The 288,358-nt window shown below is 40.1% G+C and overlaps 1 protein-coding gene across 1 annotated transcript; it reads right to left on the reverse strand.

Annotated features, from left to right (window-relative positions):
- Positions 1-898: 898 nt before the first annotated feature.
- On the reverse strand, positions 899-105,243 carry PTPRZ1 (protein tyrosine phosphatase receptor type Z1). Its single transcript, XM_068400702.1, has 31 exons — positions 105,198-105,243; positions 103,527-103,592; positions 66,872-67,051; positions 64,868-65,019; positions 63,289-63,384; positions 62,965-63,031; positions 59,165-59,322; positions 58,448-58,598; positions 50,738-50,922; positions 49,863-49,989; positions 43,076-43,119; positions 37,121-40,700; positions 33,247-33,391; positions 25,787-25,878; positions 22,358-22,443; positions 20,049-20,069; positions 19,785-19,881; positions 17,523-17,605; positions 16,674-16,808; positions 15,257-15,391; positions 14,028-14,191; positions 13,244-13,327; positions 11,494-11,629; positions 10,354-10,500; positions 8,114-8,207; positions 7,691-7,764; positions 6,534-6,662; positions 3,940-4,086; positions 3,507-3,649; positions 2,739-2,874; positions 899-1,039 (listed from the first exon to the last, which is right to left on the reverse strand). Exons 1-31 carry the CDS (start codon positions 105,241-105,243, stop codon positions 899-901), a joined length of 7,041 nt encoding a protein of 2,346 aa, XP_068256803.1.
- Between the last annotated feature and the right edge of the window lie 183,115 nt (positions 105,244-288,358).

The raw sequence follows: 288,358 nt of genomic DNA on the forward strand, positions 1-288,358 counted from the left end.
ACAGACTAGAATATTTATATTTATTTTTGCAATGCCATAGGTAAAAACAATTTAACAATGCCAAGTACAGGTGTTATTCTCATAAAAACTTCTCATTTCAAAACAGATGATTTCTATTTCTCACAAAAAGTTAAAATCACATGCAGCTATATGAAGGTTAATTGCTTAAGATGCACAATTATATATCAGGAGACTTTGTTAAAATAAAAACATACTGGACTACATCATTTTAACAAGGCAATTACACAGAACTAGAAAACTGACTCTGTAGTAAAATATAAAAATCTACAATTATAAATATAAATTTGGTCCATGAATCACTACAGAAGTAGCAGTATTTACAGTAAGTATCAGATTACTATTCTAAATGTCTAATTGAAGTCTTAAAATGTTGAATCTTATGGAGAACAGTATTTTATTTACATTCTACTATATTAAAAGTTGTATTTCTAGCAAATGTAAATTGTTATAAATACAGCAAATAAATCAAATACTAAACCCATGACATGTTTGTAATTGAGAATCCTCTACCATCTATGAATATGATAATTTTAAGTTAAAAGTAAAGCCAGATAAATCAAAAACTAATACTGAAAAAACATACCACAATTCAATTCTTAGAAACACTGTAAAAGTCAATCAAGTTAGTCCAGACATAACAACATATTACAAGAAATCTTTCAAGAAAAGGCACACATTGTTAAAGATAAAAGTTCTGCAGTAAAGTCAGATGTAACAGAAATTACTGTTTGTTTGAGCAACGGTTGGGATCTGATTATATATATAGTGACTGGACAGATTTTCTCCCCCATAAAGTATAAAACTGGAAATAATAATGGTAAACTCCAGATGTGACTGGTGTGACATAGGTATGTGTGTGTTTAATTTGATATGTTCATTAAACTAAAGATTCTAAGCTTTCAGCCACGTTTCCATCGGGTACAGCTGAGCCATTACTGTCCATAGATGCTGAAGGGTTTTCTTCTTGCCTTGTGCTGACAAGGCTGAGAATAGCTTTGTACAGAAACTGGTACTGCTCCTGGAGAAGAAGAGAGGATATAGTCAGTGTGTTGTCAGAAATAACAACACTATGTTATCTTGTAACACTGTTACTCAACATTAATTAACAGCTGATGTGTCAGCCTGTTAATGTACTGTGCTCCACAATTTATTGTGTTACTTAGCAGCTTTATTAATTTTCTGACTAATGGCTCCCCCTGTACACAATGTAAAGCACAACATTAACGACCACAGTACAGGTAGGGGAGAAAACTGTATTTTAAAAGAAGTATTATGTGCTGAACCTGATCCTTGTTAAAGTCAATTGCAAAGCTCCCATTGACTGAATGGGGTCAGGAGTAGGGCTACTGTTTGTTTGTTGGCTTTTTTTTCCCCTTGAGAATGTTCTCATTTTTGCCCTCTGAATTCTATGGAGGCAGATTTTTTTTTTTTTCTTTTCGGTACTTGCAGTTACTGTTTATGTTTTTGAAGATCCTGCCAAGTGTAGGAAGAGAGATGAGAGTTTGTGGGAAGATTCGCCAAGGAGGCCACTGCCTGGAGGGAGTGGAGGGTCTCAGCTGGGTGCAGTGGGCAATGGGGAGTGCCAGAAGCCAGCTGGACTGAGGTGTGGGCTGGGGCGGGGGAAACAGCTGGGTGCTGTGGGCAGGGCAGCATCTTGGGAGCACAGGCACAGCCAAGGCTGTGCTGCACCAGGTAACAGTGGATGCTCTGAAAGGGCAGAGGAATATTTTGGGTTCTAAGACGGATATATGAGGATAAAGAATTTCTGTGGTGGAAGGCGTGGGGAACAGTAAGCCAGAATAAACGGAGTGGAGTTTGGGGTCTGGACTATTACATTGGATATGGGGTAGAAAGAGCAACGAATTTGAAAATCTGCAGTAGGAGGATGGGAAGATGGGCAAGTGGAAATCTGGGATAAAAGGCCAAGGTATTTGCTGGGGGCTCCTGGGGCAAGAGGAGTGAAGGTCCTAATGGTGCTGCTGAGGAGGGAAGAGTTCCCGTTTTCACTCCATTGTCTGCTAGGCACCTCAGTCTGGGCTAGCTGGGCAGGGCAAGGGGCGGACACGTGTCAATCCTGTGTCATGACCTGTTTTTGCTGTCAAAAAAGTGATAATGCTAACCCTAATGTTTCACTCTTAAATCTTCTCCTTATGACATCCATTGCAGCTCTACAGCAGTCAGATTTGTAGTGGTATGACCAAAGAGGGCAAGGTTCATAGTTTTTCATTTCTGTGATGAATTTTCATTTGTATGACACTGACCTAGTAAGTAATTCTTATTTGTTATACTTTTCATGTTTTTTTTCTGTAAGCACAGTGACAATGGTGTCAAGTGACCATGCAACAGATCATGAAAGATCAAAGTCCATGCTGAAATAGAAAAGTAGGTAACTACTTCAGGGTCTACTTGGAGTATAAATTTATTCCTGCTGAATTAAAAACCTTCATTTACATGACGTAGTGCAGATTTTATGATGACGGTGGCAGCTCTGAACATTTTGAATATGACCACTTGATAACCACATAACAGGTTTTCACGGGAAATACTTTGTTTTGGAATAAGCAGCAGGTCCACTACAGCACCGCTAGAAGACAGTTTTGATTAACTCGTGCAGAAACTAAGATGCCAATGGTTCAGTAATGTTGCCCTAAGATCTAAGCATGCTAATAATACTACATACAGGAAAAAAATATGCACACATTTTACTTATTACTTACAATGTCTGTAAAAACTCCAGGCCTCATCAAATTTATCATCTTCGCTACTTGGTAAACATCCACTGAGTTCTCATTTTCCAGTTGATGCATCAGTGTTGTTAATGCACAGAAAGTGCCTGCTGTCACCCCTCCATGCCTTTGTAAAGTAAAAAAAACAAAACAAAACATGAAAAAAAAAGTCTAGAAACTAGATTATGTTTCTGCAGCTGGAGAAAATACAAAATCCAGGGTAAACAGATAAGATGAATTTCTGTCACGTGATCTTTACACTTTCTGAAATAGGCCTGCCCAGCAGTGCCTTAACACAACCTTCAGAGCACCTGGCTACAACCTCTGGAGAGTCTTTAAAAGCCAGTCTTAGTTATTTCCCTACAATCCTCTACTAACCAAATCCTGAAGGCCTCAGGTCCTTCAGTATTTCAACATTTCAGTATTTTTGGACATTATTAAACAGCTGGAGAAGGGTAAGGTGCCTCATCTAAATAGTCTTACTTCTTTCAATAATAGACAATGAAGTCCTTATTGATTTTCTCTCCAGTGCCCTACTCAATGATCACCTGGAGTATCAAAATGATAGAATTGAAAGGAAAAAATTGAAATATGATAAAATAAAAATGTTTCTCTTGTTGATGCAGCTGAAACAGAAGCAGCAGCACTATTGTTAGGTGCAGACTTTGTGCCTTGTTTCAGCAGCTTTCACTCTAAAGAGAGGTGAAAGGGTGGTTCTACAGAAAAACATCAAAACAAACTGAAAGCTGCAGTTCTTACTCGTCATGTACAATCATGGGTCCATCACGGCTGGAGGTCTCCTCTTTGATGATGCTGATCAGTTCAAAAGTTTTACTAATAGGACTATCAGGATTTGGCCATTTTGGACACTGAAAATGCCTCACTTCAAGTACATAGTCATCCTAAAACAGTAAAAAACCCATATATCAATTTGGTAAAAGATTGACTGTCTTTATTCTTATCCTTTACCCTGTTCCAGTCCGACTCCTGCCTCCAGATATAGGATCCCACTGCTGTGGAGGCTGGACTACCCTATTCCCCATGTCACCACATTACCTATAGAGGTTACTCCCTCTCTGGGGGTTTCAAGGGCATGGAATTTTATCACTCATTTACCATAGAAAATATAACAAAATGTAGGCATTACCTTTAATAAATCAAGTCCTGAGTTACATGTTTATGACAGTGTTACCTGTGTAGCTTCTAAAATAAAGTCTTGGATTATGAGCTTCTCCTCGTTAGACAGACACTTGTGTTCTTCAGCAATCATAGTAACTTTGAAACTCTCACAGTTTATAGGCTCATCTTTGTTTGGCCAGTATACAAATTCATCTTCAGCCTCCAGGGAAAAAAAAGAAGCCATAAAAGCAAGTAATGGTGAGCTCTTAAAACTTAATCCCACATAACAAATGTGTCATGTATGTAACCAATGCATCCAGCTAGATTTAAATTGACAAATCAAAATTTGAGTGGGATTACAAACATCACAAGTGATACTCCATGGACACAGTGACCCACATAACACTTAACATGTGCTGTGCTTTGCCACACGTCCAGCCTGGCCTTCAGGCTGTGTTGTGCTGCCCATAGCCCATGGCCACAGGATAAACTTAGCTGGTGGGTTGTAACGTAGGAGCCTGCAGGCAGCTCCCACTCTGTACTGACAATTACACCACTCGTGTGGCCTTGGGATTACCTAAAAGTGCAGCAAGAAGTTCTCATGAGAACATCCTTTCTGTTTGACAGCAGAAATGATGAATAGTGTTGTTTTCTTTTAACAAAATCCTGTTATAGTTTGAATGACCAAAATGGGGGTAACCCTTCCACGGATGGGAGCTGTATGGTGTGATGTGCCTTGACCAGAGACCCGTTCAATGATGCACAACTCAGGGTTCCCAGAATCTATCTGATGGGATACAAGATTATACTACCCTGTCCTTTATAGTGTTAGCTGCAATAAACAGCATTTTAAATGATACTTTACAGAGTCTGAGTGTCTTTCTTACCGGGATCATAAGGAACCAGCACCTCCTGGCAAAACAACTTACCTTATTACAAGGGCTAACTTAAAAAAATCCATCTGTTTTATAGGAAGTGTAACATTCATAAAACATTTGATGAGAAGAAAAAGACATTGTCTTGTTTGTACATGTTTTTCCAGTCATGCAAGACTCTCCAAAGTATTTGCATGGCTTTTCTCCAAACTCATTACCAAACACGATGCCCTCTCACAACTCAAGATTTAGGTACCAACCTAAAAGCTCTCAGACATTCCTGCATTTCTAGTAACTGAAAAACAGATCCATTTGTTACTAAATTACACATGCAGGATGAACACGTGAGAAACAACCTCGTATTTTTCCTCTTACCTAATAATGGCTGAAGAAGCCATATTACAACTAAAGTAAAAGTCCTGGAGCGAAAACTAACCTTGCACAACAGTTACTTCTGCTGTTTGGCTCTTTTTATAAATTATATAGGAATGATTCAATACTTTCTCATGACAGTTGCAATCTGCCCAGAGAAGGATCTCCAGGTTTCCACTAGATGATTTAGGTATCACAGAATCACAGCATGTTAGGGATTGGAAGGGACCTCGAAAGATCATCTAGTCCAATCCCCCTGCCGGAGCAGGATTACCTAGATCATATCACACAGGAACGCGTCCAGGCGGGTTTTGAATGTCTCCAGACAAGGAGACTCCACAACCTCTCTGGGCAGCCTGTTCCAGTGTTCAGTTACCCTCACTGTAAAGAAGTTTTTCCTCATATTTATGTGGAACCTCCTGTGTTCCAGCTTGCACCTGTTGCCCCTTGTCCTGTCAAGGGATGTCACTGAGAAGAGCCTGGCTCCATCCTCATGACACTTGCCCTTTACATATTTATAAACATTAATGAGGTCACCCCTCAGTCTGCTCTCCTCCAAGCTTAAGAGACCCAGCTCCCTCAGCCTCTCCTCATAAGGGAGATGTTCCACTCCCTTAATCATCTTCGTGGCTCTGCGCTGGACTCTCTCTAGCAGTTCCCTGTCCTTCTTGAACTGAGGGGCCCAGAACTGGACACAATATTGCTGTTGCGGCCTCACCAGGGCAGAGTAGAGGGGGAGGAGAACCTCTCGTGACCTGCTAACCACACCCCTTCTAATACAGCCCAGGATGCCATTGGCCTTCTTGGCCACAAGGGCACACTGCTGGCTCATGGTCATCCTGCTGTCCACTAGGACCCCCAGGTCCCTTTCCCCTACGCTGGTCTCCAACAGGTCTGTCCCCAACTTGTACTGGTACATGGGGTTGTTCTTGCCCAGATGCAGGACTCTACACTTGCCCTTGTTATATTTCATTAAATTTCTCCCTGCCCAGCTCTCCAGCCTGTCTAGGTCTCTCTGAATGGCTGCGCAGCCTTCCCGTGTGTCAGCCACTCCTCCCAGTTTTGTGTCATCAGCGAACTTGCTGACAGTGCACTCTATTCCCTCATCCAAGTCATTAATGAATATATTGAATAGAACTGGTCCCAGTACCGACCCTTGAGGGACTCCACTAGATATAGGCCTCCAACTGTACTCTGTCCCATTGACCACCACTCTTTGGCTTCTTTCCTTCAGCCAGTTCACAATCCACCTCACTACCTGATCATTCAGACCACAGGTATTTTACACTTAGTACAGTATTATTAATTTTTATTTTTTTTTTCCAAAATCCAAGATATTGTCTCATGTCCTGCATATTTCAAAATGGTAATACTAATAAAATTCATAAATAAACCCATAACAATCAGCCACAAAACTTACCATATTCTGGCTATCAGGAAGCATGACTATTAGCTGGGCATTATGGTCCCATATCATTCTCCAGAAATCCTTGATAGTGTGTAGTAAGGGATGTTGTGTAATAATGAATTCATTACTTCGATAATAACCCTGCAAAATAAAATCAACAGGAATTGATGCCCAACTATTAACATTTAAAGGAAGCTTCTAGTGGACAAAGCCAGAAGCCTAGAAAATAAATTGCAGACTTGTGCCTCCTTTGGCTTCCTGCAAACATTGGAAGAATATAAAACTTCTATTGTGGTATTTTCCAGATGAAAAGAATAAAATCAATTACACTGAAATAATTTGTAAAACGTCAAAAAATTTTATCAAAAACCAAAGACAAAATAAATCAGTGAAGACTTGCACAGCCAACTGAATGAAAATACATTAACCCATACACACAGGCCAATTGTTCTACATTAGCCAGAATTCCAGAGGAGCTGGCAATCTGAAACAAATAAAATAATACTTAAAAGATCTGCAAAAATCCCAAGAGGTCTCTTAATTTGTACAGATGTCCCAGAGCAACTTCTTACCACAAAGTTCCACAAAGGAACCAAAGCTCCTTTGCACTAATGCACCTGGTGAAGGATTATGCATACACAGCACTGCAGGGAGATTTCCCATCTCTTTCCCGAATGTCCAGGAAACATTTACTTCTCCTTCTCAGCTAATGAAGGGGAAAAGAGTTGAAGAAAACCCAGGGAACAAAAATATATTGGAAAGCTGATGAGGTATGGTGCCTTCGGCTCTGTCAGATGCAAATGCTCTGTAAGATGAGCTGGCAGGAAGGCAAACCACAGTACAGCCATTAAAAACTAAGTGTTAGTTAACACTTGTAGTTCATCTCAAAAGGTCCTTCCATAGATGGCATTTAGCTTTACCAGTTTTTAAAACTATGATGGGATTTCTGGTTCTACAGATGTTAAAATGCAATGCACTTAACCAAACTTAAAAATAGTAATAGCAGTAATAATACTTCCTGGGGAACTAACTCTTTCAGGCAGGGTGAATAATGGAAGAAAGGAGCTTTCAGAATCAGAACTGTGCCACCCTAACTTGGACACATGGCAGCTCTGGAAACAGCTATACAATGGGACACTGTTTTTCACCAATACAGTTAACTGACTTACCATAATATAGGAAGCATTGATGTAGTCTGTCCCTTCACCAGACAGTGATGAGATACCCACTCTAGATCTTTCCACTGTAAAAAAAGAGTCATGAACTAGTACATCTGTTGCAATGACTCATATATTATAGCAATTATCTCACATATCTCATAGTAATGATAACATGATCATTACTTATCATGTATGATAAGTATCATACATGTTATCCTGTTAACACTTTAACAGGATAAAGTGTTATCCAGCCATCTATTTTGTTCTCCTATGTGTAGTACTTAAATCATTTCTTCACTAAAAGTACTTTACAGAACATTGCTCCACACCAATGCAGATGTCTTCAGTTCTTGCTGAGGAAAGAGTAAAGATTTGACACGTACAGTTCATAAACATTTTACCACCCAGAGAAGCCGATTTGAACAATCTTACCAGGAATGATGGATGAAGTTCGGTTCTTTTCTCTGTTACACTGTTTGAGTGCAGTTGAATAATCACACTGCTGTGTGTTAGACTGGCTCAGTAACTGAAACAATGAGATTAAAAAAAAATAAGGTAACTTTACAAAAGCCATTCCTTCATTAGCTGCATTAAACAGAAGGGTGCACATACTGCAGGTTAGCTGTCTCTCTTAACTTTAGGTATCTAGTTATCTGGCTAAACTACTTAGAAAGTCATCAGAATCTTTTTCTTCACAGTTTTATCAGTTCAAATGATTCTTGAGCCCCAGATCGATAAGCATATCTTTGAAGCAAGTACCACTTGATGTTGCTCCATACCCAGCCCCTCAGTGCTTGTTGCCATCCTGCTGTCACTTCCATTTTGCCTGTACAGCTGTTTGTGTAACTTCAAATAGTTTTGGAAAACAGTAAATGTCTGTGCAGAAAAATCTGTGTTGTTTTAAAGACAGTATAGCTCCTGCTGCGAGGCATCTCTAGATATCCCAGTTGTGAGCTTCCTGCTTTTCTCCAAAACTGAGAGAGAAAAACAGGACTGATCTGAGGGGGGTCTCATTGACTTACTTGTTTCAACTAATATGATTCCAATAGACAAGAGTATGAGAAGGAATGAGAATATATATATATATATATATACACACACACACCACAATGCTGTATTATATGCTGCTTAGGCATGAAATAAGTTTGGAAAGCAGGTTTTTCCCAGTTTTTAGGGTTTTGTTTGATTGCTAGGCAAGTCAACCAGATGAATCAGAATGTTCAAAAGAATTCAAAACACTTCTGTGATGTGTTGGGCTGGGCACGTGTAGCTTTCAGAAGCTGCCTGCTTTGGAAAAACAGAAAGCAAACCAGAGAAGTTCCATGAAAATTAATCAGACCACAATTTTTTTTTTCATCTAAACCAGTTCTTCAGTAAAACAAGACTCCATATTTTTGCTATTATTCTAATGATTTTAGCTTGCAAAGGAAAATGAGATTGAAGGACACACATCCCTTTCTGATAATGTTTAAGCTCTTGAAATTGGAGCTCTACATGGCTCCTGCAATTTGCACTGCACACTCTGTGTTTATATGTATTTACACACTCTGTTTGTATATATTATGTGTTTCATTCTTTCATCTGTGTAGGAAAGGTGGGATGCTTATTTCTCCAAGCACATCACAGATGAGGTAGGAGTCTCTGCTTTTCCCTAGGAAAAAAAGTGCAACACTGTTGGATCATTCAAGCCGGGATAGCAGCAAACTGTGAAATCCTTTGGTATGTTGTTCCAAGTCTGTTGTTCTGTGTTGTTCATTATCTTGAAGAAATACTAGTTACTGCGCCTATGTGACCAAAATACTTCAGAAAATAAAAATGTTAATATTTTTCATAGCCTCATTATGTACTGACATTATCTACAGACTTATCTGCTTAAGTTTTTTACTTATGATCCAATAGCTAATTGTAGAAAGAATACACATTATTCCATACAATCTTCCTTAGAATTAAAATCCTTAGAGAGAAAGGTTCTAATAATTCATTTCCTATTAAATTAGCGGGAGCAAAGTCTGTTTTGCCACATAATCCGGAAAACATTTAAGTGTTATTTACCTCTCTGGATTCAAATTAATTTGAAAAGGTAGGATTGTCTGTGTTTCCTCTGTAAGTGACCCAGTGAGTGAGCTAGACCTCCCATTCTCCCCCTGAGTCAATGATCTCTCACAGATTCTGGGCTGTTATGCAGATGGGTCTGCTTTCTCTGGGTAACTGAAAGTCCCATGCATGTACAGACTAATCTCCCCGTCCACAAGCACCAAAGTGTTCACTTGTTGCCTGCTGAGATGAAGGCTGTCTTCTAGACAGTGCTGTACACTGAGGGCAGTATGTTGATTGATCAATATAGCTCATGACATTTTTGACAGAATGACATCTTCCCAGACTGTTGTTTTTCCTTTGGGATCTTCGTGCAAAGGCATGGTAATTAGATTTTTAAAAATCTACTTACAGGCCTATTTCTCATGCTCTTGTTTTTTTTTAAAAAATTCCTTGTTTAAGAGTATGCAAATAATTCTTTTGTCACAACTGACTGCATGCATTTGTTAAATTGCTCTGAACCTAGGCTCAGCAGTTAAATTTTAGATAGAGAAAGCTAATGAAAGTTGTGTTGAGATACCTACTTTTAAGTCACTCAAGCTTGCAAGCCTAAAGTGTTACTATCTTGGAGAGCTCACCTTGAATTGTTTCTCCAGTCTGGTCTTTCCTGTTGGTCCAGGTATCAAGAGAGCATTAACATAGGCATGAATGTGAGTCTCAAGGACTTCTGTTTCTTTACTGAGTATTGCTTCAACCAATGCATCGTGAATGAAGATGTATTGCTCCTAGGAAAATAAAACCAAACATCCAAGCTCTAATTATTCTCAGATTCTCCTGGACACCTCTGGCTAAGCTGCCACTTCTGACGTGGTCAGTATTTCTTCACAGCATGCTGCTGTAAGGGAGTTTTCTCAAAAGTGATCCTCTACAGCGAAAGCTGTCCCTCCGCAGTGACAGTACACATTTACAAACACAGCTGAACCACACAGGCAATGTACAATACCAAATCCCCACCACCCATGGTACCTCACGTTCACAGAACAGAGTTAAAAATGCAAGCATAGCCTTGAGTCAAATTTTCAAGTCAGCTTGTTATGCGACTCTCCCTGCCTTTCTTGCAATAAAGCGATCGCTCTCAGTTCCTACCGCTATCCTCTATTTTCTCGCTCACTTCCTTTGGAACAAGTGCCCATGCTGTTGTTGATTACTCTTTTTTCTATTGAAAGGCACTGGGGAATCTAACCACCTGTTCTTGAAACCTGAAATAGACTTCCAAATGCCCTGCTGTTGTCTTTATTGTTTTCTTCTGGTCTTTCACTATTCTATATATAATCTTCAGTTTAAAGCAGCTATAGATAATCTTCTGTCTGAAACAGCTTTTTTTTTCTACTTTTTATTGCCTGATATCAACTGTTTGATCAGGTTCAGTAAAGATCTGAACACCTGACAGTGGTTTTCCTTAAAAAAATTCTGCCAAAAATGCATGCCCTGCCAAGAAAGTGCTACTGCAGGAAGCATGATTTATACAGACTTTCTGAATCCTCTGAATCCTCCCTAATAAACAGACAAGAGCCTACAGACAGGTAATTTCTAGTGCATTGCTCTAAGTGAGCCTAGAAGGATGTCTCTATAAAAACAAGGGAAGCAAAAGGGGAAGTCCAGTCTGGTGACTGGTTGCCACTCTGTGTAGCGGTGCCAAAAAGAGGACTGTATCATCTCTCCTCCTGCAAACAGAAGTAGTCAGTAAAAGTCTCTCACTATATATATTTTATCCTTACCTCAGTCTGCACCAAGTAGTTCCTTTGGGTACGTATGTGTTTTAAGAATCCAAATATGTTGACTGTCCCTTCATGCTGAATTTGCTGCAGCATGCTGTCTAACACTATGTATGTGCCTGTCCTTCCAACACCAGCACTACAAAACAAAAAACCAGTCTTGAGCCTGAAGTAAAACAACAATGAAAATAACTGTTTCTTATACTCAGCTTTTTCAACAAACTGGTGTGTAGGGAAGATTTTCCTCTACAAATCATTTTATTAGATGATATACTTTGCTAAAACTTCAAGGCTGGTCATGAAGAAAAATCTTTTCAACTCGTTGTTTTCTTTGTGCAAGAATAGATCTAAAGATCATTTTCTCAAATGATTTTTAAGGTATCAATTGAAATAGAACTAAGGGGTTGCCTGCAGGTCAGGAAATTTCCAGGTTTCTGATATTCCTTAGTATACTTTGTCATATAGGTCTAGTATACCTAGAAAGGGTGGCATATGTCAGTGTTTTGGCACAGTTAATGTGCTCAAGTTCTTCTGTGTTGAAACACACTTCACTTTAAAGTGAAAGTCGCATTATGCCACCCATTACAGATACAGGAGAGATTTCAAAGATAGCGGACTGAGGAAAACCCCAGGAAGTGGCAAAGCTGCTGAAGGTACATCTGTAAAAGAAAAAGCTTAGTGCTCTTCAGAAACAGCTAAGATGGCAAACAATGGCATCCTCTCCTTAGAAAGGGAAGATGCAGAAAAAAGGGTTAATCAACTCACTCCTGTATGAACTCTGACTTATTTCGTATAATCACTGCTGTTATGAACTCTGACTTATTTAGTATAAAAACGGCTGTATCGTAATATTCGAAACCAACTTTTCTTTCATAAAATATCTGGGTAGGGAGTACAAGGTCAAGAGGTCATTTTTTGTTATCTAGTCATATATGGAAATTAGTCAGTTGTAATTGCCCTCTAAGTTATGAGGAAACATTATGTGTATTGGTACATGTAACTTGACAGCAACACTGTGCTGGGTCTGCATGGTCCCTTGCGGGCAGATCCAAGCTCAGTCCGTACATGTTAATTCACTCATGTCATTTCTTCCACAGAGGTGGCACAAAGAATGGGTAGTGTGAGCTCAGATTGCTGTAATAAACTGTCTAAATAAATATGATAAAAACCTGAAAGGTCCAGGTTATTAACATACTATTAGTCGCAAATAAGTATAAAGATTACCAGACATCTGTACTTGTTATGAAAGACAAAACATGAAAAGTACCGAAACATAAAAATAGCTAAAAAAAGTTTCATGAAGTTCATCATCTGTGTCCTCCACATAGCCTGTAAAGATAAATAAAAGTTACATTTCTAACATGAGATGACTCCTTTGAAATTCCATAGTGCATGGGGACAGGTGAACTAAAAGCTGACTAAAACTGCCTACAGACAGAGGTGAGTTACACCTATGACCCAATGGAGAGGTCTGACTGAAGCCACACAACTTACCACTGTTCACTTTTTAAAAACCCAATTTAATTGACTTATAATGTATTGCTAATCTCTCAGCCCGCTGGCATAGATCTCAGACTTGGCACTTTGGGGAAATGCTTATTTTGAACTTCCCAAGAACAGGCAGGATGTAGATAGCAGCAGGACAACCAAAATGTGGAATTTCTATTTTCCAAGCTAAAAACAGATTTCAGTCAGATTAGATCATCCCAGAAAGAAAATATCTTCATTTGCAGCATTTGTGAGGTGACTTTACCTGTTGGCTTCCTCAGAGTCAGCTCCAGAAGGACAGAATTCATGAGGAGGTTCTCTTTCCAAATGTTCCATCAAAGGTGAGGTACTACAGTGGAAAACCAGAACCTGCTTATATATTTTACAATAACCCGGTCCTTCACGGGCATTGTGAAGTCATTCCAGGCCCTACAAGCCCTTTTTAACCAACCTTCCCTGAGCTGCCCAGTTTTAGTGAGCACTGACAGAACACCTGCCTGCACACTGCGGCACATGCAGACCTCAAACCGTTCCCCAGAATGCTCCTCCATTGCAAATGACTGCTAGAGCGCAGAGTAATGTTAAAAACAGCAGAGGTGTAGTTCAGCCAGGAATAGAGTGAGTCTTCTTTTGCGGACAGAGCTCCTCTTAGGATTACAGAGTATTCCTGCACCAAAGAAAGCATGAGCCAAAAACATCCTAACGATTTATTTGCAGAAATGAAACAATTACTGCTATATATGTATCTGGTAAGCTGATAGCAATCAAGAGAGTAGTATATGAACGTGCAAAAAAGTAAAAAGAAAAGCATTTTTGCAAAAAAAAGAGCATAGTGCAGAGCAGCATCATCTTGTTTGCGGAGATTTATAGAAATCACAGACAGTTGATTAGTTGGCCTTACCAAGGATAGAAATATCAGCTAAGAAATTAATCTTATTCCATGAGGAATTGTTAAATGTGAGGGTGACATTTTGCTTAACCCATCACTGAAAAATTCTTTTTTCTCCAAAACAAAAGCGGAGTGAACCTTACGGCGGTAAAAACCACACCTGCAATGAACCACAACAGGCCCGACAGCGTGGCGCTTGGCATGCGATGCCTTCCGCACGAAGGTGAGAACGGGCAGCGTGTATTCTGGAACACCCATGTCAGGCCACTGGGTGTAATGGTACTGAGTTACTATACGTCCACTAGACCTCCCTTTCTGGGAACCCTGCAACAGAAAAATAATTCCATATGTACACAGCCCACATCTGAACAGCAACTCTTCATAATTTTATTTCTGTACCTGATAGTTCTTGAATTAGTACTGTCCCTATTCAGTTAACAGTACACCAGCTAGCTCTGAATATTACAGCTTTCAAAGAGAAGAGGAAGGGCCAGTGCTTCTGTCGCATCAGCTTGCCCTCTGAATTGAAAAATGACCTGGCACTGTCCCTTAGAAAGCCATAGGCAAAGGCTAAGAGCACTGGAGGGATAACAAATTACAGCTGCTCTTAAGAGTCATCAGCTATTTCTGCCACTTTGCTCCTCTGCTGGGTGGACAGCAAGGGTAGGATTCACCTCACACAGCTTTAGTGATCTACAAGGGAAGTAGCCTTGTGTAGGATGCTTTTGTAAGCTCCCTCCCTCAATGGCAACTCAGAGGCAGGAATACCTTCAGAGAGCAGGTCATCTCATTCAAAGATTGGTTCCTAAAATAGGCAGAATAAACTAATTGACAGTAAGTGCTGTACTTTAGCCATTAATTGTACAGGGAGGTCAAGAGACCAGATGTCTAACATTTAGGTGGCTGAGACACACTAAGCTTTCAGAATGCCCCTCCAAGTAGCCAATGTCACACTGCTGAGCTGAGAGCATGCTGGTTGTGATTACAATAAAACAAGGTGTGGATTCACCTGTTTTGCAGGGGGGTAAAAATTCAGTCCTTAAAAAGGAAAATTGATAGCTGAGAGGGATGTTTGCTACTAGCTGCTCTCTTTCTGAAAATGTATCCTCCTGCTCACCAGGCAGGCAAAGTCCAAATCGGCTCTCCAGTGTGATCACAGCCTTTTCCCTGATGTTCCTACATTAATCAGACCAGGACTACAGGCCAGTATCTTCTCCATTTGTTGATCTGGTCAAATTAACTCTGAAGTTGATGACCATCTTGGCTGGCTGAGACTTACAGGATTCAGCTTTACCTATACCACAGAGAAGAGCTGCCAGCTGCCTAAATATTCTGAGCAACTTTTAGCACTCCCTTTTGCCCAGACTGTGTTTTCAGGCTGCCACAAACCTTTTTGATCTTGGTGTTTCTAAGAGTAAAATTCCTCACAGTGTAATAGGCAAGTACATGAACACTCTTCTGAGTAACCAAGAAGTTCCCATATTCTTCACTACCTTCGTCAGGCCAGTACTGGTCACACTTTCTCTGTTGGAAAGCGAATGAAAAACAGAGAAAAAGAGAAAGAAAACTAAATGTCAAACTAGTAAGCTGAAATCTTCAAATTTAAGAGCAGAGTCAACCACAAAATCATACAGGGACTCTCAATATACCCAGTTTATAATAGACATGATCTTCAGTGTAAGAGAACAAATAACGTGTATTTTATGCTGTAAAGAGAGATGGCTGTGCAAAGATGCTCTTTATTTGGAATACTCCAAAAAAGAGAAGTTTATATCATACTATCAGAGTTAAAGGGCTCTAATGTTGTGGAACCTGCCATTCTATAGGCTATCTAAAATCTAAACAAAATAGCAGATAATCTATAGGCAAAAAAGGAACACATTCAAGTCAGTAGAGTTTTATGTGGCTTTTGGTTAGTTCATAGCATGGCCAAAGTATACTTATATCTGATCAGTGAGGGTAACAGTGATCTTGTGTGTGGCCAGAATAGACAGTAGAGAGCTGTGATGTCCAGCCTTTAGGTTGGGTAGCCATATAGCCTTCTCTAGGAGTACTAGAAGAGTACATATTTATATAGCATGGTATTATAAATGAAGTGGTACTCCCAGTGCAGCCCTTGTCTGGATTTGCTGTGTCTGTATCATCTGATAGATGCTTAATAGGTCATATGAGAAGACCTACATGCCTTTTAGGCATTACTGCCAGTATGTGGCAAGTGTGATGCAACGTCTCCTCATGTGACCCCAGGGTACATGCATAATCCCATCACATAACCAGAGAAACACACATCCTGTGATGGGATGTCTCACTGGACAAACGTGTATCTAGTCATGTAGTAGTAAAGGAACTGTGGGTCCCGCGGGATGTTAACAAAGAGCAGTCAGTGAACATCCAGAAAAATTCACTCGAACTATGGTCTTCTCCTTTCCAGGGTCTAAGGCACCCCTGAGAAAGAGAATGACAGAGAGCAGATTGCTAGTAGAATGTGACACAAGGTCCACATTCTGGCCATTCCTAAATATATACAAGAAGTCTTTTTTTCAGTATAAGACATTTTTTTTTGTAGTTAGAACATGGTTATTTCAAGACTTGTTGTTGACAATTGAGTTAAAATGTTTTCTTTAGTTTCATACTACAAATCCTCAACTTTATACTTCTACAGTCAATCCGAGTACAAGCAACTATACAAACTGTTGCTTTTTGCTCAACAAATGCCTAAAACAGATTTTTAAAAGAGAGAAAGGAATCTGCTAGAGGTAGATCTATCAACATCAGAGAAATAAATAATAGACAAAGGTACTCATACCCTTCCTTTCTCAACGAGATTAGTTATCATCACAATAACTTCTACGTTATGTTCCCATATCATTCTCCAGAAATCTTCTGCTGTCGATTTTAGTGGTCCTTGAGCTGCAATGTAGGCTTTTGGCTTGTTGTAGCCCTAAATTGAAATATAACAAATGACACTTGTCAAATCACAGTCCATGAGCAAAAGGAGGTTGGGAGGAGTACATGATATTTTATGTATCTATTTTTAAAGAATCTCAAAAGCTTTTAAGTACTTTTGAATTTGTAACTATCCAAATCACAGAAACCCTGTGGTACCAGATGACATGTGAATGAAACTGTTATGTCAATGTTTATCATTCCAACAAATAGGATATATGTTCAAGTGCCCGTGTTCCGGCAGAATGTTGACATGATAGTGATTATGAGACATCTGTTATGATAGTGGTTTAAAAAAGAATCAGTATCGTTCACATGTAAATTACCAGGTAACGAAAACTGAAAAAATGGTACCTTGCTGAGGCTCTCAGCCAAATGGCATCCTCCTCTCATAAGATTATCTCAGACAGAAGAATTAACCACTTCCCAAAATTGTATAAAAGAACAAACATTCGGATGTGAAATGACTCAGATGTGACAGAACATTTTTGTTTCATAAAGCTCTTCACTAAGCTGCAGCTGCTACAATATCAAGATGGATTCGAGAAAGAAATGGAGTTTTACTTATAACTCTGTAGGCTTAACTTAGATCATTAAAGTTTTTTTTTAACAAAATCTGTAATATTGTGATACTTTTTTTTATTAAGTCTATTCACCTCCATATAACAGTTTTTACAGAAAAGGCTGACAGATAGAAAAAGACACTTACATCAACGTAGTTGGCATTAATATAATCAGTCAGTTTTCCATCCTTTTCTGCCAGCTGTGCTAATTTAACCCTAGTATGATCATCTGTAGTAAAACAAGGGAGAAAATAAGTAGAGTTTTCTGCAAGAATTATATTCTTTCTATAAGAAACCTTTTTAAAAATACTGAAATGGATTTTTACACTACATAAGACTAATACAGAGACAATCACATATGCAAACGTCCTGTGCTTAGGTACGAATCAGATTCAAAATTCTACGTTGCAGAAAAATAAACTAGTGAATCCAAGGATTCAAGGGACTCTGAATTTAGCTGCCTGAACAGTAGCACCTGGGGTCATTTTTGGCACTGTGACATATTGCCCTACAGCCTCCAGCTGCTGCGTGTGAGGGGCACAGGTCTTTAAGTCCTGTGTCATGACTGCCAAGCCTGTGTAGTGGGACATCTCAAATGACAGCAGGCACCACTGTTTAGGCACATTAATTCCAAGTTAAAGAGCGGAGACTGGAGAGCAATGGGACCTCAGAGAAGCTGGTCAGCTGAAGAGCCTCAGCAGTGGCTACCTCAGGGACAGCTGAAGCTTTCTGTAGCCTGCACAGATTATAAGGACTAGAGGCTTCATCCAGTTGCACAGGGCAATTCTTGCTATCTGAGCTGCCCTAAGCTTCTTGTGCACCGTCCTTCAATAACAAAGCCGCTGGGTTGGCACCTTTTGTATGATCAGGTACAAACACAGAGTGGCAGAGGAAAATCCCTGACTTTCTGTCCCTCTAGAGGAATCTTCAGCCAGGTGGAATGGGATGTCTTGCTGCTGGTTTACATTGTCTTCTGCCAGATGGGCTGATTCTGTCTCTTTTTATATTAAGTTCTAGTGACGCTGAATGCTGAACATATATTTAATTTAGAGCTTCTTGTTATCAGAACAAAGCTAAAATACTATAGAGAGTTAAGAAAAATATATTAAACCACTAAAATGAGCAAGAGCCCAGAGGCAATAGCTTCAAAGAGAGATTAACAAAACTGATGTGTTTCAGAAAAGAAGAATCTGGGATAGTGAAGAAGGGTGATGCAACTGGAAAATGTGTTCTGGCTGATGAAGCTGATCTATTACATTTTGACAGGGCACAATACAACATAAAACCAGTATATTTATATTTATATATGACAGTAAATATATCCAGGGATTGTGAAGCTCCTAGAGAAGATAATTCATCATTATTCCAGATCAAAGATGGATTAATTTTGGCAATCAAAACACAGCTTCTTTGGCTTTATAATGGCATTATAATGAAATCTCCCAAGTCCCTTTGGGTCACCACAAGAAGACACAAATATGTCTTGCTAACACAGGCTTATGAAAGCAGCAGAATGCCAGAGGACTAACTTGAAGAGATGTGAAATCTCATGCTACTCAGAATCACAGCATCACAGAATCAATCAGGTTGGAAAAGACCTCTGGGATCATCAAGTCCAACCATAGCCCTGACACCACCCTGTCAACTAGACCATGGCACTAAGTGCCATGTCCAGTCTTTTCTTAAACACCTCCAGAGATGGTGACTCCACCACCTCCCTGGGCAGCCCATTCCAATGTCTAATAACCCTTTCTGAGAAGAAATGCTTCCTAATGTCTAACCTGAACCTCCCCTGGCGAAGCTTGAGGCTGTGTCCTCTTGTCCTATCACTAGTTGCCTGGGAGAAGAGGCCAACTCCCACTCCGCTACAACCTCCCTTCAGGTAGTTGTAGACTGCAATAAGGTCACCTCTGAGCCTCTTCTTCTCCAGGCTAAACAACCCCAGCTCCCTCAGCCGTTCCTCATAGGTCATACCCTCCAGACCCTTCACCAGCTTGGTCGCCCTCCTCTGGACTCGCTCCAACACCTCAACATCTTTCTTGAAGTGCGGGGCCCAGAACTGGACACAGTATTCAAGGTGCGGCCTCACCAGTGCCGAGTACAGAGGGACGATCACTTCCCTAGACCGGCTGGCTACACTATTCCTAATAGAGGCCAGGATGCCATTGGCCTTCTTGGCCACCTGGGCACACTGCTGGCTCATGTTTAGCTGGCTGTCGATCAGCACCCCCAGGTCTCTTTCCGCTGGGCCGCTTTCTAACCACTCTTCCCCTACTCCTCTCCGAGTGTTTTGCTGAACAGTAGCCAGAGATTTCAGTACAGTGGTATTTTTTTTCCCCTCAACATATAAATCTATACTTGTCTATAATTATTTCTTAAATAAAACACCAAGTGATGCATTTACTTACAAGCAACAATGTTTATGTATCGATTCTTATTCTTGTTGTCGGGGTGATTAGAGCTGTCTGATGTAATACCTAGATCTACAGTACAGCTCTGGATTTCCTGAAAAAAGAAAATGTATGTCATACTTTAGTAAGTATTAAGACACATAAAATGTCTTAAAATACAGTAAGTCAGCACAAAAAGAACCACAACCTTATACCCAATTATCTATGATATTTTACATCTACCTCATTGCTAAAAAAAAATGCAGTGAAACAATTCCTTACCTGATAAAACTCTTTCAGTGTCTAATGAGGGAATGAATGCAAAAAAAGTAAAAAAAAATCAAATTCCACAGCACAGAACAAATGGATAAAAGTGTTCATATAAATTACAATTACTATATGGAAAACAGTTATGGTCATGCAATATGTATCTCCATAATAACAACAAAGCTGAATATTTTGACATAACTCTTTAAGGAAACAAGAGGTAATTTTCTTGTTAAAATACTGGCATCTATTTTCCTATCTGTAGTTTTAATGTTAGACCTTAGGCCGGTGAAAGCTTATACACACGAGCAACATCATTGACTTTAGCCAGATTATCTATATCTTTAACTGTTCGTCGGATTTGTTACGGGTCCTTATAACTGCATGAGTTTCTCTGTGGAATGCTTTTGCTCTGTTTACATCCAGCTGTAAAACCTTCCCCGGAGCAGGATAGTGCTCAGCCAGCCTCGTGACACTCTGGTGAAGGACAGCATTACAGCCCTCAGTCTGCCACCATTTTCTCAATGAACCCAACATTTTTAAGAAAGAGAAAGACAGGCCTGAGAAGACAGGCACAAAGTCTATAAGACTCGCAAAATTAATTTATTTTATTTTAATGATTACTTTAACTGACAGGAAACTCAGGCACTTATAAGGTCCACATTGTTAAGTAGGAAATATGTTGCCATCACTAAAAGTACTATAATAATGTTTCTCAACACTTTTTAGGATTTATTTCAATATTAATCACCTTCAGCTATTTAAATATATATATATATGAAAAGTGGTTACTAGTGTGAAAATTAGATTTTAAATATAAGTTGTTTCATAGTAATACAAATAAAAAGCCTGAACCACCCCTCTACTCTCCAAACGTGTGCTGACTCTGCAAAGACAATGACTGTATTTTCATTTTTCCATATCTTCTAAGTTCTTTATCAGTGGGGAAAAGACCAGGACACTAATTCTGGGCGAGTTTGTAAAGCCAAAAAGGTTCTCCAAGAAATGGTGATAACACTGAGTTTTTTGTAATAGTTAAAACAAGCATGAAATATTTCAGATGGTGCAGGTGTAGCTCAGCGAGATGTAGTGTATTTGGTCTTTGGATCACTGCTGTAATTTAGGAAAAGAAGAATTGTAGGAAAAGAACAATTTAGGATGAACAATTTGATTTCTGTATTGCTGTCCTCAGTAATGGTGAAAGAACTTTGTTACCATTGTATTTACACACAGTCCTTCCAACATCTGCTCTTATTAACAGCCAGTCCAGCTGGAGCCCAGTCCTGTCAGTGCACATGCACATGTGTAACGTGAACGTGTACTGGACATTCACAAGTATTTACAAGTTTGGTCCCACAATCAGGTGGATATTCTGAATGTTAAATGAATTGGAGAAGAAATGCTGATGAAGAAGGTTAGGTGAATGACATGAAATTTTTGGTCACAACACATTGACTGGGGAAACAAAGCAAAACCAAAAGATGCAAAACTATGAATTTTTTACTTTCAGTATTGTCGATTTTGCAGCAGAAATATTACAATCATATTTTAAATTAACAGAGATCAATTAAAAAACTTGTTTCCACTCCAAGTGACTGATTTTGTCAGAAATCATTTATCAAGAATTTTAATAGCACAGCTTTAATAACAGAGTATGGGCTCATAATGTTTATTTTATGTGACTTAAGTTAGAACATATCTATCTTTAAATTGCATGTAATGCATATGAATGTGAAAAACAATGAAGTTCATTAGCAACATATGGTGATAGTAACATTATATGATGACAGTATATGTTTCAAAATTTTGAAATACCTCTTATGAACCATACACTTTAGGAAAGGAACTGTAAAGCTTTCACTACCACATATGAAGACTACATTAGCTCCCCTGTTAATCAGAAGTCTTGCCACATGTACTCATTATTACTTCCATTTTTTTTTTCTCTGTAAATGGAACAAGCAAATGTGGGTGGCTCCTGCAAAACTCAATTGGCATTAGTGCTGGAAAAGCTTTAGATCTACTACTCTATCTGATAAACTATATAGGTTGCATTATCTTTGCATAGTTTCTTCACACAATCACTTAGTATTTTATCACAGTGATAAACATTCCCAATTGCATCCCAGTCCTGCTAGCTTTTACAGATCTCCCTAGTCTTTATGCATAAACAGTCCTTACTGGGTGCACAGTACTCATATTTGCATGGATTTATGAAATTAGTCCCCAAGTCAGAATGTAATGCCCAGTTCTTTGTTTCCAGGCATTTAAACTTAACATTAGTTGTAAGTGCTAAGAAGAAAGTTGACATCATAAAGCCATACCTCAAATTCTTCAGAAAAACCATTACTTGCATGTAAATCTGCAACATGTTTTGGAAAATGCTTTATTGGAATTGCTCCAACTTCATCTTAGGGGTGGGAAAAGACAAAAAACATATTTATGAAGAATAAAAAGCCAGTGACATATACAGAAGTTCATATGTAGGCAATCCACACAACATCCTGAAATAAAATGTTTGGCATGAACTTTGGATATACGACTCTCACAAAAATAAAAGCACTCTTTAACACCATTAACATTTCTAAAATCATTCTCTAACACTTATACATTTCTAAGCGATTATTTGGAAAGAAGATATAGAAAATGCCTTGCTAGGTCTTTCTCTGTCTTTAAGTCCTCAAATCAAGGTGCTGATTCTGCAAGATGCTGAGCTTGTCTGTACATTGAAGAGCACTCAGAACTCCCTGCGAAATCAAGGGGAAGTGGGAGGATTAGCACTTTGCTACAGGACATTCAAAGTGAGAGCATAGGAGCAGAGCTCTGAATAACATTGATAAAGAAAGAATGATCAGGCAGAGCTGTCTGGGTCCTTTAGGCTGATTAGACTTGCACTGGGACTCTGATACAGTACATGGACTAGCCACATAGTCCCAAGCCTACTAAATTAATGCAGCATTATGCCAGTAGTATAATTTTAACTGATGTGTTGCATGTTTGCATTGGCATCCAAAGGAAACAACAACTGATTTTCATCTTTTACTGCATTAGTGAGTACTTCCAGTGGGGATTTTTTCCCCCATTCTCCCCATGATTCTATGATAACCTATTGATAATAATCTCATGTCTGATCCTGGGAGTATTGACTCCATATTTTCACCCCAGGCTTTATACTTCCAAGTTTTAAGTGAAAGATAAAAGTTTAAGACTTTCCGGATACCCACAAAGACAGTATCTACATTCTCAACTAATAAATGTGATTTATGCAACTTCTGGGTCCTGATACTCAGTCTGAATTTTCCATCTGATGCTTATATTTCAGGACATCTCCTTTTTACTTTATACAAATACAGAAAACCACTCTTGTGTAGAACATTCATTAGGGATAATGTCAAAAACCTTTGGGACTTTTAATCTCTCTTTCCTGCAAATACACTATGTAAACAAAGTCATCTGTTCTGTTAATTACCTGTTAAAGGATGACATTATTTCAGCTAGTTTTGATTCTGAAGAATAATTTTGGGTTTTTTTAAGCCTTTCATGGATTAAAAATATTTTTATTTCACAATTTGTAATTTCATCACTGTTTCATGTGAGAAAGAAACATCAAAAACGTTGAACAAGGACCTGTTATTTACATCAACAGATGTTCAGCATTTAGGCCACCTAATAATTTTAGCTTTCAGTTACCAAGAATTTGTTGATTTGTATCGAGATCCATCTGGTCTTCCACTTACATGAATGGGTCTGAATAAAAAAACTGAATTTATCCAGTCCAGCCTAAGAGAAGCTGAACAAATGTGTAACACTATCTTCAGTCTTCGGAGATGAAATCTGGCATAAAGTGTTTACTCTAATGACATGCAAACACAAAACCAGAAGGGAAGGTAAATGACCCTAAAAGTGAGGACAGTAAGAGAGAAAGAGGACTGAGGTTTGGTGTAATTACTGTTTTATTTCCTTGCCAGTGCTAATCTCCCAAGTCAATCACTTCTGACTCCAGGAATATATTTTATATCTGGATGGCAGGTATCACTTGAAACTACTTAAAGGTTGATAGTGGGTCCTAATATAACCCTGTAATTCATTATGTGTTCTGAACGCATCTTTGAATTATGCTGTGAAGTGCCACGGCATTTTCTGTGAATAACTGCAATTCTCCTGTCTCTGCCAATGAAACCTCACAAAAGGAAAACCTAACAAATAATGTGATCTGTGGAGTGTGCTTTTAATCACAGTCATAATAAAAAATTAAAATTAGCAGTTACAAAGTGCTCTTCCTGCTCTATGCTCTTCGCCAGTATTATATCACAGTCTCAATTGTTGTAAAATCACACTGCTGAAACACTTGTGCAATAGAAAACACAAAAACTGCTCACTTGACATCTGTTGCACACAAAATAAAACAAAAATATTTCCTTAGTGCTTGCAGCTCTTTCCATAAAATATTTTATGTATCTTTCAGTCAGTTAGAAACACTTTTCTCTTTAAGTTAATATTTATCAGTATTTCAGAAGGAAAACCTCCAGCATAAAACCACATAGTTTAAGCATTCAGAATAACTGTAAGTGCAATTCTGTCTCATGACAATGGAAAACGCTATCTACCTGAGGTGAGCTGGTCAGGAAAAACTGCAAGAAAATTATAGAGTTGTACTGCAATATAGTTAATGATAGAGAGTAAAAGCAGAGATTTCCTATAATGATTACCACTTGACATTCATACATAATCATGTTTGCTGAAATCAAGCTACATCCCTGCCTATTAACCATTTAGGAAAAGGTTATGCATCTCCTAACAATAGCAATCAATTCAAGAGGCATTTAAAGATGCCTACAATTCCATTACAACAGAAGTCTAATGTTTGGGATTCATTTAATTAAATGCTTTTACTAGTTATCTATACAAGGGCTGATTTTGCTTCCCTTAGTCATTCCAAGGGAACCCATCCCCCTTCTGCACAGTTTGCAAAAGCATTACTCGTGGAACAAGATATCCTTTTCTCATGGATGCAAATGTGGCTCAGGATCTGCTGCAGAATTAATCTATTTAAGGTACTTTTCATTCTACTCAGATCGAAAAAGCTGGGAGGGCTACACGTGCTCCTCTGATACTCTTAGAGGAGGAAAGAAAAGAAACAGTTTCTCCAAATAACTGTGGTGGATATGGAACCAGAAGATGCTAATAATGTTCTGCGTTTGTGTATCATTTTTATGAGAGGCTCACAGAGAACTTTACCAATACTAACTATGCTAGTAAAATCTGTAAGTTAAAGAAAATGTTGTAATTGCAAATGAAACGTAGATAGATGAGGCATATATTGGTCCTGCTGGTAAAAAGAATAGGTCATGTTCTATACATAGGTGACAAATTCAATTAAAGGCAGAAATACAGAAGAATATGTTGCTGGTGTAATCCTCTGCTTTGTGACAGTGAACTAGAGCTATTTAGTGTGGCTCAGATGGCTACACTAGCAGCCATTGCTAGTGAGGCTACACCTCACATTGCTAGAAGGCACAGGGTATCTGAGACAGCTCTGTAAGGTGAGGATTTCTCTCCTGTGTTACCTACAGAAGAGACTATTAGTAACCCTAGTCTCTGCCTTCATCAAGTGCACCTGTGTTTATTAGTAAAAGAAGGTACAAATCTCTGGTTTACAGATGTTACAGTATGTGAAGAATTCATACAGACACATACAAGGCAGCATCTTCCAACAGCTAACACCAATCCACAGAACAGTTGACAAAAAATACCTGAGACTGGGAAGATTGGAGCTGGGGGAGCAGAAATCACTCGAGGTGACGTATTATCTTCTAAATAAAAGTGGGCAGTCTGGAAACATTTCCTAGAAAGGAAGAAACATAAATAAATATTGAAAAAAAAACCCCCATTATCTGAGACCTTTTGGAATTCTGGCATTACTGAATAAGAAAAAAAAAATCAGTTTTGAAACCCAGTTTCCATGGCGTGTCAAATACTACTGCTATAATATAAATAGTCCCCCAACACACCACCAAATTATACTACATTAACTCAGCATAATACATAGTTCATGCGTCTTTACCTATACCAGAGACAAAAGACAGAGCACACATCAGACATAGCGAAAGCTGGAAGAGGAACTCTGCATCAGGAGCTACTGTAGATGCTGCACAACAACTCCAACTATAAAAAATGCCATTGTCTTCCTTGCTTATCCAAATTCGCACACATAATTACTGTTCCCTTTCATGTGATTATGCTAGCCTGAAGATGGAGCGATGCATGAGATCAGTTCTGGTAATTCATCAGTAGATCCTACTGCAGACATGGAAATGCAATAAAAGGCAACGTGCCCTGTAACAGACAAAACGGTGGCTCTGGAACTACTATGGCTGGGGCTAAACAATTTTTGCATAATGTAATTGCAACACGGAGGGACACCTTGACCAAGGAGGATTTCCCAAAGTTGACAGACAGAAACAGGGGAATTTATAACTCCAGGAGATGCTAGCTTTGCTGCAAAAACATTGAAGGATGAATACAAATGGAATCAACCTTAACTATGACCCACAATGTTATTTGTATCTGTGCTGTAATCCAGATGTGAAGATAATAAGAATAGCATCTGTTAAGAGTCCAAGCTATTCAAGGGACTAAACAACCAACTGCTGCTGTAAGCATTGCAAAGCCTCCTTAATTAAAAAATCTCCATATGATTAGACATGCTAATAACAATCTTTACTCTGGGTCACTTAATCTATTTGAAATATTATTCACTAATCATTAAATTTAAAAAGAAATGTCTGCATCAGGAAAATATTAATCTCATTTTATATTTACAAGATTCTGCTTCTTCAAAGCTGTTGGCTGAAGCTATTATATGATCTTTTGCTATTTTGTGTAATCAACCACCAGCGTTTTAAATTCTTCTGTACTGCTCCTGTAATACCACATGGATAAAACCCCTCATATAACTGTTATAATCAAAAAGAGATCTTGAGGCTACTTTGAGAAATAGATAGAGAATATGCAGATATTGTCATTCTTTCCAGAACCGTTAATGTAGATCATAAAGACTTTGGTAAGCTTATTTGAATTAAGCCTCTGGGAAACATGGCCATACTCTGGGAATGTGTTCGGAATTTTCTGTCTGTGTACAATGCAGATTCTCTTAAAACACAAGAAAAAGCGGACAGCTACATCAAAGGGAAAATTGTGGCATGCAAAATAGTTCTGGTGATTCACATGACAAATTTGGAGTCCAGCTAGAATCCTCTAACAGCGTATTCGTGGTGGTCATACAGGAGCTTCGTCTTTGCATGACATGTTTGGAATAAGACTATCCATTATGTAGTTTTACTTAGAAATGGCAATTTTGGATGCAGACCAAGAACACATTCAGGATGTGCTTGGGAACATCTTTCCAATTTTTAAAGAGGCTCTAACATTAGGACCTCATAGAGGTAGCAGCTGCTGAGGTGAGACAGGCTGTCTCACTGCTAGCATAATACTCAAGAGTTACTCTCAGGACTGTGTGCAAAATGTCTGTAAGAGGCAGGCAAGTATCAAAGTACTTCAAATCACTAAACACCTTTGGAAGGTCTGGTCCTGCCTGCTGGGCACCGAGAACGCTGATGTACTGTGTTTATTAAAAACAGCATCAACCAACCAAACATGCCAACCAGCCTGACTGGAACAGGTTGCCCAGAGAGGTGATAGATGCCCCATCCCTGGAAACATTCAAGGTCAGGTTGGATGGGGCTTTGAGCAACCTCATCTAATTGAAGATGTCCCTGCTCATCGCAGGTGGGTTGGACTAGGTGACCTTTAAAGGTGCCTCCTAATCCAAACTATTCTATGATTCTATGATTAAAGCACTAAACCCCCAAAAACTTCTCTCCCTAATGCGTACTGCATATGAACAATGATCATACATAACGTTTATGGACTAACATCACAGAGTTTTGTTACCTCCTTGCTTAAGAAGAGAACAAGCTAAAAAGAATTTAATTAGCAGAATGGCTTTCACATCTAAAGCAGTACTTAAAATGTCCTCATAATATGCCACTATCCCTTACTGAGCCACTGTATCTTTAATCTTTAACAAGTTAATTGTCACTGAAAATAAATTACACCCTTAGCACATTTGGGAGACAAATTCTTAGCAGTTGACTTAACCTGTAATAAGACTCATAAATAGGCACTCCATCTGCTTCTGCATCAGCAGTGAAAGCCTTCATGACTAAACCTAATGTTAATAACCATGCCTCGTTAATTATCACTTGTTGTTAATGAAAAAAGTGATGACTATTTCAAACTTCAAGACAAAGGTCCCATCACTCAATGTTAACCTGATTATTTAATTTACACCTTTCATCACAGCATTTAGATCTTCAGCCTAAATCTGTAATTTGTAATTTAGACACTGCACTTCTTCGAACACACACTTTATATATGGAGATAGTGCTAAACCATTGAATTAATTAGTGTCTGTATCTGTACAGGAAGGCATGCAGCAGCAGCTCTTTGGTTTAACAGGAGGGATATTAGATCTGAATGTACACTTGAATGTGAACTACATGGGACAAGACTACACCTCATACTGCAGAGGACATCGCTTTTCTGGCCTGTGGGTCCCTGGACCTTGGCTGAGGATATGTGCTGCCTACTTCTCCCCTGGCGCAGGGAGTGCTCACAGCCTGACTCTGATTGTCACCGAAGCAGGCACCACAGGCATGGTGCTCTGTGTGTGTGTGAGTGTGCATGTGTGTAGGGTGTTCACTGCTCGTGTCGGCTGAGGAAGGAGCTGGACTTTGGAAGTCAGAAGCATCTGTGACAGGATGGGTCTGCACATTCACTGCTCATCCAGAATGGTCTTAGAGGCATTATTACTTCTTTCTCTGAGAATTTCTGGGTCTTTTGTGCTCACAGGGTATCTCCTAATAGGTATTCTCAAACACTTATTAGAATTTATTTTTAAATGGTTCTGATAATTTAAAGATCTGATGGTTCCAAAGGATCTCTAAATGGATCCTCAATGGATCCAATGATTCAAATTATTCCATTTTTTAATGGTTCCAATTAATTTTTAAATGCTTGCAAGCTGAAATTTTAATTTTCAAGTTTTATTAACTTTTCTATTTATACTCTGATGTCACATAGTTGAGATGTTTTTCCTTCATGGATGGATGAGTGTGGCCTTTGTAAGTTTAAATCCGTTTTTAGTGTGTCTGCATGTGCGAGTTTAACTATCCTTTGAGAGGGTTCTCAACTGCATTCCCATAAACCTAACACAGGACTCAAGGCATCAGTTCAAATAATGGATAAGAGAATGAACATTCTCTGACAGCTGTGTTTCAAAGATATAGGGTGGTAGAGGAAAGTTAAAATTTAAATGACTGCTCGGTGTTTGTCATTGGGTTAGTCATTTCTGAAGCATGGCTGTCATGTAACTTCTAGGAGGCTTCATGACCGCCAGCTGATATTCAGTATGTCTGTAGATAGAAATGTAGCTGAACTGCATTAGCAGTTTGCTGTTCACATTATTAGAGCTAGTCTCTTACTGAGATTCAGATGTATTTGTTGAAAAAGAATCTTGAATGGTGCAACTACCACTGATAACTGTTACTATTTTACTGTTTTCCAAGCTCTTCTTATGATAACCATTATAAAAAGTGATCTGCACAAACAGCCTGACATTTCTTCCTGTACATCAGGTCATCAGGTCATCGGGTTTATTTTCATTAATCACTTCTATGAACTGTTCCTAAAGAGTATACACATGCATAAGCAATTTCCAGTATTTTATATGTTGGCAGAGAAACTTTCAATTTCAGTCACCTTAACAGATAAGGTTAATTCAGCAAAATGGGAATGATGAAGCCCTCCAGAAATGAAAAGAACAGAGCAAGGAGATTCAAATATCCCTGTTGCATCTCTGCTGGAAGGATTCAGCCAAGCAGACATACTGAGAGAGATGAATAGACTCTAGATTTGGATAGAAAATTCTATCTGAAGTTATAAAAAAGATCTATCTGGATGACAAAGCCATTAAACAAGCAAAAGAATCTCCTTGTTTATTCCACTGCAATCTTAATCATGCTGAAAAAATGAAAGGAAATGGACATTGCTTGAAAATTGCTTGAATTACAAAAGATTTGAGACATAGAACTAGAGTAGTTCAAAATTGTGCATTTTTCTGCTGGAAATTGGACAATCTTTAGACAATACTGTCATTAAAAGTTTTCATCCCTGTCAGAGAAATTAATATTTTATCACAGAAAGATTGAGATTGTGCCTAATGAGACAGTGAAGAGACGGGGGAATTTCCTCAAGTGCTGATTAACAATTTCATGTAAAAAAAAAAAACAAACCAAAACCCAAACAACAGATGGTACAGAATTATTTTTCTGATACAAGTCATTCAAGTGAAGAACAAAATAATTTTGCCTTTTTTTAACCTCGAGAAACTGGAACTTATCACTCTTGGTAGTTATTTGTTTTTTAAACCAAATAACACACCTTTTGCATATTAAACACACTTTTTGCATATTCCAATTAGGAGCTAATAGTGGAAACAACTTAAAGCACTATTCACTCAAATACCCAGCTAGGATAGACCAATGCAATTTTTTGAGTACTGTTGCCAAAGGAATATAGAATAACTTCTTGCAAACCTAAACTTTTTATGAACTTTAATAAGTGAAAATAATTAGCCCACATAAAAAAAGCATTATAAAAAGAAACATTGACAGCTTACATCAGTTATTTCAAAATAAACTAAATGTAACTATAAAAATACTTATAGACTTTATACTAATATTTTCCAGGCATAAAGAAAACTGCATAGCAATAAAGTTAATGTTCTGATTTTTCCCAGGCTTTAAAAAGCGGGCCACAAAGTCCGTCCTACAAAATATACTGTTTATGTTTCATTTCTCTGAAATAAGAAACATGTTACTGGTGTTACCATAATGCCAAGAAAATTTTCTTGAGGATTAACAAAAAAAGAGCTCCATATTTTATTTTGTAGTACACAAGAAACACAGAAGATTAAATTCAAGTTCAAGAAGATATTACCGCTAACGGGATTTTTGTTTTATTTTGAAAGACCTGTGTAACAGAATTGTTCATTCCCAGAGAAAGAATACAAAATGAACACAATGTTATTTAGCAAAAACAAGCTTGTAACGTATAGGATTACTAGAACTGCACTGTACAATCTGGGACTTAAAATGGATGGTGTTCTTTGGCAAACAGAAGAGATTTCAAATACTATTTAGCTTCAGGGATGAAACCTTTTGGAAGATGAACGTTCATGTTGCGTAACATGAAAGACAGAAGGTTCTCAATATAAAAGTGGTTAACTGGAAATCCTGTGATGGACAGTATAATTATCCAACTAGACATAAACTAAGAAATGAGTTGTGCAATACTTGTGGCAATTAACAACTTCTTTGGAAAGAAGAAATCTTTCTGAAAATTCATTGCTCAAAAGTGTCTTTAATCATGCTGAAGGCTGGCTGACTCACCAGCACGCTTGCCTGGAGCAAAGGAAGCTCGAACTCAGTTTCTTTAAACCTAGAGTGTTCAGGGGTGGGGTGTATTCTCTCCCCATGTGGGACATGCCCTGCTAGACCAATAGAAAACCAGTGTCAGGAGACCAGAAGAAAAGTCAGTAAGCACACCGTGACATCATAGCCTAGAGATTACAGTAGTCAGCAGTTGGAAAGGGCAGTCTGGGGTCTAGTTCCTGGCTCTTCACCACTTTTATACACTTTAGATTAAGCAGAATTGAGCAGGAAAAAAAAAAGAAGAAAAAAAGCTCTATAAGCATCTGTGAGATGTTTGGACCCGCCTTCCCCCTTGTTTGTACAGCTCCTGGAAGAGCAAGGTCCTGTTTCTTGCTGCTAGTTTACGTGTTAGCACTGCAGAAGCAGTAACAGGATCAGGTTCCTGGCAATGACCAAAAGGCAAGAATCCCCACGGCAGGAAGCTTTTGCAACTTATTTCCCCCCTCTGGACCACTGCGTTTCCTCCCTGGCAACTTGCACACTCGAGAAAGTGTTAGGCTTGTGCATGGATTTTGAAAGCCCTATGAGAGCTTAAGCAAATGTGATCCTAGGAGGACTCTGGCTTTATCTAGAACCAATGAAACAGAGCCAAAGGTTTGACCACTCCCAAATACAGTCATGGCTAACTAGATTCCTGGTATGCTTTTAGCTCAGGCCAGCTTGCATTATTTCACACAATGCTTGACACTGTTTGGGGTTAGCACAGGGCAGAGACCATCCCCAGTAGGTGATGTGAATGCAGCCACTCTGTTTATAGCCCCTATAGGGGAAGAGACTTCAGCTGTATGGAAGAAATCTGTGCCATGCCAGCTAGTCTGCTTTATTTCACACTACAGATACAGTCTTGCCCTCACTGATTATGTTATCATGACTTTTTATAGCTATCACTTCTCTATAGCCTGATTTTTTTTCTTCATGTCTTATCAACTTATCAAGTCACAGAGAAACAGGCCCATGAGGGAACCTGAGCACATGTGTGCACATGGAATGTATCCTTAGTTACCCGCTGAATGGTTTGAAAGGCTGGGGGGGCAAATTTTGGTATGGAGATAGGCAGAATCACAAAGCAGAACAACTTTTTAATCACAGAACATCATAAGAGCTACTCGGTAAGCGATCTTAAAACATTTATACTATTACACTATCCCATTTCTGTCTTGCATACAATGTCAGCTAAGCACGCTCCTACAGTCCTATATGAATTGCTTATTCACATAGTCCTGTTGACAACCATACACTCTCATCCTAAATTGACAACTACCTTTTTTTAACTGTTAAAGGATTGGAAAGATGAAACAAGCCCATGTCATGCTATGTATTTTTCTTCTCCCTCCTGTTCCTCCTAGTGCTCTGTTAAATTACTTGGCTTCTAGGCATTAATAATCACAAGTAAGTTTACTAAAATCTCTCAAAATGGAAATAAACTATCTGCAATGGTTCAACCCTCTGCAACCAAAAAAAATTGTACTTGAGCATTTTGGACAGAAACCACCTTATTTTGTCAGCTTTATGTCACTACAGCACTGGAAGCAATACAAAGACACAGTGAGAGACAAGATCCAGTCTCCCTCCTCTAAACCAGCTCAATAATGTCAATCACATTTTTCAAATCAGAGCTCTTTAGAACTGAAAAAAAAACCAACCAAAAAACAACTTACCTCCAGTATATGAGAATACCCACAAGAATCACTAGACAGATAAAAGTCAGGGCTGATACGACCACAAGTGGTATAACTGTCTTCTTCTCTGATTCCAGACTCTCAGCTAGACCGATACGAGACTCATGGCTACTATTACTTGCCTCTGCAGTCAGAGAAAATTGAAACAGTCCATGTTTAAATTCTGACAAATGCACAGCATGAGTGAATGTCTCTTACAATGAGCCTACTTAATATCACTTACCTCTACTTTTTACTATGTACTGCAGAAAGTATATACATTTGCAAACCAGCTTACAGAAAATAAGCAGCTAGAGGGTAAAGCAAAGTGTTCAAGCTTATGTGACTCAGCCTTCCAGCAGTGGAGACTTCTCATTGTAAGAATAGCAGATTCTTGTTAAAATATAGGAGAAGAAAGCTTTTTATTTTCATCTGTTTATTAGCTGAAAGCCAACTGAGTTAAGGAATCTAAATATATAATATTGAAATGTGTAAAGAACACTTTGATATTAAACTGTCACTCATATAATGCAAATCACTTCTCAGATTAATAGGAAAATTTTCTTACAATAGTCCCTATGTGCTTGCTGTATTGCACTTAAGCCTTCTGTATTCTAATACATAGTCCATTCTGTAACCCACTTTATAGATACATCCTGCTTCCTTTAAATCCAATCACAGTACTTCCTCCCCAACTATATCGGAACCAGAATTAAATTTCCTACCTCCATCTTTACAGGCGACCAAATTATTATTTAGATATTGTCTACATCTCACATTTCTGTCATCCTTGTAATGCTGGATGACAGAAATATTTGGCCATAGGAATCTATATGAAGATTAAAGCAATATATTTTATAATTTCATTAAAATAAGGGAACACAATGGTGGACAAGACCAATCCTGCATTTTTAACTCTGGTCATATCTCAAAAAGTAAACACTTTAAAATGGTGATTTTGACATAAAATGACTAATTCTTTTAAATCTGTGCAGTTTACTGTGATATGTGACAATTATATGAGTCAAAACACAGAAATAAACACTTTTGCACTTGTTAGAATTAAATCCCTGGATTTTCTAAGAATGTTTCCTGCTTTTGTGAACAGTCCTAATTCAATGAATGTTCTGTATGGGAGCAGAATTTTGCTGTCTAGAAATCAGCTGCACACCACTGGGATTTCAAGGGACCAATTCTAAGTGTATAAAAAGCTTTCAGACAAAAGGGAGGAGGGAATGGAGTTGTATCTGCAAAAAAAACCCCAAAACCAACCCAAACGAACAAAGCACATGTCCTAAATACGATGTAAAAAACAAACATCTTCACACAGTACAGATTTCCAGGCAGCTCTCTGCTTCCATTTTCTTGAGTTTAGGGGCTTTCAGAGCTTTATATGCAAAATGGTCTAGGCTCTGATCTTGCAAGCATCTTCTTGGTTTTAGTTCAAAGTACTCAAACACCCAAATCAATTCCTACTCATTAAATCCTGTAGCTCAGTGTGCAAAGTGATTGCAGACACAAATTGCTTCTGAAAAATCTGTCCCCGAGTTTCTGGTGAGTAGGCTAAAATCAGTATTTCCTATTGATTTCAGAAGAAACTACATGTATGCATAAGAGATCAGAATATGATCCCTTTGAAGCATTCATACTTGCTTATCCAACTCTGGACTAATTCACAGTGTAAAGCCTAGTCTTATCTGTGTGATGACAGGGTTCCTTCAAACTGCATGATCAAATCCTATTAGCATTCCTTCTATGGGGAATGAAGAGCAGGCTTCTCCTTCTGTACCAGGGGGTTTCTTGCCTACTTGGCCATCACTCCAATGATGGCAGCTGAAAAGGCAGTCTCATCTACAGTAGATTTCTTTGCTCCCTAATAATTGATGTGTTTGTATATTTCTTTATATTAATTTCTCTTACAGTTTTTCAACAGAAGTTGAAAGGTTTAGGTAGCCATAGAAGTCTTATGGAGAAAGCCCTCTTTCAGAACAAGCATAAATATGCATTAAAAATGGCAAAGACTGGGAAAAGTTTAAATGACAATTTTTTCTGTAATGGTCACAACAAGAAGACATTTAATCAGTTTCTGGTGAATTCACTGTAATGCAAAATAAGTTCTCAACTGAGGAGGTGTTTTTTTTTGTTTCATTGCTTTATAATTGAATAAAGCAAAGATGTCTTTGATTTACAGGACACCATGTTAGACATGCTCACATTGAATTTTCAGTTTATTAAAAGACAATATTTGGCATCATTTATTGGAAAAAATAATGTACATGAAATGATACTGTATAGTGTCTTTCAATAATATCTAGAACAAACTCTAAGTCTGTTGTACTACTATTACTACTACCAGTCATGTATAATCCTTTTTGAATTATTACCAGTAACAATTCAAATGACACCCATTATATAAACTATAAATCTCTCTCTTATGGTTACACTCATTCACATTAGTAATGTAAGTTTTGAAATACTGGTGTTCTTTTTTGCTGATTTTTAAAGAAATGTTATGCATTTTACACAATATAGTAACTACTTACCTACTGCACTAATACACTTACTGATTGGGTTTTATAACACCTACCTTGTTAGGACTCCTATTAATTTCAGTATGGTTTCTACGTTATTTCAGTATGTTTTCTATTTTCTTTTAATTTTTACTTTCTATTTTTCACATTCTATTAGCCCCAACTACACAGTGTGTTAATTTACCACCTTTTCATATTAGTATTCTGTTGTTCACGAGCAATACGACCTCATGTGATTTAACTGTGTATTTGCAGGAATGTGCTGCAAATTTCACATGCTTTGTGGAGTCCATTCCTTAGTGGATTTGGCTGGCTGATACTGCCCTCTACAGATGCTGCGAGTACTTAATGGAAGTTACATTTATTTTCTAAAATACCGATTTAACCTTGGTTGTTGCGCTGTGTTTTTTTCCAAAGATCCCAGTTATTGTTTCCGACTTTACGCTTGGATTTTTCAATACTCTAACAAGAGGCAATGCAAGTTATGTGTCTGAATACCTCATGTTTTCCACAATGCATTTTTAAATACAAAGGAAATACTTTATATTTATCAGGTTTTCATCTGAGGTTCAGTTTTGCCTTCTGACATTACCCTTGGAATCACAGATTACAAATACTCTCACTGACTTTAAGAGGACTAAATAGGAAAATAGCACTAAGGATAAACAGGTACAGGAGAATCTGTCTGTAAGAATTTTGGAAATATGCAAATCTGGCACAAAAAGTCTGCATCTCACTGAAATCTGAAGGTGGCATACAGACTAAGAATGAAAATGAATGTGTTTATGAGTTAAGATGAATCAGAATCAAACTGAAGCATCTTCTTCCTTGCTCAATACATCTTAGAAAATACAAAAAAAAACCACAAAGAGGAAATGTGCTGCTCTAAGTTAAAAACTAGAATCTCAGAGGTATGTTTCCTCTGGCAGAGGCGTGGTTTCCTCTGGTATGCTTCCTTAAGGGCAGCACTTGTCTTTGTACAGAGAACTTACTTCCCTCTTAAACCTTTGAAACTAAAATTAAACAATTAACATTGAAACAAATTCTGGTTTTAGATTGTGCACCACCCAGATTCTGCTGACAGTACACATCTATCCAAAAGCAGAGCATGAATCTTCTTACTGAAGAATATTTCAGGTGTAGTTTTAAGTAGCCAGAAGTAACATTCACAAGATAGCCAGCTCAGCATGCATCCCCTGTTCCCCAGTGCTTCCTTAATTACACCCACTGGCACTGTTACGTTCTCCTTTTATTATACATAGATAAACTTTCTCATTCTCTATGGCACAAAAGTATCCCCTCACAGCTTTCCATGATATTCGTTAGACTTATCCATAACTAACCTGCCTCAGAGATGTTGAACACTGATGAGTGATCGCTAGTAACAGATGAGGCTGATGACTGTGATGATCCAGGAGTTAATTCTGAGTTACCTGCTTCAACTGCCCCTTCAGTGTCTCTCTCATTTAGGTCAGGAAAACTGAAATCTGTTGAAGTTTCATTATCATTAAGGCTATCTGAGGTACCTTGGCCAGAACCACTTTCTTCATCAGTTGTAAAAACAGCCCATGACTTAGACTCTGATGTCTTTTGCAATGGGACACTAGCAGTTTGAATGTGGTTCTCCAAAACTGTCGCGTCGTTGTGCTTCTTAGGTATCACATTTGATGTCAAAGTTGGTACGGATGTATAATTATGTCTGTTCTTGGCACGGTTTATCTGACTGTCTGATGCAGCAGTCGAAATTTTCTCTTCTTCTTCAGGTTTCTCAGAATGTGAGCTTATAATTAGGTTACTCTGATCCTTGTTATTGATTACCTCTGTATTTTGTTCCTCTACTACCATATCCTGAGCTTCTCTATGGGAAGCGCATGCGATACAGTTACTTACAGGGAAGCCATCGTCATATTCATCATAGTCATCCTCAACTACAGGAGGCCACAAATCGATACTGGACATGATACTGGGAGACAACCCAGAGGATTCTCTAGAAGGAACCAGCAACCTACTCAGAGTTACAGGGATCTCACTTTTGGAAGGAACAGCCTTAACAGAAGTATGTACATTTGGTAAAGGAAATGTGTGACGAATTGACATGTCAGAATCAGAAACAACTGCAGGCACACGAACAGGATCAAAAACAAGTGTAGAACTTGAAGACACACTGGTAGCCTCACTTCTTTCAAAAACACTTGAAGAGATATGGCTGTCTGCAGGAGTAGCTACATGTGATAATGCATCACTTGTTAGGAAGGGAGTTGTTACGGCATTTGCTGCTTGGGGGGGAAAGGCATTTGTATTTTCTAAACTGGTCAGCTGGGATGAAACATCGCTACTGGACAATGAAGGCATAACCTGCTGAACATCTTCACTGTTAAACAAACGGGATGAAACATGTTCCTCACTTGCATAAGAAACAGGTAACCCTTGAAGTGATGCTGTGGGCTTACTAAAAGTGTTTGACAACATATCAGCAACGGAAGGCAGAGATGTAGAACGCAGCATGGTTTCAGTTGTAGCAGAACCTGGTGCCATTTGATGCAGTATTTGGTCAAATGTAGAATTATCTTTATGAACCCTGGAGCTTTCAGCCAATATTGGATCACTAGGCACAACTGCAGCCGTGTTAAGCAGCGTGCCATCGCCAGAAGACTGGAAGGAGGATTGCAGTAATGCTTCATTATTTAATGTAGCTGAGGTCTCATAAAAGTACAGCTGAGTCGAGGATAACATTTTGCTAAAAGCAGAGGCAGAGAGAGCTTGAGCTGAGCTTGCGCTAAGCATAGGTTTAAGCAAAGTGTCATCAAAGACTGGAGGTGTAACATGCAAATGCTGAACGGAAAGGTGATTTTCTGTAAGTTTACTAATATCATGATCAAATATCTTAGTAGTGGGAAAAGCAAGAGAGACTGGAAGGATTCCCTTTGTGCTAGAAACAGGATGTGGGCTTTCTTGCAGAGATGTATTCTGCTTAATTACATCATCATTAGAAACAGATGTAGAAAGTTCAGGTATCACTTTACTTTCAGCATTGGAAGCCATTTCACTTAAAGAAGAGGAAACTTGCAGTTCTCTCTCATCTCCATATATAACAACACCTTTTTGACGCATCTTATTAACATCACTAAACCCAGATGATTCATACATAATTTCATCTACAGAATCAGAGGAAGAAACATTAAGTACCGTCAAAGTATCTGTATCGGGCAAAAGGGACTCACTACCAGAGTATGCTTCAGACCAATCCATATCACTAGATAGAGAGTGCGTAGGCTGCAGCAAAGTATCAGCTTGTGATATTACAGAAGAAGGTTTATGCACTAGTACATTGTTATAGCTGCTAAATAAAGGATCTTGACGAAATACGTCAACAGAATCATGCACAAATTCTGTGGAGTCATAGGAAACAGTAAAGATTTGGAGGGAGCCCACATTACTAGACAAAGCATAAGGAAGTTCAGACACTGTTGATAGTACATGCATACTTAAATCACTGCTGGATGGTTCAACTTGAGAAAATATGTGAGTTCTATTATGACCAAATATCAGTGTCTCTGAAGCAGCACGAGTAGTCTGATGTGACACCACATCAGCATATTGAGCAAGGCTTGGCTGTATTAATGTATCACCCTCTGCCAATGTCAAAGAAGCATGCAGGGACACCTTATCACTTGCAACAGCTGGAGTAGCACTTTGTGGAAACATTTGAGAAACTGTATACAGATGGTGAAACATTCTACTACTGGAGGAAGTAGAGGAAAATGTAAGCAAAGGTACATCATCATAGGAAGACAGGGTGGGTTCAAATGACACATCAACACTGGGAAATACAGGTGTAGCATGCAAGGTCACATCACTATCTGATGTAGCAGGGGTAGTGTCGAGCATCTGAGAGTCAAACAATAAAGGGGTGACTAGAGGAAACACTTCACTACTGTAGGAAGGTTGAAGAGGTATCTCACCATTATAGACTGGTTGAGTTGTCTGAGAGAGTACCTTACTGGCAGCAGAAGCAGAACCATATTCTCCAGAGCTTGAAGAGAGAGAGTGAGGTGATAATTCAGCAGAGGAGAAAGCAAAGGTAGAATAATGTGGCAATTCTAAATCCGCATCTGAAGTGTCCTGCGAAACCACTGGGCTGCTGGAATAGGGCACCGCAGATGGCTTTAATCCCTCTACATAATCATCAGTGTAACTGGTCTGAGACAATTGCCTGCTATCCAATGTATCAACAGATTGAGTTGTCAGATCTGTAGCATTATGAAACCATAAATTTCCATCAGTGGAAGAAGTATGCTTTGGAGGCTCATCAGAGCTTGAGGGTGCTACACCTTCTGAAACATACTTAATGGAGCCTTGGGAAACAACATCTTGCATGCTTATATCTGGGCTTCCTGAAGGAAGAGTGTCTTCTTGGGAGGTCTCCTCGGTAACCAGCTGTGCTGAAGAAGTGGTAAGAATCGAACTCCAAAAGTCATCAGATTCCTGATGAGGTTTAAAAGGAGACAAGAAGAAATCTTCATCAACGTGGCCAGTAGTGGTTATTCTTGTTGGTTCAGTGCCTGAGGAAAGGTATATGTATTCTTCTATGCCTTTGGTGGAGTCAATGAGTTGAGGAGGGATTCCAGTAATTTTTTGGGATTCCAAAAAAGAATCTTCCTCTTCTTCAGAAATTTCACTAACAGGTGGAGAAGTAGGGTAATAAACTGCTTTGAAAACATCATCCTTACCATGTAATTGTTCTTCTCTTGTTAAGTATCTATTTGTTTTAGCTTCATTGGGTTTTGTTCCCATTTTTCCTTGACTGTAGCTGGATGTAGTCACCTGGAAATCTTTCCTCCATATTTGGTTTATTGTACTGTCAGTGCTAGGAATCACCACAGTTTCTTCGTCCTCCTCTGTTTCCTTTTCATCAACTTCATCCTTTGAAAAAAATATCATAGTTGAAGACAATTAAAAATGTTTATAGACACTGTGCACAAACAAAACCCAAAACTGCAATAATACATTTTTTTGGCTCCATAGAAACAAGAGAAGCAAAACATGACAACTTGAGAAGACTGTTGGTATTAAAGCAAAATATTTAGCTGCAAGAACAGGTATCTTCTTCCCTCTTGAAAATATTACTTATTTGCAATAGAAACAAAAAAATCCCGTGTCACAACTTCTTAAATATTGTGTTACTTTTACTCTGAGAGCCAAAAACCACTCAGTATTTATTTACTTTATTAAAAAAGCTCCATCTCTTTCCTAATAACATGCAATTGTATATGCAATACACATCGATGAAAAAATGGTTTTGCTATCAGAATGTGTTAGAGATTTGCACTGATATCCTGATGTTGATTTAATTGTCATAGTAACAGAATTTGTAAAATATATTTATGACCTGTCCTCAAATCTGCTGAATCTTCAGAGTTTTCTGGAAAAGAAGATTTCAGCATGGTCAGCATGACTGTAACAGTTTCACAAGTATTGTGAGTAATACCATCTGGTCCCTGTTATGACCCTTTGTTTGCTAACATGAATAATGATACTTCGTGAAAAATCTGTGTTAGCGTTTTGACTTTTAAGGACAGATACAAAAAGAAAAAAAAAATTCACATGCCTAAATAAAATCAGGTTTTAGGCAGGCCTTGAGGATCTAAGTTCAAATTCTTTTGTCCCCTCTCCAACTTTCCCTGCCCCAAATCAAAAAATGTAATGGGGAAGTATCTAACTTGCTCAGCAGGCATTTTTGTTTTGACCTAGACACAGCAGTGCCTGCAGCTCTGTGCTGTGCCCTCATCTAGAACTGCACCAGAGCCAAACCTGTCCGAGCACAACTCTGCAAACTAGGTTGAGGGGCACCTTCAGTTTCTGAAGGGACTTGATTTGATAGGCACACATAGCCCTAAGAGACACCAGCAGGGCAGGACCTCTTGCTAAATACAGTTGCAACTCTGAAAGTGCCCAAGATGAGGCATTGCTGAATAAACTGTTAACTGGGGCACTCAGCTAGTAAGAGTTGTTAGCTGTTATGCAGTGTCACCAGAGTGAGGGCTTTAATCACTAGGCTAGAGCCGTGCTTCATGCTGCAGTCCCTTTGTGCCAGGAACATCTAGCATATTCACACAATATAAGGGACCTCAGGCATGACTCTCAGGCTTGGATTTCATCCCAAGGGCTAGATACCTAAAATGTAGGGACAGCAGTACCTAAACTGTGTCCCCTCAAACCCAGACTGGACTGGCCAGGCCCTTGTTTCTGAAAAATCTACCTTCTGAAGAGCAATGTCTGCTCTTCCAAATTTTCAGGGTTCAAGTAAAAATCAATTGACACTCACTGGCACTCAGTTACTGTCCTGAAAGATGCAATAATCTAGATATGTAGCTTACATCAACAGAGAAATAACTGTATAACTCAGTGTCCACAAATACAAAGGAGGGTAAATAGAGACAGGTAAGTACAGGCTCCCTATTTAACTAACAAGGACGTTCCACTCAGTGAGAATACTGTGGTCATAGAATGTAACGATAAAATAAAAATTCTGAGGGATTACTTGATACAAATGTACACAAATGTAGATCTTACTGAAGGAACTGTCCATGCTGTACAATCTGTATTAGAGACTGTTAATAATTTCATTGTGATATTTTCACCTCTCTCCTTGCTGGGATGCCAGGAACCTAGTTACCAAAGATGAAGTCTGCAGAGGGTATCGTAAAAACATCCAAAACAGAGTTACACTGTAAAGTATAACTTGAGTTCAAGAAGTAAGAGTAAACGACCCTCCAAGAATTTTGGAATAATTGTCAAATTCAGCCAATAGCACACTGATAGCAGATACACATGAATCTCAGTCTGCAGCGCAACTGCCTTGCTCCCTTACTTTAGTTGACTACACGGTAAGACCATCATAAGCAAGGCCGAGTCAGATTTCTCTTTAAACTGAAAAGCCTGACACTGGGTGACAGCTTTGATTCTGCTAAATGAACAATTTTGTCAGACTTCACTCAGAGGTGACACTAACTCGATGCCTCATTTTCAAAAATATTTAGGCATATCCTGTGATATCCCTTACTTCTCCATGTATCTCCTGCCCCAGAGAACTAGTCAGTGAGGTATGTCTAGAGTTATCTAGGGAGAAATATAGCTGAAAGAGAAGGCTGTATATGCATATATATGTATGTATATACAAATGCAGATAATATATTCAGTTGGTGACATAGTTTTATAAATTTTCACAGAATATCAATTCAATTTAGTTGAAATGTGTGTATTTGAAATACTCTCTTAAAAATAAATGAATGCTATACCTCATATTCTTCAGTTTCATTCAGTTCAGGAATGAGGTCAGCCTCTATAAAACAAAAATACATACCATATCATCCAACATTCTAAATTCACAGAATTTCTAATTCTGCAAGGACTCAACTGGTTAGTTAATACATTTATTGAGACCCAGTCTAAGATGTTTTATAGTATTGTGTTTGGAGAAGTGGCTAACCACTTGGGCTGAGGACTGGCTCTAAGGGTAGCAATGCTCATCTAGACGGGACACATTCAGCCACAAAACTTTTGTCTGGCTCTAATTTGATACTGCAGCATATGTTGGATCTGCACTGAAGAACCACATCCTGGCCAGGGAGAACCAAGTTTATGAGAATGTTTTCTATGAGAAAGTACAGTTTAATGCAGAAATACAGAAGAGAGAAAAAAGGTAAGTCTGAGAATCAACTATTTCTCTACAGTTACTCTGAAAGCTCTGAAGTTACTCTTGTAAAATGATCTGTTGTGTAATTTTCATACAGCAAATTCCTCATTTGTGCACCCAGGCTTAGAGTTAGGTACTAGAACAGCAGCCACGCCATCACATTCAGCATGCAGTAGGCTGCCTGTCTCCATCAGGGCAGACCAAAGAGACCCACCCTTCCTAGAGTCCTATGCTTAAGGCCTTTTTCAAACTCCCACTCCACTTGATTTAATGTAAGGACAGGAACACAGTTGTACCACATTCCACAAAATGTCCCTATAAAACAGGTACTGGGCACTCTGCAAAGAACTACTCTAAAGGCTTTTGAGGTCTCTACTTTTCATAAACAAATAACAGCTGAGGCAGGATAGAGAAATGAACCTCTTACAGCCCAAGTGAAAATCCTTCTCTCCTAAGTTTAGAAGTAGTCTCTCACCTTCTTTCTCTCTGTCTTTTTGGCCAAATTCAATATTGTATTTCTGATGGTGGTCAGCAAGAGAGGCTTGAAAGTAGGTTGCAAGAAACCTACAAATCTCTGGTAGGAACTGGCATAGGCCTCCACTGATGAAATGCTGTACCCCTTCCACAGCATTAACTCATCTTACTGCTCCTTTGGTCCACAGAAAGGTCCATTCCCTTTCTGAATCTTTCCAAGGCTTTCTTCTAAGCAATGTTCTAGTGCTCTGTCTGTACACCAGTGCTAGCACGTATTCTGAGGCTGATCTGCACTGAGTGAAAATGCCAGTCTCTTAGCCTGGGGAGTGATTCCAAGAATAGCACACACAGCTCCATGTCTGCATTTCCTCCATGGTTCCCAAATGAAGCTTTCTCAATGCACTAGTATGAAGATGTCATCTTTATAGTTCCCATCTCTGCAACATGAGACAGGAATCTATGACTTAATTTGTGTTCTCTTTGGTCTGTCCTTATCTACCTTTCAAAACAAATTGAGACGTGTTTTATATGCAACACACACTAGATAAAGTTTATCACGCTAATAAGCTCAGTTTTACATGTAATTATGGAATGGAAATAAATTTCGACTAAAGAATCCTGCACGAAAGTTTCATAAATTGTTCTTTCGTAACAAACTTTTATATATTACTAAGTACTGAATTAAACTTTCATTAACAAGATAGAGAAAAATTATCTTACCTCTAACTCCTGGAAGCCTAGGAGGCTCCGGGGCAGGGTGGGGAGGGGAGCGGAAGGGAGGAAGGGGTGGAGGAGATAATGATATTCCCTGGCTTCTCAATGATAGAAATCAAACATTGTTGACATTAATTTGACAGTCTTTCCACAGTAGACCCTTACCACGTATTACGCACTCAATAGACTTCCCTGCAAAATATTTTTAATACAGAGAAATGCTATCTATTCATTCTGTGGTCACTATTCTTGAGTTGAGCTTTAATTAGACTTAATCAGAAAAGTAAAATGTGTTGATTGTGCTAGAGTACACTATATGGTACGTGCCCTCAAATTCTACCAGCAGAAAACTACAGTTTCTTGCTCGTCTTTATGGAGAGGCATTAACATACATATATATATATAAAAAATATTTATATATATTAACAACACTAAATCTTCAGACATTTTTGAAAGCCAATTTAAATTTAGTCGGTTACAGAAAATGTATTTGGCAAAAGCATTAGAGACACACACTTACAGAAGTTCTGTTAATCCTGTTACTGAGTTTTTGATTTGATAGCAAATTATAGAAATGTGCTAACATCCCCCAACCAAGAAGAAGAACCGCCCCCTCCAAAAAACAACCCATTGATGTAGGTCGATGAACAGGCTTTTTTATTTTTTCTGGAACCACATATTGATTATTCTATAGCTTACATGTTAAAATAAAATAATTAAATAATTAGAAAGTTCTGAAGACGCCTTTTCATAGTCTGTTTTAATGACAGATGAAGAAACGATAGAACAAAGACAAAAAAGGTAATTATTTCCCTACATTTAAGTTCAATGCAAATCTTTAAAAAAATCTTAAAACAATCTGATTTGTAATTGTAGAATAATGTGCACAACATAAACTGTTTTCATTTCTGTACTGTCTTATGTAATAAATGGCAAAAACAAAAGTAAAGCCTGTTTCTTCTGATTAAATTAGTTTTCAGATTTCTACATTTATCAGTACAAAATTAGAAAAAGCATCCCCTAAATGAAATATTTAAGATATGCTTAGTGTTTTTCAGGACAAAAATCACTCACAAAGACAAGTTACAACGAAATGGCATAGTCAGACCCTCACAAAGCATTGTCGACAGCATGAGCTGCCATGCAGGAGACAGCATTTGAGAACCATATCCCAGTATGGGTTTTTTTGATACACACCAATACGAGTCTCCACAAAGGAAGATGAGAGGAGACATATACTCTTGGTTTTTATCTCCTGTATCAGCAAAAGCATGTAAGTAACACTGGTATTAACTGCACAACAAACTACTGCAGAACTTTCAGAGCTATACAGATGTTATCTAGAGAGTCAAAGCACACATTTAGATAGTTATTCAAAATCCAATTCTAATAGCAAATGAAAACTTGGTAAATAAAGGTTGGACTTTTATCAAAGCTGACTAAAACACTATGTACATGATTCCCTTCATTTTCAATGGAGGTTGTGGAGCTACATCACATAGGGCATCTGGTGACTTTTACTAAATGGAAACTAACTGGAAACAGTTTTAATGTGCACATACACTATATGACAAGATGAAAGGCTGCCACTCTGAACAGTTTAGGAAAAACCCAAAGAGCAGAGGTGTCAACTATGATCATTTGCCCAATGTCATACCAGAACTCCCGAGGGTTCCACAAACTGAGGCAGAGGGCATGGCCCAAAAGAGGTCCTTCCTCTTATGAAGCATTGCCAGGAACGACAGGGTTTAAAATTGGTCTGTGGATCACCCAGAACCTGCAGAGCCCTCACTAACTGCCCATGGGAGGCACCCAGACAGGGTGGGGAGAAGGCATGAGAAACACTCTCTCTTGAAAGTGTCTCAAAAGGAAGAGGCTAAAACAATGGTTGTGAGTTTTTTTGAACACCAGATTTGTGTTGCACAGTGTACTGAAACTGCCCGCTTTAAAAGCGGCCACTCCAAGGGCAGAATTGTTCCCGGAAAAGGGCCCACCTAATGCTTTCACATGACTCGCCTCACTTTAGCTCTCAACATGAAGATCAATTGATATGCAGGTGACTGCAGTGAATTTCATCTTAATTAAACTGGCTTACTCAGAGTAATTCTTGAAAATGAAAGTTTTAGTTTATGCTTTATGTGAGTCAATTTTATTTCATGTCTCCATGGTGAAGATAACTTTTCTTTCAAAAATTCACAAGCAGGAGCTCCAAGAAATCCCCTTTTGTTTCAAGATCTATAAAGCAGATCACAAAATCAATTTGATGTTATAGTTGCAATCAGCAAGTTGCTCTGAACAAATCTTTCTCATTAGATGCTTACATTCTCATATCTCTGTTGTTTAATATTTGCAATATTAAAATATTAAATATGAAAATATTTGTAATATTTGCAACAGTTAATTCAGATGTAAATAATTAGTAAAAGTAAGTATGCAAATAAACATTAATATTAGAAATGAATGGAAGTTTTTTTCATATTTTAAAATTATATCCAGAGTTGAGACAGCATCTATAAAACTTATCTATAGGGCAATGAACACCCACAGTAATCCTACTAACTACGTGGGAGTGATTTTTCCCTGAATTTTCCCTTCCAACACTTCCAGATGGACTGCTGTGGAAGTGTCAAAATAAAAGAAGACAAAGTACATTTAATAACTTTGTGTCAGTTTCAGATAGGAAGCATCCCAAAGAAAAAGCTTTTCTGAAACATGCAAAATATTCATTTTGGTATTTTATTTTTGTTTATAAACTTTTCCCTCTTTTCAATTTTGTTTTTAATTTAAAATATCCTTGAAACACTTCACTTGACCTGAAATAATCTTCCTGAACTTTGGAGCTTTTTGAAAACTAAAGGAAAAACCTAAGGTGGATGTGAAACTACTACAAATTTTCAGAACTGCCTGAAATTTGAAAGAAAAATCATATGTTTATACAGTTCTGATATACAGATTATTTAACTCTTCTCTTTACAATGATTTATTTAAAAACAAGAAAACTCAGGATAAGAATATGCTTCTATACATTAATTTGCTTTAATGCAACATTAAGGAGACATAGTTAAATGTTCAAATGACAGAAAACACAAAAATACCACTTTCATAGTTACATTCATATTGTGTATATATACATCTTTACATTACGATGTCTCCTAGGTATCCTTGCATCACATTTTCTCATTTCTTTAATTAAATTTGTGGTGTGTCTGTGTAAAAAGGCATGAGCATATCAAACATATATCGCATCAAATTCTCGTCTGAGAACACAAATCCCAGAGAAATTTCTGATGCTATATTGGAAGGTGAAATGAGTTTTCCAGTATGTATTTCCAAAGCAAGGCCCTCACCCTTCCTTCTACTGAAATGAATGCAAAGCCACTGGTTTGCACGACTTCAGCAGAAGCACAACAGGGGTGTCGTGATCAGATGCACCGCTGTGCAGCTGCAGACTGCCAAACGCCCCATCGTTCTCTTGCTGGGTTGGCTCCCCAGCAGCATTTGCTGGCACCGCAGGTGCACTGAGCGGTGCAGCCTGCAGTGCTGGCTCCGTGGTTACCCAGCCCCAGCACCCCTGTCTCTCTCCCTGCCTCCACATCCACTTTTCCTTCCAAAGGGAGTCATGGCACACAGCAGGGTGCTATGCAACTGATCCTTACAGCAGGGATACAACAGTAGTAGTAGGGTGGTGTATCCTACGGATTTACCTACATTGGATTTTATTTTGCAATGTCTGTTTTCAGAGGTTTAAAGCTGTGATGGTAGCACCGTACTGACTTGATTTGTTGAACTGACTATTGTTTAATAATGACAACACTATGCTGCTTATTTGTCATTCCATGTAGAAATGGATGTGGCGGTATGTAGATGAAATCTCATCTGAGAAAATTCTTCAAACACAAAATCAGCAAATTCTGGAAAGGAAGTGGAGGAATATAGTATCTAAGAGGTAGATAAAGGATAAACAGAGAAGTGGAATGCCAGGCAGAATGTCAGAACCTTGTTGTGGACTTCTTAGAAAACTGAACAGAAATAAGAAAATTCTGGTAGATATTAGCATAAGACTCCAAAAACACATTCTTCTTAATACATTGTGTTTGAAAGACAAGTTAAATGTTTATTGAAAATTTATATGTACTATACCTGAACCTGCGTCCCCCTCCTCCAGACAAAAACATACTATTATGAGCCTATTACCATTATTAGTTTATAATTCATGCTGTACAGATTGTCAAGAATCATATTCTTTCTCACTGTAAAGGAATGTGGTTCCCTTGAAATGAAAAACTGACCTGTTTTCCCAAGTACATCACAACATTGCTAAGGACTTTGCTGTAGCTAAACAGACTTAATGAAGTGTAAAACTGAACTTACAGAATCCATAAATAAACAGCAAGAATCCAGGCCCTTAGATAAAAAATGGTTTCTTGCATGATCAGAAAGTCTTTGATTTTTTCTTATGATTAATTACAGGGTTCTTAACTAAAAACACAGCTCTCACTCACTTTGATAAGAACTGGGTCTTATGCTAAAACTTCCGCAGAATTTAAGGAATTATTAAGGACAAGATCAAGCTTCATGCTACAGTTTCAAATTATTTCATATTTACCAGCAGGCAGAGGAAGTAAATCTGGCTGTGAAATCAGTAAGATCTGCTTGTTAGGCCTTTTGATTTTTTACGAGGCAGCATTAAGAAGCAAGGGAATTCCATCACCACAAGTCCTTTGAAATCAAACTCCAAGTAATCATAAGAAATCAAATTTCAAAATCAATTGATACAGACTTATAAGTCATATATTGGGTTTGTATTACTTGTTCCTTAATACTTTGGCTGTGTGGATTAATTTTGGGAAGATGCTTGAACCATAGAGAAATAATACCAAACGTGGTTTTATTTCCCTACGTTATATTGCTAAAAGATACACTTGTGAGATTTGAAATCAGGTAGGTGTTTTTCAGAATATTCTTAGAGTTAAAAAAAATTAACATGCAGTCTTTCATAGGTAATGTTTACAAGGAATGAAGAATTACATCATGTCAAATATCAGTAGCAAAGAACATGCTGAAGGTTAACTGCAGCGATTTTGAAATTTCATTTTAGCATATTTTGACAGTCGTGCATTTTAACTGGTTTGCAAACAAACTACTTCTTCAAATACAGATTTTCAGCTAAAAGTAATCACTAAGCTCAAAAGACCACTTACCTGTGTCCTCTAAAGGCATATCAACAATGACTTGGTCACTGTGTTTTCCATGTAGACCATTAGAGCAAACAGCAACTATCTGAAGAACATAACTTGTATTGGGCAGTAGATTATTTAGAATAGCCCCCTAAAAGAAAAACCATGTTTAATCATTTACTTGCAAATAAGTATCAAATATTGGGAAATGTTAATTTTTTCACAACACATTTTTCATATGAAACATTAAGCTCCTTTCTTCTAGGACTTTAATGCATGTTTTTTATATTTTATTGTCACAAATGTTTTTCAAGTAACGTTAAAAAAATGTTGTGAATTTTTAAATGGAGGATATCAAACTATATAATTATTAATGCTGAACACTAGTTTAGGTAATTAGTTTAGGCAACATTCTCTCTGATGAATTATGAGTCTTTAAAGTGGGTAAAAGGAACAAATCACATTAGTAAAATACCATGAAGCTGTAACCAGTAACTTAATATTTGTAGCAGCATGATTGTACTGAATCTTATTGCGTAGGTCATTCTTTGCACATCAGTGAGCAACGAAGTACAGATCACTATTAATCGACTAAGGGTTTTATGGCTAAGGAGCTCTGAGGCTGACATGGTCATAAACTTTTGGGGATAGAATAGGCAAATCAGAACAGCAATCTGTGAAAGCCTTGTCTCTTCTGGGCAAGAGAGGCTCTTTTTTTTTTCTTTTTGAATTGTCTTTGTGGCTTCACAGCCAAGAAATGAAGTACAGCTTCTGTGAGCTGCAGCCAAAGTAATTTTTCATTGAATCAGCTCCCAGCTACTGTTTAATCCCTTAAGATAATTAACAGTGAGTGTTTTTCCATCACCACTTTGTATGAAACTTGAAGAGTTTACAGTTACCAAGTCCTGATACCCATCTGTCAGAAACTCATGCTTAGCCTGGTCTTCTCCATCCAACTGTTGATAAAAGACAGCAAATCTCTCAATTGTGGTGTCGTATACAACCCGAGGTCTTTCCCATGTAACAAGAAGACTAGTATAATTCTTTGGATCAGACTGGACATTTTCAGGTTCTGAGCTGCAAACTGAAAGAAAGAAAAAAGGAAAGAACGTGATATTTATTAAATGGTATAAATGACTCTACTAAGATTTTGAGCCACCTCCTGAGAAAATTAATGCAAGTCTTTCATGTGCCTCATTTTTAGCTTTCCACTAAAATGTCTGAGATGCCATGCACTATAAACAGAACCAGTACTTTAACAACAAATTTTCAAAAGCAAGCTGATTTGAGGACTGAGTCTCCTTTCCCCTCCTTTTTATACTGTATTATATGAAATATTCATATCCAGTTCCCAAGAAATAAAATATAAAACACAAAACATAAAGATTCATATGCATGTCCTGGGGATGAAAAAAATCTATTACTCTGTCTTTATGGGTCTATTGGAGTGGCATTAGAAGAGCTGCACACTCTCCCACCAGCTGTAATAGGCCATAATCTACAATAGGCTGTAATCTATAATAGATTGTTTTTAAAGGTTAAAGGTAAAGCTATCACACTTGACTTTCCTCTCAAGGGTATTTGAATCTTTCTATAGTACCTCAAGAAGAGATAAAAGGCAAATAGGGAGAGATTAAGAAATTATTATATTAGATAGTGATTTAATGTAATTATATTTTAAGGTACCATCTAGACATTTGCTGAAGAAGTCTGATCAGACTGTTGCAGTCCTGGGCCTGAGTCATGCACACCGCCTTTGTGAGCCTGGAACCTGCACTCCAGAAGCAGCCTGGTCAGGCAGCTACTCTTGCATGTCTGCCAGCCTTTCCTCTCCAATACTCTTTTCACCTTATTCAAGTAAGCTGAACATACAGATGTACTGATTACCAGTGTGCTAGAAATTTATTGACACTCTGTCATTTGTTTTTTAAATTGTCCAAGTACCTGCGTGTGGCTTAAAAATAATATACAAGGTCAAAGGCAGATTAACCTGTATGAAAAAATTACATTAGCAGAAAATGTAAATTATTTAGCTGAAGCTCACTGAAAAATGACCAAGTTGTGATACATGAAAAAATAAAGCAACATCATATACAGCTGCATCATTCATGGCTGGTCTGGGTTTGGGCTGACACTCCATTCTCCTTCCTTGCTCTCATCATCCCCTCTGTTTGTGTGGGGAACCGTGTCCTCACGCACAGCACTGAAGAATGGAGATGACTGTCAAAAGTGGTCACTAACATTTGGTTCCCAAACTGAGAGCACAGCAACTACATTTGTTCTGATGTCTCAGAATGAGGGCCGGGGTCCCTGACTTTTCCTAAGTCCCTTTTCTTGCCTCTTCGAAACAGCATAGTTTTTGCCCTTTGGTTGAAATGCTCGGAGTGGCCATCTGCCCCTGCCCATGCTGTTGGGAAGTTCCTTTCTCATGTACCGAATTTCCTTTCATATCCGCTTTCACAGGTACTGAAAGGGCATATTATTCAGTCTATTGCTTCATTTATTACCTCATTTCTGTTGCTTTATTTCATCTATTAGACTTGTTAAAATCACAGATCAGAGTACCTGAAGTTTACTTTGAGTCTTTCAACAATTTAATTAAATCTTATATATGAAAATAATTGGATAGATATATTTTTATTACAAAACTTTTAGTTTGAATTTTGCACAACTAATTATATAATCATTCTCTATTTGGAATAAATGAGGAAACATATTTTTCAAATCTCAGAATCTGTTTAAAACAAACTTTGAGCATGTAGCAAAAGCAAGCAAAACAAGCTATCAAGGTAATTAAGAAAACAACTGTAGATTCGTTGGAATTCTCTTAAAGGAAGCAAACACCGTGATACTACAACGCTTTTGGTGGACAATATTTCATTTTGAAAGAACGCAAAAAAAATCTTTCCATTAACTTTGCAATTTGCCACTTGAACACAGGAGGGCACTCAAACACCAGTATTTTGAAAAACTCTTCCGTTCTGTACGCAGATGGGCAATTTCGAGCAGCTCTGGTCTGAGCTAGTCAATGAAAAATAAGTAGCGACTTTTTTTTTTTTTTTTTTTCCTTTATTTTTGTGTCTGCGAGCTAATGGTAGAGGCAGTATTAGTCTGTGACATTTAGTTGAATTATGTAGCATGCAAGGCTTTGAATCTACTGTGCTATGTATCTGACACGCCATTTTATTCATTATACTGAATTCTTTTAATTGACGTAAAGGAAGAGCAAATTAAAAAAAAAAAAAATCTCAAGTTGTGTACATTTCATTCCATTCCTAAAACTTGTAATTCCACCTCATTTTCACCAGATGGCAAACGGAAATCATTAGACCAGCAGAGACAATTCCCTTCTCAATTCCGAGCATTAAGGCAGATGACTTACTCTGATTTTATTTTTTTAATGACTCAAAACACTCCTCAGCTATTTCTTTTTGAAGGTGTTCAAAATAACTCTTCAAACGCTTTTTCATAGTATAAGTACGCAGCTTCTCCCTGTTCCAAACTCTTCTCTACTGTCCTTTTTCCTCCCTTCCTCTTTTTTTGTCTGTAAGTGAATTTGGTTCTGAAATCTGACTGTATTCAGACTAACTGAGCAATATTATAAAACTTTTAAAGGTGGAAGATTGGTGTCTCCAATATTATTTGTTTCAGTTTCACTCTGCTTCTTTTTCCAGATGGTTCTTCCAACTTTTTTTTTTTTCAAGAAAAAAGGTATCTTCCCTTTTGTTCTCCTCCTTTAGATGCTTGGTTCTGTTTGTCTCAGCAGTGACCAACAATATTCCTACATGACAGTCATCTGCATATTATTTCATGCCAATTCCTTCCCAAGCTGTTGTCTCTTGCTCTTCATCAGTCGTCTTGCCTGTGCTGTTTTCTTCCCTTTCCTGACAGTCTTAGTAACACAGAGGTACTTTGCTCCTGCTTTTTCCCATTTTCCCTCTCCAGAGACTGGGAAAAGCGAGGAGATCGCATCTCAACTCACCTCATTCAAGACTTCTGCTGCTCTGATGCAAACTTCGAAAATCTGGGCAAAGAGACTTCAAGAAAGGAAGTTCTTGTGTCTGTTACTAGTCTGAAGTCACAGATATTCAACTGGATTACAAGTCTCAAGCAGCAAAATACTATTCACAGGAAATTAGAGATCTATTCAAGCCCCTGCTGGGCTTGAATTCAGGTCTCTGCTTTCCTCAGGTGAGTACTCAGATGTTGGTTTTGCATATCAGATCATCATAATGCACCTATCTTTGCTTATTCTTCTATGGAATAAAATGCTACCCATATAACTCATAAGTTTTTAATCTAAACTCAATTGCATCATCGGAGAGCACCAAGGTACATTAGTCAAATCATTGTCAGAAACTACCTGGGCTGTGCTTTTGACATGAAGACCTTTATAAGCTGCCCAAATTTGGCTTATTCATATATATATATATATAAAAAAAAAAATTATGCCTGAATTGAAGCTTCTCTGAGCTTGACCCAGTTGGAATAAAACTAGGTGTAGTTCTGAGGCATCACTGTATAACTCAGGGGATTTTTTTTCACATTTGTTGCTTTCTTCTTCTTTTAGTTGAATCTGGGTTTGAGATTTTTATCTTGTAAACCCAGATTTTCAATTGTGGAAGCTGTGAAATCACTTCATTTAGATTAAGACATCCAAGGGCTTTTCAGCTCCCTGTCACAGCATGTGGCAAGAAGTAGTTCTTCAATATTCCCAGTCTACTCCATCTCTATGATGGAGGTGTTGGGTTGACCTTGGCTGGCCACCAGGCGCCCACCCAGCTGCTCTCTCACTCCCCCTCCTCAGCAGGACAGGGGACAAAAGCAAGATGAAAAAGCTCATGGGTTAAGATAAAGACAGGGAGATCGCTCACCAAGCACCGTCATGGGCGAAACAGACGCGACTTGGGGAGATTAATTTAATTTATCGCCCATTAAAATAGAGTAGGATAGTGAGGAACAAAACCAAAATTACACACACCTTCTCCTCACTCTTCCCTTCTTCCCAGGCTCAGCTTCACTCCTGACTCTTCCACCTACCCACCTGAGGCAGCACAGGGGGACTGGGAACAAGAGTTGCGGTCAGTTCATAACGCTTTGCCTCTGCCACTCCTTCCTCCTCATGCTGTTCCCCTGCACCAGCATGGAGTCCCACCCACGGGATACAGTCCTTCATGAACTTCTCCAGTGCGGGTCCTTTCCATAGGGTATAGTCCTTCAGGAAAAGACTGCTACAGTGTGGGTCCCCCATGGGGTCACAGATCCTGCCAGAAAATCTGCTCCTACATTGGCTCCTCTCCACAGGCCATAGCTCCTGCCAGGAGCCTACTCCTGCATGGGCTCTCCACGGCCTGCAGCTGGACAGCCTGCCTCACCATGGTCTTCTCCACGGGCTGCAGGGCAATCTCTGCTCCAGCATCTGCAGCAACTCCTCCCCCTCGTTATTCTCTAACCTTGGTGTCACAGGGCTGTTTTTTACACATTTTTCCCTCACTCCTCACTGCCATGCTGTGTTTTGCCCTTTCCTAACTTTGCTTTCCCAGAGGTACCACCATCGTGGCTGAGGGGCTGAGCTGTGCCCTGTGGGGGGTCGGCTGGAAGCAGCCATGTCCGGCACGGGGCATCCCTGGCCTCTCCTCACAGAGGCCGCCCTGCAGCTCCCCTAGTACCAGCGCCTGGGCACCTGCCCCAGCACATTATGTCAATATAAAGTATCTTGCGCAAGAGGAAATGTCTTGAGAGAATCTGAGGAGGCTTATAGCTAATTTAAGTCGTCTGGTATGTGAAATGCTAAAGGCACGAGTCCTTACCCCTGGTATTTAACTAAAATAGCTGCTGAACTTTACACAGTTGTATTTTTCATGCGAAAACAGGCTGGCAATTATTTTTTATCAATATATATTGTCAGTCTTGAATTTTAAGAATCCATTGTTTTTTATATCACTACTAAATCCAGGAAGATTAACAAGAATCACGTTTCTGCACTTACTCACAGCGCATTCCTAGAAGAGTGGGGAGGATGGGAAGTCATGTAACGGGCCCAGCAGCAGCTACCACAACAGTTCTCAGGTTTATAGGAATAAACAATGATTTCTATTATAAATGGATTTTCGTGCCAGCTGAGGTTGGTGGAGATAAAGCATTACAATTTCAAAAAGCTTTTTGAGTTGAATCCTCAAGTATGACTGCAAGGATTAGCTATTTTAATATTCTTCTTAAATATATACATACATATATGCATACATACATACATACCACATAGGAAAACTACATGTATCACTAGGCAGGCCTCAGTACGGCAGTGCTTGTACACCGAGAATGCTGAGGTTGTCACTCTGTGAAAATTTCTGACAATATATTGCTGAAATTAGTTTATAATTGAATAGAAAGATTCTTTTAGCCCTTCCAAGGAAATTTAGCTCTACTTAAGAAATGCCATGTATTAATAACAGTGATAAATCAAGCACTTAATCCTACTGCCTAATGAGAGTCTACTCCGAATCCAGCAGGAGAAAACTGGGATTCTGGGTTTCACAACACAAAATACTTTTTCAGTTATCTACTTGAGTAAGACCCACTCATGTAATTTCTCTTGCGTTGTCTAAAGGGATTTCAAAGATTATTTTTTCTCTGTCGACTACAAGAACTTTGCAATATTAAACATGAAAAACATAAGCCTATTTACTCTTGGGGATTTAGGCATTCATGTTACAGTTTTTACATCTCAACATTTAAGTTTAATGATTCCTAGGGCTTTTGCTTTACCTTCTCTTAAAATGGAGGTGAAAATATAAATGCTCCTCTAACGTTCTACATTAAACAAATCCTATAATTACATTTGTTTGCATATATATACATGTGTGTGTACAGAAACATGTATATGTATGTGTAGGTGATGTTGCATTTACACAGTGCACATAAATATTAACAGAAATGTGAAATATATATACAGGAAGACTTGAAATTTTAGTGATCCCTTTTTGTCCCTCCTTATTTATGGCCAAAGCAGAATTTTTAACCAACAATTTCTTACTTTAAATACCTAGTTTGGAACAAATACTACACGTGCTCGCTGCCACAGTGATGTGACTGCAGGACACTTTTGTCTTAAACTCAGTAGACTGAAACACATTTATTTGGTGTTAAAGAAGTCTACACACACAAAAATTCTAGATGCTCTGTACCACATTTTTTACATTACATGAAGCAGAAGGGCCTTCTAATTTTAAATGGTATAACTCAATGCAGAAAAGGATTCTAGTATCTTTAGACTGGACACACTTTCCTTATCTGTATGGATACCAAACTCACAGATATGATAGAAAAGTGGTCTGTATTAGTGACCTGTTTCCCAGAGACCTTCTTTAAACAGAGGGATTTGGGGAAACATGATCTTTCTTTAAGTTAGGCCAAATCAACAATGTCTGCTGTAAGTCCATTTGGAAACAGAAATTTATTTAATTGTGATAATTTGCTTTATTTCTGCAGCTCAATTCCATACTCTTCCAAACTTCAAAATTTCAAGTGCTACTAAGTACCTAAACAAAGAAACCCTGCCAGAACAGATATTTTTTGGCTTAGACCAATGCAAAAAAATTCGTATCCTGGGCACACATCTGAGGAGTTCACAACAAGCTGAGGTCAAATCAGAAGTAACCATGTTGCTGACTGGTTATAGAAATGAAGCAGTAAAGCTATCCTCTGCAGCACTGTGGTGAAACAGTGTGATGTACTTGTACAGGGGACCTAGCTCTCTGGCAGTTCTGAATGATGAACATCTCCTAGATTATATGCAAGTTTTATACACGGGATCCTTCCAGTAGGAAAAAAAAAATATCCATCCAACCAAGGCAAATGAAAATGAAACCACACTTCTTTCTAATCTGGAGAACACCTACACCACATGGTTCAGTCATCTGTCTATGTCTAATTAAGCACAGTTCAGTGCATCTGAGTATAAGAATCTACAGGCATCCTCACCCAAGCAGCAACATAATGCCCCCAAATTAGATGTTTACTATTTATTCTTCTGTGCTTGTGAGTATAGAAATCATTGACTTCCATATTTAGTGCTAGACCTTGTTTCCCATTACATAATGCACCGTTTTGGTCATATAACTTTCACAAACTTCCCTGAGGTTTTAGGTAAAACAGAGAACAGAATCTGGGTTCTGGGATTCTCTCCATCTATCACTTTCTCAGCAGACTATGTGAAATGAATTTGGTTATCTCACTTCAGCCTCTGTTGGAAAAGCATCCACATTATACAACAAAGAACGAAATGGGTTTGTAAAACAAAATCCTCTTGCAGCCCCTGAAAAGGCAGCTTTGTTTCAGTCTGAAACACATTAAAAGGGCAGTGCAAGAAAGCTTGAACTGACGCTATTGTCACTGAATGTTTGGTCAAGACAAGCATTTAATTTTACACTCCATTTAATCTGACATGTTTTATGATTGCTAGTTTTTTTCCCTGAAGTGATAGATTTATGAGTAATAATACAGCGTGCTACTTTCTGCACAATTTAAAATGAATATCTTCATACCGGGATGAATCTTTTACTGAAAATTGTCTTTCAACCTGTGGAGAGGAACGACTATTCAGTAAATACCTGCTTCATGAATTTCTTCTTGTCCTGTGTACGAGGAAAACACTTGCCCAAAGAACTTATATTGCTGCTCTCGAAAGTTGTTTTGCAAGTAGTCCATCAACATAACATAGCCAGACTGCTGCATTGTAAGGACTTCACAGAACACAGCTAACTAGAAGAGGCGAGGAAAAAAAAGAAGTCAGAAGTCATAACAAATTAATCAGATTATGCTAACAGGCAAAAACCCTGGGGAAAAGATGTTGGGTAAAGTCTCCCAGTTGAGCTCTCCTTGGTGGCACTGAACTTTTGTTCCTCTGTATCAGCAGTATATCTAATTCTTTACTCCACCTGTATTTCTCACCCACTCTGTTGTTGGAACTATGCTCTGACCAGTCAGCACCATTTAGCTGGGGGAATATGGAAGGAGTGTTTTGCACTCCTCTTTATCTGGGCTAGAAGTCCAGACAGCCTGCAGAGTTAGGAAGTATGTTCATGCTCCCTTCTAAGCCAAGATTACTCAGAATCTAGTCCTGAACTAAAAAAGGGAAAAGATAACACACTCAAGTAATAAATATGCTTTCCAGTTTAATGGCTGCATAAAAAATTTAAAACTAGATAAAAGAAAAGCCAGGTTGTTGGGCTGGCAATGAATGCCATGAGCTTTTACCATATACATGGCAACTGCTTTTCTTCGGTATTATGTAGAATTGTTTGGTTTTAATACATTAAATTAATTACCTGGTCTGCAGAAATACTAATGGTATTTTTAAAAACAATCCATTCAACCGTTTCAGAGCAGGGAGGAGTTGATAAAGACCCATTGTAAGTATAATATTTGTCTGTTGCATTTGGCAAAAGGTTCAGCAAAATAAATGGTTCTAAGGCAGCCTGTTTTCCTGGAAAAAAAAATTGAGTCAGATAGTTAAAATGCTGCAGAAGGAATGAATAAATAGAAACCATACTCTCCAAAAAAGTTACCATTATAGGAACATGCTAATTTTGAGGCTATTCAAAATCTGACCTCCACAGAGACTAGTATACAAATAAATTGCTGAGCATTTTCTGCTTAGTTTAAGTAAGTATTGTTCAATAACAACTTTGTTTTCTTGGGGAGGTGTAATGAGCTACTCCTGTAACAGATAAAGTAATCATTACATTGGTTCACAAGAATTTGTACACCTGTAAGTTTACTTGTAAATGTCCAAGATGCCAAATCTTTGTCCCACCCATGAACTTCAAAGAAAAAATATGTTAAATCTCTGTTCTTGGTCTAATGATACAGCTTCAAACTTCCCCTGAATTTGGTGAAGTTGTTGAATTTCTTGCAGGATCTTAACCTCCGGAGAAAATCACTGCCTGAGGAACTGTCGCCGTGTTAGACCTGGAAGTTGTATTACTCATGACGGCAGAAGCCGAATTTCTGTGGATCAGAGGTTTTTAAAATGGTGATAATACAGTGAAAAACTGTAACAGCTTTACACAAAGCAGAGAAGGATGCAAAGACATCCTCCAGGAGGGTATGACCACTCTCTTTATTGTCCTGTGAAAATAATATCATGTCTTTCAGGTCAGCAGTTTACCTGGTACCTTGTCAGCTGGGAGTATGCATGAGGAATTGCTGGGAGTCCATCCACAGAAAGCTACGTTTGTGCTGGTGTGGCAGTCGGGTCCAGCAACAGAAATTGGCAGAAATGGCAGCAATTTCCTCAAGGCAGATTTTTTCCGTCTGTGACAATTATCAATCTTGTGACAATTACCTGTCTTATTTTCTGGTGCATCCAAAGTAATATTTGTTTTTTACACTCTGGAACAATGCAGAACCTATACACCTTATTTCAATCTAAAGTTACTGATTTTAAATTTCTCCCTATTTGATACATATTCAGTTATGAATATCTAATGAATTTTCAGACTGTGCATTAACTTGTGGTTTTACAGATATGTTACTTCTTGAGCCCTGTACAGATTTCTGAGCTGTCTTTGCTTCATAATTCTTTACAAACTTGGTGAGAGCAGCAAATTACATTAACAGTTTACTACAAATCATTGATGCTTTTCTTCTATACAGTGACTGTTCCACTGAGTTAAGGTTGAAGAGCTGGCTCCTCCCCCCTCTCTCATCTATGTGTCATGAAAGGGTAACATTTGGCAGTGTCAAGCAAAGCCCATCCTTCTATTACTCCTCTCAACATGTTAATCAACCTTCAGACAGAAGCTATCATGGCTATTTGGTACGTGCCTAGTTCTTCCTTCAGTAAAAATGAACGGCCAGTCTATTTTATGTAGATGCTTGGGGACATGAAACTCCTCATTTATAGTAAGAATCCTGCCATACATTTTGCAACTTTGGATTTTAAAATGCCCTTTAATGTGACTGACAGCCTAAATTCTAAAATCAAACACCTACAAAGAATGACAAGAAACGGAGAGTTTGTCCGGAAGGAACAGGACTGCTCCTCTGCAGAGCTTGAGAACTCAGCAACTGGAATTCCAATAAGCACAATACAGATATGACTGACAAGGACAGATCATGTACATCGCAGACAAGGACAGATCGTGTGCTATTCACTTTTCTTCATGAGGAACAACTTGATGTAGTCATAACCTGAATTTTCAGAGCTCATTTGCATTTTATTCAAGAAAATGATATTCTGCTCATTGTTGAAGTGCCATGTAGTGGTTGTATCTTGAATCTTGCTGCTGATAGTTTTACAGCTCCTTCCAAGGCTGTAGGACAGTATCTGCCTTGATGTATTACTTGTTCTCCTTTGTGTTTCACAGAAGATGGCACACATAGACAAGGAATCTTAACTGCTTTGTATTTCCCCCTCCTCTGTCTTTGTAATTTATGAAAGTTGCTCCCTTTTATATTTGTTGAATTGTTTTTGTTTTCTGGAGAAAAACAATCTTGATTTTAGTGTCATACTTCTGAAAGCTTTTAAAATAGTGGACAAAAAGCTTTTTACACTTCCAAGCTATCCATCTTAAGGGGCTTTACAAAGCTCAAGTATCATTACATACAGGAAAACTGAGACAAAGTTAGCCATTTACTTAAGGTCATGGCCATGATGTAAGAGAATACCCCTGTACAAGACAGTGCTCATTCATGTTTATTCTTCTGTGAAGCCATCGTGAAACTGAGTTAGAAACAGAGCCCAGATTGCCTCATGCACCACTCTGAAGTCCATGTGCTCTTATGTAAAACTATGAGGAATTCTAAAACATCAAAGCGTCAACATTTGATTTGAATAATGCTGTACAAATATAATATAATTGGATTATTTTAGATTTACACAGCAGCTACTAAAAAAAGAATTAATGTCCACTGAGTCTACTGAATACTGATATTCATATGGTCTCATGCTTGTAAGACATATCTTGGATGGCTGCAACAGGGTTATTTGGCTTCCAACCACATATGAAAATCCAGAAACATATGACTAAGAAAACTCACAGAATAAATCAGACATTTCTCTTGATTTAGCATTTAAAGAGTTGCAAATTCCTCATGATAGTTATATTTATTCATTTACACTTACCGCCGTTGTTACAAATATTCAGTCTTGGGGTAAATAAAACATAGAATCATAGAATATCTTAAGTTGGAAGGACCCATAAGGATTATCGACTCCAACTCCCTGCTCCTTGCAGACCTACCTAAAACTAAACCACATGACTAAGAGCGTCATCCAGATGCTCCTTGAACTCTGACAGGCTTGGTGCCGTGACCACTTCCCTGGGGAGCCTATTCCAGTGACTGACCACCCTTTCAGTGAAGAACGTTTTCCTAATGTCTAATCTGAACTTCCCCTGATGCAGCTTTATTGCATTCCCTCGTGTCCTATTGCTGGTCCCCAGAGAAAGGAGATCAGCACCTCCCCCACCACTGCCCCCCTTGAGGAAAGTGTAGACTGCGATGAAGGCACCCCTCAGCCTTCTCTTCTGTAAGCTGAACAAACCAAGTGACCTCAGCCTCTTCTCGTAAATCTTGTCCTTGAGACCTTTCACCATCTCGGTTTCCCTCCTCTGGACACTCTCTAATAGTTTGATGTCCTTCTTATATTGAGGCGCCCAAAAATGCACGCAGTACTTGAGGTGGGGCTGCATGAGTGCAGTGCAGAGTGGGAGAATCGCCTCCCTTGACCGGCTAGCCATGCTGTGCTTGATGCACCCCAGGACACAGTTGGCCTTTTTTGCTGCCAGGGCACACTGTTGACTCATATTCAACTTGCCATCAATCCAAACCCCCACATCTATTTCTGTGGGGCTTCTCTCCAGCCTCTCATCCCCCATTTTGTACTTATAGCCAGGATTACCCCGTCCCAGGTGCAGAATCCAGAACTTGCTCTTGTTAAATTTCATATGGTCAGTGATTGCTCAGCTCTGTAGCCTATCCAGATGACTTCTGCTGTTTCTAACAAAATACACACGGCTGAGCTTGAGAGAACTGCGCTCCTCTATGTCTTTACGGATTCATAATTACACTGAAAGGGAATTTAGTCTAATAAGTAATCAATAAAACATCGAGGCAGACTTACCGAAACGACTAACACTATCTACTCCATTAATGATTGGATTATAATCCAGATTATCTTCTAGTCCAATCTGTTAAAAAGAAAATGCATTTTTAATAGTACAGGTTTTATGAAAAAAACCTGAAAGTTGCAGTATGCCACCAAAATTATAGATGACTTAAAGCGGAGCAATTGTATTTTGTCCATTTGCTTTTCCGTAAGAATAAATTAGAAAGATATATGTAAATTTATAACTCAGTGATCACACATTGGAACCAGTTAAATTCAGTTTGAACATCTGCTGTGTTTCAAAGCTTCTTTAATGACACAAAGATATATTTTATTTACCTCAAACAAAATTGATAAAGCTCTTAATTTTCCATTTCCTTTAATTGCCTCTTCAAAATTTGTAAACTGATCTGCATCATAGCAGTAGATTTGCATCTGCAAATAAAAATATATTCAAATGTTACATATACCAAAAATTAAAATAATTATCAATGCAGTTATTTACATTCCCATGTTGAGAAAAAATGTCCAAGCAATAAATTTAATTAAAAATATATGGATTTTTTATCTATCTCACATGCATTATCTGAAAATACAGAATGGAATTCATCAGCTGTTAGCTATCTACAAGCGACCTCTCCTGGAAAACCACTAAGTATGCAGAAGTTATCCTTTCAAGGAGCACAGCACTCTCCGTGGATAATACAGTAAGCTAACTTGCTGATTGATAGTGAACATCTCACCTAGAGTACTCAGGTGAGACGAATCTTGAAATCAGTGGTAAAATATGAATAATAAGGCAGGATGTCCCTACTGCATCTGCCTTGCAGTAAGTGTAGAGAAGCACTAGCAATGAAAGATTACGAGGTATTTTGTGCCCATATTTGACTGCTGTCATGGGCATTGGGTTTGTTGCACCCCTTCCTCTCTTTCTCCGGATGCAGTTGTGAAATCTCCTCCAGTGCCAGGTCACCAACATGAATGGGGAAGTGTCCTGCTCCTACTAGCTTTTCATGTGATAATGACGGAGGAGAATATTCTCTTCGACCCCTTGGCAGGTGGAGTGTGAGTGGGAATTTTTAGATGGCTAACGAGGTAAAGGAAACGACACTGCCCAGGGGAAGCTCCTGGCTCACAGCTCTCCACAGAGTATAGGACAAACTTGGCTCTATTGCTTTGCTCTGATATAGAAGTCCAAAATGCTCAGAGTGAGAAGCAGCACAGTTGCCTGCCACAACTACATCCTTTTAGCTGGAGAATGATCACAATGCCCTGTTGAGGGTTGAAAGTTTGGTCTGCAGAGTGCCCTCATGGATCTCTGCAAGAGCTGCTCCTCTCCTCCACTCCATCCCCATGCTGTTGCAAGCTATTCTGACAAACCTGCCAGAGGTACTCTGGCCTGGCTTCCCATGAATGCAGCCGCACCCAGGAGCTGCTCTCACATGGTGGCTCCTGGCACGCCACTGCCAGCTCTCTTTCCAGCCCAGTGACATGGGCCATGCTTTGTATCAGTAAGGCCCAGCAGCTCCCATGGGCTCTCAGCAAAGTCCCAGCTTTGAAAAGTCCATTTACACTTTAAACAACTGACTGCTGTGGAATATGATGGGCCAAACTCATAGGAGCTTAACTGTTAATGGGAGCTTGAACTTTGTCAGATTAGCAGAACCAACTTATAATGTTGTCTTAGAAGACATGAGCGAAAATGTACAGTTTAGACATTCTCAACGTGCCATGAAATAATATCTTATGCTGCCCTTCTAAAATGCATCATTTAAATATTATTAATTTGTATTTAAGTGAATGATTATATTTGCAAACAGACTTTAATCAAGTGATAAACAAAGGTAGTTAGTAAACAGCATTACTTTTTGAAGAATGTCAAATCGTCAAAATTGTCAAAATCTATTCCGTACTTTACCTCAAGAGGAAATTTTTGTCCTTCTAAACTATGTTCTGATCCATCTGACGACACGTTGCATTTTCCCCAGTGAAAAGTGATCTTGCTTGCTTTGAATACGGTGTCTAAGCCACCTCCACTTACATAATAATCATTTGTCAGGTTAATTTCCACTAAACAAAGAAGGTAAAAAAAAAAGAGTGTCAATATAAAAGCCAGCCAAGGCACCTATGACTCTCATATTTCAGTATTAGGTGCTAAAAGGTAACTATGATACGCTTTTTTCTCTGTATTTCATAAGAAATTTGACAGGAAATTGGTTATTTAAACAAAGTAAGAACTGTGATAATTCACTATTAGCATGGAGAAATATGTTTCGTTTCATGCTGCAATTCATAAAATAGTCATCTAGTGAAGTACACTATTATATTTGTCTCCCATTGTCTGAAACTAGCCACAGAACTGCACTAAAAAGCTCAGAAAACGGGCTTAGCCACCAATCTGACTGTCTAAGAAAATAAATTCCTGAAATACATAGATTCCTGAAGGCACCTGTGTTTTTTAAAAGAAGGAAAATACCTCCTCCCCCATTATTATCATAACTCCAGATACAAATCATGAGGCAACACACAAAAAGAAAATTTTAGCCATTCCCTAGGAGGACTGTCCTGTCTGTGAGACTCATTAGCTGTGGAGCAATCTCCCATGGGAGAAGGGGATGACAGGTCTTCAGCTGGACATAACTGTACACAAACTGTAGATGGGACTGAGCATTTGTCTTCTGGAGGGAATGAGCAGGGTGGAACAGACTGAAGCTCCACATGTGGCTTTCCCACCTCCAGTGATTGTGAATGGTTTGACCTCTTGCTGAAACAGCATTAATGGAGTTCAGTTTCATTACATTCCTCAAGACCTTGAAGACAATTTTAACTGCAGAGCTTAGCAGTTCCTTTTATAATATCTGAATTGCTGTAGGTGAGGAAGAGCTTAGTTCACTTTTATGGACTTTAAAGAATGTTTCCTCAGGGATCTCTTGAAAAGACAAATGCAGTATTTATCTCATCTAGTAGGGCAAGAGGGAAGTAAGTAATTTGTAGAGTAGTATGTAGGAAGTACATGACGGGGACAAGAACAGAAATTAGGAACAATGACACTAAAATAAAATAACATAAAATATCGTAAAATAAAATAACATAAAATAAAATGGCTGGTCTAGGGGTCCCACTGGAACTGGTAGAAGGTCAAAGACAGTTGTTAAGAGATTCCTTCCTCCATACCTGTGCCCGAAACAAGAAACAGTATTTCCAACAAGCAGCTTTTAGTTACTGCTGTCCTGGATTTATACAGCAAAGTGGTTGCAAAAAGATTTGTCTGACAATGCAAATGCCACCATAAGCTTCTTTTATAGCTGGGAGAAATAGGCACCTGTAGGCATAAATCACCTCTTTCTGAAATACATTTCTAAGATAAGTAAGACAAATCGGACCATAAAAACACCTATTTCTCTTCTTTGACTGTAAGAAGAAGTCTAAGTGAGTAATTCAGACACAAGTGTCTACATTATAGGCATCTATGTGTAGGTAAGATGAATCCCATCTTGAGCACAACTCATCCACTAAGTGCTTCCAGATGAGTAGGTAATTTATTCATACTTTTAAAAAATCATTTTTGTATACTTGTTACAGATTCTAGATATGTAGCAATTATCATTATTTCATAGCAAATGCTAAATTACTGTTTAGCTTCAATGAAGTGCTCGTGATGGAATGGTAGTAATGATGTGATTGCTTTGGCCCTATCTGTCTGTGCACATAATTTTCATTTGTGTTTTGGTGATTTCTCTATTATGCTTGGCTATTTTCATCACCTGTTGTTTTTTTTTTTTTATTTAATGGACAAATTCAGGATGCACGAGTTAAGGAAAAGTGAAATGAAAATGTTTCATTAAAAGTCCTTGGTCGATTGTCCGTCCTATATCACTTTTCTGACCTCATTTAATTCCAAACATGAAATCTGACTTTTTACCTGTTTTGCCAGTGTTGTGAATGAAAGTATCTTCCAAAGTTTCTGCTTCCCATCCATGGAATTTAAGTTTCTTCAGATTCACATTTACTTGGGTGAGATCTTCATCTATATTAATAGGAGATTGTTTGGCACCATTGCAGGCTGAATATTTCTTTCCCCAGTCCTTTTGGTTCAAAGTTCCTAAAATCAAAACGTTTGGGGTAAATACATTTAAAATGTAAACTAGCATCCATGTATTTTTTAATGTGGGAAAGTTAAAACACAGTTTGCAATCTGTGATCAGAGTACCCGCCCCTCTTTTAGGCCTCGCCTGTAACAATACTTAGCACACCTACCATTGCATCCTACCTTCACCAGTTAAGTCACTTTTTGTCCATTTTAGATATCATACATACATGCTTATGAATCTCTAGGGAAAGCTGAAAACAACAAAAAAACCCTCACACATGATATACAGAAATAATAAACAAAACAAGGCGGGGGAAAAAACCTTTCAGGTGAAAGAAACTGGCACTCAAAAAAACTTGGGAATTACTGCAGAACCCTCCTTTCCAAATAACTCTCTTAATCATATGAATGTCATTAATGTTTCTTCTGCCCAATGAAGTCAGACATCCAATAAGATTTTTTAAAATACAAGCAATAAGATCTTTAAAAAAAAATCCATAGACAGAGGCAAAAAGGTAAAGTGATTCTACCCTGAAAAAGGACAAAGGCTAGTGATGCTCTGGCTGGAGAGCCTGGCTGTACAGCCCGGCTTTGCCCGTGGAGGGCCGTGCACACCCACTCCAGCCACCCCCCTGTGCAGCTGCTGGGCGAGAGCAGCCAGGAGGTCCTGTGCTGCAGCACGGCACCTTCTCCGGGGCACGGGGGCTGCATGGCATTTCACTGTGGCCAGTTCAGACATAGACAACACGGACACAGGCAGCACGTCCTTCACCAAAGACTTGATTATTTTCCTTAAGAAATGCTCAAGTACTCTGTAGATCAGTGTGAGGGGTTAGCAGCTGCTCTGAGAATCTTTTGTTTATGCAATATAGTAATATAAATAATACAATATTTTGTGTATGTTTGTGTTTGCATACATATAAATATTTTTTCCTGACAGGGAATTCTGGTAACACTTCAAAGGGCTAATTAAAACCGAGACTTGACTGCACAGACCTAAGAAAATATAATTGCTTCAGTTAGCATCCCACTTACTAGTAGTTAAGGGCTAATATTAGTGCATCCAATGCACACATTTAAATTCTATTAGACATGTTGAAATGAGCCAGTGCTCATTTACAGGCTGCTGCGCTACATCCAAGTCTGTCAGCAGAAGATTTTCTATATTGTACCGCAGGCAAGGACAGCCCTCATACTGCACTCAGAAAACTCAGAGAGGGGAGAAGAGATGCAGCCAGCCCTGTAACCATGACAATAGGCAGTAATAGAAGATGCTCATCTGGATAGCTAGCTATCTGGAAACAAACCGGAGCTAAATTATTCAACAAGTATCAAGTCAAGCGAGTTGCCAGTATCACCTTGCCGCATCAGAAGTACTGCAGGTCAGATAGTACATAAACTCATTTACTTCTTGTAAACAGCAACAGAAGAAACTGCTAGGCACAACAGCCAAGGAAACCAAAATGAGTTTAAGTCATAGGGTTATGGATCTGGATATCCTTCAGGTGGGGATTAGAGCCCTGTACCGAGCAAGCAGTAGTCCCCTTGGGAATGGCACATGGGGTAAGCTTCCAGCTCCTCCTCAAGTCACGCTTCTCCTGGACTTTACCTGTGAGTTATAGTTTATCACCTGGGCATATAATGAAATATTCTGATTTCTAATCTGCTTTTCGTAAGAAAAGAGTGGCTAGCATTTCACCTTCTCTCTCAAAAGCTTCCCTTAAGAAATGCTGAGCACAAGTCAACCAAAATCTGGAGATGAATCTGCTCAGATCTTCTGTAGTGAACTTTCTAACAAATATTGAAGGCTTTTAAAACCAAGAAAGCCAATTTTATTTGATTATAAATTAGAATCATTAACTTTTTAAACAGAAAAGCCTCCAAACATGATCAGACAGGACAGAAATAACAATTCTCAGCTTGCCCTGTGCATCCTTGCAGACAGGCCCTTGTTTCCAGGTCTGCTTTCAGCCAGCTCAGCGACTTTTTAAGATGCAGCAAACTCTTTAGAGCCCTCCTGGCTTTCTGAAGTCTTTGCCAGTTTGGGCTGGGCTGGCTGCCCGCCCATGGCCATCCCTCGGAGTTAGGCTGTGCTCCCCACTCAGTGCTCTGTTTCTTTTGCTCCTTCCTTTTGCCACAGCCCAAGACTTCCCCAGGCTCCTGCTGTTGCCCCAAAGCAGTAGAAATCTCCTTTCTCTTTCCACTGACATACCCACTCCCATTGCTCACCTGCAGTCTGTCCTTCAGAACATCATCACAAATCTTTGCCCAACAGGAATTTCCCTTATTCTCCTCTTTCCACCACTGACATTAGAACTGACTGAAAATACTACTCTTTTCTCTCTCCCATCAGTGTACTTTGGGTACTTTCTTCCATGCTTCTTTTGATGAATTCCATTATCCCATTTTTGCATCTTCCCTTAAATTCCCTACTATCCACTATCAGGTTCAATAAAACCAAATACATTAAAATTAGAGAAACTATAATCTCCTTCCAACTTTCATAGTTTCGTATTTTGTGGTTTTCTTATGTAGAATGTAAATTCTTTGACTTGATTGATAGTCATTATCTGTGCCTCAGTGTGTAATATAACAAATTCCTAGCATGAAGCTAATGACAACAATAGTAACCGTAGCTCATCCCAGAAGACAGTGTCGCGCCAACGCTGTAATCCATCACCGTGTCCCAAGCCAGGGCACGCGGAGTTACGTAGGATGCTGGCTGTAGGCAGTACAGCGATGCTGTGGCCCGACCAAGGGAGTTTGTTCTTTCACTCTGTATGTGAAACTTTTTGTAATTATTGCCAGAAAGAAATGAGGAAAATAAGAAGGCTTGGTGAGATGAAGAACATTATTTCCTGTCCCCCAGAAAGGCCTCAAACCTACGAGATGAGCTTGCTAAAAAGATTTGATAATGTTCTGCCTTTTTTTTCTGTGTAGAAACCAAAACAATTCAGTCAAGCAAGTGATTATAATAAAAAGATTCTCTTTTCATGAAGAACTCTGTTGTTTACACCTTACTGAAATCCTACAGCATCTATGAATCTTTATGTCCCAAAGAAAGTTTTAGAACAGTGATTTTCATGTAATTACATACTGCCATACACTCACCAATAGTCATGGTAAGAAGCTGATCTAAGTATATTATGTATGAAAAAGATGCAAATACTTTTTCAGCTACTCTCTGGTTGACAAAAATAAAAATATCTATCCTATCTGTATGAATGATAGCTTGAAATCAACTAAGGATAAATGAAAAGTATTTCATGGTTGCAGAGAACAAGAGATAAGATTTCCAGCTACGACAACTTAACTGAATGTTCCAAATTAATGCGCCTGATGGGAAATCTGAATAGGTATTTGACAACTTTTAATCAGTTTTCTTCTTTGTGGTCCAGCAGCTGGTGTAGCTGAAAAAGCTACATAAGCAAAGGACACCGTTATTGCTTACAATTGCAGATCTCAGCAGTGAGAAACCCAGGCAAGGTGGAAGCTCTCTTTCTAAGGTAAAAACAATATTGAGCTCAGTAACAAGGAAAAAGATCTGTGTACATTTTGCATGTCAAGAGGAAAATCACACTTGCATAACTACTGAGAAGTTGTAGCACTGATCAAAAGCTATGGAATGAAATGTACAGGAAATCAATGGTGGGCTCCAGTCTGAGGCAGGAATATGGGGAATTCCAGAAAGAACTGGAGTACAGTCATGATGATGCAAATTATATTTGAGCAGCAAAATACACGTTCATGCATAAAACCAGCAAATGTAGGAGCAGATAACGGTTGTGTCTATATTAGCAAGTAGTACAGACCAATATGAGTGGATTTATAGAGTGAAACAGTTGGAGCTGAGGACCAGATGTCCATACTATATGCCTTTCAGAAGGTTTTTACCTCAGCTTAGCTCTGTCTGGTCTCATGGGCTGAATGCCCATCAGCTGCTGAAGTGCATTAGGTATGTTCCTGTAGCACATCTCCTGTTTAGTATCGGTTGAGACGATCCCATGTCAGACACTGTGAGACAACTACCTTGCAAACCAAAGCTTGGCAAATGGGGAGCAGCCAGGAGGTTTGCTTCAGAATTCCACTCCTGATCTGAACTAAAGCATTAACGTAAATGCAGCCAGCGTAGGCAGCAGGTGGTGAAACTGCTGCAGTTTACATGACTTGCAGAAAGCCAAAGTAAAAGTGAAAGAACCAAATGTTTTTAAACAAGAGCAGATTGTTTTACTGTAGGTGTTATGACGGAAATCATAAATCAAAGCAGTGCCAGCCATTTTGAAAAACATTGTTGAAACTGAGCTTCAAAAATTAATTCCCCCAAACTGTGCTTTGGAAATCTGAGGAGAATAAAAATGTGCACAATGTATCTTGAAGTGTGCACAGAGGAAGCAATGTTTGTCAAAGCTGTCAGCTCTGAAGAAGTAATTCACAACTCACAATGAATGAAAATGAGCCTGAACACTGCAGATTACAAGATAATGGAAGACTACCTATACCATAACCTTTGCCACTCTTGCCCAGGGCAGAATGTCCAAAGAAAATTTTCCTACCCTTTCTTTCTAGGAAATGTTCATACCTAACTCTGCTCCTCATCCTTAGCCCCAGTGATCCCATCCCTGCAACAAGCATCCAATTCTCTTTTTGTCCTTCACTTCCATGGGCTGCTGTCTTTAGAAGATCTGGCCCGCAAGGTGTTACTGCACTTCTGTCTTTTGTAGAAATGAAACAAAAGCATCTATAGAACAACCCTCTGTGTGTTGGTATCCTATGCAAGTGGAAAGAGTGAGCAGGGCTGAACACAAGTTGCGAAACTGAGTGGGCTGTGGTCCTCCCAGCAGCTTGCCAGGAGAGAGGTCTCTCAGCATGCTCACACACTACTACAGGTATGTCTGTTGGGCTGTAAACCCTCATTACGAGTACTGCTGTTTACTACCATGGATCCGTACTGGCCGAATGTAAAATACAATTTATGAAAAATGGAAGATATCTTTTTAAATCAATGGAAAATATAAAGAACTTAAAATGTAAACCGCAAGTCCAATGAATGGGATTCTGAATACATGAAGCAAATACTCTGCATTTCTTCTTTGTACTGAATACGGATGTAGTTTCTAAAGAAATACGATCTTAAAAATAACGCTTTGGGCTTTATGGGATTAATAACGATGTCAGAAAATTGCATTAGTGAGGAGAAATGTTTTACTTGGAAAATTCTACTTCCCAGCACTTCACTTTAGTAACTGTTGTTTTGACATCAGAGTTTGCATTCTTAGCTCTTATTAGGATTATGTTTCTCACGAATGGGCATACTCCTAGCATGTGCCCCCTCTATAGGAACTGTAATAAGCTCTAGCTTTAATGGCAGTTACAGAAAAAGAAATGCTTTAAATATTAGTGAAGAAGCCATACTTACTTCACAAGCATAAGCTTTGAAACGCAGAGAGGTTGAGAGGTTAACACCATCACTGTTAGATATCTACTGTTAGATAGAAATAGGGATACAATATAAGACTATGTAAGTTTTAGACTCTAACCCACTACAGAGTATAAGCACTGCTTCTCAAACTGGCAGCAATGGGTACTACAGAAATAATCATAGGTCTGATTCAGGTTTTCCATTGCTCCTACCTCATTTATTATTTCACAGTTTAAACTGATGTGAACCCTAGGGTTTATGCTATAGATGAAAGTCAGCAGAAAAGAGAGATGGATTCTTTATCTCTACTTAATTTCTTCCTCTCAATTTTTCATCAGCTTTTGCTTTCACAATGATATCATTACTTTTATAAATATAGATTGGACACATATAGGAGATGAAGTATATCCCCTCTGTGTGGATTGTTAATAATGGATTTGCCTTATCAAAAATGTTATTGGTTTGCCACTTTGAAGTGTTAAGTGATTTTGAGGGTTTTTTTTAGAGCAAACACATTTTATCTAAGATATGAGAAATCAGAAATGAGGCCATGAAAAGATGTGGGTACCTATACGGCGACAAAGTTTAAATTTAGATGCCCAGTCAATACTGCTCTGAACACCAAACTGTAAAGCTATTCTTTTTTTTTCCCTTTTTATTTCTGCTTCACTATTTAGATAGTGCATCAGAACTGGATGAACACAGGAGATGATAGAGATCAACAAACCTCAGGATGCTTCATACCATTAATAGCTATAGCATCTAGCTTATTACCAAAAGTTGCACAACGCAGGCTCTAATCCTCCAAGGCAGAAGAATGATTTCAATTCACATTCTGGATGAGTGCACTACTGGCCCAAAGAGAGAAGAACTGCCAATACTAATCTTGTGAATGTTATCATAGCTCATATTACAAAGGCCATGACATATCACATTGCAATCTAGGGAAACATTTTGGTCATCAAAAAAATAGAAGGTTTAAGTTTTACATATTACTGAGTAGAAGACAATATTTCTGCTCCATCTTGATTGTCATTGTAAGGATTTTTAGGTTTTCTGTTTTTCCCCTCCAAAAGCCCTGATTACCCCCACAGACTGTTCATGATCAGTCTCATAAAGTTTATAAAAATTCTTCAGATTGAGAAAGCCCAGACTTTAACGGATGAAATTACTTGTCAGGACAGAGTCACAGCTATAGAGAAGGAGTTTTGGCTTCCAGGTTTGGGCTTAGCCAATTATGCCCGTCTCAGTGATTTAATTGCTTGTGGGTTTTCCAAGACTGGATTGCTTGCCAATGTCTAGGTCAAGTGCTCAAAAATGAAATTACACTGGTTATGTTAAAGAGTCAGCCCACAGAGAAACTGGATGGCCACTCCAAAAAACTTTAATAGCATTTAAACCCTCAAAGCTCAACACTAATAAAGTAACTTGCTTTTAAATGGGCAGGAGCCAAATATATTTATCCCACGGATTTTTTTGGCATACATACAGTGAGAGAGAAATGAATGCAATACATTTTCTTATATTTCATTTTCTAATATTTCAAATAAAGCAAACAGAATAAACAAAAAATTCTAATTGCTTTGCAACTAGATGCATTCAGGCAAGCCAAAACATCTAATCTATTATTTTCTTTAGTGCTTTATTTGTCAGCTTTGTATCTAAGTATCAGCATATTTACATTGTATTCTGTGAATTGTGTGCATGTGCACACAAAACGGACAATACGTACTGTATAAACACAGACAAATATGGACTTTTCCTGAGAAGAATACCCTAAAAGATGGCACAGCACTAACCTGTTCCTCATCTAAAATGTGTTGGACCACTTCCCCTTATTAAAAGCTAACTTAGAAGACGAGTCAGGAAAATTCTGATGAAACATTTTGTTATCTTCAGATTATCGGATCTTTCTTTCATCTTTTGTTTATTTATTTGAACATAAACTTTATGCTTCCTTCACATCTATCACAGAATCACAGAATCACAGAATGTTAGGGATTGGAAGGGACCTCGAAAGATCATCTAGTCCAATCCCCCTGCCGGGGCAGGATTGCCTAGACCATATCACACACGAACGCGTCCAGGCGGGTTTTGAATGTCTCCAGAGAAGGAGACTCCACAACCTCTCTGGGCAGCCTGTTCCAGTGTTCAGTCGCCCTCACCGTAAAGAAGTTTTTCCTCATATTTAAGTGGAACCTCCTGTGTTCCAGCTTGCACCCATTGCGCCTTGTCCTGTCAAGGGATGTCACTGAGAAGAGCCTGGCTCCACCCTCATGACACTTGCCCTTTACATATTTATAAACATTCATGAGGTCACCCCTCAGTCTCCTCTTCTCTAAGCTAAAGAGACCCAGCTCCCTCAGCCTCTCCTCATAAGGGAGATGTTCCACTCCCTTAATCATCTTCGTGGCTCTGCGCTGGACTCTCTCTAGCAGTTCCCTGTCCTTCTTAAACTGAGGGGCCCAGAACTGGACACAATATTCCAGATGCGGCCTCACCAGGGCAGAGTAGAGGGGGAGGAGAACCTCTCTTGACCTGCTGACCACACCCCTTCTAATACACCCCAGGATGCCATTGGCCTTCTTGGCCACAAGGGCACACTGCTGGCTCATGGTCATCCTGTTGTCCACTAGGACCCCCAGGTCCCTTTCCCCTCCTCTGCTCTCCAACAGCTCTGCCCCCAACTTGTACTGGTACATGGGGTTGTTCTTGCCCAGATGCAGGACTCTACACTTGCCCTTGTTATATTTCATTAAATTTCTCCCCGCCCAACTCTCCAGCCTGTCCAGGTCTCTCTGAATGGCTGCGCAGCCTTCTGGTGTGTCAGCCACTCCTCCCAGTTTTGTGTCATCAGCGAACTTGCTGACAGCACACTCTAATCCCTCATCCAAGTCATTAATGAATATATTGAATAGAACTGGTCCCAGAACCGACCCTTGCGGGACTCCGCTAGACACAGACCTCCAACTGGACTCTGTCACTGAGACATTACTCAATAAAATAATCAAAAAGCAACTCAGTGAGAAAAATGTTTTTTTTTTTTTCACTTTATCCCCACAGAAAAAAACCATCAGATGGAAGCTACAATTGTTGAGATACAACGGAAAACTGTAATCAGTATTATTTATACAGTGGCTGTGTGGTGATTTTTCTTCCTGGGAGTCAGTCTGATAATGATCCATAGTCAGATAAGTGAATTACTGAGCAAAATGCATAGGAGGATAAATGTCAATGGACAGTTTTCTTTCAATATAGCAACTGTTTGCTGTTCCTCTTCTCCTTCTTTCATTCCCTGATAAATCTGGCCATTGCAGGCTAGTTAGAAAATATATAATCAATCATACACTTCTGTGCCAGAGAAATACAGATTATCACTGATGCTCCATTTGCAGTGCACTCAATGGGATGGCTGTTTAGACTAGGAGAAGGATTATGGGAGAAACTCTGTCAATCATTTAAGATACCTCTTTTCTATTATTCTCATCCCATTGCTCCTGAATTTGCATATAAGTGCTGCTAGAGAATCATGTAGCAATATATAATGAAAACTTGCCAAGTAATTTTTTATAATTAATGCAGTGTTAAGATCTAAGCTATATTTTTCAAGCAAGTATTAAGGAAGGAAATTCAGTACAGTGCCAAATGGGAAAATGTCCAGTAAAAAAGAAACACATTCTTCCTCCTGCTTTTATTTCATTTTTGACAATATGTGAAGCCCTAATGGGAAAGCCTGAATTCTTCCAAACCTTGGTCTGAGGAATTCAGGCTGCAGCAATGATTTCCTTTACCTTTAGTAATACTTAAGATCATGAAAGTGAATACAACACTGTTGAGTGACAAAGATCATTCCAAGATCACAAACAACCAGAGCTGAAAACAGAACCGGAATACATGGAGCTGACTCACTTTTAGGCTAAGAAATAGGCAATGCCTTTTGGCCAGTGCTAAGGAACATGTCTATGACTTCATTTCATATACCCTATAGCTGCACTTTTTTTCATGCTGGATATCATAGAATTAGCTGTCAATTTTGTGTCATGGCAATGTCAAAGGCCTGTTTCATCTTCCACAAGAAGAGGACTCCCCATCTGTTTTTGAGCTGTTTGGCACACTGCTAGCAAGGAAGGACAAATAAAATGGGATGATCGCAGGCTTTGTCCTCTAAAGCCACCCTGATTTGCAAAACAAAAGCAATAGCTTTCCAGCATGGTACAGCCCCATCACAGTTCAGCTGTACTTCCTGGAAGTAAAGCTTACTCCCAAACTTACAGTTACTGCACAGAGAACAAATGGATTTATGTCGCCTTTCTGTTGGTGAACATGGGCATAAATGAAGCTTACGGAGGTAACGCCCTCTGCGCCGTATCATGCAAGTATCATTCTATTAGAAATGTAATGGCTGCATATGACAACAATTGTGTAGACTCAACGCTTTCTCCAATTTTAAACAGATCAAAAAAATGCACCTTAAAGAACCATCAGCTGGAGCAAAGAAAGAGGAAGCAATAATCTACTTCAAGTGCAGCATTTAGCATCTGTCTGATAAGTGATAGTTGATGTAGTCCCAGGAGATGAGCACAATGAAACCCATCTTCAACAGCAAGAAACCTCATTTTTACCAGAGTACAGATCACCATCTAAGTCTAATGAATTGCACTATGACACTGGTCGCTTTTCACTCCTCATTACTACAAGGGAGACTCTGCTGTATTTTAGAAATTATCTTGGGTGGCAGAACCAGGCAGTCAGTACAGAAACAAAATGCAACAATTAATTTTAAAAGAGAGCATGTAATTTCCTCCTTCTCAGCTTCTCAACAGATCAACAGATCTAACAATATTGGCGTTCACTGAGAAAATCAATATGGTTTCCTTTTCTCTCCTGTTGTGGTATGACCTCCCTCCTTCCCCTGCTCCACTTCCCCCCTTCCCTCTTTCCTTCTTCCTTCCTTTCCTCCCTTTCTTCCTTCTTTCCTCCCTCCCCCCCTGGACCACTAAATGTTAATGAGCAGTCTGTTTAGTTCCATGAAAAGTCCCGTGGTGGTACACCACAGGGGCACTTTTTCCTGTTACCAAACATGTGCATTATGGTGTTGCTATCACCTAGGAAAATAACTTCTGTCAGTACTAGCCTATCTACAAGAATAATACATCTCATAAAGGCCACAGTCATAAGTTCCGATCCAAAACCCACTGAAGTATATAAATAAATCACAAGTAGGTTCTCTGGGCTTTGGATCAGATCGGCTGTGCATACATAAAAAAATCACTACTAAACAACACTAGTGGAACTGTGGATGCAAAAATCCCACAAATAGCTATGAAAAAGGTTGGCATTTACCCTTGAATAGCAAAAAGGCATTTATTTCAACTGTAAAGAATAACATAAAGATCCTGAAAAGCAAGGACTAGGCAGAAATAAACCAAAGTAAGACAAATATAAGGATAAAAGACTACTGGGTTACATCACTGGCCAGTCAGTCCCAGCAGCTGCCAGTAGATAAATTACCATAATGTCCAAAAGGACATAGAAATAATTCTGGTTTTTTGCTCCCCAGGTTCTCATTTTTACAGAGCTTCAATTTTTATAAAATGAGGTCCTACATATCTCCAGAAGAACATAATACCATAGGAAAGTGGGATTCCTTTTTAGCATCTTTTAGCAGGATTTGGTATCACACTTCTATGGGAATTTCAATACATATTATGTTTGCATAATGGTAAGGATAAGAGGAGGTGATGTGCAGGAATTTGTTATACAGTATTACACTGAGCCATACAGATTTCTTACACAGAGCCACAGCTGTATGTGTGCTTATCAACACAATTTCTTATCATATTTTATTTTTTACTTTAGAAAACCAATTCTAGTTCATAAAATGGCTCTTTATCAAGGGCTTTGACTGCAATAGCAAAAACTTTAATTCTCTTTCTCTTTCCCCCCCAAAATTAAAGAAAATCCTTCAAAAAATGTCAAAAACCAACCCCCTTCTATCATTCCACAAACATTTCCACACTAATGGTATTACTTTACTTGGACTAAGGATAATTTCAGTGTCATCATTATGTTTCCGTTATGTCCACACACTTTATGACAGATACTTTCAGAAGCACCATAGCAATGTCAGTGTATGTATATGACTCTTCCTCTGATAATATACCATGTCAAAATTAAATAATACTGTTATGTGACTAGTCTTTTTTTAAGACTATCATATCCTCAAAAACACTCTTTACCAACTCTTCCACTGAGTGAGGCTTTATCCAGCCTTGACATGATAACGGCATTACGTAAATTACACTGTAGATATTTCTTCCAAGTATTTCTTCCACAAACATGTTGTGCGAATCTCCTTTTTTCCTTTGTAGATCTATAAAAAGGCCTAACCAGTTTTTAAAATCTTTCAGTATTAAGAACTTTCAAAGTCACTTTCAATGCTCAGTGGTTATTCTGAAAAGTGCACAGCTAAAACCTTCTGAGCAGTAGGTGTAACAACTCACCTCAGATGGGGAGCTCACTGTCCATTAATAGCATTTACCTTCACAGCTTTTCCATTCCATCCTACAGTGGAAACTGTTTGAAATGAGGATGGAAGCAGCACTGACTGCTACAGAGGCACACACTTAATTCATGCATCTCTGGGCAATTGTGGTCTCCCATCTGCCTCAGTCAGTCAGTAAGTTCTTGTGCCTCTGAGAGTCTTGTGGTGATAAAACTGGCCTAAAATGTCTTGCTGCTGTTAGGAGCACTGCTTTTTACTTCATATTTTCTGAAACTAAGAACTAACTCATTGCACTACTTGTATGGAGAAACCAATAGAAACAACTGCCTAACATACTCCCTCTGAGCCAAAAGTTCAGACTGGAGATTCTAGTTTTCGTATCAATATTGTCTTAATTGAATAAATTAAAGGCATGTTTCTTGGTTCATTTATCTATTTTAAACAGGAAGTTACTATGGTAGGAGCAAGAGGAACACATGGTATTCCCGACACATTAGCATCATCTAATCATCAAACCTCTCCCCAGTGCAGAGGAACAGTTATCTTCTGCCACAGAGTTATGCGATCATTCACATAAAGGAAATTAGCCAGTTCTAAGAGGGGATTGGATGAACACAAGTGACTTCAGTACCAAGTAATCCCAAGTATTCAAGAATCCCAACACTTCTAGATTTGTGGAGGGCTACAATACATGCAGATTAAGTTTTTGTGAAATTTTATCTACTGCTGCTTCTCCTTTCCTTTTCCCTCTTGGTGGAAAGTATCAATTTTATGTTCAGGAAAAAAATCTATGCTACCCTAAACATGTTATCTTGAATGTAAATGTTATTTTGCAATTTTATCTTGAAAAACGCACTTAAAATTACTGAATTACTCCAGAGTAAAAATTTTCTGACAAGAATCTTCTCCATTCAGTCTGCAAGGAATTGGACAGCCATTAAAAAAAACAGGCCTGTAAGCTGTTAGGGCAAAATCTCCCCAATACATGCCTATTGTGCAGATAATTGAAATGTAGTTAATCAAGCTCAAGAGACCATGTCACATTAGAGTTCCCAAATTTTCACCAAAAGCTCCCTAAATACCTTATCACTGCCTGTGCCCTGAGGCACTGTCAGTTTGACTAAGCTGAGCAACCAAAATCAAAGCCCATTTTGGATTCACAGACTAGTCATCCGTTGCCATGACCTACCAAGGTACAGACCTAGCTGGCATGTGCCTAGTGACACTCAGCCAACCCCACCAAGATAAAAGCAAAGCCCTGCAGCTGCACCTCCTGCCATTCAAGAACATTCAAGTGGATGCCCTTTTTAATACAATATCCCAGCAACTACACCCAGGTAGTGTTGTTAGGAGAACATGAGATAAATACCCTCCTCAGACAAAAATTTTTTCATGATCCGTATTTTGCATTTCCCATGACAAGGCCTGAGAATATTGAAAAGGGAAGGAGATACGTGACATGGTGAGGCTGAAAATTCAAGAATCACTGGGTCAAAAGAAGATAAGGAGGGGGAAGGTTGATTTTTTAAGCCCAGCAGCTGGAACATTTAGCTGGGAAAGGGTAGGAATGACACAAATGGGCTGAGAGGCACCTTTCTGCTAATGGGTGGATTCTGAGGCAACTAACTCCCCCTTGTGTTGTTTAGGCACCTAATGTGGGTGCCTAAGCTTGAATTGTGAACTTAAGAGAAGATATATGTTCCCTAAGATCCCTCAATCATCAGCGCTTTTACAACGGGACATGATAAACCTTTGCGCACTTGAGAAGTCCACACAGCAAATTACTGCAAAATAACTACCACATTTCCAATTTGCACCTTAGGTTGTTCCACATGTAGCTTCCACTGGCACACGTAAACCCTAAATCATAGTCTAATTCTTCTATAGTATTTCTCTGGTGATTTGGTTCTCATTTTTTTCTTTTTTATTCTAGAAGAACTTCCCTTGTGCTTACCATGTGCACTCTACACCACAGTGTATGTGTCACAGTCTGCCAGTGCTGTTATTCTTTGAGGACCTGTGTATGACTTCTCCTTAACCAGGGTAACTGTGGATGACTACAGTAGGCATTGATTGCAATTGGGGTGGAAAGTGTGGCAAAAGATTATGATGGTTGTAGAGGAGATACAAGGCTGGAGTTTCTAGCTAAGGCATATTGCACAGGCAAGGCACACTAAAGCCCAAGTACTGAATCTATATCTCTTGGTATAGTTCTGAAGATATGAAAAGATTAGTCTCACTCGTGAATGACTTGCATGACATTTACACAGAGATTTCACTCTGAAGGGGCTGATCAAAAAACCCTGTAGGTGAATTATATGACTCTTCTGCATCAACTCTAAGACAGGCAGTAACATATTAGATTAGAAAAAGGTGGGAGTTCGAGGGTGGGAAAGCAAGGCAAAAGTACTATGTAAATGAAAGTTTCTGAGAAAATGCAGAGACAGTTTCTTGCATATGTAATTGTGAACTTGTTTTTTAATAATTTCTCTCTGCTGTAGGCAGCAGCAACCTTTCCCTTCATGAGAATCAGCTTTGTCTTGGAATAATACCCAGAATCTCTTGTTTCCAGTAGAGTCCACCTCCCTGTGGGGAAACATCAAATTAGAAGGCTCAGTGAGTGGAGTTTCCATGGAATTGTTTCTGCAAAGAAAAGATGTTTTTGACTTCACAGAAAATACTGCCAGTCTGTGACTGTGAGTCACAGCAGATCTGTTTAAAATTAGGTTTTTTTCTATATTGCCTCTTTACTTTTGTTAATATCCTGTCACATTGCAGTTCTGATAAATAATTCCTTGACTGGTGGTCATCTTTGAAACTCTTAATTCTGTGAAGATTTGCCATAAAAACTTGTATTGAGACTCACTCACCCTTGTCATCTCTTAGCTTGCCATGTTCTTGCATTTCCTTCCTTCTCCAGTTTAATAACTATCTGTCTTTTGTGCGAGACTCTTACTCAGAATAACTGAACCACAGAATGGCTGAAGGTGGAAGGGACCTCTGGAGGTCATTGTCCAACACTCCTGCTCAAACAAGGTCATCTACAGCCAGTTGCCCAGGACCATGTTTAGACAGCTTTTGAATATCTCCAAGGATGGAGACTCCGCAACTTCCCTGAGCAACCTGTGCTAGTGCTAAGTCATCCTCACAGGTAAAAAGTTTTTCCTGATGTTCAGAGGGAACCTCCCGTGTTTCAGTTTGTGCCCATTGCCTTCACCGGACTCTCTCCAATATGTCCATGTCTCTCTTGTACTGGGGAGCCCAGAACAGTACTCCAGGTGTGGCCTCACCAGGGCTGAGTAGAGGCGAAGGATAACCTCCCTCGACCTACTGGCAACACTCCTCCTAATGCAGCCCAGGTTACCATTAACCTTTTTTTGCTGCAAGGGCACATTATTGGCTCATGTTCAACTTGGTGTCCACCAGGACTTCCAGGTCCTTTTCTGCAAAGCTGCTTTCCAGCTGGTTGGCTCCTAGCATGTACTGGTGCCTGGGGTTGTTCCTCCCCAGGTGCAGGACTTCGTACTTTGCCTTGTGGAACTTCATGATGTTCCTGTTGGCCCATTTCTCCAGCCTGATGAGGTCCCTCAGCACTCCTTCAAACTTGCTGAGAATACAGTCTGCCCCATCATCTAGATCACTGATGAAGATGTACAGTAATGCTCTTTTCCCATTATGCTGGACCTTGTAAAGAAATAACATGGACTTGTGAAGCCGCGCCAGAAAGAAAACCTCTTCACCAGAGCTGCATAAGCTATATCAGAGCTTAGAGCTCCTTGGGCATTACAAGTGTTCCGCATGGCCATGTGGGCATCCCATCTCATGTATAGGATGCACAAAACCTGGGGATGAGTTGTGCATACTACTCCACAGGTTGGGAAATTATATTCCATGACCACATTGGCAACATCAATAAGCAGAGCCTGAAGAGCACTGTCCTTGCCAGACTCTGCACTGCTAACCTGTAATATTACTGCCATCCCGTCAAAGCAAAATACTGATGGACACTGTGAGGGACTCATGATACTTGCATTCAGGCTCACATCAAGGAGGGATTTTGTTGACAATTGTGTCCTTGTCTCACTTCTTAGCTGAGCAGAATTTAATTAAAATACATTTCCTGAGAACATTTGATCACTGTTCAAATAATCCTCAACTTGGAGGCACAGAGCACTAAGGGAGCTTTATTCCCTGCCCTTGCACACTCTGCGTTCCCATGCCATTTGACTTGACTGCAGCGTATATCTGCATAAACTCACCCCTTCAGATTAGCTATGACAAGTCCCTGTTCCATAATAAGTAGAGCCCATTGAAAGACTGTAAAGCATGATCTTGCCTTTAATTTGGTACGTAACTTAATTTGGTATTAGGACAAACTCTTAGCTGCATAAAATAAATGCAGTTTTGCAATGCAATGTAATTGTCATTACACATACCACAATGGTTCCCTTGTTAATGCTGCTGCTGCTTGCTAAAAATTTGGCACTTGCATTTCTCCAGATGTGCTACTTAAATGGCCATTTAGGATGGAGAATTTCCAACCTCTGCCTTATACAGTTTTATAGTTCTCATCTTTGTACATACTGGGCATTTGATGGAGCATAAATATATAAGATCTTACACTATTTTAATGTGTTTTGAAAACAAAATGTTTCTTTAAAAATACTGCAGGAAACAAAGTGACAGCAGCAGTATAATGCTGTCTCCTTTGTATCTGTCCAGGACTGAAATGGTAGTAGCTGACATGAAAAAAAATTTACCAGTTTTCAGCTGCGTTGGTCTAATGAGTGCTTAAGGGATACCTTAGGAGGGAGCTAAAGAAAGGAAGAACTTGCATGCAAGAAGGGTGATTAGTGTTGTGGATTCCTGTGAAGCATTAACTTGACAGCCATGCACAAGTCAACAGTATTTTTGTTCTCTCCTCTCTGCTGGGGGTATTGTTTCAAATAGGGTCATCGCTTTGCAAGTTTGGCATCTACTTACATTGTTTAAAAATCTTACAAGACCCCCATTAGAATAATGGGTCCTGACATATATTTCCTAATTTGCTGTATGATATAACTACTGTGGACAACTGTAATCGTACTCCAACCGCTGCTTTAGAAAGAGGTTTTTAAAAAATTGCTCCATTGATCTGAGATGTAATCTGCATCTGTGATGGTATAAACAATACGTCCTGTGGGATGACAGCATTAATACTTTATTAATAACTCCTTGCATAGCCTCCTACATGAGCTACAGAATGTAAAAACAACCTTCACTGAAGCAGAGGATGAAAAATAAGAAGTGGATATATAAATCAACTTTAAGAAACATTTAGACATTTCAACGTTTCATAAGCTGCATTTCTGCTTAAAATTTTGGCTTTTAAACTGCAGCTTTGCTGCCCTGCATAGAGTTCAAAGGATGCTTGCTGCCAACTTGAAACCTGGTCAGTCATTTTTAAGAAAATCAGATTACTTGGTTTGAGGGATCACATTTATCAGCCTTTGAGGTTTGACAATCACATTGCCTATTCTTAAATGATGTTTTTCTCCTGAGCATCCATATGCTGTAGTTTCAATCAAATAAAAAGAGGGAACTGAGAGGGAAAATGCACTGAAGTTTTTGTGGCAGTGCACAGGCTTATTGCAACACATTTAATGCAATTGGTGAAACATGCTACGCTGCTGAAGGCGGAAGGACTTGCAGGGGGAGATCCAGTGTTCATAAATTAAGTGCCCCTCTCTCTTCACTGGCTATATTGAAGGCAGGCACCTTTCAATGGGCATTCCAATCTGTCCAGTTCAATTGGCTCTCCCTTAATGGTAATGGGGATGATGGCCACAGGTAATATACCACTGCCTCTGCACTAGTGGTTAGAACACTGGGTAAGGAAGCAGTGACTCGAATTCTTGGGTTTATTCTTCCTGAAGGAGTTATGCCAAGACATTAGGAAAAGGCCTAACCAGTAAAAGACAGAAGTGGCTGTCCTTTCCAAAAAGGCTGGGCTGCTGTGGCCTCTGGGCAGCAGGAGACCTCAGCTCTCAAGGCAACAAGAAGCCTGACTTTCACCTTGTGGTTATAGCATAGGGGAGGGAGGGAAAGGGAACCGCCTGAAGTCTGGTCTTTCCTTCTAGGTCTTTCCTTCTGGTCTTTTTGCCTTTTATTCAGAGACAATCTAATTTGAGAGGTGGGGAAGCTGCATCTGGAACCTCAATTCCAATAAGCTGCACTAATTTGCAGGAAAATTGCACCATACTGCAGGAAGAAGAAAGCAGCTGTAGGAGGTTAGATAGAGTAGTTACAGTTCATGTAGGAGCCTGCAACTTTGGAGACTGTAAGATGTAAACTTGGGACTGTGTAAGATGGAGAGTGCAAATAGGTAAAAAGAAATTTGAACGTATTTTAAAAGGGCAATGGATAAGTATTGTTTGTCCATAAATACAATGGAAAAGTATTGTTTGACAGTATACTTCATTTCACTTTAACTAATTAACAGCAGTGGATGCTTTCTTTGAAAACAAAAAACCCAACAAGTGATACTTGAGCCTGATGAACATGATACGATGCACTTATGCAGGGACAGACAGCCCTGCTCCTCATACACACCAGCACTTTTGTGCTCTGCTTCCAGAAAAAAGCCAGTGATTTCTGACAACTAGAATAGCCACTTCATTGGTTATAGAAAGATGTCAGAGGGAAGAAGAAAGATGTTTGGGAAGTGACAGAGACATTTTTTTCCTGACTGCATCTCTGTCTTTAAACCAGCCAAGTGCATAAGCCTGTAAATTGCTGTGTCTTCAGTAACCTCAAGGGACTGCTTACCTAGAATCAGGTCCTAAATTATTATATCTTAGGTTAAAAGAGCATCTACTTAAATGTACTCCTATAATGTGCCAGTGTATTATAAAAGCATGCATAAAACTTATACAATTATGTGATTGCTCTGGGCTGCTCAGCAAACAGAAAGTGGTTTGTGTTTTAAAGAACATACACGAAAAGGTGATGAGGATATGCAGGTGCAAGCCTGACATTTAAAAAAGTGTAACAACTGTTTTTTCTAGATCTGCTATTGTTGGGTTAATTTTGTTTGTAACTATTCCATCTCTAGGCATATATCCTGGCTCCATAAAGCAGTATGATTATGACACACGAAAGGAACCTAACATTATACTCCCAGAGACTCAGATTCATCATACACCACGGTGCAGTTACCTCTGGGATTATTATAAGGAACTCATCAGCTAGGCAGAAGGCAAAAAAGTGTGACATGAAGGAAACTGATTCACCAAGGACAAACGCGTGAGCACCAATGATGCACTGTGCTGACTGAAGGAAGCTATGGAGTTGTTTTGAGACAGCACGCTGGCAGAAGCTGATTTCTCATATTAACACGTTAACGTAAAACGTGAATGCTAGGACAAATACAGAGCGTCCACTAGAAGCCGTTAGTCAGATGAACAGGTGATGCTGTGTGGCTGCATTGCTATGGCAGGACTGCTAAAGGCCTGATGAAATGACAGGCTCTGCTAGTCCACACTGTGCCCACAAATACAGAGGAGGCTCAAAGCAGTACAAATGCAGAACATCTGACCCTTGGGCTGCTCTGTCAGGAAAGTCAGCAGCTTCCAGCTGCTGACAGTCCAGCTGGTCGGAGCTGCTCAGCAGCACAAGAAAGAAAGTGCTGCCAGCCCTCAGTGCACTACTATAAAGAGCTTTTCCCTCAGACAGAAGCAACGAGCATGCACGACTGCAGGCTTGCAGTAGTCCAAGAGACAGGAAATGGAATCAATTTAATCTCAAATTGTCTTCAAGAAATGTCCACAGAAAAGCAAAACACTCTTTAATGCCCATGCAAAGGAAATGAGTTTGGGTTTCAAAATGGGATCCAAAAGCTTTGGAGGAGTGATTGATAAAACCCACAAAAAGTTATGATCTCAGAGTTACAAGAAATCTTCCATGTCAAATTTGAATTGTAGGTGCAAATCAAACAAGCCCTAGAAACAAGTCTGAGTGGCTTAAGAAGTTACTGCTCTCACACAGAAGTTTCCACCTCACTGGATCCTACCGTATTTCCATTCAAAATAATTACAGTAGTCTAAATCACCCAGATAACATTAAATTAATTCAACATATATTTTATGTCAGGGCGCAGTGGTAAGAGCTTGTCCCAGAAACACTTGCCCTAGACAGAAAGTGAGCTTATAAAATAAAAGCGACCTCATCCTTCCAGGTTCCAGATCCAAAATGAGGACATATTAGGGCTTTCAGAGAAAAGACTGACATTTTTTTTTTCAGAAGAGAGAATTTATACATTTTTCTGTGTCTCCTTATAAAAAACACATTTTTGTCTAGAATACTCCCTGCAGTCTTTCCTCCCACAGCCTCAAACAGTCAAAAAATGGGGAAATGACCTAGCATAGGAAATCATTTCCTTAGATGAATGGTTCATGATTAACAAAGTCATAAAGGACTGAAAATCTGGGTAACTTCAGGCATGGTTGGTAGTATTCTTTGTCTATGCAACAACACATACACTAGGTGCTGTCTGAAAGGTGATTAAATAGGGTCTTAAGTTGCCCCAAAGCATCACAGATGTGTAAGACTGAAAGGTCATCTGGGTCCTTTGCTCATTACAGGATCAAGTATAATTAGACTATCCCTCACTAATGCTTGTCTTCCCCATTTTTTTGAAAGAGCTTCAATGAGAGGGATTCCACAGCCTTCCTAAGCAACCTGAGTTTAGCTGTTCTCACAGTTAGTTTTTCCTAATACTGCACCTACACCTTCTCTTCTGCAAATTAAACTGATTCGTCCTTGTCACTTCAGTGGAATGGAGAGCAACCGATCACTTTATAACAACTTTTAAATATTTGAAGGCTCTTATCATAACTTCCTCTTCTATACTAACTTATTTCTTTCTGTTTTTTTCCAAGGAGTTTGGGCTGTCTTAGACTCCCATCATTCTTTTTGCTTCTTCTCTGGATCTTCTCTCAATTTGTCACTGTCTTTGCTACAAGTGTGCGGCCCAAGGATGAATACAGAAGTACGGCTGAGACCTTCCTAGCGACAAGTAGAGCAGAATAATTGCCTCCCATGCCTTATACATCATTCCTGTTAATTCACCTCAAAATGGGAAGGCCTTTTTTGCAACAACAGCATATTGTTAATTCAGATGCAATTATAGCTAACTGCCATATAGCCGCCTAACAAGACAGTCCCCATTTTGCATCTATACGCTTGATTTTCTTTCCTGACTGGAGTATTTTGTGCTTACCACTGTACTGACAAATTCTATTTGATTAATTTCAGAACATTTCTCCAATTCATCAAGATCATTTTGAATTCTGATTATGTCACTCAAAATTCTTGCAACTTCCAGCATGGTGTCCTCCATGAATTTGCAAATGCCCTCTTTTTCTTCTGTCATCCGAGATATTAGTGAAAATAATGAAGCATAAGATCACATCCAGGAAAAAGCTTTGTTGGATATATCTTGATAGGCTCTATGAAATTACTTTATATTTTCACATTACCATTAATTTTGTAAGTCTCCATCATTCTTGGTTGTGCAGAAAAAGCTATACTTGCATGCATTAATTTGGATCTGGTACTATCATAGACTGAAACAATAGATTTGGAAAGTGTAAACTGAGCCATTCATCTTAGTGAGATATTAAATATGAAGTTTCAGGACAATTAAATGTCAACATTAATTTTCACTGATGATCAACTTTGTAGAATCAAGCTAATACGCTTTTAATTTCTCTTATAATGTAAAATAATGAGGGGTCTGCACAAGGACAGCTAATTGCCATTGGGTATTATAGAGTGATTTCTCACCTAATTGTCAAACACCCCTAGTTTTGCCATGATAATTTTTCCAGTCATTTAATAATTTTTACATACTGAAAGTAGAATAAATATTCACAATGCATTTTTTAGTATTTTTGCTACCCAGTCTGTCACTGCTAAAATCCATACATTTAAATTTTGTTTAGAAACATACTCCATTGTTAACGTGATATAAATTGGTTGTAACTATAAGGCAGGACTAATTTTAAATTCAATTTTAAGTTAAGGGACATCTTTTCACTGATTTCAGTTGGCTTTAGATCAGGCTGTTAGACTAAAGTTTGAAATTTGAATATAGGTCATTAGTTGCAGTTGTAAAATTTAGTACTTACACAGCAATAATTAAAATGTTATTTATGTAGGAATTTATCAAAATGGGATTTATCTGTGGGTGATAGCATAATAAAGCTGCTAACTGGGTATTTAATATTCATACAAGCATTTATTTTAAGACTATAAATCATTGCAATTTAATGATGCTTGAACAGGAAATAAACTTTCAACATAAGCGATATTTCGCCTAGGATACAGAACGCTACGAGCCAACTTCCTTATATTGACTCATGCTTATAGAGTCAATGGAGTTAAAGTGAGGCTGAATTTGCCTGCAGAATATCAATGAGAACATAGACGGCTGTTTAGCTAGTGTCCAAGTTCAGATATCTTGGAGGAAGGAAGGAAGGAAGGAAGGAAGGAAAGAAGGAAGGAAGGAAGGAAGGAAGGAAGGAAGGAAGGAAGGAAGGAAGGAAGGAAAAAGAAAGACAGGAAGGAAGGAAGGAAGGAAAAAGAAAGACAGGAAGGAAGGAAGGAAGGAAGGAAAAAGAAAGACAGGAAGGAAGGAAGGAAGGAGGGAGGGAGGGAAGGAAGGAAGGAAGGAAAGTAGGAAGGAAGGAAAAAGAAAGAAAGGAAGTAAGGAGGGAAGGAAGGAAGGAAGGAAGGAAGGAAGGAAGGAAGGAAGGAAGGAAGGAAAAAGAAAGGAATGAAGGAAGGAAGGAGGGAAGGAAGGAGGGAAGGAGAAAGAAAGGAAGGAGGGAAGGAAGGAAGGAAGGAGGGAAGGAGAAAGGAAGGAATGAATGAAGGAAGGAGGGAAGGAAGGAGGGAAAGAAGGAGGGAAGGAAGGAAAAAGAAAGAAAGGAAGGAAGGAAGGAGGGAAGGAAGGAAGGAAGGAAGGAGGGAAGGAAGGTAAAAGGAAGGAAGGAAGGAAGGAAGGAAGGAAGGAAGGAAGGAAGGAAGAAAAGAAGGAAGGAAGGTAAAAGGAAGGAAGGAAGGAAGGAGGAAGGAAGAAGGAAAGTAGGAAGGAAGGAAAAGGAAAAAAGAAGGAAGAAGGAAGGAAGGAAAGAAGGAAGGAAGAAAGGGAAGAAAATAAAAGGAAGTCTTTGGAAAACTGGACATTGTGTAATTGTGCTGAATAGATCAGTAAATACCCCAAATTGTTACCACAGTATCTAACAAATCAGTACTTTCATGCATAAGCAGCAGTAAATAGCAGGTACTAAGCTGTGTGTGTGCAGGAAACTCTGGAGTTTCTCAGTTCTGCTAATTACACCTACTGATGACATGACGTGTGAAAACATGCCATCACAAGGCGGTCCAGTATAGCACACAAGAAAAACAGTTGACCTTGAGAACTGAAGTAGTAAAAATGGCACAAAATTCAACAATACAATTTGTAAAATCATATGTTTAGAGACTACTAGTGGGAGTTTTTGTTACTAATGAGAATCTCACCATATAAAAAACACGGGGGAGGAGGAGAATCAGACCATGTCTGACAGCCTCAGAGGACTGTAAACAGACAGTATGATGGAAAGGCAAGTGTGTTCTGAAGCTCTAACTAAGCAACTGCTAGTAAAGACAGGAAAGTATTCAGTTTTCTGCACAAAGTCCCGGGGACAGTTCATCTGGGTAAAGTGCATGAGATGCTGGTCACCCATGTTGAAGACAAAAGAATTTTAGCTGAACCATGGGTGAGCAGAAAAAGCTACTGCAATGATCAAAAGGGGACAAGAGACCTAGACTATCTTGCTTTAATTTAAAAAACAAACAGGAGAGGGATATCAGTGCAGGAAAATACTGGCAATAGAAAAGAACTCTCCAAAAAACAAACCAACGAACCAATTCTATCAGAAGAACCAGATGACCTCAATGGTCCGCTAATACAGCTAGCTTGGAAATCCAGGTAAGGTTTAAAAGTCAAGAATGAGTTTCTGAGATAGTCTTTCAATGGAACTATGAAGCAAAATATCACAACTACTTTTAAAACAGAGTTTGCTTAATTTTATGCAAGAGTTAGATGGCATAATTGACTGTAACAGCAGGGTGTTGGAGTTGGCAAGTCCGTATCTTGTCCCAGTAAGAAAACCCTGAACAGTTCAATGAAAGTAACTTAGCCACACTGGAAAATCCTAATGACTTCATTCACAGGGGCTAAAGCTGAGCAACTGGGAGAAGAATATTTTGTTTCTATGAAACATTTATCAAGGATACAGACCAAAGTACACTGTAGTTTAGAGCTCTTCTCTGTATGATCCCTGAATCATGACCAACTTAACCTGAAACAAGTGACTGGAACAGAACTTTCTGGTAGCTTATTATTTGGAACAAAGACATTTATTCATGTTTACACCTGAAATCTGTTTATGAAGTGAATGATACATTTTAGAGACAACAATATGACTCAGTTGCATGGGATTTCAAAGTGAGTTTTAAAATCTGTCAGCATTTTAGAAAGGATATTGCTATTTCAGCTACAAGTCTATCTATAGGTTACTAGCTATAAACTTGAGGTTTGAAAAATAATGTTTTCCGATGACTGTGTGCAGGATGTACTTGATTTGTATTGACTTTCACACCAGGAAACCGTATCAAAAAAAAGCTTTTTTTTTGAAAATAAAAATGTTTCAGATTGAGCAATAAATTATGAGGAAATAGAAAACACCTTCAAATCTTTTTATAGAAGGTAGTTAAAGAATACATCACAGTGTAAATCTCACTGTTCTTCATCAGCATTTACATTTATGTACTGACCTGTTGAGTTGGAAAGCTCACCAGCAGATTTATGTACATAACTTGTAACACATCTATAGATACAGCAATACTCTCACAAATAGAGGGACAAAGAGAATATTCTTGATTGATGGTTTTTATGGTACTAAATTGGGGCCAATCTTATACAGAATATGCACCAAAAAGCACCTTTTGTTATGTTCTATTTAACTGTGCTACAGCCTTCCCTCATCGTATGTTCCTCTAAAACGTGCAGTGGGTGTGCTGGCTTTTGCGAACCCTTGCAGGCATGCCAGCTGAACGCACCATGGCAACCACGCTGGAGAGTGCCCCTGACATTTAGGAAAAGGCAGCTGGGAGACATTGCAAGATAGTCAAGGAAACACTCAGCTGGCTCTTTCGCCATTAGTTACTCTGGAGGAGAAAGAGTTTCTCCTGGAAACACAGGAGATAAAGTGGCAAACTGACAGGTACTTCGTGCAGCCATTAATGAATGTCAGGGAGAAGTAGGCAACAAAACACTACACAGTCATTTGATGGTGGGAAAAAGAAGAATTTTATAACGCAATACGGAAACAAGTCGTGGCTGCACCGTAAGAGAGGAAATACGCCAAAATGACAAGAAGTGTCAAATGGAAAGGGTAGGAAGATTGCTCTAGAGAAAGGGATGGAGTGAGAAGACGCAGGAAGTCACCCAGAAAACTCTTTTCTGCACATGCTCCACAGCTTCTCTAGACAAAACAAACGATTTCAAAGGGAACTTCAGATGCGTGGTCAAGCCACTACAGCAGATTATCATCAGTTCCTTTCATGCAGAGAATGAGTAGTGTTCTCATTTTAAGCAGATACACACGGTATGGTCACATTAGGACTGGCAGGTGTTCAGATCTCTTCTTGGTGGTTAAATGTGTTGGTAAAGATTAGTTACGGTAACATACTGAATCTTTTTGAAGCAGGTACTTACAGCTGAAGAAAACAAATGGTTGCATTATTTAAAGTATATGCCCCCTCCCCAAGAAAACATGTTACATATTACCTATTACCTGTTTGTGCTGGTCGCCTTCGATCTGTTCTGGTTACTCTGAAAGCAGGTAAAATACAGATTAAAGAGGTAATGTGCTAGTGCTTCTATTTAGAGCGCTCTGTCCACACATACCACAGCCCTGCTGTGAAGCCAGCTTTCATGAGGATGCGTTTGAATAATAATAAAAAAATCTCCTTGCTTGTAATTTTTCACTGACTAGCACTTCAGCCATAAATATGTCCTTTCCTGAAAACTGACAGAAAAAATATTGCTCAAAAAAAGAAATTGATCATACTGTACTGTGTATACGCAAAGTGGTCAGAACATGTACAAGCAGGCAGAAAATTCACTCTGTTCTGAAATAGGAGAAAAGAATTTATGAACCATTGACCCAGTATTCCTAAATACTCCAGCAACAGTATTTTCTTCAGTTTTTCCCTTTCACTTACTCAGGCAGGCTAATGCAAGGTGAGTTTTTTGTTGTTGTGGCCTCGTTTTTGCCATTAACTCAGTAAAAATAATTGTTTTCAGTCTATGACCATGCATCCAAGCCCTGAACTGACTCCTTACACAGCTAGGGAAATACCAGAAGTTTGAAAACAAATTTCCAAGTCCTTACTTGGAATTCTTCTTTCTCTTTTCCAGCATTCAACACATTGTCCCTCTCTTTGCTCTTCCATTTTTAATATCTTTATTTTCTTAATTGCCTTTTAAAAATGTCTCTGGTTAACACAGTTTTCATCATACAAAGCTCACTACAGAGAAGGCACTGACAGAGAAACACCACATTCAGAAGGAAAACAGCTTAAGTCTTAAATGTAGCATCTATGATAAAGGATGGATGAAGACAGTCAATTGTTTCTGTGGCTCCTAAAATAGGATCAATGCCAGGCAATATCAGATCAAGCCATAGTTTAATTTCTCATAAAGACAGCTCTTGGAAGAGAGCAGAAAGAGGCTGCCACAGGACGAATATGGAGTTTGATGCAAGCACAGTTGTTGAAGCATAGCAAGAACTAGCTAAATATGTATGCAGCTAGAAGCCCTGACCCGGCTTTTCACAAAAAGGACTTTGTGCACCTTTCACAGCTGAAAGAGATGCTCAGAACTGAACTTCTGCAATTCTGGCAACCAAATACTGGAGGCAACAGTTCAGCTCAATTCAAATCTAGTGGATGCACAGTGCCACAGCCACTTTCCCGTGGCCTGCTGCAAATTAACTGTTATAGACTTTGACAGCTTTCAGCTGGACCTTCTCCACAAAAAGGGATGACTTTGAATGTGGAAGAGTGGTTTCATATGCACCACAATTGTAGAAAAAAGGCAAGGGGAAGAAAGGGTGTGAAATTCAAGGACAAGTACAGGGACACAGTGCCTTAATTTGGAATCATTTACTTTCTTTGGGATGTAAGAAGCTTTTTGACATGCCACTTCAGGGTGGTGTGGAAAGCTTGCTGGCCTGGTAGAGAAACAGGACACAGACTTCTTTGGGAAAACTTCCAATGGATCTCCCCATTGTAAATAATAAGCTGCATAACTCTCCTGTATGATTCAGGTTTCTTAGAACTGTGCTAATGTGCCAGTCATGATACTGCATATAAGCCAACTGTACATAAATAAACACCACATATCAGCCCTCAGAAACTCTTGACAGAAAGTATTTTGTGTACAAACAAAAATTATTTCTGCCCCTTGCTAATATACTCTCTTTGTCAGGAATTACTACCACTTACAGCAAGCCCGCAGACTGAACTAGCTATTGCTGACACCTGCACAACCTCCTGGCCTACATTAAGAGTAAGCAGGTGGAAAGAAATGAAACAACCCTGATAATGCTTCACAGGAGAGCACGGGGTCCAGCCACCGAGCTACAAACTGGGCTGGCTCTAACATGCGGCTGAAGATAAGTAGAAGCTTATTTTTACCTCTGAAATGAGAAGGTGACATTCTTTATGCATGGCCGGGGCAGACCAATGGAACTGGAAGTGACATTTCTACAAGTTAATTTTAGAAAGGTCAGGATTTTTCAGTGGTTTAGGTTTTTTTTTTTTCAGCAAATGCTGATTCATCTAAAATAAAATTGCTGATGGGTTTCCCTCATTTCTCAATTTGAAATGTTTTGGAAAAATTATTATTTCGTGGGAAAAAAGGTCATATTATAACATTTGAAAATGAAATTCCAAAGTACAGCATGAAAATGTGGTTTAAGTTCAGTTACAGTAACTTGCAGTAACTTAGCATTCAAAATTTAGAAGCTGAAATATTTATGTGCTGCCCCTGCTATGCTCTGCTTAACTAAGGTGCACTTGCAAAATCCCAAGCACACATCCCTCACTGAGCTTGCGGTGGTTGTGGCTTCAGCGGCATCTGAGCCTACAGGAGAGCTTTCTGCTGTCAAAGAGGGAGGCCACGCTCCTCCTGCCCCCTCCTTCTCAGGATCCTTCCTCTTACCCTTCATCGTCCTTCTCTCTGTGCTCCTAGCCATGCAGACTTGGCTAACCATGCCTTTTGGAGGACTACGTTAGCCCTTATTGACCCACGGAAAAACTATCTAGAAGGGTTTGTTTTCTATGGAATTAATGAGTTACAGCAAGGTTGTGAATGGCTTCAAATTTGTGAGGACGTTGCACAGAATTAGTTATTGCCCTTATTCCAGTACATGAGCAAACTGTGCATAATGAAATGGATTTGAACACCTTAGGAAAAAAAACAAAACCTGTTATAAATAGAGCAGAATAGCCTTTGAGTAAAAATGTTCGTAAGAAAGTCCTAAACATATAGGCTGTAGCACGTGGGTAAAGCAAGGCCTTCTGTAAACATAAGCAATGGGAGAATTATTTGCTGGGCTCTAAACTTCACAAATCCATAAACCATATTGATGTGGAGGTGATGATGATCTCAAAGTAATCACCTGTGCATTTTGTAAGCAAGTAGGCCTCAAGAACATGTCCCTCCCACTGCAGCACAGATGAGTCCACTTGTAAATGAGAAATCATTCAGTAGGATGTACATGAGGATACTTTTATGATTGTTTTGAAGGGCAAAGAGGCTTAACCAGAGGGTGTAGTCTACTGTAGAGATATCCACAATCTTATTTTTTCATTTTACTTTGGTGTATTCCCAAAGACAGCACTCCTAAAAAAGCTTTTAATTTCCAAATGCATTTACTTAATGGGTAGTCTCTACATCTGATTCCTGGCCAGACCTTATCAAAACAGCAGCGCCACACTATGCAAATACCTCGTGCTTTGATTTCTATACTTCAGAAACAAACCCTCCTGCGTTTGAATAATCTAGTTGATGCTCAGAATGAGATGCTGTGCAGTTTCTGAAAATGACCCAGCTGTTTCCTTTGCTTATAGCATTTAATGAGTGAAATGGGGGAAGGAACCAGTCTTTGATCAGAGTTCCTTATCAGAAAACTCTGGCAAACAGATCACTTAAATCTTTATTGACAGAAAAATGCTACAATTTTACCAGTGAGGAGAGAAATGTGAATACCAACATGTGGTTCTTCATACCTGTCCTACAAGCATCCAACTTTGAAAGGTCCTTGAATATGGGGTCAAATCTTCTCACCTCCACTCAAAAAAAACCCCTTGTAACAGTTTTCCACTCAGTTTATCCTACAAATATTGACTGAACAAAAGGTAAATAAATTGTACTTTGCTGCCAGTAGCCTTCTACTGCTCAAAGATCAGTTCTCCTGACTGAAAAGAAATGTTTGAAACAGAGTCTTCTGAACCATATCACTTCATATGAATTCAAAAATCTGATTACAAATACACTGAACAGATATCTTATTTGTGTTGAATAACATGCTTTGTGTTGTTAATTCAGTACATTGAGCAAATCCCACCTCCAGCAGGCTCCTGCTGGTGCCTCCTGCTCTCCCACACAGCCCGACTGTCAGGATCTGGCTCACGAAATGGCTCCTCTATCATACTCCATGCTGGCCTGCAATGGATAAGACCCAGATCCTGCACCTCTACCGTCTAGCTCCCTTTGCCCTGCTCCTAGAACTGTCTCATAAGGAGCATGCATGGGTGCCCACATTCACACAAACACTCTTCAGCACAGCTGCTTCTCCACTGTAGCTGCAGAGCAGAAAGCAGCGCCTGTATGCCTGGCCTGGTCCATCCTCCCAGCAGATGGCTGCTGAAGAGGGAGACAGGATGACGACGAGAGGAGAGCCTGAAACTTCCCAGTTTGCCAGGATCAAATTGTGTGGTAACAGAAGTAGGAGACATTTCACAAAATAAGCAGAATTGGCTACCAGTGTCAAAATCCTTTTCTTGAGTCACAGATGAGATAGTGAAGATCCTTGCTCACTTTTTAGGCTGAGCAAAGAGCAAAATACTCCTGTAAATTATTATGGATATAAGCAACAACCTACTTTCCCATAAACTTTATGAGCAGTGACTTTGCAGTAGAATCTCGTCAGTACTCAAAGATGATAGAACAACATTTGAAATTAAAACATTAGGTCTTGTTTGGGCAAGAAAGAGCATTACATTTTCTCAGTACCACTGCAAATAAGGCCATTTTCGTTTCTGAGCCAAATTACAGGCATCGATATCTGAAGCCATCAGTGCATATTTCCAGGACTTTGGGTGGCAAAAATAGCCTCTCAGCTGACAACTAAGGTTTTGTCTGTGTAGTGATAGCAACGGGGAATGATAAACTAGGGGGATAACTCCAGGGGGTGTTGAATCAGACATAGAATGATAACAATTTTTAGATTAAAAAGATTAGTTCAATGTTCAACATGGGAGCAAAACCAATAAGCCACTGTGTTTAGCCATCGTTACTGTGGAAAGTATTAGTGCAAGGGCCAGAAGAGCATCATCAATGCACTGCCAAGTTTTACTACTGAGATACACTAGACAGTAAAAATTACCTGAAAAGACCGTAATTCATTATCCTGACAGACAAGGAGTTGTGTGTGAGTCAGCAGTGTGCTCTTGCAGCCAGGAAGACCAAGAAAGTACAGGGCTACATCAGCAAGAGTGCAGCCAGCAGGACAAGGCAAGTGACTATTTCCCTCTACTGCACACGGGTGAGGTTACATCAATAATGCACAGTCCAGTTTCAATGTCCTCCCCAACCCAGTATGAGACAGACATTAACAAACTAAGGGCCACTGAGATGATCAGGGAGTTGGAGCGCTTCACGTATGAGAGGCTGAGGCACCTAGGTTTGCTGAGGTTGGAGAAGAGAGGGGAAACCTAGCTGAAACCTCCTGCTATGTAAAGGCAACCTACAGAGCAGTGCATAGGGAAAGGGCAAGAGGCAATGGTCACGAGTTGCAATAAGAGAAATTGCAGTTGGGCAAATGAAAAAAATTCTTCAAAATGACAGTGGAACACACTGCCCAGGCTGCAGCATCTCCCTCCTTGGAGATTTTCAGAACTCTGCTGGACAAGGTCTGAACAACCTGCTTCAGCTTTGAAGTTCGCTCTGCTTTGAGCAGGGGGTTGGACTAGATGATCTCCAAGGGCCCCTTCAAACCTAAATTATTCTGTGATTCATGAATCTTCCTCCCCAGAGAAAAGGGAAATATGATTCACATTCTGCTTGCAAACAACAAAATTGTTCTTTGAATACTCAGAGACCCAAGAGTTCACACTAAAACCACCCTTTGCTCAAGATCAGAGTGGCCAGTATTTATAAGGCATTTGTGTATCAGTGTACCACATAACTAATGGCAGAACAAACTGAACTTAATACGCCTGAATGGTGAGACAAAGAACACTGAACTGGCTGTGCTGTTCATTTACATAGTAAATTCAATTTTTAAAAACCCTCAGCTTCTGTAATTCCTGGAAGGCTGTTTATAATTTCTTGCTTTTAGCAGAATTCAGGTCTGTTTTTTCCCCTAAACCACATAACTTGGTTGTTGTGAACAAGAACCCAAATCCGAAGAGTAAAAACCCAACAGAAAGAAATTTCACTGGAAAAAAAATATTTTTTGTGGTATCATTTGATAATTCTCCATGCAAACATAGAGACTTGGGAGTTTTCACAGACTACTATCAACCAGCCATGTTAAAAAAAAAAACAAAACAGAAAACAGCATTATATCATTCCTTCTGGCAAAAACAACGCAGATAAACAAAGCATCAATAAAAATTAATCTTTCATCTGTATGATAGAGAAGTAATTGAAGTTCATATTGCTCATCCTATGCTTTGAAATAACATGAGATTGCCTAACCTTAGTAGTGGAGCTTAATAATGTTTAAATGATCTTTGGTCATCAATTAGTATGTAACTGATTTGAGGAAATGAACTTTCTCAGTAGACTTGTTTTTTCTACAACAAAAAAGGTTGGATTCACTTTTAGTATATGACATCATTTGAAAATATTCATATTGTTAGAAAATTTTTATTTCTATCACTGTTTTAATGAAAAATACAAGAAAGGTTGTTAAAATAAAATCATTTTACTAATGAACTAGCTTTAAAACCACTTTTTCCTGAAAAAATTGGATGCATCTGTAATGTGCACTTGCACTTTCCACTTCTTCAACACTGTATTTGTTTATGCAAATATATGCAAAGCCAGGACACAAAAAAACTAAATTCATGCTTGCAAATGCAGGATTTGTCTATGGCTTAAAGCAGAGCCCTTAGAAGTACTACAAAATGTTTCCAGTAACATTTATGCCTTTATTAGACATTTACCTGCAAGTCAAAATCTGATGATGAGTCACATGTATTACACTATGTGAAATTGCTTTATTATGAAACTCCACCTTCAGAAATCGTATTATTTCAGCAGGTTAGATTCAAGTTATTTCTCTGGTTCCATTTTATTTTCATCTCACAGTACCATCCCAGTAAATCACAGAATCACAGAATCACAGAATGTTAGGGATTGGAAGGGACCTCGAAAGATCATCTAGTCCAATCCCCCTGCCGGGGCAGGATTGCCTAGACCATATCACACACGAACGCGTCCAGGCGGGTTTTGAATGTCTCCAGACAAGGAGACTCCACAACCTCTCTGGGCAGCCTGTTCCAGTGTTCAGTCACCCTTACAGTAAAGAAGTTTTTCCTCAAATTTAAGTGGAACCTCCTGTGCTCCAGCTTGCACCCATTGCGCCTTGTCCTGTCAAGGGATGTCACTGAGAAGAGCCTGGCTCCATCCTCTTGACACTTGCCCTTTACATATTTATAAACATTAATGAGGTCACCCCTCAGTCTCCTCTTCTCTAAGCTAAAGAGACCCAGCTCCCTCAGCCTCTCCTCATAAGGGAGATGTTCCACTCCCTTAATCATCTTCGTGGCTCTGCGCTGGACTCTCTCTAGCAGTTCCCTGTCCTTCTTGAACTGAGGGGCCCAGAACTGGACACAATATTGCTCCAGATGCGGCCTCACCAGGGCAGAGTAGAGGGGGAGGAGAACCTCTCTCGACCTGCTGACCACACCCCTTCTAATACAGCCCAGGATGCCATTGGCCTTCTTGGCCACAAGGGCACATTGCTGGCTCATGGTCATCCTGTTGTCCACTAGGACCCCCAGGTCCCTTTCCCCTACGCTGGTCTCCAACAGCTCTGTCCCCAACTTGTACTGGTACATGGCGCTGTTCTTGCCCAGATGCAGGACTCTACACTTGCCCTTGTTATATTTCATTAAATTTCTCCCCGCCCAACTCTCCAGCCTGTCCAGGTCTCTCTGAATGGCTGCGCAGCCTTCCAGCATCTCAGCCACTCCTCCCAGTTTTGTGTCATCAGCGAACTTGCTGACAGCGCACTCTAATCCCTCATCCAAGTCATTAATGAATATATTGAATAGAACTGGTCCCAGAACCGACCCTTGCGGAACTCCGCTAGACACAGACCTCCAACTGGACTCTGTCCCGCTGACCACTACTCTCTGGCTTCTTTCCTTCAGCCAGTTTACAATCCACCTCACTACCCGATCATCCAGACCACACTTCCCCAGTTTAGCTGCGAGGATGCTGTGGGAGACCGTGTCAAACGCTTTACTGAAATCGAGATAGACCACATCCACAGCTTTACCATCATCTATCCACCGGGTAACATCCTCATAAAAGGCTATCAAGTTGGTTGAGCAAGACTTCCCGTTGGTGAAGCCATGCTGAGTGCCCCTAATGATCCCCCTATCCTTGATGTGCCCAGAGACAGCGCCAAGAACAAGTTGCTCCATCACCTTTCCGGGGATGGAGGTGAGGCTGACTGGTCTATAGTTACCCGGGTCCTCCTTCCTGCCCTTTTTGAAGACTGGAGTGACATTCGCTTTCCTCCAGTCCTCAGGCACCTCTCCCGTTGCCCACGACTTAGCAAAGATGATGGAGAGTGGCCTAGCAATGACAAGAAGTAAAGAAGTGTATTGATCCACTGTGGCTAATGCATCCGAAGCTTCTTATTTGATATACAGAATTACTTCTGCTCAAACTCAGAGTAGTTTACCAAGCCAGTTAGATTTTTCTTAATTATGGTGGATTAAATTCCATGCTTGCAGGATCCCAAGTCCCACTCATAACACTTCATTGGCACACAGAGGCTAATTTTTCAGGTCTTTTAGTGAGTGCGTTACAAGACAGAAGAATATAGTTGGTGTCTGAGAAAAGGATCATGTGACAAAGCATAGGTCATCTATTCAGAAATGTGCATGTGGGTCTTGCCTCAAAACCATAAGTCTTAGCTAGGTATAGCAGTTACACATACAGTAGTTGATATCGCTTGCCTCAGGAATAAAATGATGAGATTAAAATAAATACATAAATTATTATAAATAAATGAGATCAAAATCAATATGCTGCAGCCTCTAGACTGCTGTGCCTCCAACACACAATGTTAACACCTGTAATTTTACTTCACATTCAGGAAGACCACATTTTTTTAAGTGAAAGATAAACTGGTGTATTCCCTTCCTGCCATGAACCAATTACCTGGTATTTCAGGAAAGCACCACATACCACATGGCTTGCAATACAGCTGGCAGCCCTAGACATAGTACCTGAGTAAATCAGAGTATCTGATTTACATACAGCTCCCCAAAAAAGCTTTGAAAATCCAAGTCTGACTACACCTGGAGCTGGCTGTGTTGTGAGTGCTGGGGGCACACTGAGCCCGCAGGGAAGGGGGTCTGGTGAGGTGGCAGGACCAGGGGCAGGGTGCTGCTGGGGCAGGGTGCTGCTGGAGCAGGACCAGGGGCAGGAGGCTGCTGGGGTAGGAGGCTGCTGGGGCAGGGTGCTGCCGGTCAGGGCACACACTGCTGAGCAGGGCTTCTCTCATTTGGCCACCCCATGCACCCACATGCACCTGACTATATAGGTCTGAATAGGGAGAAAGGCTTTGCCAACAGCAGAGTCACGAGGGCAAGGCACGTAAAGTGAGATGACTACACGAAGGTTATCTCACATGTTAAGGGAGAGAACCAACAGGTCTGAATCCTCTGGCTTGCCGAGCCTGTGCTGTTTTGCCATCCAAAATATCCAGCAAACGTGACCTGCGGCTGCTGCAGCAGCTGCAGAGTGGGTGGCTGCTCTGTGCAGGCTAAGGAAGAGCTCTGTCCTCTGATATCCTCTGCAAAACCCATTCACTATTCTTTAAAGTAAACTCAAATTGCCCTCTGGTCACCTCTAATCCTGAAGGCTTATCCCTGCATTCCCCTAACTGCAATATTAAAAAATGGATGGATTTTGACCATGAAATAATGTATTGATTCATCTTACGCCTGGATTTTTCAGTACAATGTGTGTAAGTGGGAGTTTTCATTATAAATCTAATTTTGAAGGGTTTATGACTAGCCTGTTTCAGTTCTCTCTAGGCTCAAAACTTGTTAGATATGTTTTACCCTGGAAGATAAAAACTGTCTCAAAAATGAGAAAAAGAGTGAGAGAAAGAAAAGCAATGGTGTAACTTTCTTTAACTACAGGAACATATTTTGAACCAAACATATGAAACACTGAAATTTGACAGTCCTTATTTCTTTTCATAAATTGGTGAGTTTTTAAACAGTAACTTAAATAACTAAAAATGTAAGAGTCTATGCACATCCTCAGGAAGCCACTTCTTACATTCTGGGTAAAAGACGCCTATCATTTAGGACAAAAATTACCTTTTCAATATTACTGAAAGTGGGTTGACTTTTACAGAAGAATCTAGGAGGCAAACTGTGAATTTCCCATAGTCCTGTGATGAGGCAAAGGTTGTGCAGAATTTAAGGGTATACCTTACTTATGCAAATGAGAGAGCCTAAATGACTGATTTTTTAGGAGAATCAGGGTGCGAGCTGGAAATTATGCTCAGGTGCTCAGAAGCAAATTGCAGAAGTTCCTATGCAGCATATGAATATGTTCTTACCCACATAACATGCTGTGCCTTGTTTCAGCCTGTCTGCTTTTCAAACTTGACAGAACAGTAATATGCAGATGATAAAAGAGCACCTAACAATTTATTGTCCCAGGCTTCATCAAGTAAGTCATGTCTCAGGGTTAAGGTTTTAAGGATGAGAACTTTCTCTTTCCAAAAGCAACAGATGTGAGAAATGAAAATAGTCTCTCCTGTTGCAACGTTCCTGCAATTTTTCAGACTCCATTTCCCACATTTTTACTTCAGCAATTGTTTAGGCATATGGAAAGTGGTATACAGACATAACAGACTCTTGAAGTTATATGAAAATATCAAAGTGAAATAAGTTCTTCAATAGACAGTTTTACTTACCTGTATATGACCAATCAATCTCTTCAACCAATTTCCGCTGATGCCTATAGTATCCGTACACCAAATCTGCAAAACAGCAAAGAATTTACAACATAAAAAACAGAAGCCTAACAGAAACATGAAGTATAGATGACACACTCCCCTCCAACAAGATAATCACTGTTTTAATTACTGATGAATTGTTTACTTTGTCCTTATCTTGGACCTCGAATTGTAAGTATTGGTTAAACAGAATATAAATACCATCAACATTGTAGCATATAAAGGACACAGACAAAGCAAACAGAAGTGCTTTTCAGCTTATCTGAATGTAATTTGTTACTTAATTTTTAACTCTTATTTTAAGACTTGACATATGGATACTGGTAGGACTAATGCTTTATTCAACCCAAACTTTATTCTACCCAGTTTTCTTTCTTTATGTTCACATTTTCTTTATGTTCCACCCAGTCTTTTATGTTCTTTCTTTTCTTTCCTTCCTTCCTTCGTTTCTCTCTTTCTTTCCTTCCTGCCTTCCTTGCTTTCTCTTTCTTTATCCCTTTCTTTTCTTTCTTCCCTTCCTTTTTCTCTCTTTTTCTTTCTTTTCTTTCTTTCTTTCTTTCTTTCTTTCTTTCTTTCTTTCTTTCTTTCTTTCCAGTTTTCATCACAACCATGCTTTCTCTTTTAAAACTAATAGAACTCCCTCTTGAAGAAACCATCTTCTGTGATGTCCTTTAGAAAGAACCAATGTGGATTACTTGGAAGTCAATATGAGTTACACCGCTTCACTGTGGTCAGGACTTTACATATTTTCTCTAACTTTGTACTAGTGATACCATTTAAAGAGAGTGAACAAAATATTCTAAAATGTCATTTCACTGTGTACTATCATCAGTAATATTATAGCTGAAGTATGTGAAGTTACTTGTATCTCCATAAACATTATGTAGAGAGAAGGCTGGATATTAGATACTTTTTAATGACATTTTATTTCTCTAGAGTGAAATATCTAGCTGTATAAATACTCATTGATTTATTCTGACTACTGAATAACCTTCACTATTATCCTTTTTACACCAGTACAACTCCAGCATCACTACTGATGTGCGCAAATAGATGACTATGCCCCTTAATACTTATTAATATATGTAAATTGCAGATACAGGTTTTTTGAGACTGCCATTTCAAGAGTCACAATGTTAACTAGCTTCATTAAATACTGTTCTAGAGAAGCACAATATAACCTATTTAAGAAATAATTGCATATGAGCACGTTGAGCACACATATGGATTGCTTCCTTGAGAAAGTGCCATAGAATTCTGCTCAGACTCTGCAATAAATACAATTCAATGAAACAGTTTCATAGCCTCCATTTCTTTTCTTTAATGTAGAAAAGTATGCAGTGCTGATTACAGGATGTTAAATCATAATTGCTATTTGCAAGGTTAGAAATGTTCTGTGTCTTACAATGACTTTCTGCTACCTATCTGAAGTCTATACATTTTAATAACTTCATCAGGACTTCTGCCTCCTCCATGAAATTGCAACTGCCCTTAAGTGTTTTTCTCTTCCCTTTCTCCCTCCCCGCCAAAAAAAACCCTTGCAACACTTTGCAACATTCACTCATGACTAAGATATTTACAAAAAGATCAAACCTTACATGTAAGTGACGGCACTGAAAACGGATTTACATGCACCAGCATTGTCTTTGGACCACATTTTCAAGTCAATGTGCATTGTGCCTGCTTCTTTAATTAATTATGTAAAAGCAAGCTGTTTAAGTTCTGATTCACAGGTGTTAGTTGCAGTCTCCAGTTTCCTCCTTTATCCATTATCCTCCTAATTGTTACTCCAAACAATTAGTCGAGCATTCATATGCTAACTAGGCAGGGTTTGGGCGTGAGAGCGTCCCACCACTTTTTAAATTCTACATGGAGGTCCGATGGACAAGAAGTGATAGCTTCAATGAACAAGAAAAAAAGGGGCAAGGTTCACTTTTTTGGTGCATTACACTCTTATAGACCCAGTAAATCTTATGGAAAGTCTTTATAAATGCCAGCAGAAGTCAGGAGTTCACACACCTTCTTTCCTCTGCTATTCACCTATTGTGCTCCCACAGCCCCTTCACAGCACACTGACAGCCATGCGCCTTCCACATCTGCAGGGATCGTCAGTAGCTTTGGTCTTGCCTCTTTCCACTACAAATATGTGGCAAAATTGGGGAAGGAAAGCAAATTTCATCTGGGGAAGGAAGCGACTGAAGAATCAGAGCTAGCACGGGTATCAGAGAAAAGCAGTGTGTGAGTGTATGAGGACAAGTGAATGCAACAATTCTTCCCTTGAGCGACTTGTGTAAACTGCCCTGGCAAAACACAACCATGCATCCTATAAACTGTTGCTGTGTAAACAATCAGTGATGAGCAGCTAACAGCGTAGAGAACAGCTGGAAGGAAATTATTTATTTTAATTTAATTTTATTTAATTTAATTTTATTTCATTTTATTTAGAGTTAACAAATTGACATCCCTTTTGCTCATGGCATATGACAACAAGTACTTCTGTCTAAATAGTGTATTTAAATTCCTTACATTTAATCTAAATGAATATAGTAATAATGAGAACATCTTCACAAAAGAGAAGGCAAAACTGATGTAAAATTCATGGTTTTATATGTAAATCTATGATACTGATACTTGAGCTTGATCAGCTTGACAGTCAGCATGACTCTTGTGACACTGACTGACATCTTCAGCCAGTGCCCAAAATAGTTTGAATTTTACTGGTTGAGGTGCTGCTTTACAAAGCAAAAAATCCTTAACGTTCTGTTCTGCTTCCAGGAAGCTGTTGAATATGTTTCCATAGGTTGTTGATTTATTCATAGAACAAGGCAGCTCTGTGGTAGGATCATGTTTTAACCAGTTTTATGGTTATCTTTATACGCCTGTCGAGGAGACATGCAATTTTTGTTCCCTTTTTCTACTCTTCTTCAAAGCCAAAGTCTTCTGTCTGAGGCCATGTGACTTGTTTCTTTTTATATTCTGTCCAAATAGCGCCCACCCCAGTGCCCAAGGCCCAGGAACTCAGGAATAATGGTGGTAAATGCTCCCCCCTCTGCTATTGAGGGGTAGCGGGATTCACTGATTTGTGGCTGACCTTGTCTCATGTTCAGTCACAGCGAGCAAACAGAGGAGATGCAATAAGATCTTGTAGATACTTTTTTCCTGTTTAAAAAGTATAAATAACCAGGTTTTCTTCCTCCTGACATGAGTCTGATAATCCTTTTGCACTAACTGGCCTTGGTTGAGTTGCTTTTGATCTACCACTGTGAATGAAACATTCAGATCTTCAATGTGTATTTATTCATATGTAAACGTAAAAAAATGAATAGCTTTAAAGCTTAACAGAAAGAAATGACTTCAAGTGAGGCCCTCTTGATTTGGCACTCTCTGCCAGAATAAGTCAGAGAAGTGGAAATGGGACCTTAAACCTCTGAATTGTGTCACCGAAAATCCTCTGAGAGATGTTGAGGCAACAAGCCCCAAGAGACCCCACCAAAGACCCCTCTCCTAAGCCTCAGTAAACAGGGTACTTTGAGGACAGTGCCCAAGACACAAAGTATGTTTGGGGATGCTACACTCAACATTCTGCTTTGCTATGCAGGATACAAGCTCAGGCATAATCTGGTACTGTAATTTATACCAGGCTGCTGTAATTTTACCAGCCCTTTATGCCTGTCCTTTTTGCCACAGTGGTGTCAAGCGATATCAGCTGGTAGACTCAAGAGGACAAAAGGACAACCTCCTTATGTTTTACCTCCACTCAGCCTGAACTCGTGAGCTGCACCTGCAGCAGAGCTGGCATTTACAAGATTCTGGCATCAGAATGATTTATTTATGGGAACTGGGACACATTTAGGTAACGTCTGCATTTGTGAGGTTTTCTATAACCGGGGCACTGATGGTCTGTGTGTACAGCAGGGGTTGGCACTCTTAACTACGCGTTCAGATTGTCAGCACGGTTTGGTCCTGGGAAGTCACGTCTCACTCAACATTTTCCTCCTGTCCCAAAATCTAATTTGGGAGCAAAGAGGATAGACTATAAAGTCATAAGCATTCATCTAGTATAAGTGGATAATGGCAATGTATTACAGTCATGGAGATAAAGGCTGTGTTGGTATTAAAACTGATGGGAATTTCAGTTTATGTGGGCAGGACTCAACCTGTGCTTCTTAGGCCAAGGAAGAGCACAGGAACTCTTGGGATGCCAGCAAGGATGTGAGCAATCACTGAAAGTATGTGATGATTTTCTCTTTGAGAAATACAAAAGTTCTTGTTTTAAACAAATTGTGTCTTATGAGATCTCTGCTGCGTACACCTGTATTACTAACATGCAGAAACTGGAAGCTGTGAATACCAGAAGCTTACACGGGTTTGGAAAAGATTTGAAAAATCTGTGAAGGAGAAATCCACAAACACCTCTTAAACAGAGTGACACCACTTTCAGCTCACTGATGAAATTGAGAGGATTATACTGGGAAATTCTCATTGCATATTTGCCCTATTTTAATGCACTTGCCTAGGCATTTGCTACTGGTTATTGTTGGAGACAGGTTACCAGACAAGTGGCTTGAACTAGCAAAGCGGTTTTAAAATCTTTATTCAAATACATGTTGTACTTGCCCAGACACTCAACAAACTGTTTAGAAGGACAAAGGACTGTTTACCCAGGTTCAGATTTTCCACCGCACAAACTGACTCCACTGAAGGCTACCGAGATGCACCAATTTGCACCTAAATGTGAATGTCTTGGATGATGCTCATTCAAATAGAAGCAGCTCAGTCTTTATGCCCTACTTGATCTACTCTCTCTACTCTTCATCAGCACTTTTATACACTGTAAAACATTTTGAAAGTCATATTTTTAGATTAAAACACAAATCTCTTCACTGGAGAAGAATTAGGACTTGTGAAACAAACTGAAATGGTATGATAAGAACAATGTTTATACAGGGTAGCTGAAAGAAAAACTGCATGTGGCTAGTGGCTAAGAAGTGTGACACCAGACAAAGTTACTGCAAAGAAGTCAAAGAGAGGAAGACAAACTGCAAAACTGGCATAATAATAATTTAAAAAAAAAGAAGCTACATGTGATTAGCAAAATGCTTTTCACATTTAAAAAGAATACAATTAAATAGATCAGAAAGTCTTTTATTACATAGGTTCTACTTCCAAAAGTAAACACAGAACCTTAAACACAGCTAAAACTGTGCAAAATCACCTCTGATGATAAACAGAGCAGTTCTTCAACAACTGCCATTTCCTTATTTTAGCTCCTTCCATTGACAGGAAGGTCACAGGACCCACTTCTAATAGCTTTCATCCATTTTATGAACGTGTAGCTTCATTGCCTCAACTGAAATAATTCTTTATTTATACAGATGGAGGAAATGAAAAGATTCAGAGCACAATCTGCTAACAGTCTTGAAGTTCTAACTGACAGGAGCTACCTATAAATCCCTTTGAGAAAATGACCTACATCTACCTCAGCAAGGTCTCTCTCTTACAGATGTATCTAATTTTGTTATGGCATCCGTAAAATCCTTAAAACTACCAAAATGCTTTAATAGCCCACCTCTACAATTTCATATATTCTTTCTCCCTGAAAGTCAAAGTGTCTAAATCTTTTGTCAAAATGGGTCTGAGAATTCTCACAGCCTTAGAGAAATTTAAAAATATTTTCTTTTTTTTACCCACAGTTCCTTCTGTGTAGGCTTATTTTAGGCATTGGTACATTTCTGGTATCTATAAAGAGAGTCAGTTCCCTTTATTATGCTGGAGTGTAGCCTGCTGATTTCAATACAGATTGAAAAAGTGAGACTCTCCCTGCACTAAATATAAAGCCAAAACAAAAGTCCTCTTACAATTTGATAATTGTCATGTGTATCTACTAACACAAATTGTGTTTAAATCTAAAAAAAAAAGAAAAAAAAATTGATTGGTTTCATTTAAAAGCAGTTAGCATTAAGCACCAGAGTATTAATATGCACTCAGCTTGCTTAACCTGTCACAACTTTACAGTGAACACTGCCATGAATTAAAAGGATAATCCGTACGGTATCAGCTAAGGTTTATAAATCACATTTAATCACAATTTTTCAGTGCATTTGTATATGCAAAAGCAACAAGGACTCCAGTTTGACCAATTTATCTTCTACCCCATTGGAATTTTACACATCTGGGGCTCACACAGCCTCTGAAATTTCTAAGCAGCCAGTGGAAAGTGGGAGGGATCTCAAGATACCACAGGGTGTGATCCAGTCTGCTTAAGTTACCTGCTTTCACCTTCACTCTGACTACAGGCAAGGTGTAGGAAATGTTAGAAGTCTCCTTCCATTTGTGATCTTGTGCAACTAGACATCATCTGAACATGGAGCAAAATGGTCTGATAGACTTCAGCTTCCTACACAGCCACTAACAGTTAGTTGAAAGATTGGCTTATAGTAAGTTTTAAGGCTTCTCTGGTAACAAATGTAGCATTCAAGTGTCTGCTCACTGAAACAAAGATGACAATACATGTTTCAGGTGGGAAAGTGGTGCTTATCTTTTCAGAATGGATACTTCTGAACATCTATGGATGAGTGAAATGAAGTGCCTGTGAAGCTCTTGGGCTAAATACAAAGATATCTCAGTAATTTAAGAATCTACAGAACTAGGTAATCAAGGAAAGCTGGATGACTGGCTTGCTGCTGAAGATGTTAAATGGATTTTAGGTGTCCAAAGACAAAACCAGAACGGACTTAAGAGGACTGTAATGTCTTCAAAGATGTTACACTATTGTCCCATGTATGAAGCCAAACTGGAGATTATGATAGAAACTAGAACTGCTATTCAAAAAAGCAGCTATCAAGCAGTGATTCCTAGGAATCATTCCTTATATGTAACTCTGCTGCTACCCAGATTCCTTTCCCCATATCCAATCTTTTAACGTATGTAAATTAATGGAATCACATAAATAAAAAGTAAATCCAGACTAGAAACGAACAAACACAAGTTAAATCATGTCAGTGAAACTACAGGTATTTGGTTTCAAAATGAATTTACTTCTCTGCTAGCACTACCAGAGAAGTAGGAAAGAGATGGAGTTGAACAGAACTGGACTTTGTTTAAACATAAATAGTAATGGCAACTTAATTTTATCTGCATGATCCTCTTCAATGTTCTAGGTATTCCACAGACAAACTTTTATGATTTTGATTTCTAGCAAAACTGTGTGTCAACAACTGTAGTAAATATAATTACAAAATAAGAATATGTGCTTTACCTCTTATACTTAGCACCTAAGTGTAAAAACACTTACAACCCCCTTTCCAATAAACAAGAAACATTGCAGTAGACATTTCAGAACTGCAGTGAAAAATAAACCAAATTTAAGTCCTATAACCAAAATCTGAGAGTTCACATTTAACTGGCTTCTGGAAATGTTTTTAAAAATCTTTACTGTGTTTCCCCAGTGCCTCTCCACCTGTTAATATTAACATCTACAGATCAGTAAAGCTCTGCAGCTTTGGTAACAGCTATCTAAAACTCTTGAGAGTAGACCTCATGCAAGTCATCTCAAAGGCACATTTACTGAAATAAATGCTTTTTTAGCATAGTAGGGGCTGTGAAGTCAAGCTGTTAGAAACCTTCTCTTTTGCAAACTATTTCAAAAGGTAAAATCATCTTGCGGACTCTAATGAACAGCCTTAGACTGAGTCCTATGAACATGCTGGTAGGGGGGAGATTGAGAGAAATATATTCTCTAAAGGAGGAAGTCTTTAATTATTAAATATTTTCCTTTCTCATTTATTTGATGCTGGAATTGCAAATTCTACTCAACCATTATCCCTCCAGTCATGTTTCAGTAAGTTTCCTGAAAGGTGGCTCTTTAGACAGCAATATCTTCTTTTGCTTCAGGGAGGTATTTACTTGAAATACCTTGGTGAAATTCTTTTTTCAAGAATGATGTGGAAAAGAGAGGTTACCCTGGATGTTTTTGTATAAGTATTCATGTAAGTCCAGTGATTATGCCACATACCAAAACCATTCTACTTCCTTGAGGAAGATCTACATTCACAACATCAAGACTGAAAAATTCCAAAGCTCATCATGGACACTTGATATCAACTGCACATCTATAAAAATACATGTCTCTGACAAAAAAATATATGAGCATAATGGAAACAATACAATAAAAATCTTGTAAACAAATGTAGAAACTAACATTTTTTGACAAATCCTTACAATTATATTACATATATCTCCATAGGTATGTACAGATATATGTATAACTATAAGGATTTGTCAAAAAGGGGTATATAAATACATACACATACATATTGCAATTTCTTACGATGTATCATGCTATAAATCTCATGTTTACTCTTTTCCTTTAGGCATTTACTTATTGTAACTGATTACATAAACACATCATTTGAAAAAGGAAGTGTCTCGTGATTGCTAGAGACAACAGAGAAAAATGTGAAAAACACTAGCACACTAAAAGCACAAAACAAAGACACTTAATGTATAGGTTGGGTTTTTTTAATAATGCTATTTTTACTAGAATATGGCAGAATTATTAATATAGTGGCATAAGAGAGATCACAGATAAAGTCAACAGAATAATTGCAATTACTTTGAAATTAATATATGATACTGTATTTCAAAATACACTGAGGTGAGGAAAAAAATCTATGCTCCCTCCTTCCCTACAGCTTCTCTGATTGCGGGACTAGAGATTCATGTGTCTGCTTGATTTCTCCCACTCCACTCAGGTTCCCTTCTGTACTGGGTTTACATGGAAAAGTTTTGGTAGTGGGGGGCTACAGGACTGGCTTCTGTGAAGAGCTGCCAGAAGCTTCCCCTATGTCCGACAGAGCCAAAGCCAGCCAGCTCCAAGATGGGCCCCGCTGCTGGCCAAGGCCGAGCCCATCAGCGATGGTGGTAGCACCTCTGGGATAACATACTGAAGAAGATGAAATAAAAAACCTGCACAATTGCAGCTGAAGAAAGGAGTGAGAATATGTGAGAGCAACAACCCTGCAGACACCAAGGTCAGTGAAGAAGGAGGGGGAGGAGGTGCTCCAGGCACTGGAGCGGAGATTCCCCTACAGCCTGTGGTGAAGACCATGGTGAGGCAGGCTGTCCTCCTGCAGCCCGTGGAGGTTCATGGTGGAGCAGATATCCACCTGCAGCCCGTAGAGGACCCCACGCCGGAGCAGGTGGATGTGCCTGAAGGAGGCTGTGACTCCGGGGAAGACCACACTGGAGCAGGCTCCTGGCAGGACCTGTGGACCCATGGAGAGAGAAGCCCACACTGGAGCAGGTTTGCTGGCAGGACTTGTGACCCTGTGGGGGACCCACGCTGGAGCAGTCTGTTCCTGAAGGACCGCATCCCACGGAAGGGACCCACGTTGGAGCAGTTCGTGAAGAACTGCAGCCCGTGGGAAGGACTCACATTGGAGAAGTTCGTGAAGGACTGTCTCCCATGGGAGGGACCCCACGGTGGAGCAGGGGAAGAGTGTGAGGAGTCCTCCCCCTGAGGAGGAAGGAGCAGCAGGGACAATGTGTGATGAACTGACCGCAACCCCCATTCCCCGTCCCCCTGTGCCGCTCAGGGGGAGGAGGTAGAGAAATCGGGAGTGAAGTTGAGCATGGGAAGAAGGGAGGGGTGGGGGGGGAAGGTGTTTTAAGATTTAGTTTTTATTTTCTCATTACTCTACTCTGATTTGATTGGTAATAAATTAAATTAATTTTCCCCAAGTCAAGTCTGTTTTGCCCGTGATGGTAATTGCTGAGTGATCTCTCCCTGTCCTTATCTCGACCCATGAGACTTTGTTTATATTTTCTCTCCCCTGCCTGGCTGAGGAGGGAAGTGACAGAGTGGCTTGGTGGGCACCTGGCGTCCAGCCAGGGTCAACCCCCCACACCTTCACCAGAAGCACAAGGGACCCTCCTGTTCCTGCAGACAGCTTGGATCTGCCCTTTGAGTGCTCTTGAGGAGCAACCGCCTTATAGATTCGCATCTCCCCAGGCAGAGGAAGGAAGGGAACCTGTCTCCTGATGTCCATGGAGTTCTCAAGCCACCAGGACGTAGTGAAAAGGAGAATTAGTGTCACTAATACCTTATGTGGAGCTTAACACTACAACTGTGTGTTTTAACGTGTTACAATAAGGTTTGATTTTGTCAGGGTGCCTGAAAGGTGACTAATTCTTTAAATCAGAAACATATTTTAGATATGAAATAGGCTCCAAGTTGCTCCACACTATCCAGACTGAGAAATTCTCAGCAAACTCTAAAACAGAATTTGAAGCATTTGGGAGACTTTCACGTTAAGAACTGGGGTATCTGTGAAGTCAGGCAACTCTTTCTCAGTATTTTCAGGACTTGGATAACTTTGGACTTGGGTGTCTGTCTTCTACCTAAGTTTCACTTTTCGATCTGACTCCTGTTGTTTAAAATTACAAAAGCGTTTGGAAAACTCACTGCTGAATAGGTCAAACCGTAACTGTTGACTCTAAGTACAGGCTAATACTAACAGAGATTTCACCCCGACTTTTGGAATTTAACTTTTATGGCACTACGTAAAGACAGAAATGATTGGAAAAAGCACATGTCGCTTCAATCCAGAAAAAAAATTCTAGTGCACTCAACCAGAGTTTTTTCCCAGATCTTTGAGCTTTGCTCAGAGGTGGTGGCAGTGGGAAGGGGCTGGCTGTTTGTTGGAGGACTGGTGCTGTGGGATGGGGCTGGGGTTCCCAAAATCTCCATCCAGACCTTACAGCTACCAAGCACACATAGCCCCAGGTTTAATTAGTGAGGCCTCTGCTTTTGGTGGGCTAATTCATCATTTATAAGTCACTATGAACAGATCAAATGACATCGCTTTATTTTCCTATCATTTCTTTGGGAAAAGATGTCATATAAAAATAAAACAGGCCCCAAAAAAAGGGGATATCTTGAAGTTCCTTAAGGAATCCAGATTTAATCCTGGGGTTTAGAGGATTTATGGAAGAATGATAACTCCACAGGGAAGTGGATGATCTGGGCTTTCCTCCATGCTTTGCCAACTCCTGTGCCATGTGAGTAGAGCACCACAGCTGTATTTTCATACAATCCAGGCACTTAGTACTCACACTAGGCTCTTGCTAGCCAACATGTTTTACTCTTGTTCTGAAAAGCAAATGGTCAGTATCTGGCCCTCTGCTTCAACAAACACAAGCAAATGTGGTATATTATTCTATAGAACAATATTTTTATTTTCACAGACTGCTGAAAACAAAAAGGTGTATTGATTGCTCCTGGAGGTGACTGTTTATTGTAGCTAACTACAGCAATATTAACACTTGATTTTTTTTTCTCTGACAGATTTTAAAAAAAATAATATGGGAGATACCAAATAAAATAAGGTCATGACATTTTAAAATCTATTTTGTTCACATTTCCTTTCTTGACTTCATTTTTTATTCTCTTCAGTACCTTGTTATCTATATTGCATCTACCATTTGATATAGTTTTGAGGTCAAATTCTGTCTCATGTTTTATGTGTGTCCAAGAGAGTACCATGAGGGAAAGAGGAGCCCCATCCTAGTCCTGTCCCACACCACCCACAAAACACTGGAACTTCACAGACAATTTTGGAATTCAGATACCAATAATATTTGGGAGTGGGGACTCAGGAGGGTGCCAGATACTTCGCGTGATCTATATAGTCATGTATGTTGTTCATTTGTATTTAATCAATATGGTCTTCACCTTGGAGAGGGGCGTAAATCTGCCTGGGAAGCTCTATAAGGCCCATGTGAACGCAGACAGAACACACCACCACCTTATAGGCATACATCACTCTCTCCCCATCCTTCTAATGTCTGATTTATGCACATTTTACATAACAGTAACAAAATACAGACTACAACTTCACGATTAAAAAAAAACCACCACCACAAGACTGTTTTGTTAGTTCGTATTCTTTCTGCTCTAATTGCTGTAGAATTCTATCAACAGGCATAAACCTAGTTGAACAAGGTTTGACACAAAATGTGGAAATAATAGCCCCATAAGGTGGTTAAATCAATCATTGTAAACATGAAATTTCACCTTACTTCAATAACCATTTCCCCATATAATCCAACCTTTCACTAAGGCAGTAAAAAGCCCTCTTCCAGGTCTCAGGTGGTGGTGGCACTCCATGAAAAGCCTTAATTTGTGCACTGAACCACAAAATGGAGGTTCTGACCTCTTGTTACTTGCAATCCTACACTGAGTGTATAACATGGTTTGAACTGAGAATCTCATTGCAGCAATCCTCCTAGGTTCAGATTAGTCCAATACAACTGAAAGTTCATATATTGTGGCAGTCAGCTGTCAACACTCAATAACCAACTGCAAATTGACTGTGACTTTCTAGCAGTAAGAAATTAAATCTTTGATCAGGAAGCCTGAGAACGTCATTATGATTCATAGGCAAATTTTTACTACAAACTAAACACTGTAACATGAAGAAATTAAATATAATGTACCTACCAATTTTTTTCAGTTAATTGCAATGACTCATCTACCAAGATTAAATGATTTTTATTGCCAATTAATAAAGTAATGAATTGCTCTGTCAATTAATGGCAACCAGAATCAGGGGAAAACATTATCTAAAAATGTATAGTGAGTTAATAATTTGAGCATGCTTAAATCGTGTAAGTAGGTTTCAATGCACCTGAAGTGACTCGTGAATTTACAGCAGGACTAACCGAGTCATTCCCACATTGGGAATTCAGCTGCAAAAGCTCTTTGCTGGTTTGGGTCTCAACTCCCAACAGAACTAAGGAGTTTGGGCTCTTAAGTGATGAAGAATTCATTCTAAAAAGGGGTTTTAACACTGAACTCCCATTGTAGACTCTTGAAGATCCTTAAAGCTCTTGATAAACAGACACCTGCCCTTGATCTAGGTGTAGCGCACTAAACCCTTGGGTAAAGGCATTAATTAGCAGGCTGTGAAGCATGTCTGCCTGTCTTCCCCTCTCTTATGAATATTTGTATAAAGGTTTTATGGTATGGGGAAAAACTTCAAGTGTGTCTTCTGCGAATATTCTTTGGGCAAGTAATTAGGACGCTTTGTACAAGGGCCATTTAGATACTCGTGCCATTGTGCTAGGGAGGATGCCTGCCTTACACACCATGCCGAGCAATGCAGCGCTATGAATAGGGGATGGCCTGGAAGTTTACATATAGACTGAGAAGAAGTTCTCTCACTGTCTGTTTTCTTATAAATGCTTCCAATTAAGTGTGCAGGCCCAAACAGACAAAATGAACAGGGTGCTAAAACTCACTTCCATGAGTGAGCAAGGAGGGTTTAAACTTCTAGGGCCTGGAGACCACCTTGGGGAAAATTAAACTGCTGAGAGGACAGGAACATACAGCTGACTCTATACCAAAACAAACTCTGAGCCCCAATAATATATATATTTTTATATGGTTGTACCGCAGAGTCTAGCAAAGCAAAGCAAATTTGATTCCTAAGGGGTAGAAGGATGAAACAACCAGCACAATGTAGCAAACCAGTAAGATTTCAGTTACCATATGTAAAATGAGCAAATGGCCCAACAGGACAAAGCTTAGAGAAACAATGCAGGTGCAAATCTGAAAAGTAGCTCTTGAACACAAACCAGCAGAGGCCTTTCTTGACAAACTCATACAACATGCACAGCAGACAGGTCACATAGCGACAGCAGATGAGCTATGTAAGAGTGATGACTGCAATATAATTTGAATTGAAATTCAAGGGACAGCAAGGGTGCCAAATTAGTACACTGACACCAACCTTTAGCAAATAAATTGCAGAAGTTTTTTCAAAGATCCTCAAAATAAAAATATTTCCAGTTTTGACAGCAATGCGACTTTTTAGAAGTCTTCAAATGTCTACTAATTTTCCAGAAATGGAAACAGTTGGTTAAATTAAAAGATTCAAGACGATATGCCCAAACGTTGCAATGCACTGATGTTTCAGTTATTTAGCTTGGGTAGGACGATAGTTTCAAGGAAGTTCAGAGAGCTATAACAAGCAAGGTAAATACATAACAAGATCAAATAATATGCAGCTTTGATAGATGTAGCAGCAAAAATAATTGGAAAAATTGTATTGAGAAAAACTAAACTACTCTTGCTTTGTTTGGTTTTCAATTAACTGTATCAGCTGAAAGAAGAGACCAGTGCATCCCTGGACAGCTAAATCAAGTTCTTCATTCAGCCTATAGCTGGAGTCCAAGCAGAAATCTGGAAATATGTCAGAAATGGTGAAGAACGAACATTATTGCCCCTTAACACAAATCACCAGTGTGGCTTCATCTGGAAAAATGCATTCTGTGCTGGTCTTGCCTTCTCAAAAACAATTAAGCACAATAACATGGGTGAGAGGGAACACTGATTAAAGTGATCATGGAAAAGTTCCAAACAAAGGGAGATGGAAAAGGTTAAGAATGCTTATTTGGGGAAGAAAACAAATACAAAGAATAATGAATGTTGCTGAGATTGAAGACTGGGAACTTTTGTTCTCCCTCTCTCCAGAAGAACAAGAACACCCGGGGGCATTAATGAGAAGGCTGAAAGTAAGAACACCAGTGAAAGGATACACTTTTTTTTTTTCACATCTAGGCAATTATCACTGCAGGAAACCACTGAGGCTAACAGCTAAATGAAGATCAAAATAGCTACAAAGATATCAAGAATATTTGGAGCTATCACAACACATTTAGAAACGCACCAGGCATAGATGAGATGTGTGAGAGAAGACTAGGGAAGTATCTCACTTCTACCTACTGTGGGATTTCATGCCTTTTCTTCCAAAGCATCTGCACTGGCCTCTGTCAGGCAGCACTGAATTCAGGTATGACCCAACATGGCTTTTCCTGCTGTTTGCATACTACACATGAATGATCCACGGCATTTGAAACAGTGGTAGTATTTGTCTTAGATGCAACGCAGCTACTATCAAAACTTAAAATAAACATCACCTATTGTTCTGTAACACACACTCGCATCCAGGTAAGCAACAAAGTTAACTTCGAGAAGTTGGCTGGAGCAAGTGACATGACTGACTCTTCCCTTGCTTAGATTCAAGGGAATGTGTCCCTGGATGCTTTTTAGCAATGCCTCCCTTAACAGTCTGAAATTCCATCAGGGACAGCAAAACATGACTGCAAATTGATATACCTAATAAATGGAAAAATCTCAGATCCATCAGTTGCAGCTTCCTTACAGAACTGGGGACTATGTGACTCTTATTTTTGTGTTGCAATACCCACCACCTTCAAAGAGCAAATGCTGTTTTTAGACAGTACTGGCTTTCACTCCCCTTGTAAGAGAACAGGATAGAGCAGATTTTGGCCTAACCAACACTACAGAGTACACCTTCTATAAATTCATGGGCAATGGTATTTTCAAATGGCACAATTCTGTGATTCTGCAGTGTACAGTTCATCCTTAAAACCCGACTCCTCTGCAAAGGCTTATTTAGGTGACTACTGCTATTATCAATAGCGTTTTGTCCTCTGGACGGTTTCTAGATATTCTGATTTAACTGTGTTTGACCTGGAGAACCAGAAGAATAGCCTGATTTGTTCATTGACCCATATGCTTCCTGTAAAGGCAAGAGATATTCCTAAGCAGTAGACTCCTGTCTAGTCTCTTTCTTTTTGTTGCAACTTGTAAGAAAATCCTTGCTGCTATTAGTCTGCTCCCATGGAGAAAGACAATTTAAACATCCAGTAAAAATGCCAGCCATTACAGTACTTACCTAACTGTTCCTCCTCTGTCTTGATGAGATGATGTTGTTGTTTGCACTGTGATCATCCATTAATGGTCTTTTCCCTTTTGCCTTGAGCAGTTACCATGTTTCAGATTATAGTTTTAATGTCCAAACATCTCCACTGGTGAATACGCACAGGGCACAGTAGCTCTTATGAAAATAATTCTGGGAACTTACAGCTCTTAAATTGGATTAGGGGCAAGTACCAGCTGTTCTTGCTGTGTCAATTCAGAGCTCTGCATTGAAAGACCTGCCTCTTCCCACTGGAAAGCTGTTGGGTAATGCCATTTTCAAGGAAGGCCAGAAAATGTACTTAACAATGCTCTCTAAATGCAGCTTCATGCAGCAATACAGCAAACTCATTTAGCTCATGTTGGTATAAAATGTTTAAGTAGCACTAGACAGACACTGTAAAAAAACTTACGTGAATCATAGACACTGAACTTTTTATTTTCTTACATTAATTGGATTTATTATTTTTAACCTTGTCTTCCTCCTCATCATCAAAAGCAAGCCATCCCTAATACAAGCCTACCATTAAACTGTGGAAATATCCTGTAGCAAATTAATTAAGATATGGAGCAGAAGGATCTTTTACTTTCACCAGCTGAAACAGATGAAGCTGAGACAGGTATTATTTAATCTTGCAAATTAAATCTCTGCTGAATAGCCAAATAAACACAGGTTGCCTAATGCTACTCTTCCTTGTACTGTAATTTAATTCAAATGCAGGAGAAAAACCCACATGAGGCTGCTAGGTACAATTGCTTCTAGTAAAGGTAAAGGGGAATATAGTCTCAATCACTTTCTTCTTATCAGAGCAGCTGTATCAGCAGAACCATTTATGTCTGAAGAAAAGCAACATGAGGTGAGGGACTAGATCTGAATTCTTGTTATCGCCTATGAAGGCTGATATAAGACTCTGAACCACCACGTTTGCTCAAGCCCCTCTGTGTCTTGCCTCTCAGGTGTGTTGGCCACCCCAGTACCTTCAGGACTCCCACTGTCCCCGGGAAGGCAGTGAGGACTGGTGCTGCTGAGTTTCCAGTTCTAAAGAAGCACTGCATGGAATTCACACAGTTCCCACTGGCAGGAGGCAGGTAATGAGCCAGGACAGCTACGGCATTTTCATGCTTCTAGTTTTGCCCAAGCAGACACTGTAAATAACTGCAGGATTTTTTTTATTTTCTTTATTTCAGGGATGTATCCATTCTTCAGCTGTTAAATTTTTATGCCCCTTTACAGACAAATGATGTATTTTGACTGTAGCAGGTGACCAGCATTAAGCTCTTTCAAAGAGAAACTCTTAAAAAATCATGTCCAGCTCTGATTAAGTTGACTATCTGAATTCAAAGCATGTCTTGACTGCTTTCCGTGAAAACAACTGATCCTTTTCATGGGTTAATGCCATTGTAACTTCCTCTACACATTGAACAGATTACCATGGACACAAATTCAGACTCCTTCCATTGACACAAGGTCCCTAGAAATTTACATAAGTCTGCAGAGAAAACAGGCAGCCAAGCTTTCACTGGCATGAATATTGTGATGAAACTTTCAAACAATACATACTTTTGTCTCCTAAAATACAGTTTACAGTAAAAAACTGCAAATTAGTTAAACAGTAAGGAAAAAAATATTTTAGGTAACTGTTTAAAACGGTCTTTTAAAATAAATAATCACTATCCAACTACCCTAAGCTAATTTGCTGCAAAATCAAAACAGTCTGGAAACATGCCACGCACAATAAAAATGCTGTTTTGCTATGCCGTAATAGTGAACATTTTTATGTCAAAAATATTACTCTGCAAGTCACAGCAGTGCACATGTCACACATAAAACAAAACAAAGATATAATACCTTCAATTGACCAACAAGGTGTCCTCAATGCAGCTTGGCTTTGCTGACCTTTTTAAAAATGACAGACATTTTTGCCATAACCAAATTCTTTCCAACATAAGAATAACATACTCCCCTTCAGACTCATTCTTATAAATTTTGTTAAAAAAATTCCACTGAAACCAGTTTCGGTCCATAAAACATTCATTGTACATTTGCATTCAAGGACTCTGAATGAGGAGAGGCCAGGCCAGGGTCTCTCAGATATTGGATTTATTGCAACTTTGTTTGATATCATTATTAGGAATTAACTTTAAAAAAGAGCTTGGGAGATTCCAGTCTTCCAAATTCAAATGCTCCTACTGGATATGCTGCAATTAAATGACAGGAATTCTTTTAAAAATGTTTCCCTGAAAAGCTGCAATACACCTGCTATTAGAAAATGCCTCTGGAGCAGAAAACGAGATCTTTCTGAGGAATCCGACTGGTCCTGTTAGGCTAACCTTTCCGTGAACGGTATGTTATGGGGTGAAGAAAGGTCAGTGTCTAACTTGAATAGTCTCTTACTTGAAAGGCACCGAGGATGCACAGCCTGTCCCAAATGCTTCAGCTTGTATTTCTGATTTTTATTGACATCTAATCTTTAGTCTTCCACCCCTCTCAGCTCATTTAGGGCTAACCGACGTTGTATATTCCCTTCACAAAACCCTCCCTCTGTTGGCTTCCAAACCTTTCTCTGCAGCTTCTGCACCTGCAAAACCCTTCCTGTGACTGTTGTGTACATGCTGAAGGAATTTCCAATAATGAAATACAATTTGGTTTTTTTCTAACAGAATCACATTGAGGTTCTAAGTTGACCAACATTTTCATAGTAAAGCCCTTTCCATCTAACAAAACTCACGGTTCTTAATGAAAGGAATTCTATTTTTTTCTTGATCTGGAGTCTATTTTTACAGCCTATAAAGATAATCTGAACATATTTCTCTGTTATATTTAAGGATGGAAACTTTACAGAGTTCAGAGTTAATTGCTAGTTTCTCTGACAAGTTGTGAATTATGTTTAAGACAGACTACCATGTAACAACCCCAATTACAAAGCTCGTTCTTGTCTCCTATATGCACCCAAGCCCCTCTGCGAGAAACTGTAGCTCCATTAAAAGAACAGGAAGTTTTCCCACTGATTTTGCTGAGACCGTTAAGCTCAGGTGTGATCCAAGAGTGCAAAAAACTTGTAATGTTATCTAAAATGCCCTCAATTCAAACAACCTGGAACACAATTTCCACAAATGAACTGGAAGAAACTTTTCCCTTACCTTATTCTCCTTTAAAGCAAACTACCCCTTATGCTCTAAATTATCTGCTGATCCAAATACAGGGTTTAACACTTATTTCCAAACAATACCACACTTTTCTTAGTAAAAGAAAACAGAGAATCTAGTAAGAGGCACTGGTTATTCTGAGTAAATTTTTCAACCATTTATTCTGTGTGTGAGAGAATTACAGTGAATAAAAGTCCTTAAGTTGACATCATGCATATATGTAGTGACCTCCGTCTGGGACTTCACAGCTAATCTTGAGGCTGTACCTTAAATTCTGCTCTTAAAATGAATCTGGGAAGAAACCAAGCATCCTGATACACATCTGAAAAAGACATGAATTCTGAGTTTCTAAGTGATCTTTGTCCAAGGGCATGCACAGAATAGATGATAGTTGGGAGAAGAAACTGGAATAATCTTTCTTTAGTCCATAAATACCTACCACTAAACCCAAATATATTTCATATATCCTCATAGCTTTCTGCAATTCAGCATTCAACATTTCACGCAATATGCACATCCACATAGTTTTCTGCAATTCAGCATTCAATACTTAGCACAATATTCTCTGGTACTCCATATCATTAACTTGTTACTTCAGTTTTACCTTCAAGGGACTTTCATCAAAATAAGCCTCTCCATAAAAAGGAAAAAGCTTTTCTGTGAAGAAGCAACATATAAATTATATACTGTTTCATTTATGGGAAATGCAAATTTTCAAGCTACAAGTATTGATTATTCAAAGTTATATACAATTTATGATGAAGAGTACTGCCTCTTTGCAAACTACAGGCTTCTGCACAAGTATACCAACGCAAAATAAGAGAAGAAAATGAGAAATCAAACATTTTTTTTTCACTCAGAGAACAACACATGGAAGTAAGCAGGAAGTAAATGCTGTCTTTGGGTAGGGAGTAAGGCGTACCTTTTGTTGGTGTGCTGGCTACGATCTGTGTGAACAGTGCCTTTTCAAAGTTCTCATGAGGCATGTATTACAGGTAATTGAATTCAACGAGAAATAGATAACTTTATCAAAGACTGCATTAGAAAAGTTCTAATCTTCATCCCAATGGGGAAAGATATTTTGTCTTTGAATGGTTAGAATATATGGATCAGCATTAACTCTCCCCTCTCTTGTACTCTGAGACACAATAAAGGAAAGGACCCATGTCAGCATGAATTTCCTAGGTGTCTTACAGATTAGGTTAGAAAGAAAAAACTAATAAAGGTCTAGCCTTCAACTGCAAATTCCAGGTTTCACATAAATGTATCCTGGCTTTCACTAGCAGAGTATAGCACTATGAAGTTCTCAGGGGACCATGGCTTTTCCTAAATACCTGAAGCCATTCACTTTTGAGGTCAATGTGCAGAAGACCACAGAGTGAGTATCTGGCCATTTTTATTTCATTATTGGTAAAACTTACTCCTGGGCTGAAGATCAAAATTAAGCCATCACATCTTTCCAAACCAGGACATAAATGTTTCATTTCTCTTTCCAGAAGAAAGGGAATTAAAACTATACAGTGTATGTGGAGCTTAAAGTACAAACGAAAATAGAGCTTTTGGAAAGAAGAAAAAAAAGTTTTCTGGAAGAAGTTCTTTGTTAATCCAGAACAGGACTCAAACCTTCACTCTGCTGTCTTCTAGTTTATTTTCTTCCTTCTCTCCTTCCTTTCATTCCTAATTTTCCCTTTTCTTTTTGCTTTATTTTATGGCTTGAAAGTTTTCATCTGCTTTTTGCTAACTTTAAGTTGTCCATTTAACCTTCCTGCCAGCCACCATTCCATATGCACTTCTTTCCAGATTTTGAATGTTTTAATTGATCTCTTTTATCTGTTTTCATACACTTTAACATGCAAAGGCCAACCCAGTGGGCAGGGTCCATAGCTTCATCGCTGCCAGGGCAGGCTCATGTGTTACTGAAGAATCAATACAGGCAATGGGTGAAAGATGGTTGCAGTCGTCAAAGCAGTCACATCTTTTTCCCTAGGGTCATCTCGGGAGCAGACCAAGAGTTTTTTAATGGCCCAGTTAATTGCTCTGGCGTGCTCTTGGTGGCCCTCTTTACCCCAAAGTAGGCAGACACCTATTTGTGTGCATGCATGGTGTCAGGCGAGTGCAATAAGCTCAGTGCGATAGGAATAAGCTTCTCAGCCCTGGTAAAAAATGACAGCTAAGGGCAGGCTGTTGCCATCAAATTAACACCCCAGGGAAACCAAGCTGCCAGCAATGGGCTGAATGATGGATGAATTGTTCTCTGAGGCTGCATATAGCACACAGATCATGGCTTGAACATTCCCCTTTTCTCGTATCAAACTGAAGCTCCCCTTTCCACCTGTATGTTTGTGCCTCAGCCCAGATCTCAGATTTGATTTACCCACCATTATCTTCCCAGTCCCCAGGGTCTCATTTGGATTTCATAATTTACCTTTATGGTTGTCTTTTCTCAGCATACTTCTCTTATACTGCTGATTTGTGGAGGTTTGGTTAAGTGAGAGGGGGCATGATTTCATGCCACTGAGCAGTCTGAGCAATCCAGGCCTTGAGCAAGAGTTAGGCCCGGAGCGAGTCACCTTGGACTCTCCTTGAACACTGCAAAAATGCAACAAAACAAGAACTTGGCAGTTATAACAAACAGATAAGAGAAACAGGAAAAGGGGAGGGGGTGCTCATCGCTCTGTGTATCTAAAATTATAGACCAAGCATATATGCTACTAGTACGCGTGGACAGCAAGGCTTTACCAATGGAAACGCGGGCTTTGGTGCGTGATCAGCGTGCTCTCTGCTTAGAGTCTATATATATCCTGTACGTGTAATCATTAAACGGAGAACTTCCATACTCATATTGGGATTGTGTCATTACTCTGGAACCGTCGCCCAGCACCCGGGAGCCGCGCCCTCGAATTTCCCCTTTTCTTCACTGATTCATAGGCTGAGCCCTGTCATCATCAGCAAAGCAAACTCCTTCATACCTATACCACTTCTTTATTAATTATCACACACTTACATTCTCAAGGCTTGTCATTATTAATTTTGTCACAATTAGATTAAGAGTGAAGGCAGATCTTATGTATGCTGAGTGCCAGGTAAGTGCCAACTAACACTTCAACATGACTGGGGGTTTGTTTGAGAAAATAATGGAAATTCTATGAGTATTAATTCTGCCTACTACGAAGGTATGCAATGAAAGAGAGATTAGAGTATTAATATGGAGAAATCACATTCTATATTCTCTGTCTAGTGCATGTTTGCTAGTTTTATATCAACTAATTGCTAAATCAAGCAGTGATGAAAGGGTTGCATTTTAATTTATCAAGCAATGCCTGGCTTATTGCCAAATGAATGGGCTCACTGCTCTTATACTGGCAGTAAACTAGTTTATTTGTGTTAGGATTAAGCTTTATTCATTCACTAAAATGCATCTGGTCTCTTATGAACTCCATATTAGCACTGTAAGGAAAGGAGATGGAAGAATATAACTGTAGGAAAAAAAAGCTCTCTTGGTTTTATGATCTTAATTTCTACTTTTATCTTTATAGCGCCTGCGAGGCTACATTGGTGTGTACTGAATAATAGGTGGTGCTTATTCAAGCACTGAATACTCCACATTTTTGGCCATGTTTTGGATACTTTCCTACATTAAAGAAAACAGATGCTCATGTATACCTGGAACCAATACTCTTCTTCAAATTGAGTTTGCTATATGGCCATTTGCATTAGCAGGTAACTTTTTCTAATTTCTTTCTGAGCATCTGAATTGCTTAAATCCAAGCCTCTCTTGGATTCTAGTTCTTACCCTAATATTATCTTACTCTTACAAATTTATTTCTTGTGTAATATATGTCAGAAAACTGTAATGCCTAATAGATGTACACCAAAAATTTTATAGACACAGTTTAGAATTCAGTAGAAGAATTTATTTTGATCAGGATTTGCACTAATGTCTTTTTTCTTGCCAATATCATATTAGATTTATTTATTTATAATTTATTTCTATGAGAAATGACAGCTTTTGATTTTTTTTCCCTGTAAAACTAGGATATTCATCACAAACATGATGGAATTCTGTCTTGGAGGAAAAAAATAGAACAAGGATTTTCCCTTTAGAGCTGCAAGTAGAACATCAATTTTATTTTCCAGAGTGAATGCAACGCAGTCAAGCACATGTTTCTTCATGACTAGAGCCTTGGGTGGATTCTTAAAATAGCACTCATTACAGATATTGCATCAAAAAGAATCACAGAATCACAGAATCACAGAATGTTAGGGATTGGAAGGGACCTCGAAAGATCGTCTAGTCCAATCCCCCTGCCGGGGCAGGATTACCTAGACCATATCACACAGGAATGCGTCCAGGCGGGTTTTGAATGTCTCCAGAGAAGGAGACTCCACAACCTCTCTGGGCAGCCTGTTCCAGTGTTCAGTCGCCCTCACCGTAAAGAAGTTTTTGCTCATATTTATGTGGAACCTCCTGTGTTCCAGCTTGCACCCATTGCCCCTTGTCCTGTCAAGGGATGTCACTGAGAAGAGCCTGGCTCCATCCTCTTGACACTTGCCCTTTACATATTTATAAACATTAATGAGGTCACCCTTCAGTCTCCTCTTCTCTAAGCTAAAGAGACCCAGCTCCCTCAGCCTCTCCTCATAAGGGAGATGTTCCACTCCCTTAATCATCTTCGTGGCTCTGCACTGGACTCTCTCTAGCAGTTCCCTGTCCTTCTTGAACTGAGGGGCCCAGAACTGGACACAATATTCCAGATGCGGCCTCACCAGGGCAGAGTAGAGGGGGAGGAGAACCTCTCTCGACCTGCTAACCACACCCCTTCTTATGCACCCCAGGATGCCATTGGCCTTCTTGGCCACAAGGGCACACTGCTGGCTCATGGTCATCCTGCTGTCCACTAGGACCCCCAGGTCCCTTTCCCCTACGCTGGTCTCCAACAGGTCTGCCCCCAACTTGTACTGGTACATGGGGTTGTTCTTGCCCAGATGCAGGACTCTACACTTGCCCTTGTTATATTTCATTAAATTTCTCCCCTCCCAACTCTCCAGCCTGTCCAGGTCTCTCTGAATGGCTGCGCAGCCTTCCGGCGCGTCAGCCACTCCTCCCAGTTTTGTGTCATCAGCGAACTTGCTGACAGTGCACTCTAATCCCTCATCCAAGTCATTAATGAATATATTGAATAGAACTGGTCCCAGTACCAACCCATGAGGGACTCCGCTAGACACAGGACTCCAACTGGACTCAGTCCCATTGACCACCACTCTCTGGCTTCTTTCCTTCAGCCAGTTCACAATCCACCTCACTACCCAATCATCCAGACCACACTTCCCTAGTTTAGCTGTGAGGATGCTGTGGGAGACTGTGTCAAACGCTTTACTGAAATCGAGATAGACCACATCCACAGCTTTACCATCATCTATCCACCGGGTTACGTCCTCATAAAAGGCTATCAAGTTGGTTGAGCATGACTTCCCCTTGGTGAAGCCATGCTGAGTGCCCCTAATGATCCCCCTATCCTTGATGTGCCTAGAGACAGCACCAAGGACAAGTTGTTCTATCACCTTTCCAGGGATGGAGGTGAGGCTGACCGGTCTATAGTTACCCGGGTCCTCCTTCTTGCCCTTTTTGAAGACTGGAGTGACATTCGCTTTCCTCCAGTCCTCAGGCACCTCTCCCGTTGCCCACGACTTTGCAAAGATGATGGAGAGTGGCCTAGAAATGGCTTCCGCCAGCTCCCTCAGCACCCGCGGGTGCATCCCATCAGGGCCCATGGATTTATGGACGTCCAGATTGCTTAATTGGTCCCTGACCCAGCCCTCATCTACCAAGACAGATTCCTCCTCTATCCTGACTTCTTCTGAGGCCACAGGGGTCCGGGGCTCCTCAGGACAGCCTCCAACAGTATAGACAGAGGCAAAGAAGGCATTCAGTAACTCCGCCTTCTTTTTATCCTCTGTCTCCAGGGCTCCCACCTCATTCATCAGTGGGCCTACATTGCCTCTAGTGTTGGCTTTACCTGCAATGTATTTGAAGAAGCCCTTTCTGTTGTCCTTGACCTCTCTTGCAAGGTTTAATTCCAAGGAGGCCTTAGCTTTCCTAGTTGCCTCCCTGCATCCTCTGACAACAGACTTATATTCCTCCCAAGTGGTCAGCCCCTCCTTCCATGATCTGTACACCCTCTTCTTCCACTTGAGTTTGCCCAGCAGTTCCCTGTTTAACCATGCAGGTCTCCTGGTACCCTTCCTTGACTTCCTACCTGTTGGGATGCTCTGATCTTGAGCTCGGAAGAAGCAGTCCTTGAATGCTAACCAACTATCTTGGGCCCCCTTACCTTCTAGTACCCTGTCCCATGGGATTTCCCCTAGCAATTGCTTGAAAAGGCCAAAGTTGGCCCTCCTGAAGTCCAGGGTTGTGATTCTGCTAGCTATTCTGGCCCTGCCACATGAGATCCTGAACTCTACCATCTCATGGTCGCTACAACCAAGGCTGCCCTCAACCTTCACCTCTTCAACCAGACCCTCCTTGTTAGTAAGGATAAGATCCAGCAGCGCTCCTCTCCTAGTTGGCTCATCCACCATTTGCATCAGAAAGTTATCATCAATGCACTGGAGGAACCTCCTGGACTGAGGATGGCTGGCTGAGTAGGTCTCACAGCCTACAAAGAAGGGGATTTGTTTTCTCCAGTTAAAATAATTGTGAAATTTAGCTGCAACTTATTTCCAAATATTGTCTCCCTGGAAAAGATCTTAAGCTTACAGAACTTACGTGCCACACGAGCCTGTCTGTTCCCCCTTGCACGCTAAAACTCTTCCCAGCCACAGTCTTGTCAAGTCCAAGTTTTCAACTCCTTCAGATGTTCCCCCAAATAAACAGGTATTACCAAAGGTCTATACGTTTTGGTGCAAACCAGCAAAGTCCCTGTTTGATCTACGATGCACCACATTCTGTCCACAGAGGCACCAGTGCGCCATGCTCAGCAGCAGTGAGTTTTATTGTCAAATATTGGTTTTGCATATTGTGCAGGAGGCAGCATTAGGTCTGGATACATTCATTACAAATGAAACATACTATTGCAACCAAATTACCTTTCAGCCTAAGAATAGACATTTTTGTTTTGAAAACAGTAAAGCTCCCTGGGATTTTTTAGGATACAATGGCCATTATGGCCTGAATATCACTGTCAGTACTCCCTTATTAACAACAATTATTATGATTTATTTGTAATATTGCCAGAACATTCACAGCACTCTAGCTGCATTGGGACTGCATGTTGTATAAACGGAATTTATGTGATAATCTGACATACAGATGCTTGCCACAGGCAGCGAGTGACAACTACCCAGAATCTGCTTTGCAGGACTCCCTCCTCCCCTGTCAGACAAGAACTCTCCTTGCCTCTAGAAGAGCAGGATTTTCTGAAGGGAAATCTGGGTCACATCCACAGGCATGGCCCAGGAAGAGAAGGAGGGGAAGGGGAGTGCATAAGGTCCCCTATGAGCAGGAGAAGAGAGGAGGGGTTGTGGGTCACCCACAGAGGAGAGGCCAAGGCACTGTGGAAGAGCAGGCAAGGGTGCTGGGGGGTGGTGGCTCTTACTTCCCCAAACCCATCACTGCTCTTCTCGTTATGCCACTTAACTTCTTGCAAGTGTCAACATGTGTCTTTCTACAGTTTGTTCATTATGTATTTGCTAGAAGTATTACACACCTATGTATCTTCAGAGATCACTGTTGTGGTGATGCCAAGAAAGCTACATAAACAATTCCTGTTAAAAGCAACTACTAAAGACTCCTCATCTCTTGCTCTGAATAGTTTTTTCCTCTATTGTGATGAACGAACATCTCATAAACTGCTCTGCAATAAACTCCACCTGGCTGCATTTTTAAAAAAAGAAGCAATTGGTAGCATTACCCTCTTCATCCTCCCCAGTATGTGGAAGCAAGTAATTAAAAACAACTGAGATTGAAAGCTTGGGGTTCAGTCACTTCCTTTCATTTATCACTTGGTTTGGTGATGCAACGCCTGTAAAAGTCACAGTACAAATAATTAAACTCCCTTCCCTAGTCTCATTTTCTAGTTGTTACAAATGGTGAGTAGTTGCAGACTGCAGCAACAACAAACTTAAAAAACATGAGATAAACAGAAACTGTGCAAGTGCCAAGTGGGTCTCATCTGTGAACTTTCTCCTTCCTCCCTCCCTCCCTTCCTTTTTAATTCCCTCATCCCTCTTTCTCCCTTTCACTTTCTTTTTTTGCTCTTCTTTTCCTCCATTTTCTCTCTCGTAATTTCTCTGTTGGATTTCTATGAACTCTGGAATAAGGATTCCAGAAACTACCATTAACACTTTTCTTCTCGTCAGTAGAACTCGCTACTTTTTTTTTCCTTTTTTTCCCCCATAAGTCATCATTTACTGGAAGACAACAGAAATCTGGAACAGTCCTTTTATTCATGTTTAACACATGCTATTTTTTAAGGAGAGAGTAAAAAGAAGGGTAGGGTTTTATCCACTGCTCACTTATGCAATTTAAAGCTTTTGTCCATGTCAGCATTTGTCCTTACGGTCACAACTTTAAAAGTCAAGATTTACTTCTCAATTACGAGTAACGGATACAGAGCACCACCTCCCTGAAGTCAGAATCAGAGACAACACAGAATCACAGAATCACAGAATCACAGAATGTTAGGGATTGGAAGGGACCTCGAAAGATCGTCTAGTCCAATCCCCCTGCCGGAGCAGGATTGCCTAGACCATATCACACAGGAATGCGTCCAGGCGGGTTTTGAATGTCTCCAGAGAAGGAGACTCCACAACCTCTCTGGGCAGCCTGTTCCAGTGTTCGGTCACCCTCACCGTAAAGAAGTTTTTCCTCATATTTATGTGGAACCTCCTGTGTTCCAGCTTGCACCCATTGCCCCTTGTCCTGTCAAGGGATGTCACTGACATCCCTTGACAACAGCCATATGTCAGGACACCACAGTGTGGTAACTGGCAGCAAACACCGAGGCGTGAGCAGTGACCCACGTCCCGTTTCACCTGGCAGCATGGAGGGCGTAAGGGAGAAAAGCTGTACCGATTCATTCGGCACCAGGGACCATGCAGGCAATGTGTGCTACAACACCCCGCGGAACTGAGATGGCAGCTAAAGGAAACAGCTGCCCACAGCCACCAGCCCTAGGCCCATCCTCACATGTCCACCTTCACAGCATGAAGAATGATACGTGAAGAAGAGTGACACAGGATATTATTATTATTACTATCATCATTTTTATTATTGGTATCATCGAACACAGCCCAAGCTGTACGACTGCTACACATAAGGAAAACCTAACTTTTTAGGATGTTATGACTGTCCTACCACACTTCTAGCTATGCACAGCATATGAACATTACGTTACAGCAATTAAATAAATTAACATCAGTGGTATCCCCATTCAGTGTAACTGTTCCTTTTGTGAGATGTTAGAGCTCTGTTGTATACAGCAAACACCTATCAGATTTTGCCACATTTCACCGTGCTGCAGTCCATGGTTTCTGGTATTGTTGGGTCACACAGGGTAAGAATTTCCATTTAGGAATATGATCAGAGAGGATCCACCGTAGGATAAATGTTCAGATCAGCTGTTTTGACCCAAGTTGTCAGGTGTAAGTGTATGTGCAGTCTCCCATAAGATCATTTGGAAGGCTGCAGTCATTTGAAAGGACTATCTGACTATCTTGTCATCTGAACCGGCATACCTCATGCGCCAGTGCTCACACTATTTATTCCTGACTTTTGTTTCTGACTTCAAAAAATACAGGGATATTGTCTCAGCTTTGCAGACAGCAAATTGAGGCAAAGAAGGCAAAATGACAGGCTTGAGTTGACACTGTCTGCCAGATTTAGTTCCTAGGTCTCACGATTTTCCGTTCCCTATTGAATAACTAGAATTCATTAGGTCTCCAGGTGAATGCTTCTCCTCACCTGTAAGTGTGGCCTGGGGCTTACGTGGCAGGCAAGGGGCTGCACCAGGGGCTCCAGGTGACTGCGAACCAACCTGCCTGCATGCAAAGGCTCCCTGCATAACTGCCTCGCAGCGGGACTCTGCCCTACAACATAAGCCTTGGAGCTAACCTCTTTTCTCTTGAAAGCGCTTTAGAAATGCGAACATGCTCTTGTTCACACAAAACACTTTCGAGTAAAGTACTACTACCTCTACCTTACAGATGAGGAACTGAGACAGACCTGTTCAATACCTCTTTGAAAACTCTAACTCGCAGGAATAGCTAGAAAAGACAAGACAGATTGCTGCTTCACCAACTCACCTGCTTTTTATACTGACTAATACATGATTTTTTCTTAGCAGCTCCTCCCATCTTCTCTCTCCTATCAGCTTCTCTTTTTGTATTTTATTTCCTTTCTAAATTCCCTAGGGCAGGTGTCATCTTCCTGCTCTGTGTTCATACGGTACCTTACGCAACAAAACCCTGTTCACTGACAAATGCACTTAGAGATCGTCAATGCATAAATAATTAAAAATAGCAATTTCCTGATTATACAGCATCTCCAAATGTCAGTTTAACCTCAGATCCCGTTTTTGTTTAAATACCCAACACGTGTAAAAGCCCAGTTAGAGGATTAATCTGTCCACGGAATGAAATAAGTATAATGTGTCATTTAAATGGCTATATTTCCCATAACTAGTTATGTATTTCTCAAATGTTTGTAAAATTTCTGAAGTATATGGTCTTGCATCAATAGGCATACTAACATTTAGTTCCTCAGTGGAAAGCTTATGGACAAGTAGTGAGAGAGATTTTTTTCCCTCATTTTACTTGGATGTAACTTTATTTTGTTATTATGATATAAAACCATTACAATAATAACTGTTCCTTCAAGAAACAACTTGAAGATTATTTTCCAATTACCTAAACATCTCTTAGGGAGAATTTATTAAGCAATCAAAGTAAATAAAATGTTTCTGAAGATCCTTTCAACAGGTACACATTATTTGCATGTGACAGCACTACATTAGCTTAAAAATAGCCATACATCCTTAAAAACAGAGTCTTTCTATAATGACTTTTCATTTTCTTAAAATGTTCTTATTTTCTTCTACCCATTAATAACTGGAAGTTGTTTGAGGAAGGGTGTAAAGTTTACAAGCAAAGACTACATTGCTTTATACCAAGGAACTTCTTAAATTTTAATCACCTCATGAAAAATTGAATAAGTTCAGGAAACAGTTTGGTGGATGTCATTGCTGAACCCACAACAAGCACTAGTCAGGCAAAGAATACAGCTTCACATATTTTGCTCCCAGAAAATACGATGGCAAAAAACAAACTTCTAGACTGTAGTTAGTTTCTTCACAAAATATTCCACCCTTGAACAGAAAACAATAGGCTTTCAGACACTTTTTCATAATTTTTTTTTAAATCTTACTTTTTTTTTTTTACTTAATCTTATTAAAGCATCTAGGTTGGAACATAAGACAGGACAGGTCAGAATATTTTCACTAGGTTAATTTCTAGCACTGTATCAGAATGTAGCCTTGTAATTGCATAGACATTAAAAAAAAGTGAAGAGGGCATTAAAATAAACTCTTCAATTAAGCCTTATCTTCAGAGCATAAGAACACTAAACTGCAGACTTCCTAGGACTTTCACAGTCACTTATGCAATAGAGAAATACTGAAATGGCTTCAAGTCGAGTTTTGGAAGGAGCAACAACAAATCTTCCTCCGGCCCTCTGCCATGCCAGTGTATTTAGCAGCTTGCTGCTGTTCTGTCACTGTATATCTCCAGTTTAAGCCATGAGTTTATTTCCCACTCTGGGGTGATCAAAGCTTTCTCATCTAAGACAGAACATTATAATTGCCAATTTCAAAGCTTTTTAGGAAGATGCTTCATAGATTTAAAATCATTAGCAACAGCCTTAGTACTCATCTAGTGAGTTGTATCTTCTAAGTGTTACACAAGTGTTAATTAATTATGGGTTTGACTAAGCCTTTAAGGTTTTGGCTGTATTGGGAGCAGTGTAATATGCTCCACCTCAGCTGAAAGCCTTGGAGATACCAGGCTTTAGGGAGGCTTAGTGACTCACCGGGGGAATGAATCTGTTGTCTCTATGCCATCCAAGGCAGCTGATTTGCTACAAAAAGGAGCACATGCTGTATTTTCTCCGAGGACACTGCAGCTGTTGCTCACTTGGTTGCCATACCTGCCTGTGGCATAAAATCTCCTGCTTTTCTAACAGGGGTGGTGCAAACGCATACGTTTCCTACGCAGACTAACGATACAGCTGCACAGTCTTCTGGGAGAGATACAATACACTTTTATGTCTAACTGGTTCAGTTTCTACAACACAAAAAATAGCAACTGGTCCAAGAGACTGAAAGATGCACAGACTTCATGGATCAGAGGTAAGTAGGTGGCTATTTAGAGATGTCCAGAAGACCTAGATAAGCATCAGACCAACCCATCCAGGAGATCAGCAGCATTCTTCAGCAGGTTTCAAAACTACAGGAGACTACAGAAATCCTGGTGGTTTTTTACATTGGATAGCAGCTAGATAAAAGACACAAATAATCAAACTGACAGGGACTGGAACTCCATGTCTCACTCCTTTCACTGTGAGACATAACCCAGCATGGTTCAACTGCTGACCCAAGGCTTTAATCCAGCCTACAGAACACATTTCCTGGCCTGTCCCCTCTCCCCCGTCGCAGACACAGTGGCACTTCCAGCAGTACAGGCTGCATCTGCAGCCAAATGCTCTCGTCCACATTTGCATCACTCCCAGCAGAGAGATGTGCCTACTGCAGCCACAGAGAGACAGTGGCACGGGGGGACGTGGCAGGGGAGATGGTGGGGAGCCGCAGCAGAAGCAAACCAGGGATCTACTGCTTGCACACAGCAGCAGCTGCTGCTTCTGGGGCAGGGTAGGGGGGGCACAGCGAGGAAAGGAGGGCAAAAATCTAGGCTGGCACCTGGAAATGCTTCGCTGGACCGCCTTATCTCACCCATTAGACTGGATAGTTAGGTTTTCTCTTTCAAACTTGTCTACTGTTCCCATCTTCAGCCTGGGTACAGATCAGCACTGCTGCCTATCCTCAGCCGCTGTGCTCTGTCATCCTGTGGATAACACTGCTCTCCATGGCTGTGGTTCAAACCCCCTTACATGCTGTTTCTTTGGCAAACGTTGTACTATTAGATGATTATAAGAAGTACCCAGTATCAACATCTTATGGCTGTTTTAGGACTAGTAAGATCAACAATTCTGAATTCCAAGATATTTTTGTCAGGTCTAGCCATCTAAACAAGATGTTTCAGCATAGTTATTCCCAATATGTGGACCTAAGAGGCACTTCCCAGTTTGTTACTTTTTTATACTTTCTTGTCTACACTGATCTTTATTTTACTAGCCAGGTTTGCATGTCCCAGCGCTGGACATGCTGGCTGCTATGAATCCCAGTCTAGGTGTCTAAAACTCTCACGCTCTGTACATGACAAACATGACTAACCCAGCATTTTGAGTTCCATTGCAAGATGACTAAATCTACTCTGAGTGGGTCAAATTTCTTGTTGCTTTTAAGTGAACAAGGGATTTCAGGGGACCAGGGTTTCATATGTTTAGAAAAACTCTTGCACATCTAAGGAATTCCTTAACGAATGAACAAAACCCCTCAATAATTATAATTTTTCCATGAAAACCTGGCTTACAGTTTTGTTCAAATGCACAGTTTACAATTGTGATAGAATGTGGAGATCATATTAGCAAAAGCTGATTAATTCATATTACCTTATTCACCAAAAACAAAACTATATTTTCTGGTTGCTCCATATACATTTTCTTCTACTTCACTCAACTACATGTAAACCAGCCATTATGCATCACCACCTTATTCACTTCACCTGATTTAGCTGAACCTGTCTCCTTCCACTCGCCAGGGCAATAAGGGTATTTTTAATCTGCTCTAAATTGCACTTGCAATTTATTTCAATATGATGAATCTCTTTTCCTACTGTAAATACCTAAATAGTTGCAAAAGCTACTTAGATCATTCAAGATGTGCACATATTCCTAATGAACAGTATTTATCTGTTCCTGTTGTCATCTTTCCCTCCATGAGTACAGTCACTACTCAAGACAAACCTTTAGCAGATTTTGTGTCACAGTCTTAGCACCTCACACAAAAAGGTTGGAATTTCCCATACAGACAGTGAAGACTACTGCCACACGGAAACGTATTTTCTCTGCTGATTCACATGTTGCAAATCTCACAGCTGATAGCACAAACCAGAAAAGACTGAAAAATACTCAGGTTAAAGGATAGCTTCCCATCATCTTTTTGTATGCATTTTTCACTAATGGATTTAAATAATAATTTCTAGTCTAAATAGTCCTGAATGAATTCTGTTGAATGTAATACTGACTTAACATCTGCTCAAATATATATATATGTTAAATACAGAAATAATTTCTCTCTCGTCAAGAGATACCAAAAACTAAACCTTTGACTAAGTGATGAGACAATAGTGCAGAAAATAAAACTCACAGAGAAAAAAGAAAAAATATTTTACATTTTTTACCCACTGTTTGGTTAGTTCTAATACATATTATATTGATTTATGTGTTTCGGGTATTTTTTACCATACAGATAAAGCAGTAAGCAAAATATGGATTCCTTTTTCTCCATCCCAAATAAAGAAGGGGAGAAAGTTAGTGCTAATACAAAATACAGGAAGAAACAGTGAAGAAGAATTGTATCAAATAAGTAGGAAATACACATTAAAAGAGGGGCAAAAACCCACCAAGGGGGACCCTTACAAAGTTGGAGGAGTAATTTTACATGGGTAGACTAAAACGTTTTGGAGAAATGTGCACGTGGTGAGGAAAGAGTTCACGGGGCTGTTGGGGAGGCCAAACCATTCATATGAGGATGTGAGAGGAGGACATGGAGAGGATTAAAGAGAAAAGGGTGGATGAGCCTGAGAATACTCTCAGAATTCCGCCAGTGTTAAATGTGACACTGAAATATAATGAACTGGAATTTCCTATGGTTGTATCATGCGAGAAAGTGAGCGCGCTGCCAGCTCTCAAAGATCTTCTAACAACTAGTATTTTAGCTAAACCCTTAGCTCCCGAAGTCATACAACCACATGAGATTTCAAATACTTTTCTTTAAAGGAGGTTTCTTACCTTGTGCTTGCAAGTAATCTTCTTTAAAATAGCAAACTGTTAACAGCCTCAAAATACAATTATATAAGCCTAAATGCGCATTTTTTTAAGTCTCCTGACTTTTATTAGACTTCCTTTATTTTCCTGGGTAGATTTAAGGATGTTTTGCTACTCAGTGCAGTTTGAAATGCTGAGTGGTACTGGAGATGCTAAGTGACCACTCAGTCCCCAGTATCTCAGCTTACAAACGCATCAGTCCAGTGTGAGGAATGGCTGGTTTATGTTGTTTCAGTGGTGGGCAGCTGGCTGGCACAGCCACGTGCACGCTGCTCAGTTTTATTATTTAGCACAGTTGAAACTGTACCATGGTACTCAGTGACTCCGCGGTCAGTGATGCTCTTCTCTCCTACTGCAGGAGCAACAGGAACTTGCAAAAAACATGGAGCTCTATTCTTAAAAAAAAAAAATAGGTTGGCTTTTTGCTCCTACTATTAGCATTGGAAAGACTTTCCAAAACCTCATTGCTGTAATGGTTAGGAACCTTCTTCTAATTTTCAGCTTAAATTTGCACATTGCCAGTTTATATCCATTTGGTTTTCTGTCAGCACTATCCTAAAACTTAAATAGCTCTTCTGGATCTTTTTCTCCTTGATGTTCCTACAGGATTTATTCATGCACAGTTCCACCAATATGAGCCAGAAGTAACTGTACTGTGATTGGTGTATCATCTACAGCAATACACAGGGTTTTTTTAACACAAACCTAAGGTGTGTTAAAAAAAACCCAACAAAACAAAAACCCAGAGAGAACCTGGTTCCTTGGGATTATTCTGCAACATTGCAAGATACATGAAATGCAAAGCTACTGTCCAAAAATCAGATTACAAAGAAAGAGATAGCCACAGCTAAACTCTGTGCAGATGATGGGTGGATGGGTTGTGTGGTGAGCACACCATGTAACATGAAATGTCCCACACAACTAACAGCAGTGCTCCAGGGGGCTGGCAGAAGGCTCCTTAGCCTCGCAGGAAGTCACAGCCTGCCAAATTTGTTAATTATCATACTTACACACACCTATCAGAATAAGAGTTACAAAAGGAAATGATAGAAAAAATCCTAACATACACTTGGAACAAAATGATTTTTCCAAATGGATAGAAATAGATGAAACAAAGGTGGTCAGCTTGGGGATGGAGCTAGAAGACAAATTGCCTGGAGTAATATTAGGTCACTTTTATAAAGCCAGCTGTTACTCTGATCATTAGCTTTTTAGTCTAAGCAAGCAATGTTTTTCTTTTTGGGAACTTCTGCTGAAATCATGGAGTTCAGCATATAAAGCAATTGAAGAATCAAGTCTTTTTTTAAACACTGATTTTAAAGGCTTAATTCTTCCTCAAAATACTTGCTTTAGCTTTCAAAAAGCTTTCAGTTTCTTCAGTATAAGCTGCCCCTGCAGAACACCACGATTTTTTCTTTTCCAAGGCTTTGATAGCTTTGAAAAATAGCATTATATTTGGAAAAGTATATTTTGAAGAATTATGATACAAAACAGTCTAAATCTCAATGAAGTCACTAAATCCTTCCATTTACTTGAGGAAAAATTTGAATTTGGCCTGGGCAGCTTCTAAAAAAAAACCAGAAAACCTGTCTCAATTAAAAAGCATGTCATGATTTCTAAGGAAATTTTAAATGAGCCAGGAATTCTCCATCAAATTCTGTATAGGGCATTTACAGAAACATATGGCTTCATTCACTAAGATACATTTGATTTAATTTATTTTTATGCAGCATCCTTTATTTCCAGCATTTATAAGACCAATTTTGTAACACAATTTCCATACAAAGTACTCTAGATGTCTAGATTTCACCCTTTCTGACATTATTGTTTAATCAACTCTTCACTGCTTTTACGGTTATCCTATCTCGGCAAACAGATAAATAAGGCAGTGAAGATGGATACCTCTTCAAATGCTACCTGCTTTATATTTCAGTCTTCAAGTAATCCAGTATCTAGCAGAAACCTTTCGGCAATGAGGATGACAATTCAGAGAAGTACTAACAGATACATTGCTCCTGAAAACTCTTAATGAAACCTCTCACTAGTCAGGTGAGCAGTCCCAATATCTTCATACAGAAATGTAAACTGCTGAATGCTATCTGCACAGTAGGATCTCAATATTTCAATATCATATAGAATTTTCCAGGTGACTAGAATCCATAAGTTTAGTGAAACATAAAGGGTTGTAGGATAAAATTATGTTACCTTGTGTGTCTAACTGGATGCTATAAAAATCTAGAGAAGTAAATATTGCTTTTTATATGCCAAGTGGCCAAGCCATGTCTAGCCTGCTTTTTAGCTGCTGAATCTGAAGGTCTGGTATAAATGATGGATTCAGGAGACCTGACTTAGACAAAAGCCCAGATGCAAGATGGCATTTAGCTGAATCACCCACCTGTTAGGCACCAGCAGTAGGCTCCAGAGCCTTGAAGTTCAGGCTCCTACACTGCCTTTAGGTGAGCTAGGCAGCTGAGTGCAATAGTGAGCCACTGGCTTGCCCAAATGGCATTCAGCTGCCCAGGGCCGCTGACGTAAATGCTGAGTAGTTGGAAACATACCTGAGCTCTGCCCACCTTTGGGAGGCTGTGTCCTTCAGAAATGCAGCCTAGAATCCCCTTCTGAGAGTAAGTATCTGCAGCTTTCGAAGAAATGAGCAAAACCTGCTCTTTTTACAGCACAATCAGAAAAAAAGGCAGTGGTAGTGATTTATGCATTGTATCCAGCAAGTGGATAATGAAATACTGAGTAGGAGCAGGGATAAGAACTCGTATTTCCTCTCTTGCTGTGCTATCCTACCAATTCAGAGTCCTGTCTCCAAAATCCTGAAGCAGATGCTTAAGAAACAGTAAGAAAAAGGCACATAAGTTAGGTGACATGCTTGAAAATTTCCTTGCAAACTCTCCCACGCTCCCCTTCCAGCTCCAAAAATTCCTGAAATGGATGTGGTTTCCATCTGCTCAGCAACTCCTAGTAGGTTTCTCTTTCAAGGTCTTGTCCAGTATCCTCTCAAAATGTTTTGCTCTCACAGCAACCTACTGCAGAGTTTCACAAGTCTATCACCTGTTGCAGGAAGAACTACCCTTTTATTTTATTTGTTTTTAAATCTCGCTCCTACTGCCTTAATTTGCTGTTACCTTGCTCTTATAGTGGAAGAGTCAGTGAAGAATCTATTCCCACCATTTGTGAGATTACAATGCTCTATGTAACAAACTCTTAAGTAGTCTTTGTTCTCGACAGTGAGTCCTAGCTTATTTAGTCATTCCTGAAAACAGACACCTGTGATCTTCCCTGTTTCCATTCTCTTACTCTATTCCAAGTCTGCTGTGCCCTTTCTGAGATGAGGGGAACATAAGCATACACAATAATAAAGAAGTAGGTTAGCTATGACTTTATACAGTGGCATAATTGATGTTATTTGTTCTTTTCTCTATTCCTTCCCTGCAACTCCTAGACTTTGACCTTTTAAAATTTTTTTTAAGCCAAAATGCCTCATTTGAAACAACAAGTATGAAGAGACCTCCCATATGACAAAACCTAATGTTTGGAGATGGGAGATTAAGGTTCAAATCCCTTTAGCTCAGAACAGATCTTCCCTCTTGACTGTCTTTCCTTGGTAAAACACTTCAGTCACTAGGCCACGACATGAGAAGGTGGCACAGCCATCCCCTTGCCCTTTGTCTTAAACAGAAGTAGCAACAGCAGTCAGATCAAGCCACCTGATCCTCTCAGAGTGTACTTAGGGAAGCCTTACTGATTTAGGGATCAGGGAAGTCATCTGACAGAACGTCTGGGTTTGGATCCCAATTAAACTTAGGAGGGAAAGAGGCACTGCGATGCACATAATAGGGTCAGATCAGGCACATGCAGAAGAGAAACTGTACCTGCCTGAAAGCACCCCTGGAAGCCCCAAAAGGTACTAGCTGAGTTAGGGACCCTTTTAATTAGAATTTTGGGTTCAGGCATCTAAGTCCCGCTGGCGTCCTACTTTCAGTGCTGAGCTTTCCTTATGAGATGTAGCACAGTATTTTGGTCATCCATGGGACTTTTACCAGAATAAGATTTCTGAAATTAGCTAACTCAAACAATAGCTCCTGGAGTCTTTGATTAGTAATGAAAAATACTGATTTCTAGGGTGAAATATAGACACTTCTGGTGGATCAAAGAATACTTAAGTCCCCGTATGGGCAAAAAGTAGAAGGCAATAGGAGGCATGCTTCATCTAGAATAATCCATGACACTTTTCCACAGTGCCCATTTTTCTTAAAAAGTCTATTATTTCACCTCAACCAGACAGTGACACAGTATCAGCCAGTGATGTAAAATAAGTAAAACAGCCCCTCACCTCGTTTCTAAAATCTCTGGTTATTTCCACCTGAGCCTCAAGCCTGAATTAACCGACAACAGTAATTTGTATTCAACAAGCAACCTGCACCATACCTTCCTACAAGAGTACCCTGATGCCAGCAGCTCCTCAACAACCTGCTGGAGCCAAGTCGCATTTGCAGTCCCAGCCTCTTTGAAAGATTTGCTATCTTTCATTTAGCGGATTTTGTTTATTTAATACTGTAAGTCCTTCCTGTTGATTTATCTTTCTAATGCGGAAGCCTTGACATGTATTCAAAAAGGTAACTTTTGTCTTTATGGGAAAAGCAGCTTATTGAATAGCCAAAGGATGTCTCATACAGGAAAGCCACATAAATGGTGCATGAAGCTGTGAGAATCGAGCTGTTAAATGGGAGCGGGGGGCTCCGGAACTGCCGGAGACTTCCAGGCCCTACAGGGAATACTGAGAAGCATGGCACATTTGAAGAGGAATTGAAATTGTCAGCGAAAGAACAGAATCTGTTCACCCTTAAATTCCTAATTAGAGAACTCATAGTGGGCAGTGACCACTTAAATGATGAGCACAGAAAATGAGGGAAATCGCCTTCCTTAAGAAATGGGCAAGTGCCCACATTCATAAATTAACATCCTGATTTATAATCCAGATTATAATTGGAATAGTTTCAAATTACCACTGTAATTTTATATGTCTTATTTAATTTCTCTCCAGGAATTCAGACAGAAGAGTATATTTAGAGGTGAAGTAATGCCAAATGCAACTTAGAAAACGTTCCCTACACATTGTATTGAATAAACATTGCAAAGTACAGCTTTAACTATTTTAGATATGTCCCACAGACTAGCGTGCTGAATAAATATTACACTGACATGAACTTTTAAAATGTCATTCACTTCTGTACACTTTTCACACCTGCCAGTAGTTGAACCTAAAATAAATCCATACTGTATATCTAGATTTTGGTATATATCAATCTCTATGGTACAAAAATGCACATGGTTAAAACAGATGCTTTAACAGTCCCAAAATTCTTATTTTTGTTTTAGTTCTTATGTTTTAGATATGGCAGGACTAAATTTCTCCATAGGAACTATGTACCATCACCCATCAGAACATGTCATCTTAAGTGTAAAATATGCTAAAGCATTAAAAATAATATACAGTAATACTACTGTGATGTAATTGAATTTGAAGTATGCCAAGTATCTGGCCTACAAAAATATTGTCAAAACAAGAGGTTAGTGCAAAAAAGAAGGATCTGATCCCACAGCCCTTTAATAGTCTAAGGGCTTATTGAACGTAAACGTGCAGACATGAGAACGAACAGAAAGTGTGATCGGATTTAGGAAGCTAAGCCAATGCTGTCCTTCAGATCCTCATTATTATTAACCTGGGTCTTCCAGTAAAGAGTGCGGAGAAGTTGCTTTTCTTGTTGCTCATGAGATGTATGCTGTCTGCTAGCTTGGAAATACAGCCCTGATGTCAGCTGTATAAGAAAAATTAGAATATTTAGGGAAGCATTACTACGTCTGTGTGAATAAAGTGGTACATGATGGGTATTCCCAGTACCCATCATGGTACTGGGATGCCAAAAACAAAGTAAAAATGAGAGAGAAATCTTTTCTAGATAGTGAAAAATTAAAGTGAGACAACCTGTTAAACAATTCATAGTTTAATTAGTTGCATTTTGAAAGGCAAAAGCCTGGTTGAGGTCAGACAGTGTTAGCAGTAAGGCGCAGATGAGCTAATTTTGGAGAGACCTTTTTACATTATTTGGGGAAATTACCCATACATTTTGCTAGTGAAAGCAGGGAATATGTTTTAAGTCTTGCCTAAATATTTACACCCCTTTGATTCAAATTTAGCCACAATTACAATGTAATTTGTTAAAACATGTTTCTTTTTCTATTAACATTTTCTTGCCTACACAGATTCATAAATAGTCTACTTATGGAAAAGACTCCAGATATTTTTTCCAGAAGTACAATGAGACAAAAGCTACAAAAAGGGCACACCCCATTTACTTTCAGGAGGTTATATGGAACACATATATATGCAGGCTGAAGATTACAGAGTCATATATTTCTCATTTAAAATAAAAAGGTAAAAAAGCAAGTGAACTGTCCGCAGAGGTCTTTTTTTTCTTTAATTTTAGTAGCAGAAAGAACTTCATAGGAAATCTCTATTCTAACTACACAGTAGTGTCGACAAATAATCACGCAGGACTTCTCATGTGCTCTTACTTGTGACTGAATAGCATCTCACTCCACAAGCAGTTACATTGAACTTCACTGAATGGCACTCACTGAGAACACTCAGATAATACCCCGCTCCATAAATAATTACATCAGTACTTGGCTTCAGTAACACTGGGGAGGAAGGTGCTATTCACGTCTCAGCAGCGATTTCAGAATCAAGCCCCTAAGCATTTCTTCAATAACACAGAGAACGAACTGTCACTGTCTTGTCATTCCCAAAAGAACTTTTTGGCTCTGTCTGCTCTAATAGGTTTTTCTTCAGTGAGGTTGATTTGGCCGTCTTGTCTTTTCTAAACACACACGAGACTGAGATTTTCCTGCTGAATCTCCTAGAGGCAACAGCAAAACTCCTGAACAGATTCATTAGAAGGAGACTGCCACACTCTTCAGCAACATCCTATTCACAGAGCCCTGCGTCTGGTTTCTTCCGTACCAAAAATACCTAATGGTATGAGCCAGCCTGTCTGACCCAGTCCTCCTCTCTCACCAAGCCCAAGGAACAATACACTGGTAGTATGTAATAATTTTATTTTTATGAAAAAACAAAAGGAAATAATATCAAAATTCTAACAAAATATTTACTTCTATGAACTAATGAGAGCATGGTTAGTTATGGAGAGATACCCAAAGAGGAACATATTCAAATGAAATGTGATTAAATCCATCTAATAACCTGTAGAGGGTTATTCATTTTTGGGAACAATCATGTCATTGAATACACTGAGCAGTCTAGCTCATGAGTCTTCAGAATGAACCACCATTGAGACCAAATCATCCATCACATCTAGCAAGGGTGTCCCCTTCAGTTCAGGTTTGAAAACGATAGTGTATCAGTCTAGAGAAAAAAAAAAAAAAGTAGCCACACTTATATTATACCCCATGTGTGAGTAAAAAACCTTGTTCTCCCATGCTGACAGATCTTTTAAATTCATGAATATAACACACACACCATGTATTTGAATATTACATTATACAAAACCACATTATTTCTAAAACGACATGACATTAAATTGTTAAAAAAACACAGGTTTCTTTTAAAAAGTTACGTGTATGTCTTGCATTGCTTGCAATATGGTAGGATCATCTGAACATGGAAGTTGGTCTCCAAAATTGAATTATGTTGTATTACATTATGATCGTATCATGGTATACTTGATCTGTACTCACACATTTTCATGTACCTCCACACACATATACAAACACCTGCTAATTTTGTCCTTTAAATAGTCTTGGGAGTACATCTGATTTTAGGAAACAGGTTGGCAACATAAGAAAGATGTTATGAAAACTTATCAAAAGTTTTATGACAGGCCATTCTTTGCCAAACTAGTATGAGAGAATTATATTAGAATAAGTACCCTGTTTTTAGAAATAGGTTAGTTTAAAAATTACAATAAAATGCTATTAATACCCTTATAAAGATCATATATTTTAATTTAAGGTCAGTTACATTCATCACATTTATAGGTGAATTATTCCACTATACTTTCAGAAAGGAGGTAAAAATATTTTTCACATGACAAAATTTTAACAAGTGGTTTCCTGTAACTAGCAGAAGTTGGTACGAAACCGCTTTCACTCCCGAGTAACCTAATACTGAGCTTTGTCTCTAGAGCTCCACGGTTTCAGAAGCAGCACCACCTATTGGGTGAAAAATGTAGGTTAGCGCCTACTTCATCACGGGAGACCTCTTGTAAAACTGGTTTTGTACATCATGGGCTGAAGGTCCTAAGTTCCTCATACTTAAACAACTAGTATTTTCTAGTGAGCTATTTGATAGAAGCTTATAAATTCAAAACGACCATGCAATACGATAGAAACCCCACCACTTAAGCTCCTAAAATTTATTTGACGAAGTATTTAAGACAGCACTTCCAACAGCATCAACTGACTCACTCTGGGTGTAATAATAACACCGAATAACAGAGCATGGCATGATTTTTAGGATGCGCTCCAGTTGCACAGATGTGAATGAGCTGAAAATTAATTCGGTTACGTAAGTAGTCCTACTAAAATCTATATATGAATCTATATTCTGTATGCAGCGTCCCACGTGAATGAACGACTTGTATTTTGCTTTTCGAGGCAGCAGTTATACCCCGGCTTAGGGCATGACCGACGTTGCCCGTTCCTGGAGAATGAGTCTTTTTTTCGGACTGATATTTCGTACCAGTCCCCGGTTCCTTCCCAAACAGTTCTTACGCGAGGCTGAAGTCAAATTTGATATCCCGCGTCCACTGAGAAGCTCGGCGGTCAGTACTGCCTGGCAGGGATCGTCCCTCTCCCCCCTGTCACAGGCGCACCCCCTCTCCCGCGGGGCTGCGGGCTGCCCGCCGGGGCCGCGCTCCCGGGGAGGGCGCGGAGCGCCACGCGAGACGCCGCCGTGGGAGCAGAGGCAGGGTGGGCTGGCACACACACACACACACCCCGCCCGGAGCAACCCGCCTCGCCGGGGGTGGCGTGGGGGTACCGCGCACCCGCGGAGCCCGGCAGCAGGAGGCTGAGGTAAAAAGGGGTAGGAGAAACGGTCTCACCCGTGGTGTTGACAGCGTGTTTCCGCGGTGTGGAACCGCCGGTGATTGCACCTGCCGCTCTAAGGAAAAGGGATCAGAGGGAGAAACCCCCCGCCCCGCAGCCCGGGGAGAAAAGTTGATCAGAAACCCAGAGGTGAATTCGTGCAAATATCACTCACCCACTCGGAGGATGCAGACGAGCTGGATGAAGGCAACCAAGCGCCCTAGAATGAGCATGTCCAAATCGTCCTTTGCCTCCTCCCGCCTGCCTGCCTGCCCGTCCGACTGCCTCGCAGCCTCCCGCCCGCCTGCCTCCGCGGGCAGCTGCACCTCTCCTCAGTGAGGAGCCGGCTCCGCGCCGCGGCCGCGCCCGGCGGCCGCCCCCACGCCGCGGGCGGGCGGGATCAGCGGCGCTGGGTGCTGGCGGGGCCGCGGCTCAGCGCATGGCGGGGGCTCGCCGGGGGCCGCCCTCCGCTCCGCTCCGCGCCGAGCAGCCGCGCTGCCGAGGGCGCGAGTGCCTGCGGGGGAGCGCGGATGTGTGCGGGTGTGCCCGGGTGGGGGGGTGCGTGCGTGCGGGTGTGTGTGTGCGCGCTTGGGGTGTGTATGTGTGTGTGTGTGGGTCAGTGTGTGTGTGTGTGTGTGTGTGTGTGTGTGTGTGTGTGTGTGTGCGTGCGTGGGGGGGCGGAGACCGTGAGTGTGTCTGCGTGCGTGTGTGTGTGTCTATGCATGTGCGGGGGGGGAGCGGGGGGCGCGCCCGCGCACGGGCGGGAGGGGGCAGACACCCTCCTCCCCACAACCGGCAGGAGGGAGGAGGCTGGGGGGGTTCATGTCGCCGCGGCCAAAGCGTGGCCCCGGGGACGAGCACCCCGCCGCGGGGGGAGAGGGGCTCTGTGCGGGGCAGCCCCCCCATCCGCCCCGGGACACCGCCACCCCCCCCACCGGCGTGCGAAGAAAAAGTTTATTTCGACGCGGAGGCGGGGAGGTGGGTGTGGGGTTTCTGGGGTCTCGGAGGGCAGCGAGGTGCGGGGCCGATTGGTGCGACCCCAGGGAGGGCACGCTGGAGGGGCGTGAAGCCTGGCAGCCCTTCGCGGGGACCGCAGGGCGCGTACGGGAAGGAGCCCCTTTAAAAAGCAATCGCGGCGGGGCCGGCTCCCAGCGATCGTGTAGGGTCCCGATTTTGCAAGCGCTTTGCTGAGGGTAACCGTGAGGGTGATCGCGGAGAGGTCAGCGGGGCTGGTGTAAGTGGGTGGTGTTCGCACGCTGCTCCCCGGGCCGGGAGGCAGAGAGGGGACGTGTTCCCTGGGGGCTGAGGGGGGAGCGGAGGGAGGGGGCTGGAGCAGCAGAATATCGACTGTAGAAGTGGGTCAGGGTGCAGGCACTGGCACCGTTTCTTCGGGAAGACAAAAAAAGACAAAAAAAAAAAAAACCAAAAAAAACGAACATCCAAACCACCCAAACAAGAAGTGAAAGATAAAGGGAAACAAACAGCAGGTACCACACGGTGGGGAGGTGCGGGACTGGGGCGGCGGTGCCGGCAGGTGGGGAGCGGGCCGGGCTGGTGGTCCTGCACGGCAGGGCAGCACGTGTGGGCTCGGCGGGAAGCCATGGCCGAGACACCCCGATGAGGAGGGAGCAGGCACCGTGCCTCCCGAGCTGGGCCTGGCACCCACGGCCTTCCTGTGCTGAGCTGAGCCCTCTTGGGTATCCGTGTGTGAAATGGTCTGTCCGGGCTAGAAACACCTCTGACAAACGCTCCAGGCTTTGGGAGCGTAAGATGGCACACACGATCCTCCACTTCATCCCAGGTCCGCCCGAGCGCAGCACAGCAGCCGTGTGAATGGTTTCTGTGTTTGCGGTACTGCTCCCATCTGAGTGAAACCGTCTACTCAACACGGATGTGACGTGACTTTTAATAGCAAGCAACTTAATTGACCTCATTAATGTTTATAAATATGTAAAGGGCAAGTGTCAAGAGGATGGAGCCAGGCTCTTCTCAGTGACATCCCTTGACAGGACAAGGGGCAACGGGTGCAAGCTGGAACACAGGAGGTTCTACTTAAATTTGAGGAAAAACTTCTTTACGGTGAGGGTGACTGAACACTGGAACAGGCTGCCCAGAGAGGTTGTGGAGTCTCCTTCTCTGGAGACATTCAAAACCCGCCTGGACGCGTTCGTGTGTGATATGGTCTAGGCAATCCTGCCCCGGCAGGGGGATTGGACTAGATGATCTTTCGAGGTCCCTTCCAATCCCTAACATTCTGTGATTCTGTGATTCTGTGAAAAACACTCGGTGCTTTATAGGTACCCTACTCCTCTGGGACCAGAGCACCTCAGGCACCAGAGCTGCTTCTGCCAGCTTGTCCTTCAAGGAAACAAAGAAACTCCCGTGTCAGGTTTTTCATTCCAATGTCTGCCTGCGCTGCCTGGCTGTTTGGGATGTTACGGGCTATCTTGACATGAAGCAAATTGGAAATTTCTGAGTGAACAAATGTTACAGGAGAAATTGCTGAGATGCTCAAGCAGTTGATTGTATTTGGAAAGCAGACTGCAGACGTATCTTCTCATGCAAGGTCAGCATCTTTCAGGGTACTGCAGAGTTTACATACAATAGAGGTTGGTTCATTAGGAGAAGGATTAACTTTGAATGACAGTTCTTGTTAAACAGACTTCTGGTATCATGGAAAGAAACAAGTTCCATGTGCTGAGCTCCACCAATAAAAAACTATTTTAGGATTGTCCTAAGGGTAAATGTTAAAGATTTTAGTCAGCTGATTTTCATGTTATTGAAAAAACCTAGATGCCAAGAAACTAGTGATTTTCAAAGCCATACACAAGCAAACATGCTTAAACACACTGATACACGTATGCAAGACAAAATATTAATAGCAGTGGATAATATATTTGAGACAAACTCAGCTACAACACCATTTTGCAATTGGCTTAGTTTCGTAGTAGGAATAAGAATTAGACAATATTGCATAGCAATATGTATAGGTATTATTGTAATATACAGTATAAAGCCAATGTCTGCAGGACTGCAGTGATGCATGGCTCTCAGGCTATACCTCTGCTTGGCTTTCTTCTCAAGCTGGTAGATAGGCGTAACTCAATCATGTTGCTTGTGAGTACATGCGAGCTTGCAACAGCTTCCAGCTTCCCCCTCCGCCCTGGTGGGGACCAACTTTCGAGCAGTTTGGTGCCTTTTCATCTCCTTTCAGCTGTGGCCAAAGTTTTGTGATCATCTGACAGGGCTAAAGATCACTTCTAACAGCTCCTAACATGTTTCCCTACTCAGATAGGTGCTGGACAAGCTTTAGATATGTCAGTGTGCTTCCTCTCTTACAGGGTTTCTTTAATAATCCCCTTTTATTTGTACCTTGAACAAGTTACCCATCATGAACACACTCACACCAAAGGGCAAGTTCATAGGTGGCAGAACTATTTCCTAGTTTTCCACAGCAAATTACTACAGAGAATCTGATGCCGACATGGTCATTATGCCAATAGTTAACTTTCACTTCCAGCAGGTAAATACATTGTAATATTTTACAAAGTGAATGATAAACAGCTAGGACAGACCACCAGTATATGTGTTAGACTCTCCATCATTTGAAACCTTTACGTCAAGAATTTAGTCTCCTTAATGTGTGACCACAAATGTCTGCACTAAGTAACTCGTGCAGAGATAATTAGAGGGGATTAGAAGATTCATCTCTGGCCATTCATAGTATATGCACACCTGGTCAGAATAAGAATAAAATAATAATATCCTCATGTGCTAGTACTTTACAGCTGCTTTGAACAGGTGTCAATGGCTTAGAAAAGACACCAGGCCAGAGGCCAATTCCAACAATATACCTTTAGCTGTCATGTCATGATATTTTAGCTTGTGCTGTATTAAGCCAAATCCACTAAAATTGATTTGGAAATAAGGAAATCTGTCAAGTAAATCAATTCACTAGCTCTAAAGACATGATTTCTATTACTGCTTCCCCTTTCTCCTATATGAAGAATAAATAACCACAACATGATGCAATAGGAAGCAGACATGAAAAGGGCTTGTAGTTAACATTCTAGATTTCTATTTCTTTAAAACTTATTATTAGACTTAGCAATGCAAATATGACTTATTTTCATTGCTATAACCTTTAGTAAATATTTTGTGGATGTACATAAAGCTTCTCCTTTGTTATGTAATATTTCTACTTGTCCTTTTATGGAACATGAGCAAGTCTTGAAGAGAAACTGGTCACTCTTTAGTTTCTGTGTTAACATTTTCCCATTTTGATAAGCCTTTCCCTTTTTATTCTTTTAAAATTTCTTGAATTTTCAACCTTCTTTTACTCTTCTCATCTGATATCAAATATTTTCTTCAAATCTGCTCTTTTTATCAATTGTTACATTTTTCTCAGTCTAAATGAACCTCTCCTCAGTGTCGATACTGTATTTTCCTTTGTATTGTGACAATCTTGTTATTTTCCAGGGTGAGTCATTCCATGGCTTGTTCAGGTTTTTTTCTAGCTTGTTTTGAGTGCTTATATTCTTTTCTGAATAATGTCAATTTCTTGTTGCATTTATCTTCTGCTTCTCTTGTGGTAAATGTTTTAATTTTCAGTGCTATCTTTGATATTTGTCAAATTCTTTTTTGGGTTTACATGCAGCTTTTATTTACCTTTCTTTCCTATATGACGACTATACCACCAGTGTGTCTTGATATGTATGGTACGGTATGTTAACAAAGAATCTGGTGGACTTCCATCTTTAGTTTCTAATTTACTGGAGAAAACAATGTGTAAATTCAAAATATTAAAAAGGTGTGTGCAAAAGGTATGTTATCCTGGCAATAGTTATAACTACCATCATTAGGAATATCGTTCAGACACATAATACGATACCAAAACCAAAATTCATTAAGTGTCATGCTGAAGTCAAATGTGTTAGAGCTGTCTGGTTAGAGTACTGTTTTTTCAGAGAACGTTTTACCATGAGTATTTAATATTAAATGCAGCAGAATTGGCTTAGGATCTCAGACCTTTTTTTTTTTGTAATATTAAGATACAAAATGAAAGTAAAACCACTATTTTTGTCTACCTCAATTTTGTTTGGCATTTTAGAGTTTCAAGACCATTAAAAACTTATTAATAAATAAATGAAGACTATTTTTGCCTTATTTTAAGGGAGTTCCATTTTTTGCACTCTGAGTAAAGTAGTGTTGTTTTCATTTTTTGGGATTGATCTGAGGCATTACTCTCCCAATTCAGTTGCCTCCAAGAACACAGAAAGACAAGAAAAATAGTGACATTGAACTGCTTATTCGGCCCTTTGCAAAACGGAAGATGTAATGGAATTGTTTTTCAAAGCTAAACCCCAGGAGAGTAGATGGTGTATATTTTCCTCTTGGAAAAAGATCAGAACTCGGCAGTTTGGTAACAGCTAGGTGCCATCAGATCCCAGGAAGAGCTAGACAAGAAACAAAGTCTATTCACATAATCTGATTTTATTATTGTAGTTCTCAGTAAGAACCAGTTGGAAAGAGCTGGGCTGTTAGATGCACTAAAGACAATACGGTTTAAACCTGTCTTTTTAAGCAGCTGTCTGTCTGGCCTAGCCATGGAAAAGGCTTCAGCACCACATCTTCTGTCAAAGCAGATGATGTGATAAAAGATTTGTGGGCTGTAAATCTTACATACCTGTTTCTCCCAGCTTTATCAGCTGATCTTGAAATAAAAGTCTGTCTACAAACTGTGTCTCTTCTGGCAAAAACAGTCTGTTTCCTTCGGTGTCAAAACAGCTGCCTCTTGTTAAATCTGCTGAAGAATGGCCTTCTAACCCCACTACTTACCTAGCAGAGTGGTTATAGAGCATAAGAAATAAGCAATGAGGGGCTGAAATGCAAGCTTTGAACAGATTGGTTTTATATATATGTCCATGAACACTGAGTCAAACTTGTCTACATTTCCTTCATACCCATTTGTGGCTTGTCGGTCACAATTTGCCTCTCTGCAATGTAGTACTCAGCACAACTACTCAACACACTACTACTACTGAACACTTGTGGCAAACAAGTATTTCCAACATTTTCCATGGAGGCTGGTGCTATTTTTCCACAAAAAACCTATCTGTGAAGAAAGATGCACCACTGGCTGACTTTCTGACTGTGCTTTCAGCTCTGTGAGAGGCATGGCCGTGCTGTAAAATGCTCTGACTCCACTTGCAGATCCCTTCCCATGTTCTAGGCAAACGGATATGCCTCTAGGGGCATTTGGTTATTTTCCCTCCTGCTATGCAGCAACAGAGAAAATGAAAATAATATTTCATACTCCTATTTAGCATTCCTATTCATTTCTGCTTGGATTATTAAATGGAAAATTGGGAACACAAAGCACAGCTACAACCACACTAGCATATCATCTCACTGCATAGTTACCTGTTTAGCAACACAGTAGTTTCCCACAGAGACAGATAAGACTAAACCCTGAGATGATAAATGAAGAGTGGGCAGGGTTGAATTGTTTAACATCTTGTTTACACCTAGTTCCCAAACACAGGGTACCATGACCTCCTGGGAGGTCTCATTTTTGCTCATCTTTCTGTGGAGAGGCAGGTAGAAATAGGTCCGCCTGAATGCCGGGGACGGTGGCAGCCTGGTGCAAAGCCTCTCCCGGCTCCTCTATGACCTATCCAGGCACTGAAGTTCGCCCTCCACTTTGAGACACGTAAGAAGCCCCCCGTCTTTCATGGCACACAGGCAGTGAACTGTGTCTACAAGTAACAGTTTCACAGGTCCCCTTCCCCTCCTGCTCTTACCGCTGGTAAAGCTCTCGCTACACACTGTAAAGAAACGTTTTCTATCTCAGAGAAGAAGATTCCTTCACTAACTGCAGAATAAGGCACTGTTTTCAGTGGTGTTGAGTATTAAAAGGCTCTTTTTTCTGCTGCCTTCTTTTTAAAGATAGTGTACATCCTGACAGGAAATTCGGCCAAGTGAAAGCAAAATGTATACTTACAAAACCAGCAAGCCAAAATGGAAAACTCCAGTGCATGCATGGAAACTTCAGCTGTGTATTAAAGGCATGCATAGACTCAAACATTTGATCATGCAGAGTAAACAGACAGTTCCTATGTATGTGACAGGCTTTAACAATAGCTCACTTAATAGTAAATAAACTAATAAATAAATAAATCGCCTCTGCAACCAGCCATTAAACTTGAGATCTGCTAGGCGAATTCTAGCCAAAAGCAAGTTGTTTTGGCTCATTTGCAGATCTAATCAAACAGTGTTTCCTACATTGACATCACACTTACTGATTTTCTTTTCTTTCATTTGTGAATCTGGTGGCCTTCTTATTACAGCAAGTGCCGACTTACAAGCACAATAGCTATGAAGTCCCTGAACAATTTATCATAATCATCATGCGTGGGTAAACATTGTTGATGATGCTGCACAGAGGAATTTTCAAATAATGCTTATTGAATGGTAGGAACACTTTACTGCTGGCAAATGAAGCACAGATATTGTTTTTTATTAAATGCATGCTTATAATTTCTTTCTGCATTATTTACTTATAGCAAATTGTACCACTTTTAGACAGTATGTTTCAATTTTAAAACTGGAATTAAAAGCAGCTTAGATTATGGAACTGACCTAGTATTTGACTGCTATTATTCTTATTGCTTTTAAATATGTAAGTATTTTTGAAATCTACTGTTCACCTGGGGATAAAAGCAAACAGCAACAAAACAACAAGAGTATGCTGATATGCCATAACTCGTCTCAAAAATAGCCACTATTCGTCAGCATTCAAGGTATTCGCAAAACAAACCATTCACCGCTCATCTTTCTTTTGACAGTACCACCAATATTGCTGGTACATTGATACGAAAATAAACAGAGGCAGAGATACTGGCTTCTAGCAAATAGAAACAAAAGGCACAAGTTTCTCAAGTAGTGAAAGGAATAACTAAGTAAAACAATATTCCTCCATAATATCTAAAAATATTTAAGGCAGTCATTCCATTGTAATGGATTCTAAGACCTTGGAACATCTGTTGCTTGAAAGAGTAACTTCTTAAATTTGAACAAAATTTAATCAGAAAACATAGACATGTCTTGGTTTGCTATTAAATATTCAGAGCTGCATATCAACTGCGGTAACTGAAATACATAAAACTTATTATATACACAGAGTAAAATGTAATGCATGTAGAGAAAATAATCCTAGGTTCTAATGGAAAATGACGAGATCTGAGATTACTGTTACCACTCAGAAGTGAGATTTGGGGTTATGACAGATAGTTCTATGAAAATATTAGCTCAGTACTTAGAAGAGGTCAAAAAAAGGCAAAAACATTCTTAATAATTATTAGAAAGTTAATAGAGAACAAAACAGAGAACACTACTTATGCCACTCTATAAATCCTCTTCTCTCTTGCCTTTTCTAATTCAGATGGAATACAAAATTATTCTATTTTTTCTCACTACACACATGCAAATCCTCAAATTTAATTCTTCTCTTCTTTCCTCAAATATAGTTTAGTGAATTTGGGGAAGAGTAAGAGAAGAAGAACAAGGGTGATCAAAGATGAGGTGGGATAGCTTCTATGTTTAAGGAACAAGGGGGAAGATATTTGAGGAATTTGGGGAATAAAAGGAGCCTAGGATTGCTCAGTCTGGACAACCTACGACTGAGGTCTCTAGAACCAAACCAGACCACAGAGAGGGTAGATGGGGAATAGCTGTTCACTTGTCCAACAGAAGAAACTGCTGGCAGGAAATGAAACTAGTGTGAGCCAAGTTCAGAAAAGACTCCAAACCCAAAGTTCTTCCTGCAGTGAGAGTCAGGCCTGTGGAGACCCTTGGCAATGGTATTCTGGACTCAGTGAATTTATGAGAGTTCAAGGGCAGACCAACGAGAGTTTGGAAGAAAGATTCATTAAAGGTTACTAAATGGACATGTACCATCGGTCTCAGGAAATCTCCTGAACTCAGAATAGTTTGAGGTTGCAGGTTACTTGGAGAAAGTGTCACATACCAGTCCTCTTTTTCTCTTTCCTAGGCATCTGCTAACCATTGGAGAGAGAGTTGTTGCTTTTTCTGAGCCAAACAACACTTTGGATTACATCGTTATAGGTGCCTTCAGCACAGACAGCTGAGACCTTTAGAGGTCTTGTAAATTAGAGGTATGGTCCTGGGCGATGACATAAACTATAGCACATTTAAATATGCCAGAAAAAAAGATAACAGTGGTGTTTGCCATCAGAACATTAAAATATTCTGTCTGTAACTAATGAGCGTGCCATTATGTTATGCTTTTGTCAAATATCGTTTGCTTATTTTAAAATACAACTGGAAAAAACGTAAACATTTCCATGGAAATAAATTTCAGGACAAAGCAAAATCCTTAGGTAAGTTTTATGGTTAAGGTAAGGGTTAGGGACCAACTAAGCAAAAGCTAAGCAGCCAAGTGTAAAGTATGCAGGGACATGACTGGGCCCTGGCTCGAGGTTCAGCTAGTTGAACATGACATGAGACATTATGTCATGGGACGTAATGAATAGCAGAGTGAGAAGCTGTTAAAAGTTACAAATAGTACTGTGAAGGCTGGCTGTGTTTCACAGTTGGTTAAGGGGGAGTTACAGGAGAGGTGGCCAAATTCACAAATAGTTGGAGGGCAATAGTGAGGGTCTTTTGGGGAGAAGAACTTGCAATGCCAGCAGTACCTAGGTAACCATATCAGTAAAACCATGTAAGGTCAAGATTACCTAGGTAACTGTATCAAAAATACCAAATTTGGATACAGATATAGAAAAACCGGGACCAAGGGGGAAAATAACTAAGGGTGGGTTGATTATCTGGATGGAGGCCAGAGTGGAGAAAGGGAAGGATCAAGGAGGATGGGGGAACCTGCATGGGAAAATGTTGATGAGGATCATAAAGGGGTTTGGTCACATGTGAGCAGGTAGCCGCATGCCTGAGCACTGTAGTCTATCCTGTTTTTTTAAACCCTATTCATAACTACTTTTCTGTGTGTGTTTTCTATTCTGTGTATGTACGTGTGTATGGGACCACTAGCGAACTTCAAGCCAGATGAGTGGGCGAGTACTACCACAGGTCTGGGTGCTAGCATCTGGGGGGACTGGGATCTGGGACCAGCCCCTGGATAGCTCAAGCATCTGGGGCCAGCAGCGCAGGAGGGATCCTTTTGTGTGTGTTTGTGTGATCGCTACACAATTCCTGCCCTGATCAACCAAATAGGATCAGACCATCTGCCTTGTTCACGTTTATGTGAATGCTGTTTGTATTTATGTGGGACCCGGTAAAGGCATTACTCTCTGTGTTCATCTGGGCTGTCAGCTCTGTTAGTGCACGTGAGTGTCTTTGGAAAACGTTCTCAGTTTTGCAGTGGCTGGGCCAGAGGAAAGGCAATCACAGCAGCCATGTCTATTGGGCTGGTAGTGAAGTTCAGTGGATTCAGTTTTACTGAACACCAGGGAAATTGCTCCCTCCTAGCTCACCCAGTTCCCATCTCTTGTAGCTGATTCCTGTGAAACACTCTTAGGGAGTAAAATGGTTCCCCAGAAAAAGTCTGTCTGATTAATTTTTATTGAAAAACTATGTCATCAGGACATTTTTAATGAGCTCTGTTCAGAATAACTCATGAATGCTACTGGCCTGTGTAGGGAAACATAGATTCAGATGTGGAGGATAATATATTTATCCCACCTTTTAAGCTGCTTTATGGAAATATTTGCTGTAGCCTAAAGAAGGAAAGACTGAAAAGTAGTTTTCACAAATACTGCAAGTTGCTGCAAGGAACAGGGCAGAGCATGTAGGAGCTCTTCTCTGTTTTCTGTTGTGGATTGGACAGTACCCAAGTGGCTTAAACTGTAAAAGGAAAGATTCTGGATAGGCATTGGGGCAAAATATCTAATTATATGGAAACAGAAAAACAAATTCCCTAGATCATTTATTAAGAATAGTTTAGAACAACATCTGCCAGGAATGTTTTAGATATTGTGTATGGACTCTTGAGGTCCCTTCCAGTGATATTTTCTATGAGTATGTATTTTTTACTGAAATCAACCTGACTGAAACATTCCCAGTTTGTATTATAAATCAGAAGCAATGTGTGAAGACCCATCTGATTGCCTGGATTGTTACTTCTATTGAGATTTTTCACTGTATTGGAATACTGTATAATATAATTTGGGCAAATATCAGGATGATAGTCAATCTTTAGTGCCAGGTTACATGATTTCACCCTCCCAGAATCAGTAGGCTGCCTTGTTTTGTGGCTGTCTTTGAAAAGCCCAAGCTGAATTCCTGATTTAGATTGTCTTGAGGGGGAGGGTGTAGTTTGCAAATAAAGACATCTTAGATGTAAGGGCTTCCAAGAAGACTATGCTCCCGTTATAGCTCATGGAGAACTGGTCAGTGTTTTCTGACCAAACGTCAGTGTCTACTTTGCAGGGTGTGTTGAACAGCTCCCTAAATTCCATTGCATGTCTCAATTTGGATATTTACTGACTACTGTGAGAACTTAGACACCTCGCATACATGGAGACATTTAAGGGCTCAATTCAGGTTCTGAAATACAGGCATTTAGTGATATTTGAGAACCTGAGAACCTCCATGACCTGCACACTGTGCTGTTAGATCTGACTCAGGATTTAGATGAGACCTACAGCCTGTAGGATTTGCATGAAACCCATGAGGCATCTCAAGTGTCACCAGATGTCTATACATGGGTACATGCACTCAGTCATCATCTTCAAGATGAATGCTCTCCCTGGTTCATCACTTTGAGGGAACTGGTAGGAGCTAAATCCACAAAGGGATGTTGGTGCATGGGTGTTGATTTTCATTCCATATTGCCTTCAGATGCCTGGCTGTTGGAGTAACAGTCATGGTCCTGAGGTAAGTGCTACGCCCTTCAGCAGTTAGGGATGTTCTCTCTTTCTACAGATTGGTATCCTCCCTTCAGAACTGAATCTGGTGCCCATGTGCAATCGGGATCGTGGTCCTTCCATGTACTTAGGATCATGGATGCTTCTATTTGGCCTTGTCCTTCTTCCCTGGTGGAGATGAGGAGATATCTTTCATCTTGTTGTGGTGCTTGGCAGAACACGCTTTGGGTGCTTCTGAGATGGCTGGGAGAGAATGCAGGTAGGCTGATGTTGCCAGAAATCATCAAGAGGATGAAGAGAAAGGCAGGCTGTTTGCACAGCGCAGTTTGACGACTGATTGTGTAAGTGCTGTATGTGGAGAAGGTGGGCTACCCTGTACGAGAGTGGGAAAACAGATCAATGAGATGGCAGAACTGTGCTGCTGGGGAGAAAGGGAAGACGTAGCACTTGTATGAAGAAAGAGGAATAAATGGGCTGTTCTTGGGTTTGAAGAAGGGAAGCATAAAATTTATTACTTATGTGGGGGATGAAAGAAATAGTCTACTTATAGCAGAGGTGAATGAATCTGTAGCAGGTCCTAAAAACAGATCTGGCAACTATGGCTGCCAAGGCTTAACTATCTTGGTCTAAATCATCTCTCAAGTTACAGACAATTGGCTCACTTTTTAAACACAACTGAAGAAGGAAATGGCCACTTTTTGTACACTAGCTGAAGCTCTCACATCGGCAACAGGACACTCAGGTCCTCTGCCCACCTCATTTGCAAAGTTCACTGCTTCTTTTTGCTCCCCAGACTTTGCCTGAAGGTCCTGGGACCTATTACGTTGTGTAAGTGGTTTTGTGCGTTCTGCTCCTTTGTTTCTCTGCTCTACACATTTCTATCTGCTCAGGAAATATAACAGCACTTCTCTACTCGCAGAGGGATTCTGGAGATGATAAGAACTCTGCAGACAGCTCAGTAACAGAGTCTTAGAAAAATGTAGCCTGTGCAGCACCTAGTGCAGTTTGTGGCACTCCTAGCTCTATTTAGAGTAAAGAACTTTGTGAAAAGGAAGTTTATTATCGAGATTCTATACTTATAGCTAGCATAATTATATATGAAACTATGAATAACCTTGTTGAAACATCTCATATTTAGCTAAATTGTTATTAATAGGAGACCATGAGACTTAATAGGTGGGATTAGCACACATGAGCGGCTACATTAATGAACTGTTAGCATAAATGAAATACTTTGAACTTTCATCATTTGGAACAAATAAGCTCGTTCATCTCCTGAGTGATTTGTGAATGTACCAAAAAATACCCCCCAACCTTTGATGTGCAAGATAGCTACTTTAACAGGGGAGGGAGGAGAGAAGGGTGGAGGATTCTGTGTGTACGTGTGTGTGGGGAATACAGCAAGCTCCCACACTATTCTTTTTTTTTTTAATTTTGTAATCTCAAATTAGCTTTCAGACTCTGGCAACAGTCAAGAATATGGAAAAAAAATTGAAATCAAAAGATGAGGACAGAATTTCACAGTTCTTCCCCTGTGACCAACTGTAGTCAGAGTGGTGTGAGTTGCTTCTGCACTTCTGTTCACCCTGAGCGGTACTGAGCTGGACAATGAGTCTTGCTAAGGCCTCCCTTGTCTGCTAACTGTCTGAAGTTGGCAGCAGCCTTAAAAGACTTGCTGTGTGTAAAGGTGTGACAAATTCCATATCCAGAAGAGGTAGGACTCTGAAAAACAGGTCCCTTTTCCACACTTCTAGAGCACATGCTGAAAGCTTCCAATGAAACCGAAGACTGGAATAAAACCTGTGGTTTGCTATGTCAGATGCTCAAATTAACTGAAAATGCACAATGTGCTCCCATATATCAGAAAACAGGCTCACACCTTGAATTTTTTTATTAGAATGAAGATAAGTGTCACAACCACTTTATGATACTGGCAAGCATGTTTGCCTTGAAATTAATGATTTTTTTTTTAACTCAGATCTTCTTGTGGTACTGGATTAAGTCCAATTGTCAAAGGCAACAAATGTGCAGTATCTATAAAACTTTTCCTGAAAGAACAGTTTCATGGTTTCTTGGTATACATGGAAAGTAAATGACTGAATTTGGAATTTTTTTGCGTTCAGTTTCTTTGTACTCAGGGCATTAAACAATGGAGGAATTTCTTCTCCCAGGTGCTCTGCCCTCCCCAAATTCCTGGGGCATACATGACTGCTGTATTTGTCAACTGTCTCTGAGACACTACAGTAACATAAACCATGGTGCTTTAAAAATGCCACACTAATACACCTGTCCTTTGTAACAAGTGTACTATGGGTCAGTTCAAAATTTAAAACGTATTTTCTTTCATACTTGAACTGTTGAACCGTGTCTGTCCTACCACAGGACTTGCTATAAATGAGTCTGGGAGGCACATAGGTTACTGTTTCTTGGGATGGGCGGATTTTCTGACCTGTGCTGTGTAAAATTAGAAAGCCTAGGTTCAAATGCCGTTGTCCCTCATACATCTCTCCCTAGATGCTAGATGACTGTTGCTAAAACCAAGCAATCCTTCTGGCATGGACTGTAGCTTCATAGTGCTGCCTCTAGGTCAAGCCTGAGATAAGAAAGCCTCTGAAAATATGGATGACCACTCTCTTTCTGATATTTCCTACATTATCCTGTATAGCCACCATATAACCACTTCCTTGTAAGGAATATTCTCACAAGGTTCAGGTAGGACAATGACATGGACAGGATCCATGCAGCTAAGGGAGTTCTTGTACATCTGTAAAAGTGCACTGTGTACAGTTTTAGGCATGGGAGTGACAGTGCTGGAGCACTGCATCTTCCCACTCCAAATCTGTCTTCATTTTCATTCAGATAAGAATATTGAGTCTTTACAGAACAGGGTGCATCGTTCCTGTTTATGAGGACAATTCAGGCTCAGAATATACGGAGTAGAGAATTTATAAATCTTTTATGGGATGCAGCAAGGATGAAATCCTCGTCTCTGGTGGAGTCAGTGGTACAACTCCCATATTTACAAGGGTTCATGCTTTAATCTAATCCCCTGTACTTTGTAAAATACATTTGTGTACTACAGGTTCATTTTCTTCAATACTTAGTCTTGTTCAGATTTGAAATTGTTAGTAGAATAGATGCTGCCCTTATGCTTTTAATGCTGCCACTTCCACCTGACTTTGGAGAGTCCAGGTGCAAAACAAGTGTTTTTGAAAGCCACATTGCAAAGGCAGAGACATAATCTTTCCAGAACCATCACAGAGGAAGATTTATATACATAGTGAGACATATTGTTGTTCTTTAACAGCAAGTGAGAAAACTTAGGAAAAACACTGATGGAATAATTTAAGCTTGTAGTATCAAACATATAAGATACAAGATATATTACCCAGCCCATCTTCACCCTGAAATTTGCATGGTTCTTTTCTCCAGTATCTCTTAAATACTGTAGACAAACAATTCTATCAAGTTTTTTTTGATCTAGAGCCATGTCTGTATTACTGTATCTTTAGATACGATTGGATTCCATCTAAAACCAACTGGAACAGTACACTGCCCTTCCAAAACAATTATGGAAATCCTCAAAGGACAAAGTAGTCCTGAATTATGTTCCTGTATTAAAACACAGGATTATTGAAAGAGATGAGGGCCCTGAAAGTTTACCCTGAAATGTCTGACTATCCCAGCACACATTCAGCCTTTGGTCTGTAGTTTGTCTGGCATACATAATAGCTTCAAGAATATACAGAAAAGAGCTCTTGAATCAACATCTTCCCTTTCACTGAGCAACTTTAAAAAAACATATCTGCATCATACAATTCTGAAATCCTTGTAAATTTTGGAAATAACTAATTCTTACTAACACTGAGTAAAGGAAAGCCCTCTGTAGTTTATTTTTATGTCAAGAAACAGATTTTTCTCCTGGTGCAAACTTATCGAAGGCAATTTTTGCCGAAGAATATTCAGTTGTTGGTAAGACTTGTGTTGTTTCTCTATATACAAAAAAGGAAATATTTTGGAATACCTGTGAAATCTGTGCACATTTCAGAAACTGAATCCAAATCATCATAAGTTTCAGAAAGATTGGCTTGGCATTTGAGGAAGAAAGTGCAGCAGATATTTTTGTTTTTAGTCTTAGACTAGAAGTTATATTCTCTACATTGAACAGGATTTCACCCCTGTGTGTACAAGCGCGTAGAAAAAAACATGCAGGTACTTTATTTGATTTTCTTTTGGCTGGGTAGTCTGAATAGAATTAGTGTTAGTAAGATGCTTCAGCTGAAAGTCGACAAATGTGTATTTTTTAAGCCTCCTATCTCACTAAAGGCCAAACTGTGCAACTCTTTATCATGCTAATGAGAAGTTGAAGTCAATGGGACTTGACATGTAAGTGCTCAACAACTTCAGTAAAGGCTTCATAATCTGGCCCTAAATGCTTTTGCTCTGATAGATCTCTGTCTCTGTCTCACTGTCTTGCTGTCTGTCTGTCTTTTGAAAACAGGTTATCTCTAAAACTTTTGCTGGCGATATATTGTGAGAAGAGATCTCAGTAGGCTTCCTGCCACTTTTTGAAAACCTGTTAACAGTACATATTAATTGCTGCTTGCTCCCAACTTCATTATAAATATAATTTTATGCTGATCTGCAAGCTCCATCTGACAGTACTGAGCACCATAATATCAAGATATATCTACAGCATTCATCAGCATGACTGACACAGATTAGACAATCGTGCTTTTTGTCAATGAGGTTCCTATCTCTGAAGATACTCTCAGTGCAGTGCAAAGCCAAATAAAATGCAAATAATACAGTGTAGTCTACTAAAACACAAAAAAAAGTGTGCTTCAACATCTTTTTATGTGTATTTTTAAAAAGACACAAACTCTTTGATCTTCTTAAGAAGGAGGATAAATGTTTTAGTGGCCAAGGAAGTTCCCTGAGAGGACACAGGATCATTCTGGCCCTGGACCTATATGTTCCTCCTGCACTAATATCTTATCTATGGGCGACATGAGATAATAACGACTGGAAAAATGAAACAGTAAAATTCACACAGTTAGATACCATGACACTTATTCACTAGATAAGACTCTTTCCTTTGGAACCAAGCCCTACTCTGCTTACTGAAGGGCAGCTCAGTCTAACCCACAGGACTAAGACAGTGAAAAATGAAAGCAATTTCACTGATAGAGCCTGCTGCTAATATATGTGCATCCCTCCTTACCACGCAGCTCGTGGGCTTGTGTTCAGCTAGCAGTGCTGCACCTGTGCACTGGGAGCCTACAAGGGATGTGTTTTATAAATCAAATCATCAGTGAAAAGGCAATCTTTAATTTTACAGGCTACAAATGACATGCATCTATATTGTATACTCTGCACTGAATGCTTAATGCAGGGACTAAATGGTATTCATGATATCAGGGAGAGATTTTTCACTACGATGACATTCAATCTAACCTGCAAATGAACTCCAGATTCTTGACCTCTCTGTTTTTTCCCTTCCTTTGTGGCACATGAAAACCAGAAAAACAGCAGTGGTTGACCTTGGACTGGGGTTATTGTAGTGCTGTGGCTGTCGGTGCTCTTCCACCCTTTTCATACTGTGGAGCAGCAGAAGGGGCTCCCAATCGCACAGCAGACCAGCTCCAGATACGGTATTCTGTATTCGCTTCAGTAATCGTCTGTTCTTGTCCCCTCCCTTCACAGAAAAGCAAGGGTATAGTTATCACCCATGGTAATCTCTTTCTCAGTCCTCCTGAAGGACGTGTGGTCAAGCCCTGGGGACACCGAGCCTATACAGCAAATAGTTGAGCATATTGCCTTGCTCTGCCAGAGATGGCCAGGTTGAAGCGAGAGGTGATCAGGGCTGCAGCCAGCACTCAGCAGTTTCCAAGCTAATTCCACTCCCATGCTACACATCTGCTGCATGCTGTAGCTGCTGCGCACTGAGGCATCACACAGCAAAGAGATTTAAGGACTGGTATAAAATGAGTGTCTGGTCTCTGTCTCACCAGTGGCTAAGCTGTGCTACTTCCAGACCAATTTACTGCCGAGCCCTATCCCAATCATCCACATCTGGTGCTGCGTATGTACAGACATTGATACGTCAGCTACAAAAGAAACATGCATTTAATAGGCTGAGTTGAAGGTTTGGGTGAAAAGCCTTTACAGAAAGGAGAAAAAGGACTGTGGGCCATGATGATTTTCTTCTTTTAAAACAAAAACTTCTATCTTTTTGCCAGTTCACTCCCAAAAGACTAAATTATGCTGATTTTTTTTCTCAAGTTAAACAAAAAATTACCTCTATCAACTCTGTAACAGGTGCGTATTTTTTGTATTTGTTACTGCAGTTTTAAAGCTCCCTAACTTTTATCAAAATTTAGCCTTACTGGGTCACCAGTCAGGATAAGACATCCACAGTTGAAACTCCACCTGCCCAGCACAGCATACTGCCATTCTGTGTTCCAGCTGATATCCCAAGAAGTCCAACCACCCTTTCCCTTACTCTTTCCCCTGGGAAACCTCAGAATACTGCTGTTGAAATGCAAGGCAATGTATCTGTATTCTATATTTGCATTTCTATTTAGAAGCTGATTAATTACCTTAATAACATGTTAATTTGCACTGAAGTCACTTCAGGATACTACTATTGAAATCAGTGGATTTACTCCACAAAAACACCAGCTGAGCTGGCTGCAGAGTTTTATTTAAAGAGGGTTCACATGTGGAAAAGCCAGAGTAAATTGCAAGCACTTATAAGAGTACAATGTCATTCTCAAGAATCTTGTAGGCTGTGCAAGCAGTTGATACGAAAATAATGAACCTAGGGAAGAAAAAAACGGTCTATTTTTATCTAGAAATACAGAGTAAACCTAAGGGGCTGCCAATGAGTAATATTTCAGAAGTTAGACAAGAAAATAAATATCTAGTTCCTATTTGTCTTCTCGGGATGCAGAGCACGCAGGATAGCACTCTCTTTTAAAACATTTTATGGACGCAGTAAAAGACAGTCAGTAGCAAAGCACTTGCCTTCATTCTGGGATGCCAAATCCACATCTCTGTTGGGTCCGCTCTACATCTTAGACCTAAGTCTTCCACTTCTGTTAGAAAGACCCATCTACCAGGCTACTGTCCTGGGCCAAAGCTGAGACAAGACCTCTTAGCTGTAGAGGCAAAACTGAAGGTTTCTCTTCCAAGGATGAAGTGCTAGACTGCTCCTCCACATGAAATGGCACAGTAAATGGGCTTGCTGCTCCTGCAGGGAAGGACGATTGAGTACAGGAGGTGTCAATTGCTACCTCTTCTTCCCCTCGTGGGGAAAGCCACTGCCCTGGCCCAGCATAACCTGGCTACTCCCTGAGAAGCAGAAGGAAACTTGGTTTCTTAGAGGCAGGAAAAGGAAGCAGCAAAGCTCTGTTCATTTGCTACCCTTTGTAATTATCTGTTGCAGGAAACTGTTTACACTTCCTTTTCCTGAGCTCATGCCAAGGCGAGATGTTCTCTGTTTTGACCAGAAACTCCATCTTGAAACTTGGAAATTTTTCGAAAGTGTATCCATAAACAAGAAAGGGTATTGATAGACTGGCAACCTTTGATGATAAAGAAATGGCAGGGAAAACTCTTAAGCAGCACTGATTCTTATCTTTATAAGAAAACAAAAACAAAAACAGAAGCAACAAAAAAAGCTCTTCATAGGCATTTGTGAAAGTTTTATTAATGTGTGTCAAGAGATTTGAGGGTCTCAAATAGGACAACCTGAATGTCCTGAGCATTGAAGAATACCTGTAATTACTGGATATTTGACTCCTCACAGAGTTATGGTCAATGGGAACTTTGCCTACTTGTTAGCTCAGTAAAAAAGGTCAAGTCAAATGTAGAGTCAAATCATGAGATATTTTCATTAGAAGATCCCATAAATAAAGTTTGCCTCATCAGATCATCAGCTACAAATCACCAGTTATATTTCATTGGCCATATTATTTCTCAACTGCCTGTAACAAGGTGCTGCATACATTTGGTTTGTGTTTGTAGAAATGAGTAATTGCAAAAACTTTCTGTCAGACATTATGGAAATAGTAAAGGTCCAAGGGAATGCCCTCAGAATGTGAACTTTGACGGCATACCATATTTATTTATTAATTTATCAACTGAATATTTGCATAAAGCTCAGGTAGAGCTATTCCTGTGAATAATCTTCCACAATAACCTCAGACATCTCTACTAATCCTACAGAACATCAAAAGCAATGCTGGCTGCTATTCAACACTGGGTTCAGTGCCATGACAACAGATGGAATTCATGGCTGAGGGGTAAAAAAAAAGAATTCCATCCCCCTGTCACTTTTTTGTAAGAATCCCTAAAGAGAAAATTATGCAAACTAGTAGAAACTGAATGTAGACAGGAATGCCTGTGAGCGTGTGCTATCTGCATTTACACAAAACAGCTTATTTGTGAAACAGAATGTAAGTGGTAAAAGTAGATATGGAAAACTTGTTTAAATTTTTGTGAAGGGCAAAGAGGAGGAGGAGGAGGGGAAATGGGCTGGATTTCTCTTTGAGTTCGGGGGGGAGCAGAATGAAATTCATAATATTATGGTCACAGGCACATGACATGAAAATGAAATTTTGGTGTTGTTAAAATGAATGTTCCTATGTTTTGTGAAGAGATCATTCTGAGACATTTTAATCTAAATATGTTTTGCAGTAAAATTTTGTTTGTCAATATTGTGATATCTTTAGATGAACATTATAGACATTACTGTCCTATAGGATAAGAGAACTATAAATGAAAATGTAAATGTTAAAGTTACTCATTGGTTTGCATCATCCATTAACAAGGAAAATGTTGAGATGAATGGGAATTAACCAGTGTAAAGGAGAAAAGATCTTGGACTAATTTTTGTTGTTTTTTTTTCTGTAGTCAACAGCCCACAGAGTTAAGGTGGTGAGTCAGATGTGTCTACTATGCAACTACTAAAGACCACTGTTGCTTCAAAAGACCAGGCAGTCAGGCTTACGAGCCTAGAAGACAAAATAACCATACTTTCTGGTGCACAAAAAAGTCAATTAACAAAAAGCTCAGTCTTGCAAGTAGAAATGAGAATTCTGGGAACTGAGATGAAAGCGATAAAAGAAAATGGAGTCTTAAGGGATGAATCCAGCAATGCATCGGTAAAAAGATAGTTTTTCCATTTGCATGTTTACATGATCAGATAATACATGTGGAGTAGAATATAGAATAGAAATGGCAACTCTTTAAAGGTACTCTCTGGTTACCTATCCCTGTGTCTAATAGAAGCACAATGTTCCATAAATAGATTTTCAGAATTGTCTTCACATTTCCCTCAGCAATAAAAATGTGTCTTCGCATGATGCCGTCCATCAGAACCATCTGTAGTTCAGAACAGAAGCACGAGCAAATTTTTTCTGCAAGATGGTAGTCAGAACTAACCATATGGTTCTGCATTCATTTTATTTTGGAATTCTTATTTAGTACCCTGGCTGTCGGGTACTGCCGGAAAAAAAAGAATGTTTTAACATTTCCTGGCCTTGCTACAAGGGCTGTAAGCAAACTTTCAGTGATCTGCCATTGCAAGAATACATAAGCAGCAAAAAGCCCAGCTAAATATCTCATGCCTATATCCTTGACCTTTGAAGAAGTTTGCCTCAAAGTCGTCTTGTTTTGTGGCTTTGGCTGCATATCACTGAGAATTTGCTTTTATTTCAGTTTCCACATATGGTGAAAAGAAAGAGCCACCCTTCAATAATAACTGCAAAAATGTTTCTTATTTTGTTTTTCCTACTTATTCTCTGATTTATTTTCAGTAGTTATGACTCTGAAATACCACTGTAAAATTTCTTTCTGAGATAGATACCTGGTGTTTGTGTCTGGTTCTTTGATCTGACCTACGGCAAGGAACAAGAACAGATGTGAAAGACTTCTCTGCCCAAGTAGTGTGATCAGATACTCAGCTGTGCACAGTTGCATTCAAGAGCATTCAGTTGCAGATCTAAGATTAAAAGGGCATTTTGAAAATGTGGTCAAGAGTATGAACTGTGTGTCGGCTTTGTTTTAGATTCCCAGTTGGTATAATATAAAAGCATTTATTTGGCCTTTAGTAAGAGCTACTCCTCCTCCTGATGTTTTACATAAAATTTAGTGTATCACTAAATCAGCCACGTTAAAACTGACCATCAGCCAAGCAGAGACAGAAATTAATCATGATAAAGCATAGAGAAAGTTACATCTTTTGAAGGAGGAATTTAATATGCTCATTAAAAAAAGTATTCACTAACAAAGTTAACATTCTCATACAATGGAAAAATTCCTAATTCCGTGGTACACAATGGGACACCCAATTTAGAAAGGGTCACTGAGTTTCAGAGGTCCTTTTCCTCCTTTCTGGAGGGAATACGTTCTTTGGAAACCTACCTTTTGAGGAGAGGGTGGAAGGCAGCAAGACCTATTGAGATGACAATGAGATCAAAAAAGAAGGAGTGATTATTCAAATCCCTCAGGGAAATAAAAGCCTGAAGTAAGAAGAAATGAACCCAAAAAGGAGCAGGCAGGGTGGGGAGCAGGCAAAGGGGAATGAGAAGCAGGAACTGAATGCAGAGGGCAAGGCCTGAATGGGAAGCAGTGAAAGAATTAGGAGTTGAAAAGGGAAGGAGGAGGGGAAAGTAGGGCTGAGGAGGAGAAGAAAGCAGTGAGAGGCACATCGTGGTGAATGAAGCAGGGACGGAAAGTTTATTCTTCTCAGCCTGTAGCAGCTCTTTTGAATACTTTATACGATGGGTCTATGATGCTAAAACACAGCTTTATAGTGTTGCTTGTCCTGAGGTCAGATTTATCAAAGTTTCTATTTTTACATCTGTTGTCAGAGTGGGCCACACTGGTGAGTGGCAGGTACTGTAAAGTTTCAGAAGGCCATGAGACAGCACATCCAGTCCTCTGCTTGGTTGCTTGGATACACTAATGAATTGTATGCGGAATTTCTCACCTCTCATTTGCACTCCCCTATGTTTCAAGTATTGCATTTCAGATAATAACAGGAGCAGACTCCAGGCATGCAAGAATAAATTCCTTTTTTATGAAGAAAACTACTTACAGTGCGGCTGCAACCACAACAAGCATTTTATCAGATAGATTTATTTCCTCATCATTTTTCTAAAGTCTTCCTTCTGCAACCTCTGATCTTTCCTCTGAATACCCTGTAAGTCACAATAGCCCGATTCTTGTCACATTGTATGCTGGAATAGTCTTCAAAACTAAATTAGAGCAGGTTTCAGACCCACTGAAGGATATATCTGATGATGGTTGCCTAAGAAAGGAGTTGGTGATTAGCCCAGCAAAAAGAACTGATGCCTCCAATGTTCTAGCTATACCTTTATATCAGAGCAGGAAGCATGTACCAGGACATGTTGTGATGTCTCCCTAGAGTGAGCTAAGATGTTAGCCTGAAACTGCAATCTACAAATGAATTTTACTAGGAGTGTCACAGAAGTGGCAAGACATGTAAGCTTTTGTGTTTGGAGTAACTGTTAATATGGTTAGAGAAACTCAAGCACTCAAGGAGTGTGAATTACTCAGACAATATTGTCTTCAACTCAAAAAAAGAGGACAGGGAATCTAAAGATGTGCACTGACAGGTGAATATTAAGCTTTTTTTAATAGTTGGCCCTTAACAGGTATAAATTTATTTATTGGCTAACAAGATAAAGACTGGTTGTCAGTGGAGACACATTAGTGCTTTTCTTTATAAGCAGTTCCTAATTAAGACAAAATACTGTCCATGTACTTATGTTCCAATTAATTTAAACTTCAAACTCTTAAAAAAATTTATTGCACTTATTAACTAAAGAAAAGCTAAATTTATCCTATCTTAATTCTCTTCTGCTTTCTTAGGCTAGTAGTCCAGCTGCAAGTTCAGTTTCTCTTTTAGTGTTAGCATGTAATAAGATGGGAGTCAGTGTCGTCTCGAAGCATGGGCTGTAGCTTGTAGAGGTCCAACAGTCAACACATGGAAGACTTATGGAGAGTCATCTCCTTTTGTGTCATTTTAGCATATTGCATAATTTGGATCAGGTTGAGTCTCTTTTTGACTGCCTAAGATCTGTAAGAGTAGGCTTCCATCTTCATGGTCCTAGACATAAATTGAGTCTAACCTGTGTTGAGAAGGAGAAGAAGCTGAAGCTGATGCCAAAGAGGAAGAAAGAAAGAGAGAAAGCGAAAGAGAGAGAAAGCGAAAGAGAGAAAGAGAAGAAAGAGAAAGAGAAAGAGAAAGAGAAAGAGAAAGAGAAAGAGAAAGAGAAAGAGAAAGAGAAAGAGAAAGAGAAAGAGAAAGAGAAAGAGAAAGAGAAAGAGAAAGAGAAAGAAGGAAAGAGAAAGAAAGAAAAAGAAAGAGAAAGAGAGAAGGAGCTGGGCATTTGTTCCAATGGAGTTTGGCTAAGAAAAGTTACAGGAAAGATGATGGATTTTTTGGCAGTGAAAAACCTCTTTTACAAACACTTAAATTGTTATGTTTTATTACTCCCATGAATTTAAGAAAATGCAGGCAAGGAAACTTATCCTGTTGTATTCTTATTTATTTATTAGTGAAGAACCACCAATGCTGTGATATTACATAGTAGCAAGTTAGACATAGAAGTTAAATATATTGAGTAATATAACTGTGGAAATAATGAGATAAAGTGAAGTCTCTGATTAAATACAGTCTCTGGAAGAATAAAATAATTTGAGCACCCTGTCACAATCTCTGACAGGAAGGAAGTTAATAAGCAGTGGTTATTGAAAAAGAGCAACTGATTTACTGTAGGAGTAGCTGGAGAAATAAAATCCCCCACTGAGAAAGTAACTCACAAAGCTTAGAAAAAGATAATTTTAAATCAGAATAAAATATCTTTTGCCATAGGTAAGAATACATTCTCATCTGTTCTGTAAGGTTTTTTTTTTCTCCAAATTTAGTTAAACTGCTTAAAGACATGTTGTGCAATCAAATTCTACAAAGAAATATTGGGAAGCTTGTCCAAGGTTTCTGTCTGTTTAGATTCCTGAAAATAATAGTAGATGGCTACACCTGCAATTCTTCTGAGTTCAGTTATAGCAAAGTGCAGATATCGGTGTTCTGGAAAGGAAAGTGTAATTCAAAGTGCATCAAAGATTAGCATCTGCAGACTTTCTCCTCCCCATTAAAGAAGGTGACCTATTTAATAAAAACTTTTCCAAAGAAATTGATGAGTTTCCATTCATTCCCCACTTCTCCACATACAAATGCTGTACTCAATGTCCCTCTGTTTCTGTGTGTTCATGAACCTAGAAATGGAGAAACCTGACAGGGAGTTTAAACTGAGTGTTAACTACTCTTTCTTAATAGCTTACTTTGACATGTGCTTACATGAAGCCATAGCTCTCAGCAGAAATATAAAAGAATATTGTCCAGACATTTCAAAAAATATTTTTTTTTCCTTTTTCCAGCAGCGTGTCTTTATTGTTTCTTTCCTATTGATAGCAGACGTTAATAAATGGGTAACTAATACTTACCTCCAAAGAAAAATTCTCCTAAGTAGGATTCCCCATGGCAAAATCATTGCATGCCAAAGACTCCACAGACATTGTGCATACCAGGTATAAGACTGCTGAATGGTCACTCTGCAGTGGCAGCAGCCACCCTTGAAAGCATGTATTAATTGGATCTCACAAATCCCTGGAGGCTTGATGAGCCCTACACAATGAGGTCCCTTCTGTCTCTTCTGGCTAAAAGACATACACAAAATACTTTAATACACTACTTGGTTGGCTTAACGTTTGGGCCCTTTCCTGAGCCAGAGCGCAGTTTAAGTGATCCATGTTAGAGACATTCAGTAAAGGTATTATGACTAAGAGCTCCCACACCCCATCATGTTACTATATTTAACATTTGACCAAGCACTGGCTGAGCTGCAGTAATTGCCTACATACGTGCCCTGGGATAACTGGAGAAAGAACCTTGAGTTGGATTAGGCCACAGTGAAAGAGATGCAAGCTAAGCTGAAACACCTTATGCTTGCCTCAGGATCAGAGCATGCATCCTGACCAATACAGCTGCTTGACTGACGAGTGAAGACCTGTGCAGCTGAGGTAACCTGTACGTACATCCAAACCCTCAGAGTAACTATTGTTCCTGAGCCCATTCTTGGCTCTTGGAAGGAATCCTTTGCAACTTCAAAGGATGCAAGGCTGATCTCCTACTCCGGCCACCGAGGGGTAGGTGTGGGACGCTAAAGATATGGTCCCTGTTCAGCCTGCTCATCCTGCCCTGCTCCTACAGCAAAGAAGGAGGATATTGTGGTCTACAGCAGGCGTGGACTAAAAACAACACACACAAAATAGGGATCTCACTCTCCAACTCAGCCAGACAAAGATACATCTAACTTTCAGAAACTTTCTAATGTTGTGCAACAATTTCTGTCATTTGATTGCGTAAACCTACCTGCCTACTAACACTTGCTTCTAAAGAGTCTTTTGTAAACCCAATTTGCCTACTTGAGAGGATACATGTAAGTGTCATCATTCAGAAAGAAGTGCTTATATTCTGTGTGGAGTTGTTGGAGACTTGACTCAAAACATATGGTTAAGGATTGAAAAGTAAGAAAATATTTATCTAATTAATGGAAATTTGCAACCCTAAAAGGAAGACATCTGAAGACAATCAAGATTTGGGAGAGAAAAAAGTTGAAGCAAAATTTAGACAATCATGAAGACAGAATGGGTTGATGAGAAAGAAGATCTCCTGAGGAATGAAGAGCTATTTTCATCCCCATTATATAAGGTAGACAAGTACATATGACAAAATAATACGACTTTCTTTTAAAATAATGGTGACCCTGGTAGGGTCACCATGTGAATAAGATTTGTAGCAAGTAATACAGTCTGTCTTTCCTATGTGACTTCCATAAAATCCATATTCAGCAAGTCTTGCTTTCTAGCAAACAATGGGACATTCAGCTTATATGTGAGGGGAGAGGGCATTCCGGTGAAAAGAGAGGGCACAGAATGGGAAAGTAACATTGGCACAAAAGAGGCAAAGACTGCCAATTAAGAAGGCGGGTGTGAACGTAAAATCTGCTTCCATGCCTGCTACAGCATATATTACACAACTGGCACTTACTTGGCAAATCACCCACTCAGGCACTGACCTTGGCAGCATCACAGGGATAACCTCTATGTGAGGAAGGACTGTTCTTCAACAATGTCTCCAAAATGTTTGGCACCAAAGTACTTTTTTAAGAAAGCAAGCATTTCTTCCACTTCATATTTCAGTTGAAAACTAGCATTTTCTTTTGGCTGCAAAGGAGACATCCTGTCCGTGACTTTTGGTATATTCGTCATATGGCGTTCCAGATTATTTGATATTGCGTACAAATGCTATTGCACAACTATCCCATTTTGTGGACGTTCCCATGTTAGAGAGCAATGGGTGTATTCAGAGACTTGCTCAACTTAAATGTTCTCCTTGTTAATTATTTGAGGAATTATGACAGAGTGCTTGGGGCTGCAATGTCCTGGTAGAAAGTCTGCTGAAGGAAAAGTGGAAAACATTACAAATACTGGTGAAATTGAGATGTGTCTCTTCCACTGACATGCTATCTTGCACACAGTAGTGAACAAAAGATTGGGAATGTTAGTAAGAGTAGTCTTTCATTTCTTTAACAAATCTGTTTGCTTTAATGCTTTGCTGGAGGATATATACTTACATTACATACTCAGATCATGTAGAAATTCAGTGCCCAATTCTACAAACACGAAAGTGAATGCCATTAATTTGTGCGAGCAAAGTTAGGAACCTGTTCAAGGCATCACAGTATATACCTTTTGGATAGTTACTCCAAAGAGGGATGGGATCACATGAATCTTGGAATGAGATTGGGTAAGTGTTTCTAAGCACATCCAAGGATAAATATCAGTCTTCTGGATAAGAATCTAAGGCTCTCAAAGAAACTTGAGGTTAATTTTGAACATGATTGGAATTATGATTGCTAGAAAGAAACAAATGTGTTAGTCTTCCAATTTGCAAAGAAACATGAAAGTGAACAGAGGCAGAGATGTTTATTACAATGCAGATGAAATTAATTCCTACAGACTTGTTATTGATTTGCATTTGGTCTCTAAAGAATGACTGAAACTTTTCAGTGAAGTCAAATAGTAGGATGTCTCCTTGCTACGCACAACAAATTCAAAGTCTTTGAATCAGAAGAACAAAAGTCACATACAAATACGTAGGTATTGTAAGTGATTTACACTCTATTCAGTGCCTCCCACAGAAAGCCTGTTTAGGTGGAACATGGGCATTACTTTTAAATAATGTAGGTGTAAAATCAATGATGAGTTTTAAAGGATATAGTCATTCTGAGAGTTATTCTTGCTAGGAATGATTGCACCAGTGAACTAGCAGATCTTTGTAGGTAAACATTTTAAGACGCCTTCTAAATAGTGTTTTGTCCATATGCATCTCCATACTTACTACCAGATGGCATAAAAATGGCATCACATGTTGATCTCTCTCTTTTTCTCTTTCACTTCCACTGTCACTCATTTTGATGAATGGAGAGTCACAGCCAAAATAACAAACTATGACAAATGCCTGGGGACCAGATGAAGAATCAAAACTCATTTCAGGTCCCAATTTGACCATTTTAGTGATGATGGGAAGGGACAGGAACTAGGCCTGATCAGACGGGATCTGCAGCTGACTTTCACCTCTTTACTGACCTGGAACAGACAGACATTTGGTCTGGACAGGACCTTTACCTTGGCTCTTGATGTCACTCCATGCTCTGAAGCTGCAATATGCCCTGTGTTGGGTGCTGGCACTTCCAGACTGGCTGTGCCAGCTTTGAATGTCCATCATGACCAGACTGGGTATAGATTTCCTGGAGGACTTCACACAACATTAATTTGATTCCATTACCTTCAAAAAGAACATCTCTCTTCAGAAGACCATGAATCATGTAGGTGAAAGGACTTTTCAGAGGATGGGCAACAGGTTATAGAAAATAGGCCAAAAGGCCAAAATGAAGGAAATCTTAAACTCTGGAGTTTTTCCAGGTGAAGATTTTCTTTGTAGCTGTTGGAGAGGTATTTACCATCTCTTCCTCAATTTGTCTGCCTTGGAACTAAGAACAACATTTCTCCTAGCATGGCTCCCAGGGAGATACAGGATCTTTGCATTTAAGTGATCTGTCCTTACGCTGCCAGATAATGTCACAAAATCAATAGCAGGGAGTTGCAAATTGCCCTTTCCTGTCCAGCATATAGTAAGCTCTGCTTGTATCTCAGATATAGGGGTCTCTGTAAAGAGCAATGCTCCTGCGTGCTAGTGCAAACACTACCTGCTGGATAAATAAAAGAGCTTTCTCTTCACAGCTATGTTGCCATGGCTTGTAACTCTTGCACAAAGCTCTTAAAGCAGAAGATTTCTCTGCCCAAAATAACCACATTCAGCTTTTTGGATTACAGCTGAGATGATTGCTTCACAACCTAACAGCCACAGCAAACAAAATATGATGACATGAAATTCAACAAAGATTTTTGATGAACAGACATCAGCAAGTAACTGTAGATCTGTGAATATGGGTGTTTAATCCCGCTATTTAAAGTTCTTGGACTCCTTTATTTATAGGCATTTCTGTGTCTTGTCACTGTGGCATCTGAGTGGCTCATAAGACTCCCATGAGCAAAGCAAAGAATTATCCCAGTTGGGGGTGGGGTGGGGTGGGGGGGGAGAGAAGAAGAAGAGGAGGCTGAGAGGAGTGGCAGTCACACAGAGCATTTGCAGAACAGCCAAGATCACAATCCATCCTTCCTCCCCTTTATGAGTTCCCCATCCTTCCTTCCTTTTACTAGACTGTTGGCCAAATAAATATGTGCCTTCTATCCAAAGGTCTTTCTCCTGGTTTTATCATCAAGATCGAGCTAATTGGGAGCAGGAGGGTAAATGAGGCATAGCTGATGTATATGGCACGATGCCCAGCTGACGCTACTATTAAGCTGATGCCGGAAAAGTTAGGAAACCATAGCCTGGCACTGAATAATAGGCCTATTGCAACTCAAGTGTGGGGCAGAGAGAGATTTTCCTGCAGCTGGCACCTTGTCTACAAGTGGTGTACAAGAGAAAGTAATGAATGACTTGACTCTTTATGTTTCCTACGTTCGTTTTATCGCAGTTCATCAGGCACTCATGAGTCTGACTGATGACTCCATGTAAAAAAGCAACAACCATTTCCCTTAAGAGAAATGAGTGACAGATGAAGAATAAGCTGCAATTATAATCTCCCTTTTCACAGGTTAGGTTGGCAATTTAACGAACTGTGCTCATTAACTGATTCAAGTTCCAGTTCCCTGGTTTTATATCTGATGTGAATATCTTTAAGTTAAACATTGATGTGATGCAGGATAACAACTAACAGGTAACATCATAAATAAGGAACACTGGAGACAAACTAAACTTTCATTTCAAAATGAATTTGCTCCATCAAGATAAGGTACCTGGAACCTCGCTCAGCACTTTTTCCATTAAAAGCCTGTGTTTGCCCAAAGGGGAGCATCTGTTAAGATCACTGCTGCCACATGGAAGCCTTTTCCCATATGTACTCTGTGCAAAATGAAATGAGGACATAAATTTTTTCATCACAAATGAAATGCATGTGTTAAGCAAAAGAGAAAAACAGCTGTGTAAAAGCCAAAGTCTGCCTGGTAAATATGGGTGAAACTTGCCTTTTTCCCAATTTATAGTCTCATTTTCTCCAAATATGCTAATCTGCTCTGAGTACCTGACTTTGGAGGGACAAGGCTGAGCTGCTTGGATGAGACAGTCAGACCATCAAAGGCTTTTGTGAAGCTTCAGAGCTATTAGTGGGTATGTTACTGTTTGGTTGGAGATGGTGATGATTTACAGGAAACTTGTGGATAATTAAAGGCTGCACGGAGTGGTTGCCATTAAAAAGCAATTATTTACCAATGATTAACATATTATGGTGAGGCTAATTAAGCGGAGGAACAACTTATTCAGGGTTTTGATGGATTCGTCATTGCTGCGATTTTTCTTTAAGGTTGGCTGCTTTTCTAAAAGGTACGTGTGCATTCAAACAGGAAATCATAGCTAAAATATTCCTAGCCTCCTTCTGTAAGGGGTTGTATTTTAATTAGCACAGCATTTCCTTCTGTTTTTTCCTTCTATGGTGTTAGAAATGTTATAGGTTTTTGTATACTCAGAAGCTATTGCAACATTTATTTGGGTGGAGCAACCCTCTGTTACAGGGTTATTCTTTAACACTTATCTGCATGTATCTCCCGTTCTTCTTCAACAAAAGTAGGTGAAGCCAGGAGGGATTGAAAAGTGAAGGCTGAGAACTGACTCATGGCTCCTTTGCTCTACTGTTGGTTGTGTGCCACATCTAAAACACCTTCTCATTGCAAAGCTATATGTAGGAAACTTCCAGATTAGGTACAGAACTGGTTCTTCAAGGTTATTTTCCCATCATAAGAGCACAGGAGTCATCTTGGGAAGGATGGAGGGGCAGGGGACAGAGACATGGCCGAGCCAGTTGAGAGGCTCTTGAGGGTCAAAAGAGTCATAACCAGGAAAATCACAGAATCACAGAATCACAGAATCACAGAATGTTAGGGATTGGAAGGGACCTCGAAAGATCATCTAGTCCAATCCCCCTGCCGGGGCAGGATTGCCTAGACCATATCACACAGGAACGCGTCCAGGCGGGTTTTGAATGTCTCCAGAGAAGGAGACTCCACAACCTCTCTGGGCAGCCTGTTCCAGTGTTCAGTCACCCTTACAGTAAAGAAGTTTTTCCTCAAATTTAAGTGGAACCTCCTGTGCTCCAGCTTGCACCCATTGCCCCTTGTCCTGTCAAGGGATGTCACTGAGAAGAGCCTGGCTCCATCCTCATGACACTTGCCCTTTCCATATTTAAAAACATTAATGAGGTCACCCCTCAGTCTCCTCTTCTCTAAGCTAAAGAGACCCAGCTCCCTCAGCCTCTCCTCATAAGGGAGATGTTCCACTCCCTTAATCATCTTCGTGGCTCTGCGCTGGACTCTCTCTAGCAGTTCCCTGTCCTTCTTAAACTGAGGGGCCCAGAACTGGACACAATATTGCTCCAGATGCGGCCTCACCAGGGCAGAGTAGAGGGGGAGGAGAACCTCTCTCGACCTGCTGACCACACCCCTTCTAATACAGCCCAGGATGCCATTGGCCTTCTTGGCCACAAGGGCACACTGCTGGCTCATGGTCATCCTGCTGTCCACTAGGACCCCCAGGTCCCTTTCCCCTACGCTGGTCTCCAACAGCTCTGTCCCCAACTTGTACTGGTACATGGGGTTGTTCTTGCCCAGATGCAGGACTCTACACTTGCCCTTGTTATATTTCATTAAATTTCTCCCCTCCCAACTCTCCAGCCTGTCCAGGTCTCTCTGAATGGCTGCGCAGCCTTCCGGCATCTCAGCCACTCCTCCCAGTTTTGTGTCATCAGCGAACTTGCTGACAGCGCACTCTAATCCCTCATCCAAGTCATTAATGAATATATTGAATAGTACTGGTCCCAGAACCGACCCTTGCGGAACTCCGCTAGACACAGACCTCCAACTGAACTCTGCCCCGCTGACCACTACTCTCTGGCTTCTTTCCTTCAGCCAGTTTACAATCCACCTCACTACCCGATCATCCAGACCACACTTCCCCAGTTTAGCTGCGAGGATGCTGTGGGAGACCGTGTCAAACGCTTTACTGAAATCGAGATAGACCACATCCACAGCTTTACCATCATCTATCCACCGGGTAACATCCTCATAAAAGGCTATCAAGTTGGTTGAGCAAGACTTCCCGTTGGTGAAGCCATGCTGAGTGCCCTTAATGATCCCCCTATCCTTGATGTGCCTAGAGACAGCACCAAGAACAAGTTGCTCCATCACCTTTCCGGGGATGGAGGTGAGGCTGACCTATGATCCCCTATGATCCCACTAAATACCCCTATGATCCCACACCGCTCCATTGCAGTGTCTAGCAATAGTTATTAATCCATGTTCAGAACTCTAGGAAGAATTATAGCTGTGTGGGCACTTGCCACACCATCGTATTTTTCTATTCCAGGGCTTTTTTAGGGGTTCCCTGTCCCTCAGTCCCTTCCAGCAGCTGCTGCTGCTGTGGATTGGCAGCTGCTCTGTAGGTGTGGGCTCTGCTGCCATATGACACTCTAATTCTCCATTACTCACCACAGCTCTGCCCACTCTCCTAGTATCCGTGGCGTTATTGAATAGTACATCACTTTGTTCTCTGAAGAGAACGTTATGTGTTTCGGCTATTAATCATGAATCCAGTGTTTTTATTCCACAGACCTGAAGGCTTAATTAAAGTGATGCCACTTCTTTTGTTCTCAATCGTCACTCATTCTCTGCAGTATGTGGGAAGTTTTCCTCTTTACACCCATCCTTACCTGGTCCGCAAAGCTCTGATCAGTGGACAAATAAATGTCCCCAAATGTGCCATCTCCAGAAAATACAGTTTCCAATGAAGATTTTCCTATAAAAATATTAGAGATTATTTGTTCATCTGGGCTGGGAATATTCACTCAACATGGTGTTCCATGAAATCAAACATCCGTGCTGTAGGTCATCTGGGCTCATCTTTCACAGTCTATCAGTGCATTTGCTCCTGTTTAAAGCCTATGATGTCAGAGTGCTGTGAGTAGGCAGACGGTTGGTTTATCTGTCTCTGTCTGGGCTTTGGAGCTTTTCTCCAGTACTGCAGCACCCAGAGCAGAAGTCGGACAAAGAATGAAAGGAAGGGGAAGCTAACTATTTTTTTCCCCTCATTCTCCTACTTTTTATGTTGTGTTTGCTTTCCATGTTTGTTGCATGAACGTGAATAACTATGAGCTGTAATGACCTCCTGTTTCTTCTGCACAGACCCTCAATTAACAGCACAGCTGGATAAGGCACACGGGCACGTGCTTTTGCCTGCCAACCTGAAATGTCTGATATACTGAAGGCTCTGGCAAGCAACACTGTTCTTGATCTACCATATCCTTATGCTGTTTTCTAGAAGAAAGGAGAAGATACTGTGTAGCTTTAATGCTATCCATCAGAAAAAAGAAGCCCATTATTATGCTATGCTATGCTATGCTATGCTATACTATACTATACTATACTATACTTCTTGGGCTCATTTGGTCATCTGCTGTAAACTACTCACTAGGCAGTGAAAACTCTATTAAGCCAAGATCAATCTGCTTGAAGACCATAGGACTGAACAGTTAAACTTCTATATCCTGCATTGCCAGATGTCAGCTGGTAGCATCTTTGCTTTCTGCTTTGTGACAATGATGTGAAGTGCCTCACACAGAAAACCAGGATGGCATATAAATAATAGATATTGCTGAGTAACAGCTGGACTTTCTTAGGGTACCTGTGTTCCCTTCAGTGAAATGATTTTCTGTATAATTTACTAGGTGTCTTTCATTAAAGCGGAGATAGTATATACAATTACAGTTAACAAAATGATACCTCTGAACAACAATGGTCACTGCGTTGCCTGGAAACTGTTAATCCATCTAAAACTGAGCACCTGTTATTGCAGACCCATGTTAATTTGTGCTGCTTGTGAGCAGGAGCAGCTATGGGAACTCAGCCCAAGAGTGAGACACTTGTTTGTTGGCAGGAGGAACCCTGCCGTAGCTGTGTGGGCCTCCTCGCACCGCATCCAGAGTCACCTGGACAGGGTAAATGGCATTTTACTGCACACCATGGTGCTACGGGGTGGGGGTAAATCCCGAAGTCTCTGTACATGGGAGCCAAGGGACAGCATACATGCTCCTGATCCTGTGAAATAGTTCTAGACATAACATGGCTGTTGGGACTCTGCTCTGAATGCTGTTCCCTTCAACAGGGGCATAGCAGCAGCTTCAGGCTCCGAGCAAGAGGCAGGGGGTTAGCTTGAGGATAACTTTTGTGCATATATCAATACACGTATTTCTTCGGTTCAGTGGTGGAGGAGCATTATGGACTTTTTCCTATGATATAATGTCACAATTAGTTGAGAGAGCCACTGAGCCTATTATAAGGAACGTTTCATGCAATCATGTTTGCTGAAAAATTTTTCATGCTTGCAAGAACAAGAATATATACCCAATTATTTTTAGAGTGGCAATTTTCTCCATGTGGATTTAATTAGAAAATGAATAAAGAGAAAGTAGGGGTTTTTTGTTTTGCTTTCTTTTTACAAACTCAAGTTTCAGGAAATGAATTGCATAAATGTTGCTGCCTTGGTAGCCTTTAAAATGACAATAATAATAACAATAAAATCTTGTTCTCAAAAGGCCAGGAAGGCATTTGATGTAAATGGACTCAGCTCCATGGAAGCTCATGGAGTTGTGCCAATTGATACCAATTTAGAATCTGTTCTGACCTTTCATTCAGGGATATAAAGTACCCTGATGGCAACTACAAATTTTGAAAATAGCAGAGTTCTTTTAAGGCACATTTTAAAGAATAACTGAACCTTGAAAAGAGGAAGATTCTATGGTAAGTGGGTTTTTTTGAGGTGGGTGAGGGGTGGGGGGTATCATATTTTCTTGAAGGCCATGACTCTGTTCCTCAGAGTTATATCGAATTGAACCTCAGTGTGTGAGAAGAGCCGGTTAATTTTGGTAGAGTTATTCACAGATCAAGGTGCTTATTCAATGACAGTTAAGTTGGCAGGATTGGATGTTGTGATAAATACAAATAAAACTTCTTTGTGAAAGACAGATGATGAAACAGGATAGCATCTTTCCAGCCTAGCTACCTACCTAACCCCTTAGGCACTGATCTTCCTAGGCATGTCACTGAAGGAAGACTTGAATAAACCTTCTCGACATTTATGTACACTTGTGCTGAGGAGACAGGACTATTTCCCACCCTGACCTGCAATCAGCAGTCGTGTCCTCTTTGCATCATATGCTGCCGGTTAGTGCTCAGTCCTGGGAACAGGAAACCCTGAATCCAGGCTTTCTTTACCTTATGGGGATTTGATTTCATTCAGGCAGTATTGAAGGGTGGCCAGCCCCCCAGCCCTGCTGTCCTGGATAACAGTGTACTTGGCTCCCTTGAAGCTTCATTGTGCAAAGGGTGGTGCAGTTTGCAGAAGGCAAGTGAAGCCGATGTTCTCCTCTGTGTGAAGGGACGGCACCCTTCAGCTCACAGGCGTTCCTCTTCTGCTCCCTCCTACTGGTGGCAGGCACCCAAAGTGGAAACATGTCTATGTCTGAATTGCATGCCTACGCTGGGTGCAGAGTCAGCATTAAAAAGGGGATGGGAATACCTTTGTATCCAAATGTTATACCATTCCTCATATTGCAGTATTTGAGAGGACTTTTGAACGGGAAAGAGCTTCACATTGTTCCTCTGTGGGAGCTGCCATCACACAGCAACACAGGTGGAACTTTGATCTTTCTGCCACCTTCTTTGTTTTTCTTCCCTGCAGTAAAACAAACAAACACCTTCATTCTCTCACTTATTACTTCTGCCTCTGCCTTCAGCTGGGAATTTCTGCCCATATCTTCTCTCTTTCTTAATATAACACTTCTTGTTTGTCCCACTCCGCAAGAGCAACTGAGGACTGCAGCCCTCAAGAACTGTTTTTACATCCCTGCCTTGGATACCTTGCTGTTCACGGGGTAACACTTGCCTGGTAACCCAGCTCTGTGCTTTGCAAGTTGATATGACAATAATAGCCAGAGCCACTGTGAAGTTTCTCCTATGGATGCACACTTCCATGTCTGTTTGATGTCTCTTCATTTACCAGTAGTCGTGCTGAGGCTATGCAGCTGGAGGGGGGTAGTCATGGGTTAGTCTCATTTTGCTAATCATTCTCATGTCACACAGAGTAAGGGGGCAAGAACACCCCTGGTACCAGTCTAGTCATCAAATATTTTCTGATTCCTGGCGTGATATATGAGTTATCAAGGACAGTGTCTAAGTCAAGTAATGTAATGCACAAAGTACCTCTTCTTAGTTCTCAAGTTATAAATGCAAAACCTGCAAAGCTGTGTTTGATGGGAGCAGCAAAAGTAAAACAATTGGATAAATTAAGGAAAAAAAGTCTATTTTAGTGGCTATGACATGAATTGCAGAGTGGGTAATTTCAGAATCATTTAGAAGATTCTATATGTTGAGAGATAAATGACTGAAAAATAACTGAAAGCTCTGGAGTTTGGTGTCAATAGAGATGTGTTTGCAATAAGACTGGGATGAGGTTTAATACAGAGAAACCAAGTAAGGCAAGTTGTTGAGGGATATTTAAAGCGGAGTAAATCTTGTAGTACCTAGGCAGATAGGCTGCAACATGTGAACAGCATTAATTGGAGAAACATGCATTGGAATATAAAGAGTCTGCATTACTCTATCAGTAGATACTGCATTACCTTATCTTAATATTTTAGTATAGGAAATAATGGGGTACATTAAATATCAGAAAAAAAAAATCACTGCAGTGAAGCTAAGGTATTGGAATAGAGCAGTGTATTTATTACAAACCAAGCAAGTTAGAGTTAAAAAAAATAAAAATTAGAAGGAACAAAGAATTAGTGTAGTGCTTCATAAGCAAGCATTGATTTAACTGGCTCCATCTTAACTCTGTTCCGGAATTAAAAAAAAAAAAAAAGAAAAGAAAAAGAATCAGGTCTTTGCATATGTAGACATGAATGTAATTTAACAAAACAAGCTGAATCATGAATTTAATTACACGGCAAGTGCAAGGAAAGTGGTTGTAATGCTGTTATGGAAATGTGACTGTGATAAACTTATTCACATTACGTTCTGTTGCTAATTCAATTTCCATGCACAAGCCCAAAACGTTAGGTTTAGTTCTGTCACTACAATATAACAAAACCACTATAAAGGAAGACATGTTTTGTAGCTCCTTCAATAGTGGGATATTAAAAAGCTATGTTTTCCTTCCTAATAAATATTATACTTACAATTAAACAAACAGAAGCACAATTTTATAGCCAATCTTTATGCCCATGAATGATAAATACTGCATTAAAAAAATCTGAAGCATCCACAGTAAAATTGTACATGAAAACTCACGCTGAAAATGAAAGAGAAATAATCTTGAAGAAAATCTTAGTGACATCTAGGAAATTTATGGAAAAAGAAAATTCCCTCCCTGCCTGACTCTTCTGTGTCTCATCATTATCACAGGAGTATTACTACACCCGCACTTCACAGCCACAATTGTGTTACTAATTAAAATGTTAATAACTTCTTAAAATGAGTCTACATATTTGGTCTTGGATTCTGTACACTTTATGAACTGTAATCCCTGCCCCTGCCAACCTTAGATTTTTGTTACAGGGTGGTAAAAGCTCTGGAAAATGTCTATGCTGTAATGATCTAATTAGTTTCAGAATGAGCAGTTTAGGGATCTGTTGTCCAGATGACATAACATTTCTTAAGAATACTCAATTTTTGCCAAAAGGTAACAATTTTAAGCTCATTTCACTTTTTTTTTCGAAGCTGAGGGTAGCGGTCAACAGTTGGATATACACAACCAAGCAAACTCCTGCTGGGAAGGGGAGAGAAGCTCATTACTGTTCCCTGTTAGCTAAGCCACGTGCTCATTTTTTACCCACTGTTGGTATGTGAGGTAGATGTGGAAGAAAGGCTGCAGACTAGCTATGTATCCGTGGGAAGCAGCTGATGTTGATGAGCCCTTTTCCTGAGATAACTTTTCTAATGGTATGCTGGTTGTACCATTACATCCATCCCAGAAACCCATCCACAATCTTGATGTTGGATAGATTGTAGAAACAGCTTAATACCATCATAAAGTTGCTGCTGATGACTTGACTTGCCAATTTTCTCTATCAATTTTTGATTTGTGTTCTACAGGATTTACAGATGGCTAAATAAAATGCTCTTGTTCCTTGGCAATGGTGTGCATGCTGTTCATGGATAGGTCTCTGTGGGGAAAAGATGTACATACTTTTGATGCCAATATAAAGCTTCTGACACTATAGTAGCAACAACAGTATTATGCCAAGTATAATGTATAATCTGGTTTGCAAGAAGACAAAGAAACAAATTTAAAATGCTTCATTAGGACTTAAACTTCTAAATACCATATCCTAAACCACCTAGTAACTTACCCAGTGGGAGAGCAATAAATGGCCAAGTTCTGCAATGGAAGAAGCCATTTTTGACAGAAGAAAACACTGGGGCTTTGATCTGGCAATAGAAACCATTCTGGGGGAAGTAAACTGGGGACAGATGTGATATATTGGAAGTAATTTTTAGGGAAGCTGTGGTAATACCAAACTGTAGTCACCTGTGACCCACAGGTTCATTGTATGTGGCTCTCAGAGGGGCCACCTGTGAGACTGTGCTCATTCCCGGGGGGACCAAGTGATCACTGAGGCTGGAGTCTCTTCCAGCTGTTTGGAGACTGAAGATTGTGCCTGAATGCATGGGGTCCAGGGTCCTCAGAGCTCACAGCAGCCTCACCAAACCACCCACCAGCTGTCTCTCAGAGGAACCCCAGGTTTATACTCCTACTCATAGGTGACTTTCTGTAGTGGTCTGTTAATGGCTGTCAAGTTGCTGGGGGTGCTGGTGGAGGATTTCAGTCATTTGTTATGTAGTCCCCAGCCTGGCCTATGTGTCCTTCTAGGAACAAAACTTGGGGGATCCCTGTCCTTCATCAGTGTTGGCTCTAAAAGAAAACAAGGAGGCAGCAACGCAAGAAAGGGATTTGTCCAATGATCATGTCAAACAATTTATTATTTTCCTAATTCTTTCGAAAGGACAGTGTGGGGGCCATCACATAACTCAGCCTGTGAAATGAGGAGGATTATACACTTCTGGCTCTAATCGCTGATGTCTTTGTATCTTTCTGACCTACCTCCTTTTTAGTTTGCAATCCTCCTTCTTCCTTATCTCTGTCTTGACAGATGCGTTGTCCCAAGCCTTACCCCAGCTATGCCTTCAAATGATGATTGATCTAGCTACCCTAATAATGAAAGCTATTCCTGCTGCTTTCCCTAAAACTGAAATATAAGGTGTTGGTCACTGTTGCTCTCACTCCCAGAGGCTCTATTCCAGAGCAAAGGGACTGATAACGCAAGTCAGTGAGCGCTTCCACTGGTTTACAAAAATACCTAAAACGTTAGACCTAAAAGAAAATTCTTGGGATGACAAACACATTTTTGAATGTTCTTTGTATCTGCGTTATATGTTGCACTGCCCCAGTGGAGCATGGTGAATATTTGGTATTTATGTTTCAAGTAGGTGCTTGGAAGTCTAGATACAAAATATCTCCTGTTGCTGAGAATAGAAAAGAAGGCTGGCAGAGATATTCCCTGTGAGCACTGCCAGAAAAATACAGAGTTTTACATAGGTAGAATAACGTAAGATTTCCTCTGCAGTAGGATGTCTCCTGTTCATCTTTGAGAAGGTGTTATTCACAAGACTTCTGAAATTACATTGCCAAAAATGGGTCTTTTTTACTGCCTATCTTAAATTTCTCTTCTAGCTTCACAGTGAAAATGTACTTTCCTATCTTTTTATTATGACTCAGTTATATCAGAACTTCTGAATTTTGCTGAGAGTGTTTTAACTGTTTTAAATAAATTTATTATATGAGTCATTATTCAGGGTAAAACAGGGAAAATATTTCTGTCCAGAAAAAAAAAGAATTTTCAGTCTCACAACAGGAAAATATCAGGCAGGAAAAGACATAATCACTTAACCAACCGGTAAGCAGTAAGCTCATAATTTTGGGCACATCCTCATGAAAGCTGACATCAAGGTTAGCCTTTGGCTAAGGTGGGAATAAATGTAGTCCAGAGTTACTATCCCTTGAAAAGGAAAGAAAATGTAAACTGAAGCCCCGTGTACCTGCTGCATTTCAGAAGTCATCCAAAAAGACAAGAAATAAGCACTGCGGCCTGAAAATTTCACCTTTTTTTCCATTCCTTCAAAGCAAATGACTAAAGAAAGCACTAAAATTGCCCCTCTTTTGTGTGCACACATCTACTTTAGAAATTGTGTGTTGTTTATAGGTGGAACTGAATATATGAAACAGTGTATAAGTATTTATTTTGATTCCCGCAGACATTCAGTTTCTCTTTGGATAAATTAGGCTGCTGTATACTCATCACCTTAGCATCTGCACTGTCCAGCCAGTTACATGTTTCCAGTATAATCTGTTTTTTTTGCTTCTTCTCAGTACAGAAGAAACTCAAAATGAATTTAAGCAAGGCACTAGGAAAAAAGACTTTTTTATACACGCCTTAACTCACAGCTAGTGCAAAGGAAGTTAAATAAATAGAAGTGAAGTGGAGATCAGTTTTTCTTCAGAGTTTTGAAAACACCATTTACATATTTAAAATGGAATACCTAAGGAATTTGTTAATCAAGCCTAATGTGTGTATAAAATTCATCAGTTAAATGTGCTCGTCACCATTCCACCCTACTTAAAGGAGAACTGCAGCCAGAGACAAAGATCTCAGAAATAGGTGAATTGATGGACTAATATAAATAAAACAAAAATATGTTGAAGACTCTTTATCTAACTTACTTGAGCTTTTAAAAAGGATGAACATTAGTCATGGCTGTTTCAGGATTCACTTTAATACATATTTGATGAGATTTGAAAGAACTCAGAAATTCTCTTTTATTTAGGCTTTTCTAAATACTAAAGTGGAATCAACCTTGGATTTAAAGGAATATTAGCTCTCTCCTCACATATTCTGTCTAGTCTTGTGAGAGCTGCCCATTGTACCCAAATACAACAGTTTCTTTAGCAGTGCTGAATCTTAGACACTAAAGACAGCCTCTCCTCAATGGGGGTTACTACAAGGGGAAAAAGAAATTTTCAGTGCGTCAGAGAAGGGACGATCTAATCCTCTTTGCTGGTACATCTGCTCTGGCAGTTTTGCTCTACAAATCAAAAGGCATCCCATTAATTAAAGTTCCTTTTTCTTTCATTTTTATTCAGCTCAAGAAATGTGACCAGTATTCAAAAAAAAAAAAAAGGTTTCAGCCCACTTTAGTCACAAATATCCACCACGAGAAGTGCAGAAGTGTATGAACTTTGACTGGTTTCCGCTTCTTTCTCTTTCTTTTTCTTTCCCCTTTCTCTCTCTCTCTTTCTCTCTCTATCTCGTTCCTTGTCTCTCTCTCCCCCCTCCTCTTTCTCTTTTTATGGAGAACCTTCTCCTTTGGCAAAGTGCAATACATTCAGAGAGCCTTACAAAACAAAGCTTTCAGTTCTTGGTCAGCAACAAACTCATCTTTGTTCATGCAGCTCTATTAAGGAAAGAAGGCCAATTTTATGCAGGTTTCTATGGTCTGCAGCACAAAGGCATCTATCTGCATGCAAGCTATCTGGCAGGCACACAGCAGACTATGAGATCATCTGTTTTAGTAATCGCCAGCTGCAATGAGGAACTGTAAAAAATTATAAACTGGTTTATATAGTGCTTTTATTTTTCCAAACAGGCGGCACTACAGATTTATGCATTGTTTTGTGGACAGATAGCAAGTGCAGCTAATGGGGTGCCTTCACATCTAGACCTCAGGATGTGGTCTGCATTTTCCCCCACGAGTCTCGGTCTGTTTTCATTGGATACTACTGTCATCTATCTTAAGCAGGAAGTGATGCTCAACTGCTTTATCCCTGGGGTTTTAACTGTTGTCTAAGGAATTCTGGCCCTTTATTTGATGGACTTTTACTATGCTTTTGCAACCATCCACTATTATTCCACAGTGGGTGGCCAGCTATTTAATACTTGCCAGTTGCATCATGCACTGCCCATAAAGACCACGTACTGTAATTTCACAGCATGAGGAAAATGAGAATATTTCAGAATTTCTCCTGATAGAAAAGGAAGACATTTTGAGGAGGGAACTTGAATGGAATTAGAAGGGCTTTTATATAAAAAAAATAATCAGCACGTTATTCATTTAAATCACAGAGTACTACTGTGTAACATAGGGTAAATCCAGCTCTTACCTACTTGTCTGTTGGGCTATATGAGGCAGGATGCATAACCTGATCTAAAATGCAGTGGGAAGACCCGCTTTCTATCCAGTTGGGTTTGAACTGGATCTGTGGTGCAGATTGACTTATATCAGCGAAGGGGCTGGGATGCATTTAGGTGCAGAGTTCAGTTCAATGCTTTTCCTTGCGTACTAGCATACATAGGGGAGAAGTGAGTGTCTGAGTAGAGAAACAGTCAACAACAATATGCTTTCCTGCAAGACAGCATTCCCGTTATACATGGTGTCCCCCTTATGAACATGTGAGCAAGATGCCACATGGTAAGGTATAGTGGGAAATTGCATTGTGTCAGCCCTTGCACAAAAGCCACCTTGAGCTTGTTTTTACGGTGCAGTGTCTGCCAGAAAGCCGATGCCTCATTGAAGGGCAGAGTCTCAGGGTTGCTGCCCTATGTAGTTAAATTATCACTTCCCTAAATTCGAAGATTAAGAATACTTTGCCCATGTCAGAAGCATTCTCCTGAATGTATCAATAAGATTCTAAAATCTCAAACCACCAGATTTAGAATTTGTGTTCTGAAAGCATAATTTCCCAGAATATACCATCTAGGTAATTTCTGAACATCATGGGTTTTTTTTTAAACTAAAATTACCTAAAAAGCATAAAACAAGGTGGAAGAAAACAGGATGGTAGTCATGTTTCATAGGGTATGTGAGATCTATTTACCTGATGAGTAAAACCAACACAAGATGCTCCCTTTCAAGCCTATTTGACTGAGAACTTTAATACACAGGAATATAAAAGATTCATAAGCTTTTGTTATCCAACACCAGCAGTTTGGAAAAAATCAAATTCTGTAAATAGAGAATACTGTGTACTTTTCATTAAAGCAGGGTATCCAATTGCAGATAGTCCCACAGGAAAACTCACTGTGTTGATGAAAACAAAATCTTTGCATCCAGCATATTCTGACCTAACTAGTGTGATCCTGCAATCAAACCAGAGGTTCTTCTGTACATGCCTTTTGGATCACAGCATCCATTCTTAGGTACAGAGCAATATGTTTAGAACAAATGAATGCATCATATTGCAGCAGAGAAGCTGAAATACTACCAAGGGTGACATTTAGTGCAGTAAACAGGTGACTGTCTTCCTTCTGCTGCTCCGGATGAAATCCAGGCTTTGCCTTAGGATACATTTTTGTAGATGCCCTAAGCAATAGTAATGTATTATTACTTTGTATTACTAGTAATTATATATTAGCTTGTATTACCATTACTGTTTACTCGCCTCAGCCCACAGTAGCAGATGTTGCATAAATGCTTGTGAGAACTCTGTGTGTATTTGAGAAGACGATTTCTCACATTGCTTTTAGCATTTCTTATACAAGCCAAAAAATAAGCCTTGTTTTGTTCCCATATTCATGCCTTCAGTAACACCTTTGTGAGTGGGTGAGAAGTGAGCTATATTTCAAATGAATTATTTAACCACCCACACACGGTTTTATATAGAAGATTAACCTGTTAATGTGTATTTTCTTAGAGTGTTGTTCAGTATTTGTAGTTTTAACACACACATACGTGTGTACATGCACACACACACACAGAAGGCACATACCTACTCAAAAACTTGGGTAACCTGACATAGGTAGAAGAAATAAAGGAATAGAAAGTATCAACAGGCTCTCAGTAAAACATTCTCTTTGGAGACTACATGCCTGTATATATGAATATTCAAAATAATATTTCAGACTATTGAAAAACTGTTGCTATTTCTAAGAATAAGGAAGCAAGTTTCTGTGTGTATTTGGCTAGCAAATGCACTCAGGTATCTATTCAATGAGCCACTGTGGGCTTGTTGTAGGAACTTCTGGGTGAAATTCTGTCTAGGATATTAGTCAAAAACCTCTCATGAGCTGAATTTACATATTCATAAGTTCCAAGGTTCCATTGATTTCATTTGCTAATGGTGGAGTTACTCCGACTTAATCATCTGCCACATCAGGTAGGCCTTCATAACCAGCTGCATGCACGCTACACGGGAAGTGAGAAGAATTTGACTGTACTTAACCTGCAAAGGAAGAGCCACCTAAGCCTCATTTGGAGCGCTTAGCAGGGTAGGCGTAGCAGTTATTGCTGTTCAGCTGATGTGAAGTACTTTAGTATGCTGTAGGAATCATGAGGCTGTGGCTTCAACGGGGTTTGTGTTTCTAAGTGCTTATGTCATTTTTGAGAATGGTACTTCAACAGCTTAAATAGTTTAGGCACTTTTGAAGATTTTACCTGAAGCAACAACAACAACAATAATAATAATAATAATAATAATAATAATAATAATAATAATGCCTTCCAGCTTTATGGGAATTAATCTATCCTGGGCTTTTACATTGTGCTGATTTCTGCAGTGCTGAAGGATGCATTTTGCTATTGGAGCTGTAGACTGTGAAGACCTCATGATAATAACCCCTGTCCTTTGCAATATAGCATCTGGGAATGGAGCCAGAATTCTCCAGATAGGAGGAAGGCTTCATTTCATGGGAACTTCTTGCATTATATGTTCAATGCCATGGGAATAGTTATGCACAAAATTCAGAACATTTGATATTTCTAATCCAGTATGTCTGTCTAGAGTCCAGAATTCAGTCCAGTTTGCTCTTTTCCACCTGATCACAGATGCTTTTCAATATGCAGCAGAAGAGAGATGCGTGTAGCCAGTCGTTCTCTTACCCTGCTAGACACAAAGGTTCTATCTGGATATCTAGATATTCGTATGTGCATCTTAAGTTATGTTCAAATAAATGCAAACTTTGGAATTACTGGTCATAAGAAAACTTCCATGATTAGGCGTCTGCCGAGATCTGAAACAATATGTTATTTTAGTCTTTAACAATCTGTGATGCCTTAGGTAATAGGGATTGATATATCATGGTGATGCTTGGAAAGCAAAAGGAATGAAAGTAATGTCTCCATATGAAATCTTAATTTACACAATTCTTTGTCCTTTGTTTTAATATATGAAACAATCCATTAATATCTGGTGTGTAATATAGTACAGCATAATTTGCCATTGCTTTTTTAACACCAGATATTCTGTGCTGTTTGGAAAAGTATGTAGACCACAGAATTATCTATTGCCCTTCAAGCACCATGGAGTTCAAACTGCCTGACCAGGGCAATGCATGCTCCTATTTAGTGTTTTTTTAGAAAATTATAACATCTATCTTTTTCCTCACTTGGGATCTGCATAAATCTTATGGATTTAAGGAAGCCAGTATGTCTGAAGTCATGAAGAGACCACATCTAAAGATCAAACAGCATGGAGCTAACACTTCCTCCCCAAGTAGACGAACTAGCAAAAATTCTTCCTCTCAGATCTGCACTTGTCTGAAAGGCCATTCAGGGGAGGTAGCTAGGTTCAAAAAGAGGCTCTTACAGGTTCTCAGTAGACTAGAATCACAGAATGGTTAGGGTTGGAAGAGACCTCTGGAGATCACCTAGTCCAACACCCTGCCAAAGCAGGTTCCCCTAAAGCACATTGCACAGGGTTCTGTCCAGGCGGGTTATGAATATCTCCAGAGAAGGAGACTCCACAACCTTCCTGGGCAGCCTATTCCAGTGCTCTGTCACCCTCAAAATAAAGAAGTTTTTTCTCGTATTTAGACGGAACTTCCCATGTTTCAGTTTGTGCCCGTTGCCCCTTGTCCTGTTGCTGAGAAGAGTCTGTTGCCCCTTGTCCTGTTGCTGAGAAGAGTCTGGCCACATCCTCTTGATGCCGACCCCTAAGGTATTTGTAAGTATTGATAAGATACCCCCTCAGTCTTCTCTTCTCTGGGCTAAACAGACCCAGCTCTCTCAGCCTTTCCTCATAGGAGATATGCTCCATTCCTCTAATCATCTTCGTAGCCCTCCACTGGACTCCCTCCAGTAGTTCCTTGTCTTTCTTGAACTGGGGGGCCCAAAACTGCACACAGGACTCCAGGTGTGGGCTCACTAGGGCAGTGTAGAGGGGGAGGATAACTTCCCTCAACCTGCTGGCTGCACTCTTCCTAGTGCACCCCAGGATACCATTAGCCTTCTTGGCTTCAAGGGCACATTGTTGGCTCATGGTGAGCTTGTCCACCAGAACTCCCAGGTGTTTCTCTGCAGAGCTGCTTTCCAGCAGGTCAACCCCCAGCCTGTACTGTGCATGGGGTTGTTCCTCTCTAGGTGCAGAAACCTACACTTGCCTTTGTTGAATTTCATTAAGTTCCTCTCTGCCTAACTCTCTAGCCTGTCCAGGTCTCCCTGAATGGCAGCACAGCCTTCTGGTGTATCGGCCACTCCTCCCAGTTTTGTGTCATCAGTAAACTTGCTAAGGGTACGCTCTGTCCCTTCACCCACCTCACTGACGATTAAGTTAAACAAGACTGGACCCAGTACTGACGCCTAGGGACCACTGCTAGCTACAGACCTCCAACTAGAATCAGCACCACTGATCACAACCCTCTGAAGAGCAGTAAGTTCTTTGTCGCTTGACAGAACTGACTCTCTCCAACTGTTATGAGCAGAAATATGATCCAATTCTGCTTTTGAGCGTCATTGTGGAAGGCTTTTCTAGCTGCCTTGGTTATGGGGTAAGTTTTCATGTTCATATTCCACTAGTCAAAAAGTGCCTTTGGACACGTGATTTTTTAAAACCAGCATGGTTATTCTTCATCTGCTTTTGACTCAACTGAATTTCATGATGCCTTCACAGTAAAACTTTCTCTTTCCCCTACCCACAGTACTCTGTTTTGCAATGGTCATATTGCTACTGAACTGTTGTTTTGCCAAAAATTCCTTCTCCCTCACTGTCAGACAACAGAGCACATATTTATACAGCAGCTTGACAGCACTATGGAGGGAGTAGAAGGCTTTGATGTGCATTTGGAGAATTAAAACTAAAAAGACGTTTTTGATCCTATTAAGGGCTGTTTTCTGGAGTTTTAATTACTATCAGTAAAGCCAGGTACAGATACTAAAACTTTTATTACAGTAAATAGGGTATGATACTTCTATTTTTATTTTCTCACAGTGAAGACATTACATTAAAACAAATCACATTTACCACCACTTATCAAAAAGGTAATAGAGTTTATGAAGTGTTTATATTGTTACAGTGAAGGACTTATCCTTAATTTATTTAGCTGATCACAAAGAAAATCAAGGCAAAACTTAAATCTTAGGTATTTATATAAACATATACATATACATTCATGTACACAACAAGGAGAGATCAGTAGATGCAATCACAGTCTTTAATCTAGCAGACAAAGGCAGTGCCTGGAAGTTAAAACAGAGAATTAGGTAAAGGGTATATATTTTTAACATTTGGGTTAGTTGGAACAAAACTACTAGGGAAATGATGTCTGACTCAAAACTTCAAGCCTTACTGGTATGTTTGAGACAAGTTTATCCACTACAGTGGTGTCAATGATCTATTGTCTCTCTTGGCTCTAAAATAATCGATTATATATCATCCATGCTATTATATATTATGTATTTTTTATATATGTATTATGTATTACTTTGCCTGTCCCTAGATTTCTCACTTACCTCATTCAACAGGTGGAATATCAGTTATCTATTAGAAGTTCTCGATCTGGGTGAAGGATCACTGGATAATGCTCTGTAGTCTGTGCTGGGCAACAAGTCATGCTGTCTATATTTCTCATTATGTCTCATGACTTCTGAATTACAAAAGTTGGGATTCATCCCATCTAACTTTAGACATCCACACTGTTGTGTCTATGTCTTAACTAACTGTCCATGGCTCCACTTATGTCAATAAAGTGAAGTAGGTACTTTTAGGATGCAAGTAATCTGTAAAATCTATTCTAGAATGGGAATGTAAAAAACCAAATCAATAAAAAACTAGAAATGCAATATATGATATGTTGAACTTGTCAGAAGCAAATGTGCTCACTGGGAAGTTCTGACATTTGATATTTTTCAATTGTAATTCATGGCAAAAATTACTAATGAAGTATCAGAATTTCTTTAATCTTGAACAATTTGACATTCAGGAATGTACGACTTGAAAAGTCATTTCCATAGGACTTGAAGTTGTTCCGCTGAAAATGGAGACCTCTCACTGACTTTGGTGGATTTAGGAATGCATCACAGCATCTGATTTTTGAAAGAGTTTGCACATGCACTTGCTATCGACTTAAGTAAAAGTTAACAGTGATATGCACCTCTGAAATCTGGTGGTTGTGTAGGGATGCAGTTATCTTGCTGACACAGAATCTGATATATGAATGAGTAGAATATATTGTTCATTCTCTTATACCTCACATCGCTTAATAAGCAATACCTGCTACACATTAAGATCTTCAATAAAAGAGCAAGCAGTTTCTGTCTCAAGCTTCCTACTGTGATGAGACTTAAAAAATGAGTCATGGTCAGTAGCATTCAGCATTAACAATCAGATAAGGCTTTCGTGTTTGACATCAAATAGCAAATAAACTGGATTTGAAAAGCTTAAGCGATGTCAAACCTTTTGATCTTTGTGTATATGTGTGCATATTGACTATCTTTAAAATGGAGATGAGTCATAAATTCAACACACTTTATAACATCAGCAGAAGCACAGTCACATGGGCATATCAGTATGGTTCTAGCAGCAGGGTAAGACTCAAGGCAGTCTTGAATAAAATACTGAAGAAGTGTTAGTTTACTTTAATAATTCATGAAATTCAGAACCCAGCTGGTTGCAAACCTTGTGGCAATAGAACTTCTTCTGAGTTCGGTTAGAAAGTATGAAGTTGCTTAAGCTGAAGAATTATTAGATCCTTTAGAGCAGAGGATTTGCCATTCCAGTGGGGAAATAAAAAGCCAGACAGAAAACAGAGCGTCTGGAGGTGGTGGTGTGAGTCTTGGAAAAGTAGAGCGGGAATACTGGGAGCTTTGAGAGAAGATGCATCAGTGGAGTACAGGGAAGAAGAAATACTCTCTGAAGGCAATGGAAAAGTCCTAAGAATTGGTTAGAAGGGATGGAAGATATGTTCTAGGTCGAAGAGAAGCATTGTAAACAAATCTCTTTGGAGATTTGAAGGAAGGCCATGGATCCTGGCTCAGGTCTGTGTTAGTATAAAATATTAAAAATAAACCTATTTTAAATTACTGGAAATATAATTCTGCAGAGGGTTTCCAGTGGCTGTATGACTTTTAAGCACTGGACTTGGGGCTTCTGATGTGATTAGAACTTCTTGATGGGATACAAACTTACACCTTGCAGTGGCTGGTTGGTAACTGTAAGTGTAATTAGCCTCAGCATATAAAAATGTATAGTAGTTTCTATTACGTTACACCACAGACAATTCGTTGTTCTAATGGTTATTTTACTGTCAGGTGAAGAGTACAGAACTTGAGATATGAAGGTCAGAATAAACAAGTGATTATTAGCAGAACAATTTATTCAGAAGTAGTTCTATAAAACATATCGGAGCCCAGCATGTGCAGAGCAGTTGTAATGCTGATGTCATCTATGTGAGTGCATTCAGAGCTTAGCAGATTGCTGATGACTGATCTGTGTTTTTTTTCCAAATCAAACTGTGTGATCAGTATACATGGCATCACAGAGTCATAACTGAGTCAGAGTTATTCTTCTGAGGAAGCAAAAAGTTCAAAGCAAACATAAGCTCATTTGATTGCCAAGTAAGATGCTGTCCTGTAGAACACGGCAAGTAGTGGTGAGCATGAAGCTATGTGTCATTTCATTCATTGATTGTGTAGCCTGAAATCAAAATTTAGCTGGGTTTTTGCTCTGAAAAGGAAGTGAGAATTTTTTGTTTCACGGAAAGAATGGGGGAACTGATTGCCCCATATATACATTGAGAACAAGGTCAACAACGCCTGTCAGAAGAAGGATGGGGCGCTAGTGGAAGCTGACGGGAAAAGAGGAAGGATTAGTTAATGTCTCATAATGACTCTTACAGCATGCTCTTTTTAAAAACTCTGTAAATGCTAACCATATCACCTTCAGTTCCTATTTACTGTAACTGGAAACCATTGTCCAGGACATCAAGCCACCTACCTTCTGTGCTTCCTTCAAAAGTTGAAAGAACACAGTCATCCAAATAGACTGCTCAAAGCCTGAAACTGTCAGGTCTGGTGCTAAGAGTATCAACAAACCCACAAACGAATTGGGTTCAAGGGCATTTCACAGAATCACAGAATCACAGAATCACAGAACATTAGGGATTGGAAGGGACCTCAAAAGATCATCTAGTGCAATCCCCCTGCCGGAGCAGGATTGCCTAGACCATATCACACAGGAACGCGTCCAGGCGGGTTTTGAATGTCTCCAGAGAAGGAGACTCCACAACCTCTCTGGGCAGCCTGTTCCAGTGTTCGGTCACCCTCACCGTAAAGAAGTTTTTCCTCATATTTATGTGGAACCTCCTGTGTTCCAGCTTGCACCCATTGCGCCTTGTCCTGTCAAGGGATGTCACTGAGAAGAGCCTGGCTCCATCCTCATGACACTTGCCCTTTACATATTTATAAACATTAATGAGTTCACCCCTCAGTCTCCTCTTCTCTAAGCTAGAGAGACCCAGCTCCCTCAGCCTCTCCTCGTAAGGGAGATGTTCCACTCCCTTAATCATCTTCGTGTCTCTGCGCTGGACTCTCTCTAGCAGTTCCCTGTCCTTCTTGAACTGAGGGGCCCAGAACTGGACACAATATTGCTCCAGATGCGGCCTCAGCAGGGCAGAGTAGAGGGGGAGGAGAACCTCTCTCGACCTGCTGACCACACCCCTTCTAATACAGCCCAGGATGCCATTGGCCTTCTTGGCCACAAGGGCACACTGCTGGCTCATGGTCATCCTGCTGTCCACTAGGACCCCCAGGTCCCTTTCCCCTACGCTGGTCTCCAACAGCTCTGCCCCCAACTTGTACTGGTACATGGGGTTGTTCTTGCCCAGATGCAGGACTCTACACTTGCCCTTGTTATATTTCATTAAATTTCTCCCCGCCCAACTCTCCAGCCTGTCCAGGTCTCTCTGAATGGCAACACAGCCTTCTGGCGCGTCAACCACTCCTCCCAGTTTTGTGTCATCAGCGAACTTGCTGACAGTGCACTCTATTCCCTCATCCAAGTCATTAATGAATATATTGAATAGTACTGGTCCCAGTACCGACCCTTGCGGGACTCCGCTAGACACAGACCTCCAACTGGACTCTGTCCCATTGACCACCACTCTCTGGCTTCTTTCCTTCAGCCAGTTCACAATCCACCTCACTACCCGATCATCCAGACCACACTTCCTCAGTTTAGCTGTGAGGATGCTGTGGGAGACCGTGTCAAACGCTTTACTGAAATCGAGATAGACCACATCCACAGCTTTACCATCATCTATCCACCGGGTTACATCCTCATAAAAGGCTATCTAGTTGGTTAAGCATGACTTCCCCTTGGTGAAGCCGTGTTGACTGCCCCTAATGATCCCCCTATCCTTGATGTGCCTAGAGACAGCACCAAGGACAAGTTGTTCCATCACCTTTCCAGGGATGGAGGTGAGGCTGACTGGTCTATAGTTCCCCGGGTCCTCCTTCTTGCCCTTTTTGAAGACTGGAGTGACATTCGCTTTCCTCCAGTCCTCAGGCACCTGTCCCGTTGCCCACGACTTAGCAAAGATGATGGAGAGTGGCCTAGCAATGACTTCCGCCAGCTCCCTCAGCACCTGCGGGTGCATCCCATCAGGGCCCATGGATTTATGGACGTCCAGATTGCTTAATTGGTCCCTGACCCAGCCCTCATCTACCAAGACAGATTCCTCCTCTATCCTGACTTCTTCTGGGGCCACAGGGGTCCGGGGCTCCTCAGGACAGCCTCCAGCAGTATAGATAGAGGCAAAGAAGGCATTCAGTAACTCCGCCTTCTTTTTATCCTCTGTCTCCAGGACCCCCACCTCATTCATCAGTGGGCCTACATTGCCTCTAGTGTTGGCTTTACCTGCAATGTATTTGAAGAAGCCCTTTCTGTTGTCCTTGACCTCTCTTGCAAGGTTTAATTCCAAGGAGGCCTTAGCTTTCCTAGTTGCCTCCCTACATCCTCTGACAACAGACTTATATTCCTCCCAAGTGGCCAGCCCCTCCTTCCACGATCTGTACACCCTCTTCTTCCACTTGAGTTTGCCCAGCACTTCCCTGTTTAACCATGCAGGTCTCCTGGTACCCTTCCTTGACTTCCTACCTGATGGGATGCTCTGATCTTGAGCTCGGAAGAAGCAGTCCTTGAATGCTAACCAACTATCTTGGGCCCCCTTACCTTCTAGTACCCTGTCCCATGGGATTTCCCCTAGCAATTGCTTGAAAAGGCCAAAGTTGGCCCTCCTGAAGTTCAGGGTTGTGATTTTGCTAGCTATTCTGTTCCTGCCACATGAGATCCTGAACTCTACCATCTCATGGTCACTACAACCAAGGCTGCCCTCAACCTTCACCTCTTCAACCATACCCTCCTTGTTAGTGAGGATGAGATCCAGCAGCGCTCCTCTCCTAGTTAGCTCATTTAGCCTGTCATGTTTCACCTCACAAACTACTACTGCTTGCTACTGGGTTATCATGAACATGACATTTCTGTTCTCCCATCCTGAGTGGGTAGAAGTGCCTGAGAAGACAGTGCATTGTGGTCTACAGTTGGCAAAGGAGCAGAAGTACAGCTCCGTACAGAGATGCACTCCGAGTTCATTAAGTCAGTTGCAGTTTGGAAATGGAAGATCTTAGAACCAATGTACAAACCCTTGAAAGTTTTAAATAAACTATGTAGAAGGTATGGAGGGCATGAAATGTGATTCAGTCCAGTCTTGGAACTAAAATAGCATAGAGGTCAAATTTCCATCCAACAAGTTGGAATAAATGGCTCTTCTTCTCTTTTTCTTTAAAGTCCTGTAAGGTACCATACATTTAGAAAGTAAGGTAATCAACCTTATTTTGCTGCTTTTGTACAGAAAACTTATTCCTAAACGTTCAAAAAGCACAGACCGTTTTTGAATTCAAAGTCATGTAAGACAATGGTTTGTAATTCTTTTGATGAAGAGCAATAGATTAGGAAATGATCCTGGAAAAATAAGCAGATGGATTTTATAACTTAGCATGTGTTTTCACATCTGACTTCCGGTTGGTTTAAGATTTGCTGCCAGTCAGTGTAAAATAGCTATGGACCTTACGTAACCTGAACTATAGCAATTCTAGAAGTGACAAAGGGATAAGGTGATTTCAGTGCATATTGACTTTCTTTCTAGGAACTAAGACTTTAATTATGCTAGCCATGGTTTGCACAGCATTGTCAATAGTGGACAGCATAATGGAAGTGATCTTTGCTTCTTTGACAGGTTTTTGTAGATTATTTTGTATTTTACTCTTTTCATTCTTTTCCTTCGTTCTTAAATATTCTTAAGCCTTTTGCAGACATTTTATAGACTATTCCGAGCATGGCCTGGATTTGTGCTATATTTCTCTCCCTATTTCTCTTTATTCCTCTTATGCTGGTTCACAGCTGGAGAACCGTCTTTTCCTCTGCACTCCCTAGGCACCGTTGGTTTAATTGTCTAAAAGAGAAGAGTGACTATGCAGTTGTTAATACAGAAGCAGTTGAAGGCAATTAAATAAGGTTGCTGAATACACATCAAACATTTGACAGCCCACAGTGTCAGTGTGACTTTGAAGTGAAAGGAAGACAACTGCAGGTGCCGAGTGTTGAACCTCAGGTATTCTCAAAATTTGTGCCTATCAGAGATGAGCTGCTGCACCCCATGTGAGGTGAAAGTTTTGCCTTGACTCAGCATCCAGACCCAAGTAGGAGAAATGAAACATGTATTGCTGTGATGGGGTCCTTTCCTAGAAGGTGGGTTGTAGCGTTTTGGCCATCAAAGGTGGTAGAAGGTGATTTGCCACCTTTTATTATTGGCTAATCAAGCTGGGGAACTGTTTTGGCAATAAAATCTTAACTGTGCCAACTCTTTTCTGTTTCCATTAAGGTGCAACTTGTATATGAGATGACTGTAGAGACCGTATTGATCAAACTGTTTCAGCAGCAGCAGAGTTGCCCAAATTACAAGAGCTATAAAGAGCTTTTAAACTCAAGATGGGTGATTTTGAGTTGCTTGCATACAATTTATAATCTAGGAAGGTGAGAGCTCAGGTAACCCCTCAAAGATTTAAGCCATTTCATTTTCAAAATAATAAGGCCATTCTTTTGGGCTAATATAGCTATTTTTAATCATAAAGATTTTGTTTCAGCAAAATTGCCTATCTCTATAAACTGCTTGTGATCACTCCAATCTTAAAAACAATTGTTTATTATGTTACAGTCAGTAAAAAAAGACAAATTCCTAACTTGCTTTTGGAAAAAAATGCCAAAAACAAAACCTATTTTTTTCCAATAAATGTGAGTTCTGCTTATTTAAATACACCTGACTTTCATGAGAATTACGTGGCTTAACTGTAGTTTATAATCTTTGTGATATTTTTCTTTCCACAGTGAGTACCTCTTTACCTGCTGTGTCTTCCCTATGGCTGTGGGAATGCAAGAAGGAAAACAAAATGCATAACTAGTTCACAAGATTTCTGGCTTGATTTAGAAGAGGCTCTGTATCTGTCTGCCCTTCTTTGCCCTGAGAATAGATGTGCTACTCTGCAGGGAGAGATTGTGACTGATGTTGATACTAGAATAAGACTAAAAATTCATTGGGGATGTCAAATGAGACTCAGAGGAACTTCAGAGCAGTTATAAGAGCAGTTACGAAGGAAACATATTCTTTAAATTTCTTTTAATCTCCATTTTAATTGCTCCATTTGCACACCAGTGCCTCAACATTTATACTTCTGGGAAATTTTAGACAGAAGGAAGATGTTTTTCATGAGAAGGAATTTAGGTGCACATCTAGCTTTTAAATGAGCTTAGTAAAAAGACCTCCTGTGATACTAATGATTGCTGGAAGGTTTTGCTCTTTGGTCTTTATAAATGGAGTCTGAGATAACATCTAAGTACTTTGTTTTGAGTGCTTCCGTTTAATTGATTTTTCATTACCACTTTCTAAAATTACTGAAAATACCAATAATGGGTTGAACTTTCTGGGGCTTAAATTTATTAGCTTTCCAAGTCATACTGAGAAACTCAGAGAGAAGACCTGAATGAAGCACTATATGTTCATTTATTTGTGTGCAAAAAGCACAACATTCTTTATGTCTTCTCAGTAATAATAATACAAGTAGTCTGTTTGGTTTGTACCATATGGATTTTTTAATGGAGTGCCACAATGACACAAATTTTAAAAATCATCCAGTTTTTAGAAAGAATAATTCTTCACAATTCATCTAAATGTTTGTAGCTGAATTTGAGTAAACTTCAGAGTACCTGAATATTACTTTTCCCCGTGAAACTTCACCAGGCTTCATCTGAAATTCCACTTCTCAAGGAACTCTGAGATATGAAACGGGATAAGAAGGCAAATACTTCAAAATTCTAGAAAAATGAAAAATTTGGATCAGTCTTCTTGAGATGTTTCATCTTCATATATACAAAATGGCTTGTTCGGATAAGATTAAATTGCTTACTTCCAATGCTAGATCTACTTTCAATAAAACACAATAATTGTTTTTAACTTTATGATAGAATATACATTATCATTTAGTATAAGATAATAATTGAAATGATGACATGAAAATAAAATTTTTGCCTTTGATCAAGACAAAATATATTTCAGATCTGCTGAAGTGAGTATTCAATAATATTGGAATTGTGTTGAAAGCAGAGGGAAAAAATAACTGTTTCTGCTACATTGTGGTTAGCTTCGGTCAGAGCTACTCTGTTCTTTTTATTGAGATTGCTTGGACATGTCTTCTACTTGCAAGAAGAGAGTGATGGTTCCAGAAGGACATTCACATTTGTGTGAAATATTTTGCATAAGTCAAAATATTGTTCCCTGTACGGTCAACTTCGAGCCCTAAGAAGCCACATCAAAAACATTGCTAACTGAAGTGGGGTGATAATTATAATCATTATGTTAGTAAAAAAGTACAAGGCAAAATTTTAGAATTGGTCTCTGAGCAGGTGTGGTTCAAGTAAACTGAACAGATCTCCGAACTTTAAAACAACAAAGTTACAACTGGAGAAAACTGCAACCACAATTAACCTATATAATTACATATTGCTTGCATCTGATGAGTCAGGCTGATCCCTGGATCTGGCAATGGAAAGTTGTTTTACCTCCAGGTAAAATTACCTGGGGATAGCTACCTCAAACATAGGCATTTACATTATAGACATCTGAAGGGAGGTGTGAGGAATCCCATTTGTGGGAGATTTTGCATTTCTTGCTCTTCTTCCTGTCTCTTGAAGAAGAGATGCAAAGCCTCGGTGGCATTCCTAGCCATGAAGGTGCTTGCCCAGAACCCAGCTGGCTGTCAGTGCCATCACCTTGCTGCCTTTTAAGAGTCTTTTTACATTTCCCTAGCAGATTTTAGTAAAAATGAAGAGAATAACTGTGAACTATTGTGATTCCTTTATATCACCGGTCAGTTAGTTTTTCCCAAAGTTTCCAACACAATTTCAGTGACTGTTATAGCTACTGATTCCTTTGCAGATTTTAAGCAGCAACTAAAACTGTTGATTTGAGAGACTGAACAGAACCTCACTTCTCAGGTCCCAAATGCTTATTAACTATTTTTCACAGTGCTGTGAGAAGTGAAGGTAACAAATAGTGGGGAGAATACTGGGCAAGGAAGAATAAGTCCTACAGCAACAAGATCCCATATTTCCTTTTCTCAGGTGTCTGCTTCAAAAGTAAGTAGCTGTGTAAATACATATATTTGTGTATACCTTGTATATATTTTTTATATATATACATGCACACATATATATACTTGTATATAACAATGGGGTCACTCACCCTTCTTGTAGAAGAAGAGGACCTGAACATGGAATCTAAATGCAGAAAAGAAATGTTATTAGTGAACAAAACCGATGTTGGAAAGAAACTGATAGCCAAGGCAATGTTTAGAGGAGGATGAAAAAACAAGTATCATCTACTTGCCCTTAAATGAATCCTCAACCTGTCAGACTGGGGTTTTCACACTACTTTTATTCTTCTGTGATAAGACTGCAAGAAGGCTCTGAGTAAGTTCTGTCCCATCCTCTCTTTTTATTAGTAGGAGAAACATTTTAACACTGTTCTCTGTGTCAGTCTTCCCATTGGTCATTCAGACAGGGATCAACATTCTCAGTTTCCCTGAGCTGTAATTTCAGAACAGACTGTGAATACAAGTTCCCAAATGTTCCTTGAGGAAAGTTCATCAGCCTAAACCAGCCCACCAACTGCTGACTTGAGCTGGATTGCGGCAGAGACAAAGAAATGAATCTCCTAGTTTGGGCAAGGGGAAGATGCTATATTCTGTCCCATAAGCCAGGACTTTGGCATGGGAGAAGATGTTCTGTAGAGCCTTCATAATCTTGAAAGACTAGTGCATGGTGTCCAGTTATGGTGGTAATGGGATTGGATGATCCACTGATCCCTACAGGTGTTATGTTAATCACAGAATCACAGAATCACAGAATCACAGAATGGTTAGGATTGGAAGGGACCTCTGGAGATCATCTAGTCCAACCCCCTGCCAAAGCAGGTTCACCTAGAGCACATTGCACAGGGTCATGTCCAAGCGGGTTTTGAACATCTCTAGAGAAGGAGACCCCACAACCTCCCTGGGCAGCCTGTTCCAGTGCTCTGTCACCCTCAAAGTAAATAAGTTTTTCCTCATTTTCAGATGGAACTTCCCATTTCAGTTTGTGCCCATTGCCCCTCATCCTGTCGCTGGGCACCACTGAGAATAGTCTGGCCCCATCTTCTTGACACTCACCCCTAAGGTATTTGTAACTGTTGATAAGATCACCTCTCAGTCTTCTCTTCTCCAGGCTAAACAGACCCAGCTCTCTCAGCCTTTCCTCATAAAAGAGATGCTCCATGTTTCACTCATACTCTACCTCTCCCTAATTCACTCAAGAACTGCTGCAGAAAATGAATGAACAGGCTCAAACAGGCAATGGGTGAGACTAAGAAAGCAGCTGAAGTCTGATGGCTCTCTAGCTTCACGTGACCTCTCCTCTGACATTGATGATGCTGGGCAGAGGATTCACACCACCACCTTCATTCCCTATCACTCTTCAGCAGAATACTCAAGTGGATTTAAACTCTTACAAGCTTATATCCTACTAACATGAACAGAACTTTGCTACACACTTGAATTTAGGTACGTGTTTAAGCAGTCTATTGCTTAGCAATGAACCTGGGCCTCTGCTTATATGTTTTGGTGATCAAAGGACTGTCTGAGGCAGTAGAAAGCACAGCAGCAGCGGTTTCATATGCTTAACAACTCTTTCTTACTGTTATGTCATGAAGAGGACTTAGGCAGAGGCAAGAACAAGGTTTCAGAACAAGAACATCTCTTCTTTTCTGTCACATCCAGCACTGACCCATGACTTACAGGAGCACTCCTGTCCTGAAAACATCTTTTTCCTCTAAAGCTGATGCTTGTCTTTGAGTCTGACGCAGTTAAGTTGTCTGTCTTATTTATAATTCATTATCCAGTTCTTGCAATTCCTTTCTCCTCTCCAGTTTTCCTGGCTCATAGCTATTTTCACTGAAGTTTTTAACTTCCATTGTCACCCTTACCTTGCTCCTTTGGAGCTCATAACTTCTGGCTGCTTCAGTGAAGAGGACCTCTCCCCTGCCAGGGGAGTCCTTTGCAGGAGGCACAGACCTGCAAGCAATCAGCCTGGGCCATCCCAAGTGCCTGTCAGTCTCTAAACCTGGGGTCCAAGCTTACCTGTAAGTGCTGCCCCTGCTTTCAGCAGGCCTTGAACATCATCAGTTACCTCCCCACTCTGGGGGACAGCACGAGGCTGAGCCTGCCCTACAGTGAACTCCCCTAAACCCATATATCTGTCCGGATAATCTGTGCTTAGGACACTGTATTTCATTGATGATTTGCATGGCTTCGTCTGCCCTTTTAATCTTGTCACTCTTTTCCCTACCACAGTTTTTGTGTGTTTGTTTCAGTTCTATATTTTGTCAGATTTAAGCCCTTTGAGGAGGCAGTGGAAGTGGGAGTTGAATTTACAGATAGCTGAATTTACGATAGCAAGATGAACCACTTCGTTCATGAAGATATCACTTGCAGAATAAAGTCTTTCTATTTTGGAAAAGAATCCTGCAAATTAATTATACTTTTCTCCTATAACAATGTCAGTCTGTTTGCAACAAGCCACAGATTTTCATGCTAAAAATCTTTACTTTTCTACCTTGTATCTTTACCTGCAAAAAATGCTTGCCATCATATTAAAAGAGTTCCAGGTACAACTGCTTAAGTATGTAGACCTGATTTTTCACCATAATTATTATGTGTCAGGGAAAATTTTCTCACTACAGTTGTAGCCAGAACTGGTAGAAAATATCTCTTTTTCCCTGCCCCTCTGACGTCTTTTCAACTGTCTCTTTTGAACTCACAGATATTTTTGTCAGAAATAATCTACTGTTTCTCTCAGAGTCTCTTGACACTGCTTCTTTTAATGCTGCTGCCTTTCATTTATGTATTCATTTTATGTGCATTGATTTTCCAGTGAAGGCTATCAGAGTGACAATCTAAAAGTTGAAGGAATATATTAAACACCTTGGGAAGACACAATTTCTTGCCCTTACACAATGTCCAGTGATTGTGGCTCAGGCCTTACTTGCATGGGTGAGTAAAAGCATTAGTGACAGGTCTCTCTTTAGCCTGCTTTCAAAACCTATGTGTGGGAGAGATGAATGGACCCTTTGCAATGATAGAACCTCCTTGTGCAGCAACTAGACTGGGATCATTATATATGGGCACTACCAAATGGCCGTGAGACAGTAACAGCAGCTGGTTATAATGTGATAGTTTTGAATGAGTGGCGTTGATACAAATACAAGTCTTTTTACCTCTGCAAGAAACTTCAGTCAAATGTTGGCACCCAGCCTTTGGCTCAGTCAGAAGTCTCACAGACAGCTCTTTCCATTTACTCTAAAATCATCTGATCATATTTACTATAAATCTAATAAGCAATTTTAGATTTTGCAGCATCCAGAAAAAATGGCTAGATTCTGACAGTCTAACTTGCCTAAATCAGCTAGCAGTTCATATCTAATCCTCTATGGCTCTAAATTCAATTGCCAATGTAATTTCAGTCATAGAGCTTAAGTGCTTGGGCCATCCTACCTGCCAGTTAAGCCCTTGTGAAAAAAAAAAAGCAATAGATTCACAGGGTCAAGTCACAGCTCTCAGATTAAGACAGATTAAACATAGGTGTCCACTTATAAACCTTAACTAGGTGTTGAAGCTCCCAAGAGAGTCAGTGTAGATTCAGTCAACAGCTCATAGAGACTAGAGTGATTTTAAGCTGGCCTATATTTAGTCAGTTGAGATGCTTTCTGTTTTCCACTGTCTGCATCATCTACGTCTCTAGGGTAGGATTCAATTGTCTAAACACATTTGGGTGTTTATTACGGGTGTTGTGGAGTGCTCAGCGTCAAACTACCATAGGTGTCGATCTGTATCTGCTAGCCCTGTGCAGGCATCTCAGAGACCCAAAGGTGTCTCAAACAGCAGTAGGTGCCTATCTTTAGGCTAATGAACAGAGTTGACCATAGTGGGAGCTCAGACATTAGCTCACAAATAGACACATACCTGTAGACATTTACCACTTAGAGGAGTTTGTGTGAAAAACAGACTAATTGAGAGGTGACCTGACTGCGTGGTCCTATGGTACAGAGGCTCTGTAAGGAGTGGGAGGGCAGGTCCTCTGCTCTTGTTGCTATGCCGCATGCTACTACTGCCTGCGCTGTGGTACTTAACATTTATTGGACAAAATGTGCAAGCAATGTTGGGAATAGACTACTTTTCAGGACACTGTCCCTCCTAAATAATGCCCTGGCTTCACCAGAGTCGGGCTACCTCTACCTGCTATTTACTTTCTGTTCCTTAGTTTTCCACATAGCGGTCCACAGTAAGAGCTGGTATGGACAGTGGTCAGCCCAGGTTAGACTGTAACCAGGCTGTTTAAATGCATTGTAAGAGCACACTTTGAAAAAACTATTTTGGCAGAAGACGTGGAGGCCAACACCAGATGTGTAATACATGTTGTCTGCAAATACATGTAGACGCTCGTCCTGTGGGAAGCAAAGTCCAGTGTTTTGTCGCGGTGCTGTGAAGATTTTTGTCATGGAGCACAGACCCAGACTTCTTCCAGTGTAAGTCAAGTGATGTGACAGGACTGAGGAAAACCTGTAGCTTCACAATATGCCAGTATGGCTCAGCTAGATTAGTCTTTTTTCTGTGACCAAGATAGTTCCCACAATATTGCATAACCTTCAAACTTTGGAAACATTTGGGTATACAGTATTGTTTGTTCTGCTTCCTCACAACTGCACATAAACAGAGGTGTGCATACACATGGCGAAATCTCCTCTTGATGGATTGACACTTTCGCTGGGATTTTAACACTTGCGCATCAGTGGGATCTCTGAATTCTAAATGCCTGGGGGGGAATTAGTAAATAGTTGGAAGGAAGGGGCAAAAGCTGTATTTCAGCTGGGACTGAGAATGGAAAGGCATATATTGTCATTTGAATAGCAGCTGGTTCTGGGACCAGGAACCTGAGCTGGACCAAAGCACAGGACAGCTGTGGGGTCTCTCTCTGCTTAGAAGCAGGGACTCCTAGGTCTGAGCCTGAACAGACAGAAAAGGAAAATAGGGGCTACGCACAGAGCTGGTAGAGCAGATGGCAAGGACTGCCTCATTACCCACGAGGGAACAAGGATTTCCTGGTCTGAATCCGATGAGGATCCTCTGAAGAGGAGAGGAGGCCCAGTTTGCCAAGAACAGAGGCACAGCTCTCAGAAAAGAGGCAGCAGCAGGGGTCAGGATTTTCCAAAAGCAGGTTTTAACAAAGGGGTCTGGATCTGGCTGTGATTTTAATGTCCTGAACTGAGCTTCCTCTAGCACACCCTAAATAGGAGAAAATGTTTTTACTCTTGTCTTTAGCTACAATTCATGCATAACTAAAATAAGGGAAAGAAAAGTGTAAAGAAACTGAAGGAATATGAGGTTGTTTGGGCAACTTGTTGAAGCAGTACAGCAATCACTATCCCTCTTAAAAAGTCCTGGGAACTGTTGATACAAGTGGCAGCCAAGATTGCTAAAGAGATGTGATGATTTTTTTTCCTTTTCTTCAGTTTATTGATTTTGCTCAAGTGACAAAGTCAATTTTCCTTATTTGTTGTTACAATCAATTACTGTCTTATTGTACATCTCCTGTTTTTTTTTTTGTAAGAGTTTAACTACTGGGGCAATGGTGGGATGGGAGTGGTCCACAACTCCTCCACAACAGGTTTGCACTGTGGGGAAACTCAGGGATCCTGGTTCACCCAGTTACAAGGGCAAAGAGCCTGACCTAAGTCTTCCTTGGGTCTCATCTAGCCCATATGCCTGGATTTCCTCCACACAATTATCAGTGTGTGGAGAGCTGTACACAGCCAAGCATCACCCCAAGATAAAACCAGTGTGGATCTAGACTTTGGAGATCAGAAGCACCCCAAGGGCTCCTCAGTTCAGGAATCATCAGTGTGGGTTGGGAGTTTGTAGACCACCTGTAGAGGTTTGATTAAGTGAGAAGGGGCACGATCTTGTGCCACTGAGCAGTCTGAGCAACCCAGGCTTTGAGCAAGGGTTAAGCCCAGAGCTAGCTACCTTGGACTCCCCTTGAACGGTGCAAAACAAAGAACCCCGTGGTGCCTGCTTCGGCGGGAAGCAGAGCTGTGTCCGGGGGAGGGGGCGGTCACGGCTCTGAGTATGTAAATCTATAGACCAATCACAAGTGCGATCGGGGCGCGTGATTAACATATACACAGTCTATATAAGCGCTGCTTTCTTTGTTAATAAACGGAGAGCTTCTGTACTCACATTGAGATTGTGTCGTTACTCTGGTCCGTCGCCCAGCACCTGCGAGCACGCCCCCCCCATTTTCCCCTTACTTCAACCACCTTCATCACTTCTCCCTCAACATGTGTTGTGGGGACCCCCAACAGGACAGACAAGATTTGGGACAATCTGGAAGAAGAGTTACTATACTTACCACAGACACCGATGCGGGGGACACAAATGCAGGTGTAAGCTGCTGAAATGATATTCAGCTAATTTTTTTTTAATTGACCCAGTTTTCAAGAAAGAAGTAAAAGTGCTTTTCCAGGTTACTTATCATGAAGGGCATACACAAGTGCTTTGTTGATTCAGGACCCCGTGGTTGTGAAAGCTACATTGCTCCATTTACATGAGGGCAGAATTAAGTCTAATAATGTGAAATTAGGGAAAAAAAGGTAAAGGCTTTTCACAACAGAGATTGTGTCTGCATTCCAATTAGAATGGGAAAAATCCTCACAAGAGAGGAGAGGTTTTAGGTCTAAGAAAATAATTTGTGAACTTTGGTGTTGTCCTGGTTTGGCCCAAACCAGGCCAATTAGTCTTAGAGAAACCAAGGTCACTGCTAAATTCCTCACTGCTTATGAGTGAAGAGCCAAAGGGGGGTCGCACGTGCAGGGAGGAGCAGACAGGGCAGGTGACCCAAGATTGACCAACGAGGTATTCCATCCCATACACATCATTCTCACTTTCCTATTTATCACTAACCCACTGCCTCCTGGAGGTGGGGCCCAGGAGGGAGGGGCCCTCCTGTCTCCCACTGATTGGTACCAGCTTTGCCAATTCTCCAGTTAAAAGCCTGCAGGGGTGATAACAGGGAGAGCTACTGCATTTTCCCCTCTGTTTGTGCTGGGGGGGAGGTACTGCATTTTCCCCTCTGCCCGTGCTGGGGGGAGCAACTCTGCCTGAGGAGGATTTCTAAGCTCTTGATCTTGGTTTTGTATATATTTGTATATATTTGTTTATTTCTATTATTATTATTATACTCTTTTTCATTATTATAGTTTATTAAAACTGTTTTAACTTTCCAACCCGTAAGTCTCTCTCCCTTTTCCCTTTCCCTTAGGGTGGGGGGGGAGAGGGTTAACAGAGAGCGTCTGCCACCAGGTTGATAGCTGGCCCAGCTTTAAACCGTGACAGGTGTCAAATTCCAATTTTTATTTTTTTTAAATAAAAGTTTTAATGATTATTCCTTGCAGAAGTCAAATCCTATTTCATTTAGGAAAAAAAACCAGCTGTGAACCATTTTCATAAATGTAAAAAGTGCTTGAAAGCCAAATATTGTTTCTTCTGCTTTTTATGTTGGCAAAAAGAAAAGAAATCAGTTCAGGGTTGACCTGAAACAAATTAGAAAGTATTTTTTAGGTTCAACCACCAAACTGAAAAATCAATTATTTGCACACGTCTAATTAGGATTGTAAGAAAAAGCCTTAAAGAAGAGGAGTGTGAACTATTTTTCACAGCTCAGTGTTCTCTCTTTTTTTTTTTTTTATTTTACTGTAGCTGCTTGCAGACATTGCTATAACCCTTTCTGTTACAGTTAGCCGTGCAGGCTCCAGTGCACCTTTTCCAATTATTAGCAATACACAGTATCCAAGCTGTCTCTCCTTTGAGCTCATTATTAAACACAGAAGGGATCTAAGTAGCTCCTTTGCACTGCTCAGACAGGAGGTAATTTTGCATGCACAGCTGCCTACTTTCAGTAGGTGTGTGCTTGCTCTGTGTACGATAACCTCTCTGTGAGTGTATTTTTCTGAGTAAAATTTAGGTTCTGAATTTTCAGTAATATATGTTTAACTCACAAGTTTGTGACTTAACCTGGACTGCTGTTGGATTAAAAATACCAGTTTAATACTTTATCAGTTACATTGTCAGGGTACTCAGGTTAGTGGAGCTCTTTCTTGATGCTAATATTCTTGGGCAGTGTTTTTTGCTTAATTAGGACCTTTTGGAAGACCTGTGCCTTGGGCTCCATTATTTTAAGCCAAGCCTTTTCACTTGTTATACTTCCCATTTCAAGATGGAATTACCGTCGCGTCGGTCCCATATTTTGCACTTGAATCTCTTCTACAGAAGAGCATAGGTGTCTTTCTGCGCAGTTGCTTTCCGTCTCTTCCAAGTAAAGTTGGTTTGCTTGTTTTGACAGTTCTTAGTACCTCTAAAAGGCTTTACTTAAAAGTACTTTCAATGCACTCTGCAGTTTTCTGCAGCCTGGTTTCCACCTTTGTCCCCATGATTCAGAATGGCGATAGTGTTTATTTTACCGCACGATGTGCACTTTTTCATATGCCACTTTCTATTTTAAATGTTTTGCCTAAATTGAGCAAAAGGATTCAAAAGAGAAGAGCACACAAGTACAAACACAAAATATCCAATAAGGTCTTCAGGAGATTCTCCTTTTGATAGTATTGGTGATAACTGGTCTGAGACCATCCCAAGTGAAAACATTTCTCACTACTGTATTTAGAAAATACAGTGGCCATGTTTCTGTTTTAACACTGCCTTAACAAGGGGCTGAATACCCAGACAGCCCCCTTGAGTTCCTTGTAATGAAATGTGCACTCCTTCTGTACATTTTATTTCCCGTTAGAGTGGAGTATAAACATTTTAAAGGACCTGGGAACATGACGAGCTATGCACTCCTGTATTAGTCTCTTCCAATATATTCTTTTCTTTTGCATCTGTTGTTTTGATCTCAACCTAAAAAAGAATCCAGCAGTAGCTATAAAACAATGTCAGTGTAATTGTCACCTATTTTGCAGGAAAAAATAACAACTCTCCCCACATCTTTTAAATCTGAGAAGAATATCAGGTTTTAGGTTACAGTAAATACTTTTTCACAGGCTTTCACGTTCATAATTTATTCCAAGACCTGCTTACACTTCGTAGTGAAATATGAGTTCAAATTGGTTGTTCCAAATGTTTCAAATAAATGGCTCTCTATATTTAGCATTACTTGGTTTCTTGCTTTTATTTCTCAGCTGTCATGATTCTTACCTACTGCATCTTATTACACTAACAGCCTTGTAGGTTGGTTTGAGGTTTTTATTTTTCTCCATGTGGAACAGAGAAGACATGGCATTTCACAAACACACTGTCCTACGCTTGTTAGGCAAATAAACTATATGGGACATTTTGTATCTTAGAAAAATACACAAAACCCTGCTCAATGGCACATAACTGGGAGAGGATTATGTGGGGAAGGGGAAAGAGATATAACAGTCAAGTGACAAATCCAGGCATAATTTGATGAACTGAGCACAGGTGGGTGTATCGTCTAGCTTGGATGTGTCTGGAGAAAGTAAGCTGAGTCTAGGCACGAGTGTCAGGTAGCAGACACCTTTAGCATTTGTAATACATATTTTTATGGTCTGTATTCTGTTCTTTCATGGAGAATCTCTGTGAAAACTTTATACCTTGGTAGCCTGCTCCTTAGCATTAATGACCTACTCCAAAGCCTGGGTCTGGGTTATAAGCAGACTTCCAAGTAGTTTTCCCAGTGACTTTCATGAGGTATGAGTCTGACAGCGCAGAGAGAAGCCTTACAGACTGAAGTGATAAAAACAACAGCACAGCTGCACTGCCTACTGGAGTGAGCAAACTACTAGACACCTCTCAGAATAGGTCAGCCAGACTAGTATTTTACAGCAGGGATCTCAAGTCAAAGGGTTGACTAGACAACTAATACCCTGGAAATTATTAGACTAAAGGAGCTGCCTCTTTTGTTAATTCTGATGAAAACACCTTCTATTGAATATTTTACAGTAGTAACAACTTTGCAGAAAGGTTTTGTAAATATTTTTTTCAAACACAATCTCACAAATCAGTATGGTCCAACATTTTCTGTTGGTTAATTTAGTATCAGCCTTCTCTCCTGTGCTGAAAGCTGCTGCATTTTCCCTTGAAGTCATGGACTGCTTTGAAAGGTTCCCTGGGGGTCTGCTGTGAGGGGTCTCTCTTTGTTACCTGCTCCTGGAAGAAGGGATGTTCTCTGTGCCTGCCAGGAACAACTTTCTCAATGCAGCACTTGGCACTCCCAGGCCCTGGCTGACCCTTCCAGAATGGCTGAGAACATTCAGCCCTGTGTCGGGGTGCACCTCATGGGGGGAGCGTTAGACTGACGCTTGCAGACTTTACCTCCAGTGACAGAACGTGAGCTGAATTTGTCAGCTTCCCTTGGCCTCAACTCTAGCACTGGAAAGATGATGGGAAAATTAATGAAAGCTTATTTGAGCAAAGGGAAATCTTAAATTCTTAATATTACAGTTGGAAAGAAAGTGGCAAAGGGAAAAACAAAACCGCAAAATGTAATTCTAACTTACCTCCAACAAAGCTTTCATGTCTCACATCTCTCCCCATTGACTTCTGGAGAGGAATATCAAGAATCAAGTCATGCATAGCAGCCGGGTCTTCCTCTCTCCTTACCTCTGCCCTTTTCTATGCAAATTAGGAATTCATTGCTTCCTTGGGAACATCCCTAAAATTCTTCCAAGGTTGCTGCAACATTTCAAGCCTATGATAAAAATCCACAAAGGATATATCATACAGACAATTAATTGTATTTGCATTCTTGTACACCAAGCCCATCCTTATCTTTCAATGCTACCTTTTGTATTGGAGCTCTGTCATAAGTAGTTCACTCCCACTTATTGTTAGTCTGGGGGACTCTCATTCACAAGCTCCAGATAAGTGTGGTTCTTAAGCATGTACTTAATTTTAAGCACAGGAAGAGTAGTGCTCCCTTGTAGTACTGAAATTGATTTTAATAGAGTTAATGTCAAGAAGGTTTCCAACAAGTCTCTCACAGTTGCATACCTGAAACCTACCCAGAAATAGCTGTCCTAGCTTGAAAACTCTGCCCTAAAACATTACGGATCATGCTGAGACAGAGGACAGGGATGTAAACCTGGACCTCATATGTTGAAAGCCAATATGTACACAACTTCTTGTGCATACCTGTACCTTGCCACCTACAACTTTGTGAAGTATGAAAGAATATCATTATAAAAATATCTGGAACAATGTGTTGCTTTGGAACAGAACTGTTGTCCTGTGGTCAGTTGCTAAAGAGTAATTGTACTGCAGTCAGCATAATGGTTCACATGTTTAAAGGTAAACACATGTTTCCGTATCACATGGAATTAGGCCAAACCTGTAACAACAAATGAAAGGAATAATGCTCAGCATGGAAGAATGCCAGAGTACCAAAAGGCCCAATCCCAAAAGGAGGCAGCCCACTGTTCTCCTGGGGACAATGTGACACAGGGAGCATAGCTTTCTGGGGGTTACTATTTCTTCCACTACCCAAATTATATTGCGGGCACATTGAAGGAAGACAGTGACCCTACTAAGAGCATTCGGTGTTATTCAACCTAACCAAGACATGTAGGCTCAGCAGGTTACTTAGCCTTAGGTCCTCAGTATCCCTAGAGAGCCCAATATCTTGTAATTTTGTCTCCTCTCTGAGATGTCAAGAAACAACTTTTGTTCCCCTCTTACTCACCTTCTATATAAGCAGCCTCACAAGTTTGTCAAAACACATATATTTAAAACTTTGAGTCTTTACAATAATGAAACATAGTCCAGGCCTTGTTTTACAGTGAGTCATATCTCAGGGCACTGGCTGGCCATCTGCTCCTGTGTACTGCAGGAAGCACTAGGCTGGAAGATGGCATTTCCAGCAGCCCTTGGGGGATGCTTCACTGTATTGGGGTCAAATGGCTTTTTTTCTGGCTTCACGCAGAATATGTGTGCTGGGGCATGTCATGGTTCTAGTAATTAGTGATGCTGGTTTTTTTTAATTACAAGCATCTATATTTATGTTTACCTTGTATTGTCAGTGTGATAATCCAGAAGCACATGGCTCCTACTTAAATTCCTACCTTACACTTTAAGGTACATCCCTCCACCCACTTGTAAAGAAGCTATTTTTTCAGGAAGGTGAATTCACTCTGCACTCTGAGGCCTTGTGCAGGGTTTGCACTGCTAAAATATGCCACCCCTTTCCATAGTACCAGTTCCTGGAAGGTACTCACTGTCTTCTGTTTGCTGAAGAAATGTTGCTAACATACCAGTCTTGGTAGCAGAGTCACCTCGGATTTTACCATGGCTCTTCATTTGCCAGGATTTTTCTTTTCTCCCTTTAGTAGGCTTGAGAGAGCCCTCTTCAAGTAGCGGTTTGGAGTAGCTTCCTATGAAAACCCTACTCAGGAAGAGGGGGAAGTGGATTACCCCACACATCTATACAATCCTTCTCCTCAAAGATCTCAGTGTAACCAGTGAACAAAAACACAAAACCAAAGTAGAATGCTTGATTTTTCTTTCTCTCCACACATTTGTATTCACCAGAACTTGAAGAAAACACCTCCTAAATCCCTTCTGAATAATTTAGCTTGAAGTGTTTACCCTTTGACAAAAAGCACAAAATAACTAGGAAATACAAAGTCCTGAAACCATTCCCAGAAGCCACCATTGCATACACTGTCTACTTATTTCAGTTCCTTTATGCCAGGCAAGACCTTAGGCTTTCTGTTCAGCACAGGGCACAGGGAAATACAAAAGACACTCAGCTCTCCTTCCTCATGGGAATCTCAGCAGAAGAGAAAGAGGACCAGTTCACTGTGCAGGAAGTTACTTCAGCTTACAGTGAAAGTAATTCTCCATTATGCGCCGAGATGTTCAACATAACTGGAGTTCTCTTTTCATTTAAGAAGCGCGTTGCAAAGCAATACACATTTTACTATTTAAATTTTTAGTATACTTATGATTTTATGATGATTAATCATCATAATCTATGAGACCACCTTCTTATGACACAAGAATCTCCTGTTCCTTAGACCCTCTTCATATCAGTACCTGAGCAATAGATTACATAATAAAGGCTGAAAACACAACATATATAACAACATAATATATCAAAAATGAATGAGACACATTATTACTGTTAAAAATATTGTTAAAAAATCAACTGATTGGGAGCATACAATGCCATGTTTCAGTTCAGGTGACTAACAAGAGAAAACAGACAAGAAAAACTTCTAATTGTATCTTAGAAGTAAATGAAAGGAAAAGACAAGAATGAGCCCATTACTTATAAGTAAAGAGGAGAAAGTAATGGGTGAAAAAATGCTGAGAAGTTCAAAGTCTTTTTTATTTCAAATATCATGAAAAATTAGTTCTCCTACATGGTTAAAATAATAAAAATGAAAAACAGAAGTAAGAACCCAGGCTCAAAATCTTTTGAATATTTTATATATTCTCGAATTTGGGAGGTCCTGATAGAGTGTATTATAGCAACTCCCAACATTGAAGCAATTTTCTTCAAGAAATCATGGAAGCCAAAGGAACCTGACAGCAAAAATATTTCCAATTTTGAAAAGGGTAGGATGGAATTATAAAAATACACCATTTTGATGGCCAGGAAGAATCAGAAGCAAATTATTAAAAGCAGTTTGTAAATATCTAAAGGATAATTATGTAATAAGAAAAAAGATGACTGATCTGTCAAGAATTAAACATATCCATCCACCACAATTCCTTTCTTCTCCAGACAAAATCATGACACATATGGAGAGAGAGGCAGTAGGAAGACGTAACTTGACTTTTGGCCTTTGAGATCTTTCCACACGACACTCTCTGGAGGAAGTCTTGTGCAGATGATGGTTTTGGCAGATTCACAGCTAAAAGCACACATCTGCTCCAGAGCTATTTGTCAACCATTTCTTAGTACGTCAGGTTCTCTAGGGCTCTGTCCTGTGCTCAATATTCTTCAATATTTTTTAATAGTTGGGATGAAAGAACTTTCATTAAAAAGTGAGTGAGTGAAGATGGCAAACAGGGTTCGCTGAAGATTATCTTGACAGACTGAGTCATAGAATCATAGAATCATAGAATGTTAGGGGTTGGAAGGGACCTCTGGAGATCATCGAGTCCAACCCCCCTGCCAGAGCAGGACCAATCTAGGGCAGGTTACACAGGAACACATCCAGACGGGTCTTGAAAGTCTCCGGAGAAGGAGACTCCACAACCTCTCTGGGGAGCTTGTTCCAGTGCTCTGTAACCCTTACAGTAAATAAGTTCTTCCTCATGTTGAGGTTGAACTTACTGTGCTCTAGCTTGTATCCATTGCTCCTTGTCCTATGGCAGGGCACAAGCGAAAAGAGGTTGCACCTTTCCTCTTAACAGTCTTCTATTCCCTCTCAGTCTTCTCTTCTCCAGACTAAAAAGCCCCAGGTGTCTTAACCTTTCCTCATAAGGCAGGTGTTCCAGTCCCTTAATCATCCTTGTAGCCCTCCGTTGGACTCTCTCCAGTAGATCTCTGTCCCTCTTGAACTGGGGAGCCCAGAACTGAATGCAATACTCCAGGTGAGGTCTCACCAGGGTAGAGTAGAGGGGGAGGAGGACCTCCCTCCCTGAAGAATAATTTGATATAAAAAAGGTGAATTTCAATAAAGGTGAAATTCAGTATATGGCATGTAGGGATTTAACACAGAAGAGAGCATTAACTGATTGGCAGCAATAGCGCAGAAAGGACCTCAAAGTTAGAAAGCTTCACAGCCTAACTCTGAATCAACTATGTCATGCTGTTGTAAAAAGACATATGTCATTTTGTGTTGTCTGGAAGGTTGCTGTTCTGCTATATCTAGCACTGGTGAGGACTTAGCCCGAGTACTATATTTAGTTGGGCCGTCATATGTTAAAAAAGATACAGTCAAAGAAAATCTAGAGAAAGCTGGCAAAAAAAGAGCTTTGGAAAACAGGACCCATTAAAAAGTTTGGAAAAATATGGTTATATTTAGCCTACATATAAACAAACTGGGCAAGAGAGGAAAGACATGAAAAACCTTCCAATCCTGTAACAGTTCTGGTTTTGTGTTTTGGTTTTTTTTTAGCAGAATAATTTTCTTTTGTACTCCAAGTCCACAGAGGGTAGGGCAACAAGTAAATTGCTTAATTTGCACAATTTTTTTTAAATTTGGAAATACTTTATAATTTTAAGGTGAGTAAAGAATTAGAAAAGATTGTCTAAGGAGGTTGTGCAATCTTAGTGCCTAGAGGATTACAGATGTGTTTAAATAAGCCTTTCTCAGAAATGCTCCGTGTTCACTTGATCCTATTGTAACGAAGGTGCCCTTTCTCACCCTTTGTTTCTGAAGAATATTCTTTTCATGTCCTGTGTATAGAAATGGTTACCAACCAATGTAAAAGCACCATACTTCATTCAGCCCTAAAGACAGCCCAGTGCCTGCTGGGTGTAGAGATGGAGTTTGTCCAGCCAGCTCCCTGTAGGTCATTGCCTTGCTACAAGCATACCCAGGCTGGCAAATTCAACAGCCACGAATCCTCTTCTGCCAGCCTCCTTCAGACCCAGCTGTAACCCCCCTTTTTAATGGGCCACCCACAAGGCTCTTTCACGGCAATTATAGCCCCCTTTGCCAGAAACATATTGTTTTTCGTGCCAGCTCTGAGCCTTTCATCCCAATATCCAAGCCACCAAGCCCTCTTTCTGCAGCCAGCTCCCAGTCTATTTAACTTCTTCCTGCTACTCCAAAAGCCACATAGCCTCTGGCTCTCTGCAACTGCTGGTGGTATTTCCCTTTCTGTGCTGGACGAACTATTAAGTTCTCTCATGGATATGCACCAAAATTGAATTAAATGAGCCTGGTGGCTCACTGCTGATCTTGGTGAGCGATTTCAGGGAAAACTGCTACCCCTCAGATTAGAATCTGGCTGTGTTGAGAAACTGTCCTGGTGGGGAAAAAATGCCCTTCATCAAATTTGGCATCCTAAACCTGTTTATTTGAAACAATTCTGAGTTTTTTTAAGAGCGTGGGACGTCAGCTCTGTAGCAGGTAACTTTTTCCATCCTTTCTTGGAAAAGTGGAAACATCTCTTTCTTCATGCACGGAATTGCTCCCAACTTGCAATCAAACCATTCCTTCAAGCACACTTTTTATATTAAGCCTATGAATAAATTTCTTTTTACTTTCATACATTTAGACATGTCTGAACCCTTTTCTGTGGCTGAACTGAGCCTTAGGACAAGAATCACATTTCCCTGTGTTTCCAAAGTGCCAACAGCACCACCACCACTTGGCAAACAATCAGAATTTCTTGCACTTTTTCAGGTGCTAAGTGAAGGAAACCATATGAAGAATGTGAATTTGCATGGAAGCCAGACTTTCATAAGTAATATATTGAAAAAAACTTATTGTTTTGGTGTTAAAAATAGATTGTTTTTTAGGTACTGGTACAAAAAGCACGTTCTTTGGAAACAGACCTTTAGAAAGTCATTCAGATGTCCTATTTCAAGTGCTCCATACAGATAAAATTTCATTGAAGTGTCATTTCATGATTTTCCAAAGCAATTTGCAAGCATGTGTGTTTCATGGCTTGAAGATAAACGGAGGCTTACTGTAAGAGGTCAGTAAGCAGAAGTGCAAAGCAATGATATTCTGAAAATCTGTGTTTTGTTTGAAAATTGAGGTCCTTGCCTCTCTAAAGGGCTTTGTATGTAAAGATGCCCAAAAGATGAATATTTGTATTTTTTTTTAACAAATATTAGTACTAGTAAAGAAATATGACTGTAAAAAGAGAACTAGTATATGTCCTAGAGATGCTTTTCCACAAAAGGAATGTTTTAATGTTATTTTACATTAAAAAAAAACAAAACGGGGCAGGGAGACAGAGGGGGGAAAAGACCTCAGAGTCAGGAGAATCCTCTGTGAATATGAGTAAGAAAATTAAGCTAATGCTTTCAAACCTGGGTAATTATGATAAAGAACCAAAAACAGAAGCATTTTGGTTTTAATCTTTGTGCCCGAGGACTCTGACTCAGGTTTGCAGGAGGAGATAGCTGGACCAGGTTTTATATCAGAGCTCCACTTCTATCCACCCCAGAGCTTTCCACCCCTGTAGCAAGTATAACTGAACAAGATGTTAATCATCAGCTTTGCTGTTATTGCAATCAGTGGGAAGGTACTAGAAAGCAATCAGCTGTTAATACATTGTCCTCTTTTCTCAATTATGCATTTTTGTTCAAATATTCTGTATACAAAGGCTTGATTTCTATTCATCACTGGCCTAAAACAAGGATGACTACACCAAAATCACTGGCATGAAGTAAGCCTAGTATGTCAGAGTGTTTACATATATTGCAGCTTATACATGCAAGGCAGAGTAAATAATGAGAGAACAAGAATTTACAAGCCAGCAACGGTTGTTGAAAAGCTTTGAAAGTTAATTGGGGAGAAAAGCTGGGTGAACTTCTATAATCACAGAATTCCTCTAACCTACTTTCTGTAGCATACATGCTTTATAGTGTTTAAATCTTCACTCTTATCCAGGATGAAAACAAAAAAGGGAAAGTAATTCCCCCAAATCACATGAGGTGTAACCTACTTGAAATCTAACAAAGCATGTTCCAAATGAAACAGTCTCCAACACATTACCTCTTCTTGCTCTTCTTTGCATGTAAGAATAGTTACACATGGACTGACACAGAGAAAATACTTTTTTTCCTTATTATTTAACTTGATAATAATTTCTGGTTATGCTAATGTGGCGATATATTTATATTTGCTCATTTTCACAGTTAAAAACTTAGGCTGTGATGTGAGAAGATGTGCAAAAGAGAGAAAGGAGACGATAACAAGAACTAAGTGAAGTAGAGTGGTAATTTTGAGGACCTGTGAGCATGGATTTTATGCAGAGCCTGTGCAAACCATTCAGGTTTTATTACTGAAAGAGCAGGAGGACCAGTGCAATTCTCAGCTGAACATTTTCTCTGTGGCAATGCAGCAACTCTTGTCTCGTGCATTACAATTCAAAGCAAACATGCACAAATATACTCACAGACATGCCTTCCAGTCTTCTTTTTCTTGCATGTCACCTACATATACTGCATGACTGCAACAAAAGCTGGCTGTGGCAGGCCCAGGAAGTCCACATCAATTTCTGTTTCTCTGTTCCTCCTTACAATCCAATTTGAGACATCTAAAAATTGAAAAGGGAACCAAGCCTGGTTTAGAAAAAGAAAGAGAAGAAAGAGAAAAAGAAAGTCAAATGTCTAAATAATTTCCTTGTGGCAGCAGTCTTGAAGTGTAGGTGATGCAAACTAAATGTATCCAATACAAGTTTTAATGGATTTAATGGTTTTAATGGCACTTTCACAAGGACTTGGTGACCAACAAATCAGAATCTTCAAAGACCTAATTTTCTGAAAAGGATGCAAGCAGCTCACAGCATTAGAGCATGACGATGTCCAGGCTGCTACAGGTTTCACCAAGGCCCTAGAGATTCCCTACAACCCAACAGTCAGCTTAGTTTGCTAAGCCAACAGTTTGCCCAGTGCAAGAGTTTGGTGACATGAAATAATGCAGAATTAAATGATGAACTTAAATCAGCAATCAAAGTTAGGATGAGGTTCACCTCACATACATATATATGTGTGTCAAAGTCGGGATCTTGATTCTACTGTCTCCACATGGGGATCCAATGCCATCTGAGCTGCCCAGAGATGCCCTGCCTAGCTCCTATCTGCCACTCCAGAAAGTTTCGCATAGATCCTGTGCCATGTCTGCCAGGCTAAATACATATACCCTCATATACCCCAGAGAGTCTCAAATGTCCCTGGGTACTGAAGTCTGAGCAAATGATTTGACCTCTAAGTTTTTGACAATTAGAGCTAACAGAGGTTCATTTAGACTATATTGCTAGTTAATGGAGACAAAACTTCATCTTCAGAAGCAATTTGTCACATTTTAAAGAGGAATGGAGAGGAATATCCACCATTAAGACATATTTCTGCATTGACTACAAACTAAGACTTCAGTTGCCCGAACATTCAACAACTGAAGTCCTGTTTAGATGCATTTGGTGGTCTCTATAGAGCAATTTAGATTACATGTAGACATCATAAGCTAGGCAGAATGAATCTCACTTGTAAAATTTAAATATCTGAAGTTAGGAGAGATGAATCTCACCCTCAGTTTCTTCTTGGATGTTTTCAAATCACCCAGGCCAATATCTCCTACACGAATGCTGAAAGACACTGTGAAAAAATAAGGAGTCCTCAGCTAGTGTGATTGGCATTACCCTACAGCCTCAGAGTTTTACACCTGTTAAGAGATGTATTGGGTGCTTGGGCCAGGGATGTTACACTGGTGTCATTCCTTTCCTGACTGTGGACAGGTTCCTAAGTGTACAGGTGTAGAGTTAAGTACACTACTGGAAATTTTTCTGAATACTGAAAATGAATCTACATTTGTTAGTGTTAATGGTTACCTGAGTTAGTGATTTTTTTTTTTTAATTCACTGAAAAATTTGAAAGGCAGCTAGCACTACTTAAATGCTTTCTTAATATTACCTACATTCAGTATCGGACATCGCTGGAATTTTACAGCAAGACTATACTATTGAGTGAGAGGAGAGCAATCCACAAGACAGTCAGTGCACTGAAATATGCTCAAATTCTGGAAAGTTTTGAGGGACATTTCTACAAAGGAGGAGATAAATTGTCACTGACTTGAATAATTATCTATAAATTCCATGGAATTAAGGGAGGTGAGATTTTTAAAGAAGAAATAAATTTTCTCTTATAGCAACCAGTAAAGAGTTTCAAATAATTGGTAAAAATGACACATTTGTAACATGTCATGCTATAAAATTTATGATATGAAATACTGATTTTGATCAGCTGGAAAATAGTATATTTATCACGTGGTATTGCAAGATTCGCATGTTGGAGAAAAAGAATCAATCATCAAGCACATTACATGAGACAGAATTCAGCTCTTTATACAGGACATGCTGAAACAAAAGCAGCCCAACCCAGGAAAACCTGTTGATCACCCTTTAAAAACAAAACAAGAAAGTTGCTTGGGCGGATTGTGGGTGTGCTGTTTATCAGTATCGCCTGCCTGAGCTTACAGGTATAAAGAAATTGTCTTCCAGAAAAGGATCTGATAAGTAATTATTTACCTTTTGATATAAACACTAACGTTTTAAAAGTGATCATCCTCATAATTAAGGGATGAGCAACTAAAAAAGCTCAACAAGAGTTTAGTTTTTATTTACACACCTGTACTTTGTTAGGAAAGAAATCAATGCCATCATCTGACTACCTGAAACAAGTGAATTTTTCCAGTGATAATCTGTGATATTTGCAAAGAGTGAACTGCAATCCTGTTTAGAATTACTTATAAAAATATCTCAGATAAAGCTAAGTAGCTAATGATCAGTGAATAATTTGGTTATTTTAGCTTTTTCTAATAGTCGAATCACCTGAAAATTATGTTTTTTTCAATTTAGTAACAAAACATTTTTGCAATTCAAATTTATTCACTAAATATTTCTTGTAAATAGTTTTTATATGTAGATTCTGCTGGCAGGAATATGCAAAATCTGAACTGTGCTAGAACATGCGGATCACATGCTGTTCCTTTCTTCTCAAGTTGGATGAGTAAAACTTGGAAATAGCTTTCTTCACAAAGAGAAAAACGTACATTTAGTTGCTAATGCTTCATTAGAAATGTATTAACTGATCATTCCTGTTTGAAACTATATCCATGGGAAATAAATACAAGAACAATTAGGCAAAGCAGTTTCAATTTACCATTTTTAATGAATATGCATGATAGTGTATGCGCATCTTTATTCAGTTCTTGTACCTGACTTTAGCCAAAACCAGTGAAAGACGAGCTGTCATTATGTTACATTCTTGTGGACTTTAGTCACTCCAATTAATTGCTGCTATGTTCCTCGGGTATGTCTACTATGAAACACTGAGCTGAGAAAGTCTGTGTATCCAGCTTGGCTCAGTAAAATCACTCTTTTGCTAGCTTCTCAAAGGAGCCTTAAAGACTGACATTTGCAAACCTGTACTCCCCACAGCATCACAGTAATCCACCACTGACCTATTTTTGTATTGTGTTTCAGATAGCTGGACTATCTTTCATCATACAGAATAGGCATGTTTACTAAAAAAAGGATGTTAAATGACAGTTTTCAGCCTGTCCATAACTATGTTTGAGTATAAAACTACCACGGATGATGCTGTAAGTCCTTCATGCCAAAAAGATTGTCTTCCCTTAGTACAGTCATCTGTTCTTAACTGGTTTTGAAGTAGAATATAATGATGTGGAAGATTAAGTAAGAACATAAAAAGAACTTCAAAATCTCTCACTAGATTTTTGAGTTCTTTTTTTAAAAAGATCAATAGTGAATAAGAAGTCAACATATATTTTCTGAAAGGGAAGCTCACCCTCTTTGACATATCAGCTGAAATACATGAAAACCTGTTGTTTTTATGATTTTTTCACATTGCTCCCAGACAACTCCCTGAGCAATATAACCCAGGTAATGCTAGAAGACCTGCAAAGAATTTGCTGTCTAATATATGGAGTAATTATAATACAGTAAGCAGTTTAGTACAAAATTATGTCAAAGGTCACAATTAGAATTCATTTTCTGGTAGTAAATAATTTTTAGACTGTGGTAAACCGAAAAGAAGAAATAGAAAAAGATCATGTTTGGAAAATTAATCTATAGTGAGTTAGAGACACACAGCCACCTCTACATATCTGCCTGTGACCTGATGTAGACACACGTGCAGTGTAATCTCAGTTCCCTCAGATCTCTTTGAAGACAAATATTTTACAGGATGCAGTTGATCTTTTTTTTGTGTAGTAGATTTTTGAGTAGGGGTAGTGTTAGTTCAGGCAGGTATATCCTGCCAATTCAAGAACCCTACGCCATGACTTACTGTGTTGATTCAGGGGAGCTTCCATCTAGCATTAACCCTACTGTTGGCTAAGACAGAATTAGATGTCCTCTTTCAGTGTCTCCATTGTTATAACTGAAGAGGAAGAAGACTGCAGTCTTCTTTCTCAGACCTTATTTTGGTCAGTAAAAAAAAAATTATAGATTTGTCTTTTCCTGCACCGTTGCATTCATGTTTATAGAGGTCTTTAGACAGAAACTAGCTTATGCCCCTTTGTAAGTGGTCAAGCTTGGCTATCTCTAGGACTCTGTCTCTGATCTTTTCTAAACCTTCAGTGACTTCAGAAACCCTGAAATAGCTTCACCATGAGACACTGCTCTGTTAGCCCTTATGCCTTGCAGAGCAATTCCCTGTTGCTGACTCAATCGATCTACCCAAACCAACCCCATAACTATCTGTGGTGAAATGACTGGCTTGGTAGATGAGTGGAGAGCAGTGGACACTGTCTCCGTCGACTTCAACATGCTTTCAACACTGTCTTCAATAAGATCCTCATAGAAAAGTTGATGAAATATGGACTGGATGAGCTGACAGTGACATGACTGAAAACTGCCTGAATGGCTGAGCTCAGTGGTATGAAGTCTAACTGGAGGCCAATAACTAGTGATGTAGCTCAGGAGTCAATATTGGGTGCAATACTCCTCAACATCACCATTAATGATCTGGATGATTGTACAGTGTGTACCCTCAACAGTTTTATTGATGATACAAAACTGGGGGAAGTGGCTGATATACCAGAGGGTTGTGATTCCATTCAGAGTGACCTTGGCAGGCTGAAGAAATGGGTTGACAGGGACCTCACAAAGTTCAACAAGGGAAAATGCAAAGTTCTGCACCTGAGAAGGAACTACTTCAGGCATTGGTATATTCTGAGGGCTGATTCATTGGCTAGAAAGAAGCTTTGCAGAAAAGGACCTGGGTGCCCAGTGCTCTGTGGCTGAGCACTGGAACAGGTTGCCCAGAGTCTCCATCCTTGGAGATATTCAAAAGCCATGTGGACATGGTCCTGGGCAACCTGCTCTAGGTGATCCTGCTTGAGCAGGAAGCTTGGACCAGATGACCTCCGGATACCTGTCTCAACCTCAACTATTCTCTCATTCCGTGAAAATATTAAAGAAAAAGGCAAAAAGAGTTAGCTCATTGACTTAAGCAGGACAAAGATTACACCCTAACTCCACTACAGGCATTTGAAGTATTGGAAGCATTCACCTGTCCCAGGTGAAAGAAATAAATGACCACTATCATCTGCAAAAGCAAATTATTTTCTAACAGATATTCTAAAACCAGTACAGGATTGCCCATTATTTATTGATTTCTTAAAAGAAAGTCTCATTTGGGCTGTCTTTAGCAGAAACAGGCAGAAAATGCTGATGTGTATGAAAAAGCATATAGTGGTGGTTGACAACAAAGGTGTTAATGTGGATGTTCCTGGTTTATTATGAAAACTTTTGGAGAAGCATGTAACACAGCTACCATTCTTAACCCTTCCTTAAAGCAATAAACGAAAGAGAGACCTTGTGGTAAATCTTGTGATAAATAAGAAATCAGTCAGTGCCTATGTTAAATGTCATGAAAACAACTCACTCTTATTTAATTATTCAGAAGAAACTACTGGGTTAAGGGATTTAAAAACTATAAACATATGCCTTAATTGCTAATCTACACATAATAATCTGTGGAATATGTCTAAATGCAGATTATAACACTGATGTGAATTTGGGACTTCCCATGTGTGCCATGTCCAGATTGCAATCTTGGCTTGAATGTGGGGTTCTTTCTTGCTTACGTACTAGAATAGAATCCAAAAGATCAGTGATACAGGTCAAAGAAAACTCTTTGGCCTGAGATGAATGAATCCAAAAGAAAAAACAGCTTTCTCCAATTGTTCTTCAGCAAACCAGCCTCTGAGGCTGCTGGATTACTCCAAGGGCAGAACAGCTGCCCTTGAAAACTACCATAGCTGAAAGGTGGTGAACAAGAGGAGAACTAACACTGACAGAAGAATGCTGGACAGCAGGGAAGGGACATGAATTCATAAAACAGAAACTGATGTCTACAGTTATATTCAAAATCATCCTCAAACAGCCTGAACTACCTGAATCTCATTTCACAGAATCACAGGATCAACTAGGTTGGAAGAGATCTCAGGGATCATCAAGTCCAACCTTTGACCTAACACCACTGTGTCAACTAGACCATGGCACTAAGTGCTACATCTAGTCTTCTCTTAAACACCTCCAGAGATGGTGACTCCACCACCTCCCTGGGTAGCCCATTCCAATGTCTAATAACCCTTTCTGTGAAGAAATTTTTCCTAATGTCTAACCTGAACCTCCCCTGGTGCAGCTTAAGGCTATGCCCTCTAGTCCTGTTGCTAGTTGACTGGGAGAAGAGGCCGACCCCACCCTCCTTTCAGGTAGTTGTAGAGAGCAATATGATCTCCCCTCAGCCTCCTTTTCTCCAGGCTAAACAATCTCAGTTCCCCCAGCCGCTCCTCATAGGAAATACCCTCCAGACCCTTCACTAGCTTTGTTTCCCTCCTCTGGACTCGTTCCAGCACCTCAATGTCTTTCTTGAAGTGAGGGGCCCAGAACTGGACACAGAATTCAAGCTGCGGCCTCACCAGTGCTGAGAACAGGGGGACAATTACTTCCCTAGTCCTGCTGGCCACACTATTCCTGATGCAAGCCAGGATGCTGTTGGCCTTCTTGACCACCTGGGCACACTGCTGGCTCATGTTCAGCCGTCTGTCCACCAATACCCCCAGGTCCTTTTCCACCAGGCCACTTTCCAGCCACTCTTCCCCCAGCCTGTAGAGCTGTATGGGGTTGTTGTGGCCAAAGTGTAGGACCCAGCACTTGGCCTTGTTGAACTTCATGCCATTGGTCTCAGCCCATCTATCTAACCTGTCCAGATCCCTCTGCAGAGCCTTCTGACCCTCAGGCAGATCAACACTCCCACCCAGCTTAGTGTCTTCCGCAAATTTACTGAGGGTGCACTCGATACCCTCATCCAGATCATCAATAAAGATATTAAACATTTCTTTCTCTATTTCAGGTTTTGCAGCTCCCACTGAAGTGATTCATAACGTGCTTTTATAAACCCCTGCTATTGCAGCCAGGTATGTTTCAGGTGGGTTTGCCATTAGCAAATTTGCTATGCCCAAAGTTTACATCACATCACTAAGCTCCATTCTCACGTAGTCAGCCATAGCAGGCGAGACAAGCCAAAAAAGAAATAAAATTTCTTGCTTAAGAACGAGAGAGAGCCTGAGTGTGGTGAGAGCTTCCACATTCAGTGTGGAGGATCCTAGATTTCTCAGAGGACTCTGAAGCATATCCAATGAACATTGAAGAGAAGGTGACTGAGGTGGGGAAACTCTGACAGGTGTGTTATTATTTTTTCTAGATCTGTGTATGTGTATGATAAACAGAATATATTTATGTTTGGGAAACCCTGAGAAGTTTTGTACCTGCTTACTTTCTGTCATTGAGGTGTACTCAAGAACAAACCCTGAGTGGGAGTCCTGGATCATGAAACATAAAATGCTTCGTTCTCTTCATAACAATAAATCTTAAGACTGTTGTTGAACACTGATATATTATCTAATCAGAGGGATTATTCCCAGGTTTGTAGTTCTGTGTGATGGCAGCATACCACACTGAGCTGTGAAAATATACTGATATACTTCTGATACCTGAAGGCTCCCAAGTACTCTAGACAGAAAGGTATAAATTCTGGTCTAATGACATCAACACCAAACCAATATAACTTGTCCAGAATGGTAATCAGTGGTAATCAGAAAACAAACTGGAAAAATATGCTGTGTAAGGTCATTGATGTTGATGTAAAAACTTCAGAATCAAGCCTCCATATAGAGACTATGAAGAAGAAAAAGGTTCTGTTTTCTCCTTCCCCCTAGAGGTATCTCTGTGTAGATTTGACCATTAGTTTTAGCGGCAGCAATTGTTGCATTTATGGAAAGTGTTTTTTATTACCTGTTATAAAAATCACATTGCATGAGGAGATAACTATATCATGCTAACAATCAAAAGTCATTTGCTTCATGGCACTTCAGCATCACATTTAAATGCCACTGCATTACTTATTGGATACTGATGATTAGTTAACTTTAACATAATTGATAATTGGATTAGACAGTTGACAAAAAGATGAAAAAGGGAAGGAAAATGATTCCAATGTCCTTCAATACCATACTTTTGATATAACATAGGAATTACTCAGCTCTGAGAGTGGAGTGTAAAAGCAGATTCAGGCCCTTAGTCCTTGCTCCAGACAATACGCAGGCAAAGCCAAGCAGGATGGTGGAACTGCAGTGAGCTATTATACAATGTTTGTGTCTTGTTTCTAAGACACTGAGGGAAGAAGCATCATATCCATCCCTGAAGGGGATACACTCCCTCCAGAAGCACTAGAAAACTCTCTATATCTAGATAAATCTGCTTTCTGGAAAGACATATCAGAAGATAAAGATAGCAAATGTCTAATGACACAGGTTTGCATTCCTCTGGAACTCTTACGACCTAAGAAGTATATCAAAGATCTTTGAAAAGCTATCCATCATGTAGTATTGGAGACAAACTACAGTTGCAAGACAGAAAGGCTGAATGACCAACTGAATATCAAATGCCAATTGAACAAGTGCCAGAAATCACGTGAGCTGGCTATCATTCTATACTAAAGGCCAAAGCACAGCATTGAGCACTCCACGTTGCTAGCACACTTACATTGACAGGTTTGGTCTAAGAAGCAAATCCTCCCAGCATATGGGATAGGTCAGGCCAGCAGCCGTTTCCATTAAGGAGTACAGAGAAGACCATTGTCTTTCAGAGGTGCGTGACAGAAATATAGTTTAGCTGTATGTGTCACAGATATGATCTGTGTGGTGTAACTTACCCTCAGGGCCTAAGAATGGGACCTGCTCCATTTTATTTATCAGTAAGATGCAGCCTCAGACACGAGAATGGGAGGTAAAGTATAAACACTGAAATATAGAATGTACTCTCTTCTGTATATATAAAACCATTATTTTTCAGCTTGAGAATTGTAACAGTATTTGGAGTTAGAGGTTTTGCCTTTGCAGAAGAAGTACACTCATCACTGCACACAATTATTCATAAAAGCTGCTCTTCATTTGTGTCTCACAGAACATCACAGGTGTGTTTAGAATTCATTGTGCATAATTTTTAAAGGTCAGTGCACATGTTTACAGTTTTGCTGCACAAAGATTTGCTGTTAAATGTAATTATAGTTCACAGTACTTATGGTCACTTCAGCTGAGGTCAGAAAAGAGAAAGAACAAACAAGGAGACATAAGTATTATAAGGAAAACAGATCGTAAAGAAGATAAAATTTATATTATTTATTTGAGGCAAAACACAGAGAGGGTCAGTCTGAAAGCAGAATCTTTCAGAACATTATAAACAATTAGGAGCAAAGTTAACCTGGAAATCACTTTGCAAACTTAACTATGGCTAAAGTAATAATGGCATTTTAAAGAACGTTTATAGATGGAATATCCACTGTAAAATGTAAGTCTTTTTTGTTTGTAAGTCTTTTCTATAAAAAACACAGTGGGGTTTTATTTTATTCCATATTGCATTATAGAGTGCTATTCAATATAGTGTTACTATGTCTATTTAGGTATTGCATGCAAGAACAAGACACTTAAGGAAGCCGTGTGATTGCAAAAGTATCTTAGCTGTAATTGGATAAGAATCTGTATTTTTCTTTATATGAACTAAGGAATCTAAATGTCCTTCTGGAATACATTTATTGTAATTGACAGATAAGTTTTTTTTTGTTTTAACGCTATCTAGTGTTCTCAATGTCTAGTAGGAATGTTCCCCATTGTGTTCCACATAAGTACGAAGCAATGCTGTATTTTTAATTTTTGGTGCTTGGGTTAACGGTGATTGGATATAATAAAAAGGATGTGCCTCATAAATGTAACATGAAAATTACAGGAACACAATGACCTTGTCTACTAAAGAAAGAAGAGTTCATTTGTAAACCACAGACAAAAAGAAAAATAACTGAAAGACAAAGAACAGAAGGACAGTCATTCATTTATGTACTAGCTAAATTAAACCCACTACATTAAATTTCTCTCTTTCTCAGGAATATCTATATTGACCAGAACTCCCATCTGTTTTCACAGAATCACAGAATCACAGAATCACAGAATGTTAGGGATTGGAAGGGACCTCGAAAGATCATCTAGTCCAATCCCCCTGCCGGAGCAGGATTGCCTAGACCATATCACACAGGAACGCGTCCAGGCAGGTTTTGAATGTCTCCAGAGAAGGAGACTCCACAACCTCTCTGGGCAGCCTGTTCCAGTGTTCGGTCACCCTCACCGTAAAGAAGTTTTTCCTCATATTTATGTGGAACCTCCTGTGTTCCAGCTTGCACCCATTGCGCCTTGTCCTGTCAAGTGATGTCACTGAGAAGAGCCTGGCTCCATCCTCATGACACTTGCCCTTTACATATTTATAAACATTAATGAGGTCACCCCTCAGTCTCCTCTTCTCTAAGCTAAAGAGACCCAGCTCCCTCAGCCTCTCCTCATAAGGGAGATGTTCCACTCCCTTAATCATCTTCGTGGCTCTGCGCTGGACTCTCTCTAGCAGTTCCCTGTCCTTCTTGAACTGAGGGGCCCAGAACTGGACACAATACTCCAGATGCGGCCTCACCAGGGCAGAGTAGAGGGGGAGGAGAACCTCTCGTGACCTGCTAACCACACCCCTTCTAATACAGCCCAGGATGCCATTGGCCTTCTTGGCCACAAGGGCACACTGCTGGCTCATGGTCATCCTGCTGTCCACTAGGACCCCCAGGTCCCTTTCCCCTACGCTGGTCTCCAACAGGTCTGCCCCCAACTTGTACTGGTACATGGGGTTGTTCTTGCCCAGATGCAGGACTCTACACTTGCCCTTGTTATATTTCATTAAATTTCTCCCCGCCCAACTCTCCAGCCTGTCCAGGTCTCTCTGAATGGCTGCGCAGCCTTCTGGCGCGTCAACCACTCCTCCCAGTTTTGTGTCATCAGCGAACTTGCTGACAGTGCACTCTATTCCCTCATCCAAGTCATTAATGAATATATTGAATAGTACTGGTCCCAGTACCGACCCTTGAGGGACTCCGCTAGACACAGGCCTCCAACTGGACTCAGTCCCATTGACCACCACTCTCTGGCTTCTTTCCTTCAGCCAGTTTACAATCCACCTCACTACCCGATCATCCAGACCACACTTCCTCAGTTTAGCTGCGAGGATGCTGTGGGAGACCGTGTCAAACGCTTTACTGAAATCGAGATAGACCACATCTTTACCATCATCTTTACCACAGCTTTACCATCATCTATCCACCGGGTTACGTCCTCGTAAAAGGCTATCAAGTTGGTTAAGCATGACTTCCCCTTGGTGAAGCCATGTTGACTGCCCCTAATGATCCCCCTATCCTTGATGTACCTAGAGACAGCACCAAGGACAAGTTGTTCCATCACCTTTCCAGGGATGGAGGTGAGGCTGACTGGTCTATAGTTCCCCGGGTCCTCCTTCTTGCCCTTTTTGAAGACTGGAGTGACATTCGCTTTCCTCCAGTCCTCAGGCACCTCTCCCGTTGCCCACGACTTAGTAAAGATGATGGAGAGTGGCCTATCAATGACTTCCGCCAGCTCCCTCAGCACCCGCGGGTGCATCCCATTAGGGCCCATGGATTTATGGACGTCCAGGTTGCTTAATTGGTCCCTGACCCAGCCCTCATCTACCAAGACAGATTCCTCCTCTATCCTGACTTCTTCTGGGGCCGCAGGGGTCCGGGGCTCCTCAGGACAGCCTCCAACAGTATAGACAGAGGCAAAGAAGGCATTCAGTAACTCCGCCTTCTTTTTATCCTCTGTCTCCAGGGCTCCCACCTCATTCATCAGTGGGCCTACATTGCCTCTAGTGTTGGCTTTACCTGCAATGTATTTGAAGAAGCCCTTTCTGTTGTCCTTGACCTCTCTTGCAAGGTTTAATTCCAAGGAGGCCTTAGCTTTCCTAGTTGCCTCCCTACATCCTCTGACAAGACTTATATTCCTCCCAAGTGGCCAGCCCCTCCTTCCATGATCTGTACACCCTCTTCTTCCACTTGAGTTTGCCCAGCACTTCCCTGTTTAACCATGCAGGTCTCCTGGTACCCTTCCTTGACTTCCTACCTGATGGGATGCTCTGATCTTGAGCTCGGAAGAAGCAGTCCTTGAATGCTAACCAACTATCTTGGGCCCCCTTACCTTCTAGTACCCTGTCCCATGGGATTTCCCCTAGCAATTGCTTGAAAAGGCCAAAGTTGGCCCTCCTGAAGTCCAGGGTTGTAATTCTGCTAGCTATTCTGTTCCTGCCACATGAGATCCTGAACTCTACCATCTCATGGTCACTACAACCAAGGCTGCCCTCAACCTTCACCTCTTCAACCAGACCCTCCTTGTTAGTGAGGATCAGATCCAGCAGTGCTCCTCTCCTAGTTGGCTCATCCGCCATTTGCATCAGAAAGTTATCATCAATGCACTGGAGGAACCTCCTGGACTGAGGATGGCTGGCTGAGTAGGCCTCCCAGCAAATATCAGGGTAGTTGAAATCCCCCATGACAACCAGGCCCTGTAATTGCGAGACTGCTCTCAGCTGCCTGTAGAAGGCCTCATCACCCTCCTCATCCTGATCCGGTGGCCTGTAATAGACACCCACAACAGTATCACCCCTGCCAGCCTGCCCCTTAATTCGCACCCACAAACTCTCAACTCGCTCCTGATCCGCCCCTGGACAGAACTCAATACATTCTAGCTGCTCACTCACATAAAGAGCAACTCCACCACCTCTCCTTAGTGGCCTGTCTTTCCTGAACAGGACATAGCCATCCATGACCACATTCCAGTCATGCGAGGCGTCCCACCATGTCTCTGTGATTGCCACTAGATCATAGCCCCCCGACCGAACACGGATTTCTAACTCCTCCTGTTTATTCCCCATGCTGCGTGCATTGGTGTACAGGCATTTCAGGGAGCGAGCTGAGCACACTGATTTCACCCCAGGGGGATGGGAGGCCTCCTGGTCTACCTCAACACTAGAGCGTTGCCCCAGTGGTGCAAGCCCAGCTACTACCCCATTCCCCTTCGAATCTAGTTTAAAGCTCTCCATTTCACGTTAAAGCTGTAAAAAAAAAAAATAAAAGAGGAAATAACCACAAGGGAAAACAAAGCTAAAAATCTGTTCAATTTACATAACAGAAGAATGAGTTGCTTTCATGTCAGAGAAAATATTCACCATCAGTTTGTGGATCAGTTTCTTCAACAGTGTTTTTCATACTGGTGTAAATGAGAACGGAATTAGATCTTTAATAATTTTCAAAACCTGCATGTCAACTCCTGGTCATTCTTTAGGAAAAGGTGTGTTAAAAAGAGATAATTTATCCAAGGATGGATAAAGCTATGTGGCTATCTCACTTCCAGGTCAATGCTTTTTGTGGTAGCTCAGCTCAGTAGGAAAAAAACAAATCCTTACCACAACAGCATTTTGGTTGTCCAGGCAAAATTAACTTGCAGTCTCAGTTTCTGGAAAAAACTAGCCACATAAACAAGACTGGGCTTGACCGTCTTTGACATTGCAACGTGTACTCCATCAAAACCAATGTAGGCGACTCCTACTTCATGAGCATAAAACTGAGTATAATTCTTTCTGCTATAGAGATAGGCTGCCTATATAAATGAGCTGAGGCAAGTGAGGTAGACATAATTTTCAGTCATCATTCTCTTTCTCTACACACAGTTACACGTCCTCTGTACATGTAGAGTTTTTTTGACTGGGGAAGACCCTAGTTTCAGCTGTCTGCCTGCTAGGAATTCCCATTCCCAGAAATCAGCTGTTTCAGCTCTTTATATCGGGTTGCACTTGTCAGTCGGGTGCAGGCATGTTTTAACTGATCCTCAAGAACCTGTGTCTTGAGAATGAAACAGATGGGAATCTCCTCTGCACATCTGCAGCCAGGATGAGACCTGTGTCGACATTCAGCACATACCCACGAGTTACAGAAGCCTACGAGTCAGTTTAAAGGCTCCCTTTATGGGTCTAGTCCCTGGGTGACTTCTCCAATTATTTAAAATGCTTCTGGTAAAGCAGAAACTTAAACCAAGACCTGAATCTATGCCAAAATTCTGCATTTTGCTCCATCTCATGATCCCTGTGTTTCATAAAAAAATACATATAAACCAAGAACTCCTCTGTTTTAAAGCTTTGGTGGCTCACTATGTTTTGGGTGTACTTTGTGAGTGGCTCTCTTCACCTTAATGTTAATTTTGTAGCAAATTACCATTTCAGAGGACATTAAACCAGGCAGTATTTTCTTTCCCCACCCTTTCAAGTTTTCCTGCGCTTATTGTGAAATATGTTCAAACTGAGAGATGAGACAGGTTCTGCTGCTTAAATATGCTTGCATAAGGCACACTTTAGTTCTTGGGCATTGTTATGTTCTTTGTACCAGTTCAGTGATACCCCAGGCTTCCCTCAGTGACAAAGAAGTCTGTGGTTTGGCAGGCTTCTGTTAGAAAAGGCTTAGGTTACTTCAAGAAAGAAAAGGTTGGGAAAGAAAAGCATGTGACAAGAAAAAGCTTGTTTTGGATAACTAAGTGCAAATAACCAAGGCTTTACATGCATCTGAAAATTATCCTGGATTAAGATGGGATGTACATATATATCTATGTATGTATACATAGACAATATATATTTTTTTTTCTGTACTACTAAATTGAGTATAATTCTAAGCACAGATCTTATTCAGAATGAGAGCACATTCTTCTGGCATAATCTGCTTCCAAAACATTCTCCTTCTGGAATAAGTGTCTTAATTTGGAATTTTTTTAAGGTAAGCAGTCCAGAAGAAAGCCTACATACATAGACAGACATAAATACCTGTTTAAGAAAAGAATTTGTTCTTGATTAGAAACAATGGATTATTATGCACTGTAGCTCAAGAAGCATCAGAGTGAGCAGTATATACAGAAGGTGGAGCAAATGCTTTTTAAGGAAGGTGTTATGGGATAAATGCAAGGACTGTAAAACAAGTAAATTCATTTTTATCTTTAATTGTAAGAGCAATGTAATTCAAGTTGTTAACCTTGAATGCTGAAATGTATCCAGGCATTAAACCCAGTTATTGACAATCACTGGTGCTGTGATTTAGTTGCCTAAATACAAACATCTAATGGATATTTTTGTAACTATAACTGTATCTATCCACCTGTGTTATATTAATTGTGCACAGGACCTCTGCGAGACCTTCTCCTTTCTGGAGCAGCAGCTGGCAGCCAATGCATCTCAAATGGCAATAGGTACCTCTCTTTAAGTGACTGTATTCCATCTTTTGTATCATTGCAGGTATTTTTATTTCTGTCTATGTAAGAGAAGCTATGTTGAAATATTCTAAATAAGAAATTAAAGTAAGTAAAGCAGTGTATTGATGTAGTCTAGTTTTCTTTGGAAATAAAATACAAGTGCTATTGATCCAATTTGATGAGGTCTTAGATTGCAGCAGAACGGCTGATTCCATCAGGCTCTAGTTCTACCCAAATTCCTCTGACCAGCTCTGCTGTTCAGGTTCTGGCCTCTTATAGGTTCTCACATCACACGTCTGTTGTCATTTACTGTAGTATAAAGTTACAGCGGATATACACCAGAGAGCACAGTCTGGCCCAGGGTCCACAAATTACTTTGTGTATCATCTGCTTTTAAAGCCAGTCTTTACTGTCTCTATGAATTCAAATGGCTAAGCTGATTTACATTCAGACTTTAGGTATTTCTTGTGTGCAGATATTTTTATTTTGGAAAAAAGACCCAAAACATTAATTGGTACATGAAAAAAATCAACAGGCTCAAGAGGTATAATGAAAATTATCTATGTTGAATTAATTGGACAGCTTGAAGTAGAAGTGCTGACAGTGTAACTTTAAAATTTGCTACTTTGTTGCAAATATTTATTATAAAATAGCCTGAAACTCATCCAGTTGTGATGACTGCTATCCTGACTGGCATAATAGCTAACCAGAACTGTGTTATTCTCTGTGAGTGGAAGTTTCTTTGCGGGTAAATTGGGCTCAAGAAAGAGGCACATCTATAAGCAGGTTTGCACATTCAGTGGAAGCTGTGCTAGGACGTGAAAAGAATGATGCTGATGGGGTGAGGGCAGAATGGGCAGGGTCGGCACCAGTCCCACACTGCAGATGAAATGGTGTGGGCACAGAGTAGAAGGAACAAGCAGAAGCGATATATGCAGGCACAAAGTAATGACAAGGCCTTTATAGGTTACCAGACCACAGAGCCCAGCATCTGGGAAGAAAACATGGAAATGGAAGAGCCTTAATGAGACTGTGATGACTGGTTGTTTACTCAACTACAGCACAAAACTCAGTATCAGCTGACTGCCCCTGTGGTGTACTGTGAGGGACCTTACCTAATTGCCTGAGTTCCTGGAGATGAAAGATCTCTTCCCTTGAATAAGCAATGATCTAATTAGTGCATTTCTGTGCAGCATTTCTGGTTCTATATCTTTCTCATATTTTGGTACCATGTTATGTGGTATCCAAAGGCAACCGCATTGAAGTCTTTGGACATTTAGCATATTGTGCTAGCCTTTAAAGTAAGATTTTTCAGAGCTGAACTGCCATGGGAAATTCTAATGAATCAAGGTACAGATTTTATATTCTGCTTTGCTACAAAGGTGTTCAGAAAGCTACAAATAAAATAGATGTATTGCATAACATTTCTTTGAAAACAGTTAAACTGGTAGACTATTCAGGGAGAATCCTACCAAGAATGTGAAGGAACTAGAAAGCTAACTAAAAATGGTTTTCCCAGTGTGCTTGGCTTCTACACAATAGAAAAGTAGAAGAATTTATGAGCTATGGCTTAAGAAAGTCAATGGATGCACTCTTCAAGACCACCTGCAATAAGACTGATTTGTGAATTCAACTGAGATTCCTCAGGTGCAAAATATTATGTGTGACAAAAATGGCAAATCACTGGACTGAACAATTAGTACAATTTATAAGGATTTAGAGAAAGTATAGGATGAGTGATAGCAGTAAAAAGGGCAAAAGCAGAAGTGTTCTTCAGGTGAAAGTGACTTACAGGAGATATGTGTCATATATACATATGAAGCTCTTTGTTAGGCTTGCTTTGTAACTCTCATCTCCGCTACTCTAGGAATGTTTTACACTCCTAGCTACACTGGTGAGTCATCTGGCCAGTCTGAGCTTCAGATTCTTCATCTGTCAAAGTGGAGAATAATACTTCTCTGGCTTGCTGGAGTGTTATGACATAGAGTTCCTAAAACACTGTGAGTTCCAAGGTGGTAAAACACATGGGAATGCAGAGGATGGTCATTACTTTAATTCTCTGTGCTGTGAGTTTTTTTGCCCAGAGGCATATCTACCACAGGTATTTCTTTGATAAGCTTGTTTGAAGTGATATGCCAAAAAGCCTTTCAGTTTGCAAGAGACTGTTTGTGTGTGCTTTGGAGCACGCCAGAACGTATCTGAAAAGCAAAATGCATTTTCCAGGTCATTTCAGATCAGAGAGCATCCACACAACACATAGCTGCAGTACATACACTACCTTTACACTACCAGCCTGACAGAAGCCTTTGATTACCTAACAGCAGGGAGGACATAATGAATCCTGCCCAGTCTCCATGGAGAAACAGACAGGTGAGTTGGCTGGTGAGGTCCAATGGATAGCGTGTGTGGCTGGCTGCAGCTGGAGCCTCTCTACAGCCCCTATGAAGTTAGTGCATAGTGGTAACTGCTCCATAGCTGGTGAAAGGCAACGTGCCAACAGGAGTTGAAGTTTCCTGATGCCCAAATGAAATTTTGAGTATTTTCCCAAGGGCTCTGCTCCTGCCCCTAGGACTGCCTTACACAGATGCACACCCTCATACCACTCCCATGTCTGGGTCAGAATGTCCCTTATCTTACCTCAAAGCTCCTCACTCCTCCATTCAAACTCTCCCTGCCAAGCCCTGCTCTTGCTGAATTTGTCACAGGCAGATCTTTGCCAACCAGGTCATCTTTAACCAATCTTACTGACTACATGAGACTAGGGAGAAGTTCCCAAGTCCTGGTTCAACACTTCACATGCCTTGATTTAGATGTGTAAGGTGTGTAAGAGATGGCTTACATTTGTGAATGTTCCTGTGATCCTCAGTTGCAGATAAGTAGTCATCTTCAAAAGAGAGCATGTAGAAACACAGTGAAGGTCTGGTCAGACAAGTGGTAGGCTTGAGCAGAAGAATTTGAAGAGCCTTTAGGCACAACTAAGTACACTTCCTGTAGTAAGCAATAAACTCTGCCAACTCATTAGGAGGTGCAACCCCATACTGCTTGTCTTGCGAACTGCCTTTGAGTGGTGAGGAGAGCGAACAAATGTGTAAAAGTGCCATAGACACTGTAGCATTGCCCAGAGTGAGATTACCCAGACTTGAAAGCCTCACAGAATGGATGAGATACTCATGCTTCATGCAGAAATGGAATATAAGCCATATTCAGCCAATATGGAGGCATGCTATCTTAGTAATTCAGTGTGGCATCAAAAGTAGAGAGAACTGGGAGAAGTTTGTTCCACCTGCTCTTCATGTATTAGCCCCAAGCTACCTGTTCTATGGCATATACATAAAATCTGTGCAACTAGAGACTGAAGTGCTAACCATGTCATTGCTTGTGCTTCTTTCCATTGAGCATATAAACTAACATTAGCTGATTAGCAGTGACTTGAGTTCACATCTCCCTTGATCATAGGTATAACAGCTAAGAAAGGCCCTCAAACACAGATTTTCTGCAGAGAGGAGCATAGGGAGAAAAGGGAGGCTGCTGTGTCTTTTGTGGCATGTTTTTCCAGTCACACTGCACAGTTTATTCACTCCATCTAGCACTTTAAATTTATACCTTAATGATGCCAAATACCCTTGCTTCTTTTTCAGAAAGGTATTTGTAGAAAATTATTTGCAGCATAGTTTCTCAAGCACTGGAAAAGCTCACAAAATGTTTAAGTCTGTTCAATTACAAGTACCCATTTCACAGGCATTTTCCAGCCCGTTACATAGGGAGGCTTGGATCTGAGTGGATTATTCAGGGAGTATTCCCAATGCATAAAGCTGTGCCAGAATGAACTATGGCTAAAGAAGTACTGAACGCACAGTGAATTTCTCACAATGAATGGTGGATGTTGGTAACCCACACAGGACTGTTAGCAGCAACTGGAAAGTCCCGGCTGAGTGATGAGAATTAAAGAACAAGCAGAAGTTCAGTCACTCCGGTATTTATTGCAGCAAGCTACATCTTAAAAATTGCTGATTATCTTGGAAATGGCTGTGGATTAGTCAGGCTGTAAAGTTGTCGGTTTTATTAAGGTATGGGCAGCAAATTCATGCTTGTTTTCAGTGATGTGAGAAAAATAGAAGGCAGTCATCAAAAGTATCTTCGAAAGGAAATGAGCTGGTTATCGCATTGAAAATGGCTGTTTTGTCTCTTTGAATTCTGGTCTGAGAAACAAGCTTTCATACTGATTTCAGGTTTGAAGGCACAGGTGATTTATGGCTGTCAAGATTAGCCTAATTACCTGACTTGTTCGTGTGTCTCAGTGAATACATTGACAGTTTACAGGAATTGAAAACTGTGTCTTTGAACTTTTACAATAAAACTGGGGCAATGCAAAAGCAAGTGTGACTTACAGGAGCAGAAATTGCTGCTCACTCCCAACCCTGTAATTTTTCCTCACTGAAAATTAATTGAAAAATTTTTCCGACCGCACTGACAACATTGAAGAACAATTGCCTAAATTCGGTTGGGAAGTTTAATGAATTTGGTTTTGACAGTATAACTAATGGGATTTTGATTGCGTACCATTCAGCACAGAAGATGCCATCCAAGATGACTTTTCAGGAAAGGAAAAGGAAGAAGTGATTAAATTATGATGTGACAGTACTCTCATACTCGGTCTCAGGAGTGTCCCCAGAGTCTTTTGGCTGAGAAAAAACAAAGAAAGCTGCTGAGCTTGATATTAGACTTCAGTCATCTTAATACCTGGCATATGTTACAAAAATGTGGGTTTTTTTTTCTTTCTCATATGTCATTTGGATGGCTATGTAAGATTATGGCTGACTTGAATTTGGTGGCAGTAGATTTCCCCTTTACCACAAAGCCTACCCTCTTGGGTACTTGCCTAGGAAGGAAGAAATCTCACTCTGACTTCTGAGCTGAGAAGAGATTTGAACACATATGTCCCATATTTCAGAAGGATGTGAATGTGCACCAGGAGCCCAGTGATCACAGATCCAAAAGAAGATGAGGCATGAGGAAATGTAATTATAACCTAACGGTTAGAGCACTCCTGTGGGAGCAGAGCACTTACATACTTGTCTCTCCAGAGCAGCTGTTAGTCTGAAACCAGGCTCTCTTTAGCTGTGTTAGATGGCTTATTAGATGCAGTGGACAATGGACCTACCTTCCACTCATTCCAAAGTTACAGTCTATTTCTGATGAGACCCTCATTCTGCGTTTCTTAGAGCCATTGGAAGACACAGCAGGTTAAAATGCTTATAATGCACCATCACCCAGTGTCACATCTGCCAAACCTCTGTGCCAAGGTATATTCTTTGTCTCTGTGGGTTTTTTGATTTGCCAACATGTGAAAGCTCCTTTGTCTCTACTGGAGAAAGCCAAAGCAATGATGAGTGCAGCAACTCAGCTTGGAGTCTAGCTGGACAGCTGTGGTGGAGCTTGAAACTAAAGTGAGTTTTCAATTCAACATCAGCTATGAATCGTTCATGACTAAAGAGGAAATAGCAAAGGAAAGGAGCTTCAGTCCCCTCACTTCATCACATAACTAGCTATTTAACTTCACTGAAGCAGAATGCTCCTGGTCTGTCAACCCTGTTCAGCCCTGAAAGGGACAGCAAATGACAGTGAGCTCATACAGCTCAGAAATGCCACTTCTGACAGGCGGTGTCCTCAGCTAGGCTTACCTCCAAGGAGGCCAGAAGTTCAGATCTGTTTCACTCTTAGGACATGTTGCAAAGGCTCCTACTTTTAACAGACTCCAGAAACGCATAACAGCAATGCAGTTTGGTATTTCAGAGGGCTGTTTCACTCTGTGCTTTCCACTTGTGTAGATGAGAAAAGACTGTTTTGTTTTTCATAAGCTTTGGCCTTTATGTATATTCTTAAAAACTGCCTATTGCTCTGCCTAAGCATTCTCAGTGCCTTGCAAATGAAACCAGAATAAATAAAAGCACAAAAAGCCCTCTTTAATAACTTAATGGAAAACAAAGAGAGTAAGGCTGATGTAATTGTATGAATGTGATCCAGGATTAACTGACCAGCGGCTCGGGGGCTGCTGTACTGATTTCATAATGTGAATATTCTCCCAACTTACTGCCTAAGTGTGTATCCAAAGAATTTTGGGGATATATCGCAAAAAATGAAATGTATCTTTTCCACCAGCTATAAGCAGAGTAAACTCCAGTATTTAAATGAATGACATCACATTTCAGCTTGGACCCAATTATAAACTTCAAAGACCCTTCAAAGATCCTGAAATCTGTGTTAAGACAAAATCCCTATTTGAAGTCAGTTCCTATAGGGAATTGGAGGATATTTGTATTCCAAAAACAACACTTAAATTATAAAAGGAGTGGCCTATTTTATGCTTGAACTCAGCTCATTAGAGAAATCTCTTAATGAATATTTTTCAATCATCTAACAGAGAAAAACAAAGCATGTAGGTTATACTATAAGATTTCTGTGGATTGCTAGATAGTCTAGTGGACATGTGCTCTGCAAATTATGTGCCATTAATAGATTTGTGCTCATTCATCAGTATGTGATTTAATAATAACTTCAGTAGTGGATTTCTTTAGTATGTATATTATGAAAGAGAAAAAAAAATGCATAAAAATAACCAGCATCTCTGCTGCTCTAAAGCAGCATCTCTGATACAGTTGCATAATTAATGGTAGCATGATTTTTATAGATATTAATGAATTTTCAACATCAAAATTCCTTAAAAATCTTGTTTATTTCTCTGATTTATTGAATTTCATTATGTGAAACAAACTGCTACAGAATCTGACTCCCCTTCCTCTGTCTTCCTGAAATTTATATTTTTTTCTTCATTGAGACTCCAGCTTCAACTAAAAAGGGTCTGGTGGCTATTTTCCTGGGAGCTGGGCTCTGTAGGTTTGAACGCTCACAAGGCAAGAGAAATACAGAACATCTATGGATGAATGCCTGACCAATGGGATATTCTTTATAGGTCAGTCCCAGGCATCTTCAGCAATACTAGCTATGCATTTGTTTGAATGCTGTCTATTTTAGGTGTGCTCAGTGTGGAGAGGATCCTGAAGGACACCTATATGAGAAGACATTTAGGCAAAACATTCTGAAAACAGAGAAAAGAAAGAATAAGAACATTTTTAAAAGTACTTAGAGATTCAGGCTATGTCAATTTTCAGGACAAGTACATGAAAAACCCAAGCTCCTGGAGGCCTCAACCTAGATACCCTGAGTTGTTCATATTTAGAGAATCTAGGAACTGAGACAAAACATCTCTCTGCCGTAGGGGCCTTTTTATGTTTAGTAATTTGACATGTCCTCACAGGGAGCGAAACATGGGACTTTATTGTTTGTATTGACCATGACTTCCTATAAAGGAAGGAAAATTTCATGAAGATATGGCAGGAAAAACGAAATATGTATCAGTGCTTATACATATGTGTAGTGTGAACCATTACTGCTTATCCAGTTTCCCCCTTAGACAGCTTCTGAAAGAATAGTGGAGTTTTTATTTTAATAAGGATAAATTCAGGCTTCTGTGGAAAACAAGAGCTAGATAACTGGTGAACAAATTATTCTGTGCAAGATATACCATGGGTTATACAGCTGCATCTGTGGGACTGAAAGAGTATGACAAATGTATGTGTTCTCCCATCCACTCTGTTGCTATAGGGAAGAAATAACCGGTTACCCATGCAGCCAGTACACAACAGCTAAAACACTAGTAACAGATGATATCTTCCTTTCAAACTGATTAACTGGTGACTTGTCCTTCTTTGTTCACATTTTCCCCTGGGCCACAAGAGAGGAGTCATACGTAAGGCTGATGGCTTGCTCCAGAGAGATGAGCAGAAGAGGATGCAGTGAGCACACACATGGGGCTGCTGCACTTCCCTGTTGTGTCCCTGGGAACATGAGCTATGCCAGCAAGGGTGGGAGGAGTGGGGAAGAACCCTGTTTTTCTATCTTTACTCCTCTCTATCTGTCTCCAACTGGAAGAATAGAAACAAAGATAACTGTACTGAATATGCAGAACCAGTCTATTTCTTCTCCCTCCATGAAATTATTACTAAAAATTTATTAAAAATGACATAACGTTCTACCTTTTAGGGAAAAGTAATATTAAAAAAATTAATTTGGCTTCTTTTCTGCTGTTTGCCTCCCCAGCAAACAAACTCGGGGGATATCTCACTGAATGATCTCTGGTGGAGTAGAGTGGACAAGTTGTAGCAGCATCTCCATCAGAGACAGATCTCTCTTCCTCTCTCTCTCCTTGAAAAATCCAAATTCCTGCACTAATTTACTTGAGCCTTTCTACTCACATTCAAACCTGTTCTGAAGGCTCAGCAGACTCCTCACTCTGTGTGCAAATCCTTTTCCACTGCCTCCACTTCCACTGTCTGATGCCACTTCTAGAAGTGCCACATAGTCCTGCAGTCTTGTCTTCCCACACTCTACAAGGACACCTGTAGCTGAACTCCTGCCTAATGACCACCCACATGCATTATCTCTTCCCCTTAGATACAGTTTTATAAATGCCTACCATGAATAGCCTGTTGCAAGGGTTATGCTCACTACACAGTTTTTAATCATAAAATGACATCTAAACCACTCTGAGTTGGGTACACCATCTGCTTACTCAGTGCATTCAGTGTCTGAGCCGCCCTAGCAAATTTAGGACCTGCCTGGGGTGGGTCATTACTCAGCTACTGAGGCTGAGAGGGCAGGGAGATCACAAAGGATAAATCCACATCAAGCAGTGTAGCAGCATGCAGCATATCCACACCGTCTGCAATTGAACTGGCTCAAAAACTGCAAGGGTTACAGCTGTGTCAGAATGATGCATCATCCAAACTTGCCCCAGTGGAAAACTATTAATTTGTGCTTCTGGGAGCCAAGCTAATATCTCTGCAAGACAGTGCACTGTGCTATTTAAATATATTAGTTTATCCAGCCCTGGCATGGGGCTGTCTACACAGCACTGCATAAATTGTACAGATATCAAAGTAGTCTCCTTTTCAGAAAATCTAAGTTTTGCTGTCAGGTGAGAGGCCACGGTCAGGCCACCCCTGCTGCAGGAACTGGAGATTTGGAAAAAGGGGTTGAGCTGGAGTTGCTACCACATTGCAGTAACTATTGCTTCACCCACCTTGACCCCTTCCTCTACAATAGTACTAGCAGCAGCAGAAAATCTAGACTGTCCCACACACAGCAGACCAAATCTTGGCCATGTCGCATGCCTAGCAGGCTGCTGCTCTAGACAACTGCCTGCACAGCCTGTGCCTCAAGGTGGCTTTGCTTCTCTCTCAAAGGTCTGTTGTATCCTACATTTTTACTGGATCCCTGGGGATGGTCACTGACCCAAAGGAAAGAGCAAACCTGGCTTAGCACGCCAGATGTGCAAGCTTTATCTTCACAAGGAGGGCAGCAGCTGGCACGCTCCCACTCCAGGAAATGATGCAGTTCTCCACTGCTCTAGGCTCAGGCCACTCAAATTGCACAGCATAAGCCATAGACTGTAGGCTCCATAGGGAAGAGACTGTTTCTGGCTTTTTCCCTTTTGTACAGTGCCAAGAATACAAAAGGTTTCCATAAATAAAAATGATAAATAACAATCTCCCAGAATTTCACTGTGGCTGCCACATTCTGTGCTTGAATGTCATTTTACATCGTTATTAGTTGTGAGTGATCTTATTTTCTTGCAGAATGAAACAGATCTTGCAAAGAAATAGAAGATAATATATGCCTAATGCTACTTCCACTCTGTCTGCAAGAAGAAAATAGAATTTGCCGTTAAAAAAAATCTTGAAAGGAATCATCAAGATGTGCACAATTTAGAACAGCCGTGAGATTGTGTTCACTTTGTTTCCTCTCCTCACACTATTTACTAATCCCATTTCTTGTGACACATCCAAAAAGCAGGTTGTACACAGGGTTGACAGAGATTTTTTCATCTTTTTGCATAGTCAGCAATATTTCAGTCTCACAAAACTAAAATCACAGCTCTCAGCCTGGCAGGCTCTCACCAGTTTTGCTTTTTCCCAGTAGTGAAAGAGAGCTGGAAGGAGTCTTCCACTTGGGAACCCACAGGCAGACTTAGTGAGAAGCAAGGAAGCCTCAGTGCCCTCCCTACCTCTCCCTTGTCTCTCCACTCCTGTTTCAGCCAACTGGTGGGTATGGCAGGGAGTCTGAATACCCTGCCTCCAAAGGAGCCAGCAGCATGACTTATGTTGGTGAGGGAAAAGAAGGGAAAATCAGCTTTCTGGGCTTTTCACTTCCATACCTTATGTGGAAGTTGAAAATTTCGGTTTTGTTTTTTGTGGGTTTTTGTTTTTCTGGAAATCATGAAAAGTATTGGGGAGGGAGGTTGGCATTCTCTTTCAGACTGGATTTAAAAAAAATCTTTGTCTATATTTTTATCTCCATGCAGATCAGGATTGGCTTTGAATTTGCCTGTTAAATCTAACAGGCTCAGCTCTGCAAAGGAGAGATCTTATCTTTTGCTGTCATTCTTGCATGCATTATATAAATATGTATATTTAAGAGCTAATACTTCTTCTCTTTATTATATTGCTGTTCTTGCTTTTCTAAATACATATGCCTATGTAAATATACCTAATACATATGTAAAATACATATATACACACAGACACATACATACACATGTAGTGCTGCTTCAGCCTGTATAAAATCAACTAAAATTGTATGTAAAGATAAAGATAGCCAAGTCTGTCTAGATTATACGGCCTAAAATTAGGTAAACTGAAAACCATTTCCTTTTTCCATGTAAATATGTCACATTTTCTTATCACTTTTCTTCCATGATTTCAAGAACAAGCTGAAACTCCAAAGTTTTGGTTTGTGATTAAGTTTGAAATTTGACTTCATCTCAATTTGGAGACAAAACCAGATATTTTTTGTTTCAGTTAAACAGGTGATCTTCCTCTCACAACCCCTATATTTTGAAAAATTTTTTTCAGGAAAAAAACCCACTAGAATTCTGGAAGTTAAACTTTAATTTCAAACCATATTAATTTTATGTTTGTATTATTCGTACATTAATTCGCAACAAAGGCAGGAGTGCAAGATACGGTGTAGATGAGATTCTGCATCCCACCATATCATTCCACAATAACATTTCCAGTAATAAAATTTCAATATTCTGTATTTTGAAAGACATTAACAGCAGCTCCTAATTATGGCAGATTAATGACAAAAGCTTGCAGTGTCTCCTGTTATTAAAGAGTTTAATGCTTTCAGCACTTCATTTTGTTTTCTGTTAACTGTGTCGTTTCATCAGAGCATAAATGGGGCACACTCATGTGGAAAATAATAAGGGCTCTAATTCACAGTCTCTGATGGATTTAACTACAATGGCAAAAGAGGTTACTGCCTCCAGCTGTCCACCGTTTTGCTGCGGGAAAGATTAATAACACACTGCAGAGTCCGTAGAGCCGGCAGCATGTCTGCTCCTCACACTCCACAGCTCCCGGCCAAGTGTACCTGAGTGAACTGCCATCACCTGGGGTTAACACTCACCTCTGAAGAGGTGCTGAATTTGAGAGGGACTGTGAACCAAAGCGCTCAAGCAGGATTTTCAAATAGCACTAACTGGCAGCTGCTCTTAATGTTCATTAATATTTTCTGGGCATTGCCTCCAGTTCAGCCTCCTGATTCACCTGAGACCATGATATTCTTCAGAGTGTTTTACAAAGGAGATACAGGTAAGTTAAATGACTAAACTAGTGTTGTATGGCAAGGAAGCCACTGAGCTGGGGACACAGGGACCTTTTTCAAAGTAGTGCTGAATCCAGGTGAAGTTGTATGCAGGACAAGATGGTTTCCTGCCCTGAGCCTGATGAAAAGCAGACACCAGCGTGAATTAGGCAAAGCTCCCATTTTGTCGTTACCCAGATGGTTCCCAGAATGTTGATTTATTTGGGACAATGTTTCCCGTACTCTTGTCAGTACCTGGATAACGGAGAACTGCGGTAGAGGAGTTGTAGTGAAGAACGTTTCTATGTAACAGATCAAGCAAACAAAATCATTAGACATTTCTTTTTATTTTTTTTCTTTCAAGAAGGAAATAAATTTCAGAACAATAATATTAGCTCCAGCTCTGGAAAGGCCTAGCTTTCTCTGTGTCCAAAGGTACACATCCAAGGGCACCTAGGGCCTGCCATCGTTTTCCTTTCTGCTCAGTAAAAGGTCAGGCAGAGTGCAAGCTTGTTATATCAAATGAGCTGTTGACAAAGACTGCGTGTTCTGTTAAACCCAAATGTCTACATTAACTAACCTCACTTGAAGAATAGTCAAATCTGTCAGTCAGGATGCAGTAACATGTGCATGCTCATTGTGATAGAAAATCTTTTCTCCTCTTCCAAGTAGGTAAAAGGAGGCTGCCTCTATCTGCCAGAACACAACTGTTGGGCTGATTTCAAAAGAAATACGTGTTAGCTTTTACCCTGAATCTCCCCCAGCACTTTCTAAACCATTTTGGTTGCAGGGTTTTGCTGATACTTAGTTCTGTGTGGCAGAACTTCCCAAGGCATCAGCGTGTTGGGAGATCTAAAACGCTCCCTTGCCCACTCCATTACGGTTTCAGGAGGATTTGCTGGGGCATTTCAGGTATGCAGAAACCACATCAAAAGTAAAGTGACTGTGCACAGTGAAACACCTCTCAGACCACATGCCAGTTTCTACTATCCAAAGCTGATCTAAGAGTATTGTTCGCATAAAGCTGCAGTCCTGTGGCTTGTTCTGACTGTTACTAAGCCAAACAGATTGTCTCCCTTCCTTTTCACTCAGCTGGTATAACTGCACACATAATCACTCCCTGACCCAGTTCAGTCAAAATGATCCAGGTTAGCTCACACATTTTAAATAGCAGGGTTTTTTTCCTAACCTGTTTCATTTTGATTGAACTGGGTTAGGGAACAATTATGTACACATATCAGAAGGGGAGCATAGGGAACAGGGGGAATAACCTTCAGAGAAGACAGTGAGAAGCAGCTGGGACTGGGAACCTTTTTGATCAGCTGAAGCCAGACATGCGACAGCAACTGAACATTGGCATAAAAGGAAATTCCTATGGGATTGGGTCTTCACCTGGTGCAAAACATCTTAGTTCCTTTGAAGTTGAGAATGATACATTCATTTACAGTACTGGAAATACTGTCTCCTGTGTATTTCGGCAGGATTGCAAAGTGTTTTACAACGATTCGGACTGGCTTTCAGTAGTGAATTGCTTTAACTGTTGGAAATATCTGCAAACAGAAAAGATTCATCTCAGAAAAGGATCCCACCAGTGGGTCTCTGTGGGCTCACTATTTTCACTCATCACTGACAAAGTCTCTTCATTGAAAGAAGAGATAAGCTCAGCTTTCCAGGATGCACTATTCTTCATTAACTAAGGAAGAAAAAGAAACACAATAAAGGAAGACCAAACAAAACCCAGGAATGCTTCTGAAGGCTAGGGAATTCAATCCTTTAAGCTTGCATCTTCCTTATCATTTTTTTCCACAAAGTCTCTGGTATGAATCAAGTAAAACGGGCTTGCTAATGGTTAAAGAGGTTGACTGTATATTTGTGCACTGTTGGTTATGTGCTGGCCACAAGGGCAGAAAAACAGAAGAAATAGCACCTGAAAACTTATGTTTTTATGTGAATAAGTAAGATGGCACAGCTTGGCAATTCTTGCCTTTCTTGCCTGTAGAAAAGAAATGTCTGAGCTCTGGATGTTTGTTCACTAAGGCAAGGAGATCTTCCCTTCACTCAGGTCACTGAATGCTCTAGGCTTTGCCAACTTTGAATGGTAAATTAGAAGATTTTATATTTCTATGTTCTAGAAGAGAACAGAATTACAAAGAACTGTGCAACTCTTATTTATTGTAGGCGAACACCATGCTAGAAAAATGAACAGAAGGCAAGCGCTCTGCCCTATAGCATCCACAGTCTAATTTGTGTTGTTTGGTGGATGTAAAAACCAAGGATATAAATCATCAAGGAATTGATCGTGTGTGGGTGGAGAAGGATGGGATGAGGTTAAGGCAAAAGAGAAGAGGATAAAGTTTTTCAAAACCCCAAACCTTCACCTGGTTGCAGTCATCTGAGTTGCTCAATTATGCTAATACCCTTGGTGTATTCAGCTGTTAGTAAGCAGGGAAAAAGTGCTGAGATGGCAGTTTTGCTGGAGTGCAGTTTTGCTGGAGTGCAGAGGGCTTGGGTGAAAGGAAAGAGAGATGGAGAGGAGAAAGCAAAATATTTTTTTTAGCTGCTCTGTAGAAGAGTGGGTGTAGAAGGGAAAGAGGGGCAAAATGAACTGCACAGATGTGATTGGAGATAAAAGGCATAGAAAAAGTTTGAAAAATTGTTTAACAAATTTTGTGAGAGATGAGGTAGAACTATTGCTGTGCAGAAGGGCTATGTAGAATGTAGAACTCCTATGAAGAGTTTGTGCGATGAAGCTAATAAGAACTAGACGTAAGAGGTGACGATGGTGTTAACGAGATGAATTCCCCCATCATGAGGGAACAGTCAATACACAACAGTCAATAAGCAACAGTCAAAGCTACATTTCATATGGGCATGAACAAAGGATTTTTTTTTCTGCGGGGCAGACAAAAGGAAGCTTCAAAGAAAGACCGAACTTTCGAGAGAGATTCCACATGATAGAAGTGACAGTTAAAAGGAGCAGGGATGGGAAAATGGAGCCTTATGGTCAAATCATGAGAGCTAGAGGTGGCATCCACACCCACCTGATGCTTTCAGGGTAGGAACTATCAGGTTCAGCTCATCTTGCTCTCCATCACTAACTGATCTCATTAATCCATCCTGCTGACAGGAGTGTTTATTTTGTCAACAAATCCCACTGAATGATAGGGCAGAGGTGCTCAGGGATCTTAGAATAATTCTGTGCGTATTCATCATACTGAAAGGAATGGTGGAAACATTGCCGAAAGGAGTTACAGAGGTGTTTGGATCAGGCATGCTGCACTAAGGGATAATATGATCCAAAATTTCTTTCCCTGGCTTTTTCCAAAGGTCACCACAACCTCATGTTTACAATGCTGACACAAGTATTCAGACTTGCATGGCCTCAGGCTGCTCCTCTAAACGCGGTCTAGATATAATTAGGTGTTCTTGGCTTATAATTATGTCTCTGATATTGACTTTCTTTTTTTGATTGCCTTCAGGTGAGTCACTTAACTTCCCTACCCTTCTGTCTTTCTGTCTTTCATGTTTAGAAACAGATACGGTAATATTTACCTGCTTAGCTTTGGGCATCTTTCAGAGCTGAATGAGTGGCTACTCATGAAATTCTTTGAGGATTAAAATATTATGTACATGCAAATAATAGTTCCCTGAGTGTGACGTAACAGCCCAGTCTCACTGCTGACTATTCATATTCGTTTGCACGGCATTACAATTCAGACTGTTCACACACTACAGACAAGGCTGTATTTAAAATGAATGCTGTAGTTTTAGTTGTTAATGCTCCTATAACCGTACACTGCTTAACTGTTTCACACTGTGAGATCTTAACTGAGCTTCTAAAATCTCTGTGAAGAAAGCACAAGGAATAAATGGAACTTTCTAGGGGAAAATATGTTAGGAGGGGTCTGACTTACAGACTTGTAAGGTTAGAGATGAGGAAGACTTCCCTAGTAAGTTTTTTGGAGTTAAAATTTGTTTAACTGACATCTTTAGTTACATGAACTGACTTCAACTGTTTCTTAGAGATACCCATAATTTTTTCTAGTCTTCTGCTTAATTATGAGGCAGAAATTTTTTCTTTAAAATCTCAGTCCACTAAGAAAAGCCCAATTGCTTCTTCTAAGCCAGTATACCTGGTACCTAGGGCAGAGTGACAACAGGGCAGGCATTTGCAGTACACTTCCCCCAGCACCCTTAGCCTCTGACCATTTTCAGTCCAGGAAGTTTCTTGAGTATATTTCATAGTCTGTAATGGACCTCTCTTCAAGTGTCTCCCCTAGAGCCCAAGTAAACTTCTTGCATCTGTCACCACACTGTAAAGAACATCTTTCCCTTTCACTGAATTAGCATTGTCCCAGTGACAATCCAGCCACAGCTGCACTGCTTTTCCCCATAGTCTTACATAAGAGAAGAGCTTTAAAGAGAGGAAAAAGAAAAAAAAGCAGGAGAGGAATCCACCGGTAAGTCAGTTTCTCTGTGCATTTTCCCATATTTTTTCTGCTAAAGTAAAGGGGCTACAGAGAGTGAAAGCATGCAAGAGCTAGCCCTGTGGCTGTTTGAAAAGTCCTTCTTGTAAAATTATTTCTTTCCTTCCTGCTGCCTGCCTTTTAAGAGAAATTTATATTGTAGGATATCGTTTTATTCGCCTTGACGCTTATCACTAATCCCACATTTTATGACATTCTAACTTCAATATAAAAATGGAATTTGGCAAATAATGCATGGATCAGGATCCATTTTGTTCCCTGATCCTAAACTGAGTGAATGGAAGTTACACAGCTGTGCAGAAGAACTAAAAAGTAAATTCACTTAATTTAATGATCAGTTGTGAAAAAATTGGTGTGGATTTATTGGTTATTTGCTGTATTACTCTCACACACCAGCTTTAGTAACTGAGGCATCAACTCCAGTGCTCTATCACCCCAAAGTGAAAACAAATGAGTACCCCGATAAAGACTTCCATCCCGCATTTCCTATATGCTTTTCTTCCTGCTAGTGCACTGAGTTATTAGTGAAGTACTAATGAAATCCATTTATAGCCTGTGTTGTCCAAGCAGTTGCCTGAGCTTTTCACATTCTATTCAGCTACATATCTAGGAGATTAACTGCATGTTAATCAGAGTGATACCCACCATCTGCACGGCAAACAGCAGAGAGCTGCTAGATTGTAACTAGCCACAGAGTTTAGCCAAACCACAAGAGTTGTGAGACTTTCATCTTCCCTGTCTTCACGGAAAGGAAGGTAAGAGAACGTGGAAAATGAAGATAAAGGGATGCCCAAAGAGCAATAAGTATCTAGAAGGGATTCTTTGCTGTGTGATTTTTTTTTTTCAGGAGCATCTTACACATAAAACGGTGTAAAAAGCTATCTCCCCAGCAAAATGTGACTATCTTTTCACCAAGATAAGTCACCTGATTTGACTTCTCGCAATCACAAAATAGTTTAATCATGATGTGTGTTGCAAGATAGGCATTTCAGTTATTTCTTAGCCAATTCCATTATTCCATGGCCAGATGGAAATTCTCTCAGATTCTGAATCCATGCCATTAAAAAGTTACGTAAAATCCATGCTGGTTGAACCCTGTATGCTTAATTTAAGCGATTCCCTCTGACTCTGCAGGGAATTTAGACAATTTTAAGGAGTGATTCGGATCGCTGATGTCAGCTATCTCTCACTTATGTTGCAGGCTACTCCTGCTCTTCTGAGTCTGGTAACTTTAATGGAGCTGTGCGATAGCAGTGATATTTATCTTCAATGCAATAGTCTAATGATTAACAAAAATGCTCAGAAAGCAGGATGACTGAAGTGGTGGGTCTGTGCTCCCCCAGTCTAAAGAGGATTGAGCTCTCCAGAATACTTCAATTTATGGCATTCTGTGGTCTGAACATTAGCACATCCTCTGTCCCTCTGTCAAAGCTGAGCCCCATGCTGCTGGGAGCAAAAGACAGAGGAAAACAGTTGAGCAAAAGCCTGTCTCTAGTCGCATGATTATGGCACTTGCCTATGGGAAACAACCTTACTTTCGGCCTTGGTTTTGTTTCCACCCAGCAATAGTCCTCTGTAACGTTCAGACTCTTCCTGGAGAATGCAGAACCCCAGTGGCAGGAGGCAGGAGACTCCTTTCCCCACTAGGCAAGGAGATGGCTTCCCATTGCCCGTGGTCTTGTGATTTTTGCTGTATTTCTCAAATGAAGAGACCAGCACCAAGACCTGTCCCTTTTCCGTGATCTCCTCAAACACACTTATAAATAGGAGCAGGGAAAAGGAAAAGAGTTCCAGTAGGTCAGGAGAAGTTAGCTGTTGTTAGTTTTGAGCACAACTGGCTTTCCAGGCTGCTGTCAGGACTTAAATGCTGCCTATCATCTGAATGAACTACCAGGAAGTAAAGCCTCAGGTGGGAAATAAGCATTCCCCTTCCAGGAACAGGTATTAGGATGTCTAAGAACTTTTGTGCTATATAATGAGGCATACAATGAAGTTAGGCTCCTCCAGAGGTAGGTAAGTGATGATGGAAAGCAGCTGGATTTAGCCAGGCTGAACCCCTTTTTCTCAGTAGTTTTGTTAGATTTCCTAACAAATCTCCCTTTTATTCCTAACTGGGAGTTGAACCAGTTTATCTTAGTGCCTTTGCAAACTACATGAACTTTTATGTTAGAAAACCAGAATGTTTTGATGCATTTTCCTCTTTGAGTTACTTAAATGTATCTGTTTTTCAAAAAGTGTCCCTAAAAGAAGATGTGCAGCTTCTGCAGCTATTAGCTATCCATAAGGGATAGAATTAAAATAACATCATAAAGAGCAACTATGGAATTGATTGAGACCAGATACATTTTCATGTAAAATTCAACAGCCTTGCTACCAAATCAAATATTCATGAAGATTAATCCAAAATATTTTAATGGATTGGTATTGCAGATTACTCTAAAGCAGCCAGAAATCCATTGCAAATTACAGATACTGCAGGGAGGTATACCATACAGCAGGTAATTATGGGAAATACATTTTAAAAACTGCAGATTAAAGAATATTGCTGTTTTCAGTTTAGCAGAGACAACCAACCAAAACAATTGAGTTAGAAGAGAACTGAGCTGACATCCAAAACGCTACCCATAAAGAGAAAAAAATTCAAAACTGTCAAGGATTCAAAGAAGGATTGGGAATTTTCAGCCTATTTAACTAAGAATATACAGTAGCTCCTGCTAAGAGCAGGAGAACTGAGTAGCATGTTTTTCCAACACCAGTGCACTAAAAGGTCCCATTATTTTCAACATGACTAATCAAACTAGGTAAAGTACTGCACGCTGAAAACGTCTGAAGAATCAGGGCTTTTAAGAGTCACCTTATTGGCTGACAGGTAGTAGTCAAGTGTTCATTACTGTTTTCCTTAGATCCTCTTCTGGATTCACATATGCATTAAGTATGTGATTTATTTTAAAAATAGTCCTTTTGATGCCAAGTTTAACTTAATTGCTGGGTAACCCGTGCTGCCAAACTAACATTAGAAATCACGAACTAAGGCCACTTCTAGTCATGAAAATAAAGGGCTCCAAAGTAATAAATTGAGCATTGACTTAAAAACATATTTTAATTCTGTAACCTTTTGTCAGAGTATCAAGGCTTAGGCTTGCAAGCTCTTCCATAGAATTAAGGCTCATCCTTTCAAGTTTTTCTTTTTCTTTTTAAATAAACTAGAGCTTTTTCTTCATCTTGGGAACTTAAGTCTTTCCAGGTACAACAAATTTCTGTAGATAAAGCAAAACACAAGTGGAAGAACTTTGAGGACTAGTATCTTGTCTACCTGATCTTTGGATTTTAGTTTTATCGATAATATAACATTATGTGGAGAAAAGCCTGAGTGTAGCTATCTAGGAGACTGCACTTATAAAAAAAGAATCTGGAAGAAATACTGTCCTGCTTCTAATGAAGTATTGGACATGATTTCTTTTCCTAAGGAAATACAAGACTTGAAATTGCTTGCAAAGGCTTTGTTTCAGGGAACTCTTTTCCATAAAAACAGAAATAATGGTATATTGAAAATTTCAGACATGCTTCAAACAAGGCCTTTGTTTTACACTTATTTATAATGCTCTTCTCAGGCATCTACTTACTTTTAGTTTCTCTACATGAAAAAACTTAGACCAGTTCAGCTCTGATTCTCCTGTTGTAAGCCAAAGACAAGTTTTAGTGTCAAGCACAGGACCATTGTTCTGCTGTCTTAGCAGTCTTTCATTTTGATTAGCTTCTCTGCTTCTGAAGGCAGCTGTTATTTAGGTGAGCTTAGCAAACAGATACGCTAAGCTGATCTTAGTGATTATTCTGTGAGTTGACATTTGGCTGACAATAAATGAGGCTGAGTAACAATTTAGCAATGACTGCAATTAAAGCCATACCTGCAGAATATCTTGAATGTGCATTTCCGTTACCTTTGTATTTTCTGTTACCTTCGTCATGAGATTTTCAACACCCTTTATAACTTTGGAGACTTCCTGTGCATGCAATGCTTGAAGGTCGACTACTGTGAAATCAATCATTCTAAACATCTTTCCTAAGTTTGATTATGCAGGTTCAAGCATCCTTGTCTGAATTTTCTCAGAAACTTACTGCACAGAAGTTCAGTACATTGTAGCTGTACCTGTAACATTAAAACGCTTCCGTTATTACAGAAATAAATCTATACACTTGGTCTGTTTGTATGATCTGAAGATAATTAAGTGCCTTTTCCTGAAAGGATTGGCCCTCTCCAAGTAAAATATTTAACTGTTACAGTGTTTTTAGCAGAAGTGTCTATCATCCCTAATGGTGTTCAGCCTGACTAAGAACTAAAGAGCAAGCTTTTTTTTTTTCTTTTTTTAAGTCCTTGTGATATCTCTTTCAGAAACTGTCATTACACCTCCCTATGCCTATCCACTTGTAGGCAGTTGTAGGTAAAGACAACGCACCTGCAGAGGGTCCATCTTCTTGGACAGAATGATGGATGATTTCCAGAGAAGATATAACTTCATATTTCATGTGGTATAGTTTCTGATTTCGTGTTTTATTACACTTCTATGGCTTTTAAAAATATCTTATTGTTTCAAATGTGCTTCTTGATTTGCAGTCTTGTTGCTATGCCTAGTGAGATGCCTGCTATATGAGCAAAGTTATTATAGCATTACCCAGCAGGTTTTGAACCTGTTATTTCACTGCCAGTGATGGTTTCCTTCGCCAGTTCAGAATTTATGTTTTGAACTTTATTACCTGAAAATTTTATGAAGAGTTTAAATGAATGAGCTTTTGAGTCCTCTGGCTTGAACTTTCCTTTCATAGTGAGCGTCCCAAAGAAGACCAAAGAGACTTTTAAATACAAAAGGCAGTATTTATTATACAAGCTGATCTAATTTACTACACAGAGAAAACAGAAAATGAATAGGTCAAGAAGAACAGGAGAAAAAAATACAACTTATATCCAGTTTTCTCCTCCTACCCATGGTGTCACTGCAGGCAAGTCCTTGCTTCCAGGTTTGGTTTTAGCCAAATCAGTGACTTTCTGAGTTGCAACAACTCTTCCCAGGAAGCTCTTCCAATGTCTTCTGAGACTGGCTGGCTGCTCCCACCTCTTGAATCAGCCTCTCTGTGCAAGCTTTATGCTGTTGCTCTTCTGCCATATGCCACTGTCTGGAGCCTTCAGTGTTCATATATGTAAAAATTGTGTAATGATGTTTATTGGAAAAAAAATACAGTAAATGTTATATTGAAGGAGGGTTTTGTACTTCCTCAATGTTCTTTGTTCATTTTTCAGCTTGTTTTTTTCAGTCTCTATTCAGAGGAGTGAGATGAGAAGGAAAGGTCCAGATGGCAATAGGGAACGAATAATTTTTTTCCCTTTCTCCACAGTAGGAAGATGCTCATAGAAATCACACCTGAGCAGGGAGATGTGCAAACACTTGTTTTCATTAGAGGTGAAATATTCAACTCAGTTATTGTCCACAAGTTATATGGAAGAGTAGGTCAGGAACTCAGATCAAATCAGAAGAAAAATGAATTGAGGTGAAACTCATGAATTTGAGGGGAATTACACTTTTCATCCCTGCTCAGTTCAGGTTATCCATGTATTTGGTTGCAGAGTCTTACAATCAGCAGCAGTTTGCATTCTTGAAATAACAGTTTTCTTCTTTTTAATCATACATATTTGAACTTATGTCATTTTAGTACTTTAGAAGTGGAGGGGACTTCACCTCAACTTTCTTACTGTCCCATTCCTCAGAGTTCACTGCCACTACCAGACAGCATAGTCCTTGTGGGAGCTGAGCCTCTAGGGCTGTCCTCATCACAGGCTGAGTTCAGAAATACTTTGAGTCAGGAGCTCTAACCTGTGGAGAAAGGACCTGGAATTAATTACAGACAATGTTCCAGAATAATTTAATGTGCATTGAGATAGAGACAAGAGAAGAAGATGCATCTTGGGCTGGACCTCTTTCCCCAGAGGGCTTTGCAGGACTAAAGGGGAAACAATGGCCTCTTCTGTTCTAAAAGTAAAAGGTTATTATTGTTGCTTTTACTAATAACATAATAATTATAAAAAACATGTTCTAGTACATCAGGAGATTTGCATTCAGTGAAGTGTCCTTGAAGACAGTGAATGTTAGTGTGGCTGTAGAGGTGTCTCTGTATCTCTGTCTTTAGTGTAAAACTAAAGCTGTTGGGTTTGTAGCTAAAGCTAAGTTACCTTGGGTATCTGAAGGATTTGAAGGGGTAAAGGAGTGCTATTGTCCAAATATCATTCTGGTTTAGTGCCTATAGCAATTGATAGGAGTTTTCTCTTTCTTCTTTAACCATTTTTGTGGTGTCTTTTAACTCTCTGGCACTAATTCCTTTAACACTTCTAACTCTCAGAAGTCTTTCTGCTGTAAGAAAGAAGACTTCCACTCCCACTGCTTTTGAGCAATAGCTACAGCTTGCACTGCCCTTCTCCCTGGCGCTTGCTGGCATGTTTGTGAGTGGGTTTCTGCAGTAGGTTAAGAGAGTTTAGGGTTGGGATTCAGCTTGAGATTGACAGGTAAATTTTTTAAATGGCTACATTCATATTCAGTTGGCTAACCATAAATATCTAGTGTCATGCATGTCTCTAGACTAACCCATCTGCCCTCCAGCTACCAATCTGGAAGGGCATGGGTCTCCCTTAGCTCTTGCGACAGACATGCAAGCTCCATGAAGGTACCTTAGATATCCTAGGGCATCTGAGATATTAGCTGGTACCCACTGAATTCTTGCCTAGGTCTCTCTTGACTGCAATGGAGGTTCAGACACCCTGTAAGGGGCTCACCTTTAAACTCCAACACTGGAGACAAGTACATTCAGGAGTATGAATTGAAACCTATCCTATATTGCTATGCGGTCAGGGAACTGCCCTGGATTAAAACTAACCAGGGTTTTCTTGCGGGGTGGGGGGACACAAAACATAGAAGGGTGGGGTTTTGTTTGATTTTTTGGATTGTTTGTTTCTCCTTTAGTTCTAATCAGATTGATTCCCTGGTCCTTTGTACTCACTCCACAGCCACGCAAGGCGAGGGGTCCTATAAGACAGGTGGTTATATGTGGTATCATGGCTGACCTGTGCTGTCCTGAAGTGCTCTTGGAACATCAGCCTAACTGAAATGTTTCATGATGTAATTTTGGATCCAAAGCCCTCATATCTGAGGAGAGGATGATTACTTTTCCTAGCTTTGCTGTGTTGTCTAGCACTGTAAAAAATTACAAAACTGGAAGTTTCACATGTTTCTATTATATAAGAAAAAATTAGTGAAAGGGAGTTTAACCACATTCCCTTCAGTGCTTGCTAAAACTTGATCCTGTCTGCAAAGTGAAATGTAAGACTAGATTGAAACAAAATGATAACTTGAAAGTCTATGCTTGTCACAACAGATGAATAAAATGAAAAAACTTTGCCAGCAGCAAGAGTGCAAAACTGCAATTTTCAGACTGATTCACTTTTAATAATGTAGCATTATTCATAGTGCTGTAAAGATTATGCATTAAAGCTAATTTTGCATTGAGCATTCGTTAAACATCCCTTTAAGAGTATGATACGAAACAAAAAATCAGACTTGTTGCTTTCTTCCAACAACTCAATGTTTTTAATTAAATAATAATTGTAATAATCCATTAGTAGCTGGCAAAGAATCAGTTTGAAAAGACCTCACTCTGTGCATTTTCTAATGCACTAACTGTTCCAGTTCCAAAGCTACAGACCAGCTTCAAGGAAGGGTTCTGATTTTGCCATGCTAATAGTTAGGTATCTGGTTCTTTGGGCAGTGTTTAATATTCCTGACTGAATTTCACATGCAATGAATGGAGGACTAGTGGCACAGAAATCAAGATTTATCTGATCCCAAGTAGCTGCATATCACATGAAAACCCAAAGGGAAACTTACGTTTGAAGTTCTGCCTCTTCAGTATCTATTAGAGACTGCAGTTGTCATATGATCTCTATCCTCTCAGCGCAGTTAAGTGCCTCCTTCATGCCTGCTGTAATACTCTCCATGCCTTGCAAATATTCTAGTGGTCACAGCAGTCCTGCAAGCGTGGGAAGAGACTTGTCTTTCAGGCCTGGCACAGGCAGCTGAAGAGACTAAGACCCACAGATCAAACATCCCAGGCAAGTTTGCTAACCCCCAAGTTGTGGGCAAGGCTGGTGTCTCCCATGCTGAGCATGGGATATGGTAAAAGGGAGTGCAAGCCCTGTGAGTGTAGTGGGTTTGCTTGGGGAAGGGATTCAGTGACTGAGGTGCTCCTGTAGCTTATCACTGGGCATGCACAGTAGCAAAATCTTAGGTGAAAACAGCAAAATAGCAAACTTCAAAGCACTGAACCGTGTTTAGAGAGAAATATATTATGTAATTTGAGTAGTATTTGCACCTTACAAGTTTTTTTTTCTGCTCTTCTTCCCTTATAAATTAAGTGTATAATCTTGAGTGCGGAAGTATTCTACTGCCAGGCAGAAGTTATAAACAGTAAAGGTGCCTTGATTTTTTTTCCATGTAAACAAGCTATAAATGGGCCAAGAGCAGTCCCTTGACTGATACAAGCTGACTAATTCCATATGTTGTTATCGCTGTTCTTACTTCAGAGCCAATTGCCTAACATAAGAAAGATAATCATGTCTGAATGCTAAATATCTATATCACTGAGTTCTTAAGGGAAATATTTTCAGCCACATATTGTAGCTTTTGTATAGCATCCAGAAGTGTGTTGGGTGCTGTACTGATAAAAGATATAGTTCCTACTATGAAGTATTTATATGGTTTTATTATTCATGACAGATCAAGCCAAAAATCAAAAGAATGGGAAGAATAAAGGGAAGCAAGACCAAAATATAATGTGTTAATATGTTTCTTTTTCTTTTCCTTCAGAAGTCTTACTAGTTCAGACATTATGCATACCTGTGTGTGTATTTTGTTAAAAAAAAATATATATACAAAGCCAAATAAGATAGATAAAAATAGAAGAAAAAAAATGTTAAGGTAAGAGGGCATGTGCCTGCACAGGGTGCAGCAGTAGGGAAAAGGAAAGGCAAAGCAAAAGAAGAAGAAAGAGAGAGCAATGAACAAAAGAAGAAAAAATAAGGAACCGATGCCAGGATGTAAGTCTGTACAAAAGATGTGGCAGTAAGGGAATGATGGGATGAGGTCAGTCTCTTATGCAAAGTCATTCCAATACTGGAGCCCAAAGGGACTCCAGAGGTGACTGTTAGCGGCTAAACTCAGAACAAACTGTGCTCTAATAACACAACGAATGTAGCATACTGGAAGGTCAAAGTAATACCACAGAAATGGCCTACAGTTACAGACTGGAAGGGACCAAGTCGTGAAATCCCTTCCCTTGCTGAAGGTGTTTTGCTCCCAAGTTAGTAAATGAAACAGAAGTTGAGAGTTTGCATTGCGAAGATGAACGGAAGCTGTAGAGTATAGAGTGTCTTTTCAACACTGGCTAATCGGAGCAGAACAGGACCAGACTGACATTTTGGAAGTTTATCCTAACACTGTCAACCCCATAAAGAACTGGAGGCAACAGGTACCAGTGCTAGGGCATGGCTTCTCAATAACAGCATAGGTCCTGATGGACCTCGCATCTGCTCCCAGTGCCATTGCTCTGCTGTTTCAGTGCATATTCTCTAAGACTTCCTCATCATAATACAGAAGAATTTACATTTTCCAACAGTTCTAAATTACTGACATCAGTTTTTTCAGCTAAATATTTATTACTTGACATACTATTCCTAACCGTACCCCTTCTTGGGCAAATATTCCTCATACTCTAGACTTCACAAATATGCTCTTAGACTCCCCACAGTAATTATTACAGCTGTTTCTTAAATATTGAGCACAGCTGCCATATGCTACTTTTGATACACTCCCCACATGCACATAAAATGGCCATCTCTTCATTTCATTGCTGCACTTCTCTTACACAACCAAACTGCTTTTGCAATGGAGTCAGCCAGTTGGCATGAAAATACCTGTCCTGTCAGAACAGTTCAGCACATGAAGTTCAAATAACCAATTAATCACTGCATCTGCTTCAAACTCCCCTTAGAGGCTTGCATTGTCTGAGCCAATTGCCCTTTAAGAGTTTCTTTTTATCCCTAGGCACTTATGACTTCATTTGATCTGAATCTAATTACGTGCAGAAGAATGTGAAAAGCAAATCATTAAGACAATGGAACACAATTCTCAACATTGAATTTTATAGCAGCACCCATAGAGGAATTATCCTAAGAATTTCAGAGAGCAGGCAAAACCACATATGCTGTGTTACAGAGATAGTATTTTCAAAGCTACACACACTGCTCTGGTGAATAAGTGGGACTTTCCAATGTCTCGCTACCTGGTTGTAGAAAGCTGTTTGACGTCTAAAATCCTGAACAAATGAACTTCAGACTGCAGCCTGAAGCAAACATGGACTAGGTATGTATTGTGGTTTTGGGACAACTGTCCCAATTCCTGCCCAGTATTTCTAGGAAAGAAATACAGGGCATATAAGCCACAACTTGGTGTTTGCCATAGGCCACCTTTGTAGCTGCAAAGAGCTTCCATTTGGATCAGCATCGTGTCTGCCCCTGAAAACATTATAGTCTACTTACTCAGAAGAGAGTATAGTATGCCTGACTGCCATGGCTGCTGGCACATTTCTTCTTTCTGCTGCTCTCTCTTTTATTTTTAAAATAATAATATGAATACTAAGGCAGGGTTTACACAATTCCAGATATTCCCCTTACACCAGAAGTAGGCAATACATACACCTAAACTGATAGATACCTTGGCTAGACTCACTTCTAGCTGCAATTCTCTTTTTGCTGGAATGGTCCTGCAAAGTGAAAAGTGCTTCTATGTAAGCACTACTTCACAGTTTCAGACTGACTACCAAGATTTTAATCCATTCTAGGTTTTCTAAAAAGCCTTTGTACATTATCTTTTCAGACTCATGTATGGTATTTTAATTCCAATGACTACTCTCCTTCTATCAGTTGCTGAGAGGGGAGAGGTAAAGTTGTCTGATTTGATAGGACTTCAGCAGAACTCATGCAACTAAAATCCCATGCAACCTTTAAAAATGTCACAGATTCAAGAGTGACTTAAGCACTCCAATCTCTAAACAGTCATGCTGTCAATTAATAATTTTATTTTCCAGTTCATTAAATTATGCCTCTCAGCACTCAGGACAAAATGCATATTGAAAGTCAATCAAATCCAGAGTGACATTACATAACATTTAAAAAATCAAATATCAGATTTTAACATCTTTGTCTAAAATGCTACCCTTCATCATGAACCTCCTTCATCAGAAGCCAAATGGAAGCTGTTTCAGCACAGTCTGGAAATTAAGAGCTCCAGGGTTAAGGCAAGGGTTAACTTATCAAAGGTTAAGGCAAGTTCTAGTCAAATGCCCTTCCTTAAGACCATCATGCTACCAAGACTCTGAAGTTTCAACTGATGTGGCATTCAATTAGGCCTGCCAGATGAACTCAGTAGTTGTTGTGGAGACTGAAAACGTGTATATGTGGGAAGGTGTGAGGGGGAAGGAGTTCTAGACTTTTGACCCAATTTCATATGAGACTTCCATACCATTACTTGGGTTCATATAGCAATCCTTCTTTCAGAGCTAACATTCTACCACTGATGCCAAAAAGAGCTTCATCATTAACCTCAGAGTGAGTAGCAACAAATTCTAAAATCACCAAAGACAAAGGCATGTATGACTCCACAGGCTACAGCTGACCAATGGGTCACAAATGACCTGGAAGCCAGGGCGCTCTGCATAATACAGTGCGCTCCATGTCTGGAGATATGCTGAGGAAAGAGCAGGCAGCTGCCTTCTGCATTTGAACCAGCTGAAATTTGTGAATAGTCTTCAAATGTAGATCATAGCACAATGCAGTCGTTGATTTGGGAAAACACAGACTGGCACATACACCTTTGTTCACTTGTATGTAAAGAATGAGAGACATTCATACTGTCTCTGCCTGCTGGGCTAGAGTTCGAGCTGGATATACCCATTCTGCCTAGAAGGGCAAAACCAGGGTGTGAGATAGATCTAGTCTGGACATGAGATTGCCTGCCTGGAAAGCCAGTTGTCTCATTCCAGATATGAGTCAGAGTACGAACTGGTACGTGGGCTCTATGCTGGAGAAGCTGCACTCATGTGGGAGCGCTGGCCATGAACTAAGATGACAGTAGTTAGCTCCACCAGAGCTGAATCTTTTACATTCAATATTGTTGCTGATTCCTTCAGAAATGTCTTTAGCCCTATTCACAAGGTCCTTCACCTGGGTGATGTCCGTGAGATTTGAACAAAATTGTAAAAGTCTCAAATTCATAAGCCACATTTACAAAAGGTGATTTTAGGCTAGCAGTTACTTCACACTGCTGAAACTGTTTTTACAAGAATGTCTTGAAAACACAGTTTGCAGAGTACAGCAATATTCCATATATATATAAAAATAGAAAAAGCCCCATGTGTAGTCAGCCTCAGGCATGCAAAACCTCTGCAATTATTAGATAGAAAACCAGAAAAGAGTTATATTATTAGAAAACTAATAATATTCCACAACTTTCCAATATATAAAGCCAATCACTTGCTACGGTGAAACATACAATTTATTTCTAGACATGACAGTGACCTAGTTCTGCTTTTCTGATGCTGTGCACATCAGAGTCAACTTCTGTTTCAGAAATCTCATCATTCATCATGCAGGAAGATTTTATGCTGAGTACAGTGGTGAAAGCCCTAGCCTCAGTTTTGCTTTCAACTATGCTCAATTACACAGACTGAACTTTTTCACTTATGAGGGAGTAGGAGGTCAGTTGTAGAGTGGCAAACAAGAAATAAAGTGATGTCAAGGTTTCGGTCCTCATATGAAGTTGGTAAAGACTACACTGTCCAGATTAGAAAGAGATGAACTCTGTTCACCTGGGTTTACACTGCTAAGGGAAACACAGCAGCCATGGAGTAGAAGATTAAGCCTAATGATGCTCTAAGCCATATGAAAAACCAAAGGCATTGGAGAGCAAAGTTTGTGACATATTGTGTATGTCTTTTGCCCTATAGGAGGGTTCAACTTTTCACTGCAACCTTTGGCCCTTATCTTGTAAAGAGGTCTGTGATACTTCTCCTTATTGGGTCAAGACTGTGGTAACAGGCATCGCTAGCTGAAAAAATGGTGGACATTTGGTTTTGATGTATTTGCTTTTTTTTTTTTCCAAATTTGACTTCTGTGTGTTTAATTTTTTTCAGCTAGTCTGAGGGCTTACGAGGGACTGTCCTAGAGAAATGAGGCAGTTCAGAGGGATCAGAGGAACCTGTGGAGGTGGCACTAGCTTGGACTCTGGCTGGGCCTGTATAGGTACGCCAGCAGAGCCCTCTCGTGGAGATGCAATGTGGAGCAGCAGCAGAAGGTTTTTTCCTAACCATGTAGCTTGCATCGTTTTCCTCAAATTGCTAAACAAAGTGAAAAAAATCCCTACTCTTCATTTGACAGGTCTACACGTGGCTTTTGGTGGTGTAACCAAATTGCTTAGGGAGGATGCTGTCTCAGCCAACACTTGCTATCTTGGCAAAAGCTTGTATGCGTTTGGCTTAAGATCCTCAAGTTACACTAATAGAGGATTCAGCTGTATTAAATATTGCCATCATAGGGAGTGTGAACAAATCATATCCTCTGTTTCACATGCTTATGCCAGCAAAACTGCTTACGTAGGTGGAGACAGGCTGATGGAGGAGTGCTTTCATTGGCAAGGTTAACATCACTATGATGGTGGGTCTGTCTCAACAAGGCAAAACATCTTTCTCCAGACACTGCCTGTGCTTCCCTTGGGGGGATCAGTCAGAAAAAGCTCTGATGTGTGGATGTTGACTCTGAACAACAACGAACTAAAACTAAGTTCCTTAACTGCTCAGGCTGTGCCAGTAGAGTCTTAGGGTAAGTCTGTACCATCAACATAAAGTCACGAAGGTATTTGCTAGCCAGTTTCTCCAGCAGCCTCAGTACTTTGTATGCTCTGGGTTGGTAGAGTAAAACTACTTCTCCCATGAAGAAACAGCCATGGTGGTGGAAGGACAGCTATGAAAGTATAACTGTTTTTGCACAAGAGTTTCTGCCATGCAGCAGGCAGTCCTGAGGTGTAGACTGGGTCCTAGACTGTAATCTTCTGGGGTTTTTTTTTTACTTGCTGCCTGTCAAGGAAGAACAGCACTAATTAAATTATTGACATTTGCATTTATCACTCTCTGATTACATTTTAATACCACTTACTTTGTTCTTCATCTCATTTGGCTTAATTATCAGTTCAAGGATGTGCTGAAAAGTCAATAGCTACTTTCATCAGGACACCCCTGGTCCTTGCTATTTTCCTCAGCATTCCTGTAGGAATTGCCAAAACCTGTTCTGAACACAGCTGGCTACTTTCTACAGGTTCGTCTGTATTTTATTAAACATTTAGTCCTTAGGAGTTTGGAAAACACTGAAGAAGCACAAGTAAATAACATGCTGATAGATTCTACGTTAGAAAGGAAATGTGCTACAGGCCAGTTAACTTGGTGTCTTCTGCCCCTTTGTTTGCTGCCATCTTTCACTAGGACTTAGTCTTTGTGATGAGTGACTCCTCCACTAACCTACAAATCTGTCTGATGTCTTGTACTTTAATCTCCTCTTTCTTAACATCAGTTCCTGATCTCCCCTTCCACAGCTTGTGGCAGGGCCATTCACTTCCACGGCACTGGCAGAAAAGAAGCCTAAAGAGACCATATGGCAGCTAAGCCTCCTCAGTCACCAGAGAAAGTGATCCCATTAAAGCTATATTTAGCTGGCACTAGTCCAGCCTTGTGAGCTGTGTCGACAACGTTCCTGTGGCTGTCAAGGCAGCAGAATCAGATGTGGGGCTTGCAGCATATCTGTAGCCTGTACCTCACATGTTGGGTTTGAGAGATCAGGAATCCGCTGGAGAAAAGAAAGAAAGGCAGAAACGGATGCAGCAGATCTATTAACTGGACTCTTATATTCCCCCAAGAGGTTGCAATGTGAAAACAAAGAGAAAGCTAAGCAAAGAATAATAGAAAATGTAAGCAACTCCCAAACAGCCTCAGTGATAGCTAATGTTTGCATCCTGATACAGTCTGATGTCAGGGTGCTGAAGAAGATCTTTGGACCTTGTGCCTTTCACTGCTACCTGTCATACAGTTTTCTTGGCTCCTACATAGTCAGAGTTTTAGATCATCATTGATTATACAGGATAGGGGATCCTAAGAGAGCTAAGACTTAGAGGGTCTTAGCAAGACTGTAGGCAAAAAGAGTCATAATTCTGTGTGTGCCTACTTGTAATGTTCAATTTCCTCAGAGGAATGGAGGCCAGAACCCGTATCACGAATTAGAAGCGGTGAACAAATTCAGGTTTAACTCTATTATTCCCCAGAGGTTCTGCCTCATGCTGTGCATGCTAAATTATCCATGCTTGTGTTGTTTACCACTTCTCTAACACTCCTGATCCTGAAAGCACCTAACTTGAATGCTGCTGTCTATCACTTTCTTATTCAGCACAGTTCTATGGATAAGAGCAGAGTGTCTGCCAAAGCGTTTGTGTCAGCCGTCTCTCTCTTACTAATGTTCTGCCTCTTTGACTAAGCTTTCTAGGTTTTTTGAGTCCAGGGGCAAACATAGTACAATGCTTGAGTAAAAGCTGAATTTGGCTTAGAGTGAACCTGGAAGCAAACCTAAAGGACACCCCTTTGAGTGACTTGACTCTGTGAGTCTGAAACCTTTTCTGAAGAGCTGCCTAAACTACAAAGCAACAAAAGTGCAAGAGGGAAAAAGGGTGCTAAAAGGTGATTCCTTTGTGAGATGTTCAGGCTTGCTAACTGGATAAGCATCCCATCTACCAGAATTCCCCAAGTAAAATGAGGGGCTATGGGAGCAATCTTCAGCTCCCCTCGGCAGAGGGTTTTCATCTAGATTCCAAGCTGGTCTGGGGTCATTTGATTATGAATGCCCTCATTCAGATCCTTAGATGATACAGATTTAAGTAGTCTTTTCCAGAGATAGGGTAGCTTATTTACATTTCTGAAGACTTTCTAATCCTACAAACACTAACTCTGTCCTGTTCCCATCTCACTGTAGGAGGAATGCATTTTGGAGGAGACTCATTCAGGAGCCACTGGGGGATATGGCAGCAGGTCTTGTCTTAAGGGAGTTCTTAGGGAAATTTTCGTCTCTTCACAGAAGAGCAACATTCCTCTGCCATCAGAGAAAAGAACAAGTGCATGAAGGAAAAGCTAACACAGATTTTTACCCTGAAATTACCAGTAACATGCTTGTCTCTAGAACAGATGAGAGGTGCTTAATACACTGACTAAAACACAACTACTGAAAACCTGTGAAAGATCCGTGCCTTTCTAGATCATCAGCTAATGGCAATGTGGGATACCATAGAGCATCTCAAACAGCTTTTGGTTTTGATTGGGGTAGGCATCTGAACCAAACCCTTGGAGTTTTTTGTCTTTCTACTCCCAGGGCAGAGAGGATGGGAGAGTCCCTCATGTGAGATAGTTTCATTTGCTTCTTTTATATGATATAAGGCCTACTTAGAACATGCATGGGGAGATAGAGATGAAAAGAAATAAGGAGCTGGAGGGAGAATAGGGGGATGTTACAGGTGGTGAGGACAGAAAACTGAGGTGACACTTTCACAGCAGTCATGGACCGTTAGAAGGAGGAGAAATGAAAGGAACCACCTCAGTTACCTCTTGATTGGCAGATTGGTACAATATCAATCTAACAATTGCTTTGCAAGTCTTGTTCAGGCTCTTTCAGGTGCCTTCAGGCTGTTCAGGCCTTGTAAATATATGCAGCCTGATCCCGTACATCCTGTACAATGCAGGAGTGCTATGCTACTTCCAGCTACAGGTTAATGTCAGATGTTCCCTGAAAGCTCAGTACTTTATTCACTTCTTTTTATTGTTAACATGAAATATTAAATACCACAGACTCACATGCCAGTCAATAATGGTTGATACTTATAGGAGTGTCCACCAACAAAGTTACCACTGTTATTGTTAAAATGTTTAAATTCTTGAAAATTTGAACAGAAAAATAAGGAACAATTTTCTTGTGTAATACAAAAAATCTTAAAATGGATGAATTTTTGGGCCTACAGGTAAAATTTCTTTATGGAAGTCCAAGGAGATCATGAAGACACATAGAGAAGGTTGCTATTATCCCATTCTCTACTACTTAAGAACATAGTCCAAGGTACCATCTAGTCTTTTATATTAAGTCCATCTAATTCTTTTTTTCCTAAAGGCCAATTAACATTTTAGAGCATAAAGTGCACCTCTTGCCTTAAGCATGACATTAAGCTCATGTTTAATCATAGATGACTCATTTAATTATCATGGTGATTGCTATGATTTTTATAATACACCATGTTTAAAGCTTTAATTGGCTAAGAACTATAGTTTAATGAACAGTCCAATTTCACTATAGGTAGCACTCTTAATGATGCCCATAATTCACACTACTGCTTTTGATTATATGATCCTTTCTTCAACTGCCAAATCCGAAGTCTTTAAGCATATGTCCAGTCCTGATGGCTGCCTAAAACAATTATTTTTAATTTCAGTTTGAGAGGTCCAGTAATTTCCAAAAGTGAGTTCAGAAAATTGTAATGTGTTATGTTTATCTGGAAATCTCCTGCATCCCAATACTTTAGGAAAAGTAATTAAAACTGGAGGTTCACTCATTCTTGGGAATGTGCCCTTGAAGTTCCAGTGAAAATCTGCCTAGAGGTACACATAACCTTGAAAGCTGGCAAGTAGTGTTGAGTTTCCCAACATATACATAGTCAATGTGGGCTAATTTTTCATACGAACAAAAGTTCACAGCCAGGTTTATTGTCTACACAACATGAAAACAGTATAGGTAGGGATACAGTTGAAGTGTTAACTGAGAGGAAGAGGCAGGTAAGCAATATCAAAAAGCCATCTTCTCATCCTGTAACCCTGAGCAGTGCTAAGGCACTGTAGCACCCTTTCTTTCTCAACTATACCCACTCCTGCCACGAATACCTGAGGGAGTAAGGGTCTCTGCTAACAGGTTTAGGTAGCACAACCTAGTTGTAACTGATTAAGGGGGTCCTTCAGCAGTGGGCCAAATTCTATTCCTCTCCAATATCATGACTCAAGTTACATTATTTATTTAATTTATAATGATCTGGATTTGTAATGGTAAGAAGACTCAGGCCTTTACTAAGTAGAATAATAATATTATTCTGTACCTCCTTCTGTCTATGAAGCCTAAACTGCTCTGCATTATTTAGAACAATACTAACAAGACAGTTGATTAAGTAGACGTTATTATCTCCTGTGTGGGTGCACTTCTACTGTAAGATAGTGTAGGTGGGAGCCAAGGGAAAGCAAAGCTGAACAGGCCTTCCCTTCCCCTGACCCCCAGATGCCAGAAGCATACAAGTGAGCAGGATGCTCCACAGTCACCACTGAAGTTATCCCTTATGCACACTGGTAATGTGCTCTTCAAAAACCTTTCTCTCGTCTTCCCAAACCAACCCTCTTCCCCAGTTTTCCCTGTTTGCAGTGCAGAAAGAAAATAAGTAGAGACAGTTGCTTGGAAGATTATAAAGCATACTATGCAACCTCCTAATTAGTTTCATTTCCCCAGTGTGCACTCAATAGTCCGTTTAACATGGATGTTATTAGAAGCCTTTTCTATCCATCCCGCTTCTGCTTTTTCAGACAAGTGACTTCATAGCCACGTGAGCTTTCTGACACTGCCCTGGTCCTACTTTCAATATTTCAACTCCAAGCAAGTGGGACGTTTTTTCTGCAGTGTTAGGATATGGGTTGCTTGAATGCTCTGTAATAAAACATTGTAAGGACACCAGGAGAACCTGCATGTGCAGCAGAAGGAGACTTTTTCATACAAAGCAAGTCTGATTCTGCAGTGCTAAGAGATTTAAAGCAGCTTTCAAACTCTTAATATATGCTAAAATCAATCCTTATGTTCACACAACAGTACAATCCAATTCTGAATACTCAAAACCAGCCATACATGGGGTTATTTTTTTCTTTGGTAGTTGAGCAATATAATGTTTGAAACAAGGAACTAGGAGAAAATTCCATATTCTGGTGAAATTCCTTTAACTCATAAAAACCTGAGATGAAAAAGACTAAACTCATTTCAATTGCTAAGGCCAATAGATCTACTGCGTATGGGGAAAATTAAAAGCTCCATTGTTCCCTTTTAGCTTGTATTTGCTATGACAGATTTTAATTACATTAGCACTGGTGCTTTCACAGATGGATGAACCCACTGGTCTGAGGGATAAGGTTTGTTTCCTCACCTTAGAAACTGCAAATACAACAAAAGCAATTGCTTAGCGGTACTTCATATCAAAAGCAGATTGTCAGTGAAAGTTTAACCTTTGTCTCTCTGAGCTCTAATCCCAACCCTAAACCTAGCACGAGCCCTAGACATGGTATGAGCCTTAGCCCCAAAATGGTATCTATGGCCTAGACCTTATTTTGATCACCATAGTTTGTCAGCTTTCTAAAATTTGTCTCTCTCCTAATCCTAACCAAGGGAGTGGGCTGAGCCTTAGCCCAAGACCCACAGCCAGTGTCCAGTTTAAATAGTGTGAATTTGGAGGGTGTAGGGGTATGTGAGTTTACTTCTGTGCATTTTATATTATTAAATCTAATGTCTTTATTTTTTTTGTCCAGTTGTTAAGGTTGTCTATTTATGTGTCTACACAGTTTTGATTTCTCTCTGTACTGTTCTTATCTTCCAAGCTTCTGTTGCCAGCAAATTGCATTAAGAAAGTGTTATTTTTTGTGCCCAGATTAGTAATGAAAACGTTGAAAACTTGCTGCCAGTGATGATCTTTAAAAGCCTCTGTTACTAACCTCTCTACAGTTCAACAATTCCTTATTCAGCACAACTCACATCTTAATTAAATAATGATCTTAAGGTCATTAACCCCTTTGAGTTCTATTTCCTTCTTGATTATGATTGTTTCCATGTTCATATCCTCATCTCCAGTGACTAGATTGTTGTTGTCCCTAGGAAAAGAGGAAAACAAGTTGCAAAATGGTAAATTGTGATTCATTACAATTTTATCATTTTTTAAACATGAGGTTGGTCCAAAGCTCGTTGCCCAGATCTGCTGTGGAATCTCCATCCTTGGAGATGCTCAAGAATCAATGGGACATGGCCCTGAGCAATCTGCTCTGATTAGATCTCCTTTGAGTCAGGGGAGAGGCAGTGGGTGGTGGACTAGATGACCTCTGGAAGTCCATTTCAAATGTAATTATTCCGTGATTCTATTTTTAACATCATGGTCCTTACTGAAATTAGAGGCTAATGCATCTCTATATGATCTTTTACTTCTATCTTATTCTCCCATCACAGTTGTACTTCTTTTCTTGTTCTCCTTTATTTATATGATTAAAGTACTTGTACTGTATTTTAAGCATATGTTTGCTTTTTTTTATTTTTAAATAATGTGGAAACGCAAATACATATGCAGTTATGTTGGCATTGTGTATGAAAAAAATGTACTGTCTTGCTAATGAAGTAACAGCAAAAGATTGATTAATGGGGCCAGAACTTGGACCATCAAAATGAGAAAGACAGTAGCCATTGAAATAATCTACAGAAAGATAAGGCTTAAATTAAAAAACTATAGAAATGAAAAATCCTTCTTCCATATTATACAAATCAAGCTTCTTTGGAAAATCAGATTTGTACCCGTGAGTCTCATTTTTTGCACAGAGGTATGCAGAAATTCATAAAAGATGCTAAAATGCTGTACAAACCAGCAATATTTAGTTAGACCTATACCTTGTCCCAGCCCAAGAGTTACTAAGGAAATAAGTCTTAAAAAATACTGCACTTATTAAATCCTGGAACTTTTTTCCAGAAACTTTGACTGGTTGCAATTCTGCAGACTACAGGTGGAGCAGAAATGAAGTTGGTGAATACATGACTAAGCAAATCTCCTTGTAATTTGTCTTGTTATCAGAAGTACAGAATAAACTTAGGAGTTATTGAGACAGTCTGATAACCATAAATGACAAATATTTGTATCAACATCCTGCCAAAAACTCCCAGCATACTGCTGAGCTTTCAGGATCAGTGCTGAATACCTAAATTTGTCCCTTTCTTGTAAACTACTTACTATAATTCATTCTCTAATCAAATTCCTCCTCTGATTGTTCCTCTTTGTAGCAAAATCATGCTTTGGAAGATTTGTATCTGAATCCCACTGTACTTCAAGACCTACAAATACTGTGCCATCACCAAGTGGACTTGCTTACACAGAGATGGCTACCCTGCTGCTATTTAGTAAACTGATGGTTTGATGTCATTGCAACCAGCAGAAATCATCCAAGACAATGATTGAATGCTGAGAGTGTAACAGAGACATTCAACTAATTTTACATTTCCTACTAGCTTTAAAAGGGTTGGACCAAAATAGATTTCTTGCACAAAATATCCTTCTAACTAATTATGTTATTTAATAAAATGGGCATATGTTTACAGAGCACTGATCACAGCCAAGAATCAAGTCTTGGAGAAATTGAATTTTTCTTGTCACCTCTTACTTAGATTATACTTTAACTATGAGCGATTTCACAGCTCCAGGGAGAATTCTCTTCAAGCTGCATGACAAATTACAAATACTTGCTAGCAGTTTCACCTTCTACTCATATGAATTCTTCTCCAACTTTGCTCTTCAGCTTGACTTACATCTTAGAATGTTCTTTCACACCGATCTTCCAGTTAAAATCTTGCCATCCTTTCAAATCCCTCTAAAAAACTATGTGATGTCACAGAAAAATATTAGGCGATCTCAGAAAGGACTTCAGATACTGACACATATTTAAGGCCCTTTCAGAACGATAAAACGTATCGTTTTTCTTATAATCTAAGTGTTTTGTTCCTGAATATATTTTTGCCCCATTAATCTGAGCTGTTAGTTAATGATCAGGCGCTTGCAATATTAATTGTGACAGAGGGACAAGTGGTGAGAGCTGGATTACTTTTGCGCAATTCTGCTTGTTTACAAGGGATATACATGAAAGTGTTTTCTTTTGTATAAGATACAGGCAATTGCTTTGCTTTCAAGTGCCATATCTGAACCTTCTGTCAGTTCTGGGCCCCAGAAGCTCTAAGTTTTTGCTGCTTCTTGAAAGCCTTTTATTTTCTGATGGATTGTGTGATTGCCTTCTGCCTCAAATGCATATAGATATCCAGCAATGTTGTGTCCTAGATTCTGATCAGGTCTTTTCATGACCCCGTTGCCTTGACTGGTGTTTTGAGTTACTCTCTGTGGACAGACTTGGTTGCTCATTCCATTGACCTAACGTATCCACCATCTGTAAAGTAGCCTGCTGTTCTGTATTAAGCAAAAGACCCACTTCATGGAAGTTGTTAGCACCTTTCAATGTTATTTCAGACAACATGTTACTCAAATATTGCTGTTACAATTAACTTATTCAAAATGTCTGTTTACCTGACCTCAGTAACACGGCAATTTTTCCACCCTCACTAGTTTATTGAAACCTTTGTAAACAGCAAGATAGATTGAATGAGTCACTCCAGTTTAATACCTCCTGTGAAATTTTGCACTTCTATGTTAATTGTTATGAATAATTTATTTCAGCTTTCTTTGTGCCAACATCCAGTTACCGATATTTCAACAGATGCTGAATTTCACTGCAAACTAAAATGAATCTGCATTGTAAAAAGTCTTTCTGTACCTCTGGTAAATTAATCCAGATTTTGGTTTCAGAAAAAGCTAAAAAAGAATAAATTATTGCCCATTATGTGCAAACCTCTTATGCTTGTAGACTGACCAAAATTCAGCAGTTAACCCAAATATGTTTTACTAGCTACTCACTTCCTTCATTTACACTAAGGTATGTTTTCTTAGCTGTTCCAGACAGTGTAATACTTTTATTTGGCAGTGTTTATTTAAACAGCACACTAAAGAAGGTTCATCTAACTTGACATCATTACTGAGGGCTTTATCCTGACCAAATCCTGATGTGTGATAGCCAGCTACTACTCAACATCTCCCAGAATTTATTCATGATGTAATAAGGCTGACATTTTTATTTCAAATGTTCCTTTCAGAATAATGGATAATTTTCTCATTCTTCATCTAATTATCCTGCAAAGACCATTACACATCTTCATTTGTTTTGTATAGATTGGGGACCTTTTCTTTCCCCTCCTTCAACCATTTTATTTAATTCTGTTACAGAAGTTCTAGAATCCATGAGGATTTTTAGAAATAAGTGTACGTAGAAAGGTGTAAACGGTGGCTGTCTCACATTCAATGGGTCAGAAAAGTTCCTTGTTTCATTATATAATTTAATAGAAAAGGTGGAAGTTGGTTTATGTCTCCCTCCCTTCCATCATCTGCTAGTAGCAAACAATTATTTATTTTTTTTTTCCTGGAAATATAATATTTTTCTTCTCAAAATAAAAATGCATTTTTTTCCTCATAATGACCTCAGTATTAGAAGTCAGAGCATTTTACAATGGCACAGAGAGATCGTGGTAGGCACTAAGCTGCAGTGCTGGGTGCAACCTCTCAAGTGCAATGGCACAGTAAAGTAAGGGGATGTAGAAGTTGCAGACAAGTCAGCCATGGTGCAAATGCTGGAAAGGTCTCACCAGGGGCAGTACAAGATCCTGGGGGATAGGCTGAGGGCACCTGTCCTGACATACAGTATGGGCGTAACTAATCTCACTCCATATTTTTTGTCTATGGTAATTTGTATAGCCTGGGATGTGCTGGGATCTGCTAGATAGTCCCTCTTATGGTTACAATAAGAATATTGCTCTGAGGAGCACTGAATGGCAATGTACACCTCAGCTGGTATGGCCCCTAGTTATCATGGCAATTAGCAAACTATTATCAGCATAGACTTGCCAGCATTATACCACTGCATCGCAGACCTGTAGGAGTGTGTCATGATCAGCAGGACATGCTCACCCACCTCTAGACCCAGGAGTAGTTTTGGTCTGTAGTAGGAGTCAGCTGTGGGATGGAACAGTGCCGTGGACTAAAAGAGGAGCTGGCAGCATGCTCATGTACAATCGTTCGCTGACGGATATAGTTTGCCTATGGCAGCTGCCACTTGTTGGCTCCTCTGGGATGAACTGCCTCTGGGTGCAGACATGTTGCTGCTTTGGATAATGACATTGTTAATAGCCTTAACAAGGCCGACAGTATGAACCAGTATGTTGGAGATCCTTGGAAAAAGGAGGCTCAGAGCAATGTAAATATGACAAATCATGTGGTTTTGGATACATCCTTGGAGATCAGAAGCTGAAGAGCAACTGAATTCTCCCTCTCCAACTGAGCTGATCTTTCTCAGAGCTGTGGTCATGCACATCAAGGCTCTCCAGCCATGGAGCCTTGCCTGATGTGGAAGTGCTTCTCCCTACTTTTAGCAACCCCTCTTTTTTATCCTTGGTGTAGTTATGCTTCAGCCTTTTTTTACATTTACCCAGTACTTGACTCTAATAACAAAATAGTCTTCTTTAGTCAGCAAAATCCACACAGATGTGATCACTGAGGATATCCTGTCCCAAATGTAGGTCCTACAAATACTCTTTTCAAATAAAGAGGAATAGGCAAGATATCTATTGACTTCATGTTGTCTCCTCCAGTCTCATCCCTAACCAGAAGGCAGGCACGAGATTGCCAGCAATCTAGCTTGCCATCACAGTAAAAAATTATAATCAAGAACACTGTGCTATCTGTCAATGCAATGGAGTTTTGGAAGACACACACTGTAAGTAGTAGTGATGGCACTGGTGCATGGTATAAAGCCATGCTATGTAGCTTTGTTACATGTGTTGGCATATTTGGATGCTTCAGATAACAATTTACATACTTGCTATCACCCATTTGAAGCATAATTGAGGGCAAGTAAAGGTTAAATGCTCATCAAGTTCCTCCACTCACATATTAGTTGTGATGCTCCATAAACTAGATACTATGAAGTCTGCAGGTGTTTAGCCTCATGTGTGACATTCTGGGTGCTTTGACAGAAAAATGTTGATAGTACTCTATTTGCTGTTGTATTTGAAAGATGTGTCTGAGTAAACATGTAGTAGGATGATATTCCATACATTAGGAGTGTGCAGAAGGGACACTGAGGTAAAAGTAGAAGAAAAAGTATTGGTGCTGATGTTACTGGCCAGAGAAATAAACAATATAGCAGTGTGGTGGGTTAACCTTGGCTAAAGGCCACACTGCCACCCAGCCCCTCACTCACTACTTCTTCTCTGCAGGATGGGTTGGTACATGGAGCAAAGGTATCAGCAGTCAGGTGCTGTATGGAAAGTGAATTTATTAATCTCTGAACTCCTTTAGCACAATACTGTTACTGACATTCAAATATTAGCAGAAACTGCAATACATTTGCTGTATTGAAATTCTCCAGTGAAGAAATTTTAACCTTTACCCTCAATTAATGTAACACTCTTGTCTGCCCCAATTTCCTGAGAAGCAAGATTACTTTGATGCTTTTACTTGAGAATGACATTTTTATTGGTATTTTAGTGATACAAAATCACAGCTCTGGAGCCTTAAAGTCCCACTTAGCTCCTATATACTTTTCTGCCCTGAAGGCTGAGTAAAGTCTGAGTACAGACAAGTTATTCAAAAAAAGAGGTATATAATCACTTTCAGACCACGAAATTTTAAGGATTCTGTGGTGAGCTTTAGTGCAGCTGGTGTGAATGGAAACCTTTCTGCTGATGATAGCGTGATCCAGGCAGGACGCCAAACCCGATCTTTCTCCCAGTGAGAGTTTTACCAACATGGTATCAAAACTGGTCTCCATATAAGCCAAAGCTGCAGCAACAATTCCATCTGTGAGTCAAAATGTGACTATTAATTTTGCCCGCAAAGCTCAGCTGCAAAAAGTGATATGGAATAAAAAAAGATTAAAAACCTCTTTTTGCTATTGACCGCTCCCACACCAGAGATTAAAAAGCAGCCAGGCAGACAGTTGATTTGACATTCAGCTGCACATCTTGGGGACCTAACAGTGACTGATAGGATTTCCCCTGTCTTGTTCTGCGCTGCTTCATTTCCAGAAATCTCTACCCTCTCAGCTGTGCTGAATCAAACGGCCCTGTTCTAGCTCATGGGACAGGAACAAGCTGCAGGGGGACAAGGAGGATGGAAAACACTTAAAACAGCAGTAAAAAAGGTTTACTGATTATCAACATAAAAACACCGATTAGAAAATGGTTACCACTTAACAGTTCTAAATAAGACAAAAATAACTATTCATGAAAAAGAGAAAAAAAATATTATATGGTGTCTCCTTGAATTAAGGGGGCACTTGCCCTCAGTATAAAATATTAGCGGATATTTTTAATATTTATATTAAATTTAATACTTTTAATATTACTTTTAAAGATTTGGTCAAGACTCAGACCCAGTTGGCCCAGGGAATAGATTTCTGAAGGAAATGGAGGAGTCCATACATATTAAACCAAATAGGTCTGTTCATGGTTGTCCACATGGTTGAAATAGTTGGTGTTCCTGGGAACAAAACATGATCCATTTCAGATGCTGTGCACAGTACCAACACAGGCCAGGGACTGTCCTGGAGGGGAAGTGTGGATGGGACCACCTTGGCTATGGAAAGAAAAGGGACAACTGCTTAGTTATGTGGATTCAAGCAGCACGATGACACTCGCTCTTGGGGCCAAAGAATGGTTTCTAGTTCCCCAGAACTGCAATTTGGATATCATGGACTTAGTGCATTTCCATGTTCTATTTTCTATAGCAAACAATTCCCATTTTAACACTTTCAACATTTTAAATAGATTTATTTGCTGAATAAAAATTATATTATTTTCAGTGTTCTTTATTGCCATGCGGGTGGTGATCAAAGTGCATTTTAGACAAGCAGACTGTGTTGATACCAATTCACTAAATCAGTTATCACAGAGGATTCTTTTAATGTTGCTAAATATTTCTGTCAAATTCAATCTAACCATTTTTTCTAATGTCCCAACAACCTTATGAATGTTACAGCACATCTTATTTGTTGTGCTTTCAATACACAATGTTTTGCTTATTTTCCATAAGCTAAGAATTTTTTTTTCCAACATTGACCATTCTAAACACACAAAACCAAGGAAGTACCACATAATCTGATTTATAATATTTATTTTCAGCTACAATAATTTTGAGCACTAAATCCCCAAATGGTCTGCAACACCGCTGAGGGCCTTCTCACTTGCCATGAGCTATTCCAGTCATTAAGACTAGGGCTGTATCTACGCATGAGACTTTTAGTAGCAGAACTCTGAATCAATCCAGCTATGTATAGACATTTTCCTGAGATGACTAGGTCAGGAATATCCTCATTGTACACCCCCTCAACAGCCAATGGGGAAAAATAGGCATCTCCAAAGGGCGGTCCAGAAGATTTCTGGGATGAACGCTGTCTGGACCTTTTTCTCCATTGGCTATTGCACCCCAACACCCTGAATTACAATTGTAGTCCTAGAAGTATCTGACATGGAACTGGACTTTGGTACCTAATGGAGCCCATGGTGGAGTTATACCTAAAGGAGCTGCCTTACCTATGGACAACGAGAGTGAGATAAAACCTTACTCCACAGAACCTGTCATGCTGAACTGAAAGACTCTAAGCTATCAGCTAACACATCGATAGCAGTGGAGAGAGGAGCGCACTAAAGCCACCAGGATTAAACACATGAATCTTGATTACAAAAATTATGTATAGTCTTCACACTTCTGGAGATAAGTGAGTGAATCAGCCCTTTCTTATGAAATATTACAGGACGAATAATTCTATTTTTATCATGTGGCTCAGTGGTTGTAGACTTTGTTCAGGTAATAGTAGAATTAGGTTTGATTTCTTCCTTTTCCTGAACAGCTTTCAATCAGGTTATTGTGTCACACAGCTCTCATCTTTAAGTTATAAAGTCCTTTAGAATGAAACTCTGTCTTTCCTGCTCCATCCCATGTTTCACTGGGCCAGACAGATAATTGAGTTCTATAGTCTAGCAGTTACAGTATTCACCCTAACAGAGAGAAGAGATTATTTCCAGTCCAGCCCTTAAGCCTTTTTTATATTTAAGCGTTCCCTGAACTCCAGACTGGAAGAAAAAGTCCTTTCTTCTAAACGAATAATCAAACAACTAAATTTGAGAACCATGTTTGTTATGCTCTTTCTCTGTGTCTCATGGAAAGTGATTGAGCAGGACTTCCAGGTTCAACAGACATGTGAAGAGTCCCATGTCTAGGAGTTACCTCATGCAACAGTACAGGCTGGGCACGAACTTGGTAGAAAATAGCTTTGCAGAAAAGGAACTGCAAATGAGTCAGCAATGTTATCCTTTTCCGTGAAGAAAGCCCAACTGAATACTGAGTTGTATTTAGGAAGAAGATAGTGAACAGAACAAGAAAAATGGTTATTCCCCTCTCTTGACACCTGGGAGACCACATCTGGAGAACTGTGTCCAGCTTTAGGGTCCTCTGTGCAAGAAGGGTGGTTACATAGAATCATGCAATCATAGAATCATGGAATAGTTTGGGTTGGAACGGACCTTTAAAGGTCATCTCGCCCAACCCGCCTGCAACAATCAGGGACACCTTCAACCAGATCAGGTTGCTCAGAGCCCCATCCAGCCTGACCTTGGATGTTTCCAGGGATGGGGCATCTACCATCTCTCTGGGCAACATGTTCCAGTGCTTCACCACCCTCATTGTAAAAAATTTCTTCCTTATATCTAGCCTAATTCTACCCTCTTTTAGTTTAAAACCATTACCCCTTGTCCTGTCACAACACGCCCTGCTAAAAAGTTTGTCCCTATCTTTCTTATAAGCCCCCTTTAAGTATTGAAAGGCCACAATAAGGTCTCCCTGAGCCTTCTCTTCTCCAGGCTGAATAAACCCAATTCTTCTCAGCCTTTCTTCATAAGAGAGATACTCCATCCCTCTGATCATTTTTGTGGCCCTTCTCTGGACCCGCTCCAACAGGTCTATGTCCTTCTTAAGTTGGCAGCCCCAGAGCTGGACGCAGTACTCCAGGTGGAGTTTCACCAAAGCAGAGCAGAGGGGCAGAATCACCTCCCTCAACTGGCCATCACAGAATCACAGAATCACAGAATCACAGAATGTTAGGGATTGGAAGGGACCTCGAAAGATCATCTAGTCCAATCCCCCTGCCGGAGCAGGATTGCCTAGACCATATCACACAGGAACACGTCCAGGTGGGTTTTGAATGTCTCCAGAGAAGGAGACTCCACAACCTCTCTGGGCAGCCTGTTCCAGTGTTCAGTCACCCTCACCGTAAAGAAGTTTTTCCTCATATTTATGTGGAACCTCCTGTGTTCCAGCTTGCACCCATTGCCCCTTGTCCTGTCAAGGGATGTCACTGAGAAGAGCCTGGCTCCATCCTCATGACACTTGCCCTTTACATATTTAAAATGTAAAAAAAGAAGCATGTAAACACCATGCTTCTTTTGATGCAGCCCAGGATACAGTTGGCTTTCTGGACTGCGAGCACACATTGCCGGCTCATGTCCAGCTTTTCATCCACCAGTACCCCCAAGTCCTCATCTGAAGGGCTGCTCTCAATCCCTTCATTCCTCAGCCTGTATTGATAGCAGAGGTTGCCCTGACCCAGGTGCAGCACCTTGCACTTGGCCTTGTTGAACCTCATGATGTTCACACAGACCCATTTCTCAAGCTTGTCCAGGTCCTTCTAGATGGTATCCCTTCCCTCAGGCATGTCAACCGCACCACTCAGCTTGGTGTCTGCAGACTTGCTGAGGGTGCACTCGGTCCCACTGTCTATATCGTTGATGAAGATATTAAAAGGTACTCGTCCCAGTACAAACCCCTGAGGCACACCACTTGTCACTGATATCCATCTGGACATTGAGCTATTGACCAATACCCTCTGGATGTGACCATCCAACCAATTCCTCATCCACTGAACAGTCCACCCATCAAATCCATATCTCTCCAATTCAGAGAGAAGATGTTGTGGGGGGCCGTATCAAAGGCCTTATAGAAGTCCAGATAGATGACATCCATAGCTCTTCCCTTGTCCACTGATGTAGTCACTCCATCATAGAAGGCCACAAGGCTGGTCAGGCAGGACTTGCCCTTGGTGAAGCCATGCTGTCTGTCTCGAATCACCTCCCTGTCCTCCATGTGCCTTGGCATCACTTCTAGGAGGATCTGTTTCACGATCTTCCCAGCCACAGAGGTAAGGCTGACAGGTTGGCAGTTCCCAGGGTCCGCCTTTCTACCCTTTTTAAAAATGGGTGCAATGTTTCCCTTTTTCCAGTCACCAGGGCTTCACCAGACTACCATGACTTTTCAAATATAATGGAGCATGTCTTGGCAGCTACATCAGCCAGTTCCCCAGGTCTCTGGGATGCATCTTGTCAGGTCCCATAGACTTATGTATGTTCATCAGGTCATCAGGAACCTGACCTTCTCTTACAGTGGGAGGGACTTTGCTTCCCCAGTCCCTTCCTTGCGGTCCATGCACTCGAGAGGTGTGGGAAGAGAGGTTGCCAGTGAAGACTGAGGCAAAAAAAGCCTTCTCCTTGTCCGTTGTTATCAGTTTGCCAGTCTTGTTCATCAGAGGGGGTACACTTTCTTTGACCTTCCTTTTCTGGTTGACATACCTGTAGAAGTCCTTCTTATTACTCTTTGCATCCCTTGCCAAGTTCAGCTCCAGCCGCCGTGCCTTGATCTTCCCCCTCGCAACAAAACCAGGCAACGTTCCTATACTCTTCCCAGGATACCTGTCCCTGTTTCCACTGCCTATGAATTTCCTTCTTGCCCTTTAATTTGACCAGCAGGTCTCAACTCAGCCAGGCTAGTCTCTTGCCTTCCTTTCCTGATTTCTTACACATGAGGATCAAGAGCTCTTGCAGTCTATGGAAAGCATCCTTAAAGGTCTGCCAGCTCTGTTCTAATCCCTTGTTCTTAAGGGCAGTTTCCCAGGGCGTCCTATTGACTAACTCCTTGAACAGCTGGAAGTTTGCTTTCCTAAAATTCAGGGTCTGGACTACTCTTTGCCTGGCCCATATTCCTCAGGACTGTGAACTTCACCAGTGCATGATCACTGCAGCCCAGGCTGCCTCCAATCATGATGTCACCAATTAGCTCACTTGCACTGGTGACCAACAGGGTCCAGTATCGCACCCCCTCTGGTAGGGTTGTCTATTACCTGGCTGAAGAAGTTATCCTCAATGTACTCCAGGAGTTTCTTGGATTGCCCACAGTTCACCGTGCTACTTTTTCAGCAGATGTCAAAGTGGTTTAAGTCCCCCAGCAGGACCAGAGCCTGCGAGCGCGATGTCTCCTGTATCTGGAGTAAGAAGGCTTGCCCTTGATCGGGCTGTAGCAGACAGCAACCTCAAGGTTCCCTTTGTTGCCTCGGTCTTTAACTCTTACCCATAAGCTTTCAACCTGCTCATGGATATTCTTCAGAGACAGCTCTTCACACTCTATCTATTTCTTGATCTAGAGGGCAACCCCTTCACCCCTCCTTCCTTTCCTGTCCCATCTGAACAGCCTGTAGCCATCAATAGCTCCCGTCATGGGACTCATCCCATCAAATTTCAGGACTGGTAATACTGGAGGAAGTCCAGCAAATGGCCACCAAGGTCACTGGGAGGTGGAGGGCAGGATATAACAAGAAGATTATGAAAGAGCTGGGTTTGTTCAGTCTTAAGCAGAGAAAGCTGAAAGGAGATCTAATTGCTATCTACAAATATCTGATTGAGAGGTATAGACAAGATGGATCCAGATCTTTTACAAAGGGAAGCAAAGGACACAAGTGGAAAGAGAAGAAATACCAACTTGATTTAAGGTAAATTTTTTCACCATGGGTGTGGTCAGACACTGTCACAGCTTGCTTAAGGAGGTTCTGGATTGTCCATCCTTGGTGGTATTCAAAACTTGAGTTATATTCATAACTCAAAACAAGGCCTTGAGCCATGTGATTTAACTGAAGTTGCTTTGAGCAGAGGGTTAGGCGAGATGACATCAAGATCCCTTCCAAATAAAATGTTTTACGATTCAGTGATTTTATGAACTGTGGCAATCCATTTGAAGTGTATAATAGTGCCTTTTCACTCAACTATGTGTCCATGGGTGGTGTAAACTCTGAAATGTGTATTCTAGCAATCTAAATATACTAATTAAATCAGTTACATTAGAAATCAAACAAAGTATCCATGTAGCCTTTGTCTAAATTACATGGGCCAAATTCAGCCAAGGGTAAGCAGATTTAAACCCACTGAGGCCACCAAAATAGTATTTGATAGAATTTGCGGGAGTAATGTAAACTTATGCAGGATTTCTCTAGTCTCTCAGTATTGTATGGAGTTGACTTCTCACTTTTTAAAATTAAATCATAAAAATACATCATCTGTTCTGATTTTCCACTGTATTATGGTCAGAGGCTCTTTCTCACTCATTTTCATGCCTTGTTCTCCATCACCTCTTTACAGCTCCCTGAATTTCAGCTGGCTCTCACACTTTTAACATTTAATATATTTTCTCATAATAATCTATCTCTGGAATGGAGTCCTTACTAGAGGCTATCTTGACCCCTTAACCTTTTGCAAGTCAATATAGTTATCTAGTCTTCCATAGCTACTCTTTTTGTATTCCTTGAAAAAATGCCGGCAATGAAAACAGATTTATGACATAACAGTGTCAAAACCGTATCATCTTTTATTCCTAGGTTCTGCACACTGGCAATAGATTTTCCAAAACCTAAATGAGGTCCTAGGAGAAGATTGCTGGCTTGTTTGAATATGGCTTCATTTTGGTGGTTTGCTGTGATGTTAATACCTGAAAAGGGTGAAAATTCATGGTTAAGTGTGGTACAGGTGGGCACAACTTGAGATCAGTTACAAGTGGGTATTTTGGGGCTTATACTGGTTTGTGTCCATAGACTGAAGTCTGGATAAATGAATCAAAGATGTTAACAGGAAGGGTTTTGATTTACCTTTTCCCCTGAAAATCTTCTTGCTCTTTCTACTTCCCCTGTCTCTCTGCTCTTTCTGCTTGTGCCAAATCAACCATTCACAGAGACATGCTAAAAGTAAGGTTAATAAAGTAATTTGGGTTAACTCCTCCAGCCTCCCACAAATGTTTTTTAGAATTTACACTGCATCAGTCATACTGTTTCCAGTGGGATCTTGTTTATGGCTTATATAAAGAAGCATAAAATAGCATTCCCCAATCACACCTTCCAGTACCTTCCAGAAGCTCTGTCATACCATGAGTTTGGGATTCATTCTGGGAGGGAGCAATTCCTTGCACAAGTCTGAATAAACCTTGAGAGGTGTACATGAGCACTGAAGTAGTCACTTGGGGCACAACTTATGGCTATCAGCTGAAATTTGTATTTCAGTTTTTAATACTTGCAACAGAAAATACCTGAGATGAAAGCAGTTCTTCAGTGATAGCCCTTGGAAGGAAGACAGAGTTGACAGCAAATTAATGCATAGCTTCAATAGGACTTGGGGGTAAGGAGCTTATTGGAAACCTCATTTTAGCCAGATAACTGAATGGTAAACATTGACAAGCACTGAGCTGAAACTCTTTAAATCAGAATGTACATAGATATTCTATTGTATTTTCTTGTGCCATTTATCCTTTCATCAGGTTGTTTTTGGTTTTTAAGCTGTTTATATGTACTGCTTTTAGCCTGTCTGATAGCATATCTCAGTGCTTCATGGTAATAATTTGGAAAAAAAAATTCTTGGACCACTATTCTGCCAAATTGTTATTCTTGTAGAGAAATGTTTTCTGTCAATTACTCACAACATGTAACTGCCAGAAATATTCTTTAAGAAAGGAAGAAACCATAGGTTGAAGAGCCAGAAGGCAATAGGCAGGAGGAATCATTGTAGTAAGGAGATTAAAAAAGAAATTAAAACATTTTAGATTATGAGAATGGGAGAAAGAAGAGTGAGAAAAAAAGAGATGGAGACACAGAACAGAATGAAAACAAGACGGAATGTATTGTCAGAGGTGGGTGTGGAATGGAATATATAAATATTTAAGAGAGGCAAAGCCTGAGGTCTTCTCTGCTTTTATTGAATTGCCT

The sequence above is a fragment of the Nyctibius grandis genome, chromosome 5, assembly GCF_013368605.1.
Source record: "Nyctibius grandis isolate bNycGra1 chromosome 5, bNycGra1.pri, whole genome shotgun sequence".
NCBI lineage: Eukaryota > Metazoa > Chordata > Aves > Nyctibiiformes > Nyctibiidae > Nyctibius > Nyctibius grandis.

What these genes read in the sequence shown, in the direction of transcription:
- PTPRZ1 (XM_068400702.1), bottom strand. Translation starts at nt 105,243, where the DNA reads ATGCACATTGACTTGAAAATGTGGTCCAAAGACAATGCTGGTGCAT. An exon ending in TTAGTATTTCTGCAGACCAG is followed by an intron (nt 58,599 to 59,164) that starts GTAATTAATTTA and finishes CGCCTCTTCTAG; the next exon opens with TTAGCTGTGTTCTGTGAAGT. An exon ending in ATCTCGTTGAGAAAGGAAGG is followed by an intron (nt 15,392 to 16,673) that starts GTATGAGTACCT and finishes GCTTTCCAACAG; the next exon opens with AGAAAGTGTGACCAGTACTG.